The 203,164-nt window shown below is 37.6% G+C and overlaps 8 protein-coding genes and 1 long non-coding RNA gene across 17 annotated transcripts; 5 read left to right on the forward strand and 4 right to left on the reverse strand.

The window, feature by feature from the left end:
* Window positions 1–20,029: 20,029 nt before the first annotated feature.
* On the reverse strand, window positions 20,030–32,798 carry LOC127935008 (immunoglobulin kappa light chain-like). Of its 2 annotated transcripts, none has more exons than XM_052532590.1 (10): window positions 32,489–32,798; window positions 23,424–23,584; window positions 22,946–23,263; window positions 22,572–22,871; window positions 22,141–22,242; window positions 21,532–21,559; window positions 21,406–21,443; window positions 21,216–21,256; window positions 20,226–20,284; window positions 20,030–20,097 (listed from the first exon to the last, which is right to left on the reverse strand). In XM_052532590.1, exons 2-9 carry the CDS (start codon window positions 23,476–23,478, stop codon window positions 20,228–20,230), a joined length of 939 nt encoding a protein of 312 aa, XP_052388550.1. In that variant the 5' UTR covers window positions 23,479–23,584; window positions 32,489–32,798; the 3' UTR covers window positions 20,030–20,097; window positions 20,226–20,227. The 2 variants fall into 2 exon arrangements, with proteins under 2 accessions (XP_052388550.1, XP_052388551.1); XM_052532591.1 differs by lacking the exon at window positions 32,489–32,798 and adding an exon at window positions 30,983–31,042.
* Window positions 32,799–33,211: 413 nt separating this feature from the next.
* Window positions 33,212–75,806, forward strand: LOC127935433 (semaphorin-4A-like). 3 transcript variants are annotated; one of them, XM_052533291.1, is made up of 15 exons: window positions 33,212–33,596; window positions 53,269–53,511; window positions 63,629–63,789; window positions 65,391–65,450; window positions 65,573–65,671; window positions 66,047–66,152; window positions 67,279–67,401; window positions 67,528–67,655; window positions 68,864–69,045; window positions 69,151–69,295; window positions 69,633–69,822; window positions 70,410–70,525; window positions 71,252–71,412; window positions 71,599–71,687; window positions 73,400–75,806. In XM_052533291.1, exons 2-15 carry the CDS (start codon window positions 53,418–53,420, stop codon window positions 74,251–74,253), a joined length of 2,508 nt encoding a protein of 835 aa, XP_052389251.1. In that variant the 5' UTR covers window positions 33,212–33,596; window positions 53,269–53,417; the 3' UTR covers window positions 74,254–75,806. The 3 variants fall into 3 exon arrangements, with proteins under 3 accessions (XP_052389251.1, XP_052389250.1, XP_052389252.1); XM_052533290.1 differs by lacking the exon at window positions 33,212–33,596 and adding an exon at window positions 35,605–35,834; XM_052533292.1 differs by lacking the exon at window positions 33,212–33,596 and adding an exon at window positions 35,605–35,834 and having other exon boundaries at window positions 73,415–75,806.
* A 1,229-nt stretch (window positions 75,807–77,035) lies between these two features.
* LOC127935003 (high affinity immunoglobulin epsilon receptor subunit beta-like) lies at window positions 77,036–90,783 on the forward strand. 4 transcript variants are annotated; one of them, XM_052532580.1, is made up of 9 exons: window positions 77,036–77,172; window positions 80,285–80,412; window positions 80,708–80,824; window positions 80,929–80,985; window positions 81,783–81,920; window positions 84,042–84,092; window positions 84,458–84,571; window positions 88,045–88,110; window positions 88,293–90,783. In XM_052532580.1, exons 2-9 carry the CDS (start codon window positions 80,317–80,319, stop codon window positions 88,425–88,427), a joined length of 774 nt encoding a protein of 257 aa, XP_052388540.1. In that variant the 5' UTR covers window positions 77,036–77,172; window positions 80,285–80,316; the 3' UTR covers window positions 88,428–90,783. The 4 variants fall into 4 exon arrangements, with proteins under 4 accessions (XP_052388540.1, XP_052388542.1, XP_052388541.1 ...); XM_052532579.1 differs by having other exon boundaries at window positions 77,065–77,315; XM_052532581.1 differs by lacking the exon at window positions 84,042–84,092 and having other exon boundaries at window positions 77,064–77,315.
* Window positions 90,784–96,067: 5,284 nt separating this feature from the next.
* On the reverse strand, window positions 96,068–99,629 carry LOC127934917 (uncharacterized). Of its 2 annotated transcripts, none has more exons than XR_008147937.1 (4): window positions 99,533–99,629; window positions 99,304–99,450; window positions 98,028–98,103; window positions 96,068–97,019 (listed from the first exon to the last, which is right to left on the reverse strand). It is a non-coding gene; the product is annotated as an uncharacterized LOC127934917 (long non-coding RNA). The 2 variants fall into 2 exon arrangements; XR_008147938.1 differs by having other exon boundaries at window positions 98,019–98,103.
* An 8,280-nt stretch (window positions 99,630–107,909) lies between these two features.
* LOC127935009 (DNA-directed RNA polymerase III subunit RPC7-like) lies at window positions 107,910–111,788 on the forward strand. The gene is made up of 8 exons (XM_052532592.1): window positions 107,910–108,082; window positions 108,213–108,343; window positions 108,927–109,056; window positions 109,281–109,349; window positions 110,057–110,113; window positions 110,234–110,304; window positions 110,533–110,658; window positions 110,817–111,788. Exons 2-8 carry the CDS (start codon window positions 108,227–108,229, stop codon window positions 110,901–110,903), a joined length of 657 nt encoding a protein of 218 aa, XP_052388552.1. The 5' UTR covers window positions 107,910–108,082; window positions 108,213–108,226; the 3' UTR covers window positions 110,904–111,788.
* A 32,593-nt stretch (window positions 111,789–144,381) lies between these two features.
* LOC127935194 (thioredoxin-interacting protein-like) lies at window positions 144,382–147,881 on the reverse strand. Its single transcript, XM_052532854.1, has 6 exons — window positions 147,351–147,881; window positions 146,934–147,009; window positions 146,703–146,850; window positions 146,180–146,539; window positions 145,777–146,097; window positions 144,382–145,684 (listed from the first exon to the last, which is right to left on the reverse strand). Exons 1-6 carry the CDS (start codon window positions 147,604–147,606, stop codon window positions 145,637–145,639), a joined length of 1,209 nt encoding a protein of 402 aa, XP_052388814.1. The 5' UTR covers window positions 147,607–147,881; the 3' UTR covers window positions 144,382–145,636.
* A 5,917-nt stretch (window positions 147,882–153,798) lies between these two features.
* On the reverse strand, window positions 153,799–158,070 carry LOC127934952 (uncharacterized). The gene is made up of 6 exons (XM_052532542.1): window positions 157,303–158,070; window positions 156,836–157,007; window positions 156,355–156,756; window positions 156,176–156,264; window positions 155,980–156,090; window positions 153,799–153,828 (listed from the first exon to the last, which is right to left on the reverse strand). Exons 1-6 carry the CDS (start codon window positions 157,315–157,317, stop codon window positions 153,799–153,801), a joined length of 819 nt encoding a protein of 272 aa, XP_052388502.1. The 5' UTR covers window positions 157,318–158,070.
* A 10,283-nt stretch (window positions 158,071–168,353) lies between these two features.
* On the forward strand, window positions 168,354–188,466 carry LOC127935629 (thrombospondin-3b-like). 2 transcript variants are annotated; one of them, XM_052533703.1, is made up of 23 exons: window positions 168,354–168,792; window positions 169,064–169,378; window positions 175,075–175,281; window positions 175,423–175,676; window positions 181,518–181,620; window positions 182,221–182,303; window positions 182,548–182,599; window positions 182,698–182,846; window positions 183,689–183,826; window positions 183,917–183,991; window positions 184,113–184,265; window positions 184,494–184,604; window positions 184,917–185,024; window positions 185,192–185,351; window positions 185,436–185,554; window positions 185,883–185,935; window positions 186,147–186,340; window positions 186,707–186,885; window positions 187,010–187,058; window positions 187,152–187,348; window positions 187,749–187,921; window positions 188,038–188,177; window positions 188,299–188,466. In XM_052533703.1, coding segments are annotated over exons 2-23 (2,754 nt in total). In that variant the 5' UTR covers window positions 168,354–168,792; window positions 169,064–169,377; the 3' UTR covers window positions 188,355–188,466. The 2 variants fall into 2 exon arrangements, with proteins under 2 accessions (XP_052389663.1, XP_052389662.1); XM_052533702.1 differs by lacking the exons at window positions 168,354–168,792; window positions 169,064–169,378 and adding an exon at window positions 173,831–174,145.
* A 2,237-nt stretch (window positions 188,467–190,703) lies between these two features.
* LOC127934945 (cyclin-dependent kinase 5 activator 1-like) lies at window positions 190,704–194,521 on the forward strand. The gene is made up of 2 exons (XM_052532533.1): window positions 190,704–191,161; window positions 192,856–194,521. Exon 2 carries the CDS (start codon window positions 192,982–192,984, stop codon window positions 193,939–193,941), a length of 960 nt encoding a protein of 319 aa, XP_052388493.1. The 5' UTR covers window positions 190,704–191,161; window positions 192,856–192,981; the 3' UTR covers window positions 193,942–194,521.
* Window positions 194,522–203,164: the final 8,643 nt, after the last annotated feature.

Consider the following 203,164-nt stretch of genomic DNA (forward strand, 5'->3'; position numbering starts at 1 on the left):
CCACGTTGCATATCATCAAAATATAATAATGATTTTTGTTTGGGAGCTTTTATAAAAAATAGAGAGTCTGCGCTGCGGATCATTTCAGAAAGATAACAGCTTTAACACCAGCATTAAACACTATTTTTTTTTTTTTTTTTTTTTTTTTTTTTTTATAAGTCGAGCTCAAAACTCTCTTTCAGTCAGCAGCGAGTGTTTGAAATAACTTGATCCAATGTGGATTATAAGCACTAAACAAGGCAGAAATATTTATAAGCGATGAAAAAGATATGCAAGCTAAACTTGTTACCATAGTAAACATGGTAAAATATGACTGCTTGAAGAAATCAGACGTCAGCTTCTTATTCTCTATCACAATCGTGTATTTATTTAGTAACTTATATTATCTGTCACAAGCCTAATAATGTTTTTGTTCGGGAGCTTTTATAAAAATAGAGATATTGTCATTCATTCTAAATGTGACGGATACTGTGGCTAATAAACAGAAACCGACTCGACTGAATAAGGCTATTTTCATGAGCGTTAAAAATAAATAAATAAAATAGAAATAAATGTATTTATGTGTGAATAATTTTGAGTTCTGATAAATTAAATCAATATGATCAATGTATCACTTATTCTATAGTTAAAACATCGATGCTTTTGAATTTGAATATATAACAAAGCATGCAAACAAACGGCCGCTTTTATCATGTTCGTTTTGTGATCGCGCATGTTCCAGTGACTTATTGCTTAGTTTTCTGATAACTTCTCTTTGTTGGTGAAATAATGAGGTTGCATGACGTTGTTCTGAGAGGCGTGTAAAGGGCGTGTTTTAGTGACGTGCAGCGGTGCTTCAAGCTCCACTGTGGAAACCCTGTGCTTTCCGGCCTTGGTGCTTCTGGCCTGGGGCTATGAGCCCCGCCCGGCCCGCTTTAAGCCCTGGCTCGCACTGGCCCGACAGTGGAAATGCGGCTAGTGTGTTGTGAATGGGGCCGAGGCTCCTCTGGTCCATATGTTCTGGATTGTGGTGGGGAGAAAAGAGAATGTTATGCTGTAAAATACATATATCTGTCTGTCTGCTTAATTTTTGGTCTCCTGCTTCTGATAACAGTGATTGTTTATAGGCTGGGACAGAAAACTGTTGTGATGATGTTTCTATGCAAAAACATATAATTTCAAAGAGTTTTAAGTTTTTATCTATTATTTTGGTTTTTGATTATTATTTGTCAAACTTATTTTGGCATTTGACATTGCTGTCCATCAAGTGAAAGATGGCAACAGTTACAAATATTTTGATATCTCTTCCCAGGAAGCATGAGTAATTGTGATGTTTTTGTTCCGATTGTTGTTGATTGTTATGGATCTTTGATGTTTTGAATAGTCTTCTAGTGAAATGTCAAAGTGAATCAAAAGGGTGAATTTAGACTTTCACCCAATTTGTTCTGAACTTTGTTTATTCCAATAGAGTATATGAAATACCTAAATAAAATAAATGCATTATTTGACCCACTTTTTCTTGAAATCATATGAATTTACATCAATAATCTAAAACCAGATAAACAATAATAACTATATAACAATTATATTTTCATATATTATGGTATTTGTTATTACTTATAGCATGTAAAAGTGTCAGTGTACTAATTGGAAGGAGGAAGGAAAAAAAAGAAAATACTGTTATGTGTGGTAGTGTTTTTTTTTTTTTTTTCTTCAGTGTTGTTGTTTCTCTGGGTTCTCTTTATAATGTGGTTGCATGCTTAACCCAAGCAAAATGGTGATGTAGACCTCACCGCATATTGGTTAATGTCCACCCTTTACTTTGTCACCAGAAAAAAATCTAATTAAATCAAACTAAAAAGTACCACAGCGAAACCTCAAAGATGCATAATTCCAACCTCAAAGTCTTTGGTGGAACAACAGAATTGCTGAGTTCACTAAAATTAACTAGGACACAACCATGTGCCACATTGCTTTAGTCTTAGATCATATTCATCTGTTTTAGTAATTGTTTTGTTGTTGTTGTTTTATGATGTTAATTTTTTTGTGTTATAACTTCAAGAGTATAACAGAGATGATATGATTTAACTGCTATACTCATCTCACACAAAATGTATGCATTTCTTTTTCTTTTTTTCAGATTTAAATCCACCTCGAAAAAGCATGAAAATCCAGTTTCTGTGAATGTAATATATATGTAATATAACAGTCATTATAGTTATTACACTTTTTTAAGCAATAAGCAAAAGTGTTGTCATTCTGGCTTTAAGGCAAGAGGCCTTAGATTCACCGTAGTGTTGATATTCAGACCAACATAATAATAATCAGTTCATATTGAGTAATCTACATTTTATAGACAGTAAAGTTTCTTTGTTTCTTCTTTGCGGGAGGTCGAGAGGTACCGACTAGAGATAGTCGGGCTCACCTCCACGCACAGCTTGGGCTCTGGAACCACACTTCTTGAGGGAGGCTGGACTCTCTACCACTCTGGAGTTGCCCATGGTGAGAGGCAGAGGGCTGGAGTGGGTTTGCTTATAGCCCCCCAGCTCAGCCGCCATGTGTTGGAGTTCACCCCGGTGAACGAGAGGGTCGCTTCCCTGCGCCTTCGAGTTGGGGATAGGTCTTTCACTGTCGTTTGTGCCTACGGGCCGAACGGCAATTCGGACTACCCGGCCCTCTTGGAGTCTCTGGGAGGGGTGCTGGAAAGTATCTTGGGGTCTTGTTCACGAGTGAGGGAAAATATGGAGCGGGAGATTGACAGAGGTATCGGTGCAGCTTCTGCAGTAATGCGGTCACTGTACCGGTCTGTCGTGGTGAAGAAGGAGCTGAGCTGTAAGGCAAAGCTTTAGATTTACCGGTCAATCTACAGTCCTACTCTCACCTATGGTCATGAGCTGTGGGTCATGACCGAAAGGACAAGAACCCGGATACAAGCGGCCGAAATGAGCTTTCTCCGTAGGGTTGCTGGGTGCTCCCTTAGAGATAGGGTGAGAAGCTCGGTCACTCGGGAGGAGCTCACAGTAGAGCCGTTGCTCCTCCACATCGAGAGGAGCCAGCTGATGTGGCTCGGGCATCTATTTCGGATGCCTCCTGGACGCCTTCCCAGGAACATCCCACTGGGAGGAGGCCCCGGGGAAGACCTAGGACACGCTGGAGGGACTATGTCTCCCAGCTGGCCTGGGAACGCCTTGGGGTTGACCCGGAAGAGCTGGTGGAAGTGGCTAGGGAGAGGTAAGTCTGGGTGTCTCTGCTTAGACTGTTGCCCCCGCGACCCGGCCCCAGAAAAGCATAAGATGATGGATGGATGGAAGTTTCTTTGTCTGATTTTGCACGAACAAAAACAGTTATTAAAAGCTAATGACCAGTAGTTGTATAAGCAAGTTGCAGTAAAGTGTTTCAATCATAAATTAATCTGTTTTTTAACTAATTGGATGAGTGAATGATCAGTGAATGAATGAATGAATCATTGTTTAACTAATTGGTTTGAATGAATAATTCAATGACTCACTTTTAGGACAGTCACTAATCGCTACCTACTAGCTAAACAATGTAACCTTCAGAAAGAGTCACAGAGAAAATTCTACTGCTAATACACAAACTGTCTGCATGCACAAACACAGACATGTGGAGTGATACAAAACAGCAAAAAGTCCCAGTGCTGCTCGTCTGTATATCTGCACTCTAGTAAATAAAATTACATTTGTGAATTTGTGAATTTGCAAATACACACACACACACACACACACACACACACACATATATATATATATATATATATATATATATCCTGTTAAGTGTCAACAGACCTCTCAGTGGGAAGCCTACGTTTACTTCATTATATAACAATTAAATCCTAATCTAATCATGACAAGCTATATATCAATGGAAGGGTCTTAGACTCCTAAATAGATATTATATCAATCTTTTTTTGTTAAAAATTATGTAGGAAAAGTAATAGATAGATTTATGGTAAGAGTGCACCACAAAAACCTACATCATAACAGGAGTTTTGACCTATGTCAAAAAAGGTCTTCTTTGTTGTCTTTTCCTTTATCACACTTTGGAGATCATCAGAAATTATATATCACTTCAAAACATAATATCTCAAAATTCATCCTTTGAAACCCATTTTAAATTCAAACATTGCATCTCATCCTTTGAACCATAACCGTATTGTGGTGGAGGGGTTTAAGTACTGAATCCTAAGAGTTATGTTGTCCAGGGCTATATGCCCCAGGTAGGGTCTCCCAAGGCAAACAGTTCCTAGGTGACGGGTCAGACTAATAGTGGTTCAATAGCCCTTTTATGAATAATACAAAAACAAGGAACGTGACGCCGCACTGCATGGCACTGACGGGGCCCCACCATGGAGCCAGGCCTGGGGCGGGGGCTTGAATGCGAGCGCCTGGTGGCTGGGCCTCCCATCATGGGGCCGAACAGAGAAACGTGGAGCCGACCTCCCATGGACCCTCCATCTGCGGTAGGAATCATAAGGGCTGGTGCAATGTGGATCGGGCAGTGGTCGAAGGTAGGGGCCCCGACAACCTGATCTCTGTACACAGAAACTGGCCTTAGGGACGTGGAATGTCACCTCTCTGGTGGGAAAGGAGCCTGAGCTTGTGCGAGAGGTTGAGAGGTACCGACTGGAAATAGTCGGGCTCACCTCCATTTCACAGCTTGGGTTCTGGAACCACCCCCTTGAGAAAGGCTGGACTCTATACTACTTTGGAGTTGCCTGCGGCGAAAGGCGGCGGGCTGGTGTGTGGCTGCTCATAGCTCCCCAGCTCAGTCGCCATGTGTTGGTGTTTACCCCGGTGAACGAAATGGTCGCTTCCCTGCACCTCAGGGTCGTTGATAGGTCTTTTGCTGTCATTTGTGCTTACAGGCCAAATGGCAGTGTAGAGTACCCGGCTTTCCTGGGGTCTCTGGGAGGGTTGCTGGAAAGTGCTCCAACAGGGGACAGGTCATTCTACTGGGGGACTTCAACACTCACGTGGGCATCGACAGTGACACCTGGAGTGGCGTGATTGGGAGGAATGGCCCCCCGATCTTAACCCCATGGGTGTTCTGTTATTGGAGTTCTGTCACAGTTTGTCCATAACAAATGCCATGTTCAAGCATAAGGGTGTCCATCAGTGCACGTGGCACCAGGACACCCTAGGCCGGAGATCAATGATTGACTTTGTGGTTGTTTCATCTGACCTCCAGCAGTATGTCTTGGACACTCATGTAAAGATAGGGGTGGAGCTGTCAACTGATCAACACCTGGTGGTATGTTGGATCCGATGGCGGAGGAGGAAGCTGGACAGACTCGGTGAACCCAAACATATTGTGAGGGTCTGTTGGGAATATTTGGCTGAGCCCGCTGTCAGAGAGATTTTCAATTCCCTTCTCTGGCAGAGCTTCAACCAGATTCCGACGGAGGCTGGAGACGTTGAGTCTGAGTGGAACAAGTTCTCCGCCTCCATTGTCAATGCGCCCACTCTGAACTGTGGCCAAAAGGTCTCTGGTGCCTGTCGGGGCAGCAATCACCAAACTGAGTGGTGGACACTGGAAGAAAGGGATGCTTTCAAGCTGAAGAAGGAGTCCTACCAGACCTGGCTGGCTTGCAGGACTCCTGAGGCAGCTGATGGGTACCAGCAGGCCAAGCGGGCTGCAGCTCAGGTAGTTGTGTAGGCAAAAACTCGGGTCTGGGAAGAGTTTGGTGAGGCCATGGAGAAAGACTATCGGTTGGCCTCGAAGAGATTCTGGCAAACCGTACAGCGCCTCAGGAAGGAGAAGCAATGCCCTGCCAACACTGTTTACAGTGGAGGTGGGCAACTGTTGACCTCAACTGAGGATATCGTTGGACGGTGGAAAGAATACTTTGAAGATCTCCTCAACCCCACTGACATGCATTCCGTTGAGGAAGCAGAGGCTGAGGGCTCAGAGGTGGACTTGTCCATAACCCAAGCTGAAGTCACCGAGGTAGTTAAGAAGCTTATTGGTGGCAAGGCACCAGGGGTGGATGAGATCCGCCCTGAGTACCTCAAGTCCCTGGATGTTGTGGGGCTGTCTTGGCTGACACGTCTCTGCAGCAGCACGTGGTGGTCGGGAACAGTGCCTCTGGAATGGCAGACCGTGGTGGTGGTCCCTCTTTTCAAGAAAGGGGACCGGAGGGTGGGTTCCAACTACAGGGAGATCACACTCTTCACAGCCTTCCTGGGAAAGTCAATGCCAGGGTACTGGAGAGGAGAATTCAGCCGATAGTTGAACCTTGGATTCAGGAGGAACAATACGGTTTTCCCGATCATGAATCAATGGACCAGCTTTATACCATCACCAGGGTGCTGTAGGGTTCATGGGAATTTTATGTTTGTGTAACATATGTTTTGTGGATTTGTAGAAGGCATTCGACCGTGTCCCTACTGGCCTCCTGTGGGGGGTACTCCCTGAGTATGGGGTACGGGGCCCTCTGTTAAGGGCTGTCTGGTCCCTGGATGACCGGAGCAAGAGCTTGGTTACAATGCTGGCAGTAAGTCAGACTTCTTCCCGGTGCATGTGGGACTCTGGCAGGGCTGCCCTTTATCACAGTCCTGTTCATTACTTTTATGATAGGATTTCTAGGTGCAGGCAGGGGCCGGTTTGATTTCGGCTATGCTTTTTGCAGATGATGTTGTCATGTTGGCTTCATCGGGACAGGACCTTCTCCATGCACTGTGATGGTTTGCAGCTGCATGTGAAGAGGCTGGGATGAGAATCAGCACATCCAAGTCCGAGGCCATGGTTCTCAGCCGTAAAAGGGTGGCATGTCTCCTTCAGGTTGGTGGAGAGCTCCTACCTCAAGTGGAGGAGTTCATGTATCTTGGGGTCTTGTTCACGAGTGAGTGAAAGATGGAGCGGGACATGTGGATAGGTGCAGCTTCTGCAGTGATGTGGTCGATGTACCTGTTTGTCGTGGTAAAGAAGGAGCTGAGCTGCAAGGGGAAGCTCTTGATTTACTGGTCAGTCTACATTCCTACTCTCACCTGTGGTTATGAGCTGTGGGTCATAACCGAAAGGACAAGATCCCGGATACAAGTGGCCAAATTAGCTATCTCCACAGGGTGGCTGGGCACTCCCTTAGAGATAGGGTGAGGAGCTCTGCCACTTGGGAGGAGCTCAGAGTAGAGCTCCCTTTTACTGAGGGTGTTGACAGAGCTCTGGCGGGCTGGCCTAACCGCCAACCGCAAGAAGTGTCACCTCTGCCTCACTGGAGCAAAGTACCTGGGCTACATAATTGGAAGAGGGCTCATCATGCCCCAGGAGAAGAATGTTGAGGCCTTAACCAGGTAGGCAGCTCTGGAGAAAGAGGCCCTGGCTATAAAGTGGGCAGTCCTGGAGTTGAAAAACTACCTCTGGGGCTGCCGGTTCACCCTCATTACAGACCATACCCCCACTCCAGTGGATGTCCCAGTATTTTTATTCATTTATGCATATCAGTAAGTGTGTACCTAGTGTAATTGGCAAGACTAACAATATAGCATTTCGGGGTTTGTTTGATCAGTTTCCCCCATCAGTGAAGGTGAGATTGGGTGAAAAAGTGAGCATGCACTGCCAGCTGAATGAGGTGCAGTCATTCTGTCACACAGTGGCCTGGGTGAGAGTACACCATATGAGTGAAATAATAGACATTCTGCAGGACTCAATCATCCCTTGTTAAACTTAAGATCAGGTGGAATACTCAGTTTGTCAGGCTTTCATCTAAAATGCAACGATACAGGACTCTAGGACTTATTACTGCATTGCTACAGGGTGTGAGATTCAAATTGAGGTATGGAAATCATGAAAGCAGAATGTCAGGAGGCCAGATTAATACCTCATCTAAAGGATGCTCCTTTTCACTATTTAAAGTCTGTGTCATTACACTAGGACTTTTTGCACCCATTCAAGCCAGGGATCACATGATCACATGCTGGTTGGACTAAAACTAGCTGCAGCAGCAAGCTACGTTTTCACAACTGGTCTCCCACTGGTGTACTGACCAGGCTCTGGCCTGTTTAGCTTTAGTGAGGAACCAGACATGCCTAAGGTGGGGAATTAATGACAACAGAATGTCAAGGTATAATTAAAGTATATTGTAGAATGTCACAATTTTTCTTGCTGCAAGTTGTCATGTAGTTTGTGTTTATGCACAAACAGCAGTATTTCTCACTGTAAGTGAGCTGAAATTCTTCACATACCACAGAATTATTTGATGAGGAGCTGCAATTTGCAAGCTGCCTGTTTTACCAGCATTCTACTGCACACTACATACATACAAAGAAAGGTGATTTGTACATACAGACTTGAGTTCACTCTTGTATGGTTGTGATGCATAAATTATATATTCTTCAGAGTTTCAGCATCAAGAATTTGCTCATGAGTGTGTCATCATCCTCAAAGGTGCTTCAATGAATGCCGCACTCTTTTGGATAACTAAACAGTGAGAGAGAGAGAGAGACCATTGGAATATCTAGTTGTAATTACTTAAAAATTTAATTAGTTAATTAAATTATTAAATTAAAAAAGTTAAATTCTTCTTTTGGCAAAACCACTATAAAATTATAGTACTAAACTATAGTAAAAATCCTATTGGGTAAAAAAAAAAAAAAAATTGGTTGAAATATTTTTTCAAACCACCTGTGCAACTGTGGTCACTAGCAACATGAATTTGAGAAATAATATCAATGTGCCTTCCAACCTGTTTCTTTTCATGTAAAGAAGTATCTAAAGAAGCAGGAGACCTGAGCGCATAAGGATTAGTTCCCTGTCATCTCACCAAGGGTTTAAATATGACTGATTGAATATGTATTTACTCTACCTATTCTGATGCTGATGTTGCAACACCCTATCCTGTTCAAACCTGTGCAAAACTAAATCTACGTCTACCCTGTTTTTATTTCTCATAACTACTGACATCACAGAGTCATGACTCTCCTGTATCCATTTCTATCATTTTATCAGTACTTGAGCACAGGCTCCATATTTCAAAATGAGCCAAAACAACTAAAACATTTTTTTTTTACTACCTTATCAACAATTTTTTTCTGTTGAACAAACAGGATTCCTATAAAAATCTAGGGCTTGTGGCCCAGTGAAATAACGATATACAGTTATTGTTTGATTTCAGTACAATGAAATGGCATTAGAAATCAAAATGCACATAAATGATGTTTTATACATATTATTAACTAATTCAATGTTCACTAAGAAAATTTGTTTGTTAGACTGGTTTTATCTGCAAAAGTAGCATAAAGTAGCATAACTCAAGGAATGTTGATGTTTTAGTGTTGATTAAAGTTTATAAGAGACATGCCACTTCCACAATCCTCAATACAACTATATAAGGAAAACCCGTAACGACGAAGATGGTGGTTGTATGCACATGCCCCGCCCCTCCCGCTGGAAAGCCAATTATCTGCTTTTAACAGTCAATCCGGGAAACATTTAAGCCTATCGTCTGGTTCCACTGACGTATGCGCACAGTTGAGGTTTTGCGACAGCGGAGACGATTTGGGCGACAATGAGTTGTGAAAAAGTGAGACACAAGAAGAATAAGACACAAGAAAATACTAATTCAAAATATTGTACTGTACACTGATAAAACAAATTACATTGAGCTTTTGTTTAAGTGGATAGTTTCTGGATAGAGACATTAATGAAGTTGGTGTAGTGAACCCTTGCGCATGCGTAGTAAAAGTATAACCGGTGGGGATAAAGGCATTTAAAACCTTATTTTGGGGCAAAGTCATCAAACTTTTTCAGCGATTTTTATCATATTTTACTGCTGTTTCTATACATGCAGTTTTCATGTCCCGGTGACCAGTGAAAGTGCAGTTCTGACTCTCTGCCTATTCATTTAGATAGGAGCTGGTCTTGTTAGTCTGAAATAGCTGCCCGGAGGCATTACCAAAATGACGGCCGAGTGGCACGACTTGCCTAAAAGGACTTTGTTTAAGGCTATATTCGAGCTTTGTATGAATTTCTTATTTATTAATTTTTTTATCAAGATGTATAAATCTTAAATATAATATATGATATTAAAATTCTCTCATTCCTCCGGTCTCGGCTGTCGAACGAGCTAAACTGTGGAACGTTACTCATCTGCTCTGACTCATTTGCTTCGACTTCTCATTCTCTCACTTGGGTGCCCGCATTCCTCGACCCTACAAGCTAAACTGTGAAACGTTACTCATCTGCTCTGTTTCATCTGCTTTAATAAAGCACAGTGTAAATCTGCAACTGAATCCAGCCTGTTTCTCCTGACACCAGAAGCGATCCAGAAATGGAGGATGAAATGTTTGAAGCGGATGAGGCCAGGAATGGAGATAATGAATGGTAGTGGAAAATCGGAAAAGAAAGAAAAGCTGGAGTAATGCATCAGAAACTGGTAGTGAAAATGGAACTCATCTGACAAGAAAAAGGCAGGAAGAGTACAAGGTAGTAATGAAACTTGAAACTGGATCCTTCAGTGTCATTAATCCGCTGAAGTTATTTTAATTTATTAAGGAAGTGATAGGATTGATTGAAAGTGTTAAGAAGTTGAGGGATGGTAGATTACTGATATATTGCAAGGATAGTAGGCAACAAAAGAAGGCCCCAGGAGTTAAATCGATCATGGGACAAAGTGTGATGTGTTCAGTACAAGAAGAAAAGAAATGGGTGAAAGGAGTTATAAAAGGGTTTCCCACAGGAGCAACAGTTGAAAAGATTAAGAGAGGTATTACAGGAGCCACAGTGATTGATGTGAAAAGACTAAAATACAATAGGAATAATGAAAGGGGAGACAGCCTATCTGTGATGATTCATTTTGATGAGGATAAGCTGCCTAGTAAAGTCTTTTAGGGATTTATAAGCGTCCTGGTTAGGCTCTATGTACCCCCTCCTCTAAGATGTTACAAATGGCAAATGTTCGGCCATGTAGCGGCTGTATGCAGAGGCAAACAGAGGTGTGCAAGGTGTGGCGGAGATCACGAGTATGGCAAGTGCGGGCAAGGAGTTAATCCCAAGGATATGGAGGATGCATGGTGAGAAAACATGCGGCTCAAGTTCAGAATGTTAAAACACACGAAGGATTTTCATCCTCAGAAGCTCTGAAAAAGGTAGGAAAGAATTTGGAATCAGGAGAGAACAGTAAAGAAATCCTTCCACAAAAGAAAGAAATGGCAAAAGAAAAAACTGATGAGGAATTTGGAATTAAGAACATTTGTTGCATTTGTTAATTTTATGGCTGAAGTAGTGAACTGTTCAGCTCAAACTGAAAGCAGGACATAAAGAATCAGAATTATAATCAAAGCAGCAGAAAAGTATCTAGAGTTCGAGGGTATTTCGGTGGATATGATAAACGTGAAATTAAAGCTACATACTCGCAACCAGGATGTATTGTAACATAATAGTGTTTTTTATATTTCAGTGGAATGCGAGAAGCTAGCTAATGGGCAAGAATTCAAAAATTTGTTTCTGATTTGGAAAATAAACCTGATATAATATGTGTTCAAGAATCATGGCTCAAACCTCAGTTGAATTTTGTTTTACAAGAATATGTGATTATTCGGAAAGACAGAAAACAAGGTAATGGAGGTGGGGTAGCTACATTTGTAAAACAAGGTGTGGGATATAGGAATGTTGAAGTGAGGGGATCAAAAGGTGATTGTGACAGAAGTCTGGCAAGAGAGTAGTAGTATTAAAGTAATTCATTTTTACAATCCATAAAAAAGCTAAATAAGGAAGTATTGAAAAATATAAGAGGTAGTACAAATCAGAAAGTGATATGGTGTGGTGATTTCAATGCCCATTATACAGTATGGGGGAGTATTAAAACAGATTATAATGGGCTGATTGTAGAAGAAATGTTAGATTGGGGTCGGTTAGTGTGGGTTAACAATGGATGTTTTACAAGAATAGATGTAACTCGTGTGTAAATCAGTTTTAAACATTGCATTGGTGTCAGAAAAATTTTGGTGGAGAGAATTCCTAGATGGAAATTTAATGCAGCTAACTTGGAGCTGTTTAAAGAATTGTGTCATAACAATTTGTGTGAAATGGTGGATGATATTGAAGACATGGAAGAGTTAAGTAAGGAAATAAGTGAAGTGTTAAGAAATACAGCTGAGGAAGTAATTAGCAAAAAGAAATCTATAAATATTAAAAAAGCAGTCCCGTGGTGGAATAATGAGTGTAGTAAGGCAGTTCGGGAAAGAAATAAAATGATGAAGAAAGCCAAAAAATCTGTATTGTTTAGTGAGTTCATTAACTATAAGAGAGCTCAGGAGAGAAGTAAGAAAAGCAAAAATAAATTACTGGAGGGAATTCTGTAATAGAATTGTGGAAGAAATTTGGAATATGATAAAAAAGATGGGAGGGATTCAGAGAAATAGCATTATCCCAGTTCTAGAAAACAATGGAAAAATAGCAATAAAAGACAGTGATAAAGCAGAGATGTTAGTGAAAGCATTTGTAAAGGTGCACAGTAATGATAATATTTCAGGAAATATAGAGAACAGAAAGTTAGGGAGAATGCTCACATATTTGTAAAAAGAATCCATCGGGAAGTTTGTTAGACTCCGAATTTACTTTATGAGTTAAAGAGAGCACTTGTGGGAGGCAAAAATACTTTTCCAGGCAAGGATGACATACAGTATGAGATGATAAAGCACCTATTTGATTTATCGTTAAGTATGAATTTAAGACTTTTTAATAAAATATGGGAAACAGGGAATTTGCTAGCAGATTTGAAGCATGGGATCATATAGTGCCAATAGCTAAACCAGGAAAAGACCATTCTCAGCCAATTAATTATAGACCAATTGTGCTGACATCAAATTTATGAAAAGCCACCCAGTTAGTCTACTTCTGAAAGATTGTTGGGGATATGCATACAAAGAAATAACAAGCTTTGGCTGGGTAGTAAGGAAGGAGGTAAATAGTTTGAAGATGAAAGACCATGATATTGCTCCTTCTGTTGCTATTCCAGCAATCCCCCCTTGGTTGTTCCCTATGCCACTAATAAACTTACAAATTCAGAAAGTAATAAAAAAAAAGTAGTGGTACAACAATATATGATTCAAGAGTATTATTCTGTGTTCCAGGTATTTACAGATGGATCTAAGTACAGCACTTTCAGAGTTCATCCCACTGTCTGATGTGAGCATAAGTATTGGAACAGTTGAATTTAAGGCAGATGTAAAAGATTAAAAGCTAATATTTAGTTGCAGATCCCTTGCATGTAATCAGCCTTTAAAGCTTGCTTGTTTTGGGGAGTTTCTGTCTTTAGTTTTATCTTCAGCTGGTGAAATTAATGTTCAATCCGATTTAAATCTGGATATTGATTTGGTCATTTCTTTGCCCTGATGAAGTTGGGTGGCATTTTCTTGAATATTGGTAGTCAAGATGATTTTGCTTCCTTCCGAATTCATTCTGCTACTGCCTGCATACATTAAGTCATCATTTAAATGAAGAGGTCCTGTTCTAGAGAGAGCCATGCATGCCCATGTCATGACATCACCTCCACCAACTTTGACATGTATTTTTGGGTTAATTTTAACAGCTTTTATGATTTGTCTGTCATCAACTACTGTTGTTTTTCTCAGCCAATCAGGTCATCGTTGGTTGCTGATCTCGCTGGTAGTTTTCAAACTCTTGATTTCTCTATGCCATTTGTTTTCCTATAATTCTAATTGACTTCCTCTTTTCTTTTAGCATTCAAATTTCTTTTCTTTCAGAGTCGGCTTCCTTGTCTTCATCCTGGTTTGTGTGTGTCATCATTGAATGCAAGACTTAGTCAAGTCAAGTCAAGTCACCTTTATTTATATAGCGCTTTAAACAAAATACATTGCGTCAAAGAAACTGAACAACATTCATTTGGAAAACAGTGTCAATAATGCAAAATGAATCAAGTCAACGATATCGCTGTAGATGAAGTAACCCCAACTAAGGAAGCCAGAGGCGACAGCGGCAAGGAACCGAAACTCCATCGGTGACAGAATCGAGAAAAAAACCTTTGGAGAAACCAGGCTCAGTTGGGGGGCCAGTTCTCCTCTGACCAGACGAAACCAGTAGTTCAATTCCAGGCTGCAGCAAAGTCAGATTGTGCAGAAGAATCATCTGTTTCCTGTGGTCTTGTCCTGGTGGTCCTCTGAGACAAGGTCTTTACAGGGGATCTGTATCTGGGGCTCTAGTTGTCCTGGTCTCCGCTGTCTTTCAGGGCAGTAGAGGTCCTTTCTAGGTTCTGATCCACCATCTGGTCTGGATACGTACTGGATCCGGGCGACTGCAGTGACCCTCTGATCTGGATACAGACTGGATCTGGCGCTATGGTGACCTCGGAATAAGAGAGAAACAGACAAATATTAGCGTAGATGCCATTCTTCTAATGATGTAGCAAGTACATTGGGTGTTATGGGAAGTGTTCCCGGTTCCAGTTTACCTAATTAATGCAGCCTAAAAATCCTTTAACGGATTTGGATATTAAAAGCATATTAGTAAGTTATGTGTATGCTAAAGTTAAAGAGATGGGTCTTTAATCTAGATTTAAACTGCAAGAGTGTGTCTGCCTCCCGAACAATGTTAGGTAGGTTATTCCAGAGTTTAGGCGCCAAAGAGGAAAAGGATCTGCCGCCCGCAAGAATGCTTAAAATGCAGAAGCAATGAATAACGGATCAGACACAATCCCTGCTTTTAATATCTGAAGATTTAATGCAACAGGACACAGCTGAACACTCAGAAAGACCTGTGAGGCAACTGTTCCAATAGAATCAATCAATAATAAACTGTGACATTCTGTAGTTTTGTCTCACATTCATCTTTTAATCATATTTAAATATTTCTTAACTCCACAGCAAACCGAACGATTGTGTCTTTACTTTCAAGTATTTATGGAACATACAGTACATCTGTCCCACTCAGCACATTTCTTTCAGTTTCTTTCGCCTGCGAAGTCTTCAGACAGCATTCATAACCTCTTTTTCTTGTCTTGTTCTGTTTGATTCCACCAAAAGGTAAGCTACCAATACTTTTATTCATTAATGCATATCAGTAAGTGTGTACCTAGTGTAATTTGCAAGACTAACAATATAGCATTTAGGGGATTGTTTAATTATTTACATTTTAAGGGCTGAACCAGTTTTAGCGATGGCTGGTACAGTTGATCAGTTTCCCCCGTCAGTGAAGGTGAGATCGGATGAAAAAGTGAGCATGCACTGCCAGCTGAATGAGGTGCAGTCATTCTGTCACACAGAGAGTACACCCTATGAGTGAAATAATAGACATTCTGCAGGACTCAATCATTCCTCGTCAGACTAAAGAGCAGGTGGAATACTCAGTTTGTAAGGCTTCATCTAAAACGCAACGATACAGGACTCTATTACTGCATCGCTACAGGCCGTGAGTATATGTACCATGGTAATGACACAGCTGTCACAGTGCAAGGCACTTTATCATAAACAGTTTCTAAAGTATGCACACACATTTTTTATATGTATGACCCCTCACATATTCCAGAAAGATATGCAACAATTAATTTAAGATTTTAAGGTCAAGTTAGAATAGACAATGTCAGTAAAGTGAAGGCATACTTGCTGAATGCTTGTCCAATATGAAAAATAACAAATGCAGAAACGAGTGACAAATACTAAAATTTTATATATATATATATATATATATATATATATATATATATATATATATGTGTGTGTGTGTGTGTGTGTGTGTGTGTGTGTGTGTGTACTGTGTTTCATTATTCTATTTCAAAGTAAATTCCTACTCCAGAGAAAAGCTGTGTTTAAACAGTACAAAAGTTGTTCGCACAAATACAAAATGACAAAAGCAGAGAACACTGGAAAATCTAATAGGATAACTACTAGCCTATGCTAGAACTGGGCTGTGACTCAAATCTCAAACCTGGATCTGAGAAACAGGAACGCAGAACTTGTGAAGCGCCCTCGTGTGGCTAAAACAGGGAGTTGAACAAAACTAAACACCGGGGCTCCCTCATGTGTCCTTATTCTAATCTATATGTATGCAAACTGACAAAAGGCGCTATATTGCAAACGTATCAAAATTCAGTGTAATTAATAGCAGGTTACAACTTACTTGGAACAGACAAAACAGTATGATTTCAATAACAACAACAGCTAAAGTCATACATTTTATGGGATTGTATGATAGATGTTTTTTTTTTCTCTTTTTCTTCTTCTTTGGTAATAAATTATGGAACACATAGGTACTCACTTTCCCTCAATAAAATCGTAAATTTATTCTTATTGAAGCAACTAGTTAATATTGAATAGTGCTTCCTAATCCAAAGAGTTATTGCATAAACCGCTATAAGAAACTCTGGCTTCCAAATCTTATTTGTCCATATTCAAATTATAGCAAATCAAAGAAGGCAATTTTGAATCTAAATGTGTAAAAGCAGAAAACTGACTTTATTTGAGACCAAGAGGAGACATGATCAAACAACAATATATAGATTATTCATATACATTTATTCAAGAACATAAATGAATAATTTTGAAAGATGCATGTTCACCCACAGAACACAAAATACAGTCAAATCTGAGAATAAAGTATACCATTGTCATTATAATAGCATTAGATTAATTTCATTTCAGTTAATTAACTTTAATTTTTATTCATGGGAACCTTATGAAGTGACGTAGGCTAATTGCGCGACGTGAACATCATATGTGAAGCCCGCGGTGAAACCAGGGTGAAGGACGCAAATCATTCTCATCTGCCAACAAAAATAAGCGCAAAATACCGCGCGAAGCAGTTACCCGGTGTGTTACATGATACATGACAGTGGGGGCAAATTATTTTGAGAGAGGGATGAGGATGAGTATGGCGAATGATAGGCCAGTGTTAGAGGCTACGCAGTTAGCTTTCATTTTCACAGTGGACTGTTGTAGTTTCATTCAGAAGTTGATGCACCTCTACAGTTGTAAGATTGTACTTTTTTGTTACAGAATAGTACCAAAACCTTACAGTTGTAAGTATATTAGTAGTATGTAAAATAATTTACGTTGCAATAAGAGATTGCACTTTGCAATTCCTGTAAAACAGCATTTGTATATTTGTGTGTATATTTTATTTGTATTCATTTTTACAGAAGTAGTTGAATATTCCTTTTGTAAAGCTAGAGAACTTGTTTGAACCAATGTTTTGTAAGTTTGAGCCATGTGTTAATTAAGGTCTGAAATAAAACAGAATGAGAACTTAAATATTCTGTGATTTAGATGGCTTGCTTATCATAGGAAGTCATAAGAAATGACTCATTACAGTAAGGTAGTAGCCTAGTGAGAACAGGGTGTTGGGGGGGGGGGGGTCACCTTTTTTTCTCTTTTTCATCAAACTGCAGTTTTTGCAAGTTACCGCAATTTTATCGCATAAGATTGCAAAAATATCCCGCATATTCCATCGCATTTTTTAAGAAAACCTGCCGCATAATCAAGGATTTTTGCCCGCAACAATCACAAAAAAAATCCGCGTTTTTCTGGAGGGACTGTGAGTCCTGGTGACTGAGTCACGATGCATGAGTGAGTAGCTGCAAATTAGAAAATAAAAACAGGTTCACAGTGAATAATCTACATAATGAAATATTAAGTTAATGAGCATGCGATAAATGTGATGAGACTGATAACTGGCATAGGCTTACTCAAAACAGATGAAATGCATAAGATCCAACAGCTCATCCAGGTATGCATATTAACGGTTTCAAGGCTCTGATGCACCATTTAACATCACAAGTATCTGACAAAATCTTAATGCAACAAGGTGTCAGTACACAAGAATTTTGATTGAAACCACAAGGGGAAAAAAACTTACCAGAGGGTGGCCCTTCTTAGAGCAAAACTGGGGCAAATGTCTATTTATGCTGCAAATCAAAGACTCTGTAAGAAGTTATAGGAATTTACTAAGATGATAATATTTGTTTTTGCAAACAGACTGCAAAGTAGCGCTCACAAGCTCTTTTGTGTTTCACATACTGTAGAAGTGGTAATAGTTTAATATAGATTTTATCTCATTACTAATACTGTTTGATGTAGTTCTTAGGCCATATTTTGCTGATGTATTCTATACTTTTTTGCTTTTAATCTATTGCAGTTCTGCAAATTCAAGAACTGAACTGGAATTTCCAAGGTATCCCAAATTCATTTTAGAATGGCACACAACTCTGATACACGTTCTTCAAAAATGATGGGCATTTAGCACAAACAGTATATTTCAGCAAATAATACTGTAAAATAAATAAATAAATACATAATTTAATTAATAAAATACTTGTAAGTAGGTATTCATTCATTCATTCATTCATTCATTCATTCATTCATTCATTATTATTTTACAGTGTGGTAATTTTCTTTAAGGACATTACCCAGTAATTTTACAGACAGTTCTGTTAATCCTAAAACGCAACATAATTCCTCAACATTGATACAGTTCATTGTGCCCTATTTTCACTGATTTGTTTTTACGGTGTACAATTCTTTTAATTGTATTGTTTGTGTCTTCCGTTGCTAACTTGAGAAGATGTTCTTCTTGCTGGTTAACTCTCTGCTTTTGACAATCTTCTTACAATCTGAATGCAGTCACTTGTCAGTTTGTATGAGATGAAAAGAGCAGCATGGTGTAAGAACAGTCAATGCTCAAAACCCCCACTTTCAAACTGAAAGTACTCTTTCTCCACCCTGCACTTCAGACAGCCACTTCTACATGCAATGTCAAGCTAGTAAATATAAGAATTATCTAAATTCATATTAAAACAGGTCATCCTGAATGAAATTGAAAAATGACTGGCTTTCTCCTGTGGAATGGATTTTGTTCGTGCAGTGTTGTTTATTGTCAGTGGCGTACATAAATTCATACAGGGTTGTTTAAGTAAACAAATGTATTATTATAAAAATAATTTTAGGTCAACTATTCACTTAAGCTAGACATTTTACCAATATCAATGGAAATAATAATAATAACAAAACTTTAATACATAATGCACAATTAGAAATAAAACGATATTGCTTTCTTAATTCAGAGTTCAAATTCACTAAGATTTGTAAATCTACATAATATAAAATAGGAAATCATAGGTAGGCATTGTAATAGCTATTCACAATTTTGCTTTAATTCAACTTTATATGTCAATATGTCAACATTGTGTAGACAGTCTTGAATGCTTTGTTAATACAGATGTGTTACAGACTCATTTTATTATTCATCTGAATTTTTCATAACACTCAGTGATGTGGTTATTTACATACTCTAGGAATGGAGGGAAGGGAAGAAGAACATTAGGCTTTATGACAATACAGACATCATAAGAACCGTTTCATATCATGGCATAAGAAATGCCAGTGGAGCTGCTGCATAAATGGACAGTGAAAGCAGGTGTGCAGTTCTGTTTCATGAGATCTTTGTCTTGTCTAACATCCTGTTATGCAACTTCTGTTTAACCACAAGCTGTTAAATGGGAGAATGTAGGGTATAACATGAGGCCATACATTTTCCTGTTTCATGCACTGTGGTATTTCAGACAATCACAAAAAAAAAAAATATATATATATATATATATATATTTAAATATATATATATATACATAGTATATGAACACAATCTCAAACACACGTTGCCTGCATTATTATTTATGATAAGAAGTGACATCACAAAGAAAAGCTGATCTGCTGTTCTGTGCTGCACACATCAGGGATGAAGGACAGAATTCTCACTAACTATTCTAATCTGATGATTTGCTGCTCAAGAAACATTTACTGTTATGATCCGTCTTAAATATGTACTGTACTTTAGTGTAGAAACACTTTGCTCAACAGAAAATGACATGCAGGCTGTATCTGTCTGGAAAGTGTGATGCCCTACAGAGAGACAATATTAACCCCATTTTCAGGAGGACACATTTTTATTAAGAAAAAAATGAAAATAATAAAAGCTAACTGTAGATAAGTACAGGAAACAGTTCCTAACTAATACATAAAGACCATGGACATTACAAAAACAAGAACAGACAAGCTTATGGTTTTAAATACAAAAGTAAACAAATATTTTAGTAATTTATTTTAGTAATTTATTTTAGTAATTTCTTTAGCGTACTCCAACATTTCCTTCTCCACCCTGAAAAAAGAAAAAAGGAAATCTCAAGTCCATGTGAGATTGCTCCTTACAAGTGTTCCCTTCTGAGATGTATTTATTTTGGAAGTGTACTTTGCTGTTTCAGATTACAAAATCCGCTTTTGCTTTACCTTTACTGTTTTGATGGAACAACCTCCTGTCTCTGACTGATGGGATCCCCAGAGAAACACTGGACAAAAAATTTACATCATAAAACGCAAACCGGTATATAAAATTACCATGTTTTTTTTTTTTTCTTAAGTTTGTCAACAAAAACCTGCAATTTTCTCACACTCTTAATATTACTTAATCTGTTATGTGTTTGCTTGAAGGCACAGTTTGCTCTATTATTCCTATTATTTGCAAATGAGTATATATATATATATATATATATATATATATATATATATATATATATATATATATATATATATATATATATAGTGAATAATGAAAAATATTGAGTGCTCAATGCCACAATTGACCAGTCAGACAGCCATGTAATAAAAAACAACACTTTTATCAATCTCCCCCCTTTTTTTTTATTCCATGACATTCAGGACCACCTCTATGGTCCTCTAACTATAAGGAACTGACCAAAATTTAAGCCATCTTAACTAAAAATCTTTAACTTTTTTGTTCTACACATTTGAACGGGAGTATGATATAATATAACATAATATATATAATAAAATAGAGGAGAACAATGCCTAATATTTTCAGTCTAAGTATGTTCCTCATACAAAAATATAACATGACTTCAGAAGATTTAGAAAACACAGCAAGTCATATTTTTTATTTATATACCACTTTTTTTTACAACTACTTACTTATTTGGTATTTATTTTATGCACTTTTTTTTAGGTACTTAACCAATGTCACCAACAAAACTTCAACATCACATTCTCAAATAAGTTTTGATTAAACATTGCTTCATCAACCAATGTTTTTTGTCAATAAATTAAATATAACTACATCAACCCATGTTCATAATGTATGATACATTTTAGATTGTTTATTATTTAACTAGTTGTTCTGAAACAGCTGAAACAAACATGCAGAAAAAAAAAAAACTTTAGGGATTTACTTCAATATTCACAAGCTTCATTTCTGTCTCTTACCAGAACAGATGAACCCTCTTCTCTCAGTGTGTTCGGTTTACCTGTTAAACAATAAATAAATAAACACATTCATTTGTTGTTGTTTTTTTTTTATTGACATCTTTATGTAGTATGACTATTATTGCAGATTGTGTGTATTAAATGCATGTCACATTAGGCTACAGTTTTAGTTTAGAAAAGCTCATTTTACCATATGAAGGTTTGCGGTGGGCATCTTGTCTTGTGAGCCTAAAAGGAAATACTTTTAAAAGTTTGGTTCATTTACTTTATATTACATTAGTTTTGACGTTTGTAAAGTATATGTTGTTATACTGACCGTCTGGACTTTTTTGTCAACAACATATCTGAAAAATGGAATGGAGAAAATAAACATTGATTATCCAACTATATATATATATATACATATATATTCTGGACAGTTTTACCAAAGTATTAATTTTATTTTAATTCATCTAAAGTTGATTGATGTTACTATAGTTTTAAAATTCATTTATAAATAACTTTTGGTTCTGTTTATGTTTATGAATTGAGCATATATATAGCCTTTATATTTCCTCCAATATATGAATGAGCACATCAATATTTTGAAAGATTGTGTACAAGTAAAAGACTTGGCAACTAATTATTTCAATACAAACTAACTAACTAACTACTTGTCATATGTATTCCAACATTTTGTCCTCTTTACTGTCACGCTAATCAACAATGTGAAAATAAAATATTATATGCTTAATTTTTTCTTTCAGTGAACTTAAATCATGCAATCAAACAAACCAGACAAAGATACATCCAGTAAGACAAAACCTATTTTAGAGGCGGTTGTGAACTGTTCAGAGTTTTAGAAAATATAATGTATTACCTTTTAAGTATTTGCAACAGTGAAGCCTAGGTTAGAGCTACAAAATCAGAAGTGATAAATAGTTACCGCGATATAATCCCACAGACATGATAAGAGTTAGAAGTATGGTCAGGAGCGCTGCCACACAGCCGGCGTACACGAGCAAGGAGAAGATTTCAGGCTCGGGTCCTGAAATACAGCAGTGAGCAGATGAATTATAGATAGATATAGGTATAAATTCATTTATAACCATTAGTGTCGTGCTTAAACATCGGGCAGTGTCTTCATAGCTATAACATTTTTTCCATTTGTTTAACAGGTCACTAACTTGATTTCATACGTTTTTTTATTCTTTCTTCTGTAGCTTTTAATTCAAATTAAAAATGAAATAATGTTGTAAAGAAAAAAAAAGTTTCAAGGTTAAGATTTTTTTTTTTGTATTTATATTTTTACAGAGAGTAGGCTACGTGTTTTTCCTGATACAGTACGTTTCTCAGAATTTTGTATCATTTACTCACCGCTTCGCATCAGAGTTGTGGAGATGTTTTTTCCATCATATTCAGCAAAGCAGTGAATTTCATCGACATCGTGCCACTCCTCTGCAGAAACGGAGAGATGAGCTCGAGTGAATTCTGTGGCTGAATCAGTGTTGTCTGTCCAGGCAGACTCGGTCCATCCAGAATACACTTTCTCTCCAATCATCCAGAACACGCGCACCTGAGACGGGACACGTCCAGTCACGAGACACTCCACTGATACCGATGGTTTGTCAGACTCATGTGCTGAGAAGAAGATGGAGAGCTCTGCTTCAGACTGATCTATAGCACAGAACAGAACTTTAGTAACTGTGACCCTATAGTAAAAGTGTGATGAGATTTCACTGTAGATTTACCTGTTACGATCACCCTGGTCCCATTGCCGATCATAACCATTTTGCTATAATGGCTAATACAATAATACATGCCTGAATCTTTCTTGGTTAAGTTTTTAAGAGTCAAAACGCAAGTTCTATCTGTATTTTGTCGAACACTGTTCTGATGGATAGTATCCACTGGCATGAGTTTTCCAGTCCGTAGATTCAACCTTTCCCACACAGCAGCGCTAAAGCAGTGATCAACGGTCTGCTCAAATATACATCTCAATTCAACAGAACCACCGACTGAGACGTGTGTGAGTCCTGGTGACTGAGTCACGATGAACGAGTGAGTAGCTGCAAACAAAATAAAAGTAAAAACACGTTTAAAATGGTTCAGAATTTTATATATTGTGACCAGAATATTAGACCAAAAAGTGAAACTTTTTGAAACTGATAAAAAGATTGTTTTTTTTATAATGTTCTGAAAATGCAGACAAAATGGGAAAATACTTACTGTGTGAAGCCAAAAAGCAAGAACATAAAGTCCAACAATGCATCCAAGTACCCATGTCTGTATCTTCAAATGTCTAAAAAAAATCCCGATATCTGAAATACCATTTTAACTTAATAAGACAGTCACACAATGAAATGCCTCCCAGTTTGACTGAAAACCACCTGCAATGAGAAGCAAAGCATGAAAGAAAAAAATTACAAGTCTCCAGTGGGTGGACCCTCATTGTCTATAGAAATCAGTTGCAAAAGCTAGGCCTAAACCTGTCTGTGGATCGGAAGACCTGTTTACATTGTTTACGAAAGTTTCCCAACGGTCTGGGGCTCTTGAGAATTAATTATAATGGTCATGATGCTTTCAGGAAATGTTGCCATGGTAAAAAAATAAAAATAAAAACTTACTTTTAATTTTGTGTATTGGGAAATGGGGTCATGGGGCAATTTTACATGCATCTCCTGTCTCCCAAAAAGGACTCCTTAATGCACGTCTCTGTTACCTTATTATAGTTTCTTTAACTTGGAAATACAATGTGTCAGTCTAGGCTATTCAGGCTATTCAATACATGTTTTGGTTGCCAAGACATAACCTTGCTTAATGAACTCAGAGGCTGAAAAGGACATTGTGATGATGTGGTATTGTTAACACAGAAGAGCTCTTGAAAGATAGAGGTTTAATGTCTCAGGTTTATATATTTCAGATATCATCTAAAAAAGACAATGTTGCTCTCCGTTGGTGTGGCTTTCTCTGTATTGCACAAATAAAAAAAAAAAAAAAAAAAACATTTTAATCCAGAAAGGCAGATGCAGACTGAGCAGGTTCTTGTTGCTGACTCTACTGCATGTGACCATCTGCTGTAATTTTGAATGCAGTCAGTTGTTTTGATCTAACCACACGGGTGTGAGATGAAAAGAACAGCATGGTGAGAGAAGAAAGGCCAGTGTTCAACGCCCTCACCTTCGCTCGCTTACTGATTCTGAGACATTTCTCCACCCTGCACTTCAAATACCTACATATGTGCAATGTCAGGTTTAAATGACATTCTAGAAATAAATCAAATCTATTGCTTTAAATATTTTTTTCTTTTCTGTGTCTGTATCAAGAGTTTCATGAGTCTTACCACTTAAAGCAATTCACCAAAATTAAATGATATTTACAAACCAAGGCCCAGTTCCCCAAAACGTTCTTATCGCTAATTAGCTCTCAACCTATTCCTTAACCTCTCTCTTAATGTTATGGCACGATTTCCGACACGTTCATATGCTAAGTATATCTTCTGTAAGTCACACTTTTGTAAGGTTGGTCTGGACCATTCGTAAGCTCTCTCTTAGCGTTGTCAAGACGCTAGTCGGAGCCACTGTGCAGCAGTCTTTAGAAATCAGTGCAGCACAGGTCAAGTCAAACTATGGTATGTTGACAGTGTTGTGACTCAACAATTTTTATGTTATGGACATTTTAAGACGAATAATAAAATATGTTCGCCATGGACACAGGACTATTTATGAAGTTGACTTTATGTGATATCAGAACTAATATGGTGGTAATTAGCCTAGGATGTTTCGTAATGTCATTAAAGAATTTAAATTGGCAATCACTTTTGATAATTTAAATCTGGCAAACAATTTGGCTCTAAATGGCTAAAATCTATGAATGGGTAAGCATGGTGGTGTCCAGTAAGCGACCATCTATTGCAGTGATCCAACATGTCCTTGTATTGAATCAAAAATGCCGCTGGCCGTGGAGCCAATTTTTTTATTTGGCAAAACTTGAGCCCTTTTGACATTTTTCCTGATTTGGCTATATATATATATATATATATATATATATATATATATATATATATATATATATATATATATATTAAAAAAAAAAAAAAAAATCGCCTCCCAAGACAACACATTATGGAGCTGCTGGACCTTCTCAGACCCAAGCTTGTCAGGCTAACGCGGTGGAATTTTGCTGTCCAGAAGTTCAGCTGCTTGCAGCGTTAAAGTTTTTTCCTACAGAAAGCTTCATCGAGGTCGTGGGAGAGGGCGTCCACACTGTCACCAACACCCTTCTGCGCCATGCTGGGGATTACATTCAGCTGCCGGCAGGAGGTCCAGGAGGTGCACCAGGGCTGTCATGTCATTGTTGACATCCCCAGAGTCTTGGGCCTGGTGGATGGCACACACATTCCTATCGCCAATCCATCAGTGATTGATAAGGCGTACATATCGCAAAAGGGTTACGCAGCCATAAACGTGCAGGTTATAGTGGACCATAGGGGTGTGATCTCCGACCTGGTGGCAAGGTCCAGCAAAACTTCAAGTTCCTCTGACGAGAAGCTTGGTGCCCTTTTTTTACGTTGCTTCCCCACCATAGTCTGTATCTAACTCTCTCTCTCTCTCTCTCTGTTCATTGTAGATAATAATGCTTTGTATATAATGCTTTTTATTGAAAATATTAACCAATGGCAAACAGTACCGCACTAAACAGAAGTAACTGCAGCTGCTTGCCAATCAATTCTGATAGTAAATTACTTACCATTAATATAAAAATGTATTACATAATTTTTAGAAGTCGTTAAATCCATGTCAAGAAGCGGCACAACAGGTTAAGGAGGGTGGATGATTAGCGAGGGATACCCGGTTCATCAACCCGTCACAACATATCGTGTGAAATATGTTACTGACCATTTGATAATTTAATTAAAATTCTATATTTTACGGATAACTTAAACTATATTAAAATAAATGTTACTGGAATAATAGTAACATTTGAGGAATGTTTCATTTGCATAGAACGTGTTGTCTTTAACACTGTAATGCAACTTCGCATGAAATGGAAAATCGATTCCTGAGGAATCGATGCCAACTAATTCAGCACCTTCACTTGGGACAGTGCCTTTTTGTAACACAGTACGAGGCAGCGTGTTAAGTGTCAGGGTGCGTGAAGAGAGAGGACTCAAACGCAGAGGATAAGTGCAACAGTTTATTTGGTAACAGATAATCCAACGTGTGATGACACACAAACGAGCCAAAAACTGGCGTAACACTCCAGTGTAACCGCCTCTGGGGCAATGCCCAATGGGATGAGGAAAAACGAGATCTCGGGCACACGACCAATGAAAGACTCCTCGTCTAGATGTCCTGAGCACAACAGCGGAAAGGACAGACACACAGCACAGTCACAATGACAACACTAAATATACTGACAACAAGGGACAGACACAGCAGGGAATATAAGGGAGAATGGGAACAAGCGACAGGTGAGGGCAATCAGCTCGTGATCTGCACACACCAGCGCCGATGTATCAGCGCTGATTGCCCAGGTCACGAGCTGCAGAAATTGACAGGACACAGACAACAGGGAAGCCGATGAAGCACCATGAACCGTGACACTAAAGGCTGGTTCACACGGCAGGATAATTAGGCCGATTTTAGCCCCGATTCACCCCTTCCGACAATTTTAGGATGCTCCGATTATCGTAAAATAATCTGATCAAATATTCCTGCCGTGTGTGGTGTGTTAAGACCGCTCTCCTGTGCTCGGAAGAACGTCGGGACCGCTCCGATCTCAAATCGGGGATATCCAACATGTTGGATTTATTTGGCCCGATTTCTTCTCGTGTGTGGTGTCCCCCGAGGACAAACAATCACGCAGCCTGTGGACTGTGGCGTGTAGCCAATCAGAAAGTGAGGTGACGAGGCGGTGAGGAAGTAAGTACCGGGAAACAAAATCAAAACAGCCGGCGTATATAATATAACAAATACAAATAAAGTCGATGGGCATAACTACATCCACAGCTGCAGTCCACCAGAGTACATGGAAACGAATATATGAATGTTTATTTCAACGATTAATCTGTGTAGTACGTAACAACATTTCTATGAGATAAAACAACAACTTTCCTCCATATCATGATGTAGCAAGTATAGTCCATGCTCGCGTTGTCTTCACCTCTTTGACCATCGCCTTTTCTTGTTTTTCTTATGTTTTTTTTTCCGTTAAAAACAAAGCACAAACTACGGCCACTGCATCCTCTTCGTCCGCCTTGATTGTTTACTCTGAAGTCACGTTTGATCTCGAGGGATTTTGCGAGATTTCCCGTCTTACCTGGGAATGCTCGGCAGTCAAATCGGTTCGTGTGTGATGTGTTGATATTGCCGTGTGGCTGCACACCACACACTGAACGACCAAAACTGTTAGACCCGTGATTTTTTATCGCCGTGTGTGGGGTCTCTCAGGTTTGGAAAATCGGCCGACAATTTTAAAATCGTCCCGTGTGAACCAGGCCTAAGTGACACTTCGGGGAACACACTTAGGAACAAACAACTTTGGTAAGATATATCTTTCGAGTCTTCTTACCGTTCTAAGAGTGAGCGTGATCGGGGAACGGGGCCCAGGTTCGTAGGTAAAGTAATTTAGCTCAGTACACAAACCAGTTAAAAAATTTGACTAAATTATATCCATCACACCAGTAGTAATATAATTATGTGTCTATTATGTGTGACTGTATTTATGGTCAAATAAGTGTCATTATACAAGCCAGTGTTAATTTCGTTGACTAAATATTTTCGTCATTATTTTCGTCACGAATATATTTTTGCCGACGAAAACGAAACGAAAACTAAAATAGAAGGCACTGATGGAGACTAAAACTATGACTAAATTGATTGACATTATCGTCAACGAATAAAGGACGAGACGAAAATAGACTGTGACGAAAATCAGAGCCTGACTTATTGAGACGTGAAGCGAAGGTTTTCAGTTTTTATGAGCTCCCGGGAAGTCGGCATTCGAAGAGGTGATAGGGACTTTAAGCAACAGCCTCTGGTGGAACGGCAACGCCATTCTGGCGTTGTATTGCGCCTGCGCGAATTTAACTGCTACTTTGTGACGTTCTAATTTAACGGTCTTGGTCTACTACGGGAGAACAGCTGATTTGCCAGAGTCGCTACAACGTGAGAGGTTAGGTAAATAAATGTTATGTTTTTAGACTTATTTACATCATACAATATTAAAAACTCCTCTTCTGACAAAAGATTGTCATTTAACGCCAAAAGCAATCCTTCTCTTGCTTTTTTAAATTATATATATTTTTGGATCTCAATAAATGAATTAATGCTGCGTTGCGCTGTTCTGTTTTACCGTTGCTTAGTGACTTTTACGTTCTTGGCTACAGCGGTGTGACGGCAAACTTCCGGTCGCTGTAGCCGTTCCATTCGCAGCTGTTGCTTAAAGTCCCTACTGTCTAAAAGAGCGACAAAATGTCCACAGCTCACTTCACGTTTGACGACGAACAAAACAAAGTGTAAAGCACGCAGAGCGCTCATTCGTGGCAAGAACACAACCAATTTGAAAAGACATTTACAGACCAGCCACCCTGACATTTTCTCAAATGTAATTTCACAACGATGTTCTTTTGTTTATTGAGCTAAGCAAAATTGGAATAGTGAAGTGCGTAGATGTTGTAGCATTAAATATTACGAACTGAAAAGTACTGTAAAATAGCCCCTTCTTCAAATTAGATGCGAGCACAATACTAATACGTAATATCATGATAAATACATTTGATTAATATTAATGTTTAGTATATTTTATAATGTTCTACTTGTTGACAATATCACAAATATTTCTATATTAGTCATGTGAAACATGAATGTTCACATCCTATCATTATACATACTAATCTAGCATTATTGTAGTATTTAAAACATACAATATTGCTAGACAAATGAATACCTTATAAAATCTTGTTACTTTTTTTATCCACCTAGCTGCCAACTTATTAAATATTTACTTTAAATGTATGCACTTATTGTTCAGCTCAGCTGTAAGCTTTAAGGTCCTGGACCTAACGTTATTTTTCTTTTATTGATGGTCAATTGGCAGCTAGTTATTGTTTACATTATCATGACAGTGTTTGTTGCTGCATAAAAGCTTTTGAATCGAAATAAAGACACAGTTGTGTTGAAATAAAGTTGAATTTGTGTTTTATATATTTTGGTTAAGTTTGTTTCCTATACCAGCTGTAAAAAAATTGTCTAGTAAATCTGTTATTGATTTTAGTCTTATTTTAGTCGACTAAAATACCAAGCAATTTTAGTCGACTAAAATACCAAGCAATTTTAGTCGACTAAAATAAGACTAAAATTAAAACAAATCAGATGACTAAAACTTGACTAAAACTAAAAAGAATTATAGTCAAAAGACTAAATTAAAATTTTGTGTCAAAATTAACACTGATACAAGCAGGGCCCTGTTCCCCGATAACGCTCACTGTTAGCTCGCTAAGACTCTAGAGATATATCTTACCAAAGTTGTTTATGTTCCTAAGTGTTTTACCCCAAAGTGTCTTTAGGAAGCCTCTTAACACATTGCCTCTTACGTTCGACGTTACAAAAGCGATGTCCCAAGTGAAGGTGCTGAATTAGTTGGCATCGATTGCTCAGGAATCGATTTTCCTTTTCATGCAAAGGTGCATTAAAGCGTTAAGACCGACAACACGTTCTATGCAAATGAAACCTTCCTCAAATTATTATAGTAACATTTATTTCAACAGTTTAAGTTTTCAGTAAAATATAGACTATAAATTAAATTACCAAATGGTCTGTAATAAGTTCACACAATAGGTTGTGACGGTTAGACGAACCGGGTATCCTTCTCTAATCATCCACCCTTATTAACCAGTTGTGCCGCTTCTTGACATGGGTTTAACGACTTCTAAAAAAAAAAATGTAATACACTTTGATATTAATGGTAGAGTACTTTACAATAAGAATTGATTAGGAAGCAGCTGCAGTTACTTCTGTTCAATGTGTAATTTTTTACCATTGGTTAATGTTTTCAATAAAAAGCAACAGATCTACAATGAACAGAGAGAGAGAGATGGATACGGACTATGGTGGGGAAGCAACGTAAAAAATGGGCACCAAGCTTCTCGTCAGAGGAACTTGAAGTTTTGCTGGACCTTGCCACCAGGTCGGTGATCACACCCCATGGTCCACTATAAGCTGCACGTTTATGGCCGTGTATCCCTTCTGCGATATGTACGCCTTAATCACTGATGGATTGGCGAGAAGGATGAGTGTGCCATCCACCAGGCCCAAGACTCTGGGGATGCTAGCAATGGCATGACAGCCCTGCTGCACCTCCTGACATGTTGCAGGCAATCGGATGTAATCCCCAGCATGGCACAGAAGGGCATTGGTGACAGTGTGGACGCACCTCCACACCGAGGTCTTGCTTAGGCCGTAGCCCTCTCCCACGACCTCGATGCTCCACGGATGCGGCGACTAGCGTCTTGACAATGCTAAGAGAGCTTACGAATGGTCCAGACCAACCTTACGAAAGTGTGACATTAGGGGGCATGTAAAAGACTCTTAGGATACTGCTTTTTCGTAGGGGGAGCATCACAATGGGATGTCAGTTAAAACACCTTGAGACAACATCCATTTGCACATTCATTCCACAGGTGTATCAGACTGGTTTCTGAACTTAAACAAGATAAACAAACAAAAGTTAAACAATCAAAATGAATTACAAACAAAATCCAAACCATACAAAAACAATAAACTTACATCTGTACACAGCCACAACACCATATGAAAGAATCCAGAGCAGTAAACAAGGAGTGAACTGATTTCGGCTCTAAAGCAACCTGTTTTAAAGGCCCTTAATTGGAGTCAGAATAGGGTGCAGCTGTCATCAGTGGGTGGAGCTACAATTACTATGTCATGGGTTTTTCAACAGAGCATTAGGACTGCCTATGCATAGGGGCCCGGGATCTTGTGCAGCGCCCCTGTTTGTGGGGAACAGTATGTTTCTGAGTGCACTCCCACAATATACAAAAAAATATAATGTATGTTCCATTTTACTTATTTATGTAAGTAATTTATATCAGTCAAGTGTTAGTTTTATATCAGTGTATGTCAGTGTCACTGCAGTGAATGGATGTGTGTGCAGGTGTCGAGTCTGTTTTATGAGACCCTCATCTCTAACATCCTGCTGTCAGTGCATCTCTGTACTTTGGTCAAACCACACAGGGCTCAGATGACGGCGGAGAGGCTATGCAAGATGCCCACGCATTGTCTTGTTGGCATGCACTGTGGGTTTTCAACTCATCACAAAAGACATACAAAACCTCAAATATAGCAAAGCTTATCATTTATAAATGCGTTTAAAGTATTTTTTTCTTTGCTAAGAAAAGAAAGACAAAGTTAAATATATTTTCACGTATTAGTACATTTTGTTATACAGCCTGTTGTTTCATATTTTTGAAGTTCATATCCGCATTGATTCTCTGCTTCACACGCATTCGATACATAGCATTACTTTGATACTTTTTGATAAAAATTGATTTTATTTTTAGAATTGATTTTTTGGTCAAATTTTAAAGAAATCAAAGAGACTATATCACTTTTTGCCACACACATTGGACTAAAGAAAGGCTGCATTTCTAGTCGATCATCTAATTCTGGCCATTCTGCCGTTCCCCTCCGTCTTGCAGGAGTCAACATGGCATGTACAGCTTGTTCGGTGAGTGAAATAAGTGAAATGTAAATAACTACCACAGACTGTGATTCGGAGTCCTTCACTTATAGATTATAAGTCTTTTATATACAAGTGCATTGACAGTTCCATTTTTTTATTAACTGGGCATATAGGCCTAAATAAAATAAATATTTGACCAAGAAAATTGAGAAATTGAAGAATGACGCATGCACCTTTTTCAAACTAAACTCCTGTTCATTCACTAGACCTGCAGTAATAGCCTATATGGTAGCTACTATATGGCCTATATACAAACTCATGCAGCATTTATGAACAATATTTTGGAATATTCTCTTGTCAACGCAAAAATTTCCATAAACAGAACAGCTGTAATGTGAGCATTTCCTTTAAAGCGGAGGGGAAAATCGTCAACAATATTTGGGGGGCGAAATCCATAAATAACCAAAGCGATCACGGAGTGTGCGTTGTGCTGAATTATATCCACGGCACGATGCGCGCACTAAATATGAGCCTGAAATATTCGTTATATATATGTTAAGACACGAATGAAAGGACATCACCATTAGGCCTACCTCTGATAATGAAGCCCACAATTAACTCCAAACAATTTTGGAAGAATGTATATAGCCTAAAATCACACTTGACAACCAGAGCGCGCTGTACGATCATCAACCTGCAGGCGAACTACCAAAAATGCAGAAAATCAGCAAATGATTGAGCCTAAATCTATTTTATTAAAATAGTAGCCTAATCAAATCACTTGCTGTAAGAATAAAACAAACGAGTCACAACAAAAGTAGGCAAGCGTTTATAGAGTCGGATCAAAAAAGATAACGGTAGCCTATAGCCCACTTCACTTCAGCACGCAACCATGCACAAACGAGAGCTCGAGACCCCAGCCCGCCCGCGTCACTCCGGGTGTCCATGCATGCGCATTCTGATTTGTGAACGTCATTTCATTTTCAGTCTCTGCAAGTATGCATATGGTTTATATTGACCTGTATTTTAATGCAGAATATGACAACCACATATTTAATTTTGCCACTAATAAGCTACACAATCAGAAATGATACACGATAGCAAAAATCTTCACATTTCTACACTTGCGCGTTGGTAGATATGGGGAAAAGAGAAGCGCACAAGAAACCATTTGCGCCTAAAAGCCAGTTTCGAGGTCGGAGCTAAGCCTCAAATCTTCTTTGCTCATATTACTAATCTTATACCCGCTCTCTTTGTGTTCGTTCCTGACCTATAAACCAGGGAAAGCCTGAGACGACAGTCTGGGTGATTATTCAACATACTGCTTTAAAAATAAATTGCTCAGCAAATGTTGTTTAATTAGGATACAGGTCGAGACGTAATTTTGGAGAGCTGAGAAATAAATCAGCGCGTAACAGGTGCGTCGACTGGACAGCTGTCGCCTTTCTGTTCCTCTGAGGGACCAGTCGTGCTCCATTGTGGCGGGCAAATTTAAGATTAAAAATTGGTTATCACGGGTTTGGTGAGGGTTAGTGTTGCTCCGAGATAACAAATGTGGCTTTGAGCTCGTATAAAGGCCTGTGTCAGTTTAGATGACAGCCAACGCTAAAGTTTCACCCCTTTGGATTCACTTAGATAAGCAAAGGAGAACCGGAGGTCAATGCATTTCGAAGAATACATTTGTTGTCTCAAAAAAGTCAGGTAAGTTATAGTTTTAAATGTATAAATGAGTGTTGACCTGTTGTTTAGTAAACTAATCATGACCTGCATGCAAAACTATGGGTTTCAATTCTATTTAATTCAGATTTCAAATGAGAGTTTGTAACAATCTTCTGAGCAGAAGTCGTTCATATAGCATTCAGAAGCATGCTTTGTATAGCTGATAGTATTTGCAAAATGCCTTAGTAAATAATCCATTTGCAACAAAAGCCTTTTTGAAAACTTGCTTCGCATAGACCTTATGATTTGCGTAATATGTGACACATTCCTGTTCAGGATGATCAGATATGGTTAAACTGTCACAGACTACCTTGTTTCAACAAGGAGAAAGAAATACAGTTGACTGCTAACCCCTCCCTCATGTTTGCAGCATGCACACATATGATAAAGTCATTTCTCTGTCATCATTCAGTTATTAATAACTCTGAAGGGTAATAGGTTCTTAGTGTGTGGACTACAGAATAAAACAATAGGATGAAGATTATTAATTTGACTGTGAACTGTTAGCCAAAAGAGATGAAATGTTCTAAAATAATTATTAAAGTGAATGCAAAGCTTTGTATAATTATTGTTTTATCCTAATTAATAATATAACAGTGAACACTCCTTCAGGTTAGACCTTCAATCTTAAAAATACAGTTTTTTTTTATTAGCATGGATCCAGAATGAGCCTTTAATGTCCATGGAACATTTACGCTGCACAAAAGGTCCTTTAGTGGAAAACGTTTCTTCAGATTAATAAAATGTTTTTCACAGTTTAAAATAAATACATAATTACAATTAAAGATTAAAGATTGTATGTGGAACTAATCATGAAAACATTCGTTTATAGAATTAATGCAAAATTCCTCTTTTGGGATCTTTATTTTTAGGAATAGTTTTGCCAAAAATCTGAATTTGCTGAGAATTTACTAAAACTCAGGCCATAAAAGATGTAGATGAGTTTATTTCTTCATCTGAACAGATTTGTATAAATATAGCATTTCATCACTTGTTCATCAGTGGATCCTCTGGAGTGGATGGGTGCCGTCAGAATGAGAGTACAAACATCTGATAAAAACATCACAATAATCTACAAGTAATCCACGCCACTTCAGCTAAATTCAAACCATCACATCTGGACAAAATATCCATAATATATCCATATCCATAATCTGTAATAACCCAGTGGGCAACTGATATTGAAAAGACATCAGATTGACAACATGTCTTGATGTCATGTTGATTCGATTTAAACTGAGTGTCAAAACATACATGTATTAAACCAATTTCAGTGTGGTATTAACATCCTAATTTCACCCAATTTCCACTGGAAGAAATTGCTGTGCAAAATGAATTTAAACTGATGTTACAGCATCTTGACTAATATTTGACGTCAAATTGATATCAAGGTCCTCCAGTGAAAAAGTGCATCCTCTGTTGTCCTCCCACATCAACATCCACCAGCATGTTTTACAACAGTTTTGGACTGTAAAGTATGCTTATCTGTGCATATTTCTCTCTTAATTCAGATGAGACAACTTTTTCCTCTGGAGAAAGCAGTATTCTGAATAGAGGGCTCGTTTTTTAGCTTTAAGCAACTGCTGGGAAAAAAAAGAAATGATAATGATAAATAGTTTCTTCCAAACACGCAGCTTTGCGCATTAATTGATGGACTGGAGTGGTGTGAATTACTTGTGGATTATTGTGATGTTTTTATAAAATGTTTGCACTCTCATTCTGACGGCACCCATTCACTGCAGAGCATCCACTGGCGAGGAAGTGATAAAATGCAAAATTTCTATAAATCTGTTCCTATGAAGAAACAAACTCGTCTTGGGTCGTCTGAGTGCGAGTATATGGCCAATAATGTTTATTTGTGTATTTCATGGTGGGTGATTTTTTTGTAAGAGTTGAATATGTATGTTTCTCCGTGTCGGCTAGGTGGCAGTGTAGTACATCTTACCTTTCTCTTCCCCGTGGGCAAAACAGTCGCCGTTTGCTTATCGACAGCGCGAACACAATAGACACAGTCAGACACGCGCGCTCGTGTACACGAGAGCGTGCGGCGTTTAAAGGAAAGCGCGAGTTCTGTCTCTAAACACAGACTCTGTGCTTCAGATTTTTCGATTACTTCGTGCAGTGACGTCAGTTCGTGGGTTGTTTGTAATTCAGAAACAGACGGAGGACTATCATAACAACACTGGAGAGCAACAACAGATCCCGGAGAAACATTTTGATGTGAGTACAGGCATTGAATAGTTGCACGGCCTTATGAAGTGAAATAAATGGATTGTTCTGTGTATCTGAGCTCAAGACATTGGCAAATCCCAAAACTGCTGTAGTGGGCGATAATTGATAGTGAAGCATGTTTGTGGAGCGCGTGGACTGTTATCCAAACCATTTCATGCAGACTTGAGTTGTGCCGTCTAAACTTTTGCGTGAAACTAACATTGACTGCGGCGGGTTAATGAATGTGTGTTCAGTTAACAAAAACCTGACATCGAGGAAGAAGCACGTGCTTTCACTCGTGTTTGTCTGTGCAAGCAGGACGTGTTTTTCAGTCTTGCGTGGTTTATTTGCTTGTTCTATTGTAACGTTGAACATCCCCGTGCTTGCTGAGTCTAGTTTGCAGTTTTTGTGCTTGTTCAGGTCTTGTTTACAGTAGATACATCAGGCAGACACCAAGAACACAGGGGCATAGTTTCTGTATAAATTCACATTTCCTTTATAAAGCCATATGTATCCGCTGCTACAGTATTTCTGTATCTCAGTCCAGTGTGTTCATGAAGTTGTTGAAAAACAATGGTGATCATTTTAATACAGAAGTTGACAAAATATAAAAAATATTGTAATGGATATAATCAAATGTATGGTTATAATGTCATTCAATTCAAGTTTATTTGTATAGCGCTTTTTTTCTATACAAATCATTGCAAAGCAACTTTACAGAAAATTAAGTTTCTACAATATTTAGTAGTAGCTTATAAGTGGTGATCAGTTTATGTGCAAATGACTTGAATTTTCAGAAAAATTATACAAGACGTAGTCAACCAGATGATGAACATTATTAACAGCAATGAGGGGTTGGCATCATCTCTTCTCAGGTGTTCTGGATCCAGACTGGAGCTTCTGTAGATCCTAGTTACCAGTGGCAAAACAGAGAAACAAATAGAGACATCATTCTAACAAAGTAAAATTAATTAGTTTAACCCAAGCTATAGAATAAGAATATACATTTGATCAGAGACAACTGCAGTCGCAAATTATCAGATGCATTATTCAAATTTTTGGTGAAAGAGATGTTTTTAATCTAGATTTAAATGGAGAGAGTGTGTCAGAACCTTGAACATTATCAGGAAGGCTATTCCAGAGTTTGGGAGCCAAATGGAAAAAGCTCTACCTCCTCAAGTGGACTTTGCTATTCTATGGACTACCAAAAGTCCAGCGTTTTGTGACCTTAGGGAGCATGATGGATTGTAATGTGGTATAAGGCTATTTAGGTACGCAGGAGCTAAACCATTAAGGGCCTTATAGGTAAGTAATAATAATTTAAAACTAATAATAAAACTGATACGGAACTTAATAGGTAGCCAGTGCAGAGACTGTGAAATTGTGGTAATATGATCATATGTTCTTCACCTGGTAAGGACTCTAGCTGCTGCATTTTGGACTACCTGTAGCTTGTTTATTGAAGATGTTGGACAACCACCAAGAAGTACATTACAATAGTCCAGTCTAGAGGTCATGAATGCATGAACTAGCTTTTCTGCATCAGAAAGAGGTAACATGTTTCGTAGCTTGGCAATGTTTCTAAGATGGAAAAATGCTGTTTTTGTAACATGGTAAATATGGTTTTCAATCGACAAGTTGCTGTCGAATATAACACCCAGATTTTTGACTGTAGAGAAAGAAACAGTACATCCTTCTAGCTGCAAATTGTAATCTACTAGATTCTGTGTACTGTTTTTTGGTCCAATAATTCTTAATATATCTGTCTTATCCGAATTTAATAGGAGAAAATTATTGGTCATCCAATCTTTTACATTTTTAACACACTCTGTTAGCTTAGATAATTTATTAGTTTCATCTGGTCTCTTTGATATAGTTGAGTATCATCAGCATAACGGTGGAAACTAATCCTGTATTTTCTAATAATATTACCAAGGGGCAACATGTATATTGAAAATAGAAGAGGACCTAGGACAGATCCTTGTGGCACTCCATATTTTACTGATAAATGATATGACTCCACATTTAAATAAACAATATGGTAGCGATCAGACAGGTCTATTCCTTCTAAGAGCCTCCCCTTGAATACCTGTATAGTTTTGAGTATGAGTATGTCATGATCTATGGTGTCGAACGCAGCACTAAGATCAAGTAAAACTAACAATGAGATGCAGCCTTGATCTGATGCAAGAAGAAAGTAATTTGTCATTTTGTTTCTGTGTTATGGTGGGGCCTGAAATCTGACTGAAATTCTTCATACAGATAATTTTTTAGCAGGAAGGAGCTCAATTGAGCAGACACAACTTTTTCAAAAAATTTTAGACATAAATGGAAGATTTGAAATGGGCCTATAATTTGCCAGTTCACTAGGATCTAGTTGTGGTTTCTTAATAAGAGGCTTAATAACTGCCAGCTTGAATGGTTTTGGGGCAAGTTTATAATGTTGAGAAGCACTTCTTCTGCTACTGGTAACAACTCTTTCAGTAATTTAGTGAGTGCAGGATCTAATAAACATGTTGTTGGTTTAGATACAGTGATAAGTTTATTTAGGTCTTCCTGTCCTATAGTTGTAAAGCGCTGCAGTTTATCTTTGGGTGCGATGGATGAAACTGAAGTGTTAGATGTTGTAGAATCTATATTCGCTATTGTATTTCTAATGTTATCTATTTTATCAGTGAAAAAATTCATAAAGTCATTACTATTAAATGTTGATGGAATATTATTTGTTAATTTAGCCCCTGTGCTAAATAAAAACCTTGGATTGTTTTGGTTAATTTTAATAATTTTGTGGTTATGCTCGGCCCTGGCAGTTTTATAGCCTGTCTATAGCTGGACATACTGTTTTTCCACGCAAATGTTTAAAACTTCCAAGTTAGTTTTTCTCCATTTGTGCTCAAGACTCTGATTTTCTTTCTTGAGGGAATGAGTATTACTGTTATACCATGGCACAGTAAGTTTTTCTCTAACCTTTTTCAATTTCATGGGGGCAACAGCTTCTAATGTGTTAGAGAAAATAGTTCCCATGTTGCCAGTCATTTCATCTAGTTCATGTTTATTTATAGACATATAGCAGTTGAGATAAATCACGCAGGTTTTTTGCAAATTTGTCTTTGGTGGCTGGAACAGTAGTTCTGCCCAGATGGTAACGCTGAGACATATAGTTAATATCAGTCATATGCAACATGCACGATACAAGGAAATGATCGGTAACATCATCACTTTGAGGTAGGGATGGGTGATATATCGCATTTGATTGTCACGTACATTTCGTCAGTAAAGCCAGTTCCCTGATTAGTGGTAAATCTCCATCACCTGCTTTCAAATGGAGCAGCATTTATTAGACAGAGCCATAGATCACTGAGAAGCTACGCAATTGAAAACGTGATATTGCGTAGCTTGTCATTGATTTACAGCTCTGTATATTAAATACCACTCCATTTGAAAGCAGGTGATGGCGATTTACCACTAATCAGGGAACCGGCTTTACTGACAAAATGCACGTGACAATTGCATGTGATATATCGCCCATCCCTACCTTGAGGTACGAGATCTATATCAGTAAGATCGATTCCATGCGATATAATTAAATCTAGTGTATGATTAAAGCGATGAGTGGGCCTGTTGATATTTTGCTTGACTCCAAAAGATTTTATCAGGTTAGTAAACGCAAGTCCTAAAGCATAATTTGTATTAACGTGAATATTAAAATCTCCGACAATTAGCTCTTTATCAACTGTAACCAAAAGGTCTGAGAAGAAATCTGCAAATTCTTTTAGGATATTTGTATACGGCTCTGGTGGTCTGTACACCGTACCCAGAGCAAGAGACACAATAGATTTCTTTTGCATGTCTGACAGTGTAACATTAAGCAGAAGTAATTCAAATGAGTTAAACCTGTATCCTGTTTTCTGGGTAACATTGAGAATTATACTATATATTGTTGCAACACCTCCGCCATGACCAGTCTGACGGGTCTCATGCTTATAGCATTAGTTTGGTACAGTAGACTCATTTAGACCAATATAATCATTTGGTTTTAGCCAGGTTTCAGTCAAGCAGAGTACATCAAAACTATTTGATGTCATGCATCCACTAGAATGCATCACTTGGGAGTGATCAAATTTCTGTCTTCTGAACATGATCCAGAGGCATAAATCACCTGTACTGTGCAGACTGTGTTGGGATTAGTCCCTTTCTTTGCATTTTTTTTTTATTCCTCTTTCAGAATACAACCAAACTTACATCAGAGCCTGCATGGCGTATGGTCACCAGCTATTTAGTTTGCTGGATTTTATTCATTAAACTCATGTATGAATAGGTTGCATTGTCAAAGGGCTTCCTAACATGAGACTCTTGAAGTGCTACACTTTAGTGCATCTGCACACTTGCTCACACACCTCATAACATCACTGCTGCCTGGTAATCACATCAGCTGTAGTCATGGTAACTGCACATGGGAATGAAAGCTTTCACTGGGAGAGACGTTTTTTTTTCCTCCTTCACTGACTCATTACTTTTCCTCCACGGACTAAGACGTGTTGCCTGCTTGCACGCAAATGCCACCACCATGTTTTCCTAAGGGTATCACTGAATGCCTTCCGTAGGCAGAGTTTTCCATTTCATCTTCATGTAAGGATTGTAATGGCTGTTTTTTCCCATCATGCCGTTTTTTTTTTAATAGGCTACTCATTAATAGTTTTTTCATTGCAAGATTTCTCTCAGTGTCATTTAAGCTTATTTACCATTAAATTCTCATTATTGTAATGCAAAGAAAAAGCCATATTCTTTGTTCATATCATTTCATGATAACAAAACTGTGTGTGTGGCTATTAAAAAACAAAACTGTGTGTGTGGCTATTAAAACATAAAAAAATGAATTAATTAATCAAACATCATTAATCATCAAATAACCATGAACATACAAATGTTCAGTTATTTTAATATCAACTTAAAATCCCCTGAGAAACCCTGATTTAAATTAGATTGTTAAAGCTATGCAACCTCACGTAAATAAATAAATAACAAAAAAATAACTTCAACTTAAAAACTTAAGTTAAGTTGCTGCCTTAAAATTTTAGTGTTAAATTATCTTAAAAATTGTTAAACTTATTTTTTTTTCTTATAAAATTATAAACTTATAATTCATCATGTTACACAAGCATTCACTCACCTCATCCACGGCCCAACGGACAGCTTCACAGTCAAGTTCATGAGTTGTTGGTCAAAAATTCCTCTGCCATTTAGTTAGTTTGCTGTATATTCTGCCTATATGAGATATCTTCATATATTAAATATGAGTCTAATGTCTAAATTTGTTGAATGTTTTTTTTTGTTGGTGTTTTATGGTGGAAAGAAGGCTTCTTGAATTTAAATTATATTAAACTGAGTTAAAAAAAATCAAGCAGAATCTAGTATAACTTATATAAAAAAAAACTGAAATGGCTTAAAAAAAAGTTATGAGTTAAAGTAACATGATTTGTCAGCTAGAGCAATGAAACTTCTTTTTTTTTTTGTATGTCAAAGTTGTCCATTCATAATTTGTCCATTCATTATCAGTGGTTTTCAAAACCTTGTCCTAAAAAGGACCTGAAAATATATGGGAAGTTTACAAAATGTGAAACAACATATTTAAGTAATGGGTGAAAGGCTGTAATTTACATCTGTTTTTTTTGTTTTTTAAACACATGATCTGACAGTAAAGAAGAAGAGGAACCCTCTGTTAAATGAGCCGTTGTTTTATGTTTAGACTCTTTTCAGTCTGAATCAAGTAATGTTTGTGCATCATTTCACTTGCGAACACCTAAAACTTGTCATTTAAATTCTGTATATCATGACAGACGTGTCAGTGTATGTTTAGTGCAAGGTATAGAAAGGCAGAGTACGTGGGATGTGATGTATATTTGATGTGTGTATTAGGCTTGTCACTTTTCAGGTAGTCCTTACACAAATCTTGACGCAGGGGTTGTGTATCATTTATCAAGTGGCTGAGTGCATTTTTTTGCATTTGTCATTGTTGGCTGACTTAAACATTTTGCTGAATATATTAGCATTATATACTAACATGACTGTGGCATTCTTTGTTTCAGTGTAGTTTTCTTATAAATATTGCTCAGGCACAAAACGAAGCCCCTATGCATTTATAGTGGACAACCAAACAGGATGTCACATGTTTAATATAATTTATAAACTATTTTAGGGGTTGAATTTAGGGAGTTACGCAAACTTGTGTGATCATAAAGGCCACCTGTGAAGTGGGAAGTTGGAAAATGTGCTGCTTTAAAGGACATTTCTACAATTCTGGTTTGTCTTGACTGTCCCTAATTTGACTGTGGTTTAGACATTTTTTGTACCAGTTTGAACCTGCTTTTGGCTTTATGTTAAACCAATTACAGATACTTGTCAAGAAATGAGCAATGGCAGAGTTTAAACTCTCTTAATTTATTTTGGAGAAGGTTCCTTCTTAAACTATCATTTACTAACCAAAATCAAAGTGGATTGTAGGGCTGGGTATTAAAGAGCAGGTCATATGGTAAAGTGTCCTAATATTGTGTTGGAGTCCCCTACGTAAGGTTTAAATGCATTTAAATGAGGTCAGAAAACATTGTAATTTTCTCAGAATATACATTTGATATTAGTCTTTTTCCAATGATTCCAAAACGATTAGTTCCTAGCAAGATCGGGGGAGCAAACCCCTCTCTTCCATAAGCCTACTCTGCTCTGATTGGTCAGCTGGCCAAGCTTGTTGTGATTGGCACAGAGAGGGGTCCTTGAGCCAGTTAGCGAGCTTTACCATTGACAAAGCCCCTTTACATAAAACAATAACATAGTGCACCAATCTGTTTTTATAACAATGACAAAATACAAAAACACTTATGCAAGCGAATGATGCACACAGCTAAAGTTAAGCTGCTAAACTATGATCACTTAAAACAATAATGGTGGATAGCCTACGTTAGCCCTAATTGATGAAACGATACCATGTGTAAACCTAAATATGAACAGTTGTATCACAGGAGTAGCAGTCTAACATTCGCTCAGCTCTCCCACATTAACCCTATAACTGCTGGTGCAGTAAAATAAACAGCAATTTCACAATGACGATAAAGTATGTATGCTACACATTCTATATCATTAAACAAAGTAATTAGACAAACCTCAATCTACATTAATCGACACATTCTTAGGAAATGGTGGGTTACAATAAAAAAAGAATAGGAAATAAAATACTGCTGCAAAGTTCTCCACTAAATAAAATACAATCAGTCTCAATTAAAATTAAAATCAGTCTTAAACCAATATCATATAATAAAATATAATGAAAAATAAAAAACTATGATTACAGTGCAGCATTACCAATCCCAGCTTGTAGGCATCAACAGTTTCAGTTTTTAGACCTGCTCAGATTTCGTTATAGCGTTGGAATGATCGGAATTAAGAGCAAAGGTCTGTTTAAATGCCGACGGGAGCTGCGTTTGAATTACAGTTGTTTTTTTCCTGGTTGTAGTGATGTTCACACTCGCGTGATGCCTTTTGAAAACCTTAGGCCGGTGACACACTGGCATATTGCACCTGTCAAACATAGTCTATTTTGCCGTCAATACTGTTAACGGTGTCCTTTATCAGTATGCTTTATATTTATGCTCAACATGAAGTATAGATATTATTGTAGTAAAGACAAGATCCTGGTCTGTCGGCAGTCTCCCTTTATGTCACCTGCAGTAGCAGCAGCGCGCAAGCGCCACATCAGGCATGATTCTGGTGTGTAAAGACACAGAAAACGCGAGGCAGCCGTAACGCAACTGACACGCAGCAGAAACACACGCTCACGCCACGCAGGAAGCTGCAGGGTGGGATTTGCGCTGAACGCGGAGACTTCAACCACTTAAAATGTTCGTATAAAAAGTTTGATGTGTTTCTGTGGTACCCTTAAAGACAGCATCTTCTCAACATGATGTACACACTAATGTTTGTGGCTTTGTGTTTGTATTTCGCGGGCGTGATTATGCTGGTGACCTACACCAGTAACATGCAAAAGATTAAAAAATATTACGACTACTTAAGGCGACTCTTGTCTTTTGAGAGACAAAATCATGCACTTTTTAAAAAAATAAAATAAAAGATTGTTTTCATTTAAGGATAGCTATGATATAAAACGGCAAAATTAATATTTTCAAAAACCCATAGGACCTGCTCTTTAAAAAAAAAAAAAATGATCCGATACCTTGACTCCAAGACCGGTTGCTGAATGCTACTTTATATATATATATATAGATATATATATATAGATATATATATACCAATTTTATGAAATCCATTTTAACAAGATGGCATTACTCATTAACTCATAAGGTTTTTTCTTTTCTTTTTTGTTTGTTTGTTGAGGTTTTTTCACCTAAAGATTGATCTCCTAAACTACTGCACAAATGTAACTGACACACTAAATCAGTGCGAATAGTTTTCAGTGCAAAATGAACAGTTTAAAGTCAGTATGTGAGGATCACTCACTGCTGCATGCTCAAGATTTTAAAATCATTCAGCAGTTCTTTTAAAAAATGAGTGTAACGATATTACGTTCGTAATCATCGGGAAGAAGGAGGCGGGAACCGGCGCACAATCAAAACACTTTAATAATTCAAAAATAAATACAAAACGGCGCACCAGCCCCTCACGGACGACTGGTGTGCATAAATAAAAAGCAAACACATAAAATAATGTCCCAGGCCTGGTCCTCTCTCGTCCTTCACGGTCGTCGCTCCAGTTTTATATCCTTCCATCTCCTACGTGGGACTCGATACTGGGGGTGGGGCGCAGGTGCAGCTCATCTTCAATCACTACACCTGGCTTCACTCCTCGTTCCCACGCCTCTCGGACTCGCCACAATTAGTATGTCCACTTTTAAGGAGACCTACTAGCCCTGTCTTCACTGGTGATGTCCCCAGGACTAATGTCCTAGGCTACGTTTACACTACTGCATTTTCGTTTTAAAATGCATAGCTTAGACAGAATCATCATTTCTATTCACTTTCCACTGACTTATGTGATCTGATGTGCATTAGCTGTTTCTAGCGCTGTGATGCTCATAACACGATTATAACAGTATATGATTTGTATTAAAATTTGACGAGATTCTGACTTTTTATAAAAATACAGTAAGTTTATTTGAGAAATGCTAAGCAGGTTTAGTGATTAGCTTTGCATAAAGGCTACAAATAACATATTTCTGCAACATGATATGACCAAAACCCTCATTAGATCGCAGTAATTTATTAAAAATACTCAGTGATGGTTTAAAGTGGGTTTTGAGTAAAAGCATAGTATACATTTTTATTGTCTTATGTTGAATTATGCGATGTGAATACAACCTAACACGCCCAATCACCAGCACATGATTTAAGCACATTACGCACGCTTACTGGCTCACAGATGTTGATGAGATTAACCCTTTATTTATCAGAATTAAGTACAGAATGATTTTACTGTTTCGATACTCAATAGTATCGAGGTGATTCAGTCGGTTCCTAAAAAGTCGAACTCGATACCCAGCCCTGGTGGATTGTATGTAAGTGGAGTTCGAAATATTGTATCAGAGTTTCAAAAAAAATTTGTATTTACTTTAGCACTATTCGGACGGGACTAGTTTTCTAAACTACGTTTGAGTTTCGATTCTTACCACCTGATGTCTGTGATTTTCATGTACCAATTCGGATGGGACACAAATCTCCGTGTTTATTACATAGGTGGGAGGGTCTGATTTGTGCATCTGGGCGTCACAGATCACGTGCTCTGTGCGTGCATTGCATTCATTCAGAATGATTGCCTTAGTATTATTACACAATAAATACTAAATGGCTAGTATAACAAAACCATGTTAATGTGTGGTTCCTTTAGTTTGACTTGTTTCCTTCTTTTTTTTAATTAAATGTAATTAAAACATTATGTAACTGAGAACATAAATGAACGTGAGTAATCTTACCTGATGCTGATATCACAATAGCCGCTATTAACAGTTTACGCGATCTTGCTCTTGATTTGTATTATTTGTATTATTTTGTATTACTTTTTATTTGCCGCTAAGCAAATATATCAAACATCCGCACGGTAAGAACATCTACGGTAATTCACGTTGGCCAAAACACACAAGGAAACGCGTTGTGAAATAAAATATCACCGGCAATCACAGACATTCGCATTCGGACAGGATTAGTTTTTCTCAGAGGATCACGGAGTTTGCTGAAAAACAGTAGGTAATTTGCTCTGGAATTATCACAGAGGTTGTGTGAGAAAAACACAGACGTGGCAGATTCGGACGGGATTAAAATCACCAAGTACGTCTGTGAAACGTAGATTTCTCTAACGACCCCCTGTAAAACTAGTCCCGTCCGAATAGGGCTTTAGTCCATGTCTATTAATTTTGAGGTCAGCTATATACAATTATTATTCCCAATGGGTTGAGGTTTTGCTGGTTAACATGGTCCTAATTACCCCTACTATTAGATATTGTAATTATACCACCACCTCTCCAGCAAATGATTTGAGAAAGGAGAAACCATATCTTTCTTCATTGATGGTACTTGCATTTTCTGCAATCAATATTTAAATACTCTGCATTTATATTTTCTTGTCTACTGCTTATCACAATAAAACTCTTGCTAACTGGACTTTGTATAAGTTTTATGGTGTCAGTTAACGTGTCATAGTCTCAGCCTAAGATGTCACACCCATGGACTGTTGGCTGAAAGTCACACAAAATTGAAAACAATTCAGGAGTTCTGATGAAGTCGTCATCGGATTGGTTGAATTATCCAGTATTTCCTGGAGACGTGCGTGTCGTGTTCTTTAACATTCCACCTGGAAACAAAGATGCCAAACCCCCTCATGTTAGAAGAAAGTCGCCATGTTTACAACTGTGACAATGAGCGCTTATGGGGATCAACTAAATGCTGGATTTTCAAAAATATGTGAAATATTTAAAGTTTGTGGCATAGAATCTTTAAAATATGTCCAAGAGATTTACACACTGGTCTGTTATTGCGTGGACATTTCCACTCCCCTAAACATGATGCGGCACAAAACAAAACATGATTGGTTACTTTAGCTGTCAGTCATTTGGCCTTGTTGGCGGTCCTTGGCCATTCAAAGCATCCAAGGTTCCCAGATATTCTGCTGTCAGCCTGAAGGTCTGGCTACTCAAGACTAACAGTGTCATGACAATTTTCTGTGGCTCTAACATAAAACCTGAACAAATCTGAGCGCCAATGAGTAAAGATGGCAGAATTTCAAAATGCGCCAGCCAAGCAGCTGTCATTGAGATGAATGCAATCAGATAGCACTCTCCAAATATTATAAACATCTTTGGTTAAAACAGGAACCCGTATAGAGTTCCTGTGCAATGCAGTCACACTGCATCCCTTACGGTTTGTGTAATTTCACACTCTTCACGAGTTTGCGAATCACTCATCTGTTCTCACACACAGGAAAGCTATCTTGCTCCGTTTAATCAGATGTGAATGACTCTATGGTAGTATTCAATGTCTGCTGTCATATGATGGAAGTAAAGATAAGACTCGGATGAAATTCCAGCTGAGTGTCATATGTGGTGGATCAAAACTGCAGTATCCAACCTTTCTTTTAATTTCAAATGTCCATCCAACTGGAAATGTTTTGTGTTGAAAATCTAGTCTGGTTTATAGCCTCAGGGTTTCAATGTGCTATTAATTTAAAGAAAATAGTCTCTAAATTGGATGGGATGTCTTATAGAAGAGTTGTTTTTAGGGCTTTCAACAGGGTGTCCGCGGGGTTTTAAAAAGTATTAAAAAGTGATAAATCAAAATGGTCAAATTTAAGGCCATTAAAAGTGTTAAATGTGGTCTCAGAGGTATTATTTTTTTCCAAATTAGGTATTATTTTTTCCAGACTATCAGGTGTCTTATTCTGATTGAAATTCTATCTGCGTTCGTGTTAGTTCGTTTATATGGGCTTTAGCATATCTGGCCACATAATCAAAGATCTTCCGTCTCCGTCTAACTGTATGTTTGATGCTGACGTCATATTCAGTGGTCGTTCGGCATCATCTCAGAACACTTCGCGCTCAACAGAAGTGGCTGGCTTACGTTTTATTTTAGACTTGCTTCAAGGCATATCTTCAACGACTGGACAACCATCGTCGTCTTCATGGACAAATGCAAGTTTTCTAATAGCTGGGTTAACGACCGGTAGTACCGAGGTCCCGTTCAAACCCGGTTCTTGACGCATACAGCGCTATGATTTCCGCGAAGCAGAAAACGAGTACGGAATCTCAAAATCCAGTCATGAAAATGAAACTTACATTTTAATCTGGACAGTCATGGAATTTGTGAAAGCATAAATTAATCAAATCAAATCTCCATATGGACCAGTATCTGTAAATGTTAAGCCGCAAAAGTTATTTGAAATATGAATCCGTGTTCTGCGCGTCTCTGTGTGAATTAATGAATGGCAGAGACGTGCAGGTTTATTTACTACATAGACTGAAGCGCATGACGCTTGCATTAATTTCAGCATCTGTTGTCTTCTCCTGTCAAAATAATGGAGTTCATTTAGAATTATTCATATTCATTTTCGAAAAAGCAGAAGACATACCGGTTTCTCCGGTAGTGGGCGGAGCTAATGCGCAAATAGAAATTTCAAAATGACAAATATGCATTCATTAGGCCTAAAAGAAAATTTTTACATAAGGGCATTGTGCTAGAAATATTACTATTATTTAGTAAAACGTATGTGATACTGCTACCACTGTTGCAAAAAAATAAAAAACTTTATTTAAAAAAAATAATAAATCTCAATATTTCTCCCATGTTTTAATTTTAATAGCAAATCCCCTTTATTTACCAAACATTAAATGTGTTTAAATTTGATAAATTAAAAGACAAATTAAATTTGGGTGAAACTTGTTTACTGTTTTTCATAATTATATAACTTGTAGAAAAACTTTAAACACAATTCTAAATAAGTATAAAGAATGGCATTGGTTTTATTTTTAGTGCTAAAAAGTTATTTTTTTTTATTAGCAAATTTTTGTGTTTTGCTTTGGTACCGAAATTGGTACCGAGAACCGTGGATTTTCACTGGTATCGGTACCGAATACTGAAATATTGGTACCGTGACAACACTAACAGGCAGGCTTATTGTTCGGTCTATCCATTTTCTCCATTGCACATTTTATGGTATTTGTTTTATTTTTATTTACTAAGTGAAATAAATGTGCAATATGCTGTCAACATCAGTCTCTAAATCTATTATTTTTTGTATGTTATATATGTCAAAATCTGTGTAAATAATAGAAAGGTCGCTGATTAACACTTGCAATTCAGTGTCGTGATGGTTTTAAAAAATATTCTGAAGGTAGTGAAAAAGGTATTAAAAAGTAGTAAATTTAACTTAAGGATTGCTGTATATACCCTGTTTCAAAGTTAACTTAAGAAATTAAGTGATTATAATTTTAAGGTAACACTACAGTTCAAGGATCAATTCTTACTATTAACTAGTTACTTAGTAGGGCTGTGCAATATTAAAGAAAATGCTGTATTTGATTTGCTATTCGATATTGACTTATGTGTAAAATCAATAAAAATTATATATTAAACATTATTTAAAATTTAAATGTATATATCCATTATGTTTCACTTTCACATTCTTTCCTAGAAAAGAAAGCATCACTACAGCTTCTGAAAGTGACCAGCAGTATTTAAGCATTACATAAAAAGTATATTTACTACTACAAGAACTATAATATATTTAAAGATATATTCGTATAAAAGTTAAGCCTCTTCCACACCCTCCTAAAACACCAAATTTAACCATGCTCCCACATCTACGTCACAATGTGGGAAGATTTGCATAAAGCTGCCCAAATGTTTTCATGAAAAAAAAAGTTGTAAACCTTTGATTCTGACTGTTGCCGCCAGTGCCATGTTGTGGAGATGCTGTTTCATTGTAAAAGCAAAAATACTTTGTTTAGCCTTCCAAAAGAGGACGCAACTAGAAATCAGTGGTTAAGTTGTATTTACAACAGAAAATTCAAGAACAGTTCAACCCAAATATTCAGATGTGTGCAGCATATTTTATGGAGGACTCTTTCCTGAACCTGGGAGAGTTCACTTTAGTGCCAGCTTTAGTGCCAATATATCATCATATCACTTACTGTGCATTCACACTGCCGGCGTCGAGAGCGTCAAAGTGGCTAGAGGTCTTTCATTTTCAATGAATGGTAATGAGCTATGACGCGGTTGGGCAGCAACCAATCGGAACGTAGAAGTCCACCGCTTGAGAGGATTCCAGCATCTCCGACCACTTTAGTTCCCAAGTACAATGGAGGACAGGTTGATTATTACTGTTTCGCGTTTCGCATGATGTGTCCCTGTTTGCGTACAGGGACATAAAAAATAAATTAAAAGTGATACGTGGACCAAGGTGTCTTGAGATTGTTCACTTTAAGTAAATATTTCATCCACAACAATATTTAATGAGGTTAACTTATAACGTGATAACTCCTTGTGATTAGTCTTCACGAGATCAACAATTTGCTTTGCGGCCACTTCAAATACGAAATCAGCATTCGATCTGCGTCTGAGCGCTCACAAATCTTTCTGCAGCGTCATGAGCAGAGCGGCAAGAGCAATTTTTGACGCTGTCAACGTCGGCGGTGTGAACGCACAGTAAGCCCTAGGTGAGGGAGGTAAGGATGAAACTATAGAGGATAGGTGATGGGGGAGAGTGACCATGGGTTATGCTAAAATGTGATCTTGGGAGGAGTGTTAGTTGTGTTAGGAGTCAGTTTGAGGGTAAAAGTGATGAGGAAGTGGTCTGAGATGTGCAATGGAGTAACTAAGGTGTTGTCTGTAGCGCAGTAGCGTGTGTAGACATGGTCTAGTTGGTTACCTGATTGGTGAGTAGCTGTAGTAGACACCCACTTGAGGCCAAATGAATTAGGTAGTGTTGAAGTCTGCAGCCTGGGGTTTTTTCTGTTGAAGTCACCGAGTAATATCAGAAGAGTACCGTCCTCAGGGAAGTGGAGTTTAACAGGGTGTGTAATAGTGTGATTCAAATGAACTGTTGCCAGTTAAAGATGGTAAATGATCAATTCCATTCATTTGAGATAAGCAGACCAGGGAGGGGTGGTAAAATGTTAAATTAGTGGAGAGGGCAGCAGGAGTCGTAGTCTCCTCGGGTTTGATCCAGGTCTCAGTTAGGGCCATGAGGCTGAGATTTAAATGAGTGTCAATGGATGAAATAAAGTCTGCTTTGTGTACAGCAGACTGGCAGCTCCAGAGATGAATTGGAATAGAGAGTAAAGAAGTAGAAGACATTTGGAAGAGCATTGGTTCAACGGATCACAAATCTCAGTTCGGATCGCATTTTTGGAGGTTTTTTGACCCAAGGACCCACGTTTTATCAAACTTGATACAAGGTTAACTAGTTCAGCTGGCCACACCTTACTAATTAGCTAAACGAGAACAAACATGACTTGCCACATATACGCAGTAAACAAAGATTTCCTAGCAACAACAATAGTGCAAAAATAAAATGAGAATGATATAAAAACACTAACAGTATGTTGAACCTATGTTGCTTGACTGCTTCTCTCTAATAAATGCTAAATTAAACTAAGTAACTAACTATATTTCTAATGATATATATATATATATATATATATATATATATATATATATATATATATATATATATATATATATATATATATATATACACACACAGTACAGAACAAAAGTTTGGAAACATTACTATTTATAATGTTTAGTTTCTTCTGCTCATCAAGCCTGCATTTATTTGATCAAAAATACAGAAAAAACAGTAATATTGTGAAATATTATTACAACTTAAAATAATAGTTTTTTATTTGAATATACTTTAAAAAATAATTTATTCCTGTGATGCAAAGCTGAATTTTTACTCCAGCCTTCAGTGTCACATGTAACATCCAGTCTATCACATGATCATTTAGAAATCATTCTAATATTCTGAGTGTTGGAAAATTTATTATGAGTGTTGGAAACAGTTCTGCTGTCTAATATATTTAATAAAAGTAAAATAATATATATTCTAATAATATATTTTATTTACTATCACTTTTTATCAATTTAACACATCCTTGCTGAATAAAAGTATTGATTTTGATAAAAAAAGAAAGAAAAAAAAAATTACTGACCCCAAATTACTGACCAGTAGTGTATATTGTTATGACAAAATATTTATATTTTAAAAACTTAGCTGCTGCTTTTTTTTTTTTTTTTCATCAAAGTATCCTAAAAAAGTATCACATGTTCTGAAAAAAAATTAAGCAGCAGAACTGTTTCCAACTTTGATAATGAATCATCAGATAAGAATGATTTCTAAAGGATCATGTGATAATGATCCTAAAAATTCAACTTTGCATCACAGAAATAAATGATAAAGTATAATACATTTAAAAACAATTATTTTAAATTGTAATATGTCACAATATTAAATTTTTTTTCTGTTTTCTTGATCAAATAAATGCAGGCTAGATGAGCAGAAGAAACTTCTTTCAAAAACATTAAAAATAGTAATGTTTCCAAACTTTTGGTCTGTACACACACACACACACACACACACATATATATAAATAATGTTGGTTTAATATGGTTTTACAAAACAAACTAAGAAGTAATATCATTTGTATAGTTTACCTGTCACCCTGAGATTTTATACTCACAAAAATGTTAAAATAATTTTTATTCTAGAAAGTAAAAAAAAAAAAACATTTTCCTGAAATAAGAATTATTTAAGTAAATTATTGATCTGGATTATTGGTTCCTGTTTAAATGCACAATGGTCAAGAGAGCACTTCACGTCACCAAGTGTTTAGTAAATCTTGGTTTAAGCACAAGACACCAGTCACCATGTTTCTGTTTTTGGCTCACAGGGATTTCCATCATATAGTCATTAGATCAGACATGATTCAGCATGATTTATCCTGTAAACCCTCCAGCTTCATTGAGTTTTCCATTTCCTGCTTCACACTCACTGATGTGTTTTCTCCATAGCTAAATTTGCCCCCAGTTTCTGATCCGTTTTAAATTTCATTTATTATATGTTGTAAATATGAAGATATATGGCCTTATTAAATGGAAGTATAAGCATATTGATCCATTTGCAGTACGCACTTTTCATGGTCACATTACAATTTATCATTGCACTGACTTTCTTTTGATGGAAGTCTCTTTTTAAATTAATAAAAATTTAAAAATGTATCTTAAATGTCCTCCCCCAGTCACTGATGAAGTAGTCATGCTCTGATGTGTGTAATCTCTTGTCTTACTTAAGCTCATGCAACATTTCTGATAGAGGAAGAGGTGACTTCAGAGGAAGTGATGACTTAGACTGTCCTAACAATATCTAACCCACTCTTAATTTTTCTGAGCAGATGAGATGACGGCAGACTCCTTTGGCAGTTTGAAGTGGTGTCCCCGTGGTCTACTCAGTGCTGAAAGGACAGGAGCAGAACCTGACAGTGACCGATAGACTGGTCTTTGTTTTCAGCTCATCTTCAGCGGCCTCTTGGTTTTCATCAGGATGGTGCATTCAGCATCACTTTGTGCCTGTCTGTCTCTTCTGACTGTCCTCAGTTGTCATTCTCATGTCCTCCCCCGACTCTCTTTTCCCATGGGTAAGTACCATTGAATACCTTTTTATTTTATTTGTATTTTATATTTGAATAGCTGATGACCTCTCTTCGGCCCATAGTGTTTATCAGAAAGTGAATTAAGATTAATTGTATAATCAAGTATAGTCTATCATTAAACAAGATGTCATTAAACACATTAACCTGTGTGCCACTTGAGTGAAACATACTTAAACATACCCTTAGGATCCTTTACATCATATCAACACTGTAAATATAATTGCATATCTAAATATCTTTTAATAGCATGAATATATGATTGTAACCCCATCAGATCAGTGTTATTTATCATTTATTTATATTATAGTATTTATTAGTATTTTGAATTCATTTATTTTTTATTTTAGTTTGAGAATTTTTATTGTGTTGAATTTGTAATTTCATATTTTTTTATATTTCTTAAAATGTACCTTTTGTTTTTATTTTGGTTTGGTTTAAGTACTTATATAATTCTAAATTTTGTATTGGCAATTCACTGAAATTAACTGTTTAATCTAATATTTTTATTTTAGTTTAAGCTTTACTTGAGTTAACAACCTTTTTTATGGTTTTAGTTTTAATTAATAGTAACAACATGGTTTCAAACTGTCTTCTTTTTTTCTTCTTCTGTAAACTAATAAAAAATAAGCATGTTTATTTTTTAATATGTTAAGTGGTAAATTAATTTTAATATATATTTTCAAAACCTGAAAATGCAGCATGAGGTCAGCATTCTGCAATTTCATAAAATTTCACTTGAGGGCTTTTTTGAAATTTCATAAATTATAATATTTGAATAATGAATTCAGTTTAAATTGGGCATGACAAAGTTTATCAGGAATTCTTTTAATGTGATCTTGTTTAAAATGAAGTTAATAACAGCCTACACAGCCGTGAGATGACCCTGGTTCACTTGGTTTAGCCGTGCACTGCAGTGACTGGTACAGGTACTTACTGAAAGACTTGGATTAGATGAGATGCTTAGATGAGATTGTGATTATGCCACAGACCTGCAAGAACATGGCTTGTGTTTTCACATTTAATGTAAATGCAGTTTGAAAGTTATTTGTTTTAAGAAAGGTTACTATGAAAGATGAATACTTGACATGCTGCTTTTCTTTTTGTGGCTAATGTAAGAATGTCATAATCACAATTGTCCATATAGTTCCATTGGAGAAACTAGTTAATTGTAAATAATAATAAATAATACTAATACTGATATAAAAATAATACCTATATTATCATGAATACATCCTTTCAGAATGATTTTGCAGACATTAAGCATTAGAGTCAGTCTAAACAGATGCAGTTTGCACAAAATGTTTATCCAGTTTGATCATTTATTTATCTTTAAATTCCAACTGGGCTAGAAGTCTGTTAAAAATCTTTCTCCATGACAATGATTTAGTTTTTCACTAACAAGAAAAGATAAGCAGGAAGCCTAAAAGAGATCATTACAACAAATATTGTTCCATGTAGATCATACTTTTTGCTCTAGAAAGCATTGGAATGAAAGACCATGCATGGATAGTGGAAGCATCTGTCCCTCATCTCAATAGGAGTCATGGTGCAGATGTCCTTGAATGGCCTCTTGATATATTGCTGAAACTTCTAGATAAGGTTTCATTTCTCCTGTGGCCTCACAATAGCTTAAACAAGGTCCTTCTCTCAGGTTATTAAAATCTAGGAATGGTAGCAGAATTTATTGCCATATAAAGCTAGAATTTATCTGACACGGTTAAATAATTTTGTTCTTATATGTTTGCTTTGGTGTGGATTAGCAGTTTACTAATTTCACTTTTAAAGTTTTTTTTTTATTATTATGATTGGTATGATTGCTTAATATATAATACAGTAATGCCACAATATAAATGCAAAAAGTCAGTATGCTCCCCAAAGCTGCATTTATTTATTTTTTTATGCATGGAGTCCCTTGTTCTGAAGCAGTTATTTATAAGAGGAGGCTTGTCTGTGATTTGGCAAAGCAGGGCAGAATCAGGCTGACCTGGCAAAAGTAACAAGAATAATGTAAAAGTTTGATAGTTTGTTTATCTGAACAACTGAAAGACAGACGTACAGTTGTTTAGACATGCAGATACATCAGTTTTGCTAATTCAGGTTCAGTCATGTGACTGTGAGTGTTTGCAGACGTGAGTGTGAAGATTACAGGGCTTAATTGAGACTCTGAGTCTCTGTTTCCCAGCACTACCAATTACAGCACATGTCAGAGTGAGTAAACTCACACTCATGCAGGTGATTGAGTCAGATGTGATGACGACACATGCAAACCGATAATTACTGCAGAATGACACTACCTGCAGAAACATGAAAATCAGACTTGACTGAATAAGCAGTGGCCTGCATCAGTATATGCTTGTTGTATTTTATTTTTAGCAATATGAATTTAAAGTTAGGTATGCACGATATATCGGCCACCATATCAGTATAATATTATTATCGTTTATGGAATCGATACGAGAATTTGCCAGATATCTTAGAGCCGATAAATAATGCATTATTTCCTGCAGAGTAACTTTAGATGCGCACCATTAGAGGTGCTCCGATCACGATCGGCCGATCGTTATGCGTATCTCGTCAGTAAAGCCGGTTCTCTAATCAGCGGTTAATTCCCTCAGGTGCATGATTTCACATAGAGCAGCTGTTACTACACAGAGCCGTTGTTAATAGAGAAGATGCGCAAATCACGTTAATTTTCAGCGTTTATTGGCCCATCTTCTCAGTTAACAACGGCTCTGTGTAGTAACAGCTGCTCTATGTGAAATCACGCACCTGATGGAATTAACCGCTGATTAGAAAACCGGCTTTACTGACGAGATGCGCATTAACGATCGGCCGATCGTGATCGGAGCACCCCTACGCACCATGATGGTTTGTTATTACTTGAAATATCATTGGAAACACTTCAAAATGGAAAATATATTGAACTGCAATGTGCAGGGCAAGTCTGTAATACTATAATAAGATCATAAAATAATGTGACTTTGTTCACCCGTGTTTTAACGTGTTGTTAAGGTAAGAGCGTATCCACAACGGATCCACTTGACTAGCACAGTTAAGTTCGCTTGTGCATTCACAGTATTTTTTGCAATTGTACGGTGTAATTTATATATATATATATATATATATATATATATATATATATATATATATATATATATATATATATATATATATATATATATATATATATATTAGTGCTGTCAATCGATTAAAAAAAATTAACTAATTAATCGCACAATTTTTACAAATTAATCGCGATTAATCGCAATTAAAAGACTGAAACTTTTTGGATATGTAAATGTAAAATGTAAATAATTAATGTAAACTCAAGACAAAGAAACTATTTAAATTCAAAATATGATTGTTTATTGGAATTTTTGTTTAACTTGTAACACAGATTTTCTCATGTAAACAACATACCTGCAATAAACCATCAATATCCTGCAAATTAACTGTTGGCTTGAAAGCCATATTTATTACAGAAATAAAAACACAGGCATGTAAGTACCATTTGAATTTCAAAACAATCAATGCCAATAAAAAACAATTGAATGTTGAATTCTAAGTGGACTGCAAAAAAATTCCAAAGTATAGTCATTGCCAGTGCTTTAAGTGGGCCGGTACGCACCGGTACTCAGTACCGCCACTTCCAAATATAGCTCTTGAGCGTACCGCCACCTCTCCGTGCGCCCAGAACGTGCTTGTAGCGTACCGGTACGCTCATTTGGACATCTGTTTTAATAGAGGTTTTAATCTTTTACCTGCACTGCCGATTTTCAGAGCGCCCTTCACAATGCAAGCTTCCTAATTCATCCCACCCAGAGCAGAAACTACATTACCCATTCACCCTTAAGTTATACAAGTGAATAGCGCATGTGTCGCTTTTCCCACTGTTAAGTGTCAACAACTCAACGTGGCCGGAGAAGGTGTGTGAAACTCGTTGTGAGTTATACTAAAGCAAAATCTTGAGTATTTATTGTCTGATAAACATTAAAAACTGTCTGCGGAGGTTGAGTCGTGCTGCAGCCCCCGCCGGCTGCTCATTGGCTGCAGCATCTTTTTTCTAAGTTCTAAAAAAATACCGTAGACGGCAAGGAACAAATTTAGATATTCATTTATCTAATTAATCTATAGCCTGTGCACAAAAACAATATGATCTTTTTGTCCCCTTTTTGTTTTAAAGCTTGATGAAGAGAGAGAGCGCAAGTTGCTGCAGCTGAGGAGGACAGTGATGAACGCGTACAGGAGTGATTGACAGTTCGCAGCACTGTGTACAAAAAATACTCCGCTACACAATTATTTCGTTATTTTCGTTTAAGCTTATTAACGTTAGCGTTACAGAAAGGTCTGATTTACGCACTGTTACAGTCATTGTTTTTTTTTTTTTTTTTTTTAACAATGACATTTGAGTTCATAATTTTAATGTTGCTGTTTCTTGTGGCAGACTGAATGAAGAGTAATGTTTCTTGTGGCAGACTGAAGAGTAATCCGGCAGAGTTTTATACTGAAACTTTCCGTCTAAAAGTCCTTCCTTGGTCTTATCCATATTTCTTTGCACGTTGAACACACATAGGTCACAACTGGAAATAAAAAAAACTGCAACCGCGTTAATTGCGTTATTTTTTTTTTTAACGCGTTAAATATTTCAAATTAATCAAATGCGTTAACGCGCTAATTTTGACAGCACTAATATATATATATATATATATAAACTTTGTGCAAGTCAAACTTATGCCGGTGAACGTCTTTCACCATGATAGTGAAAGTAAAAACTGATGGCACTTTCAAACTTTTAATTTTGATGATTATAACTGACAACCAAGGAAAATCCCAAATTCGGTATCTCAGAAAATTAGAATATAACCTAATACCAATACAAAGAAAGGATTTTTTGAAATCTTGGCTAACTAAAAAGTATAAAAATGAAAAGTATGAGCATGTACAGCACTCAGTACTTAGTTGGGGCTTATTTTGCTTGAATTACTGCAGCAATGCGGCGTGGCATGGAGTCGATCAGTCTGTGGCACTGCTCAGGTGTTATGAGACCCCAGGTTCCTCTGATAGTGGCCTTCAGCTCTTCTGCGTTGTTGGATCTGGCAAATCCCATCTTCCTCTTCACAATACCACATAGATTTTCTATGGGGTTAAGGTCAGGCGAGTTTGATGGCCAATTAGGAACAGGGATACCATGGTCCTTAAACCAGGTACTGGTAGCTTTGACACTGTGTGGAGGTGCCAAGTCCTGTTGGAAAATGAAATCTGCATCTCCATAAAGTTGGTCAGCAGCAGGAAGCATGAAGTGCTCTAAAACTTCCTGGTATACAGCTGCGTTGACTTTGGACCTTAGATAACACGGTGGACACGGCACCCCAAACCATCACTGACTGTGGAAACTTTACACTGGACCTCAAGCAACGTGGACTATGTGCCTCTCCTCTCTTCCTCCAGACTCTGGGACCCTGATATCCAAAGAAATGCAAAATTTACTTTTATCAGAGAACATAACTTTGGAACACTCAGCAGCAGTCCAGTCCTTTTTGAAGAGAGACGCTTCTGACACTGTCTGTTGTTCAAGAGTGGCTTGACACAAGGAATGCAACAGCTGAAACCCATGTCTTGCATACGTCTGTGTGTAGTGGTTCTTGAAGCACTGACTCCAGCTGCAGTCCACTCTTTGTGAATCTCCCTCACATTTTTGAATGGGTTTTGTTTCACAATCCTCTCCAGGTTGCGGTTATCCCTATTGCTTGTACACTTTTTTTTTTTTCTACCACATCTTTTCCTTCCCTTTGCCTCTCTATTAATGTGCTTGGACACAGAGCTCTGTGAACAGCCAGCCTCTTTTGCAATGACCTTTTGTGTCTTGCCCTCCTTGTGCAATGTTTCAATGGTCGTCTTTTAGACAACTGTCAAGTCAGCAGTCTTCCCTATGGATTGTGTAGCCTACAGAACTAGACTGAGAGACCATTTAAAGGCTTTGCAGGTGTTTTGAGTTAATTAGCTGATTAGAGTGTGGCACCAGGTGTCTTCAATACTGAACCTTTTCACAATATTCTAATTTTCTGAGATACTGAATTTGGGATTTTCCTTGGTTGTCAGTTATAAACATCAAAATTAAAAGAAATTTAAACATTTTAACATTTAAAATACAGCACAAAACCAGTCTTAAGTAGCACCAGGTTTGTAGGTTTGCATATTCGTAGCGGTATCCAATAATACATTGTATTGGTCAAAATTTTCTTTTATGCCAAAAATCATTAGGATATTAAGTAAAGATCATGTTCCATAAAGATATTTAGTAAATTCCCTACCGTAAATATAAAAAAATAATAATTTTTGATTGGTAATGTACATTACTAAGAACTTTTCAGACAATTCAGACAAATTTAAAGGCAGTTTTTTCAATATTTTGATTTTTTGCACCCACAGATTCCAGATGTTCAAATAGTTGCATCTAGGCCAAATATTGTCCGATCCTAATAAACCAAACAAGCTTATTTATGTAGCTCTCAGATGATGTATGTATCTCAATTTTGTGTAATAGTAAAAATTTTACACTTATGACTGGTTTTGTCGTCACATATTTGTACATTGAACCTGGCCAAGGAGGTTTTAAACTTTTGGGCCATTATGAATAAAGTGAAACACTTCTTCAAATTCTCTGGTCTGTACCGAGAGAATGTACCCTGGGGTCGAATAAGTTCTCAGCCGCGTGCTGACTGTCAGATCCACATTCTTTACAGGCCTCAGAAACAAGAAAGTAGCTCATATGAGGAATTACAGGACTTTAGTTCAGTGAAACGCTTAAGAGGCCACAATCACAATTAAGTGCTGCTAATAAGCCAAGGTTTTCTTGGAAATTCCTCTTCCTTCCCTTTTTTGGTACCAGAACATAGAACATTCTTAAAGACGGTATATGTATTTTTATATATATATATATAATCTTATTTTTCCTGTTTTTTTGAGCAGATTGTCATTTCCCGTTTGAAATCTGTTGTTTTAAATGTTACGAAACATGTTTGGAGACTTACACTTCAACAGTTATCAAATTAACAAAACATTTGTCTCCCAGCATCAGGAGGTGTTGATTTGGTGGAAATCGACAGAGATTTCTGTGAAGCTACAATTACACAGAAGTTGCCTTGTTTTGTGTGAGTGATATAGTGAAATTGGGTGGAGGAGAAGGAGGAGGAAAAGTGCTGCTGACGTTCTTCTCGCTCAGAACTCTGTTTGGAGAAGACAGCTGGTATGCTGCGGCTCAGCTTTAGGATTAGCCTCCCCACGGAGCCCAGTGTTTTCATTTCAGGGTCATGACAGCAAGCGGAGAAGGCGTTCACATGTTCTCAGCAGAAAAAGAACTTTGGTTAGGGCAGAAATGTGTTGATTTGAATGTGACTTAGTGAAGTTAATAAGCTTGCTCTGTCATTGAGCTTCCTGTATGACCTCACTATCCTCGCTGTCGGCGCTTTTCCAAACACCCTGTGAAGGCCTGGATGTCAGTGTGTGTTTCTGCAAGCATTGGCAGGAGCTTTTCAGATCTGAAATAGTTGCGTAACAGCACCTCTACCCTCTGTCCTTCTTTCCAAGCTTTCTGTATTTTCAGGATTTTCAGTCTGAAAGTTTTTTTTTTTCATTTGAAAGTTAATACATTTAAGATTTCTCTTTATATTTTATGAAATAAATTTAACACTGACACTGTATCATTCATTAATATAATGCATAAGTAGTAATGGATTGGAAAAGAAACACTTTCACAAGCTGTTCATGTTTCTTTCTTTCTTTCTTTTCTCCAACTCTGTGGTTTGTTTTCCGTTCAGGTATTGAACCTTGTTCATATTTGATCTAGCAGGTTTCCTGTTGAAGAGCTGACGGATGCTAACAGTCTCGCTTTTTTTTTTCTTTTCTTTTTTGTAGATGGGGACTTTACTCCTTTATCTATTGAGATATCATTTTTAGATTTGGCATGTAGGTTGTCATTGTTATTTAAACCACTTACATTTTCAGTTCTTGAATGATATTGCACAGAGCTGTTTATTCTTGGGTCTGTTCATTTTCTCACAAACCACTGTCTATGGCTACTCGTTTATCTTGATTTAAATATATAAACAAAATTCCATGTGTTAACAGTTCAAATGAAACTAAATTGAGAGCTAGCATTACTGTTTTGCATAAACTTGTAACACAAGAAACATTTGAATGAATTTAATATTAAAGATGTTCTTTAGAACTTTCTATTCATCAAAGAATCTGGAAAAATGTTTTATTATGATTTCCACAAAAAATAGGAAGTAGCAGTACTGTTTATAACATTGATAAGAGATGTTTCTTGAGCAGCAAATCTGCATATCAGAATGATGCTGACAATTCAGCTTTACATCAAAGAAATAAATTAGATTTTTAAATGCATCACAATAATAATAATAATAAAAAACGGTTCTTTTAAATGGTAATATTATTTCACAATATTAAAAATTTTACTGAATGTTTGATCAAATAAATGCTGCCTTGGTGAGCATAAGAGACTTCTTTTAAAAGCATTCATAAATCTTACAGACTCCGCAGTCATGTACACATTCCTATCAAAACTGTTCGACCAATCATGTTCAACCTTTGCACAACATTACTGCATGCATGCATGCTTTTTTTGCATTTAGATCATAGCAGATATCACCCTGACACGCATTATGGCCGTGCATTTGTTCTGGCATATTTATCCATATTATAACACGATCAATAATTCATGCATCCACCTTCATATTTGATTCTCAGTCTCATGGTTCTGCTGTCAAAGGCGTGCATTTTTTATAATGCATTCTTTGTGTGTTTAAGAGATCACTGGCCTTGTGTGGTTACAGTTGCAGAAGATGAGCGTTTGTAGACACATTTCAGCTTAAGCCATCTTATCGTAGTCTAGACTGACCTGATTGAGCTGAGATGTATCTGAGATGTGGTTTTTATGGAAAGATTACAGCTCTGAGAAAACAGTATCAACCACATTTGAATTTACATACAGAAATGCACACACTAAATGACTGCAACCATGCAAGTCTAATAAGTCAAGTGTTTATTTCACACACTATAGCCCATATATATAAAAAAAGAACAGGAAGTTGCTGTCGTCTTTGCAAACTTCACAAATAGAGTTCTTGGAAGTGAGAGCGTCTTTCATCTGGGGAGATGAGGTGTTGAATTTTAACTTGAGGTGTTAAACAAGATTTTTTTTTAGGTTTTTGATTGTAATTGCTCAGGCGCTTCAGAAATGGTAGCTATGCCCAAACACACACATTATCAGGATTTCTTTTGTCTTTAACATTTCATAAGTAATCAATCACTATTATTGCTGCTCATAGAACAAACCTCAAAGCCTAATATAGTAATAAACTTCAGCTTGTATCACAGCCCAGATTGATATGTCAAGTTGTGTTATTTGTGCTTGATAAACTAATCTCTTCATCAGAGCAACAGCAGACTCAAATTCTCACCCAAACACTGCGTCATTATCCTGAGAACTGTATTTTTCTTCTGTCACAATTAATAAGCACTTGTTCTTGTGGAGGTTTGCCTGCCCTCTAGTGTCAGAAATTGTATCCCAGTTTCCCTCATTATTGCAGCTTTGTTTATAATGCATCATCTGATCCTGCTTCCTAAGAAACCAGCAGTTTGACAAATGCCATGTGACACTTGTCATATTTTGCAGCAGCTGACGTAAATGGCACATTGTTATGCTTGGAAAAATGGCTCAATCCCAGAGTATCCCACATCATGGTGAAGAGTCATCTGGGTTCTAAATCATCTCAGAATAAAATCATAATTGCATTTGGAAAATCAGGCCTTGTGATGGACAGTTAATTAGGAGAAATAATAGGATTGTGCGTTGTTAAATTGTTAAATTGCACACTCCACCTTCACTGTCATTAATGGAATATGAAAATAATGTCACATCTTACTGATTCTGAATATTGACAGCTCTTGCACTCATTAATTGGAATGAAAATAATGGGAGTTAGTGTTAACTATACAATAAGACTGCAATTTCATATATTTTTTTCCCAGTTATGTTTCTGCTCATTCATAGTGTTTTTTCTTTTCTGCTGCGTCACAGGTAGTCCAGGACGTTCACTCACTGTCTTCACAAACCCTGATGTCTACAACACCACCACACTGTTGCTTAGCAATGATGAGGACACTTTATTCGTCGGAGCACGTGATGCTGTTCTCACAATCAGTGTCATTCAGCCTGATGCCATGACCCTGAAGGAAAAGGTCAGTGGGATTTTTGATTTAGTACATGACTAACTGAGGGATATAAGCTAGAAATCCACTTTGTCAGCACAACAAATCAGAGCAATGGAAACATACCAATGAAACACAAAAACATACTGTACATTATTAATGGATCATCTCTAGACGCTGTTTGGTCAATGCAGAATTCAAGCTATATTTCACATAAGTAACAGCTTCCCTAGCAAATCATTATTTATGGTACATAGCAAACTTCTGTTATGTCAGGGACTTCAGTGTTTTGATTTATTTACTATTTCATACTATTGTGTATAATATTTTATATAAGTAATAAAGCACTTTAGTCAGGACTATAATAAAAACAAAGCAAGGACCTTTCATACCTTATTGTTTGAATAGATTAAGCTGATCACAAAACAACTTTGTCAATAAATAGTGACTTTTTTTCTCACTAAAAGAGATAAAATAGACTTAAGATTTATTTAACTTTTACTTGTTTTAGGTAAACAATGTGTTCTGAAATTGAAGTGAATTAATGTGTTTTGTTTGCATTCATGTGTATATTGTGTTATTAATGTTTGTTTTTTCAATCAGTATAATAAGATTTAAAGGGGTCATATAATGCGTTTTTAAAGAAAATATTTGGTGTAATAGAATATGTTGACAGGCTTTAGTGTTCAAAAAACACATTATTTTTCAAGTACTGTACATTATTGTAGGTCCTCTATGTCCCTCCTCCAGACAAGCACAGTCTGCTCTGATTGGCCAACTGACCCAGTGCATTGTGATTGGCCGAACATCGCAAACATTCGTTGGAAATGTAACTTCCCTTACCATAATCATGAGCTTCATCTTTAAAAAAGAAAAAAAAAAAAAAAACTGTAAAGACCTTTAATAATCTCCTTAGTTTTACTATCAGTTCAAGCCAGAAAGGGGAACAGAAACAGAGTGATGTGACAGACACAGTGATGAAGCTCGTATGTGTTTGCAGTACACAAGCCACGGAGGGTTAAGACAGCTGACTCCACTGTGATGTGACCGTATCTCACACACACACACACACACACAGGTGCGCAAAACTCTGCATTTGAACAGTCAATAGCAAATACTTTAATAACAAAATATACTTCCAGTATCTGATTCAGAAGTGGCAGATTGTTGTAGCAAAAAAGTCAGAATTACCTCTCTGGTTCACGAAACAGTCGTCCATAAAATGTGTTGCTGTTCTGTTGTAAGTAATCTTAAAGATTCCTAAATGCATCTACTTTCAGAAGGCCAAATAAAGTGCTTTTGCTTGCCTTCTTTCTTTTCACGAACATTTGGGCGGCATTACGCAAATATTTCCACATAGTGATGTAGACGTGGGGGCGTGTTTGAATGAGCCGTTTTAAGGGGGCATGGTAGAGTCTTAACTTTGATAAAGAATATCTCATTGGTTTTGAGACTTTAGTCTTTGCAACATCAGGGATCTGATCTATGCACAATCAGCTTGTAACACTTCAAAGAGAAAGGAAAACTTGAAATCGCATCATATGACCCCATTTAAAATAAATATCAGCTTTCTTAGTGCTGTGATATATGCATGTGATGAATCTGACCTAGTTTTTACACTCACATTTCAGCTGGACTGGTCTGCGTCAGAAAAAGACCTCACTGACTGTGCCATGAAAGGCAAAATGAAGGTATAGGAAACCTACCACTTTCAGTGCTGAACAGTCTGACCTTTTTGGCCCTTTATGTTAAACTGTGCAAATATTGGTCTTCATAGGCTGGTGCTTAACCTTATCACCCTTTCCATCCTCAGATGGATTGTCATAACTTTGTGAGGGTTTTGCAAGTGCTAAACTCCACCCATATGTACGCCTGTGGAACATTTGCCTTCAGCCCGCGCTGCATCTATATCGTAAGAGACAGAATCCATCTTTTCACAGTTATTTTTTCCCTTGGTTTAATCCTAGTAAACCACTTTTCTCACTCTGCAACAAACACTAGACCTAAAGTCATGCATTTCCATTTCCAGTAGTACTATGCTTTCATGAGTGTGAGAGGAAAAATATATGTGTGTGTGTGTGTGTCTTAATGGAGATGTGCATACAAAGTTCCTCCTGAATGAAACCACCACAGCCTGTGGAAGATTTTATTAATTTTCTTAATGTGTCTTGGATCAAATCTGAACAATCAGTAGTGTAAAAATGTGGTGGGAACTTTTTTCTGATCTAGTTGCTTCATGTTGTGATCAGTGTATTAATGTGAATATACTTTGTGCTCACCTCTACAGAATTCAAATACATTTGCAATGGCTACAGGCCCGAGCGGTAAGCCAGAAGAAGGCAGAGGCCGCTGTCCTTACGACCCATACCAGAAGAACACCGCCATAACTGTGGGTAAGCAAAGTGTTATATACATAGCAGTGGAAACTATTTGCCATGTTTCCTGATAATCTCCCACCAAGGGAACCATATACAAAGAGAAAAGTAAAGGACCGAATACTGAGCCCTGTGGCACTCCATACTTCTGATCTGACATTTCATCAACAAATACAAACTGGTATCTTAAATTTTTTTTAAAGTGAATGAATGCAGTATAATTACAATATAATTTTTTTAGTAGAGACATGTAGAGTGATAAGCAGGCTTCCAACACAGCACAAAAACAAACCATGCAGCAACAGGAAAAAATGTTACAGTGCAGTTTTGCTGATGCTGCTCTTACAGGCTAGTTGTGTGTGTGGTGTCAAAAGGACCTTGCCATAAAGACAAGAAAGATTGAACAAGAAAGAGACGGGCATATTTCTTCTCCGTGAAGAGACATCATTAATCCTCTTGCTCTTAAATCCTTGTCTTGATCTACTTATCTTTGGGTGGCTGACATGTGACTTCAGACATGAGGCCTGAGAATGTTCACTTTACATTTACCATTAATCAGACAGGCCTACAGCCATGCATGAAATCCCAGCTGGCAATCACTTAATCCTTTGCAACGAGCATATAGTTTGCAAAAAGGTTCATAGGTAGTGTTTGATTCAAAATATCCACCAGTGCATGATTGTTTTTGCTAATATTTCCCACAACCCCTATATTTATGGTATTTAAATTTTTTTTTTATTTATGATGTTTCTCTTTGACTTTGAAGCTGAAAGTGCCACAACAGTGTTTGAATGCATGAACACAGAAATTACTAATTTTCCATTTTACTTTGCCATAGACTTGTATTGAAACAAAAGAAGCAGTGTTAGGAATATCCAAGCTGTTGTTTTCCATACAAGTAAAGTGTGTGTGTATATATATATATATATATATATATATATATATATATATAAGTATCATAAAAGTCCATGTAAGTTTCCAAAACAGCAAATATGAATATTTAAAACCACAAATTAGATTTTGTAATATTTTTTTTTAGGTTAATGAATGAAAAATTTAGATCCTAATGGCTGAGATTATGAATGAATTATATTTTCTGTATATGATTTAGCACAATATAATGTTTTTTTTTTGCATGTTTCAGATGGAGAACTGTACACCGGAACAGTGGCAGACTACAGGGGAACTCGGCCTGTGATTTCACGCCACTTGAGCGAAGGCAGCCATGTAGATCTGAAACTGGATGATACGCTTGGCTGGTTAGAAGGTAGGAAAACTTTTTAGTTTTTTAATGCTGCCACAAAAGCAAAGAGAGGGGTATTTAACCGATTCAGATTTTGCTTTACTGTCTGCTCATTACATACACTCCTTTCTATTCACTTCACTATTCCAGATCCTACATTCATCAGTTCCACATATGTTCCCAGTGAGGAGAAGGTTTATTTCTTCTTTAGTGAGACCGGAAAAGAATACGACTTCATTGACAAGTTAACAGTGTCTCGCGTTGCCCAAGTTTGCACCGTAAGTATTGTTTTTGATGCATTTCTTGTGCATGCGAACATGTTGTTGCTAGCATGTTTGCAGAGTAATCAAACTCAAATCAGGGTTGCCAACTGTCACGCATTTGGTGTGAGACACACACTTTCTGGCTCCGTCTCACACTCTCACGCTGTCTATGTAAATCTCACGCCAAAGTGACAACCCTGCTTGCGATATGAAACAAAGTCTCCGCTTACAAGATTTTTGTGTTTTAATACTAAATTCTAACAATAAATATAGTTTTGGTGCACTTAATGTGGCGTAAAAAATGAATTGTAGCGTTTCAGATAAAGCCAGATCCATGGAAAACCAGCTTTGATCTCATCACGTGATCCATAGAGCGCTCCAAACAAACCAGTGTTAACAATACATTTAAATATTCATAATTCAGGTATTATTTGCAGCAATTTTTTGTAAACATTACAGAATATGATGCATTGATTATTACGTCGATGACATTTTATTCTATAATTTTGTTCTGGAGAGTGATGGAGAGGCAACATTAATACTTTTTTTTTAAACCTCAGGTATTGCTAACTTATAATCTGATCATACAGCTTAACTACTGTTTTTCAGTTAAATAAGTGTTGTATATTTTAGTTCAATAATATCCATTTAATATTTTGAGAAGATCTTTTGGTATTAAATACTATTTGTGCAATAATTATGGTCCATTAATGACTTTAAAACATTTTTTTATTACAATTAGTGTAGTGTTTAAGGTTAAAATAGAGAGTCAATGAAAAGAGGCAAATGAGAGTAATTTTGTCGTTAGAAAAAAAATTATAATACCATGGTTTCCCATAACTGTATGACTATAAACATTTTGACATAATTAAATATTAGATTTTTAAATGAGAAATAAAATAAAGTTAAGTTAGTTAGTTAGGCTTACATCCTTTTTAATAAAACTTGCATAATTACACAAAATGAATGCAAGCAAATCCTGAATTGAAACCAAGTTTAAAATGATGCTAAAAAACCAACAAAAGATTTGTATACCCTTTATTTTTACAGTATACACATGGATTGATATTGAATCAAGATCGAACCCACACCCCCACCCCCCAAAAAATCTCACTCAAAGCTGAATTTAAAAGTCGGCAACTCTGTGCAAATTAAAAATTTGTTTCATTTGAAATGGATTTATTAAAATGACATTCTAAAGCTGGGGTTAATCTGTTTTTTAGAGTGATGTGGGAGGTCAGCGTACTCTGCAAAAGCGCTGGACCACCTTTGCCAAGGCTCAGCTGCTCTGTCAAGCTGACCAAGAGCTGCCCTACAACATCCTGCAGGACATTGTCAGCCTTCCACCACCAGAGGGCACGTCTGAGGACCAAACTCTGTTCTATGGGGTCTTCACTTCTCAGTGGTGAAGAAACATACTTCAGATTATTACTCTGAATTTGCTTTCCATATTTGAAACTGGTGAGGATTTATTTTATAATTAACCGTTTTTTTTTTTTTTTTTTTTAAGGCAAGTCAACTTGGGTCGCTCAGCCGTGTGTGCTTTCAGCCTCGAAGACATAAAAAAGGTGTTTACAGGACGTTACAAGGTTCTGAATCGGGACACTTTAAAATGGAGCACACGGATACAGGAGCAACTGGCCAATCCTGGAGAGGTTAGTGTCACGGGTGTCCTGAGAAGGTCCCATTCAGAAAGATTTGCTTTTTTAAAGAAATGAATACATTTAAGTCAGCAAGAATGCTTTAAATGGATCAAAAGTGACACTAAAGACTTATAACGTAACAAGATTTATAATGATGCTGAAAAATAATTATTTGCATCAAAGGAATAAATTACATTATACAATATATTAAAATAAAAAAAAAACTTAAAATTTGAATGTTTCACAGTATTACTGTTTATATTGAATTTTTGATACAATATTCCCTGAATCTGATTTATTTTGCCATTTTAAATCTAACTATTCACATTTCTGCTGTTCATCTCTGCAGTGTGGGCTTCATAATGCGTCGGACAGCACTCTGCGCTTTGTGAAGGACAACTTCCTGACTGAAAAAAGTGTTTCGCCGGTCAATCAGGGCCTTGAACTGGTGTCACCTGATAGGAGCTACAGCAACATCGCAGCTCAGAGAGTCCGTGGAGCACGCGGCAGAGATTACACTGTGCTTTACCTGCTCACGGGTAAATAACAGCACAATTTACACACATACTGAGAGTGGAATAGGTTTTCTTTGTCAGTAGTTGCAGTATAGTACCTAAATAATAATATTATGAAGTATCATGGTGCTTGGTGTTTCAATTTGTTATAGTTCAACTTGCTGATTTTTTTTTTTTTGGTTAAAATAAAGCAATTAAAATAAAATAGAAATATTTGATAACTTAAATGTAAAAATAAAAATAAAAACGACAAAAGCAGATTACAAAATTACTACATTTTAAATTAAATTTAAAACTACAATGGATACTGAAAAAAAAAGGTAATTCAAAATATTTTGGAGATATTATTTCACATAGAAAAAAAAGAATGGTTAATTATTCCTAAACATCATGAGTATAATGTACTAGATTTAATGAAAGAAAAATAACTAATGACAATTGCAATCTGAGAAAGCTATTCTTCTAAGATGAAGTGCATTGGTTGATTTGTCCAATTAGACACAGAAAACACATTTTCCAAAAGATTATTGTGTTTGTGTCTATACATGTATGAGATATATATATTTGTGTGTGTGTGTTTATGTCTATCACCTTAACTGTGTCTCCTGTAGAGTCTGGATACCTGCACAAAGCTGTGCTCTTGAAGAACGGAGCACACATTATTGAGGAGATCCAAGTGTTTCATCAACCTCAGCCGGTCAAAAACCTCCTGCTGTCAGTCACTAAGGTACCATCACTTCAGAGAACAACCATCTGTGTGTGATCGAATTTAATCCATTTCATTCTCTGACAATAAATGTGTCTGCATAAACACAATCTTACTCTTTGAGCCATTAAACCAGGTTTCTTGGTTATGACCCCTTTAGTGCTAATGTTAATTTTGATTTAAATATCAAGTGACTGGTGAGACACACATGGTGTTTTAGACCACTCCCATCACACTGCTCAGCCAATTAGAGCCCAGCTTTTCACGACAGACAGATGGAGACTTGATTATCCATGTTTTGAGTATTTAATTCTGTCAATTGTTTGTTAAAGAAACAGAAACTGTTAGTGTTCAAACTGATTGTGTGTTACTGACCCACGAGCTGTAGTCGGCTGTGATTGAATTAGATCTGCAAGAGGTTTTCTATTCTAGTGCCTTTGTTTGGAAGCTAAAGGAATTACTTCAGAGCAGCCTCATGCTGATAATCTTAGAAGTCCATCAACTGTTAAAACTGCTTTTCCGGAAAGCTATAATAGAATAGAATGGAATATTAAGCCTAATTAAATAAATGACCTAATTTAGGGAACATGAGACAGTCGATGAAGTTGATTTAATGAAGAAAAGTCATAAGGGTCACTAGTTACAGCTTAATATTTTACATAGTAATTTAATTTATTAAAGGTATTGCAAATGAATTGACTTTGCAAGGAAGAGTGTGAAGCATGAGTGTAAATGTCTCTGTCCCAGGGTGCAGTGCTGATAGGCTCTTCAGAAGGAGTCGTTTCCGTACCCGTGTCCAACTGCTCGTACTACTGGAGCTGTGCTGAGTGTGTTTTAGCCAGAGACCCTTTCTGCGGCTGGGACCCTGTGATGAAGCTCTGCACAGACATGCACACTCATGACCATCTGTAAGTATCATCACGGCCAAGTGTATTCATATCTAACATTACACTGACTCTGTTAAGTTTGGGGTTAGTGTAATGTGCTTTTATTCCAGATTTCAGCATTCACAAAAACTGTGTTCATTCATAACTGCATAGTTAGGCATAAAGCTGTACTTTGTTATTAATGCCTTCTTTGATTGCTCTTCACAGTGTCCAGGATGTAGATGAGGGAAATGTTTCAGCGCAGTGTGCATACGTGTCCTCCAGGTCACGCTCTGGCCAGTCCCAGACCTCCTCAAGTAAGTACAGTTCATGCATCCACCTATAAATGATTTCTAACCTAGAGTCTCATGCATTATTTATGCTTATAAATAAATGTTTTTAATCATGTATAATTAAAATAATCATACATGATAATTAATCAATTACAGCTGCACATCTTGTACTTGGCTAGCTCAGTAACAGTGCGTGAAATATTATTTGTTTTCATTTTTACTAGATTTTTGAGTAGGGTGACCATATGTCCTCTTTCTCCCGGACACGTCATGGCCAGGTTTTCTATCTCTCTTAAAATACCCAGGTTTTGGCTTTGTCTGCGCCGCACAGACCAATTGTTGTTTGACATCACAGTTCAGTGAAAACTATAGAGAGCAGACGCTCCTTATGTTTCGGAGGCGCTCTCGCTGTAGTCTGATGTCATACACTGCTCGCTCTGCGCAGCACTGTTGAAGTCTGACACACCTGATATTGAAGGATATTTGCATCACTTTGACCATTCTCTGTTTCCACCTTCTCATCCCACAATTGGTTTATCATGTACAATGCCTGCACGTTATTGGTCAACTACTTTTCAATCATTATCTTCAGCAAGTATGAAAAAAGGGGAAAACAAAGCCAAAACCTAGATATTTAAGGCAATCTAGAAATCCTGGCCAGGACGTGTCTGGGGGAAAAAGAGCACGTATGGTCACTGTATATTTAAGTGTGTTCAGTGCTGTTTATGGCACTTTCTATAAACTTTTGACCTTTCCCACTTCCCATCCTGCATTCAATAATTAACAACAATAAAATCACACAGCAATGTCAAAATGTTGGCAAAATCTGATTAAGTATTTAATTCGTAATAATTAAACATGAAACATTTTACACACAACTGTTACTGCGTAACTTTTCCATTATTTAAAAAATTTGCATTTCAAAAACTTGTGGCATCCATGGCATTAAATGTTAATAATTTCATTCCATTACCCCAACAGCTTTTAGTGTTTTCATTTAACCCTTTTATTGTTAAAATAAAATGGTTTAAAAATGCATGGTAATTTTAATTTTTTTATAAAAGTGTATCAGAAACTGCAAACCAGTATTTTGTCCCGAACTATCCAGTCCACACTGAGTGATGGCAGCATTTAAGATAAATTTGTGACCAGTGTTGGGGAAAGTTACCGTATTTTCCGGACTATAAGTCACACTTTTTTTTCATAGTTTGGCTGGTCCTGTGACTTATAGTCAGGTGCGACTTATTTATCAAAATTAATTTGACATGAACGAGAGAAATGAACCGAGAGACATGAACCAAGAGAAAAACATTACCGTCTCCAGCCGCCAGAGCTGTTACTTTCATGTTACTCCATGAAAAAAGTAGCTAATTGCATTACTTTTATGGAAAGTAAAAGTACTGGGGAAACAAAATAACATGTTGCTTAAAAATACAAAAAAGTAACTTAGATATTTTGCTGTAAATGTAAACGTAATGCGTTACTAGTTACTTAAAAAAAGTAATCTGATTATGTAACTTGCATTACTTGTAATGCGTTTGTCCAACACTGTTTGTGACCTCGTTGCCTATTCTAGTGTGTTTAAAAATGTCAAAACTACTTTTTCTACTTCATTTTTATTATTTAATTGTAATTTTAGTGTCTGTAGTGCTTATTTCTAGAAAATAATCACAAATTAGAGTTTTTATTTAGTCATATAAAATGGGTTGCTGACCCTTGACCCCTGACCTCCTCAGCTGTGTGTCCTCCAGGTGAAGTAGTGTCCGTGTCTCTAAACGAAGTAGTGCACCTGCAGTGCCCAGGAGCGTCACACCTCGCCAAACGCCACTGGGAGCGTCTCAACAGCCAGCTCTCACCCAAAATCTACATTCAGTCGGACGACGGCAGCCTCCGCTTTGTGGCGACCCCGTCCACCCTGGGACACTACCTGTGCCAGTCTGTGGAGAACGGCTACACCCAAACACTGGTCGTCTATCACGTTAAGCAGAAGAGCAGCCCCACCCTCCTACCAGCCATCCCGAACCGCCCACTCATCACCCCGTCCACCGAAGCAGGAAATAAAACCCCTGTCCTCACTCCCAGACTCACTGCACCCAAACAGACGGAGCCGAGGCCTAAACCAGAGGATGTGCATCCTACAGTCCCACTCAAAGATTCGCCGGTGGCCACCACGCACAGAAGCAGGAACTTTACTCGATTGCTTGGCACGGACAAGGAAAACCCCCGAATGACTGAGCCCGGTGAAAACCTCCAGCAAGCGGACAAGCCCAGCTACTTCCAGGAGCTAGTGGTGGTGTCCGTTCTGTTAGCCCTGTGCGTCAGCGCCTTGCTAGTGATCGCTGTTAAGAGATTCAGGCACCTTTATCACGGCAGGACTGTCCCACAAGCGGCTTCCTCTCGCAGGGACGCTGAGAATGGCGGATGTGCAACACCCCAGGAGAGGGAGTCTCTCAGAGGACACTCACCTCATCTGGAAAAGCGAAACGGACAAGCTCCTAACGGACAGGCACATGATGGCAAATCTCCCATCACACTCAGCAACAGTTTGCTGAACAGCTCGAATGGTCACCTGCCCAACACACCCATGTGATGTGCTCCTCTAGTTTTCTAGGTTCACTGTTAAACTCTTTTCTGAGCCAAACTGGGCTTCTGCAGTCGAGTCCTGTCGCTAAACCACTTTGCAGTTGTAGAGGAAAAAAATAAACTGATTAAAAACGGCACATTGGACCTTTTTACGAACCTTTTTTTGGAGCTGTACGACTCAGATCTCTGTGTACTAGTGTACATTTTTCAGGTTGTTAATATTTAAGCTGTTATTTATGTGACAACTGTTTGTTTCAGTCTAAAGTGTATCAGATTGTATGCCTCTCTCTAATCACTTCAAGGTCAATTTAAGTGAAATATATAAATGGTCTCTTAAAGATTTTCATCGATCAACATTTTTTCTTGACATCAGGAACTGTTCAATCAGTTACTTTTTTAAAATATTATAGTACAAATTTTGATGGACCTAAAATTACCTAAGAGAGGCAGCTTCACTAATTAAACTGATCATCTGCAAATTTAAATTGCAACAACTTGAAATTTCGTATTTTCCGTTCTGATAATAAGTTCTGTCGACGTTGTTCAGAGTTGCTATATCGCACATCTTTTTTAGACTTTGCCTTTGTTCCTCCTCCCCATCTAATTCCAGGTTTTCAATGTTAAGACGAGGTACATGTCTGTCTAACTTTTTCCTTTCATAATCTTTAAAAGGACAGTTCACCCAAAAATGAAAGTTCTGTCATTTATTTAACGTAATGTTGGTAACCAAACAGTTTCCATTAACTTCTATTCTATTGTATTGCTAGTCAATGGGACTAGAAACGATTTGGTTAACTGCATTTTATATTAATTTGGAGAAACTCAGACAGGTTTTGGAATGACATGAGGGTGAGTAAATGTAAGAATTTTTAATTTTGGGGCAAAATGTCCATTTAATGTTGCACCAATGAAAAAAATGCTTTCAAAGACGTTTTTCAAGTGGTTTAATTTAAATAAGTATTTAGTGTAATGCATAAAAAGAATTGTGCTGATCAGTAATGTGCAAGTACGGGTAGATGTTTTTCTATCATTTCTGTGTCAACATAAGAACATCTCAATATGAAAATAATATTCAGAAGTGTTATTTTGGTAAGTTTGACCTGTTATAGATCTCTGACTGCTTGCTTCGTTTAATATTGACCACTCTGTCATAACCGTAAAATGGCTCCAAAGGTGTGTGTGTGTGTGTTTTGCCTTTGCACAGCAGTATATTCGGCCTGATTGTAGTTCTTCCAATATATTGGGAGTGACCTGAACTCAACCTGTGGTTTGTCACCGAACGGTACGGATTTGAAGTCTTCATTCTGGGGAAATCACTTGTGAATTGTGATATTGCCAAATGTGTGTTTTATAATCAAGTGACGGAGAACATGTTCTGTCTGGTGGTTCAAAGAACAGTCTTATTTTTCTGTTCGTCTTTAGCTGGATAAGCGAGGCCAATCGAAGCCCAATATGTGAAGCCCGTCACAGGACTAGATGCATTCTTCTGCACGCCACTGTTTTTGAAAGACTCTGTTTATTTTTTTATGGTTTGAAAATAAAAGATACGGATTTAAAGTGTTTGAAATGTTTCTTAATTTTTTTCCCCACTAGGTAGCAGCATATGACAAAAAAAATGTACGCAAAGCTGAATTTTCAGCATCATTCCTGTCTCAGTGACTCATGATCATTCAGAAATCATACTAATACACTGATTTGCTGCTTTAATTGATGCTCATTAATTTTATATTTTTTCTTATTAATGTTCTTGTGTTAAGGTTCAGGATTCTTTAATGAATTGTGTGTGTGTGTGTGTGTGTGTATGTACATACATTAATTTCCCCCCCTTTTTTTTATTAAAGTGTTCATGCTAAATACAAGTAGGCTTTTTTTCTCACTCCAAACTTATGAATAATAGTGTAACAGATAATCTTTTGTTATTTATATATATTCGTTTAGTTTATTACAAGGACAATGCATATTAACATGACAAGTCAAAATATGCCAGAGTTAGCCAAGAGGCTAGTTTTCATCTGCAGTCCTAGGCCAGATGTACAACAGGCAACCTAAAAATACAATGCAGATACAACAATTTAATCAAAACATAAAAAAATATAACATAATACAACAAACCCTACAGTTTCCAAAAGCAACAACAACAACAAAAAAATTAATGTTGACATATTTATTTTTATATTTATATATACATTTTATATATATATATATATATATATATATATATATATATATATATATATATATATATATATAATGCTGTTCAGTGAACTTTCTATTCATAAAATCACCTTGAACCTTTCCACTAAAGTATGACATTGATAATAAATCAGTATATTAGAATGATTTCTGAATGATCATGTGACACTGAAGACAGGAGTAACGATTTTGATCAAAGGAATAAATTACATTTTAACATATATTCAAATATATTTATATTGTAATAGTAAAACTATATTACTGTTTTACTGTATTTTTGAGCATAAGAGACAAACATGAAATAAAATCTCGATTATTCCAAACTTTTAACCACCAGTGTAAATGAACTGTGCTCGGAATAATAGTTTTAGCCCGGCACAGACTATAAAATCAATAAGCAGAAAAGAAATACAAATGCATTTATGTCTGTTATACAATAAGTATCAGTCGTGCTGCTGATATTCAGAATGAAAGAAAATAAAAAGAAAATAATAAAAAATGTAGTAAAGGTGACACGACAAACGTTTCGCGCCGCATCTTTCTCGACTCTGCCTCCATATCGACGCGTCGCGTCGCGTCCGCCGCCGCCTCTCACTGCGGTATTGCGCGTCAGCCGCGCGTCACACGCCCTGAGAATTAACTAGTTGTTTCCCTCCAACCGCGACGCGGATTAAATAACTGAATGCTGCAAAGAATAAAAGCTGAATCCACGCGTTTCCCTTGAGCTGCTGAGGTAAGTGACATCGCACGTGTGTTTGAAGGAATCTCGATTTGGGGCAGGACGCATACGCGCGCGACCCCACCTTTATATGTATGACAGCCTGAAGGTTACACGTCTTCTGGATTTGGGGATCAGTTAGACAAAACGGCACTGTGGTGAGTCCTTTGAGCGTTATTCGTGGCGCGGTTATGCTCAGAAATAAAGTTACATGTTGTCATAGTGCGGGACACTGCGGATGTGAGGAGACGATGAAGATGCACGTTTTGCCCTGCGTCTTTTTAAGAGGCTGCTCCTCTTACCTTCAATGCCAAGAAACCATTTAATATATCATTCGTTGAACATGTGAAATATGAAATACCTGTAAATGATAAAAACGGCATGCTAAGACTCAGTGTAAAGACTCACTCTTAAAACGTCAGCATCATTATACAGATTTGAAGTGGTCTAGTGAAATATCTCATTCTGTATGCATTAGATACCGGAAGCAATATTAGGGGTTACTCAGACTGACACAAACCCTCTGGACATCTTTATAAAGCTCTTCTGTAGATGGATTAAATATCATAAATCTACTTCAATATATCTTGTGTCTAAAAACCTCTCCCTATGAAAGGCTTAATGGAGTTTTAGTAACTTGAGGACATGACTTGATTCCTCAGAGATGCTGTCCTATTTGAAAAGATGTCTAGACACTCTTCAGAGAGGGTTATGAGGGTTCAGAGGGATGTATAAATGACTGGTTTCCATAATCTTTCACGTCACATTAGACTTGTCCTTTTATTTCTTTCTTTTGTTGTAAAAAATAATCTTGTCTTGTGGTACAATACCCACTCTACAAAAAGTTAAAGGGACAGTCCACCTATAAATTAACACTCAATCATCAATTTATTTTACTCATCCTCATCTTTTATTTTTCTTCATAAAACAAAAGAAGATATTTTGAGGAATGTTGGTTACAAAATCAAAGGGAACCAAAACTGTTCGGTTACTAACATTCCTCAAAATATCTCCTCAAGTTTATACAAATATGAATGTGATTAAATGATGACACAATATTCATTCTTAGGTGAACTATCTTTTAATAGTTAACCTAATAGACAACCTTTTATAGTAGTCAAATATATAAAACTATAAACTAAAGCCTAGTTATGTCTACAGTCATCTCAGATTGACAGTATCTTATTTTGAGCAAAAATATCAAAATTCTGATTTTGAGCCAATTTGCAGGTCCTGTTGATCACTCTTATATATGGCTTATAGAAATGGGTTATAGAAAATAGAATTTCTGACATAAAAATAACAAAAAGAGTATTAAAGTCATATTTGTTTATATAGCACTTTATACAATACAGAATGTTTCAAAACTGCTCCACGGGAATAAAGAGGAAATTAGTAGCATTATAAAGTTTCAACAATAATAAAACAAGTTCACTTTTATATGTAAATGAGCTCTATAGAGGATAAATGCCATTATTTGGGTCAATTGAGTCACGTGGTTTGATTCAGTTCAATGGCAGTGTCAATCAAATTACGAAACTAATTCTATCCAGCTATACAGCAGCTCTAAAGAAGACAATAGTGTCATTATTCAGATAAGTTGACTTTAACCATGATTCAGTTCTATTCATTAATTTCCTTATTAATGAAACGACTCTACCGAAGACAACAGTGTTATTATCCATTTCTGTTTAGTTCTCACCCAGTTGTGTCAGTGCAGTCAAATACATCTTTTTCTGAAAGTTAATATTCTTTTAAGCCCCTTTTTAATTATTGACTAATTAAAGGGGGGGTTAAATGCTCGTTTTCACTCAATATCCTGTTAATCTTGAGAACCTATAGAGTAGTACTGCATAACTCCAAAAAGTCTTTAGTTTTATTATATTCATAAGAGAAAGATAGTCTGTACCGTTTTTTCCAGGAAAAACATGACCGGCTGGAGGCGTGACATGTGGGCGGAGCTAAAGAATCACGAGCGCGAGTAGGCTTTTGCTTTGAGAGCGTTTGGAAGCTGTGACATTACCGTGAGGACAAAACCAACCAAAACAAACCATGGCTTACAGTCAGATTCAGCCGTTTATTTATGATCCAGAATCAGATCCCGAGGCTGAAACTGAAAGAGAGCAGCAGCAGCAACGACTCGCTCCGAGCGGGGCTCGAACCCTGGTCTCCGGCATGGGAGGCAGACACACTAACAAGAAGGCAGAGATATTTGAAGCAGTTTTACTCACCGCCTGCGGTTCCAACACACGATCGTGACCCTTTTTCGTTGGGACTGCATCATCCTTAAGAAATAAACGATACGCAAATCCGTCGTCAAACTGGGCTTTGTTTGTAAAACAAGCATCTTCGAAATGCAGGGAACAAACACAAACACTTGCACAACTCCGTTGATGCTCTGTAAAAATAAACTCCATCCACTGGTCCCTTAATGCTGTTTCTCTTTTGGTAATCTGTGCAGGGTTGTCTTGCCCTGGCAACCAAAAACACACTTCTTTTGTGACATTTCGCGACGCTCTCGCTCTGATCAGTGAATGTCTGTGCTCCGGCAGAAGTGCCTCAGGACCCATATAAGGAAATTCCGCTCCATACTCGAAAAAAACTTTCCGAAACTTGTGACAAACCGGAAGGAGTATTTTGGGAACAGAAATACTCCTTCAAACGTACAACTTAATTTTTGAAACTTTGTCCATGTTTAGCATGGGAATCCAACTCTTTAACAGTGTAAAAACCTCTGTATGCATGAAATAGCATTTCACCCCCCCCCTTAATGATGTAATATGAGGATAGTTTTTATGTTCACTTGGTCAGTTTACGGTTAGTAACGATAAATAACTATGGCTGCTTTACAAGTCAGTAACCACATATCTGAGATTGTAGGTTACGAGTTCAAGAATAGTCCACTGAAAGCATTTATCTAATTCGATCAGTGCATCCCTGGACCTCTGGGCCTCACATAGGCCTCACAAAATATCATTTCTCAAAAGCAGTAACCTTTTAATGGTCTATCAGGCACAAATGACACCATGAGCATGACCTTTTTCTGTTCAGCTCATGCCTTTTCATTCCGTCCTGCACTGTCATCAGTCTCTTCTCTTTCTGTCTCAAACTGATTCTTTGATATTAGCATAGCCAGGCCTCAAACTGACGGACATTAGCATGGGCATGGAGAGTCAGGGCCCCCTGCGCCCTGCAGGAAACCTGACCCCAAATCAGCTCAAGACATTTCAGAAGGTGGAGCCGAAAGCACTCGGGGTGAGTGTCACAAATCTCACACCAAATCCAGGACAACATGCAGGAATATCTTCCATATACCAGATGTCCAGTTATTTCGCAAAAGCCACTTTGTTGAACATCTTAAACAATATAAAAGCATGACGTTTATTGCACGGAATGGCTTTGTAATACCTGAATTTAGAAAAGTTTGAAGTTATCCAGGGTTTCAAGAGACAGACCTCATAACTGAATCTCTGAATCTTTTATAAAACCGTTGAAATGGCCTTTTTGGCAGCCTGTCGAGTTCATTGAGCTGGTTGTTGTGTTGGTTCAGTCCATTCAGATCATCATCGCAGTCTTGTGCTTGTGTCTGAGCAACACCATTCTTCAGCTCTATGAAGAGGTTCACTTCTCTCCTGATCTCATTGTTGTGGTAGTGATCGTTGTTCAGGTAAGCCGAATCTCCTCATGGACTTTGAAGCAGAATGTTTCGTCTGAGATGAATCCAGTTGTCACGAAGGATGTTGCAAACTTCAGTGATTCTTTTGTTATCAGTTGCTTGTGTCTGGATCCATCTTAATCCACGCTGGAAGATTCCCGTCTCTGTTCTGGGTGAGTACAAGTTCAATGAATCTACCAACCTACCCACGACTCTGAACCCTCGCTAGTCAGCCTGTTTACAGTTTCCATAAAAGTTGTCTTGTCTTGTTTTGTTTTGGAGCAGATTGTGAAGGTTTAATGCTTATGCATAACTGATCAAAATTAGTTCTTTAGAAAAATATGGGTTTTGTCAATTTATGATTTTCTTAAAAGCTGTTTTAGCTGATTTTGGAGCAGACAGTGCATGCTTAATGTTTATGCATACATGATTATAAAGGACAACTTTTTAAAAAGGATGCTTTTCCAAGGATTAGGAAGCAAGCTACAGTATAGAAGATGTTTTGTGTAAGTGCATTAGTTAAAGTCTGTGGTAGTTAAGAGCTTGCAGAAGAGGTGATTCTTCATCTGCTTTTTGGAAGATGTGATGGTCTCAGCAGTTCTGGTGGAAGTTGGAAGAGGATGTGTTTGGTTTTGGAGCCAACAATTACATAATCACATATCCATCACACATGTGAACTACTTGAAATCTGTCAAGCTTCAGTCTATACAAAGAGAAAAGAGAGTTTACAGGGGAGTTTATGATCTAGCCCTTTCACAGTTCCACTTGTGTACCTCCATTGGTGTTATTTCATAGTTTGATGATGACTCTCAAAATGTGTAAAAATTGCATCCAAACTGTTGACTGGTATTGTTTTTCAGTATTTTTCCAGTACTGCATGAAATGGAAATGCCTTTTTAATTTTTCAGTGTTTTATCAAATGACAGTAAATGAGGTGTAGAGTAACTTCTGTCTGTCCCGTCATGTGAAGGTGAAAGCCACACTGGTGTCTCACCTGGTCAGTGCAGCGTTCTCCACTGCTGTTCTTGGGCTGCTGTCCCGTCACCTGCCGTACCGTCAGGACACGTACCACTGTGAGCACTGCAGGAGACTGGAGATCTATGCTGTGGTGAGCTCACACATCTATATAGACCTGTTGATCTGTATACAGCATATGAAGATGAATGCATGGGGGTGAGTTTTGGGTGCATTGGGAAGGATAAAACACTGTAAAGTGGGTATGATGTGTTGAACTGGCCACATCAAATTTCTTGTTACAGTTTTTTCTTAAAGCACTTCCCTTGATGCCTTTTCAAAGGACTGTACCGAAGTGCAAAACGTAGCATCTTCAAAAGTTTCAATAATTTTTTTTTTTTTTTTTTTCTCGGTTTGCTTAAACCTTACATTAAAAGTATACATATCATATGATTAGACCTGTTTAATTTTGCAGCAGTGTAAGAGCATAATGAATTGAATGATTGTGTTGGAATGCAAATAAAGCTTTTAAGTTAATGTTGTTATTTAGTTCCTGAAGTAGTGACTTCTGATTTGATGTGGGACTGTGTATATAACTTATACTTTATTAAACTGCTTTAAATTGGAAAGCACTTTAAGCAATTCGATTGGAAACTGAAAATGTGTGATTGTAATTGGTTTATCATAATGTTCAAATATTGAGATATATTTATAGATATGAGCTGTTGGCATAATCACGATGATGGTTTCACATCTCATTACTGCTTTGTAATGTTTGATAAATTTAGAATAAACAGAATAGTGTAATAACCATGATGAAATGGACCCTTTGCACTTGGTACAGACTTTTTTCCAATGAAGTAGAAAATGAATCAAATCAGTGACCTCAAGGTATTTGGACAGTGAAGTGTAACAAAATATTTTAGATCTAAAATGGAAAATGCTAAGAATTTCCATAAAGAGCTAAAATATAAAATGATAAAACAGGATATTAGGAAATTTGAATTGTTTGTTTAAGGTTATATATTTGGTCGTGTTTAATTATGTGTTTATTTATTTTTATTTTAGGGGCTGTAAATCTTTGACTGAGAGGCTGCTCATGTTTATTATTTTACATTAACTCTCTTTGGGCAAGATTTACTAACAGCTTGCACCTAACCCTCGTTTGGCTTTAGAAACGTTAACAACGCAGTAAAGGATTAGCAATGAAAAGGCATGGACAGGGCATTTTTACACCTGACCTTAAAGCATACGCATTTCAGGAATTTCCCTTTCAGATGCAACATTTATGAGAGGAGAGCGTTTAACCCTTATGCGTTGTTGGGGACGCTTTCGTCCACTAGGGGGTGGAGTTGAGTCTTATTTTGGCCACAACTTTCTCTGTGTTTCAGCTAATGGAATGATTTTTGGTGACAAATCTTATTTTGACACATATTTTTGGAAAATGTTAAAAAACTTAACAATACAGTGTGGGCAAATTCACTACCCTTTTGTTATGTTCGCGGATGAAAACATCCACTAAATGAAAAATTCTATTGTTGGTGGTTTTCCCTGTTGGGAAGAAATAAAATTTGTTATTATTTTACAGTTGATCACTGTGGTCCCACCTTTAACCCTTTAGATAGGCCTGTGCAAAAAAGCTAAGTTTCTGACTTGTATATGGAGATATATGGAGTATAACAGCAAATTATAGTGGATAATTATAGTTATACTCAATTATAGTTGAGTGGATGTTCTCATCCTGAACATAACGAAAGGGTAGTGAATTTGAACAATGCACAAGGGTTAAATGAAGGTGATTTACTGATATTTCCAAAAATGGCATATATTAACCCACTTTACACCTATGTTATTAGTAGATTACACGCACCTGATTATTATTGGCTCGTGCTTGTTTGCTGCCCTTATGCTAATGTGCACTGCTCTTAGTAGATTGTGTTGGTCATTGTGGAACTGACAAGTTTGCGTCTGTGTTCTGTAATGTGCACTCTCACGCTAATGTGTGCTGACACCATTAGTCTGACACCAACCAAACACTCAGTAGAGCTATGTTATTTCAGTAAGAAACATCTTTTATAATAGCTGTCCAGGTGTATGTATGTCCTGTGTCCCAATCTCAGAAGTCCAAAACCTTTCTGAGGGCACTGTAGTTGTGTAACTGTAACAGTTTTTCTAAATTGACTAATTGGGCGTGCTTGCAGCTACATTTGTATGAGAAAAGCTTTATAGCTACACTTACAACATTATTTTGTCTTTTGTCTCTGCTTTTCCAAAGCAACAAAATTGTTTCAGGAGGTGCAGTTATACTGTCGAGAGAAATTGTAAAGTAAGTAATTCTTACCTTTATGTTTGCTTCGTTTTCATGAATGTTCTTAATTATATGCTGATAGAAAGAAAGAAAAACAGATTAATTGAAAGTAACATGGTCCTTAAAAAAGGCTATCGTTGTTTCTTAAGGTGACAAAAAATCTGATCAGTCTTGTGTTTTCAGTTTTGCACTTTGGGCCAGTTGTTTGAAAATGCTCCAGAATGAAAGATACCTATATTTAACAATATCTGCTTTACTGATGTGCTTGGCCACTTCCTCGAAGATTAAATCTCTCTGGCAACTTACTAACATGGACTTGAGCTTTGATGGCTGTGGTTATTATTTTATTTCTTTGTTTCTCTGTCTGTTTCGGCTGCTCTCAGCTCTTGATCGATGGCTTCTTGGCCACACTGGTTCTGTTTCTGGTGGTGGAGTTGGCGATCTGCATTGTAACCATTTTGTTTGGACTAAATGCTCTGGCTAAAGGCGGCGTGCAGGTCAGTTAAACACATGCAAAATAAAATAGAAGGACTGAGAGACTGTGTTTCAATATATTCAATGATTACCTTATTAAATCCTTATAAAACTCTTTTATATCACATAGCAGAATAGTATAGACTGTTATCAATAAAATTACATCATCAACAACAAAAGCCATCTTTACACTGCAAAGGTGGAGCAGAAGCTGTGTCTGACATGCATTTACTGTTTAATGCTGCTTAAAGGCGGCATGTATTTACACAACAATTGCATAATTATGAGGTAATGATGCCTTATGGTACAATTATGATACAAAGATGTCATCACTCTTGCTAAAACTCTAGTTATGATGAATTAAAAGAAATGTCTGTGATTGGATATAATTATGCAGTAAAAAGAAAAAATATATGTAAAAAGAAATATTTGATTCAATATTTGTCAAGTCAAGTCACCTTTATTAAAGGGTTAGTTCACCCAAAAATAAAAATAATGTCATTAATAACTCACCCTTATGCTGTTCCAAACATGTAAGACCTCCTTTTATCCTCAGAACACAGTTTAAGATATTTTAGATTTAGTCCGAGAGCTCTCAGTCCCTCCATTGAAGCTGTGTGTACGGTATACTGTCCATGTCCAGAAAGGTAAGAAAAACATCATCAAAGTAGTCCATGTGACATCGGAGGGTCCGTTAGAATTTTGTGAAGCATCGAAAATACATTTTGGTCCAAAATTAGCAAAAACAACGACTTTATACAGCAGTGTCTTCTCTTCTGTGTCTGTTGTGAGAGAGAGTTAAAATCAAAGCAGTTCACCAAATCGAACTGAATCGTTTTAAACGGTTCGCATCTCTAATACGCATTAATCCACAAATGACTTAAGCTATCAACTTTTTTAATGTGACTGACACTCCCTCTAAGTTCAAACAAACCAATATCCCGGAGTAATTCATTTACTCAAACAGTACACTGACTGAACTGCTGTGAAGAGAGAACTGAAGATGAACACTGAGCTGAGCCAGATAATGAACAAAACATTGACTCGTTCACGAGTCAAGAACCGTTTCTGTCAGACGCGTCCGATTCGTGAACCGAGGAGCTGATGATACTGCACATGTGTGATTCAGCGTGAAGCAGACCGACACACAGGGCGTCTGAACTGAACTGATTCTTTTTGTGATTGATTCTGAACTGATTCTGTGCTAGTGTTATGGGTGCGGGTAAACCAAAGGCTTGAATCAAGGGCAATCATCGCCAATGACGCCATTACGTCGAGCGCAAAAGAACCGGTGAACCGTTTTCTTCAACCGGTTTATTGAATCGAACTGTCCGAAAGAACTACTGGTGATCCCAACACCGATGCAACCGGTTCTTGACTCGTGAACGAGTCAGTCTATTATTCATTATCTGGCTCAGCTCGGTGTTCATCTTCACAGCAGTTCAGTCAGTGTACTGTTTGAGTACATGAATTACTCCGGGATATTGGTTTGTTTGAACTCAGAGGGAGTGTCAGCCACATTAAGAAAAAGTTAACATCTTAAGTCATTTGTAGATTAATGCGTATTAGAGACGTGAACCGTTTAAAACGAATCAGTTCGATTTGGTGAACTGAATGATTTGTTCGCAAACCGGATATCCAGACTGCTTTGATTTGAACTCTCTCTCACAACAGACACAGAAGAGAGGACAATGCTGAATAAAGTTGTTGTTTTTGCTATTTTTGAACCAAAATGTATTTTTGATGCTTCAAGAATTCTAACTGACCCTCTGATGTCACATGGACTACTTTGATGATGTTTTTCTTACCTTTCTGGACATGGACAGTAGACCGTACACACAGCTTCAATGGAGGGACTGAGAGCTCTCGGACTAAATCTAAAATATCTTAAACTGTGTTCTGATGATAAAAGGAGGTCTTACATGTTTGGAACAGCATAAGGGTGAGTAATTAAAGAGCCAGTAAAATGAAAATTCTAAGCTTCCTATCACTGTTTATAAGTCCTGTACAATAGGTTTAAATCCATCCAAGTTTAAAAAACATTGTCATTTTGTCAAAACATCATTTTAAAATTACATCAATTCTCAGAGATCCCCAAACGGTTCACGCGAAGCTGTTCAAAAGATTCAGTTTCCTTAAACCCCACCTTTCGGTAGCATACTGTGTTCTGATTGGTCAACTGACATAGTCAGGTTTGATTGGTTGTTCCGCACACACCTCCACGGTAAACTATGCGTTAGCATCTGTTTGGGGTGAATTATGTCTTATTCCTCTCATCGCGAAGCAAACAGTAAAATAAAAAACTTGAACAGTCTCACTGCTTTTTCTTCTGTGTGGGTGTATTCAAGCCGCGCGCTTCAGTTTGAATCTGAATAGCGCGTTCAGCGCGGGGGCGTGGTCACATTAGATATAATGAAGGGAGACGTGAAAAACGACATCGCGTTGTTTTCATATGGATTACTTTATCACAGAATATCTGTTAGCAGCACTTGTTACACTTCATTTTAATGACGTGTTTGTAAATGACGATCAGCGCAGACAGGCTGCAGACAGCACACATACTGATAAGACGCTCGGGAGAAAACAGACACATAACTTCATAATCATACTTCGTGTTGTGATTCGGAGATGCTTGTTGGTCTAAATAAAGTTGGTAATGAACCCTCTTTTATGGCCAAACGCTTTGAAAATCCCGTCTTGTACTCACCGAGATTAGAAAAGCAGTCATCAGTTAAATGTTGTGAACACAACAAAAGGGATTTGTTGTACTGCTCTGGTATTGTGGTAAAAGTGAATTTTAGCCATTGGTTCTTCTGATCTTCATTCTTTGGCAGTGAAAATAAAACAAACTTGCCTTTACAATTAAAAACACTCTGTCTCCTCGACATGATGCTCTCACATCTCACAGCGTCTGTGCGTGGGGGGGTGGGGGTGGGGGTGGAGCAGGTCAGAGGTCCGTTTTTCCCAACACGGTAGGCGGAGATTATTATGCAAAGTGCTCATAGTGACGTACATAGAGATGGGCAAAAGATTTGAAATCTATAACGATATGTATATATCTGTGTGGCTCTTTAATGACATAATTTTCATTTTCGGGCGAACTAACCCTTTAATATAGTGCTTTTAACGATATAGATTGCAACAAAGCAATCATAGATTTGTATGATTTTTTTTTGCTCACATAAGCAGATCTAAATGTAATTCCACAATCAACACTTTTCATGTAATTTAGCATTTCACTTTAATCCCGGTAGCCGTAAGAGTTTGTGAATTGTGAAGAGACATTTGCCTCTTTTTCTTAAATTTATGGCACATTTTTGTTCATTTTGGTGGAATTTTTGCCCAAAGCCTCTGTTTTTTCCAACCCTGCATGGTGTTTAATACATGTTAATTACTATAGCAGATTTGGTGAACTTCTATAATTGTGATAGTTTTCAGAAATATATTTATTTGTATTTTTATATTTAATATGATGTGATATAATACTTTTCTACAGCTTCCTGGTTTCAGACAGCATGCTGCCCAATCTCGCCCTGAGGCGAGCACCCCTCGCCAACATCAGGTACACCCAGAGCACCTGTATTGTAACATATGAGATTTCAGTTGAGATCCAAGCTTTCTTGGTTTTGGAAACCATCTAATGTAATGCCACAGCCAATCCATTGCTTCCTCATCTTTAACTCTTCGCTTGAATCTGTCAGCCAATCAAAGGTCTGTTTCTTCCCACTCATTCGAACCCTACAGGTGGAGGTGATGGTGCCAGAGGTGGAGCCAATGCCTGAGCGTGAGCCTGAACCCAGATCTGAGCCGACAGAAGAAATCCCTAGCCCTCCCACCGAACCTCAAGTGGCCCCCATTGACTCTTTAACAGACGTTTGACGCTTCGTGCTCATGTGATCTGTTTGTATATTGTATTAGAGATGAGTGAGGCCTTAACATCTAGGTTTTTGTATTTTACTGATGTATGAAATCAACATGATAGGGCTTTATAATATAAGCCATTATCATTATACTTAAAGGGACGGTGCAACCAAAAATAGAAATGAATTTACTCCCTCATGTTGTTTCAAACCTGACTTTCTTTAGTACACTGAAAATGGATGGTGGACCAAGGCTTGTCAAGCAAAAAAAATAAAAATAAATCACCATAAAAGCAAAAACAGGAATGGTTCATATAACGTGTGCACTATAACTCTGAAGTCATACATTTATGTCATCCATTAAAATATTGCTTGACTACTGTGATCCCTGTTCATGTTTACAAAAAGAGCAATTGAGACATCCTACTATTATTTTGCCCTTTTGCATTCCACTTAAGAAATAAACATTTATTAAAAATTGTGGGTTTCGGAAGACATGAGGGTGAATTTTCATTTTGCTTGAATATTATATTACCTGCTATAAAAGACTGCAGAGTTCCTTCAGGTCTGTTCAGCTGATGGACTTACAGTGTTTCCAAAGCAGCAAAGACTGATATTCATCTAATACTCAGGGTCAAACCTTGACACTAAATATTAAACCTCTGCAACTAATGTAGCCTGAACCCATGATTTCACAATACTTGTTTTATCTGCTATTGTTAACTTTCAATCCTTTAAAAAAAAGAAGATAATTTTCTTTTGATGCCGTGTCCTCATGACCTTTTTTTCTTGCATCTGTTTGCATTATAAATTGTTATTGGTGCATGCTTGTATTCTTCCTTGCATATATTTAATCACTCAGAGCATAAACTGTGCTGTGTATGGCGATTCTTGCAATGGCAAAACAGCTCTTATGCAGCATTTTATGAGCACTGAAACAACCCTATGTTTAGGTTTTATGATTTGGTTCTGTGTGAATTAGATTTGACTAAACATTTACACTATTTGGGGTATCATTTTTCTTTTTCTTTTTTTAATTCCTTACAACTGGAAATCAATTGCATTTATTAATCAAAGAGTGTGGGAAGCTTGACCGTTTCTTTGGCTGCAATGCAAACACTGCAGTTTTTCAAGTGTCTTTTCAGAACGAAGTACTAGATGAAGCAAATAACATTAACAAATACAGAAAGATCATTGCATGACTGGTGTAATTGTAACACAGCTCCAAGAGAAAACCAAATGTGGTGTGTATCAAAGGGAAAAATTTATTTAAACAATGCAAGCATGCAAGGGTGGATCCACATAATGCAAGACACTATGATCAGGTATTTGGTTTGCAAGAAGCTTATTTTAAATGTGGATTGTATATCATGCCATCTTTAAATCTTTGTCAGGTGTCATCAACAACTACAACAAACTATATTGCAGATATTATCATGTTAACTGAGAAATGGCACTCACCACTGATCTGCAACAAATATTTCCATCAAGCTAACCTACTAACAAGCAAAAAAGCTCTGTATGATATGTTAATATATGTTAGATATTGTAAAATATTCCCACGGTTCATTTGGCCTCTTGAGTGTTCGTAAGCTGTGGAAAATCTAATGGCATTATATGTATATTTAACCTCTATGCTCAGAAGAGAATGACAAATAATAACAATATGTTAACAATAAAATACATGCAAGTTGGGCTTGCCTTTTTACTCCCTTTAAAGGAAAAAGAAATAAAGTGTCTCCACTGTTAATATCAAACAGTGGCGTGAGTTCCCTAGACAGTATGTCAGTTCCTGATCTAATGTCATTGGTGCTAGTACTCCAGAAAATCCATTTGGTGCAGGATGAGAAACCACGTTTTCATCTTTCATATAATCATTCTGTAATCTTCAAGGAGCAATGGATGATTAAATGGAGAGAGTAAGAATAGGGCTTTAATGCGTCATCTTTGGCCCTTTGTTTGCTTGCTTATTGTCTGACAAAGCTTAATAGTTCAGCTAACAGTTATTGTTGTACATTACTTACTCTGCGGTCTCACGGAATGGCATTTGTAGTATCTCTCAAGTATCTGAATTCATTGTATGACAGTAAATGTTACAAATCAGTCATGAGTCTTCAAGGAAACTGTTGTTTATTACAGATCTAACAAACCAAAGCATTTTTACTTTCGTACCTCTTTTACACAGCATCTCTTCATGTTCTGCCCTGATCACTCCACCTCGTCTTGTTGAATTGTGATTTTTAAGCATGCTTTTATGAGTTTCCACTAGATCATGATCAAAGAAATTAAGATGGTATTGGAGAACATTCTCATGCTGTTTAAAGTGTATTTTAGTTGATGAATGGACTTATTAAATCACTTTTATGCACCAACAATGTGAGATTATTGTTTCTTATTTCACATTTTTATCTTTTTAGTGGATAACATACACCTTGTAGCAATAAATTGGTGTTTATGTTGGTTCTATTCTAGTCTATTGTTAATTTTTCACTTTTTTTATGCATTTAGGGTTAGGGTTAGGTTTTTAAGTTTACATTGTCATGATAATTATTATTACATAATATTAATAATATATATGCATAATTTAAAGACTATGTCTAAGGGCGTATGTTTACAGGCTGGTTAATTATACACAAAATATGCAGCTGTTTAGTGAATATCACATTAAGAACTGTTTAAATTGTCGTGATGTTTTTATCTGCTGTTTGGACGGCACCCATTCACTGCAGATGATCCATTGCTGAGCAAGTAATGAAATGCAAAATTTCTCCAAATCTGTGGATGAGGAAACAAATTTAAGAAACTAACCTGAGCGTATACGTGCAATTTCAGAAATGTCAATGTCCTTTTTGGGTGAACTGTTGCTTTAAAAATTAAATGTTGCAATATAATCTCAGTTTTTAATACTCAAGTTTCAATAATTGTTCAGTCTCTTCTTACAGAATGTGTAGAAAGTTCATGGTCGCCAGGATTTATTTTACACAAATGCTCAGGTTACAAAATAAAAACAAAGAAACATTGCGATATACAGAAGGAAGGGCAGCCAGATGAGTTCCAGAGGTCCCTCATTAGTGTTGATTAAAATTGCATCTTCTTCATCACTAAGAGACAGATCCTTGTGTTAAAAACATACGTAAGCAACCTAAATGCACCTAGCAAACAATCAAACAAACATTGCTGGTGATATTGCTATATATTCCCGTGTGAAAAAGAGAAATACACTTATACTTTTGAGTCAATTGCAATTAAATGAAATTATATTATACAGTAGTTTGAACTTATATTAAATGCATTGGTGCATGAATTCATTTTATTAATATTATATTCATGTACCATTTTTGTAAACATATTTTGAATATTTGAAGTGTATAGTTAATCAAATTAGGCACACTTCTTTTTCACAAGAGTGTGAATCGGAAATGTATAAAATCTCCATGCTCACAAAAGTGTTTATAAATGTGACGGTTCAAATCCTCTCTGATTAATAATCCACAAATAATGACTTTATTGTTTCTGATCACCTTGTGACGCAAATTTGTTTCTAAAGATAGAATTAGGTGCAGCACCTCTGACTTTCAGCCAAAGAAATCCACAAACACTGCTTGAGATGTTTTATTGCTATAAAACACAACTGGCATTCTATTGAAAGTAGAGACATCCGGCATTGCAGTTGTTTTCTTTCTGCTTTGGCATGATCACTCCCGTTGTGTCTATTTTGACACACCAATAACCAGGTTTAAATGATCTTTTACACATGCTCTATATATTACATATATAATGTTATATAATATAGCCCCAAAACTATTTGCCTAAAATATGTAAATGTCTGTGCTGGAAACAAGCTCTCTGCCTTTGCTTTTAAAATGTATCTGGGAGGAATGTTGCTATATTGTGGAAGAAACTGGAAAGTTGGAAGAAGCATGAATGATGCAAGTTGCTGGGTTAGAGTATTGATAATTTTTAATCATCTGCATGTACTTTGAAATGATTACTAAATCTGGAAGTCAATCTTACAATAAGTTTTATGCACTGAAAAACATAAAAACCTCTCCAACTCAAACATTACATATCAATTTTTCAATTGGCCTAATAACATTTCTAAAATTAAATTCACAATAATTCAGTTTGGACAATGGAAACATTTAGATATGATCACCAATTCACACAAATTAAATTAGGCCAACTGAAATGTTTATTTATTATTATTATTATTATTTATTTATTTATTTATTTTGATGTGATCAGTCAATAGAAAAATTTTAAAGGGGGGGTGAAATGCTCGTTTTCACTTAATATCATGTTAATCTTGAGTACCTATAGAGTAGTACTGCATCCTTCATAACTCCAAAAAGTATTTAGTTTTATTATATTCATAAGAGAAAGATAGTCTGTACCGATTTTTCCCGGAAAAACACGAGCGCCTGGAGGCGTGACGTGTGGGCGGAGCTAAAGAATCACGAGCGCCAGTTGCGTTGAGAAGCTGTGACAGCTGTGAAGGCTGAAACTGAACGAGAGCAGCAGCAGCAAGGACTCGCTCCGAGCGGGGCTTGAACCCGGGTCTCCGATGGGAGGCGGACGCACTAACAAGGAGGCAGAGATATTTTAAGCAGTTTTACTCACCGCCTGTGGTTCCAACACACAATCGTGACCCTTTTTTCGTTGGGATTGCATCATCCTTAAGAAATAAACGATACGCAAATCCGTCGTCAAACTGGGCTTTGTTTGTAAAACAAGCATTTTAGAAATGCAGGGAACAAACACAAACACTTGCACAACTCCGTTGATGCTCTGTAAAAATAAACTCCATCCACTGATCCCTTAATGCTGGTTTTTCTTTGGTAATCTGTGCAGGGTTGTCTTGCCCTGGCAACCAAAAACACACTCCTTTTGTGACATTTCGTGATGCTCTCGCTCTGATCAGTGAAGTCTGCTGTGCTCTCTCTGCTCTGCTATACGGGAGCGCGCGCTCTTCCGGCAGAAGTGCCTCAGGACCCATATAAGGAAATTCTGCTCCATCTAACGTCACACAGAGCCATACTCGAAAAAAACTTTCCGAAACTTGTGACAAACCGGAAGGAGTATTTTTGGAACAGAAATACTCCTTCAAACATACAACTTAATTTTTGAAACTTTGTCCATGTTTAGCATGGGAATCCAACTCTTTAACAGTGTAAAAAACTCAGTATGCATGAAATAGCATTTCACCCCCCCTTTAAGCTGCGGTAGGTAACTTTTGACGCTCTAGCGGTTAATAAACAGAACTGCTTGCGTCTTGCGGAAGAACATTGTAGCCCGAACTACTTCTCTCTGTTTATGTCAGTGACTACGTTTACAAGCTGTTAAAATTCGGGTTATGTTCGGGTTAAGGTCACTATTTGGGTTTCTGAAACATTCGGGATAACCCGTTTACATGCGTGAGCAGAGAGAGTTACTCCTGTATACATGGAATGTGTAATCAGTCGCCAATATCCCGAAGTAAACGGCGACGCACGGTTAGCGTCTGGACTTAAGACGTAATACGCGTCATTTCCGATTCTTCTTCCTGTATCCAAAGACTCAAAAGACCAAGGCTGTGTCCAAATTCAGGGTCTACATCCTTCGGAGGACTCATTTGAAGGATGTTACGTCACAGCGCCGCGACGAAGGCTGTCCAAATTCGTAGGATCCTTCAAATGCGGCCCACAAATGCATATTTTCAGTGGTTTTCTAGTTAGGCATTTTGTTTTAGCGTTAAGCATTTTTTTCTTTTACATTTGTACATGTATATGTAAAAAAAAAAAAAAGTTTACTTTCGTAAACTAGCTTCTTCCTTACTGCCTGTGTGAATATCCCCTTACACACAGCTTATTTGTTAGTGATTGAAGCTGTTTTTAACGCTTCTAAGGACGAAAGAGCAGACAGAAGTGTTTATAAAGCTCTGGGGAGAGAACGATGAGCTCTTCACCCGTGTCTTGCTTAGCGCTGTCACGGTTGCTAGGCGACAGGATATGAGCAACGGGTAAGGGAGGGAACTGAAAGAAGGGTAGGCTGTCCAAATTCACAAACACCGACTTCCGGTTTTTGCGGTCGTCGGAGGACCCATCCTCCTTCAACCGGGTAGGAAGGATCCTAAGGAGGATGCAGACCCTGAATTTGGACACAGCTCAAGATTCCTTGTGAATAGAACATGCGCAGAACACACATTTTGATGGGGATATGCCGAAACACGTTTACAAGACCAAATATTCGGGTTAGAAAAGGGGTACCCCAGGTATAATATCCCGTTTTTTTAAAACCGGGATATGAGCATTTCCAGGTTTTTGCCGGTGTTCACATGGCCGTGCGCGACCGGGTTATTGCTAATATCCCGGTTTTGAACGGGTTATTGGCTGCATGTAAACGTAGTCTATGAAGAATCACAAAGGTACTGGGTTACTCCGCCGCGGTATTCCCGAAGCAATCTAAAATAGTCCGAATATAAACACTTATTATAGGTGCACCCTAGTGATTCAGGACAAGCTTAAAACACTGTCTGGAAAATGGATTCATGGTGTACTCGCTTATTATATACAATTTTTTTCAATTTGAACACAAACAAAGTTACGGACCGCAGCTCTGATTGGTTGTTTTCTTACCGGGAGCGATGTATTTCTGCAAATGGCAATAGGACACTGGGAGGAGCCAGAGGAGCTTGATTTTTTTCACAGATTATCCGTCTCATATTCTACTGTCAGGACATAATGGGGGGAAGTCATGGCCTAATGGTTAGAGGGTTGGACTCCCAATCGAAGGGTTGTGGGTTCTAGTCTCGGGCCGGACGGAATTGTGGGTGGGGGTAGTGCATGAACAGCTCTCTCTCCACCTTCAATACCATGACTTAGGTGCCCTTGAGCAAGGCATCGAACCCCCAACTGCTCCCCGGGCGCCGCAGCATAAATGGCTGCCCACTGCTCTGGGTGTGTGCTCACAGTGTGGGTGTGTGTTCACTGCTCTGTGTGTGTGCATTTCGGATGGGTTAAATGCAGAGCACAAATTCTGAGTATGGGTCACCATACTTGGCTGAATGTCACTTCACTTTCACTTTCACTTAATGACAGGTTTAACAAATATGTAAAAAATATATTTTTACAAAAGTTACCTACTGCAGCTTTAAGTTGGAGAGGTCTGAATTTTTTTTTTTTTTTTTTACAGTGTGTTGAACAATTAGTATTTTGATTTACTTTTATGTACTTTAACATTTTAGCTTATGGATATATGTTTTAGTATCAGGATGATGATGCACAAGGGAAATAAATAGAAACATCTTCTCATTTAGTTGTTGCTACTGCTTCTGGCTAAACTTTCACATAATGTATGGATGACTTGTTATCATTCTTATTCATATCTTTCATGTAATATATTATGATAACTAAATAACCACTGACAGACACAGCAGAATCCCAGTAAAAGAGATGCATCTGAAAGGTTAAATTATTTTTTCGACTCATATGCAGGCATATTAATATTCAGTATGCAAACGGAGTGATTTCACTCAATTAGACTATAGGTTTTAATGAAAAGTTTAAATGTCAGAATTCTATTATTCAACGATTCATGGAATTAGTGAATAATGATACACACTTCAGAATAAAAACTGTAATTTTTAATCCATAAATCTAAAAACATTCATGTGTCCACAAATGTGTCAAATAGACAAAAAAGTATTGATATTCAACATCACAGATCACTACTTTCCCAGAAACACAAAATTAGATTAATTAACCTCAAAACTGTTTCGCCGGACTACATTTCATGAATGCTGATATTCAGATGAAATTAACGAATAAATAAGACATAATTTCATCATGTATTGTATGAACTTTATTTATAATGTAATTGATAATATATTGTTTTGCTGAAGTATTGTGCATTGAAGACAACAGTTCTTCCCACAGAAAGTGTAAATAAGTGTATATGACCATACAGATAACTCGAATTTCAAATGAAAAGACATTTATGAATTGATAAACTTGTAATCTGGAGATACCAAAACCCCACATAAAGTATCAAACATAAAATCTTTAAATTCAAGAGATCTACTCTCCTTCTGTAGCCTAAGATATACTGTAAAAGCCACCGGGGCAAGATGTCACACAGGGAAGTATTGACATGTAATTTAGTTGGTACAGTTTATTAATTGCAATTGCAAACTTTGTTTTCATATTTAGCATGTATTGATTGTTTAACCTTTGTCACAGTTTTATGAACGATTTTGTGTTAAATGTGTTTTACTGGTTAAATTTCACAAACACGCCACTAATCACCATGCACACTTGATTGATTGTATGACTGTAGGACAGTTGAAACCTAACCTGGTCAATATTTAGTGGAGTATTAAGTGTGACAACTAGCCCCGGTCTTATGATGTTCCACTGAAATAGAGTAAGAGATGCAAAAGTTCACAGACCCAAATCCCATATCTGTGCTTCATAAATAGTACAGAAATAAATAGTTTTCTATTCAGTTGAGTATAATACTTCTATTAGAGATGGTAATGATGCCACATGTTTAGAAACTTGCTGAAGAACCCAGCATCTATGAGAGAAACCGCTTTTCCATCCTGACTCTTCATGGCATCAGTTACTCCATGCCTCTGAAACAAAAGCCATATCATTTACATTAGTAGCAGCATATGTGTGTTTGCAACAGATATTGACAACTGCGATATCACTGCGAGTGTTTAACCAAATGTCTTCAAGCTGTTTCAACGTGCTATGTTTTACAGTTTTCCCGTGTTGACATTTGTCAGAGAAACACTACGTACGTAGCAGGTCTTGGATTGTAAACAACATGTGAAATACAGCAGTGTAAAGGGCATGTGAAGGGTGAGTTTTAATAGCTTAAAAAAAGCTTAAATACTTTTTAGTCTGTTATACTTGCAATATGAGGGTATATGAGTATGACTCATTCGGTTTCATTTATTTGTTCATTTATTGTTCATAAATAATAAATCAGTCACACTCAATAACTATTTTTAATTAAAGCCAATTAATCTCAAACTATTTAAATATCCTCGAATAATTGCTTCCACTCATCACTGTATTATTTAAACAGAGCTTAAAGCGATCTGTAATGAAGCCTCTCCCTGGCAGTGCTATAAATCATCTCTATTCATTATTCGACAGCGCAGTAACATATTAATCGTAGGTGAAAGAACTGAATACATTGGGTTTAATCCTAACGCAATGGTAGCTTTATGAAATATATTTACTAGCATTAAATCCTCTCTTTGTGTTGGCATACTGAGCAAACATTACGGTCACGATGGTAAACAGTTCACTGAATGAAGGGCTTCAGCTGATGTTAACTAACGCAGTTTATGTATTTAATCTGCTTTGTGTTGTTGCTGTCTCTTTGTTCATATTGAATAGATCTGCAGCTACGCTTTTACCTGTGAGCCTCCATCATAACCAAACCTGTTAGTCCCTGGTTTCTGAGACCAGCTTGATTACATTGTAATTTTAAATATCAATAATAATAATAATTCTTATTTTGTTGGTAAATGCATGAATTATGTATATAGAGGCCTATAATAAAAGTATAACTTGTGGATGCCTATATTAGTATTTATTGATAAAGAGTTTATTTCCACCTCTCTTACAGTGCTGTTGTGGTTTTCATCTCTGATGGTTCATGTAGATCCCGGATTGGTTGCCATGTTGTGCTTCCGGTTCTCCCTGCAGAAGAAGAAATCATTTATTTGAGCTCACTTCAGCTGTTGTAATAGAATCGTTAGACAAACATCTTATGTTATTATGAATTTATGAATAACTATTTAATAAGCTTAATAAGAGCATTGTATACAATCAAGGCATAAAAGATGCACTTAACGTGTAATGTGATATTCTGATAATTTGATCACTCAAAACCTCTGCTATAGCTCTAAGATTTTAAACTGTAGACCATTGTATATATATATATATATATATATATATATATATATATATATATATATATATAAGATATTATTTAAGGTGGTCAGAAAAGAGAAATATTTGGCATCTATCCCACTCACAAAGCAGCCTTAAAGGAATAGTTCACCCAAAATAAAAATTTTGCTTAAAATATCCTCATCCTCAGGCCATTCAAGATGTAGATGAGTTTGTTTATCCGTCAGTACAAGTTTGGAAAAGTCCATAATGCATCTTCCAGTGAAAAGTCCATCCCCTGTTGTCCTCTCACATCAAAATCCACCCATTTAGAAATCTTTTCAACTGTTTTCGCTTGTAAACGGTGCTTGATCTGTGCATATTTCTCCCCTGATTCAGATAAGATGACTTTTTCACTTGAGAAAGCAACATTATGGATAGAGGTCTCATATTTTAGCAACAGTTTAAAGATAAAAACATAATGATGATAATGAACTTAATGATATACACATCTTTTCACTTCACAAGATGTTAACTGGTGGACTGGAGTGATGTGGATTACTTGTGGATTATTGTGATGTTTTTATTAGCTCTCTTTCTGGCGGCACCCATTCACCTAAATGCTAAATTTCTCCAAATCTGTTCGGATGAAGAAACAAACTCATCTACATCTTGGAAGGCCTGAGGCAGAGTACAATTTCAGAATATTGTCACTTTTTGGGTGAAAAACTCCTTTAAGTATTTTTTATTTAAATGCAATGCCAATGTAATATAACCAAAAGCATTATAAATGTACATAAAAAACACATATAAAACACATTGCTAGATACTAACAATGATAATAACTATTGAAACAGATCATCACAGACAGTCTTTGAACATGGACCATTCGTTTCTGTTTGATAATCTAAATCACAGTTGTCTTAAACTGATTAGAAATACTTTTTTTTTTTTTGACTAATAATTAATAAATCTCTAGTTGTACTTATATCACAGCCCTGTTCTCACCATGTTCCGGTAGTTGGGGCTCTTCTCAGGTGTGTTTGACATATATGTGGGATTGGCGAGATGTTCTTTGAAAGACGTTCTCTCATACGGCGTTACGGTTTGTGTTTCTTCCTTTTTTTCTTTTCTCCTACAGCACCAACAGCATAACTGGAGAGATGGAAATGAGGTAATACATTATACCATATCATAGCACTGACATTGTTCAAATGTAAATGTATAAAGTATTTACCAGTAGCATGATGATGAGGAGAAGCAGGATGATGATGCACGCTAGCACTAACAATGCAATGGCCCAACCAGGAAGCCCCTGAACAATAGGTTCTGCCACCGGAGTCGAGGATTTTGGAAAAAGCCAGGAAGGTGTGACTATTTCTGCATGGAAAATATATAGACATTTTTGAATTCATTTATGATAAAAATTAAGGTTTTAAACACCATGAATCAGTAACAAGATATAAACCTAAATGTGTTGGACTAATTACATTTTGTACTTGTGTTGATTGAATATGGGTTAATATGATTCAAATTCACACTGAAGAATCAGAAGGGAGCCAGGTGATAAATACTGCATCATGAATACTCACCAGCAGTGTACTGTCTGTTGACTGCAAGACCGTTCACAAGAGTCTTATTATCTATAGCCCTCAGGAACAAATATTTGATCACAACATTGTTGATAAAAATGGTCTGGAACTGGATGGTACAATTTGCGATCACAGACCCGTTACTGAAATCAAATCAGAAACTATATTTCAATTGAATGCAATATTTAATGCAGTAACATCAACATTGTGCAAAAAAAATTACATAGTTCAAAATAATATACTTATAATGTTTTCTAAAACTTTACTGCATTTTAACTGCAGTTAAATTTTAAATCTGTTTCGCGTATTCATATCAAAAGCAATTCGCTGAACTTAAGAGTGCTTTTTAAAACTCATTACATTTTTATATGCAATTTCATAATTACTTCTGTCGTCTCTGAAATTAAAGTGTAATTCTGAATCTATTGACAAGGTTTTACGATAAACCAAAATATTCTTTAATGTCATGTTGACACTTGTATTTAAATATCTTTGTAATTACAGAATTGTAATGATGAAGTTTAAATTTAGTACATTTGAAATACTTATGTAATATCACAATATAGAAGACAAATATAATCAAGTACTTTACATGTGCTTCAGTATGTTAATCAACACATCAAAATATGTGCACTTCTATAAAACACAAATGGACACATGATGTTTTAATAAAGTAAAACTTTTAATGATACATTATTGCAATGTGCACTTTTTATTGTTAAGAAGCCGTCATGAAAATATCTTTCTTTAGATACACACAAGTGGCAATTTCATTTCATTAATATTATATTATCTTAAAGTACAAATTAAGCACACTTCTTTATCACAATTTATCATTAGTTTCACACTCATTTAGGACGAACAGACAAACACAAATGACGTACCTGAAGCGCATGTTTGTCAGTCCTCTGTAGGTTTCTCTTGTGTCACAGTCGGAGCAGTTAAAGGCTAAGTCCAGCTGCAGAGATTAAACAAGATCATGCTCACAGGATCTCTCTTTGGGTCAACAGCTTACATGTACTGCATATGTTGTTACTATTATCTATACAATGTCAGGTCTAATCAATAAATCTGCACTGACATTTATTCATTGATAAAACACGGGAAACACTTACAACTCCAGCAACCTCTGCATACAGGTGCTTGTACTGCTGTGAGCTTGTGTTGAGCAGAACGTCGCTGAAGACACGGTTGTTGATCTCCATGCAGAGGGAGAACGAGTACAGGGGTGAAGGGTAGTTCTGGGGCTCTGCCTGGACCTCCTCGAGGACTTTTAAAAGACTGTAGGGCTCAGCACCTACAAACATAACATGACTATTCATTGCCGTGTGAGTAACCATCTTATGTGTGTGTGTTCTCTCGCTGTGTGTGTGTGCGTGCGTGCGTCTGTGTATGTATATATATATATTACAATTAGTAATGAGTAAACTGTGACCAACAATGAGAAACTGCCTTTAGGGGCTTTGTATTCTGGCCTCTTTATGATCAATCACATTTTTTATAAATAGAATTTGATAAAAGTCCAATGGTGAAACATGATTAAGAATTTGTATATATTTGTATACTAAGATAGATAGATAGATAGATGGATCAAAAAATGATTGAGATCAGGCATTTTCCAAATAGAATATAAAATGAATGTTTTATTTGATTTATTTTTTTATTGCAAAAGTAAATTATTTTAACAGCTAATTATTTTAGCACGTTTCCTAAATGGTGCTTTTTAGTTGTGTTCTTTATTTAATTGAATTTTTATCAATTAAAAATGGAACAGATGTGAAAGTCTTAACTATTAAACTATTATTCACTGCAATCTAACAGATTTTTAAGTCACTGAATAAAATGAGGAAAAAAGTGAGTTACTGTACCATAACCATTTGTCCACAGTTTGTTATTTCTATAGTGAAATCCTCAAGTTGTTTCATTAAATGCAGAAGTCGATTACCTGTTGCAGAGAACAGCAGGAAGAAGAACGCAGCCCCGGTATAATGGAATCTAATGTGCCTCATGCTGAAGAAAGTGAAATAGGATTGAGATTCACTGGATGGTATTCCTGAAGAGCTCCCAGTCTCCAGAGTGGTACTGATGGCTAATGAAGCATAACCTTTTATTTGCACAGCTTTTATATACAGACGGAATGTCAGCTGTCAATCAGTCGTGGATGGAGGTGTGGCTTAATGGACCTAAAGTTAGTAACAGATGATGAATCATAATAATTCCTTTGTTTTACTCTATCCTCTTTTTCATTGTTCTTCAGTGAGATCCATGGACTTCTGTCAAAGCCATTTTGTTTGACCTGCACGCACTGCACTATTGGGTGTTTGCGTCAAAACGGTATAACGTGTTTAACCAGGGGTTAATGTGACTGACACTGGTCTGCTGCACCCTCACCAGAGGGACACATGTTACCTCACTGCACAGGATGTGTTGCCATGGAAACATACTGCTAACAATAGGAAACTCCTTATGATACAAATCAAACTTCTGACATAATAAAAATCTAATGTGGAGGCATGATTAAGAATTTGAGTTTTTACTGAAAATCAAATTACTATAGTTACCTAAAATTACATGTAAAAATCTAGAATGAAATTTAGTTATTTGTAATAAAATAAACATTTCTTAAAATAAAAGCAATACATTTTTTTCATTAAACAAAGATTAAAATGGAATAAAAAAATAAAACACAGTACTAAAACTTATATCAAAATTCAAACAAACTGATTTATAAAAACTAATAAAAATAACACTTATATACATATACAGTGGGGAAAATATTGTTCCCTTTCACGTTATGTCGATGACCGACTAACTGGGATATCGCTTCAATAGACTAGTCTACTTCGAGTTTAAACTAGATGAGCCAATGCACGTAGGCATGCAATTATTGCATCCAGCTGCCACTGATCACAGCAGGTGCATCTTTGTAAAGACGACGTATAGTCCTTATAAGGATGCCGTTTTACCCGTGCATTTTCGGGGGCGGTCATTACCTGGCAAAGGGCAATGGTCACGATCACTGCCTCTGTGTCTGGGTGTCGAGCATGCTGAGGTTGCCTTTATGGAAAGATGAACATCTTGGAGCTGCGATCCAGGCTCTGCTACCTTCAGTGGGGTGGAGTCCCATTGCCGCTGCTGCAATCTGGGGCTCGTTCTGGTGGCCGACAGATGAGAACCACTTCTGGCAGTAGCGTGGGTGGTTTGAGTATTACAGTGGTGGCAAACCTTGCATGGAACCAACCCTCTGGGGACCATCACTCCTCTTGCACCTCTGATCCAGTGGAGCAACCCACGGAATGCGCTTGGCCCTCTTTAAAGAGCGTACCAGCGGTATCCAGTGCTCCTCCCCCCGACCAGATGTCGATCTCAACATCGGAGGGAGAGCTGAGATGGTGGCAAAGCTGGAGTCAGATCCAGATATGGCAGCTATGCTTTCCCGGGCCGCCGAGATGGTAGGGCTCGAGCGGAATCCTCCACCGTGTCCCGAGCGATCCAGGCTGGATGATTGGTTTCTCGGGGCAGCCTGCGCTGGTTCTCAGCCCCCTGCCCCAGTGCCTTTCTTCCCGGAAGTGCATGATGAGCTCACCAAGGCATGGAAGGCACCTTTTACTGCCAGAAACCAGCCGATGAGCTCCTTCTCCCTCACCACCCTCAATGCCGGTGCAGCGAAGGGGTATTTGGCAATCCTGCCAGTGGAGCGCGCCACAGCAATACAATTGTGTCCTAAGTCCGCCTCCTCCTGTGTCCCAGACCGGCCTCTTCTGCGATGCAGTAGAGAGCTTTGCCCAGCAGTTCTCGGTTACCCAGAAGCAGACTGAGGCAATCCAACACATCCTACCCCGGTTGGCAAAGAACGTGATAGAGCCGGTTCCTCCAGCCGATATGAGGATGGGGTTTTACAGCACTTCCTTCAATGTACCCAAGAAAGGCGGTGGGTTACAACTAATCTTGGATCTGTAGACCAGATCTGTAACAGGTAGACCTGTTTGCTTCTCCAGAGACCTCTCACTGCCAGTTGTTCTACTCCCTGAATGAGGGAACTCTCAGCACGGACACACTGGCACACAGCTTGCCTTCTGTTTCCAGACCAAACTCCATGTCTGGTCCCTGGATGGGACGCAGAGGTTCTAGGTGACCTACCCCAGGAGGTAGTGGACACCATCACTTTGGCAGGAACACTGTCTATGAGACACGCTTATGCCTTGAAGTGGAACCTGTTTGTCGAGTGGTGTTCTTCTCGATTGCAGTCGTGCTTTCCTTTCTGCAGCAAGGGCTGGAGCGAAGGCTGTCTCCCTCCACCCTCAAAGTCCAGGTTGCCGCTATTGCTGCATACCTTGACCCCGTAAATGGGAAATCTTTAGATAAGCATAACCTCATCATCAAATTCCTTAGAGGGACCAGGAGGTTAAATCCTTCCCGTACCCCTTCTATACCCTCTTAGGACCTGACTCTAGTGCTTAAATCACTACAGAAGGGTCCATTTGAGCCTTTGAATTCAGGTAAAGTTTATTTCAATGAAAACTGTGCTCCTGCTTGCACTGGCCTCCATCAAGAGGGTAGGGGACCTGCATGCATTTTCGGTCGATGATTCATGCCTAGAGTTTGGGCCGGCTGACTCCCAGATAATCCTGAGGCCCTGGCCTGGCTATGTGCCCAAGGTTCCCACTACACTGTCCTAAGACCAAGTGGTGAACCTGCAAGCGCTGCCCCTGGAGGAGGCATACCCAGGTCTGCCTTTGCTGTGTCCCATACGAGCATTGTGCTATGTAGACCAGACACAAAGCTTCAGGATCTCAGAACAGCTCTTTGTCTGTTATGGAGGCCGGCAGAAGGGGAATGCCATCTCTAAGCAGAGCATGGCCCACTGGATTGTGGATGCCATAACCCTGGCTAATCAGGCACAGGGTCTGCCCTGCCAATTCAGGTTGCGAGCTCACTCAACTAGAAATGTTGCATCCTCCTGGGCACTGGCTCGTGGCTCCTCGCTGGCAGATATTTGTAGAGCTACAGGCTGGGCGACCCCTAACAAGTTCGCTAGGTTCTATAGCCTTCGTGTAGAGCCGGTATCCTCCTGTGTTCTCACAGTGGCACCGAGAGGCTCTGGTTACTGTCGGCTTGCTAAAACTGCTCCAGAGTGTCCGTACTGTAGACCCTGTTGAGATCCTCCATCACCCTAGACAGCTGGACACAGCTGAACGTCCGGTGCCAGGCCTTCTTGATGAATCTTCTCTGAATCATTTTGATGTTTTTTGGCAAACTTTACACGGGCTTGTACATGTGCCTTCTTGAGCAGGAGGACCTTGCAGGTGCATGGCATTCTTTGACATCCTTTGACAGCTCTTTGGTCTCGCCCATGGTGGGAATAGAAGATACAGATTGTGTGGACAGGTGTTTTATACACCTAAAAAGGTGATATTAAGAGTAACTTCTTAAAGTGGCAGGACTAACCTGTGATCCATTTGGGCACATAAACAGTCAGTGGGAGCCAAAAGCCTTTCTGGTTGGTAGGGGATTAAAATACTTATTTCAGTCATTGAAATACACATCAATCTCTAACTTTTATATAATGTGTTTTGCAGGATTTTTTGGTTGGTATTCTGTCTCTATATGTTAAATAAACCTACCGTAAAAAATTACAGAACCTTCTCTGTAAGTGGGCAAACTGACAACATCAGCAGGGGATCAAATAAATATTTTCTCCACTGTATATGCTGTTCAATGTTTGAGGAAGAAAGTTTCTATGCTTTTTAATTGTCTGACTTTATTCAGTGGTTCATTAGTAAAACGTCACTCCCATGTCAGACTATACTTACATTTTGTGACTCAGGTTTCCACCCTAATATTTGACTTATGCAATAGGCAAAATAAAATTCTCCCACACAGCTATAACAAAGGGTGTGCAAAAAAGGACATGTTGGTCACGCCAGGTCCTTCTGCTATAGTTTCATTGATGTGAAATCATGTGAGGACATGCCACCATTGTGCCACCTGCTGGAGATAGAGAGAAAGAAAAACAACATTCAGGTAAAGTAGGTCTTTAAGCTTCTTTGTTCTGTGCTCAGTGAGATTTCACTTTCAGAGAATAACAATGGTCTTTAATTAATAGGACACTATTTCTTTAAATAAATAATAAATAAAATATAGTTACCTGATGCAAAATGACAATGGGGATTGTGGCTACACCTCAAATGAGGACTGCATCATCATCTGTTAGAATGTCAACTCAACATATTCTGTCAGATGTTTTGAATTGTACATTTGAATCGAGTATGAATTTTGAGTATGAATTTTCAGACTAAAATGTATGTCTGAGCTGTTTCAATTGACAGAAACTTGCACTGATTGATCTTAAAATATGTCAGTGCTCTTATTTTGTCTCAAGGTGCACATCAGTTATTATTTTGATTTTTTTTCTAAGGCAGGTTTATATAAATAATACTTAAATGTCCTATTTGAACTATGGCTTAATCCTGGCTTAATCTAAACCCTGTTTAATATGTTGCGGAATATTTTTTTAATAATATTTGTTAATAAACAATGTGTTTTAATCATTTTCTCATTAAAATACAGGGTTTTGATAAATCAGGGATGTCCCACGTTGGATGAATATGAACTGAATTAAAATGGTATATTACAGCTAGACCTTAAAGTTTACTAAAGTGTAAAGAAAAGAAAAAAAATAAAATAAGAGAAAATTAAATAAAAGAAAAGAAAATAAAAGAAAGAGATGCATTCAAATCACATCCACAACCACAATCTCTAGAATCATTAAGTTAATCTTTTATCTTTTATAATAGTTTTATCTTGTAATCTCAAACAACATTTGATTTGATTGGTGAATCCTGACCAGTGTTGAACAAGGTCAAATCATGTGAATTTAAAATGGGATAGTCCTAATTGTTATTCACATATAATGAAATTTAATATTCAGCATGGTAATATGTCTTGGTTAATAAGTCTGTTATAATAAATATTTACATTTGTACGTTTGGAGTACCACGCCCTGGTACAAACTCCACCCTCCGACACAAAAGTCTTTGTCAAAATCTGTAATAATAATAATAATAATAATAATAATAATAATAATAATAATAATAATAATAATAATAATAATAATAAAGTATGTGTAGAGAGAAGTAATAATAATAATAAAGTCTGTGTAGAGAACATTAATAATAATAATAATAATAATAATAATAATAATAATAATAATAATAATAATAATAACAACAACAATAATAATTATAAATTATGTGTAGAGAGCAGTAATAATAATAATAATAATAATAAAAAGTCTGTGTAGAGAGCAGTAATAATAATAATAATAATAATAATAATAAAATCTGTGTAGAGAGCAGTGATAATAATAATAATAATAATAATAATAATAATAATAATAAAAAGTATGTGTAGAGAGCAGTAATAATAAAAATAATAATAATAATAATAATAAAGTCTGTGTAGAGAGCAATAATAATAATAATAATAAAGTCTGTGTAGAGAGTAGCAGTAGTAGTAGTAGTAGTAGTAGTAGTAGTAATAATAATAATAATAATAATAATAATAATAATAAAAATAATAATAATAATAATAATAATAAAGTCTGTGTAGAGAGCTGTAAAAATAATAATAAAGTATGTGTAGAGAGCAGTGATGATTATAATAATAATAATAATATTAATAATAACAAAACGTATGTGTAGAGAGCAGTAATAATTATAATAATAATAATAATAAAGTCTGTATAGAAAGACTCGTACAGTAACAGATTAACACAACATTCCTCACATAAACTATTTCAGTGATATATCTCATGTAGGAATATTTAATATTCCTACATGAATACCCCCCCCCCCCCCCCCAAATAAATAAATTAAATACAGCATTATTACGTTTGTTAATAATCACTTAATAACACTTGTAGTAGCAATGTAATAATTTGTAACTCTAGGGACTTCTTATCAAAGACTCTTTCCGGTTGGACTGTAAAGTGAGACGGAGCGCACGTGCGCATGTGCCGGATGTAAACACAACTAGCACGTGCTCGAGCACCAGTGACTGTGCGCACTCACACATGGCCTTACATCATTCAGCGGCCAGCTGCGGGTCTGTGCACGTCCATTGGGGTCGGATCTGGCTCTTTTGTAAGGACAACTCCGCAAACGCGATCCACTGAACCTGAGACTCGTTTTGGGGTAAGTTGTTTAGTGACTAATCTAAACATCACTGCTTAAAATAAAGTCAGCCTTGTGGATCTCGCCGGTTTGATCGTGACTATGAATGCTTTTATTGCTAATGGCTAGTTTCATATTCGATGTTGTGCAGATTGTAGAGAAGTCATGGCAGGAAACAGAGGTCGCGGAAGGAGCCAGTTCACCTTCAATGTGGACGCTCTCGGATTTGGGAGGGGTGATTCTTTACCCTCATCTGCACAGACACCTTCTCCTCTTTTCCCTGTAAGTGGTTTTAGGGCAAACTGGGTGTCTTTACAATGTAATATAGCACCAGTGGTTGTTATTACACATATATTGTGCTATAGATGTCTAAGTAATTATTGGTTTGTGAAAACTGATTGTTCTGAGAAAAGCTTTGGTTTGAGATTTTGTTTCTAATGCAGTATTTTAAAGAGTGCTTTAACTGTCCAGAACATAAGCATTTTTGGGGTTTGCTGTATGTGACATTAGTTTTTATTTAAATGTTTTGTTCTATTTTTATGTTTATTTGTTTATAAAAAATAGTGTATGCTGCTTTACATTTTTTTTTTGAGTTTGACAGTAAAAAAGTAATTATATATATATATATATATATATATATATGTTTTTTTTTTCTTTTTTCTATTTATTTAGTATTTTATATATGCTATTTATTTTTCTTTCAGCCTTTTAAGGACATTTACTTATAAGACTTTCATTCTTTCTTTTAAATACGAAAGGGGATATTTGTTTTTTGCTGCTTTGCTACTTTTTTTTTCATTAATCAGTGTGACTTGACATTCTTTCTTTAAAAAATATTTTTTTCTTTCTATTATTGTTTATTCAGCCCATGCAGTTTAGGCCAGTGCCTCTGCATACAGGAGAAGAGGTGGACTACATGCTCGCTCTTAAGCAGGAGCTGAGAGCCTCCAGCAAGAACCTGCCGTTCCACATAAAAGCTGCCAGAACAAAGACAGGTAAGACGGGTTGAGACAACGTGTGGGCGATGCATTGGTTTATGAAGAGTGGCCAATTCTGAGCACAAAGGATGAGTATCCAGCCTGACTTGGAGAACGAGGTCCTTCGGTTTCTGAATTTGCATTTGAACTGTGGGCAGTCGCTGAGATATTCAGAGCCAACGAGCCATCAGGACAGTTGAAGATCAGGTTTGAATGGCTCTCTTCATTGTTTTCTTTTTTAGATGTGGCACGCTACTCTGATAAATATCAAAACGGAGAGCCGAAGAACAACTGCATTGAATGGAGTCCAGGTGAGACACTACAGTTGATGGAAGTAGAGGAAGCCATCACATTCAAATGGATGCTTTTTGTGCATTAAAATATATATCTGTTTAAATCTAAGAATCCCACAGATTGGTATCTGACACATACTTAAAAGGTTTGGAGTCAGTAAGAAATGAATACTTTTATTAATAAAGCAAGGGCACATTAAATTATTCAAAAGTGACAGTAAAAAAATGTATAATGTTTCTATTTAAAAACAAATGTTGTTCTTGTGAACTGGTGTAATAGCTGCTGAAAATACACTAATTTATTAAATTACATTACAAAACAAATGTAAATAAAATACATTTTAGTCAATTAAAGAAATATTCAGATAGAAAACACTTATTTTAAATTGTATTAATATTCGACATTTGTTTACTGTTTTTACAATACAATTTAATTGACAAAAATGACAAAAACATACAAAATACCAACCCCAAATGTTTTAACATGTGGCATACAAGTAGACATTCTGTATTATATTAAGTCTCTATTACATTTCAAAAGAAATACTCCTGATTATTTATCGATCATGAATGGAAATGAATTGGTCAGAAGATCTGTCAGATGTATTTGAAAAGAGGATTTGAATCAGTACCGTTCTTTAGTTACTGTGCTAAAGCCGACTTGCTTTATAGTCAAATCTATTTAAAAGACAGCTCTCTTAAAAAAATATTCAAATTCATTCCAGACTGGAGCCGAATGCCAAAAGAGCTTTGCATTAAAGTACGGAAAACAAGGAAAGCTGGTGAGACAAACTCTTTTTATTATTATTAATAATGTGTGTAGGTTCACAGTCTTGATATTAATGCTAACACTTTATAATAGGTGTAAAGCATGTTTTTCAATATTTCTGCAAAATTTTAAGCTATAGGTGCCAGACCACAACTCACGCCAAAAGTTGCTGCTAAAAAAGAAGAGGTTCTCCAAAAACTTGAGGTACGAGTTCAACAGAAGATGTTGTTATGTTGCATTAACTGTGCAGAAGATTTTGTAACCGTCGTTTGACATTCAAATCAATTGGGAAAAGGTATCAGATCAAGGATGAGCTAACTGAAAAACTTTAGATGAACAGACCGAAACAAAAAACACACGTGCTGTTCTGCCTTCTCCTCATTTTCTGTTTAATCTGTGTATGTAACGTTAATATTGTTGAATGACATTTAGACCCTTGAGAAAAGAGAAGAAGAGCAGCATTCTGAGGAAGAGGAGGATGAAGAGAAGAAGAAAAAGAATGACGAGGAGGAGGAGCCGGATGCGGATGAAGACTACGATGAAGAGGAGCTCGAAGATGTAAGAAAAAATCATCCTAATTTGATAATATCTTACAATCTTTGTGTTGCTGTCATTTGCGAATTTCTTTCTTCCTGTCACTCTTTAAAAATCCTAGCAGTTTGGGAAGGCTCCTGGTAAAGCGGTTTTAAGAGCAGAATATGTGTACTGTGTTTCAGGAGACGGACTACATCATGTCCTACTTTGACAACGGAGAGGATTTTGGAGCGGATAGTGATGACAATATGGACGAAGCTGTCTACTAGTGTATTTTATTTGAAGCTCTTCTCGCTGGGGGATGAATATTTCTGTGAGTGAGAGTGAAAGTATGTGTTTCAAGAAGAAGCGTCTTGATTCAAGCCCTCTCTGTGTGCTACACATACTGACTTTGATAGTGACTGGTGTTGTAAAGATCCAGAGACAGAGAGGGAGTGCTGCTGCTAAAGATGCTGTTGTGTGATTTATCAGCTGCTTCACTGATCCATACCGATATACTGCTGCTGCTGCTGTTCATTATGTGACTGAAACACAATCTGCTCTTAATTTTTTAGTATTTTTCGGACTATAAGTCGCACCTAAGTATAAGTCGCATCAGTCCAAAAATACGTCATGACGAGGAAAAAAACATTTATAAGTCGCACTGGACTATAAGTCGCATTTATTTAGAACCAGGAACCAAGAGAAAACATTACCGTCTCCAGCCGCGAGAGGGCGCTCTATGTCTTCAATGTAGACTACAGGAGAACTGAGCAGCATAGAGCGCCCTCTCGAGGCTGGAGACGGTAATGTTTTCTCTTGGTTTATTTCTCTCAGTTCATGTCAAATTAATTTTGATAAATAAGTCGCACCTGACTATAAGTCGCAGGACCAGCCAAACTATGAAAAAAGAGCGACTTATAGTCTGGAAAATACATCGGAAAGCTCTGCTTTAAAAGGCTGCACACAGAAGGCATCTTTCCTTTTTGTCAGACAGAAGATGACACTACAGACCATCTCATGTTTACACCTGATAATGCCTTGAATTGTGAATTACACCTGTATAAGAGTGACTTCTCTGTTTTATTATTTTTTGTCTGAGTGGTTTGAGTGTGTGAATGTATAATAAATAGGGGGAAAAAAAATTAAAGGTTTTTTTTAGGCACGTGATGCAATTTTATTCTGAAGTTTAGTTTTTTTTTCACTTCCATTATATGGAAAATAATTGTTGAAAATAGCATGGACATTCTTAAATTTGTACTTTTGTGTTACAGAGAATGAAAGTTACGTATGTTTGCATTGAATGTGAGTAAATGAATGCAATTTCGTTACAGCCGGCAGGTGGCGATAGATCTCTTCAGTCAATGAACTGAGCTCTCACAGTGAGTCACTGATTGTACTGTAGAGCTTTAATAAACACGTGTTTTACAGTGCATGCAAGATTTCACAAAGCAACATCAACACATACACACACACAATAAAAAGAAAAAGCTTTAATGCTTTCTTTTCATAAATGCACTTGCTGGACTTTTTAAAGTCAGATTACTACTTATTCCCTTAATAATTGGTTTTCATACTTTAATTGTCTGTAATCCAGAATTTTTATTTTTTATCAAAATGCATGCTTTACCTTGTGTTAAGCACAACGATACTAGATATTCATCATATTTTACTGCATCATTCCTCAGTGACAGATTTGTGTTGTTCTGCGGAGCTAAAAGTTGAGCTACCAAAACTCGCTGAAAAACATCAGCTACCCTCTAATATTAGACTGCATTCAATCTAATTCAATTAGCAGCACTTTGTTAGCTTGATTTGTTTGTTTGACAAAGTATTATGCATGAAACAATGACAAGAAAAAGTAAATATACAATTGAACAATTACAAAGTGTAAGAAATAAGGTTTATCTATATAAATCTAAATAACAGACAATTATCATGACATTGCAATTATGGTTTAAGGTTGATCAGGGAAGTAGTTGTGTTCTGAGGTTTGGGGTTTCACAAAGTGTTGAATCAGATGTGCTCCTTTTTCAGCGGTCTGAAGTCAGAAAAGAGAAAACATCCTACACACTGCATGGGGTTATGGGACATAATCATACATCATAGAAACTGAGGTGCATGCATTTGAAAATAACCTCTGAATGTATCCATTTCCAGTCAGCTGGCCCTCTAGCTCTTACAGACTGTGCATGCATTGCATCACATACATTAGTCCCTATATGCAGTTGTATGCACACACCTAACAGTGCAACATTTTCCATCAGGGCCTGAGAAAAACATCTTATGCAACATATGTCACACGCTGTGAAGGACGGGTGGGAAGTACAGTATAAGTCAACAAACTGAAGCAAGCACCTGAGGCACTGCCCCATCTATCTGTGCAATGACCTATAGCACAAGTGAGACCAGTGTTCGAACTATACCGTGTCCTTTGGGGGAGCCCACTTCTTTTTTTTTGGGGGGGGGGGGGGGGGGGGGGGTGGAGGTCGTGCACATGCGCATGCCTCAAATAAGGACTTACAACAGCTACAAGTGTATGCACTATTATACATTATCGACACGAGTGCCTCAAAAAAGGACATATAATGACTTACAAAGATACATAACAGCTACAATATGCACTATTATACTTTATCGACACAAATTGATAGGTCAGGAAGACAGCCTTGAATGATGTTGCGCTCTCCTCCGTTAATTTAGAATTCACCTCAATTACTTTATTTGCCAGAATCACTTATCAGATTTGCTTAGTCAATGCCACTTCAATGGCCATCTTGTGTGCAATGCTGTCCCTGTATTTATATATAATTTTTCGCGACTGGTTCTGAGCATTAATCATTAATCCACTCCTCAGACAAGTGCGTGGCAGGTACCTTTTCAGACAGAAGAAGGTTTTTTGCGTCCTTACAAGTTGTAACGAGTGGAAAAAAATGTGGCCCCTTTAAGAGCTGCGCGCTCCCTGTAAAACGGTATGCACTCTGTATGATAATGTATACACGCGCGACTCGAATCCCCCATGTATGCGGGTAATCTCTGTTTGGAAATCATTTTGTTTTAATCTTGTTTGTTTTGTTTTGGTTACGCTGTGGACGGTGGAACATGGGACAGACAATTGCCCGAGTTCGATTGGAGAAATGAAACGAGTCGTTGTTAAATGTCAATCGCCTCCGTGAGTTTTGTCTGGCCTAATAACTTTGTGAGCTATCCATATTTTTTCCCCCTCCTGACACAACGCGTTACAAAGTGATGCACCCCAAGCTTCCATCCTTAACACACAGCCATGTATATTGGCTCTTCCAGTCTCTCCACTGCTGGCTGTTCCAGTTTAACGCGAGAGCGGACTCGGAGCAAGAGGGGTTAGGATCCCAGAGATTATTTTTCTTCAGCTTCATGCGTTTTCACAGTGGGCTTGGCTTGAGGTTTACCAGTGCTTGCAGCAGGTGAATCAGTCGTGCGTTATCACTACACAATTTCTTAATAATACCAAAATTAATTGAACTACCTTGTTTTCTTTTGCCCTGGCTATGATGCTATAACTGCATAATGGAAGGACTTTGCGCACGATAAATGGCCTCCAACGTTTATTTTTTTCTACGAACCTATGACATACTAACATGGAATTTGCTGCGCAGCACCCCCACACCTTGATGCTGTGACGTCTTTAATCTTTATTGAAGTTAATTAGGTTTTAATCGCCGTCATGCATGAATGAATAATATTTTTGCCATCATAATCACATTACAAAACTGAAATTGCACTTAAAAATATTCACATTGTCAGTATTTTTTGAGACCCCCCAAAATTTCAGATTTCTCGTTTTCAGGGGAGCCCATGTCTTATTAAGGGGAGCCGAGCTCCCCCTAGCTCCCCCGTAGTTCGCACTATGAGTGAGACATAAACAAATGCCAGTTTAGAAACACAGAGGAACTGGTTTTCTTACTGAACACCTTTGAACGAGCATGTGACTGTGTTGAATCAACAGATATATGAAGCAATGCTTATAGCAAAGTTAAATGCCTGGAGTCTTGAAAGTAATAATGCACATGTAAAATATATACAGTATATAGGCTACACATACATGCATGCACACATATCATCTTTGGACAAAATATGCTTTTAAAATCTAAGAAACAGGTTGCATGTTTGCTGAGAATCATATTGTGATGCATTAGGCTTTTATGGTCCATAATGTATGGTTCATAAAGTACACCTCAGTTTAATAAGTGGCATAAACAATGCAAAATATGCAATCTGGTACATATGCTGCATATTAACATGGCCAAAAGGTGCTGGAAACATTCTGATAGCATGTAGTATAAATAAATTAAATCTTAATATTTCGTTTAATTACTAAAATCAGTCATTTCACAGTAAAAAGACAGGTGAACCATGACCAGAAGGAGCACATTATTAAAGGCCTATTACTTGCTAATAAAGTATGGATTATCAATCAGACAACAGAATACATGTAGTAGATTGTGTTCAACATTTTTATTAATTATAATTATAATTTAGATGCATTTGCATTAATTAAATACAATACTTTAGGCTTTATAGGGTTACGTTTGCATCTGATTGGTTGTTTTTATGTTAAAACTTCCACATATTGGCTTTCATAAGGTTATGCATCATCCATTTTATGCTTCAATTAATAAACAACTGAAGTGGATTAATTTTTTAGGCCCAAATCATAGTTAATAGGGTGTGCAAATGACTGCAGGACTGAACTCTCTGTTGCCTGTACTGTACCGTTTGTGAAAGTATAGCTTCCAACAGCACCCATATATTTCACACCCATTCTCCCAGTCAGCAAGCTTAATGTGGAGGATCCCAAAAATATGTCTCGGAATTGCATTTCAGTTCATAAGCGCACACTTACTTACTGCAGACGGCTTTGACAAGTAAGAATCATAGTTTCTCTATTAGTAAGACTCATAGGAGTAAATTATGATTGTTTGTGGGCCATCTGATTACGTAAACAGGTGAAACTGCCTGTTGTGGACGTGTATGAACACGAGTACGTGCATGTGTGTGACTTCCTCCTCCGCAGAGGCCTTGCTGTGTACTCAGCGTGCTTTTGTGGTGAGACAGAGAACACAGTGTACACCCACAAAACATATGTGTTTCACATTTGAATACGTCATTTTTTGTTGTGTTCTTCACACTTACTTGAGGTCAACTTACCTGATGTTTTTGTAAAATAAAACCAAGTGTCTTAAATGTTTGAAATGGCAAGCAAGACGCAAATAAAAGTGAAGTAAACTCTTATAACATGTTCTCCAGATCAGTTTGAAGCTGGATGCTAATGCTAAAGATCTCTGCTTACACTCCCGGTTCACTTTACGGTCATGCAGCGTCAGTGTTACTCATTTCAACATGATAAACTGGCACTAAACTATAGGATCACATTTCCAGGGCGGATACCATTATATGATCTCTGTTGTTATTATAAGTATATAATTGAAGGATTGTGTTGACAAGATACTGTCTGTTCTCCTATTCTCACTGGCATAAATGTTAACTTGCATATAATGCTGGCACAACACACTACAAAAAAAAACAAAAAAAAAAACATGTGAAATTAAAATGTCCTAAAAATTAAACATAGCACTTTATTAATTACAAATGTTGTGCTTAATTATTGAATATCATGAACTTAAAAGAAGTCCACGTAATTGTATTGAATGTGCACTTACTTTTAAATCAGTATTTATTTGTATTTTCATATTTAATAAATACTGTGCTTACAGATAATATAACATTAATGAAATATAATTGCACATAAAAGTGAGTTACATTTCCTTACTTTTTCTTTACACACTAAAGTCCACTTAAAAAGTGCATTTTTAAAATTTTAAATCAGTATTTTAAACATGTTTTCTTGTGTTTTAAAGAAGTACAATTTTCAATAGAAGTGACATTAGAGTATATTTTACCAAAAATGCTTGTCGGTAGATTTAGCAGTAACTTTAACCATATTTCAAAGACAATATAAATAATTATAAAATTAAATATAAATATGTAAACTTAAGTCCTGCTTAATTGGGTAAAAAAAACAATCTTAAATTCAACTTATTGCACTTAATATAATACAAGAATAAATTTAATTGTAATAAACATACAATAAAGTGTTCACAGTTTTCACTCAATATCCTGTTAATCTTGAGTACCTATAGAGTAGTAATGCATCCTTCATAACTCCAAAAAGTCTTAAGTTTTATTATATTTATAAGAGAAAGATAGTCTGTACCGATTTTTCCCGGAAAAACACGAGCGTCTGTAGGCGTGACGTGTGGGCGGAGCTAAAGAATCACGAGTGCGAGTAGGCTTTTTCGTTGAGAGCGTTTGGAAGCTGTGACATTACCGTGAGGGAAAAACCATCATCCAAAACAAACCATGGCTAACAGTCAGATTCAGCTGTTTATTTATGATCCAGAATCAGATCCAGAGGCTGAAATTTAGCAAGACGTCTCTATGTGGTATGTATTGAAACTGTATATATATATATATCTTTTTTTTTAAGCTGTACATGTGGAAAGTGCAGTTTGATGACAACATCGCATGTTGTTTACTTGATGTGCTTACGCGCCGATAGCTAAGTTAACAACACAGAGATATTTGAAGCAGTTTTAATCACCGCCTGTGGTTCCAACACACGATCGTGACCCTTTTCCGTTGCGACTGCATTATCCTTAAGAAATAAATGATGTGCAAATCCGGCGTCAAACTGGGCCTTGTTTGTAAAACAAGCATCTTCGAAATGCAGGGAACAAACACAAACACTTGCACAACTCCGTTGATGCTCTGTAAAAATAAACTCCATCCACTGGTCCCTTAATGCTGTTTCTCTTTAGGTAATCTGTGCAGGGTTGTCTTGCCCTGGCAACCAAAAACACACGTCTTTTGTGACATTTTGCGACGCTCTCGCTCTGATCAGTGAATGTCTGTGCTCTCAGTGTTGTGCTATACGGGAGCGCGTGCCCTTATCCGGGAGAAGTGCCCTCATGACCCATATAAGGAAATTCCAATCAAACGTCACACAGAGCCATACTCAAAAAAAACTTTCCGAAACTTGTGACAAACCGGAAGGAGTATTTTTGGAACAAAATTTTTGGAACTTAATTTTTGAAACTTTTTCCATGTTTAGCATGGGAATCCAACTCTTTAACAGTGTAAAAAACTCAGTATGCATGAAATAACTCTTTAAGTATGTGTCACAGTGTCTGGGTTGTGTTCCCTGGGTATCCACTAGATGTCCTCCTTTCCCCCGGTGTCTGTCTCCTCATTAACCACATTCCTCACGTCTCTGCCTAAATCATTGCACCCAGCTGTCACTGGTTATCAATCATCACACTCTGTCATTTTCCCATTAGCGTTCGTCTCTCCCTGTGTATTTAACCCGGTCTGTCTTAGTATGTGTCACGGAGTCCTTGTGAATTCATGTCCGTCATTCAATCTTGCCCTTGTCTTGTGTTCGTGTTTTGTTTTCATGTATTGTTTATGTTTGGTATCGACCCCTGCCTGGACTGTTTATTCTCGTTGGATTACCCCTAAATAAAGATATACTCGCAATTGGTTCTCTCTCCGTGAATCCTTTTATCAACGGTCGTGACAGTATATTCATTTAAATACAAACTCGATTCCAAAACAGTTGGGACACTGTAAAAATTGTGACTAAAAAGGAATGGAATAATTTACAAATCTCATAAACTTATATTTTATTCACAGTAGACATATAAAATGTTGAAAGTGAGATTAGGTATAAAAAGAGCCTCTCAGAGTGGCAGTGTCTCTCAGAAGTCAAGATGGACAGAGGAGTTGCAAAGAGTTTGAAGTTATCATCATCTACAGTGCATAATATCATCCAAAGATTCAGAGAATCTGGAACAATCTCTGTGCGTAAGGGTCAAGGCTGTAAAACCATACTGAATGCCTGTGATCTTTGGGCCCTTAAACCGCACTGCATCACATTCAGGAATGATACTGTAATGGAAATCACAACATGGGTTCAGAAATACTTCCAGAAAACATTGTCGGTGAACACAATCCACCGTGCCATTCGCCGCTGCCGGCTAAAACTCTATAGGTCACTGGGACACCATGTCATCTGGACTAAAGAGGACAAGGACAACCCAAGTTGTTATCAGCGCTCAGTTCAGAAGCCTGCATCTCTGATGGTATGGAGTTTCATGAGTGCGTGTGGCATGGGCATCTTACACATCTGGAAAGGCACCATCAAAGCTGAAAGGTATATCCAAGTTCTATAACAACATATGCTTTCATCCAGACGTCGTCTCTTTCAGGGAAGACCTTGCTTTTTCCAACATGACAATGCCAGACCACATACTGCATCAATTACAACATCATGGCTGCATAGAAGAAGGATCCGGGTCTGAAATGGCCAGCCTACAGTCCAGATCTTTCACCCATAGAAAACATCTGGCGCATCTTAAAGAGGAAGATGCGACAAAGCAAACCTAAGACAGTCCTAAACTTGAGCTACTTGTCTCCTCATGCCCAGACGTTTGCAGACTGTTATAAAAAGAAGAGGGGATGTCAACACAGTGGTAAACATGGCCTTGTCCCAACCTTTTTGAGTCATGTTAATGCCATGACATTTAAAATCAACTTATTTTCCCCTTAAAATGATAAATTGTCTCAGTTTAAACATTTGATATGTCAACAATGTTGTATTCTGTATAAAATATTGAAATTTGAAACTTCCACATCATTGCATTTTCTGTTTTTTTTTTTTTTTTTTTTTTTTTTTTAGTGTCCCAACTTTACTGGAATCAGGTTTGTATTTTTTCCCATTCTCTTTTCAAAAGAATGCTTCAGTTTGCTTCTTTTTCACATGGAATGACAGGTTGCTAAATGTCTCCTTGATGTATGTTTTGCTCTTAAGTTAATGTTGTAGAAAATGGAAGTGAGAAGAAAAGATTAGACACTAGGATGTTTGCTTTGTCACTCTTGTCATCACCTGACATTCTCGCCCCAAGGCCACTTCTGGTGAACTTCACGAAACAAGGTTCATGTAAAAATCAGCTTCATGGCAGAACGCCAAAATGAGGTCAGGACGAGCAGATTTAGACCATCATCCCGTGCTGCATCAATCCTGTTCGCTAAACTAAGAGAGAAGATTCTGCTGTGGTGAGAAAGAGAAAGATTTCGGAAACATACAGTTAACACAGCAGTGTGAGCGTCTGGACAGGCTTGTGCGCAGATTAAACTTTAATGTACTTTAATATACTTTAAATATATTTAAATGCATGTGAAAAAGGTCAGAACGGCTAAATACAGTGCATTGTCTGTTCTCATCTGTCGACAGCCTGCAAAGACTTGACCGAGAAGCACTTAAAACTTTTATTCAGATTCTAATAGAAAAACTTGTTTTACTTTGAATGCAGAAGAACAACTTTATGTCATGTTTGCTATATGGGCAAAATATGGAATATACTATATGCTATATGTTGGAAGATAAACCTCCGTCCCATTGACTACTTCCTGGCAGATGGCATCAGATTTTCCTCAAGATTTTGACAGTATTTTACCTCATCCATGTTTCCTTCTATCCTGACAAGAAGTGCTCCAGTCCCTGCTGCAGAGAAACACCTGATAACAGGAGATCCCCACCTCCATGCTTTACTGGAGGAATCCTGTTATTTAAATGGCGAGCTGAATTGGATTTCCGCCAGACATATCGTTTGGTGTTGAGGCCAAATAAATCAGTCTTTTAGTTTTAGTCTCATCTGCTTGCGTCTTCCAGTTGCGTTTTGGCAAAGCTCTGTCTGACTGCATGTGACCTTTCTTGAGGAGTGTCTTTTTATCTCACAACCCTCCCATACAAGCCACGTTTGTGGATGATTTGTGATGTCGTTGACACATGCACACAATAACCGCTCTCTGTCATAAATTCCTGCAACTGCTTCTGAGCGGCTCTTTGTCACCTCTCTGATCAGTCCTCAGCGTTTCTAGCTTGTCTCCATCCACAATTTTATCCTATATATACGGTAACACCCCCCCCCCCCCAAATGACTTGTGAACTCAGGTGTAGTTAATCACCTTCTCAATGTATACATGATATATACTATATATACTGCACACACTATTAGGCCACTAGTATTTCTTCCCAAAAAAAACCCCAAAAATTATTAGTCTTGCTTTAGCGTGACAGTAAATATCAGTTTACATTACCAAATATTGCTTTTGCCATTTTGGCATTAATTGTAATGGCAAAAAAACAAATAATAATAAAATACAATAAAATAAAATGGTATAATTGTATTTTGTTTGCACAAGAAGTCTGACAACAGCCAGTGCTTCACACAGAGATCTGATGTCAGCATAATCCAGTTCATCTGGAATAACAAGAAGACCTTTGCAGGAAGGTTTCTTGAAGTGTCTTGGAGACATTGCCACAGGTCTTTTGGATTCAGTCCCAGTTTTTTTCTGTTTGATATCAAATAACACAGTTAAAATTATAATCAAGTACTCTACATGCTTTAGTATGTTAAACATCAAACTGTGTACTACTTTAAAGCACAACGAAAGATTATTAAACCAAAGATTTAAAATGTACTTAAAAGTAAAACTTTTGATATAACATTAATACGAAGTGAACTTCTTAAAAGTGTGATCTTGCAGAGTGAATTTATGAGGCCTTTTATTTAATTAATATATTGCAAGTACAGTTGTTCAAAAAAATAAAATCCTTTTAAGATTTGAAGTACACATGGGCAGTATTGTTTGCCGATTTTGCAAGGCTCTCACAGCTATGAAATCCTCCCTTCTTATGACTCTGATCACATGTTAGCCATGTGCTGCATACCCCAGTAAACGTCTGAATTTACTTTACCAGAAACAAGTAAACCTACATTCCAAGGGCTCTATCAAATAAGATTTATGTTTTTGTACAGTTATCGCTTATCTACAGCTCTTTGCTGATTCTCTGAAAAATTCTGGGAAAGTTCTCAGAAGGCGGCTGTGGCTCCTGACTCCCGTGGGAGAGCTGGGTCAGCGCCACCCTTTTCCTGCTTCCTCAGATCCAGGATCAGCCTCTCTATTGAGCTTGAAGAGAAGGTGAAGTACTGCAGTGTGCTTCCTCTGTTTGCACGGTTAACGGCTCTCACTTCCTCCTCACCCGTGATCTGACATTGATTCTATTCAAAAGGCACAATGTTCTTGTTACTGCAATAAACAGTCCAGTTAATGAGACTGAAGTAAAACAATAAACAATCACAGTGTGAGTAAAGCTTACACTATTGCTTGTTTTTTCATTACTTGATTGCAATATTAACAGGTAATTAAGTACCGGTTGCAAGTCATGACATCGATTAATGCCGACCTTTGAAATCAACAGTAATAAGGAGAAATAATGTATATTTGGACAAGGATTATAATTGCTATTGCTCATACTTGAGGGGAGAGACTGGAACCAACTCCCCAATACTAAATACTGAACTCTGAGTCTGATCACATGTTAGTCATGTGCTGCATCATTTCATTACCCAAGAAATCAGCTGCTTTTTCTGTTCCTTTACCAGAAACACGTAAACCTACATTCCAAGGATTCCATCAAACTCCTACTAAAGTTGTATGTTTTTGTACGGCTATCACTTATAGACAGTTGGAAATAAATAATGAAATCATGTATATTTGGACAAGTATTATAATTGCTACTGCTCATACTTGAGGGTAGAACCAGCTCCCCAAAACTAAGTATTGAACTTAAGTGCATAAGTTGTCCTGCAGTAATTCACATAATCTGCTTAAATTTCAGGGAGATTCTATCAGCATATATATATATGACTAACATGTGATGGGAGTCAGAGTTCAGTACTTAGTTTTGGGGAGTTGGTTCCAGTCTCTACCCTCAAGTATGAGCAATAGAACATTGAGCAATGAACAAAAACATTGTGTCTTTTGAGTAGAGTATATATAATGCAGTTATATAAAATGCAGTTATCTGCAGTAGTCTGAAGACTTAAGTGCATCTTTATACCTAATTTCATTATTCTGTTGTCTTTGAAATTTGACATGTATTTACTCACAAGCATTTATGATAAGCTTGAATGTCATTTAATTAAATCTGAAGTTACACATTTGTAAGTGTGAAGTTGCAATTTAGTGCATTTAAAATATATTAAACTTCTTCATCAACACATCTAAACAAGTGATTATTAAAACGATGATTTAAATACTTATTCAAGGTAAACCTGAATATAAATAAAGCCTGAAAATAACTGACATTATTGCAAAGTGCACTTTTAAGTGTACTTAAGTGTTTCATGAAAGTAAACTCTTTAATAACACTTATGTGGCCTTTTATAAAAAAAAAAGTGCTTTGTGTTAACATCATTTTATTGGATATATATATATATATATATTATTTAACATCAACGTAAAACATAGGTTACACCAACAAAATGGCTAAGATCAGGTAGAATTTTTTAATATTTTTTTTTATATTTTTTGCATTGTAGCATTGTTTAGTTGCTTAGACTATAATGAACTCTGGATGCAGGCACTTCTATCATGATCACTGTGTGTAGTATCAGACTCATGACATGACAGTTATGCAGGATTAGCCTCATATCAAAATTCTCATGTTCAAAAATCACAACAATAATAACAATATTAGTTTCGTGAACCACGTGAAAGCAGGGAAATGTGGTTGTTTGTATAAAGCTCTCTGATTAGGGCACTGAGGGGAAATCAGCAGACTTCAGACTAAACACAAAGCAGGAGACAGACGTAATCTGTCGTATTACACCGCACATTATCTCTGGATTTCTCTCTTGTGTCTTTTTCCTTCCAGAATCTTTAAGTAAAGCTGCACTGCTAAGATGTTGACATAGAGGCTGACGTCAGGAGGAAATGACACGCTGCCCATAAAAACAGGGCCAGATCAATGCATTTGGAATAATGAAAAAGGCATGTTCAGTGTCTTCACTTCCTCATCGTGTCTCCGTCAGCTTCGTTCTAGCTGATAGTATAGTGATATATCATGACACTGTCTTCACACCAGGACTTGTCAGCAGCACATCAGTCTGTGGCGTAACTGAAGCCCGGAGTTGGCAGTTGTTGCCACTGTTTCTAATATTGGAGTAAAGGACTCAGTCATGGCTTATTCAGCAGCTGAGGTGACTGTGTGACCTGTGATCTGACTTTGAACATCACTGATTTATGCATGAGTCTTTATGTAAATGTATGCAGATTCCCAATGGCAAGGTTTCTAAACAGGTGCTAAGGTTCCCGAATATGGGTCGCAGGTTTGTTTTGATACAATGTTTAAAGGAATAGTTCACCCAGAAATAAACATTTGCAGGAAATGTTCTCACCCTTGAGTCGTCCAACATGTAGATTAGTTTGTTTCTTAATGGGAACAGATTTGTATAAATGTAGCAGTACATCACTTGCTCACCAATGGATCCTTTGCAGTGAATGGGTGCCGTCAGAATGAGAGTCCAAACAGCTGATAAACACATCACAATACACATCACATGCATGCTTTCTATAAATCCTATACATGAATTAGGATGATGGATTCACTTTGAAGCTTGTGAGTCCTTTATGCAGCAGTGCTGTTTCTGTTCCTGTGCATGCTTGTATCTCAGTGCATAGGCAGCACAGGTCAAGGTTAGCTGACAAGCTGCTATTTCCTCTTTCTAAAAGTGTTGTTGCTGGGCTGACTGTAAACAGAACATTCCAATCTCATGGGAGGAATGTGTCTGTGGCCCAACAGAAGCTCCTGCACAGCACATAGGCAATCCCAAACATGTCTGTGTGCTTTTCTGCAGCATATGCCGAGCCCTCAGGCTGTTTTGATCATTTCACACATGACTTTGAACACACAGTATCAATGGATGAGAAACAACTCTGGTGATGCAATAATGAGAGTCTGCCCAAGTCAAGTTTGTCGAGTTTTTCTTTGTCTTTTTCTTTTCTTTCAGTTTTTGGAACTTTAGAAGGTTTTATTGAAGTATGTTAAGATGCAGTGTCTCCTGTCAGCATACAATGTTCTGAACAAATAACACTTTGCTGATCTGGATGAATCCCATTTCCCTATCTTTCATCAGTTTCTCTGCCTTGTTTCAGTTCTCTGTGCCTAAATTTGTTGAGGCAGCTATTTATATTTAACAACATGTAATGTGACATTTACTTGCCCATTCAAAAAAGTTCTTAGAGTTGCCGTGCAGGACACATTTTTGACAGGGTTTTAACGCAGATAGCTGGTCATTTTAAAGCTCACATACAGTACACAGCATAAATATCAAACTTAAAACACACATACACTTTCATTTAAAAGTTTGCGGTCAGTAAGAAATCTTTTGCTCACCAAGCATGCATATTTGATAAATTAATACAGTAATATTTTGAAATGTTATTACAATTTAAAAGAATAGTTTTCTATTTTAATATGACTTTATGCACCTCATTTTCTCCAAAATGGCACTACGATAATTTGGAGAGACACAGATAAGATGAATTGTTGAATAAAGTATTCTCGTCGCTTAATGACATTACAGTTGAACCACTGATGGACTATTCTGACGATGCTTTTCATACTTTTCTGGACTTTGACAGTGTATTTTACTTGTCAGTCTATGGGTCAGTCACAAGCCTCCCGGTATTCATCCAAAATATCTTCAATTGTGTTCCCGAAGACGAACAAAGATTTTACAGGTTTGGAACGACATGGGGCTTAATGACTAGTTATTAGTGGTTAGTGATTAAAGACAAAATGTTCATTTTGGGGTGTAGTAACCCTTTAACTGTAACCTGAAACAAAGAAAAAAAAAAGAAAGCTGCTATACAACAAATTACATAAAAAAAAAAAGAGTTGTTGGTGCGTCCAGGTTTAGGTTTACTCTTTCCATGTTTATGTCTGACCCAAACTGCATAATGTCAAGATGGTGCTCCGCTCCTTAAAGGCTGACACCCGCATTTTTACACAGTTCAGGCCAGAGTCAGACAGGAGATGCTGGCACACACTCACAGCGTGTTCACAGCATGCTCAAAGAACACAGCCAATCAGCAGGAGCGTGATCGGAGCCAGCCACCAATCAGACGCATCTGGGCTGCTGTTGTGAATGAGTATACAGAAATGTAGGGGAAGTACTGTTCTCAAACTCAGGCCAGGAAGGGTGATGTGGCTGGGGGAAAAAAACTGCAATTTGGCAGAACACAGGAAGTATGCAAGTAGGGAAACAGAACATTTAGTGGAATCTGTGGTGGGTTTATCCAAATGTGCAAAGGTCATATGTGTGTGTGTGTGTGTGTGTGTGTGTGTGTGTGTGTGTGTATATATATATATATATATATATATATATATATATATATATATATATATATATATATATATATATATACATATATATATTATACTATATAAATATAATATTAGATTTTTAGAAAAGTCATACCTAATTTCTGGTAACTGTTCTAACTTTACTATTTGCTAGAAGGGACAGAGAAATGATAAGGGAAAGAAGGAAGGGAAATTAAGGGAAATCATGAGCATTTATCATGAAAGTTTGCTGCTCACTGGGTTCAACCAATGAGAACATGCATGAGTATGTTTTGTGGCCAATCAAAGGGAGACACAGTTATGTTAGGAAGCCATCCAAGAAATGTGCCTCATGAGATTATTGTGGGACTTTTGAAGCTGAACACATGAACTTTAAATAGAGTGGGACTTTTTGATCACAAAGAGTGAAGTGAAAATGAGTCGTATTTGAAGACAAATTCCCCCTCAAGTTTAGACATCAACTGACACAAACTGGAGCACAGCAGATCAGACAAATGAAACCAAAACTCTGGCTCAAGTGGTTTATTGTGTCTATTAACCCCAGTGCCACACATTATCCTCAGATCCTTTTCCTCGAAATCTTTTCTTGCATGTGAGCGGTGGAGTTTGTTTATTTTGGTGCCTGTAATACTGCCAAGTAAAGCCAGAGTTCAGGCATACCGGAGTCGGGAGACTTGGAAAGCCATATTTGGCCTGGCTAGCCTGCTGAAATGAACACTGGTTGTTTTGAAAAAAATATTTTTCAGTTCACAGTTTAGGCTAATGTTTAGATTCTCCCTTATTTCCCAAATAACTGTGAATGTTTCGTCTGGATTGAGCTTTATTACAACTATCTGTTCTAGATTTAACCATATAACATTAAAAAATATATATATTTAAGCTAATGTATAAGAGATACAAGACATAAAATGAAAACACTATATATTCTGTATGGACAAAATAGTACAGTGAATATGATGGTTACTACATAAATGATTGGCACATCACACATTAACAACATGGTTACCACATCATAACTATCTTTAAACTATCAGTTCAGTGAACAGAAAAGTACCTGCTCTCATATTTTTCACCAATGACTGATGTAAAGTTTTTATTGTGATGGATGAATTCATGACTTAAACTCAATTCCCTTTAGTTATAAGCCGAATAGTTCTTATATTGTGCGGTTGATATGTTCTCCTTGATTGGCTGGAGGGCACAAGCATCCAGATCCTCATCAGTCAGTTTGCATATGGTCGCTCTCTACTCGCATGTTTAGTTTCAGCTCACAGTTCACACTTTATGGTGATGAATTATTAACACAGTGGTTAGGATTAGTCAGAATCTCAGGTAAGAAGATGCTCTCTCAGCCAAGCTGTTACGTGACACTCTAGCACACTGTAAAATTGCAATGCTATGAGAAGCAGGTATAAAAATATAGCTTTAAATACAATTCCTTGACTGGAAATGTAACATTTTTAACATCTCTCCATCTAAAAGGCTGGAAGGCTTTCTTTAGAATTTTCAGAAACTAAACTTTCTCAAACAAAACTTTGATATACTAGCTGTCCTTTTATTGGCTAAGCAAAAATAACGGCAATGCTTAAAAACCACAGCACTTGAGGGCAGTATTTGGAAAGATGTTGAAGTATAGCTAGAGTTACCATGTACTACCTGTATGGCAATAGGTTAACAGTTTAACTCATGGCGACCCTTAACACATGTGTATTTATCAAAGAGAATGTACCTAAGCTTATACTGAGTCCAAAATTCACATTAGAGGTAAACCGCATTTAAAAATAAATCATTAAATAAATATGGAAAATCCCTTCATATTAATACATTCATGACCTATTTTTTGCAGATATGACACATTTACAAGAGCATGTAAATGTGCCACTAACATGTTCGGTAGCTTCTGGCATGCAAAGCAATGCTTTTGCTAAATTCATTTATCCAAAAAGTTCTACAGTGCATTTTAAAACATGCATCTAATGAGATTATGTGTGTACGTGTCTGTTTTTGTGTTTCCTTTGGACTGAATCCACGAGCTTCAGTTTATAGTGTCATGCTCTACCAGTTGAGCTGCAGAAACAGGTTGAACACCAACTGAATGTGATACGTTTCACCTTCAGTGATCCAAAAAGTACAAGCAGCAGTAAAACTAGTCATGTAAGTTGCCTTCAGTATTTTCAATAACATAATTGTTTTGTTTTTTTTAGGGGGTGAACAGATAGATAGAAAAGTGCTTTTTGCCCACAGAACTGCCACTTGCAAGATATTTTCTCTTTTTTTAACCAGTCTCTGTAAACCCTAGAGATGGTAATGAAAATCTCAGTAGATCAGCAGCCCTTTCAAGCAGTCACTCTCAACGTCACAAGAGACCAATCTACTTCGAGTGTAAACTAAACAAGCCAATGCACATTGGCATGCAATTATTGCATCCAGCTCCAGCCGATCACAGCATGGCCATAAAAAGGCACCAGGTTCAATGCATTTTGCAAGCATTTTGCTTCGGAGCTGATAAAATCGTTCTGCTCCATCTAGTGTCTTGAAGTGTCTATGAGTTCAACGTGCTCCTGGAAGCTTCTGGGGTTGCTGGTACGGCGCTTCACGGGTGGTCATTTCGAGTTGAGTGGGTTGCGCCCTTCAGGCTGCAGTACCCCCTTTCGTTCTGCAAGCGACCAGTCCCCTGTGCGCCTCAGCACCAGGCGAAGGCTATTTCCAGCAGTTGCAAGAGTCGTTTGAGGATTAGAGTGGTGGCAAACCCTTCTGGTTACCAACACTGGGGGCCCACCACTCCTCTAGCACCTCCAATCCAGTTGAGTACTCGTCTGGCCTGTCCGCCCCTTCAGACATGGCATTGAACAGAAGAGTGAGAGGCCACTGGACAGGCGTCCCAGAGAGGGAGGAAGCTGCTCTTTTGGGGATGGTGAAGGCACCTCTCCCCCATATATGGGCTGGGTGGAGAATCTGGAAAATCTCGATGTGAGTGCAGTTTTCTCTATCTCTGAGTCCCAGGAGGGCACAGAGTGTTGTGGACAACCCAACATCAGACCTCGCTCATCCTCCTCCTTCACCAGCCGGCAGCAGTGGGCGGTTTGGGAACATCGACAAAAGCCCTACTCATGCACCCTCTGGTAACTTGTGGAACCAGGTAAGTATTGCACTGCACACAGAACCCTCTTCAGTCCACCCACAAGCCACACAAATTGGGTCCCCTGCATTCCACCTAGCACCAGTGGGGCACACTGCGGGTACCGCGGTGGTTTCATTGGTCCCATTTGCATGGTTTCTGGGTGCCTGGCAAGCACTACCCGACCCTATATAGCCTCCATGTATATAGCACTATAGTCCTTCTATAGCCTTCCTGTGGAGCCGGTATCCTCCTGTGTCCTCTAGTGATGGGATTTATGGCTCTTTGAGGGGATCCGGATCTTCGCGATCCGTTCCTTTCAAAGAGCCGTTCAAAAGAATGGCTCTTTTGGCTCTTTTTAAATATTTAGTCAGTTTTAAGAAGCCAGCTTGGGAGCATCTCAGTTTATCCTGGAAATAATCACTGGGAGGTATTATGAGGTGAGATTTGTAGTCAAATAATTAAAGCTCAGATATCACACACCAATATCTGAGTTTGAATTATTCTGAAATATTGATTATTACCTCATTTCTCATGTGTGGACTATATTCCATAGGGTTGCACAAATCCCTCTGCTTAGACAGTGACATCATTATTTTGATTTACCTTTAGTACAAAGTGTGTGTGTGTGTGTGTGTGTGTGTGTGTGTGTGTGTGTGTGTGTGTGTGTAAAACTACGTTGACTTATGTTATTCATACAATACCTACTCACAAATAAACATAAAAAACAAAGCCGGCTGCAATGAATTTCTGTGCAAAACAGCTTTTACTACAAACACTTCCACACAAGAACATTGTTATCACACAAGAACATTTTGATAGAAAACTATTTTATTTTTTAAAGTAGATAAAATTAGAATAAATAAAATGGAAATGTCTACATACTACATACTATTACTACTGTAAACTTTGCAAATAGGACATCAGCCCCTTCAAGTCAATGAACAATAACAAAGTGGGCTGCAATGAATGTCTGTGGAAAACAGCTTTTAGTGAAACATTTCTATACAAGTACAGGATCACAAAAGAACATTTTTAATGATTTTAAAATAAGTTTTAAATGAACACAAAATGCAATGTAAATGCATGCACAACTAATAACTAATATCATCACGCTATAAAGGGTTGGCCTGCGCTGGGTGCGCCCCTCCCCCTATAACTGTTCTGTCTCCTGGAGGAGCTCATTTGTATGAATCTGTGTGAAACACGTATAGGAAAAAAGAATGATAGAAAGAACGGCTCCTCTCCAGTCGCGACTCGGCTCCCATCGTTCATGTTTATGAGCCGTTCAAAAGAATCGATTTGTTCGCGAACGTCACAACTCTAGTGTCCTCACCTCAAACGTGTAGTGGCACCGAGAGGTCAGGGTTAGAAAAACTACTCCAAAGTGTCCATATTGTGGACCCTGTCGGGCTCTTCCATCCCCTCGGCAGCCAGATGCAGCAGAATGTCTGGCACCAGACCTTCACTCGTTGAATCTTTGAGAACCGGTAGAAGGCTGGTTTTCATATGCAAGACTTAAGTGGACCCCATATGTGTGAAAGTCCACGGTATAGCCTTGGAGCCAGTGTTTCGCAGCAGACTTCTGCCATTTCCAAGAGGGTTAGAACCATCTCCAATTTTCCATATGCCACTAAATGGATGTTCAAATGAATATTTGCTCCCGACACCTCCTTCGGGAAGGATTGAACTTCTGCAGCATCCCTGTTCAGGCAATGCTCATACGGCCTGTGGAGAAGCTGCCTCCACCTTAAATGCTACGGCTAGCACAGGGCACCAGAAGGGGCAGAATCCATGGCGCTTTGGTAGAGTATCCCAATTCGTCAGTCACCAATGTGACGTCAAGATTGAGTGACTGAAAGGAAACGTCTTGGTTACATAACCCTTGTTCCCTGAAGGAGGGAATGGAGACATCACATCCCATCGCCACGGCTGCTGTACCACCGCTGACCCGCCGGGTCACCCGCTCGGCTTCTTAGCGAGAACCTGGTATGCATTGCACCTGCTACCTTTTTATGCTCACGCTGTGATCAGCGGCAGCTGGATACAATAATTGCATGTCAATTTGAATTAAACTCAAAGTAGATTGGTCTCTCAAAGCATTTTGTCGGTCACCGACATCACATCTCGATTCCCTCCTTCAGGGAACCAGGGTTAAATAGGTAAACAAGACTTTTCTGAAATACTCAGACAAGCCTGTTTAGCACCATGCCACATTCAAAGTCACTTAGGCCTGGAACACACTAAATGATTTTCAAATCTTAACTGATTATAAAACTGGTGGAGATCAGAGACTTGAGAACAGTTTCAACCAACGTTAAGCATTACAATCTTCCAAAAGCACACACTACACGATTCAGCCAGACCACAAAACCACACCACTGCCGATTGTAGTATGATTTTAGTGTGCAGTACGATGAGACGAGATCTCATGGAGATCAAACGTAAAGTAAAAAACAAATGAAGGGCAATCAGCGTCATCAGCTGGTTCTCCTGGTGTGAGTTTTGTTTTATGGTAAGAAAAACAAATATGTGTGATCTTCTTTCTCAGTACTGCACTTTCATGGCATTTATGTGGCCTCAGCTATAAAGTTTCAGCAATAAAATCTTCAAGTGTGTGGCCTGCCTTAACCACCTTTCTTCCTCATTCTGATGCTCTATTTGAACTTCAGCAGATCACTACTAGCCTAAATGCACTAAACATCTTCCATGTGATTAGTTGATTAGATACTGAGCAGTTGAAGTGGCTGGTAAGTCATGCATTCCAACCCTGTTCGTTCATTAGTGAAACACATAAGGAGAAATGAACTGCATTGGTCACACGTTTTGGGGAATTTACAATAAATGGGGACTAGATTTTTTAACCTCTAAAGAATTCACAAAAGTGTCATGAAAGTACTTCTTTGAAGCCAATTAATAATTTTGTGTGAGAAACTGTAAATATTTAATTATACTTTATAGTAGTATTTGTTGTACTGTTTTTATGTGACTTGGACATGTTTTTGATGGTCACCCTTGTAGTATTACCATGCCTACCACTATACAGTACAAGGAAAAATGGTGTTCAAATGCTTTCACACAGCAAGGTCAGCATTATTTGCTCCTCGGACGATGTGCATCACATGCTTGAATACAGAAGTTCCAAAACAAAATATATTCTATCATGAGGAAGTCAGACAAACAAGCAGGGGAAAAAGAGCAGCTGACCTACCATTACTCACCTGGAATATGAGAGGAGTTTCCATTACAGTAGGACAGTGGTGATTCAACTTTGCTCCACATGGCTCACTGCCAAGATTGCATAATGTGACGTCAAGACAGAGATGCTGACCCAGGACTGTGCCTACCGCTCAGCACCACATCTAATATTTTCAATAATCTTTTAACAAAAAATAGATACCACACAGGCCTTTCAATGTTGTATGTGATCACACCAGCTAACCCTCAACACTGTTGTTTGATTAGATACAAAAATAAAATAAAAAACAGACAGTGAATGCATGATAATTAAATAAAAAAAAAGATCAAATTGTGAATAAAATAAAATAAAATAAATAAACCATTAAATTGAAATAGTACTGATTATGGACAAATTGCATGTTAATCTGTTGAAAAAATAAAACACCTTTTCTCTTGTAAGATAGCTTCATGTAAGTAATCTGAAAAATTACAAAGCACAAAATCCCAAGCTAAAGTCTCCAACATCAAACACTCACCTGAAATGCCTCGTTTTATAGTTTTAACATCATTTTTTGTGATTTAGCTATGTCACCATGTTACACATTTGCATAACCCCCATCTAATTTGGCCCATCCTCGAAGAACAATTTAGTAAGTGATTTCACCAAAAAAAAAGAAAAAAAAAGGGCTTTAAGAAGCTGAAATCAATTATGTTACAGGCGTTACATTTTTCAGCACATGCTCTAAATGGTTGACCAATCAGAGCAGTCTGAGCGTTTTGGAAAGACCGACTTTAAAGAGACAGGAACTAAAACAGAACGTTTTCTGCCGAGGGTGAAAAGAGGTGCTGCAACGATGAGATCTAAATGATCATTTAAATAAAAATCATATAAATATATTCTAACAGACACTTTAATACTAATATTATTCTGTTTTTACAAACAAATAAGGGCAAGTGGACAAACTGCAAAGCTGAATATAGCACTCATACTGTTCCTAGATTAACTGGTATGATGGCTACTTACGAAAAAAGGCAAACAAACATTGTGCAAGGTGTATTAAGATGTCCTGAGCAATATTTGACAGAACTCATAAGTTGTTAATTGCACAACTTGTTTTTGAGCTCCCTAATGGAACATGTTTTCAGACAGGTTCAAACATGTATGAGGTTTGACACTAAAAACTCTGAACTTCTGTTGATATAAAATAAATGCAAACATCACTGGCTATATAAGGACGTCCCTTGCATGAAACAGTTGAAGAGGTTGAGTACTAATAAGAGAAGGCATAAAGAAGTCAAGTGCAGTGCGTTACAGTACTGTGAAAGGAAAGACTTGGCCTCATCTTGATACAGATGAAGGACTGGCAAAGAGACAGTAAGAATGAGGGGAAAGGTCAGTGCAAGAGATCTTATGTGGCTGTCACACACAACTTCCTGTTTTTAGAAGCAGCTGGCATCCATGCACACAGCAAGCTCAGGTTTCTCATGATGGACAGGTTGGAGTAATAGATAGACTGGAGAATGATCTCCAATGCCTGCCCAAGCAAAACTCAGAGCCACAATGGCATGATCTTATGGGTGCTTGCCAAGCCATGCAAGTTGCCTTAGGTGCATTGCTTTAGGTGCATTGCTTGTGTATTATGGATCATTATTAATCCCTAATCTGAGCCCATTCCCTGTTCTCCATGTGACCCACTGTTCACGTAAACCTCTCACTGACAATTTGCATGATGTGAGATATTTCTTATGTCTGCAGCTCAAACTAGAACAGAAAAGACTGTGGAAATGAGTTTCTGACATTATGCACGTATGTGTGCTGGCCCTGAAGTTTCAGGGAAGGGCCGGGCTAAGTTTCCACGAATAGCATTTCCATGAAATGGATGGAGCAATTTAGCTGGTAGTGAGCAAAAGAAATGAATGTGTGTACAAAACATTTAAGCGGATTAGTTTACGTAACAAAGATATTCCCCTACATCTTCATCTCAGTTGACAGACTAAGTTTATCAATGATGTTTACTCCTCCTGACTAAAGCAGTGCTAATCAAAAAAGAGAATTAAACCAGCTGGATAAAGAAATATGGTCAGGTTGGTGAGGTACAAACATACGGAGGAGATAAACAAAAAAGGGATTTTAATTAGAATATCCAGAAGACAGGTAACTAAATCCACATTAGAGCAACAATAAACTTCTACAAGAACGGACAAAATACCAAAACAGGAAGATGACTTTGAATAAGGCAGCAGATGAGGGGGAAACAGGAGGAGGGGGTTAACTAATAATGGCTAATGAGCAAATTCATCAAAAACCATAGAAACAAACAAGAGAAAACTAAATCAAAACCATAATCACTAGTTCCTGCTGCTCATAGGATTAGGGATGTGAACAAACATAACTCATCATTATTTATGCTAAAGACATAATTGAAATTTAAAATCATGGGGTTTACAGAGGGGTGGTGCTATTATGTTTCTAGGCCAAAGCATTTACAATATTAATGTTGCACCTGCCAGCCACAACACCCTAATAATGTGCAGGCAAGTCTTGCTACTCATATTTTTCTGTAACTTTTAAGTAATAGTAAAACTCCATCAAATTGAGTTGAATAATCTTTATGAATTTTAACTGAATAATTGAACAATTCGTAATCAATTAAACGTGTAAAGATTGTTCAATTCACTTTGATGTCATTTTACTATTAATTTAATTGTTTAAAATTTTTTTTGCACTTTACAGTAATATCTTATTTTTTAACATTAATTAATGCATTAACTAATATGAACTAACAATGAGCAATGTATTTTCATAGCATTTATTAATCTTTAAATAAATAAATGGTTTAAATATTAATGGTTTACATCTATTAATAAATGTTTAAATTAACAATGAATAAGATTAACTCATGTTTAATGTTCCAAATAAACCTTATTGTATAGTGCTACCACATTTCCTTCAGTTAGTGTAAAGCTATAGTGTATTATACTCCAGTTTGAGCTCTATCTATCTCTATGTTCTATCTCTGACAGATGTGTGCCGCACTGACAATGTCTATAACCTCAGGCTGAATACCAGTGTTATTGTATGGTTTTAGCATGTCTGGTTGAACTGCAGGCTTCAGGCAGTGTGAAACAGTGTGCAATTATTCTATATAGTTAACACACCTGTAATCCTGTACTGAAATTGTCTCACGGCACAACAATTTAAAAAAATAATTCAAATTCGCTGATTCCATGGTGTACAAGATAATTATCTAAAAAAAAAAAACATACAATTTCCATGCAACACTAAAACATCTTTTGTATTTTATTTTAAGATATTAAATACATTTTAATATATGAAAATGCTGGTTTAAAACATTCTGAAACAATGTTTAAAAGAGCTTTAAATGTTTTTTCACCCAGCGGTCAAGAAAATATTAGTTTGAAGTCAAAGGTCAAGTGTGTCTGACCTGATTGTCTAAATATTCCCACTGAACCAGTTCTATAGTCATAAAACAATTAATCGTTTTACTTTTCGACAATACTATAACATAAAGCACATGCACTCTTAGAAATGAAGCATGGGTGTAGTTAAATTTAAATACTAGTTTTATGGTAAAATTACTAAAAGTATTATGTTTATATAGTAAAAATAAGCAAGTTTCATTGCATTAAATTAATAGTATAATATTTCAAGTCTACAAAATGTCACAGATTTAAACCAACTTAACCAGATCATTTTAAACCTACTAGCAGTTGAAGATTGTCCCAAAGCGCTTTCCGTACTTGCAATTTCGCACATGCACGGGAGGAAGCAAGGAGCATCCATTTTCCATCTGCCCTTGGCCAACTTTTTTAAATCCTTTATCATCCATAAATTATTTGGTAAGTAGAATGTTTTTTTAGTAATATATTTTACAATTGCACATTTGTGAAATGTTTTTGTGTGCCTAGACGTATACTTTGTTGATAGTTTAAAACGATTTCTTGCTAGCTTAATTAACACAGAATTAGCCTGTATCCTTGTCATAGTTAAGTGTTTGAAGTGGTCATTAAATTACCGAAATATTAGAATTATGTGTAGTTATTTTAGTTTAGTTTAGTTGTGTTGTAATTTAGCTTTAAACAATGCGCTTTATCTTTTTATTGATAATTAACATTAGCCTAATATAGCACATGGCATAGCCATGTTCTTTTTTTAATGTTTTTTTTATTTAATTTTTTTAGCTACAGTTTTAAACTAGTATTGTTCTTGTTTTGTTTTTAAACTCCATTATATTATTAAATTAGTGCTGCTGTCTGTTAGGGCTGCTCCGATCACGATTGGCCGATCGTTAATGCGCATCTCGTCAGTAAAGCCAGTAAAGGTTCTCTAATCAGTGTTTAATTCCATCAAGTGCTTGATTTCACATAGATCAGCTGTTACTAAACAGAGTCGTTGTTAACTGAGAAGATGCGCAAATCCACGTTCATTTTCAGCGTTTATTGGCGCATCTTCTCAGTTAACAACGGGTCTGTGTAATAACAGCTGTTCTATGTGAAATCACGCACCTGATGGAATTAACCGCTGATTAGAGAACCGGCTTTACTGACGAGATGCGCATAACGATCGGCTGATCGTGATCTGAGCAGCCTTACTGTCTGTTAAGGCGGGCATACACTGTACCCATCATGAAATGAGCCAGTCAGTGGCTCAAATATAATTGCTATAGATTTGGAAGGGATTGTATATCATTAACACTTTCATGTCTTTTTTTTTAGGCTCTGAATGTGGAGGTGCAAACAGTGTCCTGAAAGTGAATCTACAAGGTACCAATTACTGAAACACTATAAATTAATCCATGGCCATTAGGGTCAGGGACACTCCAGATATCCATGCACATATTATGAATGCCCATGCTCATTCAAAACATGGAATGCACTTAAAACTTATTTGAGTTGATGTCATGTTGATGTTTTACATTTAAAAGGACTACAGAACAAGTAATATTGAAAAAGAAGAAAAACCAACAGGTAATCAAAAGTAAAATGGAAGGAACCTTTGCCTATAGAAGACAGGAAGTTGTTGGAAGATATGCCCTTCATTGCAGAGTTCAAAAACAGATGGCCAGGCCTGTTTTCTGAGAGCCAGGTAAAGTATTATTCATCATCTGTATTTAATTTAAATACGTGGAATTAATGTCTAAATACTGTATTTGGGTATAAAACAAATGAGCACATATTCAATTGACAAAGGTTTGGAGGCAATGTGGTAAGAATCCATGCATGTGGTTGTTCTACTCTATATTACAATGCACATTACACATACATCCATATAAATTGGTTACAGATACATTGAACCACCAACTAAAAACATTTAGCCAAAAGCAAACTCATGTTCCCTCTACACCAGGGGTGTCACACTCAAGTTTCAGAGAGGGCAAAAATTAAGAAATGGTACTGAGTGCCAAACAGTCTCATAGTGCTGTCTTAATATTATTATTATGAAAACGCCAGCTCCACTTTTAAGGCAAACTGGATATAATTGTACCACGGCCAGATGTAGCCCACAGAGTTTGAGTTTGACATGCCTTATCTACACCATATGTGATCGTTTTAAATATATTTGTTTTAACTTAAGAGACTCATAGTGAATTTGTGTTTTAATACAGGTAAATGCAGAATTCACCCTCATCACCACTAAACCCTTATGTCCCGACTGGATCATTACTATAGCCAGCTATTGAGGGTATTCAAAAAGAAGTGGGGAACAGCAAGACGTGATATCGACGTAATCATAGCAGAAATGGACATGGTATGTGTTTTGGGTGTATTGGGCTCCGACCCCTGGGGGTTTAAAATTTACTCTAAACATAATTATGCCTTTTTTTTATATATATATATTATGGTCTTTAACCTTTCTATGGAAAGATAAATTATTTGCGAATACAAATACTACACTATTTACAAATATGATTTGCTATCCACGAATACAAAATTCTATGATTTGTACAAACAGATGTAGTTCTGTAAATTTTTTAAATTTGTAAAAAGGATACTTTATATTTTGTGCACATTTATCATGAAATGTCAGTTGAACATCTGCAACTCTGCTTGTGAATTGTTGAATCTGCTTTTCTGAATTGCCTGATGCAATTTCTCATTCGTCCATTCAATTACGTTTATTTTAGTTCAAACTGAACAGTATTGCCTCCTTCAAGGTGTCAATGGTATAAGCTTGAGAAACACTTGAGCTATTTATGTAAAATGTGGCTCGCTAAATGTGTCAGGCAATTGACAAATGCAGATTAAACACCACAAACTGAACTGCAGATTTACAACTGACAGTTCATGAAAATTGCACAAATCAATTAATTAAAAGCATGGTAGAATAAGGTCGTAATAGATTTGTCAATGTGATAATGGCAGTTTCCTCAACTAAAATGTTCAAAATCAGTTGTTGGTTTTCCACAGAATCCCAGTGTTGAAGTACGACGGACATGCATCCTAAAGGTGTTGTGCGTCTACTTAAATGGAAAGTCTGACAGCCTTATTAAGGACTACTGGGTAAGTCGCATTCTTTGTCAATCATAAACAAATTGATACAGAAAAATATGTATTTTTATATTTTCATTTCACAAACCTGTGAACTGAAATGTGTTGTAGGCTCAGAACATGCATGTTATGCTATATTGATTTTTGCCAATGTTGGCAATATCAAATTTTCAAAAACAAATATGATGATTGATCAACCAAAAACATAATGGACAACAATTTCTACATTAATGTATAACATTTTGTAAAGTTAAGCCAAAGAAAAAAAAAATCTGTCTTATTTAAACACAGGCAAAATAATAAGCAAATATACTTCTTGGGAATGTGTTCTCTAATTGTAAACTTAACATATTTTGGGTTTGTTTCTAGTGTCATAGATGCATAATTAATAATGGGTCTCTTTCTTTGTCATAGGCTACTGAAGATATTGGTGTTGATGCAATGATGGAAATGGAGAGACAGGCTTTGGGTGTCTACATTGTTCGACATGATGGAGCAGATGCTTCAGATCCACCTGAGGATGTTGGCGTCGTCATTGAAGGCTGTACAGTGCTGCGAGATCTGAGAGAGGTTGCAAATGGATGTGCAGTCCTGTTTGGCTTGATACTGTTTAAACTGAGCTATCCCAAGGAGCTCCGATACACATTCGAATTTCTTCAGAAAGTGTTCATGGAATTGGATTGGAAAAAGCTCTCCACTAAAGTGCAAGGTCCTCAAAAACAAACTGCATGAGTAAAATCACCTGCACCAGACAAGACTGGACCCGGCTTTGGACACTTTAGTTGTGTGGACTGTTACTTTGTTTTTGGACTGCTGCTTGACAAAATAAAGCTATAATCAATGATGGTTTGTAATAAGCAGACAGGACTGCAGTTGGTCAGTTGCAATTTAACCTCCCTCCATATAGAAAACAAGGATTTGCCTCTTTAGTTTTAATATCAGTAGGCAACACCTGTTAGACATTGTTGACGTCAAAGTTCCAATTTACTATAAAGCTATATTGGGATTGAACATTATCAGATGGTGAAGATTCACAAACAAGTTTTATATTTTTGAATTATTTTTTATATTGGTCTATTTGCATTTTATACGTGGATTTATGTTGGTGTCTTCAATTGTATTTTTACACTTTGTATTTGTATGTAAGTTTTGCTTACGTATTTGTAATAATTTTATCAGTCATGATAATCCCAGATATATTAATGTACCTTGAAGGTCAACATTACTTTTTGACTTAATTATATTTCAAAACCAAAGGTGAATAAAGTTAATTAAAGTGACTTGAGTAGATTTCTTTTTAAACCGTGCAAGTATAATCAACACAAATGGATAACATTAGCTTATTTCTGTTTAATAGATATAACTTAATCAGGTAATGTTAGTTCAAGCTATAGTCATTAAATTCAAGACAATAATTTACATTTATTCAAAATAATTGTGTAATGTACCATTTAATTAACACCGTTATGAACGATTTAGTTAAAACATTATGTTACAATTAATTGTATATTACCTTTTCCATTTAAGCAACTAAGTTTTGTGGGACCGGTTGACATAACTTTATTAATTAAATACAACATTTCATTTCTTAGAGTGTGAAAAGAAATTATGATTGTCACTATAGTCTGTATATTATAAATATTATGTTTCTTGGTATTTCAACTTCATTATTACAAATGTGCAATTGCAAATATATTTAAATACATACAAAAGTCATATACTTAATTCAGACAAAAAATGCTCAAAGTAAAAAAGTAGTTTATTTCTGTAAAAACCAATACTTTTTAAAAGTATGCTAAAGTGTACTTATTTTCACAAGAGTCATCAGGGACAAAACATAAGTCTCATCACATTATCCTTATTAAGCAAAAAGTCTTGAATTAAATGTAATTGCCTGACATCTAAGGAGGAGACAGTGCTACTAACAAGGTTTCATGATAGTTACATGCAAGTCTATATAGAAACAATGCATCAATCTTAACTGTCAGTAAGGCAGTTCTAGCGTGTGTTTTGAGTGTGCCTCTGAGCACGTAGCACATTAGCCTCTGTTTCAGAGTTGTAGTTTTAGGAAATAATGCTAAGCATTTCTCACTATGCATGTGAAAGGCATCCCACAAGGCGTGCCTTATCTGGTCTGCCTGAGGGTCATCTGGTCACGCTGCATGTCAGTGACTCCTATCTACCCGTATATTTATGCACATTTGACGTGATCCAATACCACACAAGCTACAGATCAGGTGTTTTCAGTAACTGTTTGTGTGTGGAGAATCCCGCTAAAATTAAATCCATGTGAAGCCTGAATGGCATCCCTGTACATGTGCGTCAAGAACGTATTTATCATTTAAACAACCATTATCAAACCATTGCCAACGAAGTCTCTAGTGACAGTGCTTGGATGACTACCAACAAGTAGCACTTGCTTCTGAGAAGTACTTTGGGAGGCTGATTATAGTACAAAACAAGACCAACATTACCCTTGTAGTACCCTTTATAATTTTAAAAGAATATACGTCTGAACTAAATGTAATGTTTTCAGACTCTTAACTGCAAGTAAATGAAAATGTATAATAGTTTCATATTAAATACAATTAAAATAACTTAGTCTACTTTTTGACCAACTAAGGTAGGACTTTGAAAAAGTGTACTTAACACCGTGTTTATACCAGACGCGACCACGACACAATAGCTAAATGCTCTCTTCACTGGACGCGGCAAAATTACCATTTCAAATAATTAGTACTTTTTGCCAGGACTTATGGAACGAGGCATCAGCTTACCGACAGGGTTTTGTTGTGTCTTGTCACGCCACACTGCATCAAGTGTATACAGCATCACTGATTATAATGGGTTGTTACCGCACTGGTGTAGACACATTATTATGAAAAAATATAATTCAGAATTGAGTGCTCTTTTTGTACACTTAAGTGACCTTTTATATCATTGATGTGATATTGTCTCCAAGTAAAGTTTTTTAAATATATTTTTAAGATTTGATGTTCACTACAAGACAAGTGCACATTCACTACAATTAAGCACTTTTCATTTTCACATTTGTAGTTTGAACCAATACTAATATTATTACTAGTATAAACATTGCACAAAGGATGCCATGTCCACCATGTCTCTGCAATGTCTTGAGCAAAAGTAGTCCAAATCTGCATCCAAACGTTTTGGGAAATCATATTTCACAGCAGTCCCTTACGAAAGGAAAATATATTTACCAATATATTTCTTAAAATATATTGTGATATATTGTAATATATTATTTTCCCTTTTTATTTTCTAATATTTCATATATTTGAATACATTAAATAATATATTGATGACACATATATTATATAATATATTGCAAAATATACAAATAATTGCCGCTTTTAATATATTGCAATATATTTTTGTCTCATAAGGGGTGTGCTGCAGGGCTTTGTACTGAGCCCACTGCCATTAACCCTAATTACCTAAGACTATGCTGGCAAACATTAAGACAATTACATCAAGTTTGCTGATGATACTACAGTTCAAGGCCTCATTAGCAACAATGTGCACAAACAATGTGACTGCTTGAACACTAGGCCTAGTTCGATGACCACAACTGCTCTTTCAACATCAGCAAAACAAGTAATTTGACTGTTGACTTAGGCAGCATAGCAACTTGTTATTCTCTGCACATCGGTGGTGAAACAGTGCCAGGGAATCTGTCTTCCTCATTTTCTAAACATATTTCAGAAACTGCCTAACTGTATGTTACAGCCCTGCCCCTTTTACCTTTGTCTTTTGTTGTGAGATTGCAAGGACAGAGGCTGGGCTGCACCTGTGGCACTCTATTTAAGAGGTTCATGGATTTTGGCTTACTCTTATTTTTGTTTTGTTTTTTGTTCTTATTTGAAGAGTGGGTTGTTTATCGGACACAGTGTGTACAGCTCATAAAGGCCTGGCATGATTGCTAATTTACATATGCTGCACTTGCACAACTATGTTCTAAAATCTTTGTTAAACAGAGAATAGAAACAAGGATAATCAGCAGTATAGTATTTAACCCATTATGCTGTCCACTCTGACTTATGATATCAAAAATATACACATCTGTTGAAATGATATGTCTTTGATGTGTTTTGGATGCTTTTATGCTGGTTTCCCCACAAGGCAGCTTAACTAGCTAAACCGACAAGACAGCCATGATTGTCAATCTTTAGGCTACCAGAAGTCTTGCTTCCTCATTCTTCATTCCTATAAAACTTCTGTGAAGGAACTAAAGGACACTGGGGACATTCACTCACACACACTTGAATGTTTAAAACAAACTAGCACACATAGTTTTGTCAATTACACAGTCTGGAGAAAACACACCATTGTGTGCATTCTGGAGTGTACCAATATACAAGAAACTTTGGGTTTGTCAATCTAACTGTGTATCACAGGCTGGTTTCATCTCCTGGGAACCAAATATTTCATACTGATATAAAGAGAGGAAAAGAATGGGCTGAAGCTTTAATTATGGGAGGGTTTCCTGAGGCCGGAAAACAGAAAGGGCTTGAGGGCGAGGGCAAACAGAGTGAAGAGAGAGGGGCTCATGAAACGGGTGTCTTGGACAAGATAAACAGTTTTGCCCTTATCAGTAATTGCTCTGCAGTAGAAGAGCACGTCTAAACATAAGCTTCATGCGCACAAGAAAGTGAGCAGCACAAAAATGACGTAAATGACTCGACCCTTCTTCAACTCTACAAGACCACTGTCAGGAAAGCTGCTTAAGTAGGAAAAAAAAGCTATTAAGAGTGGGTCTGATACGTGGGATAACATTTGAACAGGATTCAGAATGTCTCAAATTTGGACCAAAATATAATTTTGACATATTTGACCAGTAACAATTTCCTGGAACCCTAACAACAGCCCTGGTTTTATTGACACCAAGCCTTTTTTATGGCGGTGAACAGATCATTTTGTTTGCCTTGAGCTAATATAAACATCCATGTCTGTTTATCTTGCATTGATTCTCAGCTAACTATTGGTCTCCAGTTTCCACATTTTAAATCTTATCTTTAGCCAGCCACTGAAAATAAACACTTAACTTTTGAAAAAGCCGAAACGATGGATTTTCCAAGAGATTTTTCCAGCCAGCTGTGTTGTATTGGAGAACGAGAACTTTAAAGGGGTGTTGTAATGTGTTAGCTAGTCCTCTTCTTTTGACACTGTCTGTTCTCACTGTATAAAATAGATTTTTGCATTTTCTAAAGAAAATATGAGCACGTTTGCATGTACAAAACATGCCTGCGATGCCAATGCCAAGTGCATATTTGGATGGTCCAGTTACTGGCCCAAGTTAAGAACTCACCTACAACTTCTGATTTACCTTTAACATGGGGTTGTTTTGCTTGTTTTATGAGATGAGGTAGAAGTCTGATTGGTTTTAAATAAGCCACATGATCTGAGATAGTGTTTGATGCCTGAAGAGTATAATACTTTGTCAGATTCCCAATAGTGATTCTTATTTAAGATAAAACCACTAGTTAATTATCACAGTAATGAATCTTACGACACAATTATTTCTGTTGCAATGACATGCATTCAATCTTTAGTAGTGATTATTAACTTAACAGTCAAGAGTTTCAAATGTGTGGTTATTTAAGAATACTTCAAATAAACAATAGGATGCAGAAAATATAAAAACTTTTATTGAAAAGGAGTTTTCATTAAAAAAAAAAACACTTTACCATAAGATACAAAAATTGTATTTTGATCATTGCAAATTTACACTGTTTACAATAACAGTAACAGACATTTTATATTCTATAAGAAACAGAAAACGGAACACACACACACAAAGTTCAGGAAGATCTCCCCAAGTGAAATGTTCATCAAAATGTCTTAAGGATATGTCTACACAGTGCAGCTTCTGGTCTCGCAAATGAACGTTGTTGGGGCTCGAAGTCCAAAAAGACCCCAATTTTGGCACCTGAAGTATCAAGTTCATTTTTGGCCTAATGTTCAAGTCCACAGTGGAAGAAGCAACATCAGTGGAGCCCTTTGTTAGGACAAGGTTTTCAACGCATTACAGTACAGATTCTTGAGTTGCACATGCAATGCTTGATCCCTCAACAAACAATTTTGGAAGACAAGAGCAAAACAAAATGAAAACATAAGAAATATCCCTGGGAGTAGTTGAATAGCAACTTGCATCCTTAAAAAAGTGCATGAAAAAATTTAATAAAAATCAGCCTCAACACTGGTACATTGTAACTGACACTGCATGATTTTCCCTTGATGAAAAATGTTGAAAAGCACATAAACTTAACCTCACGGCCAGCATAAAATCAAACAAACGTGTTGAAGAATGTTTCTAAAAAATGAAATCTTAAAAAAATAAAATAAAAATATATTACGGAATGGTAATGAAAATGATGAGCTAAATGCTAATGTTATATTGGGGACTACTGGAAAGTACATGACCACAAATGGGGAAGTCTATGTGTGTTTAAATGGCTATAATGTGGCACAATCAGTTTGCACCTCAGCAGTTATCTCATATCATGAAAGATCAGCTCAAACACAATGAAATACAGCACGCCTAACAGTCCACATGCCCTCTTTCAGGCCCCCGAAACAGCATCAATAATATGACAGAAACGCATTAAATTTGACTGATGCATGATATAAGATGGCTGTCAGCAATGCAGGCACAAGAGCGCTCAGACTTCACTCCTTCTTCCTCTGAACTTCGACTAGCTCATCCTGCAGAGGGGCCACTCGGGCCCCAAAATCCCCCGCTTCATCTTCACTTCCACACGTCCATACGACACTTCTCAAACCAGCTCCGATCCACATGGTGAAAGCCTGAAGTGCTAAGAGTGGAAAAGAAGCCCATTTATGATGGGCAACAGTTCAGTTCTAGTGCTCTGCCACTTTGTTCAGCAGACAGGAAGCATGCGGGCGTTCCCATTGTATTCCTCCTCCACCTGAACGATAGAAGAACAAATATGAGATTCATTTTATATTGATATCCAATAGCGATCGGTGTTAATTTTTTATACAGTAACTATACACTCACCTCAGAATAAGTAGGGAGCGGGGGGAACTGGAATTTGGATGCGTTCAAGTTCATGAAGATGGGACTGTCTCCACCATCATAGTCATCCAACAGAGGTGTGAGAGGTTGGTCCAGGCTGCAGTCACGTGTAATGTCACAGTAGCTTGGTGGGGCAGACGACGGCATCCGCAGGGACACCCAACTGTTCGATGCATTGCTGACAGAACCATCCTGGCTGCTCATGCTGTTGGTGCGGCTACCAAAACCATTGTAGGGCACCGTCCCAATGACCAAAGGCAGCTCCAGAACCAACTTATCACTGCCCGGGATGTGCATGTAAATCTGTAGAGAACAAAGGAGCTCTAAGTAAGCATTGGGGATGTAACACATTGCTACTATAGTTATTGTGAAAGGCAACACTCACCATCAGCGCATATTCCACCCGAATGATGTTGCAGCCCAATATGGAGGGCTTGATCTTGGGCACACGGATGCTCTTGCCCTGCCAGGCGTCGCACATGCCGGAGATGATGTGGTTGCCACGTACTGAGGAGAGTTTTTGCCTGAAGACCTTGGTGCGGCCGTTTGCCTGGTAGGTGTGCTTGGCGATGATGGCCGCTTTGGGTACCACGATGCGAGAGCAGGTGTTCTCAAATTTGGCATCTATGCAGATCTCTTCACCTTCGCAGAAGCCACGCCTGTCGATTTTGGCGTTTAGGGAAACCTGGCCGTCTGGGATGAACATGCAGGTGACCTTCTTCTCCTTCATGCCTCCGGTAGGGGACTATTGGATGACAAAACAGAAATTATGAGGATATGATTAATGATGTGCTGTCTCTAAACAGACAGAGAACCACCAATGAGCAGAATTTGGAAAAGCCTGACCAGAAGTGAAGACATGATTTGTGGCCTACAGCTCAACTGAATTCGTGATATGAGGAACTCACCAGTAAGTCTGGGGTGTTGACATCCAAGGGCTCCTCAACCTCAAAGTGCCTCCTGCACTCCATGGCAGGCTGAGCGGGGCTTTCCATCAGAGCCTTCACAAAGTATTGCACGAACCCAAACTTGCCCTTATAGGAAGACACCAGTTGTCTGTTGGGAAAATAACACATTCATTAATTTTCCAAGACTTCCAAGGAAATTAACTCCAGGAGATTATCATCTGGAAAGCTCACCCTTGTTGAGGAAGCTCAAAGCCAAAGGTGTATTCGTACTTGTTTCCAGGACGGAGGATGACCGAACCATCTGTGTCTGTGAGAAGATAAGCATATATAGAGTTTAGAAGAGTTTTCAACACAACACATGAGAATTGATGCAAACAATGCAATCTCAATACTATAAACTATGAGTATGGCTTTTATTTCAATCAATAGTTTTTTTTTTTTCAATACACGTTTTAGCATCTGAGATTTAAATATAGAACCACTTATTTTAATAAAACACCAATGTACTTGAGATGCATTGAGTTTCCTCTCTAAACACCCAGTGTTTCTCTCTTCACAATGCACTGCCTCATTCATTCATTCCAACATCAGCATCATCTCATCAAAGCAAAGTCAGCTTCAAAAGCTCAGCTGAATCTTCTAACTCACCTGTTGGTTGGTCATCCAGGTGCACAACCTCTTCATACTTCAGATAGTCGACTTCTTCACGGCATCTCTGTTTGCCTTTAGCGTACTCCACTTTAGCGCATCCGACGCCCAGGACCTTCACAGCCGTCACCCTGGTCACCTCCAACACCTCCACCAGGATCTTCCCCGACACTTTATCTCCACTGCAGTAAAAGCTCTTGGATGGGTCGCTGAAGACGATCTCGAAGACCTTGACTCTTTTTGTCATCCCCACCATTGTGATATCTCACCGACGTCCGAGTCGCAACGAAACGAGCAAACGTGCTGGTAACTCAAACAGATATTTAGTTAACGTAATGTAACTTAGTCCTTCAAAAGTGCGTCCAAATCCGTAGCCAAAGCTGTTTAAATTATAAGCGAGTATGGACTGTAGCAAACTAGTGCTTTGAGCAAATTCACAATGTTCATACGCCGTACTCGCATGATCAGTGTAAGAGCTTGTTTGCGCAGGCTGGGCAAGGCCAGCGTTTTATACTCGGAGTTTGTGCCAGTGACTCACTAGGCTTGTTTACCACTTCAGCTGTTCATGTGGAAGTGGTATGCACCGCATGGCTCAGCGCATGCACAGCGCTCCCATTGGTCGAAATTCGATGTTTGGGTCGTCACTGGCCAATCAGCGGCCAGAAGCGGCGCGTGGACACCTCGTGGCTGAGAGCGCCGAGCGAGTGCACAGCAGATGCAGGAAGGGAGGAGGAGCGAGTCCGGTGTTGCCAAGTCCGCGGTTTTATCGCGGAATGATGCTGATTTAAACACTTTTGGCGCGGGTTGACGCGACCCCAGGAAGGTGATATTTATCAACTGAGATGCGAGTGTCACCAAGGGGGGAAAAGTGTATTTCACCAGCCGGAACTTGAATTTTTTTTAGAAGCGGAACCCCCTCGAAATGCCTTTAGGCTAGTTTTGAGTAGCAATTGGGAGGGGTTTGTTGCGGAAACCTGGCAACCCTGAGTCTGAAGATGAGAAGTCTGAACAAAGAAGCGGGATGTTGCAAAGGCATGCCCAACCCAACAATTTAGAGAACCAATGAGAAAATCAGCCGAAAACGTCAGTAATGTGTGTTACGTGCACCGTTTGGATGTACTAGAACACAGAGTTTTCACAGAGAGGAGGAGAAAAGCGGTATTCCCCCGTTTTTAAGCCTCTGCTGGTACAAACTAGATTTAACAACATCCGCTGACTAATGAGAGAACACTTGACTCTGTTTCCAAGATTAGAGCTGAACTCGGAACTTCATTCTACTCGTGCTATTGATGAGTATTTATACATCTATGTATATATACCCTTCCTTTTTATATTTATATGGTAGAAATAGTGTGCAGTTCAGCATAGTTTTGCATGATTTATGATTCATTTTGTTATGATGTCAACAAGTTTTTCAGAGGTCCCATGCACCCCTACCATCGGGAAAGATGGGTTTTGTTATTTTTGGATTCTTGTATTTAATAGTAAGATACTGTATGGATATGATATGAAAACACCCGTGTCATTGTGTGGCCTATTAAGAGATGTTTCACTCAAAATAATTGAAAAAATCATCATTAACACACCTTCACGTACACACCCAAACCTGGATGCATTTCTTTATTTTGGTGAACATAGAAGATATTTTAAAGAATGTGTGCAACCAAACAGTTGCTAACAGCCATTGACTCCCATAGTATGAGAGGGGGAAAACATCACAAAGGGCACTCACACACACTCTCGTACAAACTTCTTTCTTGATGTATTTTCTGATAAATTGGTAGAAATACTAATTAAAAATATGGAGAGATCTTGAGAGCACAAAAGGCTAATGCACATGTAATTATGGATATGTGTGTATGAATATGAATAGGCTCTCTGGAGCCTGGACCTCCGTAAACACATAGGCATGGCTCTCCAGTATTTGAAGTGCATACCATATTGAGTTAAATTTTATAGAATTTATGAGTAGCAAATTATTTCATTTATCAGATAATGCTTACAGTATAGTATATATTTTTTTATTTCTTCAGGCGGTGTATTTGAATCTGCAGAATGAACTTGTGAAACAGCTGTGATCACATATTCTATAATAATACACTGAGCTGATAGTTCACATGGTGACTTTAAACAGGCTACACATACACAGGCTACACACACACACACACACACACAAATATATATATATATATATATATACATACACACACACACACACACACACACACACACACACACACACACATAGGACAACTTGTCCAAATAATACTTTTTAAATAATAATAATGACAACGACAACAATAATAAATAGTTTAGTTATCAACCATCTCCAGAAGGCTGTTTTCGGCCTCTGCCTCGATCTAAGACCCATGTCACGGGAAAATGTTTTCTTCTCCAAACATCTGCTCCGTTTACTGGAGAGCAGTTAGTTTTGACCCAGGAGACCATTTAACATGAATATGATTGAAATGTGAATTTATTTGAATTGTTTGACATTTTAAAAGTTAGGATTAGAATTAGGTTAGGGTTAGGGTTAGGGTTAATATTACAAGAAAGCAGTGTTGAGTACTCGAGACTCGGACTCGGTCTTGGACTCGGTCTCGAGACCGTATTTTAATGGTCTCGGTCTTGTCATGGACTCGTGTGCATTTTGACTCGGTATTGACTCGGACTCGAACATATTAGGAATCTGACTTATGCCCGAGTCCACTCGAGTCCCAATCAAAATATTTCATGATTATTACTGTATGTTAATGTTTATTTAAATTGATGTATGTTTGAGACATCCAATGACTGGTGATTTTCTTTTGACGTGAGACGTTAGGCCAGCGACACACTGGATGTGTGGCACAAGCGTCTCAGCTGCGTGGCGTGTCTGTTTTTAATTCGGCTCCCATGTTAACAGGTTAGATCTTGCAGACTGCCTGCGTGAGACGCGCGGAAAACCCGTGCATGCTAGAAATAGAACCGACGCCTATTTTTCACGCGAACACGCGTGCATGTTGGAAGCGTTTCCAGGCAAAAAAGTAAAATATGTTTATATGTCATTTTGTACACAAATACATATTAATTCATGACATTTTGATATTTGAAAGTCTATAGGTTGGCATAAATTCAGATATAAATGTAATTTAAAAAATAAATTAATAATGAACGATTTTCAAATATTGCACCTGTCAAACATACTCTATTGTGCCGTCAATACTGTTGACGGTGTCCTATCAGTAGGTGTGCAAAAAAAAAAAAAAAAAAAAAAATAGTTGATGTTGTCATGAAGACAAGAGCCTGGTTTTTCGGCGGCCTCCCTCTATGTCTCCTACAGCAGCAGCAGTGCGCCAAGCGCCACGTGCAGGCACGCTTCTGGTGTGTAAAGACACAGAAAACGCGAAGCAGCCACCACGCTTCTGGCACGCAGCAGAGACACCACGCAGCCAGTGTGTCACCGGGCTTAAGTTACCCTCCTGCCATCCGCCTGTAGTGATCCCGCTTTCCAGGAAGCCACATTGCTACATTATTTCTCTCAACTGTGTTATTTTTACAAAGTAGGACAAAATGGTCACAGAAAAAAAAACAAATATCGTTTAATAAACTTATATAATGAATACAGACACAGACTGACTGTCTCAACACTAATCATCTCCCCCCAAAAACATGTCTGACAGAATGCATTGAACTTATATGGCATTTCATCCAGCTTTCTTCCCCTGGCACATACACACTTTTGCATGAAATTTTCCTGGACAGTCAGTCGGCTCTTGTGTGTATGCCCTCCATAACTAAAAAAAAACTTGGACTAGTGTGTATTTTACCCTGCATTAAAATGCACCATCCAGGGAAATTAGCATTAGATTATCCGTTGCTGTTACAGAAAGTGATAAAATGGTGACTGTTGTCAGTCCCCGCTTCCTCTGCGCCAGAAGAGAGAGTTTTTAGTTGGGGTGGATTGATCATGAGACCACATCGTGCTTGGTTGGGTAGCAGGATGGTCTCCTCACTTATTTTTTTGAAAAGTAATTATGCCCATCTGTAATCTTCACAACATCTAAAGTGCACATAATCCAAGACATTGTAAGGATATTAGCAGTCATTAGTTAAGCTTTAGGGTTAAAAGTTATGTAAAAGCTGTTACAGTTGAACATTTACAGGTATAGTGGTACAGTAATGTTACTTGTACTAGAAAGGTTATATGGATGTGTATAGTGGTACAACGATGTTATGTGAGATGAGCACTTAATATTGACAAGTTACAATTCATAATACTAATAAAATTACCTTTACACCACATACTATGTGGCCCTTTTACCCTTTATTGTTTCCACCAAACATTTTACATACTCTTGAAGATTTCTTTAGGTCTTGTCTCTGACCCAATCTCTCTGGTCTCGGTCTTGACTCGGACTCGACCCTTTCTGAACTCGGTCTTGACTCGGACTCGACCCTTTCTGAACTCGGTCTTGTCTCGGACTCGACCCTCTCTGGACTCGATCTGGACTCGGACTTGAATGAGCTGGTCTCGACTACAACACTGCAAGAAAGAAAACAACAGTGTCTCCCACTGGGAGATATATCCATCTGCAGACCCGCAGCACAGCCGTTTCAGAACCGCCGTTTCAGAACCGCTGTTTCCGAACCGGAAGCGAGGAGCGGAGCTTACGTACTTACCAGAGCAGCGCCACCCACGGTTTTGAAGTATAATTGGCTTTTATTCATAAGAAACGTTATACTTTATGTGCGCATGTTACAACGACACATTAAAAAAAAATTGTTTAATATAATTGTATATACTTATTCATTTAATTGCATTACGTGAGCTATTTCCTCGAGTTCGAGATAATAAAAATTAATTGAAACTTAAGGCATTTTATATGAAATATACTTTAATCACAACATAAAAAAATATACTTCAAAGCAAAGAACATGTGTATCATGCATTTCACTACAAAAAAATTAAAACATTGCTGTAAAAATCTTCAAACACACAAAATTTTAAAAGAAACAAATCAAAAACTAGATAATTAAAGTTTATGGAATAAACTTGCTAAACAATTTGCCATGACAATTTTGTATAAAATGAAAATGACAATTTACAAAACAAACAATTCACACATTGTCATGACCATATGGCATTAATTTAAATTAAAATGTATCAAATGAACAGTTCAGTTTTAGGCCCATTTTGTCATGACATTCTTGTATAACTAATTCCATGTCATCCCTGAACTGAAAAAGAAACGTAAAGGGCTCCCTCAAAGAGTCTGTGCTTTCACTGAGATCATTGAGGGCCTTTTCCTTTTCCTCCTCAGTCATGGTGAGGAAAAGAGGCTCTTCCACCGGCCCTCTGAGCAGATGGTTATTGGAATCAATCCATTTCACAGCTTCTGCCATGTCTCGGATTACTGGTAGCTCCTTGATTACAGAATATTAAAGAAAAAATTAATTTTTACATTTCTTACAGATGTTTATATATGTATGCATTTATGTATTTACATGTATTTGTGTGTGATTAGTCAACATTTGAAGTGGATCAAAAGAGTTAATCAGTAAGTTGTCCTAAGACAAGAATGGTTATTGTTTTGATTTTAATACAACTTTGATGAAAGGTTTTGATCCACTTCAACTGTACATATGTGTGTATATATGGGCTTTATATCTGAGACATACCTCACTGCTGCTAAGCTCAGCTGGTTCTCTGTGTGGAAGAGCCTCTTGAAGGGTATCTGCACTGTAATATACATATTTTGGTTCATTTAAAAATGATCAGAAGGGGGTGCAAATGTAATGGTGGGCTGGAGGAAATGTCCAGTATTTACCTTTCAGAGAAAACCCCAAAGTTCTCTAAAAGAATTAGAGTCCACCATCTCCGAATCTTTGGCATGTCACACTGGAAGAAAAAGGGAAAAAAATAACTGAAATATTAAAATATTAACAGCTACAACAACATCAGTTAAACACATTTACCTTTATAATTACTTACAGATGTAAAATCAAAGGGTGCTCCCAAGGCAAGATGTAGAGCATACTGGAATAAAAAAAAAGAAAACAAATTATACACACACACACACACACACACACTCTCTGTAAATGCAAAACAATAATAAAAAAACCTGCCTTGTTCCTCATAAATAAACCAATTATGGTGTAATTATTTAGTTATAAATAAAACAATACCATCAACATGAAGACTCCACAGTCCACACCACCAATCTGTTGGGGGATATCCTAAAAAAAATAAATAATAAAATATAAAAAAAAAAACCCTTTTACAATGTTTGACACTTCCCACTATCCCAACTTTAGCATACTTCCTATAACCAACCTTGTTTTTTATTAGCATCCATGTTCCAGGTGCAATTTTGGCTGTCATCTTGCTGCAACAAAAATACACATAATAAACATATTTGCTAATATGCAAAATTACATACAGTTTGATGCTCTGAAACCATAGCAGTCAACAGTATTTGGGTCTTTCTTGTAAAAACTGTCACACCATGCAAAGACAGAACATCATGCAAGTAACCATTAAGCAAGCTTATTAAACTCTTGCACAGAACACAGCAAAACTTGAACACAAACATTGAACAGCGAACCTTGAACAGCAAGCCTGAACTTAGAACCTTGAACATTTTCACTATTTTATTTTTGCAACCTGAAAGCTTTCATATATCTCCCATCACCCAACCCATATGGATTGGTTGAATCTAGGAAGAACATGTGTCTATCTTTTGGCTTCATGACCTGCAAAAAAATGTTAGTTCTTCCAAATCATGAAATTGTATTTCTGAATTGTGATAAGACAAAACACAGTAAATTTTTTATGACAGTTAATTTTTTTGAAAGTTAAATAGCTAGATCACAAATGACATACACACAACATCCAGTGTCCTGGCTTCCAAGCAGGGAAGATAATGCAGTCTTTTAGTGCAATGTTATCCTGTAAACAATACATATATATAAAAACAAAAAAAACATTCAGATGGTTAAAATAAAATTGGTCACTGCTGTAAATGGTATGTAACTTTGTGGCCTCACTGGAAATGACAAGGATGGGTCCAGATTATTTGGAGGCAACCAGGTCACCACAACATATGCATTAGCTGTCCACACATCCAATCCCTACAACATAACGTACTTATGTAAGACTATAAACAAGCTAGACAACTATGTCTCAGGTTATTTGCAGCTTTATACAAATACTTACTCGTTCCATAGAGACCAAAGTAATTACTTCAAGACAGCTGTTTGCAATCTGAATTTTTTAAAAAGAAAATTGTAAAGAGTCACAGTCATTTCTTAATATTATTGTATGTTACTTTGTATCAACTTACTGTTGCCTCCAACTAGGGCTGGGCGATATGGAGCAAAAAACATATCTCGATATATTTTGCTATATCTCGATATACGATATATATCTCGATATCTTTACAGGAAAAATAACCCCCAAAAAACTACTGCAAAAACAAATATGGCAAATATTACATATTAAGGGGCCTATGAAACATTTTATTTTTTTCTTCACTATATGTTTTATTGTTACCTAATTCTGTGTGCATAAATGCATAAAAACAACTTAATTAGTTAAAAACAATTCTTAAAATAGCCTTATGTGAAATGTTTTTTCCCTTCAGAAATTCTGTGTATTTACATTTTACTGATTATCAAATGAAGGCATAAAACATTCATTTAATTTATCTTTTAATTATTTAAAATTAAGCAAACTTTATTTTTTGGTAAACAAAGGGGATTTACTATTAAAAATAAAACATGGGAGAAATGTTGTGTGATTATTCCTTATAAAATTATGTTCGTTTCATTTTAATAGTAGTAGTAGTGGGCTATCTACATTCTGCTGTACAATAGTAATAGATTTCTGTCAAATACTTTTATTTTGACGGGTTTACCTTTACAGTTCTGTGTATGTGATACCACAGTCTATGATGTGATATGAGCTAGTCTTACTCAAATCAAACGGTCAGATGCTCATGAAGTGACTTTCAGTGCAGTTCTGGAGATGTTCCTCATGTGTTCACGTCTTTATTTAGAGAGAGGAAAGACAATGTAATCAGCGCGAGCGTTATGCGAGCTTCCGTGTTTAATGAATGAAGACGCGCTTCTGCTCCATTCGTTGACACAGACATGCAGAACATGCAGGATTCATATTTAAATAGACTTTTCCGGGTTAATATTTGCAGATATTAGTCCATTTCGCGATTTGATGTAAGTGCATGACCGACTTTTGATTAATTCATTTAAAATTTGACCAATTCCGTGACATTCCGCGTTAAACTGTAAATTCCATTTTTATGACTGGATTCCGCGATTCCGTCCGCGTTTCATTGGGCCCTACAGTAGACATCTGCCTGCCGTTCGCCCTAAGCCTTAAAACTGAAGTATCTCCATATAATGGAGCCAGTTGTCTTTTTTTTTTTTTTGACTAGTTCTCTACACGCGAGGTGAGAGGGGACAAAAGCAAGGAGGCCGGGGGGCGAGCACAGCACAGGGAAGGCAAACAAGCAAAGTGGCGGAATCAGAATATAAACAATATATCGATATATACGATATGTCAAAATCCATATCGTGTTTAAAAAATATCTCGATATATTTTAAATATCGAGATATCGCCCACCCCTACCTCCAACTGCTCATTGAGACCGAGAGTCCAGAAATCTTTTCTTTTCAGAACCACGTTTCCAACTTCAGCAATTGTCTCATCTTGGTCGCCTGTCCCCAAAACCCATTCAAGCTTAGAGAGAAGAAAAAAATGATTAAAAAAACCATTTTTGGTTTGCCATTGCAACATCAAATAAAACCGAATACCTTTCACATACCATTACTGATTGCCTATGAGTTGGCACACAATCCCAACAATCTCTACTGGCAGACAGGCATTTATAATTACACACCATTTCAGTTTCTGCTGTAATAATAAAAATTTGAAAATTACATACAACAACTTTATGCATTACAGCTTTATGATATATTAAAACTTATACAGGTTTACACTTACTACTGGTTGGGACCGTCATTGATGTCGGGGTAACATGCTCCATCTCAATGTCTGTGGGGACTAGCTCGTCTATAGAGATGTCCGAAACTGGGCATCTTTTTCTGATCACAGGCCTTACACAAACCCTTCCTGAGAAGACTGCTGGTGTAGTTGGCACTGCAGTGGTTGGAGATGGTGTGGTCAGAACTGCAGTGGTAGGAGATGGTTTCCCTCTCACAGCTGGTGTGGTCAGCACTGCAGTGGTTGAAGATGGAATTGTGGCTGAAGTTGGAGGTGGGGTTTTTTTGCAAACCTGTACATGTTTTTCAAAATCACCTCTCTTTAAAATTGTTGTTTCACAGTATGGACAGTGGTGATGTAGAGCTGGTCTACATCCTAGTCCACATCTGTGTATAGTATAGCCTAAAATAAATTAATAAGTAAATTGGTAACCTATTACACAATAATATATTGTAAGTACATATTAAACAAATCAAGATACCTCCACAGACTACTGCCTTGTTAAAGTGGCTTTGAAGATGGGTTTTTAATTTGACCAGTTTGGCTGGCTTAAACACGCTGGCCGCGCAAAAAGGGCAGTGATAATTGCTGCAACACTTGTTGCACTGCTGCAGCTCAGGTAATGCGTCACCATTCTGAATAGTTATATGTCTCTATAAGAGATGAAAGCACGACAAATGGGATTAAAATAGCTAAACTATACGGTAACATTATTTCACAAACAATGCATACAACAGGTGAAACGAGAACAAACTATTCATATGCAAGGCCCATTTACAACACGAGATTAATCAAAACATCCGCAGAAAACTTCTACACCTTAAAAACAACAACAAATTGAAGATTCAATAAGACAATGAAGCCAATCACAAATTAAATATAAACACCTAATAAAAACTTGTGAAAACTAATGAAAATTATTCACCATATGACAGCAAAAGTACTCACCGTGCTCTCCGCCATTTCTAGGTGTTAATAGCTCCGCCCCTCACTTCCGGTTCTGAAACAGCGGTTCTGAAACGGCGGTTCTAAAACGGCTGTGCTGCGGGTCTGCAGATGGATACTATTGCCCACTGGAAGAAAAGACTGTCGCGTTGACTGTAATGTAACATTGGCTCCCTCTTCTGGTCATATTTTTTAAATGAAAAATAATGCATTTTGAAAAGAATAATGTATATTCAAACTCAAACTATTTTCAGCATGGATGGCAGTCATCCTGTTATTATTTAACGATTCTGTGGTTTCTTTTTTTCCTTTTTTTTCATGATGAAATGTTGAAATTACATTGATTCTTTTTACTTCAGTAGAAGGGTTTCACAAATGAATCTCTTATAATAAAATCTATTTATTTTGTTTACAATCTTAGCTAGGGAATTAAACAAATCTGGTAATGGTAGAAATTCATGCTCAAAACTAGTGCTGGATATAATCTGAGTAGTGTGGTTCTGGAGGATGCGCTGATGCACCTGAATCAGCTCTTCAATGGCAAAAGTATATATATATAGAATCCAAATCTAAATGCTTAAAGGGGGGGTGAAATGCTATTTCATGCATACTGAGTTTTTTACACTGTTAAAGAGTTGGATTCCCATGCTAAACATGGACAAAGTTTCAAAAATTAAGTTGTACGTTTGAAGGAGTATTTCTGTTCCAAAAATACTCCTTCAGGTTTGACACAAGTTTCGGAAAGTTTTTTTCGAGTATGGCTCTGTGTGACGTTAGATGGAGCGGAATTTCCTTATATGGGTCCTGAGGGCACGTCTGCCGGAAGAGCGCGCGCTCCCGTATAGCACAGCAGAGAGAGGCTGTGCACAGGCATTCACTGATCAGAGCGAGAGCGTCGCGAAAAGTCACAAAAGAAGTGTGTTTTTGGTTGCCAGGGCAAGACAACCCTGCACAGATTACCAAAGAAAAAACAGCATTAAGGGACCAGTGGATGGAGTTTATTTTTACAGAGCATCAACGGAGTTGTGCAAGTGTTTGTGCTTGTTCCCTGCATTTCTAAAATGCTTGTTGTACAAACAAAGCCCAGTTTGACGACGGATTTGCGTATCGTTTATTTCTTAAGGATGATGCAATCCCAACAAAAAAGGGTCACGATTGTGTGTTGGAACCACAGGCGGTGAGTAAAACTGCTTCAAATATCTCTGCCTCCTTGTTAGTGCGTCCGCCTCCCATCGAAGACCCGGGTTCGAGCCCCGCTCGGAGCGAGTCCTTGCTGCTGCTGCTCTCGTTCAGTTTCAGCCTTCACAGCTGTCACAGCTTTCAAACGCTGTCAACGCAACTGGCGCTCGTGATTCTTTAGCTCCGCCCACACGTCAGGCCTCCAGGCGCTCGTGTTTTTCCGGGAAAAATCGGTACAGACTATCTTTCTCTTATAAATATAATAAAACTAAATACTTTTTGGAGTTATGAAGGATGCAGTACTACTCTATAGGTACTCAAGATTAACATGATATTAAGTGAAAACGAGCATTTCACCCCCCCTTTAACATGAGTCCAAATACACCACATCTTGACATATCTGATGACAGACAAAAAATAAAGCAACTTAAAGGAAAATATTTCTCAGCCTTAGGACATCCAAAATGTAGAGTTTGTTTCTTCATGGGAACTTTTAGCATTACCCGACTTGCTCACCAATAGATCTTCTGCAGTGAATGGGTGCTGTCAGAATGAGAGTCCAAACAGCTGAAGCCCCTTTCACACTGTGATTTCGGCAGATACACGGGTAATGTGCCCTGGCAATTGTACCCGGCTCACTAGATTTTGCACTTTCACACTGCCAGTGATTACCTGGAATATGTGCGTGCATGTGTTTGCTTTTACAAACGTGCAGTGTGAAAGGGGCTAGATAAAAACATCACAATATTCCACACCATCAGTTAATGTCTTGTGAAGAAAGATTTGTAAAAAGATTTGTGAAAAACCATTTTCAACTAAAATCAAAGTCTTTCATTCATAATATTGCTTTCTGAAGTGAAAAATTTGTCTTGTCTGAATCAGGGGAGAAATGTGCACAGATCAAGCACCATTGACAAAACAGTTCAAAAACATATTGTTGGTGGTTTTTGATGAGATTGGGATTTCATGGATTTTTTTTTTTTTTTTTTTTTTTTTGAGTATAGGCAGCATTATTATGGATTATGCAATTGTATTTGATGGTTTATAGTAGAAAAAAAAAACAGTTTGGAGTCTCATTCTGACAGCACCCATTCACTGGAGAGGATCCAATGGTGATCAGTCTACATCTTGGATGGCATGATTTTCAGCAAATTTTCATTTTTGCGTGAACTACTGCTTCGGGGATGGCACAATAAAATGTCTTGCTGTTTCTCTGACCCCCTTACAAGCAGAAATGCTGAGTGTTAATTTTTAAAAGTCCCACTACTAATAGTTTACTACTAAAAGTCCCATTGTTTGTTTGTTTAAATAAAACGTCAATAAGGCCATGTGTGTCTATTATCATGTGTCTTTGTTTGTCTACACTCAGTGTACTAAATAAACTAAAACGTTACAGTTAAGTTAAGGTTAATTATTGATCGTCAATAAAGTAGTGGATTGCCTTGAAAAAAGTCTTCATTTGTCATATTTTCTATAAATCATAAAAAAAAAATTAAAAAAAATCAGCTCTGGTGATAGAAACAATGGAGGCTGCAGAGGTTTTTGCAATGTTGGAGGCTTTACACAAGAGGCTTGAGTCTCCAGTTACCACTTCGGTTGAGTAGAGTAATGCTGTATAAGCAAATGCTGGGAAAGAGAATTCCCTTTTAATACTTCACTCGTACTGCGTCAAACTCATTTTTTCTCCTTAACTGAAGCCTTATTCAATCATGCAGTGAAACTGCATGTCCATTGGTTCGTGTAGTGTTATAGAAAGAAGCCAATGGCTCAGCAGTGGTGCTGCACGGACCTATGGAAGCGAAGCCCGCCAAAGCCCGCCAGAATGGGCTGGGCCTCTGGCTATACATTGGCTGCTTCGTCACAGGCATTCAGATTTCTTCTCTTTCAGCGACGACTATTCTGCTCTGATCTCCGCTGAACTGGTTGACGTTGACTCACCCCGCTGCAGATCTTTCGCTTCACCGTGGCCATCCGGTGAGTGAGAGAAAAAAAGAGCAAATTTATCTAAAAGATCTTTTTCTTGGCATTGTTTAAAATGTCAGTTTGTCATTTCAGCTCATGCAGAGCCCCTCTACACGCTGATGACGGACACAGCGAGTGTGTTCCGTGCTTGGGGAAACCCCACGCTGATGTAGCGATGGCTGAGAATTCATGTTCTTAATACGAGAATATGAATCTCGCCACTCTCCGTTTGTGAACCGCTTTCTTTTCAGAGAGTGATCTCGCTCCTCGCGCCCTCTTGTTTACTTCCTCCCACAATCTGGCCAGGAAATAATGGTGGGGCAGAGGACTAAAGCGACAGGATGAGAGTGAGTTCATGCCGGCTCAGCCCCTATGTGCCTCACTTTCTCTGCCCACAGGGAATTCCCCCATCCTTTTCTTTTGGCCTGATCAATGTCCCTCTGCTGCCATGAGAGATTTGTTCTTGTTCGGAGGGACTGAGGAGGAACTGCTAGATGACAGTATGTCTCTAGCTGCTTCAGATGCTGAGGAGCTGTCAGGCTCGCCAGTCCCAGCCCCCATCGACGCCGTCTGATCCCAGCCGAATTAAACACAGGATGGACGCCAAACTCATCCGCGTTCTCTGGGTCTGGAATGGTCTCCTCCAGAGGAACCATCCCGTAGCCGTCTGGACGAGTGGTTTCTGCCTGGGCGCCAGCAAGACCCTCTTCAGAGAGCCTCACCGCTCTTCCCAGAAGTCAATGACGAGCTGACTAAATCGTGCGTACTTCATCTTCCTCCGCTGTAATAATGCACAAAAAACACACTCCTTTCACGAAAAAAGCAGTTTTCCTCTCATACCACTCACGAGTGCAATGTCCCCATGCAAAAGCCCACAGCTCTGGTTGTGGGTGCCAAATCATCCCACCTGCTTGAGAAAGGAGATCCCATCTCAGAGGAACGGGCCATGGGGCCGTAGGCAGCATCTGTGACAGGTTGCCTATCCAATGTTGGTTTTCCCAGAAGAAGAACTCGGCATCTCTGATCTCTGACCCGCCTGATTATTTGGGGAATCAGAGGAATCAGAGGAAAAGTGTAAAAAAGATGGTTGGGCCAGTCCTGGGCCAACGTGTCCTCAGTCATGGAAAAATGTGTTGGGCAATGAGGTCTATTTCCTCCTTGCCAGAGATGCCCCATATCTTCTGAACTGTCTGCGGGTGAAGCCTTCACTCCTCTGAGGGGACTCCACTTCTCGAGAGCATGTCTACACTCCTATTCAGTGTGCCCAGTAGGTGCACTGCCCTCAGGGAACCCAAGTTGTTCTGGGCCCATCGTTAGCTTGAAGAGTCGCGTCGATGACAGCCCACCTCGGTGATTTATGTATGACACCACCGTCATGCTGTCTGATCTGACCAGCACATGGTGGCTCTTTAGGTCTGACAGGAAGCTCTGGCAGGCTCGCTGAACTGCAATCATCTCAAGGCAGTTAATGTGAAGCCTGCTCTCCTCTTTCTACCAACAGCCGAAAGTGGGTTTCCCCTCGTACAGTGTGCCCCAACCTCTGTTGGACGTATCTGTAGAGATTACTTTACTTCTGCAGACCATACCAAGTGGGGCACCCTGTTCCATCCATTGCATGTTCCTGAAAGGAACTCAGGTTTCCCTGACGCCACGCATTAGAAGGAACATGCTGCTTCAGCCAATATTGGAGGGGGCGCATGTGTAACAGCCCGAGCTCCAGCACTGGCGATGCTGCTGCCATAAGGCCCAACAGCTTCTGTAAAATTTTTAGGGGACAAGAAGCACCTATTTTGAAAGAGTCGCTGTAGAGCGGTGGCGTGCTCCTTCACCATCATTGCCCTCATTGTCACCAAGTCAAGCACTGTTCCCAGAATTGATATCTGCTGGCTTGGAGACAGCAAACTCTTGGCAAAATTCACCCTGAGCCCCAGGCATTCCAAGTGGCTGAGGAGCAGGGTTCTGTAACTCAATGCCTCCCCTTCTGACTGAGGTAGATCTAGCCAGTCATCGAGGTAATTGAGAATGCGGATTCCCTTCTGCCTGAGAGGGGAGAGAGCCGCATTCATGCACTTTGTAAACATGTGCTGAGCCAAAGACAACCCGAAAGGGAGGACCTTGTTCTGGTAAGCCACACCCTCGAAGGCAAATCTCAAGAATGTAAGCGTTTTACAAGTCCAGTGAAAAGAACCAATCCCCTGAGCATAATTGCGAGAGGATTTGTTTCAGTGTGATCATTCTGAAGCGCTGTCTCATGAGGGTGCGGTTCAGATGTCTTAGATCGAGGATGTGGCACAGCCCGCCATCCTTCTTGGGAACTAGGAAGTACCAGCTGTAAAACGGCACGCAGATGTGAGCGCTCTCGTTGTGCACTGAAGTGGTGACCACCCTGCAGAAGCGCAGGGGTTGTCATGCAAACTGTAGGGTGTAGCCATGGTTTATTATTCCCATAACCCAATCTGACACTCCGGGAATGGCTTGCCATTGTGTGGCACGGACGGATAGGGGCTGATTTAGCTGGACCCACGGGACTCCCTGAGCGCATGCTAGACACTATTTCACAGGCTAGAGCTCAGTCTACAAGAAGCCTCAATGCCTCCAAGTGGTTGATATTCTCCGCATGGTGTTCAGACCATGGTGAAAACCCGGCCTCCTGTGACGTATCAGTGATACTGTCAATCTTACAAGAGCTCTTGGAGAAGGGCGATCCCCCTCCACGCTCAAGGTCTACGTAGCGACTATAGCGGTGTCACATGCCCCTATAGCGATCCAGTTGGTGGGCAAAAATCACCTTGTCGTCCGATTTATGAGAGGTGCCAGAAGGCTTAATCTGCCTCGCCCTCCCACTGTCCCTTAATGGGACCTGTCCATGGTACTGAGGGCATTAAAGGGAGCCCCCTTTGAACCGCTAAAATCCTTAGGCCTGAAGGCCCTATCGCTGAAGACAGCTCTGCTATTAGCACTAGCGTCTGTTAAGCGCATGGGTGATTTACAAGCACTCTCGATAAGCCCTAATTGCCTAGAATTCGGGCCTGACGACTCAAAGGTTGTCCTGAAACCAAGGCATGGCTCTATACCAAAGATGCTCTCAACACCCTTCAGAGCACAAGTGGTAAGCGCACTGCGACGATAAGGCGATCAGAACAACTCTTTGTAAGCTTTGGAAACTGCACCAAAGGGCTGCCAGCCTCAAAGCAGAGGCTTTCTAAGTGGATTGTAGACGCAATTCAGCTACCCTACTCTTCCTTGGGCATGCAATGCCCAGTTGAAGTGAGAGCCCATTCAGCGAAAGCAGTCTCTTTGTCCTGGGCATGTTCTAGCGGTATCACTATGGCTGAAATTTGTGTGCCGGCCAGTTGGAACTCAACGTCCACATTTGCTAGATTTTATAATCTAGACGTCCCGGCACTTCATGCTAGGGTACTTTCTGTCTAAAGGTCAGGTTTCTAAAGGTAAAGTTTTTGTTCCTCATTCTCATGCTCATGCTATTGGCCATTCTTTGCCAAAGACTCAAACTCTGCTCATGTGCACTCTGTCCCTTACGTACAGAAGCGATAAGAGCATGGGACGATCAAGCTAGGTCAGATATAACCTCATTGAGCTTATTCTACTCCTAGTTGCTATCGTCATATCTTGGTATCAAAAATCAAGTATGATTGCGTTGGTTTTTCCCCCCTTCTTGGCACGGTGTGACTGAACTGGGTTCCCATAAAATAATAATTTAATAATGTAATAATTTCTATAATATGTAATATGACAATTTCTTAATTCAAAATAAAATATAAATTAATAAATCCCTGATAATCCAGGGGTTGCTCTGGTCATGCAGGTTTGTTTACGCATTTAACTCCTGGCCATGACATATTATCACGTTCCCACAAGTTATAATGTCATGGCCACGACAAAACTAAGTGAACCGACCATGTCATCGTAGGTGCACCGTACTATAGCAATGTAGCAATGTGTTCATGATCCAGCCTTACTATTACTCAACTGTATGGATTTAGTACTTGAGAAAATAATGACAGACTTGCTTTGCATTATTATATATACAGATTTACATAAAACACATATTTCTAGTCTTGGATGCAATACATATTTCAGTAGGGTCAATGACACTCATGCAAAATGTTTTATTCAAGTATGTTAACCAAAAAAATAAATAAATACCTACATACATAAGGTACGATAAAAGCCTGAAAATTATTTTATTAGCATCTAGTTGCCAAGGCAAAATTTCTACTCTCTCTCAACTGAAAAGAACTAAAACTAAATATTAGAAAGTGCGCAAAGTTAATAAAAGTAAAAAAAAAAAGAAAAAAAGATTAGTTTGATTAGTTCTTACAAATTTGAACAGAACTGCAATTTAAATATTTTCAGGCCAAAAAGTATTAAAAGATACAGTTCACAGGGTCCTGGTGTGATTATTTACAAATGGTTGCCATACACTGTAAAAATATGATGTTTCAGGTTTTCAGTGTACTTGGGTTAAAATTACTTGGAATTTCATTTCCAGAATTCAAGTGTTGTTGTTTAAAAATTAAAATCTGATATGTATCTGCTTAGCCCCAGGGCATCCAAGATGTAGGTGACTTTGTTTCTTCAGTAGAACACAAACTGAGATTTCTAACTAAATTTTTAATGTTGCGGTCTGTCTGTCCTATAATGTAAGTGAATGGGAATCATGGCTTTGAGAGTCATAAAAACATATTCAGACAAAACCATATTAAACCCTGCGGCTCATGGCTATACAGTGATGTGTAAAGACAGTGATCGGTCTGTGTAAGACAAAACTGAACAGTATTTATATCATATTTTACCTCTGATTCACCGCAATGCCAGATCTGTCCTGATTGAGATTGTAGATAGAGTCAATGGTCCATTTGAGAGATGGGTGGTGGTAATGCTTTTATAAGTCTGCGATCCACCATAAAGCAAGAAGAAGATGAATCACGCACAGGCTGAAGAAGACTTGAATGCTCTCAGACAGTTCAGACATTGTGGTGAAAATCAGCAGTAAAAAAAACATATACTGTTCAGTTTCTTGCACAGACCGATCGTTTTGTGTCTTTACACATCAATGTATCATCTCAAGCTACAGTGTTTAATTTGGTTTTGTTTGAGTATGTTTTTTTTTTTACTCTCAAAGCTGAGATTCCCAACCACTGTCATTTATAAGAATGACAGACTTCAACAGTTTGTGTTAAAAATCTTTGTTTGTGTTCTACTGAAGAAACAAAGTCACCTACATCTTGGATGCCTCGGGCATGAAGTGTAGCTTGGCATGAATGAGTTAATAATATGTTTTCTCAGTCTTTTGCTCTCTAAGGCCTATGCCAAGTTAGCTGCTGCTCCTCTTAAAGTTCACAAAATCACCAACCCATGGAGAAGCCCTACGGGTGAGTTTACAGCTGAACCTAAATTCTGCCAGAATCACATCAGGCTTCCCTGGTCATGTGAAACAGAGAGCCACTAAAGTGAGCTACTGCCAAAGACTGCAGCTCCAAACCCAGTAAGATCATCATTCAACTCAGGAAACAGGTGAATGAGCCCTCTCTCAACCTTCAGAGAGGGTCAGTGACTCTCTCTCTCACACACACACACACCCACACACACTTAACAGGTGAGGATTAGACCCTAAAGCTCCTCTGCATCCTCAGAAAACAGATGAAGGATTTTCCTCCAACCAGATTAAGTGAGACGGTGTTGAGTGATGTCAAGACAGCTGCTCTGAAGCTCTTTTTGAAGGAAGTCATTAATGACATCTGGAGTTAGACCTGGAAACCTGTACCCAGACTTATTTTCCAAACATTATTTGTCTTGCAGTTTTCATTTATTTATTTCTTTGATTCTTTTGGAATTCTGTCATGGTGATTGAACGTATGAGAGCATAGCATAACAAAAACTACTGTTCAAAAAATGTAGGGTCAGTATAAGATTTTTTGTTAATTTATTCAGCAAGGATGCATTAAACAGGAAAGACATCGATAAAACTAAATTTTACTTTAAATTCTAATCTTTATACTGTATCTTTGAACAAATACATATATGCAGCTTTGGAGCGCATAATAGATTTATTTAAAAAACAGTACATTTCCCAAACAGTAGTGTATATTTCATTGGATAATTGTTGCTCTTTCCGAGGGTTTGTGCAGAGAAAATGCAAGCATAATGACATCAGTTGGACAAAACTATTGGGGCATCTCGCTGATTAACTATCATAGTACGATGTATTGTTGTGGAATCTAACTAGCTAGTAACAACTCTAACATGGCCATGATTCAAGATCTCTGAGATGTTTCTGTATTGAATGGCTGCTGACAACTGCTATACTGTTTTTTTTTTTTTTTGTTATCTGTCATTTTGCTGTATATGATGTTTGATTCATCGTGGATTCCCTCTTGGGTCATACTCCACAAAGAAATGAACAAAAATTAAACGCATTGACAAATAAATAGAAGGGGTCCACAAATAAAATAAAAAAGAGATTTGCAAATAAAAAGCATATTCACTAATATATTTTTGTCACAAACAAAACTTTGCCTGGCATTCATTTGTGAATCGCATCCTGTGCGTTTGTGAATAATTGGCTTTCTGTACATTTGGGGGTTTTGAAACAATTCTTAGTGTCTGATGTCACCCGTAAGTTTCCGAAGAGCGTTTTTGAAACTTAAAGTGGGTGGAGCCGGCTGTCGCCATCTTGGCAGTGCGTCACTCCCAGATAATCGAAAATGGGCAAAGAGGCGGGAGCTGGTTACTAAAACCACACCCACCTAACTCGACTGTCACTCAAGTGGCCACACACTTAATCATGCAGAACTTTAAAGCTTGATATAATTTAAACGGATGAGTTACAAAAAAAAAAACAAAAAAAAAAATTTAAAATAAATTCACCTTCCTCACAGTTGTCATTAAGGGCAAAATTAGCTATATAGACCAAAACCTATATTTGTACATATTTTTTTTCTGCTGTAAAGTTGCTGCTGTTAACATGGGGAGTCTACGGGATTGACTCCCTTCTGGAGCTAGCCTCTAAGCATCCAGTCGATGAATTACAGTTTTAATCACTTCCGTGTTGGTTTCACAAGAGAGACCGGAAGGGTGCCACTTGGTCAAGACACTGACAAATCCACAAATGTGTGACTCCACCCACCGACTGCTCAAGACAATCGAATAACAGCCACACTTCCAATCACAGCACATTCTTCACATTTTGCTTTACAATCAGGGCTGTCTTTTCCTAAAATAACTTCTTTCATAATATTCATTGGCGCAAATATGAAATATAAGAGCCTTGAAAATTGGTGTAGTAAAATATGTTTAAAATTGGATTTCGTTAGACCGTTAAACTATGTATAAACCCAAGTGGCAGTAGGCTATTATATTTTAGGTGCCTTTGAAAATGCCAGAGAAACAGCACTATTGCAACTTACTGATTACAATCACGTTGAAGCATCATGTTATGTAAGATGGAAAGAAAAGTGTCCATAAGTAACTGACTAATAAATAACTGTATTCAACCATGTGATGAAAATGTGAGTTTGTGTAATGTTAAATTGCTGTCACACAACAGCCAACAGTGTTTCTCAGTTTTTCAGTCAAGCCATTTAAATGATATGAGCAGCTATGTGGATCTAACCATGTATGCATTATAAGTAATACTGTCAAACATTAATTAAAGTATTATAAAGGCATTGCCATTGTTTGTGGAGGAAAAAATATAAGTGGGTACTTATTTAAATGTGATGCAGGTGTGTTGAATATAAATGCATTTAAATCTAAGACGAGATATTTATTGCTTAAAACACTTTATCCATTAAACAATATTTCATATGTATCACACTTACTAGTTTTGATTGTGAAAGCAGCATCCAAAAGAAATGCACAGGTTTTATTTTTACTTCATCAATTCACAAATCCCCATTACATGCTGCAGTCATTTTGAGGCTGGTTCCCAGATTTTATTGATATTATGCATATTATTATGCCCTAAATTTATCACCGTGATTGTGCTAAGGCCAAATAAGCCATATTGTGCCATGTCTTTCTTTCCGCATTGTCGATGCTCTGCAACAGATGTAACTGCCACTGTATGCATCAAAGCAAATGTATGATTTGTCCTTCATTGTGTCATGCTTCGTACAGTGACAATATCACTGATTATAATGATTTCTATTTGCTATTTATCTTATTTGCTTGAGCAGATGGTGGGTGGAGTCCAACTTTTTGTCCAACATAAGTTCCTGGCCTCACATATTCTCTACTGGATGAATGGACTAAAATTCCCACAGAAGCACTCAAAATCATGTAGAAAAAAAACTTATCAGAAGAGTGAAAGCTGTTACAGCTGCAAAGGTCAGAAGCAGCTCTATATTAATATCTAATAATGCAATGTCATTAAAGTCCCTGTTGATGTAATGGTCAGCTGTACCGAATATACTTTTGTCCATGTAGTATAGCTCTGTTGGTGTTTGATCTTTCATGGTCTCCCTGAGGACATCTGTCATGTTTACTGATGTGCCGTACAGCCTCGGTTCCTCTTTAAAACTGTAAAACAGAGACATTAACAGTCTAAGTGAAACTGCTGAGAAACCCCATATGTTTCTGAAGCCTTCTTTCTGTGTAGATGTACACTCTGTGGATAGACTCTTAAAAACTATGTGGATGTTACACGGTGCTGGTATGCAGAAAACATCTCCTTCCCTCTTAACTTCCTGCTAGCCAACAGCATGCCCGGCCAGCAGCTGAAGAAGTTGAGGCTTTTGAAGGGGAGACCCAGTCCTGGAGCCTGGTGAACAGCTGGAGAAAGAGGAGAGCGGGAAAGAACAACCGAAGCTTTTAGTTCTGGTCATGAATTAGAAGCACAACACAAGGATTTGAAAAGAAAAATGTCAGAGGATTTCGAAATAAGCCAAGAGGAGACTGGTTTTCCTTTGCTAAAGTAAGAAAACTTTGTTTTTTTTTTTACAAAAATGCATGGATTCACTATAGGGGGCCTTTATTCACTCCCCAGAGCCATGTGAGGGACGTTTTATTACAGATGCGCACACTTTATTTCACGTCTTCTGAACTGTTGACAACAAACAACCGCTTAACCCATTGAAAGGCTTGGAAGAGCAAGGGCAATTTTTATATATTACTCTGATTGGATTATTCTGAAAGAAGAAAGTCACATACGCCTAGGAAGATTCGAGGGTGAGTAGAAGATGGACGAATTTAGATTTTTGGGTGAACTAGCCCTTTAAGGAACGAAACTAACAAATGTTCTGCTCTGGCTTTGTTTGGAACTTTTTTGGTTGACGAAACGAGACAATACTGTGTCTATAGTCTAACTCAATCAATGTTAACTTCTTGTTTGTTGAACTGTTGTACAAAAATCAATACAACATATGCGATCGCACTTAGGCACTAATATTTTGGGAAAACTGCACTTTTGCTCCTGTGATATCGCATAACTATATCATATCTTATAAATATAAAAATAAAAACCCATAAAGGCATAGTTTTTGCTTTCATAGTTTATATGATTTATAGGGGCATTTGTAACTGCATTATCATATGTTTCATCACACAGTGAATGCTTTTGAAAACTCGAGATGTTTATTTATTTATTTATTTATTTTATCTTTTGCATATACAATACTCAACCATTGGCGATATTATGATATTAGACAATAAATATCACATACCCCTACTGTAGGTGATTGTTTTTCTTTAATAGAACAGTAAAGAAGATTTTTAGCTGAAACTGCTTTCCTTGGTGATTTTAGAAAATCCAAGTCAATGGCTACCGTCACTTTAAGAGTCAGGCAAGAAAAAATGAATACTGTGGCTCCTGATGATATATTGAGCTCTTTTGAAGCAAAACAATTGGTCTGTGCAAGAAACTGAACATTATTTACAACATTATTACCTGTAATCCATAGCTGTAATCCAATTTTTTTTACTAATTTACAGTTAGCAATTTACAGTAAGCACCAGTAAACACTTTCTAAAATGTTTTCACTAGTTAACAGTATAATAAAGGTATACTATATGGTTAAGTAAAAACTTATCCAAAGTTATGTTATCATGAGATATAGTTTATTATTTCAACATAAGCTGCTTCATTCAAACCATGAGAACACATTAGAGGGCCATTTCTAAATGTAGATTCATTTTTGACTGTCTGTTGGTGGTCTCCATTTGTTGCAGAGACACTCCTGGATTGTTCTGCTGGATCATCATCATATGTTTACACAACATAGAAAGATTTGAGTCAGCTGACAGCTGCGATAGAAACATGTCTTTGTGTTAAGGCTATGGAAGAGGCAGTAATGTGCAAAGACCGATGTCCTTTTTGAAAATACTGCCAGCAGTTATGATCTATATGATTGTATTTGTATTATTGTTAATATAATTGTTACTATAATATTTAATAGTTATAATAGAGATCTGTAATTTTGTCAGGTCTCACACAGCACAGGCAGGAATTTTGATTTTCAGGTCATTAAAAGACGTCTCTGGGACGTCAGACTTGTGGTCTGCATTCAAGTAAACATGCCACTCCATCTGGGTAACATTTATCTTAAATGTTAAAAAGACAAACACTAATATGAAAAAAGAAATGGTCTGTGCTCCATTTTATCCTACTACTTTTCACATAGCAATCCATTCTTGTATACATCATATATACATCTTCATGGCCCTTACAAAAAACTAAAATTAACCATGATTTTTTTTTATAGTGACCATGCAGTGACCATGATTTTTTTTTTTTTTAGGAAGATTGATTGCCATTTGTATAACCACAGTTTTACTACAACTCTGGTTAAACTATGGTTAGTTAAGCAAAACCATGGGTAATTTGTGGCCACCATGGTTTAACAACCACAACAACAAAAAACACATTAAAACCTTGGTTAATTTTCATAAGTGGGAAACAGACTGAAAATTAGGAACACCACTGGGAAGAAACATTAACAGCTGCACCATAACACTTTAACACTTTTAGATAAGCTGTAAATATTCGATTAATTTGTTGCAGTGAGCTGATATGCTGTCCTGCAGACTAAACATACTGTCAAGCTATTTTAACGTTTCCAACGTAATTCAGAAATCATGCAGGGTGAACTTGTCAGACTTCTTATCTTAAACCAACCGTCTAGGAGCTCTTTGACCACTCAAGATGACAAGCTTTATTAATCAACCAGATTTTAAAACGTCCCAGTCTCTCCCAAGCCACACTGGGGTTGTCCATTTTGCTTCCTTCTCAAAGAAGTTAGTAAAATCATGACAGGATTCCACATTTATTGGACAATATTTGTTTTGTACAAATGCTGCTGTTCATCTTCTGTATATAAACAATAAAAGGAATCAACCTGAGTGTAATTTGAAGCAGTATTTAACAGTTATAATGACTTCAGTTTGAAGTCCATTTTCTTTTCTTTTTTGTCCCTGGATTTTTCAGCATTAAGAACATCAGGTCATCAGTGTGTCCAATTTCATAGGATGAAGATGGCTTTACAGCTTGCATGTGTTTAACTTTATTATTGTTCTGTAAGCTTCAGATATATCTTAATCAAAATGTGTTTTGGTAGACTTGTTCCAACTATGCTGCTGTCAAGGTCAAGGTCAACATTTAGTTAAAAACTGCTGCCGTCCACTTTCCCTGTGTTTGAGTGAAAGTAGTTGGATGTGTTTTAAAGAAAGATAACACTCCAAGGAGCACATTTCATGTTTGTTAGGGTTCAAATTATAAACTGAAAAGTAGGCTATCCGGTGGCCTTCTGTTTTGCAGGTTTTAATGGAACATATGCTTAGTTAATGTGATGAAATAGATGTGTGGTGAATAATAGGACATCTGTGTCCATATATCCAGATTCATTTCATTAGGTTTGTAATGTAACTGAATTGTGTCATTTCCACATTAGCCAAGTCATACAGGTACTGTTATCTTTGCCCTTCAAAAAATAAAAGGTCCTAAAATGCAGTTGCTAGGTATTCTTGTACCGTTTATTGCATTAGACCTCCTAGCTAGCAACATCCCTATTAAAAGACCACAAGGTTTTAATTGACATGTAGGCTAACCAATAAGTTGTTGCGTTTCCATTCATTCACATATTTACAAGTTCTTTAAAGCTTGTATTTTGGCGCCAAATAAAAGCGAGTGCTGAGGAGGTAACCATAGAAACAGTGAGCTAACAGGAACGGTTTCCCTTAGTTTCCCTTAATAAACACTAAAAAACATTGACAAAATATTAAAATAAGCTTAAAGGGATGGTTAACCCAAAAAGGAAAATTAACCAATGGTTTACTCACCCCCTCAAGCCATAGGTGTAGATGACTTTCATCTTTCAAACAAATACAATAGGAGTTAAATAAAAAAAAAGTTATGGCTCTTCCAAGCTTTATAATGGCAGTGAATGGGTGTTATTTTTCAGTAGTCCAAAAGAAGTCAAATATAGCGCATCCATCCATCATAAAAAGTGCTCCATATGTCTCTGAGGGGTTAAAAAAGGCCTCATGAAGCGAATAGATGAAAACTTTCGAACTGAAAAACTTTATAAACTATAATCTGTATAATTTCTGCTAACTGTCATTTGTGTGTACATAAGGTGAGTAGCGTTTCGGGCGGATGATGTATATGTAGCATAAAGTCTAGTGAGAATAAGCTTGTTTCGCGAGAACCAAGCTCTGTTTACAGGAGCAAAGTTTCAGTTGTTTAGCAAAGGAAAACCAGTCTTCTCTTGGCTTATCTTGAAGTCCTCTGACATTTTCCTTCACAAATCCTCACTTTGACCGCTATTTTGTTTTGCTCTCTCCTCTGCGATTCTGCATTCGTCACTTCTCACCGGAGCTTATTTATAGTTTTAAATATGGATATTTTTTCTCACACAAACACATTGATTAGCTTCAGAATGCCTTTATTATCCCTCCGGAGTCATATGGAGCATTTTTAATGATGGATGGATGCACTTAATTGGACTTCTATTGGACTATTGAATCTCAACACCCATTCACTGCCATGATAAAGCTTGGAAGAGCATGGAGATTTTTATATCATTATAATATATAACTCCGATTGTATTCGTCTGAAAGAAGGAAGTCATATACACCTACGATGGCTTGAGGGTGAGTAAATGTAATTTGCCAAATTTAAAACGTTAAGTAAATAAGGAGTGAGTAAATAAATAAATAAAACAAACAAACTGAGCTTGCCCTCAAAATTATCCAAGCTTTCTCATAGCTTTATTTTGTGCTCAGGGCGTCGTCTATATGCTTCATTCACAAAACCCAAACTCAGTCGATTTATTTTTCTGAGAGGAGCTCAGCGGGATGCAGGCGCAGCGGGAGAGAGTCGCAGTAAATACTTGTAAATTGATTGACAAGGCTCGTCATCTCTCCCCTGCAGGCTCGTGCAGCTCAACTTCTGTTCCTCATTTGGGATCGAAAGTGTTGAGCTCTGCAGAGTCTCAGAGGACCGCGGACTCACGCGCACAGCGCCGTTCAGGTCAGCGGTTTATGTGATGTTATGAAGCTCTCGGACGCTTTGAGCTGCTCGTGTCTTTGAGAGACGGGAACTTAACTGGATTATATAGCCTATTATTCGGTTTATTCAACACTATCTGATGGACTTTCACGAGGATGGAATTGAGGGAAATTGTACCGAGCCTGCTTGTCCTTTATACTGCGTTTGGCCACTTCTCCGACTCGTCGGAATTTAAAGGTGGGCTTTTTATTTTGAATCACACAGTACATCTTAAAATGAAGGTTAATATAAACTCTTATTTTGTATGTTATTGTTGTCCTTTATTGTCTTGTTCCATGCTCCTTCCAGCGACCCAGTCAGTGCTCAGAGACAATGCACCCAAACAATGATATAATAACATGCAAATGGAAGCTGTTATCAAACATCGATTGTCAGAAACTAACTTTTTAGTAACTGGGAATATTTGCCCCCTAGGTTTTTTATAATGGTCCTTCTTTATTCATTATGGCATGTTCAGTACCATTATGGTAATTGTTACAATAATAGCCTAATAATATTTTGCACAACAAATAATTGGCTCAAAATGATGTCGGTGTCCTTCCAATGAAAAGCATATCACTAGAATTATAGGGAAGAAAAATAAAGGACGATATGTACAATGTCGTTTATCTGGAGAAACAGAGAAAGCTTCGGTTTCGTTTGTGCTGTCCACTGTAAAAGTAACTAGATATTTTTCAGTTTACTGGAGTCATAAATGCTTAGATGTAAATTACATAAAATTACATAAAATCATATTTAGTTCAACAACCCCCCCCCCCCCCCCCCCAACTCTCAACTCAAAAGTTTCTATGAACAAAGATTTTGAAATTTAAAAATATATTGGAAATGTAAGGATTTGGGAGTTCCCAGCATGCACTGTAGAAATAATTAATGTAAAATAAAATAAAAAATAATAAAAATATTTTAATTATTATTTCTTCTAAATTGAAAAAGGTAATTTGCTTGAAGGTCAAAAACTCGGTAGAGTTTGGAGAGAAGCCAACAAACACCATGTTATGTTATATAATAATTTATTTACAAATTATTTTAAATCTGTTATAGCCTAAGCATAGAGTCATCTTACTGCACATGTGTTATCTGTGCCTGTGTCGTGTCCTCTCTTCTAGTGATGAATGTCCTGGAGCTCCATGATGCACCTCAGACTGCTGCAGCTATAGAGGATCTGTCTGGAGCTCTGCAGACGGTCGGAGATCTGTACATCATCTCCACCTTCATGCTGCCACCCAAACTCGGCGGCGTTTTGTTCGGCCTCTACGATAAAGAGGACAACAAGAAATACCTGGAGGTTGCTGCTGTAGGCAAGATCAACAAATGTAGGCTAAGTGCTTTTTGGTCTTATTATACATTTGCAAACATTTCCCCAAATGCAATATGTGTAGGTTCACAATAGTTTAAGTAAGTCTTTGCTTATGATTCCTGTCTTTGGAAAGATCACTTCTCCTTTCTCTCCTCAGTACTGGTGCGATACTTGCGCTCTGATGGAAAAGCTCATGCTGTCAATTTACAAAACCCAGTCCTCGCTGAGGGACGCACCCAATCACTTATCCTCAGAATGAGTGGACTGAGACGCAGGCACGTCAACCTAGAGCTTTATGTAAACTGCCGTTTGGTGGACTCTGCTCAGGGCCTCCCTTCACTTTCCGGGCTTCCATCAAAGACAGAATCTGTGGATGTTCGCACCGGACAGAAGTCTTACGCCAGGATGCAGGTGATTTATTTAGCTCAACAATGCATGAACATTGTTTGCAAAGCTGTAGGGCAGATTTAAAGGGACAGTTCACCCAAAAAATGAAAATCTGTCGTATACTCATCCTCGTGTCGTTCCAAACCCATTTGTCAAAAAACACAAATGAAGATATTTTTAGCGAAACCTGAGAAATTTCTATCCCTCCATTATAAGTCCACACAACTGAAAGATTATTTGTTTTTAATTAACTTTGGTTGGATGTATTTGGAATCAACTGTAGGCAACTGTACCTTGTTCACAATAGTGTGAAACAACTGGCCCATATAATCAGCCTCTTAGGTCAACATCAAGTCATTGAATGGGCTCTCCATGGGAGAGATCCTTTCAAGTCACCAAAAGGTTACACTATCATTGTCTCTCCATGGGGTGTTATTGTATTGTTTGTAGCACATTTGTTAACAGGTATAAAGGTCTGGTCTCACAGACAGTACCTTGGGTTAAGATTGTATGAAGGATGACATGCTAACATCACTGCTGAAGAACTGCTACACTGCTACCTTCAATAAATTCTTCTCCCCACAAGAACTTTGATCAAGCTTACTTATTTTATGTATTAGAGAAATCTAGTACATTGGCGAGCCACCCAAACTACTGCTCAGCCAGATACAGCAAAATCTAACAATTTGGCGGAGCCAGCCAGGAGAGACTGACAAGAAGAGAACTCACCAATTGCAACAAGAAGTGAACAAAAGAGTTTTGGAAATTCTACAGTTTTTGTGTTGAAGATCAACAGACCGCATCTGTGGACATAAGTTATTTGAATCAACTTGATCCTTTCTCAAAGATTCTAATTTGGTGAGTGAAACTATCAGCTCTCTAAAAGAACTTAAAAGAACACTTTTTCATAAGTAAGCAGATCATTTGATGTGTGTAGTGTAACCATAATAACCAGTGTAGCACTGTTTAAGAAATGTTTGGCTTAGGCCTTTCTCTTGAGTCTGTAGGAACCTTTTAAATGATTTAGTTAATTCTCCTGAGACTGTAGGAGCTATAGAAAAAGTGTTTATAGCTTGGTCCAGTCCTCTTGAGTCTATAAGAATCATTCAAGAAAGAGGTTTAGTCCGTTCTCGTGAGACTGTAGGAGCCATAGATGTGTAATTATAGGCTTAATCCTGTTCTCTGGAGTCTGTAGGAATTGTTTAAGAAACAATTTAGTCCGTTCATCAAGAGACTGTAGTAGCAGAGGCTTGGTCCTTTCTCTTTATGTCTGTAGGAATTGTTTAAGAAACAATTTAGTCCGTTCATAAAGAGATTGTAGAAGCAGAGGCTTGGTCCGTTCTCTTTTTGTCTGTAGGAATTGTGTGAAAGAAACAATTTAGACCAGTAATCAAGAGACTGTAGAAGCAAGGGCTTGGTACTTTCTGTTTGTATCTGTAGGAATTGTTTAAGAAACAATTTAGTCCGTTCATAAAGAGATTGTAGAAGCAGAGGCTTGGTCCGTTCTCTTTTTGTCTGTAGGAATTGTGTGAAAGAAACAATTTAGACCAGTAATCAAGAGATTGTAGAAGCATAAGCTTGGTCCTTTCTCTTTTTGTTTGTAGGAATTGTGTAAAAAAAAAAAAACAATTTAGTCCATTTCTCCAGAGACTGTAGGAGTCATAGATAGAATTGGGACTGATGTTGCTGCAAGAATTGGGAATTCTTGACTGGGTGCTAATTCAGTAGCCACTAATGTAGATTTAAATTAATGTTCAAACCGAATTAGAAGATGATGGCATAAAACCATGAAACTATAAGTTTGTTTGCCTTCCATAAAAATACAGAAAAAAAAAAAATATATATATATAATGTAAATTGTCTAAGGGACAAATTTGAAAAAGGCATTCAGCCTTCTGAGCTAGAACTCAATTCAGACATTAAACAAGGAAAATTAGCCTGAATGTAAATGTTTCGTTTTAAATGGAAGATTGAAAACTAAGCTGAGCTTTTAAACTAATGATTTGTCTGTGTAACTGAAAATGGTCAGTCTAACAGACTGCTGTGAATTTAAATCTGAATAAGTACCTTTAACAGTTCTAACACCTTTTGTTCTGTTTTCACACCTCTGAGGGCACTTTTCCTGTATTCGCCATGGCTGAGTCTGCACAAAACAAAGGCAATAGTCATGCATTGAGGCCAACAACAGAAAGACATGGAACAGAACCTCCAAATGTTACCATTGATCAGATGTTGGAGAATCTGAATGCATATCTGGACAAAAGGCTGGGACTGAGGAAGTGCCATGATGACATCTGCCAGAAGTACAGCATCAAGTACTCAGAGAGTGGACTATGGGCTTTGCCGGACATTAAAAGGGCTTATGGAAAGATGCAGCGCTTAAGGACATACACCAACAGAGATGGCTTGTCTGTAATTTTGCTCAAACAAATTCGACAGCATCTACAGAGATGTGAAACTGACAAATTACAACATGAGAAAAAAGCAGAGAAAGCAAAGGTTCGAGCACTGGCTGAACAATTACAGACTGTAAAGAAGGACAAAGAAAGACTGTTACATCAGAATGACAAGTTGTTAACTTTGCTCTCCAAACGACTGGAATCAAAAGCTTCAAGCAGCTCTGATAACAGTGATGCAGATATCAACACACATACTGAAATTACAAAGGACAAACTGAAGGTTAGACTTGCTCCTGTAATTATTAAGAACAGAAGAACTGAAACTGAAAATGAAGAGGAGTATGAGGAAGATGGTGAACGACGAACTCGCACAGTAAAAAAGGTAATAAAGAAATATGTTCCATACAGAACATACCAGCCAGCTACTCCAGAGCAAGTTGACAAATGGTCAAAAGAATTGCCAGATGTGTACAAGCAACCACGGAAAGTATGGCAATTTCTTCAACGCTTGCAGAAAATCTACAATTTACATCCACTGGACAGTGTGATGATTCTTAATGTGAACTTAAGAGACAATGACCAACAACGACTTACAGAAAGTGTTGAAAGAAGGATTGGTGAATCTCAAGAAAACATTGAAGCTGGATGGGAAGCGGTTCAAACCTTCTTATTTGAACTGAAACCTGCAGAGGTTAATTGGGCTAAAATTACCTCTTGTGTGCAGAAGACAGGAGAAAGTGTTGCAGAATTTGAAGAACGCTTCAGACAAACTTGGATGGAACATGCTGGTTTGAACAACAACATTGAAGAACTCTGTGAAGACACTAGCATCCCTTTTAAAACCATATTTGTGAATGGACTGAAACCTGAGGTTTCTAAAACTCTTAAAATCAGGTATGATGACTGGGACAGCACTGGAACAACATTTATGCAGATTGTAGAATGGTCAGCAAAGATTGAAAGAACACAGGAAGTCGATCTCAGAGTTTTACAATCCAAAACCTTGTCATACAACAACAGGACAATGGGATACGAAAAAAGTGAATATCAGAGACACTCAAGAGAGAAAACTCAGGAAAGATTTAGACATTGCAACGAGGAAGGACACTGGATTCGTGATTGTAAGCTGAGTTTGAGACAAAGTGATGACGACCACCTGTTGAAGAGGTTTCAGCAGTTGACAGCCAAACAAAAACAGACTCTGCTAAATGCTGTGGAGCCACAGGGAAACTGAAGAACCTCTCTCTGCAGCACCAGATAGTGACATCTTATCCAAAAGCTGATGGACTCCATGAAACCTCAACAACTGAAGCCACAGAGGATGTCCTAGTAGACAGTGCTGCTAAACAAGCCGTAAAGGAGAGAGGTAAACATGCAGCGGCATTAAGACAACTTCAGCAAAACTCACAAACTGTTCTACATAGTAAACAGATTCAAATTGAATTGGCCAGGAAACAATCATCATTGTTAATGGAAGATGTAAAAAAACATGATGACAACCGATGCCTTAAGGAAAACCACAAGAAAAATGGACTATGCCCTTTTGAACATGTCACAGGCCGGCCCATGTCCACTGAAAATCTAACATCTGACAGCCTTGTCCAAACTGATGAAAGACTCAGTCTGGCAGTACACAATGCCAAGAATCAAGTTTTGGCACCTCCAAAAGGGAGCCATGGTTTAGTGCCCAACAAATGGGTAAAGATTAAAAAAACTGATGTGTCGCAACAAGAATACAGATGGGAAAGACCAATTGAGGATCTTTTAGTAACTGACACAGCAGTTAAGGCACAGGGAAACAATGAGTGGATTGATGTGAATTTGCCTAGAGATGAGGGATAGATGGCAGTAGTGTTTTTCAGAGTCCAAATATGGTGGGACTAGAGTTTTTAGGCTCTAGCTTGTCGCCTGAGGACGAAGACATGAACATTTCACCACTGATAAACACTGTAGTGTCCTGCCAACATTAAATAGGGACAGTTATATTGGTATTTAGGCATATTTTGTTTAAACTTTCTTTGGAAAGATTTGTTTCCCTTTTCTCTGGTGTGATTGTAGGTGTCCCAGCGTTTCAGAGGATGAGCAAAGATATCCAACGCTTGGACCAAACTGCACTGGCCACCTAGATAAACATGCCTTAACATCCACAGAACACAACAACATTCGTCACTTCCACAAGATCGCAACATTAAAATAAAAAAAAAGAACTTAGGCATTAAAGATAATGCAAACCTCACCATGAACTCTTATTCTGTCATCTTAAGTAAGGGAGCCTGTATGCAGCATTCTGTATTCATGATTACTGAAAAGTATTGCAAGAAGGAACCTGTATACAGCATGTGTACATGACTACTAAAATTATAACTGTTTTGTATGTTCTTTCTATTATGTGTGATCAAAAATGATCAAAGGGGGGATTGAAAGATTATTTGTTTTTAATTAACTTTGGTTGGATGTATTTGGAATCAACTGTAGGCAACTGTACCTTGTTCACAATAGTGTGAAACAACTGGCCCATATAATCAGCCTCTTAGGTCAACATCAAGTCATTGAATGGGCTCTCCATGGGAGAGATCCTTTCAAGTCACCAAAAGGTTACACTATCATTGTCTCTCCATGGGGTGTTATTGTATTGTTTGTAGCACATTTGTTAACAGGTATAAAGGTCTGGTCTCACAGACAGTACCTTGGGTTAAGATTGTATGAAGGATGACATGCTAACATCACTGCTGAAGAACTGCTACACTGCTACCTTCAATAAATTCTTCTCCCCACAAGAACTTTGATCAAGCTTACTTATTTTATGTATTAGAGAAATCTAGTACATTGGCGAGCCACCCAAACTACTGCTCAGCCAGAAACAGCAAAATCTAACACAACTCAAACTTAAAATGTGCATTGATGTTTAAAGACTTTTGTAAACATAATGCATATAAATTGAGACATTTAATCCAAGTCTAAAGAAATCACTTTATATGATGAACAGATTTAATTTAGACTTGTATTCATACATGCTCCTCAGAAGCCTTAGATTAAACCACTCATATGGAATTCTATTCAAATGGATTATGCTGTATGCTACAATGTCTTTTTGTGCTTTTTAATGTGTGACAATTTTGGTTTTGTTGAGGCAACCAAAATATTCTACAGACTCAGATCTGGGCTCTTTTGTGTCAAACACACCTGCCTTAACCAACACCCATAACAACACCCATAATCTCGCATAGTGTGATGAGTTTTGTATGAGCGTATGTCTAATTATTGTTGTGTTAAATAGATATGCAAATATATGCAGACATCCTCGTGAATGTCTTGTTGTAACAGACTATGCACCTGACTGAAATCACACTCTCTATATGAGCAACAGATGTAAATGTACACAGGTGTGAAAATCAGTGTGTTAAACAGTGAAGTGCGGAAGAAGAGGGATAACAAAACATGTCAATCTTTTTTTCATATGGTTTAGGGCTCAGTGGAGTCTGTTAAACTGGCTCTCGGAGGCTCTCTAGCAACTGCTGGTCTCCTCATTGACTGTCCTGTCCAAGGAGATTCAGCTATCAACAATGCAGGCAAGCACTTTTCTCACGGCATTAGAGGAACCTGTAATGTATTTAAAAAATACTGATGATGACATCATACTTCCCTCTTGTGGCAATGAATGAATACCACATAAATTATTCCTACAATCAATTCATGAATTTTAAATGAATGAATAGAATGGAATCATGAAATGTAGAGAATTTGATACACACTGCCATTCACAAGTTTTGGATGAGTAAGATTGTGTCATACTTATATTATGCAAGGATGCTTTAAATTTGTCAAAAGTTACATAAAGGCATCTATAATGTTGCAAACTATTTCAATTTCGAAAAATGTCCTTTTGAACATTCCTGGGAAAAAAAGTGCCACAGTTTCCACAAAAATATGGAGCAGCACAACAACTGTTTTCAACATTGATAATAAAACGTTTCCTGTGAAGCAAATCAGCATATTAGAATCATTTCTGTAATAATGCTGAAAATTTAATTTTCTGGAATAAATTAAATTTCACAATATAATTAAAATCATAATTAAAAAACCAGCTAAATATCAACAAAGATTCAGTCGTATGTGAATGAACTATTACAGCTGATTTATAATCAAGCCTGTCATGCCTATATGTCCAGGGGATCACACCAAAGCTCTGATCGGACAGCTGATCATCTTTAACCAGATCATGGGAGAGCTGAGAGAGGATATCAGAGAACAGGTAAGAGAAAGCCATAGAGGAATGAATGAACGAACCGGCTTAGATGTCTTCATATAACTGATTATGAGATTTTGTGTCTCACAGGAATAGTTTTCACAAAGCCAGTCTACAAATCACTTGACCTCAAAGTTGACTCTGCATATTAAACTTGGACTGGAGGACATATTGTGTTACAGACTTCTGTTTTTAATTGAGACCATGCATTTTATAAAATTAAATTCTTTCTACTTTGATGTGTTTTCAGACAAAAGAGATGTCTCTCATCAGAAACACAATTCTTGAATGTCAAGTGTGTGGTAAGAGATGGAGAAAGAGCTTGAACAGACAGGAGATGGCAGTCTGAAGATTGTCGTGGTATAGAGGTAATGTGTATGTGTCTCTCTCTGTTTATCAGGATTCCACGAGCCTCAGTCCCGATGTCATCCTAACCCCTGCCATACTGGCGTGATCTGCATGGAGAGCATGCTGTTCCCAGGATATCAGTGTGGCCCCTGTCCAGAGGGCATGACTGGAAATGGAACACACTGCCAGGACATTGACGAGGTTCCTGTAGATTGTATATTATTATTATTATTGTTGTTGTTGTTATTATTATTATTAGTGTTTGCTAAGGCAAAAATTACACATTTTATTACTCGAGTTATGCCCCTGTGAAAAAGAATTCCACTTCAGCATACTTTTAAAAAAGAGTACTACTTATTAAAGAAATAATGGATTTTAAAAGAATATACTTATATGCAAGTTGAGTGTAATGGTTTAGACACTCTGTTGCCTGTGAACTGCAATTGAATTATACTATATTATATTAAATGCAATTAGCTGAATGCGGTAAGTAGTACTTCTTTATATGTAATTTCATAATTATTTATATTTTATTTGAAATGAGGTTAAAGTGCACCGCTGAATGTACTGACAAGCATTTATGAAAAACCGAAATATACTTTAATGTGTTCTATTGTAATTGTATTTCATGTATTTAAATATGTTTTTAATTAGATATTTGTAACAATGTAGTAGTACATTTTAAATATATATAATTATAGAAGCGATATTGAATATTACCATTACATTTATAATCATGTGCTTTATGTGTGCTTTAGTATGTTAGTCAACATCAAAATAAGTGTATTTCTTTATATCACAACAACAGATTAGTAAACATTTTAAATGTACTTTAAAGTAAATTTGATTTGACATTATTAAGAAGTTAACTTTTTTGATGTGTTAAGAAACATAAAAGTGTAATCTCACTAAGTTCTCTGCAATTAGCCTTTTATTTCATTGATATAATATTTAAAGTATGCCTCAAGTGCACATTTAGAACAAATCAGTGAACTTTTTTGCTTTAATTTTCTTTTTTCTCTCAATATCTGTCTTTGTCCTAGTGTGCTGCTCAGCCCTGTTTTTCTGCAGAGTTGTGTGTGAACACAGCTAAAGGCTTCACCTGTGAGTCCTGTCCCATAGGATTCACCGGTCCAGCACTCAGGGGGGTGGGTCTTGAGTTTGCCAGGAGCCACAAGCAGGTAAAATGTGACAAAATCCAAGTACAACAGAATTCTACTTTGAAGTGAATATTCTTTTACTGTGTGAATGTTTTTATTTTTATTTTTCAGGAATGTGTTGATATTGATGAGTGCACTGAGCACTCTGGTTCCTGTGTGCCCAACTCAGTCTGTATTAATACAGTGGTGAGTAAACTGTCAAAATGTGCATATACATAATAAACTCTAGAATCTGCGAGTTGCATAGCAGCCATAAGCACTGATTTTTGAAATGTAAAACTGAAACGAAATGCTCTTTTTTTCATAGGGATCGTTCAGGTGTGGCCAGTGTAAAGCAGGATTTGTGGGTAATCAGACTGCAGGCTGTTTTGTACGGAGGACGTGTGAAACTCTGAGCTATAAGCCCTGTGATGTGAATGCACACTGTGTGATGGGCCACAGCAGTGATATTTCCTGTGTGGTGAGAATCTAAAAACTCTAAAAACTTCATAGTAAATCCAGACAATTTCCCACCTGAAAATATTGAATCCAAAATCATTCATTTGATTTGAAAAGACATTCAGCTCTTAACTGAGACAATAAATTCTTTAATGTTTTGGAGTAAATCCTTGCTTTTTTCAAAAACTAAAAAAGAATAACCAGGAATTGTCCAAATAGCTGATTTTTCTCTCCATTTTGTGTCTTGCAGTGTAACGTTGGCTGGGCAGGTAATGGGGACATCTGTGGTCCAGACTCAGACATTGATGGTTACCCTGATGGGCCTCTTCCATGCATTGACAACGACAAACACTGCAGAGCGGTACACATTCAGTTTTAAAGAAAGAATTCATTAAGAGTGAATTGCATGTTGGGGTGTAAAACTGGTCCAAATAGCACCTGTTAAATTGGATTGCAAGTAGGTTGTATGCATTAAAAAGGTGGCATGACTGTTTACTGAATTTGCCCCATTTTAGCTTTTTGAATGGTATTTTGCTTAACTGATGACCATTTTCTGTCAGCAAAACATATACACTTAATTTCTGTTAGGATTTTGGTATAATATGCATATAAAATGTATTATCCCTTGGATAATAATATTAAATTGAATAATAATTTGAATATCCCTGTGCAGGACAACTGTGCAAATACCCCAAACTCTGGTCAAGAGGACACAGATGGAGATGGGATTGGTGATCAGTGTGACGAGGATGCAGATGGAGATGGAATTAAAAATGTTGAGGTTACTGATCAAGTGATGAAGAATTTTTAAAATACGTGAAAAATAAGCATTCAGTGCCAAACTGTTTTCACTTGGACTTGAAAATGTATTTTTTTTTATTATTTAGGAATAAATTGTCCATGGGGCAGATTCTAAGCAGTAGCTATTTTAATTTTGCATGTATCCAGGACAACTGTCGCCTGGTACCTAATAAGGACCAGCAGAACTCTGACACAGACTCCTATGGCGATGCTTGTGATAACTGCCCAAACGCTCCCAATGGAGATCAGCTTGATACTGATGGCAATGGCAAGGGAGACATCTGTGACAATGATATTGATGGAGATGGTCAGTCCCATTAATTTTTAAATGTTCTGTGGTTTATGGCATTGTACCACATTATTTGTTCTCACCACTTAATTTTTTTTACAGGCATCCCTAACGTATTGGACAACTGTCCTAAGATACCCAACCCCATGCAGACAGACCGTGATGGAGATGGTGTGGGTGACGCATGCGACAGCTGTCCTGAGGTCAACGATCCATTGCAGGTTAGACAAAGAGAGCTGAATAATGCTAAAGGGAAGTGAAGAGGGGGTGCTTTTAAAGGATAAAGCCCAGTGAGGTTGTGTATATCAAGAAAAGCAGAAGTCCAAGCACTGAACCTTGTGGCACCCCAGTAACCTAGATGTTAGCTCAGGTTAGGGTTAACTTCTGTTTTTAAGCTAACAAGAGATGAGCACTTGAATGAAAGCTGTTATGTGTACCAAGATTTCTTCCATAATTATTTTTAAAAGACATAAACAATAGTGGCACTAGCAACGCTGATTTTCAAATATGAATTTAATGACTCATTTCCGTTTTTTGCTGTTTTTGCAGTCTGATATGGACAATGATTTGGTGGGAGATGTATGCGATACAAACAAGGACATGTAAGTACTTGTGTAAATAAATACTTATTTTACATAAGAACAGGTGTAGTGATTTTCACTGTTCTCTTAAAGTGTTATACTTGATGTAAGTTAGTTTCCTTTCGATTCATGTCAGTTCCATTATTCTTATTGCAGTGAGATTCATTACTCAGGAAAATCTGCTTGTCATTCATTAATTTAAGGGCTATTGAAAAAGATTCTCTTTGTGCAGGGATGGTGATGGATATCAGGACACGCGGGATAACTGTCCTGAAGTGCCTAACAGTTCTCAGCTGGACTCAGATAATGATGGCATTGGGGACGAGTGTGATAATGATGATGATAATGATGGAATTCCAGATATCCTTCCTCCCGGCCCAGATAACTGCAGACTTGTTCCCAACCCCAATCAAAAAGATACTGATGGTGTGATTCATAATTCTTTGTATTTGGAAAACATACCAGCATACTAATAAAAGTAATATCTCTGACTTCTGGAGTTAATGAAGTTTGAGTTTTTACACAATATTTGATAAAAAAAAAAAAAAAGAACTTACTTCTGAGATTGTATCTGGACCAAACAAACTTGTTATTTTAAAAAAAAAAATAATAATAATAATAAAAAAAATATATATATATTATTTATATATATATAAATTATATGCAGTAACCAGTATACTAGTATAATTTCCCAAATACACCTTACATATTCTGTTACATACTGTATTCGTATTGTCTTACTGATTCAATTTAGAAATTTACATGTTTGTTTTGTACCTTCTCTCACATCAGCCAATGGAGTTGGAGACATGTGTGAGAAAGACTTTGACAATGATAAAGTGACTGACTTGTTGGATGCGTGCCCTGAAAATGCAGAGGTCACTATGACAGATTTCAGGGCATTTCAGACGGTCATTCTCGACCCAGAAGGAGACACTCAGATCGACCCCAATTGGGTGGTAGTAAATAAGGTTATCATTAAACCCAGATTATCATTTATTTTTATCAGCTATTCTCTGAGCTTTAACTATATTTGTGTGCACACTGGAGAGAAAGTCTGTGAGGAATTATAAAACAGCTTTGGTGTTTTTCTAGGGAATGGAGATTGTGCAGACCATGAACAGCGACCCTGGTTTGGCTGTGGGTATGTTTCTAAACACATTTTCATAGAGACTCCATAAAACATCTCTGTGTCTCAACGGCTGTATTAACTTTTTTATTTTATTTTTTTATTTAGGCTACACAGCATTTAATGGTGTCGATTTTGAGGGCACAATCCACGTGAACACGGCCACTGATGACGATTACGTGGGCTTCATCTTTGGCTATCAGGACTCTTCCAGCTTCTATGTGGTGATGTGGAAACAGACAGAACAGACGTATTGGCAGAATTTACCTTTCAAAGCCTCAGCTCAGCCTGGACTACAGCTTAAGGTGAGAGTAACGCAAAATATAAATTCAAATGAAGGCTGTCAATCGATTAAAATATGTAACTGAATTATACACGTGATATGCAGGTTCATCTTAATTACATGTGAATATTTGCTGAGAAAAGCAAAGCAAGGAAATAACATTATTGTGATAGGTGAATAAAGCAGTGAATAAAGGAAAAGTACAATGTGTAGCACTTTTTAAGAATGTGAGACAGGAATCTGGAGGAAAAATAATGGGATCGAGTCATTTAAAATGTAATTTATTCCTGTTATCAAAGCTGAATTTTCAGCATCATTACTCCAGTCTTCAGTGTCACATGATCCTTCAGGAATCATTCTAATATGCTGGTTTCAATAGTGGTTTCAATGCTGAAAACAATTGTGCCGTGTCGATCATCCAGGCAGTGAAGTCTCAGACAGGTCCTGGTGAGTATCTGCGTAATGCCCTGTGGCACACAGGAGACACACCAGGGGAAGTTACTTTGCTCTGGAAGGACCCAAGAAATGTGGGCTGGAAGGACAGGACGTCCTATCGCTGGCACCTCACTCACCGTCCACAGCTGGGCTACATACGGTGAGAGCTATTCTGACTTTAAACTTTAAGAGATACTCAAAACATGCAATGTTTATCTGTTACTACTAAATCTTGGAGAACTTTTTCTGACTGGATTCTCTATATTTGTGCTGTAGATTGAGATTGTATGAAGGTACAGCCCTAGTGGCAGATTCAGGAGTCGTGATTGACACGACTATGAGAGGAGGGCGGCTGGGCGTCTTCTGTTTCTCTCAGGAGAACGTCATATGGTCTAATATCAGCTATAGATGCAATGGTAAGTAGCATAATTTGAGAAGTATCTGAGGGTCAATTTGACAGTTGTCTGTGTTTTTGTATGCAGCTCAAAATCAGTGTTTGGGTGTCTCAGATTGACTCACTTTTTGTATATTGCACAGATTACATCCCAGATGACTTTATTCTGTACCAGAAGCAGATGAATGTGAAGACATAAGCATCTCCTCATCTCAAGAAGCTACGTCTTACTGTGTGCTTGTGTATATGTGTGTTTGAAGTGGTAAATAAGTTGTCTGCGAATTTAACGGCTTGCAATAAAATAAGTTTGTCCATGAAAAATATGCATAGTCGTGTTTCATTGTAAACCCCCATAATGTCTTGATTCAGTGATTCAGCACGGTTTTCCCGTCCTGTTCCATACAAAGCCTCTTTCATCCAAAGAGACTAACTGTGAAGTTTTGTTCATTTCAGTACCATGGACAGGGCTGTACTTATTTGCCATGCAGTGTGCTGCAAGAAGGAGCAGTATAACGCAAATACATTTGATTTGTGAATCAAATCAGATTATCTTCTTTAAATTTCATATACAGCATTCTAACAAGCAATTTGTTTAAAAGAACTACAAAATCACTTTCACATACTTTAGCTGGACCCACAAAGATTACACAAACTGTGACAGTGTATAGACCAAGTTCAATATCTATGGCCCTTTAATATGTAGCATATAAAGATGGGAACTTTATATACTAATGACTTGTTTTCTCCTCTCTCATTCGTTTACTCTGTTATTCATTCATGCTTTCACTTTTGGTCAAACATGCTTCAACTGCATAAATTGCAGTAATAGAAGCTTCTCTAAAAGAGTGTCCCAGATTTCAAAATAAACTGTAGATTATAAAATATATTCCTTTACCTAATGAAGTGTGCAGGTACCACTATTCATCCTAGAATTCTGTGCCATGAAAAACACAAATTCTGTTCTATTGGTTTCTATTGGTCTAAGTGGGAAAATCTTTTTCTTCACATATTGGTCAACAGAAGGAAATTATCCAATTGTTTGGACAGAGAGCAAGTTTCAAAGGGCCCAAAACAGCAAATCAAACAGAGGGGAACTTGAAACTTCAACAGCTTTTCAAAAACAATCTAATGTTTTCTCATACAATTTCAATAATACATGGTCATGCTATTTGATGTCAGTTGTAATTTCTCCTTTTTAGAGCAGAGAAAGTAGGGGTCTTCTACCAGCGGAGTTCAAATCAAAGTCACAGCCTATAGTCTTTTAGACTTTCTTGCATTTGACCACTAGAGGGCAGCATTCAACTGAATGTAAAATACAAACCAACAGAAAATAGCATCAGCAGCATCTCTTTCAGAGTTTGTTTGCTGCTTTGAGATTGCAAATTCAGTGCTCACAACTGTGTCACTGTCTTGCTAAACTAAGGTGCAGTCAGTGTTTAAAACCCCTGTACTTTACATGTTAGCATTTTAGCACATCAAAATTAGTGTGCTGCTTTTAATTTGAAAGTCCACTTTTCAACATACTATGTTCTTCTCTCTCTCTCTCTCTCTCTCTCTCTCTCTCTCTCTCTCTCTCTCTCTCTCTCTCTCTCTCTCTCTCTCTCTCTCTCTCACACACTCACACACACACGCACTCATCTCTCCCTTCCATCCTGTCGATCCATCACCACCAGGAGTAATGGCTGGAAATTTGGTCTGTGGACCAAAAAGACAACAGAAGAGAGACTATATAGATATTATATAGAGAGATTATATTCACAGACCCTTTATCATTGCAAATTGCAATTTCCATGTATTTTCAGTGTTTGACACACTGCGCAAATATTAATTTCTATTTATTGATCCCCTGGTCATAAATCCTTTTTACGCTGAAGGGAAGCATGTGCTGTCATCACTAAATGGACAAAAATGTCAGCTCTGAGAAAAAAATCTTATACCCGGCATCCAAATCACTTCTGTGCAACACTTTTGCAACTCCAAGTTACGCTGTTACTGTAAGCGATCACCAAGACTGCACTTATTTGATAAAAAAATACAATATTCAAAAAAAAAAAAAAATTCTGGTTTGAACATATCTTAAAATGTAATTTATTCATGTGATGCAAAGCTGAATTATCAGCATCATTATTAATCCAGTCTTCAGTGTCACGATCCTTCAGAAATCATTCAAGAATATTTTTTTTATTTTTTTATTTTTATGGTGTGATACTTTTTTTCAAGATTCGTTCACTAACAGAAAGTTATAAATGAACGAATAAATAAATTAATTCATTAATGCTGACTCCAACAAAAGTTGTTTGTAGATGCCATCTGAGATTTTATTATAAAATCAAATGGAAGTAAACCATATTGAGTGTGATTTAACTCTCCAAATGTTTTGTCAAATATATGTCTGAATCCTGAGCACGTGCTGCTGTGTGTGTACAGAGCTGCTGTGTGCAGTGAAAGGGATGATATCAGCGGCGCGTCACATGTCGTGAGGAGGAGCTTCTGCTGAACACAGTGATGTGCAGCACAGAGGACCAGAGCACAAACTCCTCCTGCTGTCAGCACACCCTCATGTGCTCAAGCGCGTCTTTGGATAGCCTATATAGATTTTTGACGTGCTTTCTTGTAACCAGCCTAAATATGCTCGAACCACATCAGCTGTTTGTGCAAAGTTCATAAACCGGACTATGAGGGATGGAACTGCTTTGTCATGAAAGTTTGATATGGTGTAAATCCTCCCGTTCAAGTTCATTCGCGTCCAAATGAGGACACTTCACGAGCAGCGTTTCTGGATAATGGACACATTTAAGCAGGAACGACATCAGGGACTTTGTTTGTAACTCGAGCAGACACAGAGAAGAGATCCTGTTGGATGCGCTCAAGTTAAGTCTGTTGACCGATTTTTCGTTAAAGGAAGGATTTAATGCAAACATTAATGCGTTCGAGCGCGCGCGCGCGTGTGTGAGGTGCGGGACGCAGTGAAGCCGCAGGGTTGACCTGATGCGCGCCCCCGAACAGGTGAGCAGAGCACTCCCTTAATGGCACTCGACCACGGTAACCTAAAGAGTACAGTCACTTTTCTTAAAAAAACAAAAAGTTAAAATGGAATTCCAATTAAGGTACTTGCATACTTGCAAACATATGTTTTATTAGTTAGTAAAGTTGCCACTGCAATCAAACTGTTTAATTGAGTGCTGTTGTAGGGTTCTGAATGATACATGTCTGCTAGTGGTTCTGATGACCCTCTAGTCCAAGTTAAATGGGTCAGATTTTGACCTGGTCTCTGAAGGAACTCAGTTGACATAATGAGTAAAATAATACCATGTCTACAAAATTGTTACAGCACTAATCTATGCAAAAAAAAAAAAAAAAAAAAAAAAAAAAAATTGTGAAAATGCTTCTGTTTTTATAATTAAATGCAATTTTCATTAAAAATTATACTATTTGAGTGAGAAGGTGAACATTTTCAAGTATTTGGGAAGCAAATTTTGGTTTAGCACTTGCATTTTGTTCCAAACCCTCTGACTTTCTTCTGTGGAGGAATTTTAATATTGTGCGGTTCAAACTTTGTTTTCAGTGCATTTGAAATTAATGTGGACTCTCAGTATTTCAAGCTTCAAAACAGACACAAATATAAAATAAAATGATCTAGTTGCAAACATTAGCAAATTTAGTTCATATACAACTAGCTATTTGAACAGACTGAAATTGAAGTCACTGTATAATTTTTATATTCACCTCCAATGAGCTGTCGTCAGTGAGTCGAACGGATCAGTTAGATGTGTGAACAAATAATTCAGAACAATTTTGTGAACTTGTCATTGAATTCATTGTTTCATTAGAAAGAACAGTCTCAAGAGTGAATCATTCACAACTCAAATATTACTTCTCCGTAAAATATTATAATTACACTGAGAATATCAAAGGACAAGTATCATGAATTAAATTTCTTTAAGATTCTGAATGTTTAAATTTAAACATATTTAAATCCTTTTTTTCACATGAAACTATTGCATGACTTTAGAAGTCTCAGAATATAATTTTTGTTTCAAACCTTTATGAAATTTTTATGCATATTTATGTATTTTTATTATTATTTTTTTTTTACTTGAACACGCCAGTATATAGATTTTTTCAGTGTTCCACAGATAAAAAGAAAGGTTTGAAACAATATGACGCAGAATAAATGATGGCAGGATTTGAATTTGCATTAACCAGTATTGACTAATAGATCTTTATTGTAAGTGTTACCCAGAATTTTCATTTTTGGGTGAACTATTCGAGTTAACATGGTAAATGTGACAAACAGACTTATTTAACAGAGTGAAATAGTGACAGATAATCTTTAATATATTTGTCATTGTTTTACATGTTGCTAAATAATTACAAGTAGCATACATCCTTGACAAAAATATAAAAAGAAAATGTGTTCATATATTTTTCTCTTAAGCAAAATAGTACTTAAAGGTAACAAATACATACATATGTGAGTGAATGAATGAATAAATAAGTTTAATAATTAGTACTGTATAATTATAAATGGATATTACCAATATAAATAATGCAAAAGATTTTAATTGTTTGTTCATTTGGGTTACCCAAAACAATACATGCCAGATGCTTTTCTCTTTATTTCTATGAATTTACATTCATTAACTATCATTTAAAGTTGTCACTTATTTATTATAATGCTCTAAATACACTCTTCTCAGGAACTCTTCCATGCTCCTCATCAGCCCAGTCTTGACCTTCCAGATCTCAAACAGTGAGACACACGCACTTAAGTTTTGAGCCACATCAACGCACACAACTGGTCTCTTCAGCACCTCGGTGGACTCATGGGTACCGTACTGTCGCTTTCTCCGGGTCCTCGAAAACCTGGTTATTATGAGAACCGGCCCAGTTCTCTAAGCCATTACCCGAGCCTGAGCAGCCGCTCGCTGAACACTCAAAAGGACCGCAACCTCAAACGGGGCCACTCCATCTTCCTCCCCGCTCTCACCTGGAAACGCCTGGTGGCCTCCACCAAAAAGCGGGGCGAGTCCAAAAAAGCCTATACTGGGGGTCAAGGGGCCGTCGGGGCTCCTCTCAACAACAATAACATCTACCAGAAGGATGCGGTATTGCACCTCAACCGTGAAAATGTGAAGAAGTCTCTCTCCTGCGCCAATCTCACTAGCTACGATGGTCCTGCGGGGCTGGGCCTGGGCGTAGGGCTGGGTGTGGGATACGGCAAACCGCAGCAGATTTCCTCTGTTAAGAAGATCGCACCTACATGCACCTCCTCACCGAAGCGTGTGATCGTCCAGGCCTCGACCAGCGAGCTGCTCCGCTGCCTGGGCGAGTTTCTGTGTAGCCGCTGCTATCGCCTCAAGCACCTTTCCCCCGCCGATCCGGTCTTGTGGCTGCGCGCTGTGGACCGCTCACTCTTGCTCCAGGGCTGGCAGGACCAGGCCTTCGTGACGCCGGCCAACGTGGTGTTTGTGTACATGCTGTGCCGCGATGTGGTGGATGGCGACGTGGTGTCTTCAGAGCATGATCTCCAAGCAATTATCCTTACCTGCCTGTACCTGTCGTACTCCTACATGGGGAACGAGATCTCGTACCCGCTCAAGCCCTTCCTGGTGGAGGCGGCTAAAGAGGCATTCTGGGACCGTTGCCTAGCCATTATTGACATCACCAGTGCCAAGATGCTGCGCATCAACGCAGACCCACACTTCTTCACGCAGGTCTTTGCCGATCTGAAGAGCGAAGGAGGCTGCGCTTTGCAGGACTACGCTAGAGTTCTGGATCGGTGAAAAGAAGGATGAGGCGAATAGTCATCACAAATGCGACAGCTTCAACATCTCACACCGTCATTCCATCATTCTGGCCCCCCTCATACGCCTTGTCACCTAACATTATGAGCCTTGTTTCTGACCGTTCTGCAAGACTCAGAAGCAACATATTTCTGCTGAGTAGATCAGCTTAGATCTGTGAGAATGTCCAGGCTGGTGTATGTTGGTTTGGTGCTGGTCGAAACTGTTGAACTACACAGTCTTTTTGGTGTTTACGAACCAAAAATGGTTTGTGTTTATTAGAGATGTTCATTCCTGCTCTTTGAGGGCCAACGTCCTGTAGATTTTAGCTTCAACACACTTGCCTGGAAGTTTCTGACTTTGATTTGCTGTTTCAGACATTTGGAGTTAAATTCTGCAGGACAGTGGTCCTCCAGGAACAAGCTTGGACACCCCTGTTCTATGGCATCACTGCAAAAACACCTTTTTTAAGATTGTAAAGTGGAACAAGGTTCTTCAGGTTATGAAAATGTTATTTATAACGAGAAACAATGGTTTGTTTGTAAACCGTTCAGTAAAAGGTTGTTTGTGGAACTCAAAATGATTTTTCTGTCATGTCAATACAAACCCATTTGTGTGTGTGTGTGTGTGTGTGTGTGTGTGTGTACACAAAGGGCGTTCCCAACTTTGTTCTTTCTCATTCAATTTCCCAATCTTAAAAATGAAATATAGTCATAATTTAAGGATCAACATCAAAAGGAAGGGATAGACTTTCAATCTGCATTTGCGTTGTTGTCAAACCAACCTTTTTCAAAAATAGCTATGATTCCTTTACTTAACATTTCAGTTCCTCTACCTTTATGACATTTAGTTTGAGAGAAACTGGAACAGAAACCATCCAACAAAGAGCATTTCAGTGGGAGCGTGTGTGTGTGTGTGTGTGTGTGTGATGGGCGAATCAAACAGTGAGAATCAACAGCTGTTGGTTATCATGTTGTCCTTTCTATATTTCATGTGCTGGAAGTTGGGGCACAGGCTGCAATGGCTTTAACAAGATTAACAGATTAGTGTCACACACACACACACACACACACACACACACAGTTCTCAATGCGTCTGCTTGCTATCCAGCAGTATAGGTTGATTGGCTAAGCAATGTAGGCCAAATACACTAGTGTATGTTCTGTCCTGCTTGCCCTGCGTCTGAGTGTCATTGAAAACCTGTGTCAAATTTGAATGAATGTATAAGAATACATCCTTTCCCTTCAAATAATGAAGGAAACGAACAAAGAGGCATGATTCTTTGAACGCTGTTAGATCACTGTTGTTTACTTGTGAAATCACTGATCAAATTGACCCTATTTACTTTCCTAAAACACTTATTATGTAGTGTTTATCAGTGCACATTACGTCCAAGTCTATAGTTTGTAATCATCCATCAAAACCTATTCCGCATCTGAAACCTCTTGCAAAAAAATTATAAAATGTGTAATAGATAAAACATGCGTACTGACAGTCACGCATGCACATGCAGACACAACAGTCGCCCTCTTCTGTGGGTCAGGGTTTTAGGTGTCAGCGCTCAGGCAGAAGAGCAGGAACAGAGCATGTGGCACGGCAAGCACTCGTTAATCTTATTGGAGCGTTTAAAGACAGGGCCATGGGCGCCATACTCCAGTTCCCACGCAAAAGCCAACTTTAAACGCATATTTCAGCCCACAAACTCTCACATAGACGCTCAAACGACCTGTAACCACTACGCATACATTTTAAGGCTTGTAATCGCAAACGCACTGATACGCACGTGCATATGCATGCACCTTCTCCCACACACTGAAGCGATAATCCACTTTTAATCCTTGCCAGCAATTGAGTAGAGTGCCACAATAACAACATGCCATTCAGATCAGATGAGATTTCTCTTGCTAACACTAATAGGAACGGCACATCTTGTGTTTTGACTGTGCACTGCGCAGATGTTATATAAAAACACATAAAAACAGGACTGTGAAGTACTTGCTTAACAAGTACTTGCTTAATATATATATATATATATATATATATATGTATTTTTTTTTTTTTTTTTTTTGAAGGATTGAAGGAAAAGCCAAGGTTTCACTTATTTTAAAAGCGTTTACCCTTGTGAAAAAGAAGTGTGCTTAATTTTAATTGAATGCGCACGTGTACTGTACATCAAATCTTACATTTTTATTTTAAACATAAACTTGTTATAAAAATGGCACTTAAGTTTACTTAAAAAGCCAACACTTCCATGACTGTTTCTTAGCACATTTAAGTATATATATAATTTTAAGTACACTTCAAACATGTAAAATGAAAAGGTTTACTTTAAAGTACATTTTAAATCATGTTTTAATAATATTTTGTCATGCTTTAAAATAACACTTAATTTGATGTGTTGACTAACATGCTAAAGCACATGGAAAGTACTGGATATCATTTTAACTGTAGTCTGTTATTCAATAAATTAATGCTAATGCTCCCCCAATAAGCTGGCAAAATAGTTTTTTAGCAGATATACAAATTTAAAATTCACAGCCTTTCCCTTCCAAGAAAACATAAAATAAATATTGATGACTCACTATATAGTCTATTTTGTTTTATTTTATTGTATTTTTTTCAATCTAATGCTCTCTAGAATGAGATAGTCCCGGCTTATACCATATACTTCTGACTATTGTATAAACCAAATGCCATATGCATTTAAAAAAAAATAACAATCCTTTGATATGTCCTGCGATAACTGCCTGTTTCAACAGGCTTTGTCAATAAAAAAGAATATCTATGTATCCAACTTTGACCTTTAGCTTATTTGTATGCCATAATACTACAGGAAGACACTGATATAAAGAGAACACGTTCACTCAGAGTTGCTTTCCTCGATTTTGTAGCAGGCTTAATAGCAGACTGCTTAGTCGTACTCCGAAACTTTAACTTGCTGAACAGCAGGGAAGACAGTTGCATAAGGAACGAAGGAACTACAGATTTCAATTTCAGCCTCTAGTCGTTTCCATTTCAGCCTCAGGAGAGGATGTTATTTACAGGAACTTGTGGCCACAGACTATAGGGTGTTAATATCCCTCCTGATCCACTGAGATTCCCCCATCCTTCTCGCCTTTCACAAACACATCACTTGTTTTCCTTGCCTCAGTTAAAGTGATTTCGTTTGGCCTTATTGTGTACAGAGAGCGCTGACAGAGCGCCGTTGTTGCATAGCTAACGTGCGCAGCCTTAGCAATGGGCTTGTGTGACGTGAACTAGTCTGCTAGGACGGTTTGTACTCACACTCTCCTGTCTGGCTCGCCACTGCCACAACTGTTTCTTCATTGTTTCTCACCCATGTGTACTGGATATCTCTGGAATATTTGCTGCCTTCAAGTCATTTCGGAATTTCCTGCTTTTTAGTAGGAAGTGTAATGTATTACTCATTCCCTTTAACACTAATCCCCATCAGCTTATGGAAAATGTATAAACACTAAACTGTATACAGTTTATAAATGATAAAGTCATTAACACAGCCTCTGCTCTTGAAAGCAATTATGACATCGTAGTGGCATTCATCTCATAATTATGAAATATTTTGAAGGCAGCAAGTATTCTAGTTTCCATACTTGCTCTGATGAATGCTGATAAATATTTCAAATGTGAAACGTTTGTGCCTTGATCTGGATTAGAAACGCTTTCCCTAAACCTTAGCGATACTGAATATCGCTTTGGTTAAAGCACACTTATACACACAAGACAGCAACCCAAGGAAAGCCACCACTCAAAAAAGGGTTGATTATAGAGACAGAAACTTTGATTTACTCAGGCTAGAATAATCATAACTCATGAGCCATTTTTCCACTCGCGTCAATGCTACTGTTTTGATCATTTCTTCTGTTGCCAGTCAATCAAATGGACCTGAAACCATGTGGAAACACCTTTGAAGGATGCGCTTGCACAAACGACCTTGTTACACCTCAAATGCTTCATTGACTGCTGTACATGGAGATTTTTAATGTGACAAAACAAGCACAGAGAGACCTCAGATCCCTATGGATTTTCCAACAAAGTGTCTTTAAACAGACATGAACTCCTGAAAGGGACAACTGGCATGTGGTTTTCGAGATTTAGACTACAGAATTAAGACACCGTGACATGTCGATGGACACTCAGGATCTGGATGTTAAGTAGACTCTGCTGAACACTGTTACTCTATGAGTTACGGCTACTAAGATTGATCAGTGTTTTCAATGCTGCTAAATGTATGTAGAATACAAAAGAAAAGCTGTGTTCAGGAATTGCTACTGTGGTGGTGTACATGTCAACTTGACACTTTTTTAAATGGATATATATATATATATATATATATATATATATATATATATATATATATATATATATATATATATTCTGTTTGTGTTTTCATCTTATGAAGGAAATTCTATAATGTTTCATTTTGGGTTTTTATTTTAATTCAAATTATTTTTTGTACTGATAAAGATCCTGTCAGCTCATCCCAGGTTCGGGGAACCGTATGTTAGCAGTATAATAATTGTTAATTTCAGACTTCTGTTTGCGTTGTGGTTTTTGATGTGGTTTCAGTGACAGCTTCTTCTGTGCACTTTTATGTACTGGGTACCTTTGCTCTGAAAATTAACAGAAAAACTTACTACGATAAGTTATTTTGCCAGATAGATGATGACTCTTATTCAGGACAAATGTTATTCTGGTTTTGCCAGACATTAATTATTTTCTACTATCTATCAGCTTTATTTGACATCTTTAAACAGGTGAACAATATGCTGTGCCACAAAGTCCTTTGGTGGAAGCCTTTCAGAGAGCAAGTCTAACTGGTTTATTTTGGACTAAGCTCATTAACTAGGCACAAAACCTCTCTCGATTTTGGTCATTTAGCTCCTGAACTCTCTGAAACCACCATCAGCCTTGGTGTAGCTTCTGAAACCACCCATGCTCTTATCGGCACAATACGGTTCAGGGAGTTTTGAATAATACACATGGATATATTGTAGCTCACAGAGTGATGCTGTTGTTGTTTGAAAAACTTGAAATATCTAAAATATATATATATATTAAATGTGACATTTGAGCTGTGGAATTTCCTTTTTTAAGTTTGATTATAATTATTTAATAAAGTATTCAAATGATATGCCTGTGCTTTGTTACTGATTTTATGAAGCAAATTCTTTGATGAAAGAATGATTCTGTTTCATCATAAAATAGTATTTTGCATAAAGAAAATTAAGCCTATTTTTTTTGCCATTAAAATTGTTTGCATCATGATGTTATTTTCATGTCAATAAAGCTCATTTCTCCATTAAATACTTGTTACTATGCAATGTGTAAAAACAAAAACAATATATATAATATATATATATATATATATATATATATATATATATATATATATATATATATATATATATATATATATATATATATATATATATATAATATTAAATAGTAAATAAACTGTTATAGATTATGATAAAGTACGTTTAAAGTATTATGTGTAAAATATTTATAGCTTTCACTATGGGATATTTATGGGGTTTTTAATATGTTAGAAGTTCAATGCACAGAAACTTATGTTAGTGCTTCAATGCACAGGCTTGTCAGTTTACATCTTCTGAGAGCACAGTGTATAAGTGTATAAGTGTTTGTTTGCAGTTATTGCTACTAAAGTTGGTATTAAATTTATAGGGGTAATTCGTTTTATACATGGATGATAGGTGCCGAATAACTTGTTTTCTATTTCATAAAAAATATGAAATATGTGTATACATATATATATATATATATATATATATATATATATATATATAACAAAACTTCTGTTGAAGAACTTTGCAATAAACATGTATTTTCATTAGTGTATTTGTGCATCTACAACTAGGTTTTATAATCAATAGAGAACCAACCTATAGATTCAATGTTATTTACTTTTAATAAAAGCATTATTAGAACAATTGCAAAACTTCATTTTACAGTATAAAGTTAAACTATTTGGGTAAGATAAGTTTGTGTTTTGAGAGCAATTACATTTCTTCGGGGGAAAATGGTCAAACCGACAGATAAAAACTGTAAATAAGAAGATTGTATCACTATAGCAAATTGAAGAACACTATTTTATTATAGAGGTGAAAAAAATGGAAATACATTAAAAAAAAGCAATAAATAGCTGTAATGTGGCATTGAGAATCTGGGGTTTTTATGTGTTACATCATCATGAAAAATTTCACAACTCTAAATAACCAACTGTTTTCTTCATGCAAAATGTAATTTCCTTTTTGCATTTCCTTTTAGCTTTGAGGTTGATGACATTGTTGATGTTAACAGTGTTTGTTTGAACACAAGCATTTCTCTTGATTTGGTTGGTAGCCACATTTATTAGTGGCTCATACAGTATACTCTACACAGTAACAAATCTGTGCACCTGTTGGGTTTGTTTATTGTCTTTAACCTCTCTCTCCTCCGCATGTGTGAGATACACTGCTAATGTGCTCCTGTTACATATGATATACAGAGGCCAGCCCAGCTGTCTGTGCAGTGAGTGTGTGTGCGGCCATAAATCTGATCTGAGAATGAAACGGCCTCGGTTCACAGGAGCACAGCCGGCCCAGCGCTGCAGATGGCTGCCCTGAATCAAAGCACGTCCCTCAGCAATCAGCTGCTCGTTCACATATTCACTTCTGTAATAAATAATAATTCAAATAATAGCACCTCAGGAAAGTTTGTTCTGGTGGTTATTTATTATTGTGCAAGTTCTGTGCAACACTCTGTGCTTTCTACTTGGCTTTTAACTTGACTCTCTTCATTGTAGCATTTTCTAACTCGTGTGTATTACATATGTGTTATTGTGTGCTTGTTTTTCTGACTTTATTGAGCGATGAAGAGAACTAAAGCATTCACACTTCAAAGTCGAGGTTAAAGCACTGAAAACAGAACTTCATCTTTAGTGGTCACAAAACAGACAAGGCCATGTATTCAAACTGCTTTATTTTCACCAAGAGACTAACAGACCAGAAGAAACTAAAAACGAAACCAAAATTTCATCACTTCTGAGATTGAGTATTGAACTTGAACATAATAGTATCCAACAGAACTCTGTATTACTTGAGTTCACATACAAACTGTTCATAATAAGTGGACATGGCAACCTGTCAAGAACGTGCTCTGTGAACAGTGCAAAGCAGATTTCCAAACATAAATCTTAAAGGGGGGGTGAAATGTTATTTCATGAGTTTTTTACACTGTTAAAGAGTTGGATTCCCATGCTAAACATGGACAAAGTTTCAAAAATTAAGTTGTACGTTTGAAGGAGTATTTCTGTTCCAAAAATACTCCTTCCGGTTTGTCACAAGTTTCGGAAAGTTTTTTTCGAGTATGGCTCTGTGTGACGTTAGATGGAGCGGAATTTCCTTATATGGGTCCTGAGGCACTTCTGCTGGAAGAGCGCGCGCTCCCGTATAGCAGAGCAATTCACTGATCAGAGCGAGAGCGAAATGTCACAAAAGAAGTGTGTTTTTGGTTGCCAGGGCAAGACAACCCTGCACAGATTACCAAAGAAAAACCAACATTAAGGGACCAGTGGATGGAGTTTATTTTTACAGAGCATCAACGGAGTTGTGCAAGTGTTTGTGTTTGTTCCCTGCATTTCAAAGATGCTTGTTTTACAAACAAGGTCCAGTTTGACGACGGATTTGCACATCGTTTATTTCTTAAGGATGATGCAATCCCAACGAAAAAGGGTCACGATCGTGTGTTGGAACAGCAGGCGGTGAGTAAAACTGCTTCAAATATCTCTGTGTTGTTAACTTAGCTATCAGCGCGTAAGCACATCAAGTAAACAACATGCGATGTTGTCATCAAACTGCACTTTCCACATGTACACCTTAAAAAAAAAAAAAACAAAAAAAAAAAAAAAAAAAAAAGAAGACATAAAGTGGAACTTAGTCATTTTACAAAACCGCTAAGCAAATATATACAGTTTCAGTACATACCACATAGAGACGTCGTTGCTGCTGCTCTTGTTAAATTTCAGCCTCTGGATCTGATTCTGGATCATAAATATACGCTGAATCTGACTGTAAGCCATGGTTTGTTTTGGTTGGTTTTGTCCTCACAGTGTCACAGCTTCCAGACGCGCTCAACGCAAAAGCCTACTGGTGCTCGTGATTCTTTAGCTCCGCCCACACGTCACGCCTCCAGCCGCTCATGTTTTTCCGGGAAAAATTGGTATAGACTATCTTTCTCTTATAAATATAATAAAACTAAATACTTTTGGGAGTTATGAAGGATGCAGTACTACTCTATAGGTACTCAAGATTAACAGGATATTGAGTGAAAACGAGCATTTCACCCCCCCCTTTTAAGGTTATTTAGGTTTATTAAAGGTTTATTAAAATCACACAACATTAGCAGTCTTTGGTTGGTGTTAGCGGCGTCACTAGACCCTTTTTACTGGGGCACGAGCAGATCATGAAGGCGTAAGGCCTGCCACACACAGCAACCTGGTCTCACAGAATTCCGTGAAATGTCCACGGGTCCTTAACTCAAAATCCGTGAAGCCATCACGGAATTGCCCCAAATTCCGTGACCCGGCCACGGATATTTCTCCAACGCAAGTCAATGACACTGACCTCCCGTGATCCACACACGGATACCCGTTTCAATGAAGGAGTACAGAACTCGCTGAACGGACGTGCTTTCTCATTTGGAAACGCAACATTTGACGTATTTGTTTCTTTTCCAATATCAAATGCCATAATGACATTAACCAGACAGCTGTTGTAGTTATTGCATTGTCCTGTCATCATAAAAATTACGTTTGTTTCAGTTACAAAAGTCCCGTGATGGCACGGACCTCCACAACCTGACCTCACTCACTTGTTTAGGAACTTACAAGCTTTTCGTCGACACTGTTGCAATGGAATGTAATTAACTTGGCATTTTTTCTCGTCCTGTCATCATAAAATCCAGTTTGATGGCGTTTTACACATATTTTGGCTATAGTCAGAACTAAAATCTGTGATAGGAGCACGGAGTGAGTCTGTGCTTAGATCACGGATAACTCTAACGCAAGTCAATGACACTCATCTTCCGTGGTCCGCACACGGATCGTTTCAGTGATGGAGTACAGACCTCACTCAATGGACGTGCTATCTCATCTGGAAACGCAACATTTGAAGTATTTATTTTTTTCAACACCAAATACCAT

Source organism: Carassius gibelio, chromosome A19 (genome assembly GCF_023724105.1).
Source record: "Carassius gibelio isolate Cgi1373 ecotype wild population from Czech Republic chromosome A19, carGib1.2-hapl.c, whole genome shotgun sequence".
Taxonomy (NCBI): Eukaryota; Metazoa; Chordata; class Actinopteri; order Cypriniformes; family Cyprinidae; genus Carassius; species Carassius gibelio.

What these genes read in the sequence shown, in the direction of transcription:
- LOC127935008 (XM_052532590.1), bottom strand. Translation starts at nt 23,478, where the DNA reads ATGGGTACTTGGATGCATTGTTGGACTTTATGTTCTTGCTTTTTGGCT. An exon ending in GACCAGGGTGATCGTAACAG is followed by an intron (nt 22,872 to 22,945) that starts GTAAATCTACAG and finishes TCTGTGCTATAG; the next exon opens with ATCAGTCTGAAGCAGAGCTC. An exon ending in CCACCGCAAACCTTCATATG is followed by an intron (nt 21,257 to 21,405) that starts GTAAAATGAGCT and finishes ATTGTTTAACAG; the next exon opens with GTAAACCGAACACACTGAGA.
- LOC127935003 (XM_052532580.1), top strand. Translation starts at nt 80,317, where the DNA reads ATGGGCATGGAGAGTCAGGGCCCCCTGCGCCCTGCAGGAAACCTGACC. An exon ending in TGGCTAAAGGCGGCGTGCAG is followed by an intron (nt 84,572 to 88,044) that starts GTCAGTTAAACA and finishes ACTTTTCTACAG; the next exon opens with CTTCCTGGTTTCAGACAGCA. An exon ending in GCACCCCTCGCCAACATCAG is followed by an intron (nt 88,111 to 88,292) that starts GTACACCCAGAG and finishes CGAACCCTACAG; the next exon opens with GTGGAGGTGATGGTGCCAGA.
- LOC127935433 (XM_052533291.1), top strand. Translation starts at nt 53,418, where the DNA reads ATGGTGCATTCAGCATCACTTTGTGCCTGTCTGTCTCTTCTGACTGTC. An exon ending in CCATGACCCTGAAGGAAAAG is followed by an intron (nt 63,790 to 65,390) that starts GTCAGTGGGATT and finishes CTCACATTTCAG; the next exon opens with CTGGACTGGTCTGCGTCAGA. An exon ending in CCATGAAAGGCAAAATGAAG is followed by an intron (nt 65,451 to 65,572) that starts GTATAGGAAACC and finishes TTCCATCCTCAG; the next exon opens with ATGGATTGTCATAACTTTGT.
- LOC127935629 (XM_052533702.1), top strand. Translation starts at nt 174,064, where the DNA reads ATGGAATTGAGGGAAATTGTACCGAGCCTGCTTGTCCTTTATACTGCG. An exon ending in CAGTCTGTATTAATACAGTG is followed by an intron (nt 183,992 to 184,112) that starts GTGAGTAAACTG and finishes TTTTTTTCATAG; the next exon opens with GGATCGTTCAGGTGTGGCCA. An exon ending in CAATGATATTGATGGAGATG is followed by an intron (nt 185,352 to 185,435) that starts GTCAGTCCCATT and finishes TTTTTTTTACAG; the next exon opens with GCATCCCTAACGTATTGGAC.
- LOC127935009 (XM_052532592.1), top strand. Translation starts at nt 108,227, where the DNA reads ATGGCAGGAAACAGAGGTCGCGGAAGGAGCCAGTTCACCTTCAATGTG. An exon ending in ACGGAAAACAAGGAAAGCTG is followed by an intron (nt 110,114 to 110,233) that starts GTGAGACAAACT and finishes CAAAATTTTAAG; the next exon opens with CTATAGGTGCCAGACCACAA. An exon ending in AGGTTCTCCAAAAACTTGAG is followed by an intron (nt 110,305 to 110,532) that starts GTACGAGTTCAA and finishes AATGACATTTAG; the next exon opens with ACCCTTGAGAAAAGAGAAGA.
- LOC127934945 (XM_052532533.1), top strand. Translation starts at nt 192,982, where the DNA reads ATGGGTACCGTACTGTCGCTTTCTCCGGGTCCTCGAAAACCTGGTTAT.
- LOC127934952 (XM_052532542.1), bottom strand. An exon ending in AATGACGGTCCCAACCAGTA is followed by an intron (nt 156,265 to 156,354) that starts GTAAGTGTAAAC and finishes TTATTATTACAG; the next exon opens with CAGAAACTGAAATGGTGTGT. An exon ending in CTCATAGGCAATCAGTAATG is followed by an intron (nt 156,091 to 156,175) that starts GTATGTGAAAGG and finishes CTTCTCTCTAAG; the next exon opens with CTTGAATGGGTTTTGGGGAC.
- LOC127935194 (XM_052532854.1), bottom strand. Translation starts at nt 147,606, where the DNA reads ATGGTGGGGATGACAAAAAGAGTCAAGGTCTTCGAGATCGTCTTCAGC. An exon ending in CCTGGATGACCAACCAACAG is followed by an intron (nt 147,010 to 147,350) that starts GTGAGTTAGAAG and finishes ATCTTCTCACAG; the next exon opens with ACACAGATGGTTCGGTCATC. An exon ending in GGGTGGAATATGCGCTGATG is followed by an intron (nt 146,098 to 146,179) that starts GTGAGTGTTGCC and finishes TGTTCTCTACAG; the next exon opens with ATTTACATGCACATCCCGGG.